The sequence below is a fragment of the Lepeophtheirus salmonis genome, chromosome 4 (genome assembly GCF_016086655.4).
Source record: "Lepeophtheirus salmonis chromosome 4, UVic_Lsal_1.4, whole genome shotgun sequence".
Taxonomy (NCBI): Eukaryota; Metazoa; Arthropoda; class Copepoda; order Siphonostomatoida; family Caligidae; genus Lepeophtheirus; species Lepeophtheirus salmonis.
The window spans coordinates 8,227,070-8,455,511 of NC_052134.2; the positions used below are offsets into that span (position 1 = coordinate 8,227,070).

At 29.3% G+C, this 228,442-nt stretch overlaps 1 protein-coding gene across 2 annotated transcripts; it reads right to left on the minus strand.

Annotated features, from left to right (window-relative positions):
- Positions 1-2,536: 2,536 nt before the first annotated feature.
- Positions 2,537-118,172, minus strand: LOC121116538 (uncharacterized). 2 transcript variants are annotated; one of them, XM_071887598.1, is made up of 7 exons: positions 118,015-118,172; positions 32,613-32,763; positions 30,584-30,838; positions 4,681-4,778; positions 3,741-4,118; positions 3,043-3,671; positions 2,537-2,984 (listed from the first exon to the last, which is right to left on the minus strand). In XM_071887598.1, exons 3-7 carry the CDS (start codon positions 30,772-30,774, stop codon positions 2,802-2,804), a joined length of 1,479 nt encoding a protein of 492 aa, XP_071743699.1. In that variant the 5' UTR covers positions 30,775-30,838; positions 32,613-32,763; positions 118,015-118,172; the 3' UTR covers positions 2,537-2,801. The 2 variants fall into 2 exon arrangements, with proteins under 2 accessions (XP_071743699.1, XP_040566732.1); XM_040710798.2 differs by lacking the exon at positions 32,613-32,763.
- Positions 118,173-228,442: the final 110,270 nt, after the last annotated feature.

Below are 228,442 nucleotides of genomic sequence, written 5' to 3' on the forward strand. Positions count from 1 at the left end.
AACAAATTAAAGTATATATAAGAGTCGACCGAAAAACAAGGAAGCACTGCATATTTTAACCTTTTATGGGATATTTTAGTAATTTGTCAGTCGTAAATTTTTTTATCACTGGCACGAAATGAGTATTTCATCAAATCGTTAATAATAATATCATATGAAAAAGAAGTTATATTTAGAAAATGAGTTAGAAATTAATAAATCATCTCACATAACGAAATAATAGCAGATTAATTAAAAGTTATTCTCGTAACTATATAATATATTATATATTCATGTATGTTTACAGTTTATATTTATTTGTATAGGAAATTAATTTCTTACAGCATCATTCGATGAGTAATATTTATAGTATCATCATTCATCCACACTTTTTACACTCAAAAGAGCTTTACTCCAATTAATAAGAACATTTTAAATTGTTTTTTTCTTTTCAGCTGTCGACTTTCTTTTTCTCTCACGACATTACCTCTTTAGCATTGTATTCCGTTGTCAATTGTCAATTTTCCTACTTTTTCCCCTTTATCAGTGTTCTTAATATTGGTTGGTTGGATTCGAATTGACCATTGATGCAATATGAACAAATCATTTACAAAAATTGTATAACAATTAAATAATTAGCTCTTTTCAAAATAATAAAGCAAAGTGAAATAAAGGTTTCGACGTGCCCAATAATAAAATGTACTTCGTAATTTTGTATCAGCTATAAATCATTTTCTTATTTTCCCCTTATCATTGTATCGAACGTTTATTAAACGAGTTTAAATTAACTCTTGTTAAGCTGTGAACGTTAATTTCTAAGGGTAATTTAATAATTATTCCATAGTTTGGAATATTTGTCGAACTACCAACTGATTTTGGTATGATCTATATTTCTTTATGATGTAAGGTTGCGTTATCCAATAAATGTAACGTCCAACGACGTGATGTTACTTTTCGAATGATCCGAATATTAATCGACTGAACTCGAATGAGCTTTTGTTATTTAGTGACAAGTTCTCAACTTTTATTTAGTCTTGTATAAAAATAGTGCAGATATGACGGTTGGACTCGAAAATTTTCATTTTTTTGTTCATATTTTCCTCAATTTGCCTTTCAGAGCGTGATCTGGAATTTTGAAACCGAAATTGCGTGTGATTATCTGTTAAAATATCAGTACCACATACACCATTCACATTTTCGCCTGCTTCGTCTGCGTTTTTGCCTTTATCGGAGAAAAACTGTAAAATAGGACGGTTTTTTTATTTGTTGGTGTCCATCTTTGACGCGTTTTCAAACAAATAAAACAGTCAAAAAATGGTATAAACGGTTTTTGTATGAAATTTTATACTGTTTACGCTATCAAGTGTAAAACCATCGAACTTATAAAAGAATATAAAATTTCGTACAAAAAACCATAATTGAACTAAAAGTTAACAGCTAAAAAGAAAAAAACATTTTTCTAAAATCCAAAGTTATTTAACAACAAAAAAAAATGACAAAAATTTCAAAAGTATATTCTTATTGTCAAAAAATTTTGTTTTTTTTGGAGTAAAAATTATAAATCCACAGCTGCTAACAAAATACTACATTTTCAATTTTTTTTTATTTAGTAGAAAATTTAAAAATCTATAATTTTTATGTCAAATTAAATTAATTTTCAAATTTAAATTTTTTGATAACAAAAATTAAATACTTGATTTTTCTAGATCTTTTTCATCCCACCCCTGCACTTGCCCCTGAGTTGTGTGCCATCCCTTCTTTCAAAATCTCAAACACCCCAAGGGATACGCGTACCCCCATTTGAGAACCACTGATCTCAAGATTAATGAATTATTTTTAAATCCATTAAAAGTAATGGATTTATTTCTACTGCACTTAAATTTTAAAAATAATTGATAATTGTATGATTTGAAACATAGTTAATTATTTATTTATTGTTGGGAAGAAATTGCTTGTTTCCAAGTGATTTCGTGCTTCCTTTTTTTTTTTTACATATTATGAGATATAATCAAGATAAAGGTTTTATTTTAAAGACTGATTAAGCTTCAAAGCCTTTTTCGAATCATTTGAAGTTTTATATACATTTTATACTGTAATCAAGAACAGTAGAACCTTCCCTTAGAATGTATCATCAAAATTACAAATATTGAGATTACAATTGAAAATCAATGGATGGATTTAAGTTACTAATTGTTATAATGTCTTATTTTATTATTGGAATTACCTTTTGAAGGAAAAAACAAGACTTTTAATAGTCATTTTTAAAAGTAAGTTGTCCAAAATTTTCTTAAAGTGACGTTTTTTTTAAAAAAATAACTCATCAATTTTTTTTTTTTTAAACTGCCAGTTTAACAACTGGCATTGCTTTTTTTAAATGAACCAAGCTACATGATCAAATATACAAATAATTAAAATATTCAATCACTATATTTTATAATATATTTAAATTTAAAAAAAAGAGTTTTGTAAATTTGCTTATTCTCTCTTGGTCGAATGATATTTATTTAAATTAGAACCGCAACATATTTGTCAAAATAAATCACTCAACCCTTCTAGATTTTTTGAATACGGATGTTTATTTCAGAAACAAACTTCAAATTGAACAGTCAAAGCAAATAGGTACGTGCATAAATACCTTTGGAAGGGTTAATAAATATTGAAATTAGAACATAGAATATATTAAAGAAATCAAAAAAAGGTTTGAAACATCAAAATGTATTACACCATATTTTTTACCTTTAATTGATTCTAAAAATGCCCGATTTTTTATAAAAAAGTATGAATCTTTCGTTACACAAATTAAATAATACAATATTCTTAGTTTAATTGTTCTTTTGTATAATGGATTTGGTAACGTAAATGCTTGTTGCAATCGTGACTATGAGAATAAATGTAAATCCAGCAACTATCCAAAAAGATTTCCAAAAACATGATGAATTATGTAAATATTTTATTAATCTATAGAATGCATTTTTTGATGAATTTTGGGATTGTGTTTTGGATTTCTGAAAGATAGAGGAAGATAGATTTTAAAGATAACTAAAATACATTGGATTCAATTACCTTGGATAAGTCTTTACTTTGAAATCTCTGTAGGGTAAGACCATTAGCAGAGCTCATGGATGTAGATGGCTGGCTCATTGAGTCTAACACAAAGTTATTCGTGAAAAACCCTCTATTTGGTTCGTTTGCAGCAGCTTCTAATACTCCTTTTCTTCTACCTCGATCAACTCCGTCAATTACGATTTCTCTTTGAAGTCCGTAATAAGACTCCCAATAGTATTGCTGATTTAATAAATTCACATCAAGTATAGTTGAAACCCCATCATAATCTTTTTCATTGCCCAAAGACATCCTCTGGCTAAATAAATTTTCTCCTTGTCTTCGATTTGGATCAAGGTAGAACTGTACTTTTTTCTTACTACATTCGGAAACAGGGTCCATGGATGGCACTTCATCCAAATTTACAACTTGAAGACCGTTCACCTCTTTAATTCGAAAATAATCACTGAGTCTATCATGTTTATGCGATTTATATTCTGCGTATGAGTAGGGATTTGATGATAAAGAATTGTTTTTACATTTATTCCCCATTGCTCGCGTCAACGAGAGAACATTACGAGAGGAAACAACCGCTTCAGATAGCTCACGTATCACTTTATCCATATTTTCATTTGTGTCATTCTCTGTACCTGAAATACATAATATAAGATAAGTACAAAAGAGGATGAATTAGTTATCATAATTTAAGAACAACGTACGTAAGTCGATCGGTTCTATATAAGGATTACTATCATCGAGCTCCAAATCATCATCTTGAGGATGATCTCCAGATCCACTTGTCATGGCTAAAAGAGAATTTGTAACAATTGAGTCTTCCACGGCATTTTCGTCAACTTCAGTCTCTTCCCCTATCGGACTTAATGACAATGAGGATGGGGGGTGGCCAATCTCACATTTATCAATAATGATTCTATTTACATAGTCTGGATTTAAGTAAGGCATTTTGGTATTTTCAGAATGCAATCTCAATTCCCTTGAAGAAGTAGTAGATGTTGTACAAGATACCGTCGAACCCTCTTCTCCCTCCTCAGTTTGATTTTCTTCATCTTCAAAGTCGTCCTTAATCTCTTGAATTTCTGTGAAAAATGGAATAAGGTAAATTAATATAAATAATTTGTTCAATCATCCACTTTTTTATTCGAAAAACTAATTTTTGATAAATAAGATTTTTATTCGACTTTATTTATGTACATTAGCATTGTCCTTTTAATATAAGGACAATTTATTTGTAAATTTTATGTGAACTTGGTCCAAAATTAATTCTTATTTCATTAAAAAAATATATATATAAAGTTTAAGGAGTATTCATCAATTTTTAGAGGTTCAGCTTTGTCATGGAAGTTTCTAAATTTTTTTCTCTATAACAATTATAAGAAAAATGTTATTTTAAATGGATAAAAAATCTTTCAAAGGTTATAAAATGATGTCTCTAAAATTGAAAGAAAAACGAAACTTGAAGTAATGCCACTTTTTATCTTCTATTAAAATAAAATTTTGTAAATATTTATATTATGTTATTTAATTTTAATAAACATTAATAACAAAACAGTAAATTGTGAATTCAATGAACATACAGCCGCAAATTCAAAAATCTTTAAAAAAACAATAATATACAATATATTAAAAAAATAAAATAACCATTTTCAGGATGTTGGTCACGTGAAGAATATCCAGATGTTTCGGAAGAGGATTTGTATTCAGCAGAAGGGGTGTCTCCATCAAAAAGTGGGTTGGTTCTAAAAAAAATAAAAAACCAACAGTTAATGAATACTCATTTTACTCAAAATTGGTGTGAAAAAAATAAAGGGTTTAGGCCTTAGAGACGGCTAAATTAATAATCATATTATGTAATACTATTAAATAAATAGTTTATTAATTTATTAAATATTTTTAGAGTATATTAAAATAAATAAGTAAAATAAATAAATTGATTAAAGTTATCGTCAAAAAATGAAGATTCTTTACAAATTGTAAAAAATTATAGACTATTATAAGAGCAAAAAAGTACTTCATAAATCATTCATCGAGTCATTAATAGGGATAGACATTTGTAGAGTGCAAAGAATAGGTGAGAGGAACACTGGAAATGATTTTTAAGTTATTATTATTATTCATTAAACTTGTTAAAATTTGCTTCCTGTTATATATATGTTTTATATTTTTTTACCAAAAAATAATCTAAATCGTATGGTTAGGGATGGAATTTTTGATGAGAAAAAGCACAATTTACATAATAGAAAAGAAATCTCACTCTTACTGAAAAATTCATTTTATGTAATTTTCTATATATTTGCATATTTAAATCAAAACGTATGTTGATTTAAATAAAACATTAATATTTTGCCTACACTAATACTAATTTAAATTTAGAAAGTTGGCTTCACTATCAAAATAATCCATCATGTCCCCTCAAAGTCTACAACTAACAAGCTATCATTGATTTATAAAAAATCGTATTGAAAAGTAACACCGGGAATTAATTGCGGAGTTATAATTGTTGGTAAATGTTCGACTCAGAGTAAAATTAAGGATAAACATCAAAATATTTCTTGCTTATTTTCTTGTTTATTTCCTTTTCCCCCTCGTTACAGCTATTTGTAGCTGACCTAATGAAACGTCACGTATCAGTTAATTTTGCCCTGCCTAAAATGTTACTTATTACCGAGTTCTCTATTCAATAATATACAAAAAATAAATTTTTTAAATTAATTCATAATACGATACATTAAAGCATAAGCAATTAGTTACGAAAGAAAAAAAATTGGCGCTCACTAGCATATGGACAAGTCAAGAAAATGACGCGTGAACATGATCGACAAATTTCTATTATCGCACTCCTAGATACTTGGCGTCTCCAGGACCACCACTTACTTTTTCAACAAGTCCGAAATTTGCACAAGGGACCATGCAAGAGATCTCGGGGGCTCACACAAGACTGTCCAGAGACCTATCAAAAAAGTGGGTGGAAATAGTCTTATGAGAGGGGAGAGGCCTTTTTGATACCAGCAATGCAAGACTCTTTTTCAACACTTTTGGCACCAGTCCAACCCTCATTCTAACCCCCATGGCTTTATCTTTTAGATGTATGTAGAGGGGGAAGACCAGCAGTGTGTCCGCATCCAAACGCAGAGGACCTCAAAGCCATTCGGCTAGCACTATGGCGCCATGAGAGATTACAATATCCGCATCAGATGATGGGCCTATTACCGACACCTGGAAGCCATCACTGTATTAAAGGGCTACATAATTGATATAGAGATCTCAGACACAAATTTATATTTAGAATTAATTTTGTTGAAAGTCCATTGTTTATTAATAAATTATATCTCATTTAAGTTTAAAATTCAAAGTGTTTCAATTTTAATAGACCACTCTGTAGTATCATTGATAGAGTCTATAGGTGTATGTAAAATATCACAGTGGTAAAAGCGCCTACAATTTTTTATGATAACCTTTAAGATACCTTTATCTAAAGATGGTTAATGTACGCCATTTGGTTCTATATAGTACATTCATATTCAAATAAAGTTTATTCCGACAATTAATATGTTTTTTTATTTACAATAAGATTTATAGTAGTTTGAAAAGCCTCTCTAGAATTTAAGTAGTATTCAGTATTCATGTTGTTATGCACATACTCTTGTATTTTCAAGATTCTATGCAATTTACAGTGGCATTGTCACGTAATTTCATGTTACATTCTTGTTATTCTTTAAATTATTCTCTTTTCTGTCTTTTTTTCCCCTCGTATACAACAGTATTATAAAGGTTCGGCCTGCTTGCATTCCTGCCTTTAATTAATTAAAACAATAAAAGGTAATATATTAATTTGTTGACAACAAAAAAAGCTTCATTAGCCTTCTCTTATTTCATCATACAAACAAATTAAAAGCATCTTCTCTACCAAATGCATTTGTAAACAACATCACTATATTTCGTTAAAACTATATCTTCATAATTTTTACATAATTTTGTATCATTTTAATTTTGAATAGCCCCATTAACTGCCCTTTTCTTCCTTTCAAACCCTTAGCAAGTATTTTTTTGTTGTGTTTAATTCTTCTTCTTTATTTTCCATTGTTTAATATGTGACTGATACTTAAATCCTTTTCTCTGAATAAATCATTTTTGCATATCTTTGCTGCCAATGTTAAAAAATGCATAATAAAACACATTTATATGAATTCAATTATGGTTATTATATCTTACCTGTAATAATGCTATTTCTTAAGTTATCCTCTTTATAGCAGTAATTCATATTATCCCCCAAAATCATTTAAAGCAGCTCTTTACAAGGGGTTTCATTCAGGATTACCATATGTCCCGCTCCCGCCTTCTCCTTCCACTCCTTTTTCCTTACAAAAATGTCAATCTACATATGATACCTACAAACTATACACATCAATGATTGCAATTTATATTTTTTTTTTACGTTGGGCCATGGTAGTTGTTGACTTATATTAGTTTATAGTAAAAGCGGAAAGAGAGTTGTACCGTCTAGAGAAAAATAATACAATTCCCTGAATTTAATAGTATTTAATTTAATATATAAGGCTATCTTACTCACAAAGAGGGCAATGAGTAATTTTTCTAGTAAGTTGCTAGTTTTTTTTTACTAAATAAATTACTACAAATTGTCACATCGCCTTACGGATAATATTTGTTTTATATTAATTTGTTCATGTCATATATTCTATAACATAGAATTCATACATTAAAAGAAAAATTGGATAAAATAATATTAAATTTGGTAGAACAGTACTTTGCGTTATAGAATCAAGGGCTCCACGAAAGATGGATTATATAAATAATATTTTTTGCCAAATTATAATAAGGATTGGAGTTAAACTCTGCAAGTTATTAAAAATGGTATACAAGTAGAGCTTCCCAATGATGAAAATTTCTGATGTAAGGATAGATTTCTTCTCAGTTAATACATTATTATCTAAAAGGATCTTTTCTATACTGAATAAACCAATTCCCGCTATCATTCCAGGTGTTTTTCTTCAGTCATGTTTAGGAAAGATAAATAATAAGAACGCATACAAAAAAATTCTTTGAAACCTCGGTAATTCATTTTAGAACATGTTAATAACTTAAAAACTCATGAAGTACCATACACAAAAAAAAGTAGATAGAGGATGTATCAAATAAAAAATCAATTTATATATATGGAGCACAAGAATGACACAATAGCACAACACTTCATTGTCCTTTTAAAAAAATATACTAATTGGTAAAAAGTTAGAGAGTCTGTAAATATTTGTGCATGCTGATAAGAGTTTACACAATGTGACAGTTTGAGTATAAATATTTTTTGATCTCATTGAAAGGCTGTTGTTATTTATAATGTTCTTTTAATTGGTCAGATGTATTTGCAATGATTAGGTATAATTAAACATTATGTTATTGCGGTTACCCTATCTGAAATAGGAATTTTCTTTGAGGTCCATAGACATAAAGTGTATTCTCTAGGAACGACCGAAAGACGCGAACCCACGTAGATAGAGTTCAAAAGAATAATTTCTCACAAGTTCCTTGTCCATTGAGTAACGTTGTTCCATATTTATTTGTTAATTTGTGCCTATAAGCTAAATTAGTACTTTATCAACTACTCAAAATACATAAAAGTTGTCCCTAGAATTTTTATTTATAAACAATTCATTACCAAAATTCTGAAAGATTCAATACACTACCAATGTTTTTTTATCGTTGAAACAAAATTAAATAATTAATAAATGGACAATTGACATTTTTATTTGACAAACAAGACTATAACTTTAAAAATCCTGAAAAATACCTACAAAAATATAAATAAAAAACTACAAAGACAACTGTATTCTAAAGACTTTTACAGACTTTGGAGTTAAATAAAATTTTAATGAGTATTAATTTATTTAAATTTTATCCTTTTTTATCTCTCTTCCTATAAACTCAAATCGTTAAATCAAGTTAATATCTCAAAGGTCAATTCAAAATATTTTTCACTGACTTGCGTAAAAAAAAATGTGTATTATAGAATTTGAAATCCGTCAAAAAATAAAAATTTGATCGATTGCTTAAAAGTAAAGGACTGTTTGAAATACATTTCATTATTTTTTAAAATTTTTTATTGCTCGTTGATCAAATATAGAGCCAATGTCGATAAAAAAGCCCAAAAAATTCAAAACGCTCCCAAAATCCGTCTCTATACAAACCTATTAAGGTACAAACATATACCCAAAAAATGATAAAAGTATAAAAAATGACCTGTCACTTTGGCTATAATGATATCATTTCCAGGAAATATATGTGTATCAATCAAAATAACTACAGCTCCATAATGACAAACGGGGCCTTTCTGAAAAGAATAATTGAAACTTTCAGTAGGGTATATTGTGTGTATCCTAAAACTTTGTGGTCTAAAATGTGTTTTGTTTTTATATCCTTTTATTATAATAATATACATAGTTGAACTATTTATCTACCAAAACCATTTTATGAAATTGTTTGCACTTAGATTTTCTTAGATCATTTAACCTTCAAATCTTCTTTTTTTCCCAACAAAAATATGTAACTCTAATCATTAAATGATTTAAATTAATGCATAAAATACTGGAATGAATTTAGACTAAAATATCGGTTCTCAAACTTTAATTTGTTATTTGTCAACACAAAAAAATTCTTGAACAAATACATCCATATTTGTAATTCTCCCGCCTTCTCCTCCGGCCCTTAGACAAATGAAATCTATAAGTATAAGTAAAAATTATAGTATAACATTTGCATGAGTGGATTCTTTGTAAGAAGTCCATAAACAAAAAGTAAATTTTCTTCTGGAGGAACAACCAGGGGGCAAACTTACGGACATTGAGTTGATAAATACTATCACTTGATTAGGTTTTCCATTGAGCTACGTCGTTCAACCGAATATTAAAATATTACAACAAAGGGTTGATCTGATCTAGTGGTACACATTTTATTATGTTCAATGTGGAATGACATTGGTACAAAATCATGGAGGAGGACAACAAGAGGTTTTTTCACTGAATAGAGAAAGCTGAGATGATAGGAAAGAGCAAGGAAGGCTCAAAATTTTCTCAAGGCCAACAAAAATTCCACTACAGTTTTACTAATTTCTGGGAAAAAAATCCCTGTTGATGCCACTGTGAATAAGCAAAACAGCCGTTACATAACAACTGAATATCCAGACAATGCCTCAGCTTCAAAACCAATAATCCAGGGGTGAGCGCAGGCAAAGTCTACCCTCCCATTTTTGTGGAGAGGAAGGAACTGTTCAATGCAGATGCTTACATCCAACATCTATATTAGAAAATGCTACTTTTGCCTGGAGAAATGTTTTGGGGACAACTTGTGTTTTCACTCAAGACGGGGTTCCATGTCATCAAGCTGCTAAAATCCAGGCTATCCTCAGGAACAACTTTCCATACTTTTGGACCTCAATATGTGGGCAACCTCCTCTTCATACGCGAACTTTTCAGACTACTTTATCTACTCCCTTCCGGAGGAGAGGTTGTTTTCTACTCCTCGCAGGACTGACAGGTCTCTTAGGGGTTCTAGGAAGAAGGAGTGGACGAAGCTCAAGCCTAACTATATAACCAAGGTCTGTAAAGGGTTTAGGCCTCGTATTCAGGCAATTACACTATCCAACAGCAAAAAATGCTACAAAAACAGTACATGCTTAGTTTGATACAGTTTGATCCCTTGATTAGAAATATGGCCTTATTTTTTCTCAGCTAGTAGCTTTCATTCGAGTTATCTTTGTTCAAGTTGAAAATAAGTGATTTTTATTAAGAGGCTCATAGCTTCAAGACACAATATACAAAAAATTTAAAAGTATCTCATTGGATTGTTGAAAGTCTAAGCTTTAATTGAAAAAAAGAGCCTCTCCAATATGCTCTATATTTTTATGAATTTGAGATAAGGTCACGATAATATTTCAAAGATAAAACTCAAGGAAAAGGACATTCAAGGGAGTCCTCAGAGCAATTCTTATTGGCCAGGGGCAGTTCAACGGAGATTTTGTTGCCAGGGATTCCTTTTTTTCTTAAAAATTGAAACTAATACAATCAACCCTGTATATAGAAAAATGTTGACAACACTTTTTGGAAAAATTATAATATAGATTAAAATATCAGCAATTTAAAAATAAAAATACATTTTTTATTTAATTTATCATACACATATTATGTGATAAAAAATTATGATTTCCTATATTGCATAAAATCTTTCCACAAGAATATATAATTTTGGCAAAGTTTATAAAATAATTAAATTATTGACAAATTAAATTTACCCATTAGGAATGTTTTAATCCCATTGCTCTCTAAATTTCATATTTGTATTCCTTTTAGGAATTGATAAGCTCAGATCTTCATTGGATATATGAGGCATTGTTTAGTTCAAATATAATTGTTTTATTGTTCTATAACTAATGGGGATTTTTTTAAATCTGAAAAAAACCTCTGTTCAGGAACAGGAAACCCTTAAAATAAAACGTACAAATTTACACAAAAAACACATCAGCTTTATTTTTGAGTTGATGAACCACTTATGTATTTATTACTAAAAATTTCATATAAATTGTTTATCAGATACAATAAGTAGTAAATTAAAAATGATTTACATTATGATGGTACCACTTAGAGATCTTGATATTTTCTTCTCAGGTACTACAGAGGCAATATAAAAAGTTTGAGCACCACTGCACTAAAGAAACAGTAAATTCCAATTATAGTGCATATATTTAGGTAACTTTTTAAAATTATAATTGTTTTCGTTCAAGTCATTTCGTCCCACACGTAATAACGTTCTCTTTCAATACATTCCAATTTAGTTGTTCATCATTATGTATTCTTCGCAAATTGAGAAAAGTGATGTTCTGAATATATGTATATTGTGTCAAACTTATTCACTCTTTAGGAGGTGGGATTGAAATAACTTATGAGAAGAAGTCGAGGAATATCTTGAAATATCTCTTATTAGAATTGAAAAATGTAATTATTTATTTATTTTAGCTTTGTTCGTTTTTCAAAAAGTTAAAACAACAAATACCTACGTACATAATTAATTATTATAATTTAATAAACTTATAGTGCAAGACAGATGGGGTTATTTAATTAAATATTTTCAAATGTTTGATAAGAGGGGTGAGATCGATATTATTTTGATATATCTCTTTAACAAATTATCTAGACTTCCCATCAATTTTTATACTTAGATATAATACGTAGGGATGTTAATAATATTTAAATTGCAGTGAGCATAAAAAGTATATGGTGGTAAGACCAGCCTATGAATGCTGTTATAGGGATATTTTCAATTTAAAGAAAAAGTATAAAATACAGAAAAATACACTATACCCTTCAGATACGACATGAATACTGAATAGTGTTTGAATGGTTCTATCTTTTTTACCATTTATAATACCTTAATCTTAGGTATCCTTGTAGCTATTTTTCACTCATAGCTAGGATGGAATAATATACAAAAAATATATATAAAAAATAATAAATAATAGCTAGACGGTAAAATAATACGTTTTAAATAAACAAATTCTACTTTACACTTCAGCTAACCTGTCTCTTGCAAGATTCTTTGTTGAACAAATGAAAGGATATAGTTGGCATTAAATTACCATAAAAGATCGATAATTTCTGCATTTGAAGTCTTTTTTGTTTTTTACCATCCAAAAAGACCGATAAGTACCGGTCCTAGGACTGACATGTTATATGAGGACTTTAGTCTTTTTGTTTTTTACCGATCCAACACTAATACCGAATAGTTTTTATCCAACTGTAGATATTACTGATGTAGCTTGGGATATCATTGTTCTGTTCGAATTCCTTGTGAAAGCAAATCTATTTTGAATGTATAATTATAAATACTTATTTACCTATTAGACAAAAAAATATACTTTACTAATACCAAAGAACTGTAATATGATATTTTAAGGATATATATATTATTAATTTGGTTACAAAGTTTGTTTGAATGTGTATACATACAAACAAACAAATATATTTTGCAGTTGTTATTTTGTATTTTATAATTAGATAAAAGGGTATTTTATACATTCATGGCATATAAATTATTATTAAGTGATGTTTTTATAAATTATACATATGCCCATATACTATATAAGTAAGAGAATGTAATAAAATGCTCAATTAGAGGTAGGTATATAGTGTAAAATTGTGGTGTCGTTAATGAAGAGCCACAAGTAGATTTATTCCTCTTTGTTCTTTTTGGAAAAATAGGAGTTCAAAGACATTTAAACTTATTATAAATATTTGATTACGCTTTCAATTTTAAGAGGGTTTCATTTTCTTTCTTCTTCAAATTAGAGAGGATAGTCAAATTTGGGATGTAAATCATGTGACCTACGTTTATTAAAAAAAGGAAGCCGAAAATTTTCAACTATGAGATAAATATATGAAGACAAATATAGATGTCTAGCAATAAATTACTCTGATATCGATCCTCAATTCTATTTGGATTCTAAACCAAACTCAGCCTAATACCTCTCTTACCTCTTCAATAGTAAACAGGATAACCCCCGAGATTGATATAAACTCTTCTTATAGTTTTAAATTTATCTTTTATTGTCGATATTTTTTAGTACGCTCCAAAAATAATGAATATTTCATAGAAATATTTATAAGAAGGGCAATGTTTTTACTTTTGCAATAACAAATAATATATTTTCTTAAAATAATGATTGATTTTTATTTTAAGTATTTTTAGCATTTTAACTAATATTTACTAGTGCAAAATGAATAGAGTAGTAAAAAGATACACATAATTAAAATGACGTAAATGTAATAATCGTTTAACTGATTATCATATAATTAAATAGATTTTATTTTTGGTTTATTTTCTACACAGTTCAATAACTTGCTTATCAAATGGATGTTCACCATCCAAAGCTTAATAAATCCAATGTGTTATTGCGTATTTCAATATTTTAGATTCTGAAACTTATGTTTATTTCAATTTATATATAGTTTATTATTTAATAAATAAAAAATGGTAGTAACCACATTTGAGAATAAAAATGTTGCTTTAATTCTTAAGTACCATTATATCTCACCCTTTTTTGCTCATTTTTTTTACAACTACACTCAAATCCATCTATTTAGTTGTTGTAAATTAGGGATGTCTAACCATTGGCCTACGAACAACCCTGCAGTAACAGAGATATGTAATTATGGGTTGGCTTATAGCAGTTCTTTTTTAGAAAATGGTAGAAATATAAGTTATGCATTATTCATATTTTTTAACTATCTACCTCAAACATTGTTAAAGTTGCACAAAAACTTGTCATACGACCAAAGATTAATTGAAATACAAGGTTATACCATAAGGTATTTTTGACTATTGTTTGACTTTAATCACTATTTTTAAGATTGACGTCATAGAGAATAATTGTTACCAAGAGTAGCTTTATATCAACCTCCTTGACTGTTAAAGCCCTGCTGTTATTCTTTATGACGACAAAATCTGTCTGTATTGCCTAGCAGTCGTTACAAATGTATCAAATGAAAAATTATGGCAAGCTTAATAACATGATAGTATAACCTTGTATTTCCATCAATCTTCCGTTGTATGACAAGTTCTGCTCTTTGCTAATAAAATCCTTTTCCTCAGCTTGCCTATATACCAACATATAAAAATAAAAACAGAATAGTTGCACACTAGGCACCAATAATTACTTATTATCAAATTAAACTCAAACAGATCCTATTTGAAATAGAATAAATTGTTTATACTTCAATGACTGTCTACATACTCTTAGTTTTCAATTTAGACGAACCTATAATCATGTAGCATTAATAATTTAAAATTGTATTACAAACTACCTCTTGTACAATGTGACAACTAACTGATCATAAATTAAAATCAATGTTGTTGTTGTTACACTTAAAAATAAATAATTATATATTAAAGAAAAAAAAAATGGTCCAATAAGTTGTTAAAATATTTTGAACTTATTCACTAAATATGTAATAACAATACATGGAAATTGAAAAAAGTTTGATTTAAGTCAAAAGAAATACTTTTTTATAAATACAATTTTATACGTTATCTCGTTTGAGTGATTTCTTTAAGGTGGCAATCTGAGCAGTGTTTTCTACTGTTCAATGCTGTTACCATTATGATTTAAAATCTAAGTATAAAGTTTCAATGAACAACATATACTTAGAGTAAAACTGAGGGTTACTTGGGTGGCCAAATAGAAGCAACTATAATTCCTTTTAAACTCTTTTGCTTCATATAAATCAAATAATACAGATCGTAATATTTAAAGAATTATTCTTGTTACATGTTGGTGAGTATCTTTGTATTCAAGCGCCGATCGTTTATCTGTCGTTTGATTAAATTTCTTATATTCGTTTTTTAAAGTCCAAATGTCTACATTAAGTATATTACTTTCTCTATGAACCACCAAGACACAAACCTACACACATTGAGTTCAAGTGAACAATTTTCTCAAAGTGTTTTCTCTATTGAGCTACATCGTTCCTCAATAATAATATCATATTTGTGTATATATCTGCGTATATGATATTAATGAAGATCGTTCGAAAAATATATATATATAATAAATTGCCAGGTGGAATTGCCTTACGTAAACATGAATCTGCGTTCCATTATGTTAATTCTAGGGGTAGTAACCGGTTGTGCACAGAGTTATTATGCATCTACTAACATACAGATTTTGCAAAATTAATAAAGAAAATAACTCACCCAAAAAATCTCGTTTTTTTTTTTGATTTTTTTAGATTGGGCTTTTATTAAAATTTAATGTATTTATTATACTTTAATGGAGCAACTTTATTTTATACATTCAATTAATATTATAAAATATAGGTATGCTAGTTTAAGGAAAAATAATATATTTCTCGCTCTTTTTTAAAAACTAAGTATAACTTGCTCATTATTGGTCACATTAGATCATACAATAAAGTGTTGTGAAGGCGTGAGTATGTACTACAAACGGGTAATGGTCAGTATTGCGCTTGGTCGGTTCAGTTATGAATTATCGTGCGTCGAGTATGGAGGTGTCAAAGGAAGAAATTTGCCATATTTTTCATGTTTACTGCCTGATAGTGAAGAACGCATCAAAAGCTACAAAGAAAATTTTCAATGTTTGTGGGGTTGACACTCTTTTGGTTTGTGTTGCACAACAGTGGTTCGAGCGATCCCCCCCCTCCTTAATTCTGACCTCTACTGTGAACAACTCGACAGTTTGAATATAGCAATCAAATAGAGGTGGCTAGCATTGGTGAATAGGAGACAACAAGCCTTATCAAGACAACAAAAGGCTCCACACATGTTTGATGATGCTCCAGGAACTTCATCTGGGAAGTTCTTATGCAATACTCTACAGTCTGGACCTTTCACCAAGGGAATACCATCTGTTCTTTTCTATGGCCCAAGCGCTATGGGTACAGATTAGGCCTCAACAGTGGCCTGTGAACATTGGTTGTCCGATTTTTTTGCTTATAGCGACAAGTGTTTGTACAAAAAAGGCACTATGAACTTGAATTCTCGTTGGATTTATGAAACAAAATGTGAATACTTCTCTGAAATTGTATGATTATAATCATTATTATAAAGCAAAAAAATACAACATTACTTTTTGACAACTTATTAAATATATGTTATTTATATTTGAATGAAGTTACGCTCATTAAAATCCAAAACAGAATTAAAACAAAGTTAAAGTTGTTTGGATAAATTTGAAGGATGAACTTCCCCTAAAATACATATTATATAAATGCATATTTAATGTCTAATGTTTTGAATTCAGCAATAATTTAAGCGCTTAGATAATGATTTCACTTGTTTTCAAATTTGTAACACTATTTATCAGTTAGTTCATTTTAACTTCATAATTTACTCATCTAATGTTTGAAGCTTATGTTGATTTTATGCGTATAAATTTTAAAAATATAAGTATGTATATTTTGTTATCTCTTTAACTCAGAATTATAATTTTAGGATTCTGCATATATTTGAATTTTTAGTTTTTGTTCTTCCACCATTAAAGAAAGCTTTATAGTCATTTTGTTCCTATTTTCTATATAAAAAGTATATATATTAGATAGTAAAAAGAATTAGAAAAACCAATTTTTGAATTATAATACGCTTAAAACAAAGAGTTGTAACTCCATTTAAAAAAATGTTTAGTATAATAAAAAATTATATTTTGTAATACAAAACAAAGCAAAAAATATAACGAGTGCTCATTATTTTTGTTTTGGAATATATTGAATGTAAATAAATAAAATTAAACTAGAAATAGTTTTTGCTTACAGCATCTATACTTTACCATTAGACGAAAATAAAAGTTCTTACAATAGTGCTAAATTAAATAAATATGAATTAGTTTTCCAATGATCATTAATTATCTTCTTTAAATGGTAAAGAATGTTATCGACAAAAAATTGTATGTAGTTAATAAATTGCATTCCATTTTGCAGCAATTTTAGCAAATAATGCTATAGTTGTATAAGATTTGTGTGAATGTAGAGATAATTAATGAGTAAATTAGGAATGGGATTTAAAAAATCCAAAATCTTTGATTAAAAGTGTTAAAAATTAAATATTTAAACTACTGGTTGAAACAAAATGTCATTGGCCATTTTAAAAAGTAAGAACAAAGCAAATAGAAAAATAAATATTATAAATAGAGATGACAAGGTATGAAAGGCTGTTCTATTATGTTTCAGCTATTACCTTGGTACGATATATGCATATATTTTATATCTTATTCCTATTATTCCGAATGACCTATTACATATCTACAATTTTGCCTGTTACAACAGCTGTATTCAACTTTTCAGCAGCTGTATTAATTATGTACATAGTAGTAGTCTTAGCAACACTTTTTTTGTTCGCTAAGATAGTTGAGTATACCGAGTGGTCCATTAAAATCTAAATACATCGAATTTCAAACTTCCAAAAGATGTAATTTATCAATTACCAATAGAAATTCAACAAAATTCATATTTTGGATATATGTCTGCCTGAGCTCTCTTAATAATTAATCTTGCCACCCTGAGCAGCAATGTTGGCTTCCAAGTGGTGACAGTAGTCCTGGCACACTCTGTACTGTTATTCATCTGTTATTGCGTTCTAGTGTTGGTGGAAAAGAGCCCTTCTTCCTCCCGAACGTTTCATAGCGTAGACGGTGGTCCTGGAAACGCCCAATTGCTTGTGTTGCGCGAATGGAAATTTGTCAATCACCTTCAAGTGTTATTTTCTTGACTTATACTAAAGAGCTCAGGTTTGTTCCGTTTTGTAACTAATTTTTTATGCTCCAATATATAGAAGTACGAATTAATTTCAATCCCTCAACCTTAATTACTTATTGAATAAGTAAGTGTTCAGACTTCAATGTAATGTTTATGTAAGTGACATATGGAAAAATTTATTTTTTGTGCAGAAAATTATAAAATTATTGAAATTGAAGTTTATGAACATGATGTGTATGCCATAATAAGGTCAATTCTATCATTTAACAGCATATTTTGTACTTTTCCTTCTATTGAGAACTGCACATCACCAAGGCAAGTTTTGCAATACATTTTTGGAGAATATAATTAGAATACCTGTTGCTTGCGACTATAAGACATTAAAAGATCCATAAATAACTTCTTAGAGTCATCTTATGCAGGTATTTTGATTTTTTTTACAGATTTTTATATGATTTCGCTCAACTGGCATGCATACATAAATTCATCATGGTTTATTTTGACGAAAATATAAGAAATAAATTTTAATTATGAAGGAAAAATTTATTTTACTTTTTCAATATTCTAGAACAAAATATGACATTTTGACAAAATGTTTTCTATGCTGACATTTATTTGTAAGTGCTATGTTTTGTATTTTCTTTTTTTTTTACCGAAAATTAAATTGCAGAAATGAAAAAAGCTGTTTAAAGAGGATTGTGTGATTTGGGTTCCTCTAGCTTTTACAATTAAAATATTAAAAGAGAGAATATTAATTCATTGCGTCTAGTGTATGTAAAAGAATTTATTTAACTTTATAAATTAAATATTGAAGGGTGTTTCCTCCTATAATTTTAATAAGAAGAGTTTTTTTGCTACTTTGCTGTTAGTTTGTTATTATAGTTTAGTATGGGGTTAAAGTTTTTCCAGATTAAATGGTACTTCACTTAAATTGACAGTATTAAATTCAATCTTCATAATTTATTATTCATATACGAGTACATATATATATCTTGAGACAACAAAATAAAAAATTTATAATGCGTAACAATCAAGCCCTAGAAGTAGTAGCTGACTGAGCATTATTTCATAGTAGAGGCAAGATTCTAGTTTTTGTTTGAAAGTAAAGTAAGCCGCTCTCATGCTTTGGAATAGTGAGGAACGTGCGTTTGCCGTAAAAAATACATAATTCCAAAAAAGGGTTTGAAAGAATATTTAAACTAATTGCAATTTAGCTTTTGAATTTTTTTTTTTTTTTTTTTTTTTGTACAATTCATGTTAATTGCTTCAATATCTACTATACAAAAAGCAATTTTTTTAATTTATTTTCATTATAGTTTTTTTTGTAAATTTTTTTCAAATTTTTTTGTACAAAAATTTGTAAAATTTTTGAACTTGAATAACTCCACTGATAATTATCCTTCGCATTTAAAATTGGTGTCATGATTCCCACTGTCATATAATTTTTATATTTTTGCAATATGTCCAGATCAGATAGATGAAACAATTTATACTGAGTGGTCCATTAAAACCTGAACACTTTGAACTTTAAATTTCAATAAAATATAATGTATTTAGTAAGTAGTAGACAAGAGGTCGCATCAGGATTTAGGGGGTCCAAAAGTGCCAAAAAAGAGTTCAAAAGTAGCATTCAAAAAGTGTTCTGCAGTGGCGGAGATGGGGTTCTTTCATTCTTGGTGTTATAAAGTGGCGTCTATTCCCTCACAAGACCTCAACACTTTCGTGTCCAGTTTTGGCTTTTTGACAGGGTCTTTCTACTTCGACGCTTTGGACTTGCGTAGACGGGGGTCTTGTAGATACCCATCTGCTTAGAGTGCGCGAATCACGATCATGTTCAAGTGTTATTTTCTCAACTTATACGTATTCTAAATAGCTCAGTTATTTTTAAATAATTGCTTATCATTTAATATATGGATATGTGGATTAATTTCAATCATTCAACTTTCCTTAATTATTGAATTTCATATTTCAATGGACCAACCAGTATTTAAGAAAAAATAATATTTTTAAGAACTTTGCAGAATCATCAATTACTAAATTTTTAATCCAACAATTATCCATATTTATAAAATAAGAAATTTTATTTACCAAATTTTGCATCCTTTTCATCATATGATTATACTTACAAAACTTCGGAATGAAATTATATTTTTTTTAGAAACAAAATAGATTAAAAAGTTATTAGGTATTAAAATATCAAAGTTCTATTTTTTCAGTGTATGGACCCTGTATTAATGAAAATATATCTATTTTAAATATTAAACATTTTGTGAACATATTTATGTTACAAAGTTATTGTGATTTTGGCAATGTACAACCAATATTATGTACAATACAGTTCCTTTATTTTTTAAGTGTATGGCATAGGTCAATTTTCCAGAGCTTCCCCCCCCCCTTATAACTAATACTATTTACAAATATACATATGGGTATTGGAAAAAGTCAACATTTAGTAAGGAAAGAATATTGAGAATTGAACAAAGATGAATATGCTGTACAATACTTAAATGATGATATAGGTAATAATTTGCCTACCTAAATAGATGCGGGTATTATTTAATTTAATTAATGAGTAAATATTTGATGAACAAGTTGGTTTTTTTCCCCTCAATGTTGATTGTTCCTTTATTTATTACCAATTTATGAATAATAAAAATATGACTGTGTCATCACTCAGAAAAAATGTAGAAAATATGACAATGAAAATAAATGTTTGAGTAATTTATGGGCGTTTTGAAGGGGGTTGTGTGGGAAGTACATATGTAGACATGTATGTATGTACATATTTTAAGAATAGATATAAGTATTTTCTTGTATTTGAAATTTCTTCAAAGGAAGAAAAAATGATTGTGGAAGTTTGGTTGTAAAAAAAAACTAAGATTTATTGAAAAAAAACAATTGTTATCGAACTACTTTTGTAAAAATATAGAATATGATAATTTATTGAGTTGGGGATTAATATATTTATCCAACAATCTTTAAATTTATTTGTAAAATTTAACTTAAAGCTGTTTAATTTTATTTAACAACAATTGTATTATTATAGCGTAAAAAAAAGAGAATTTTAAAATATACATTCTTTTTTGGAAAACAATTTCCATACTTCATAAATAGTTTTTGATACCATTTTCTAATAAAATCTTAGTAGAAATAGAATTTGTGCTCTCTTTATACAAATAAAAATAACTCCAACATAACAAAAAGTGGGGAATCTTTTTAATAAATCTTTTAAATAACAGAAACTCAAAAAGTTTATTTATTTTTCAATTAAAGTAAAATTTTATGACTTTAATATAAGAAAAGACTATTTGATTAATTTTTTAATTAATTTAAATTTATTGAGTTAAATAAAAAGAAAATATTGATTTAATAACCAAGACGTTTGACAAAAACTTAAATTGACATTGTAAAAAAACCAAAATCTGAAGGATCTTGAGGGTAGAAAATAGTACATGTTATATATTCTCATAAATTAAAATTACATTTACATAAAAATGTTAGAGAGTAAAATAAATGTTGTATTCAACACATTTAGTCTTTTTGTTTTTGTCTTAATGTCAAGTTTTAAAATATAAAAAAATCCATTTGGAACTAGAAAAATTATTTTTAAGTAAATTTTTCCTAAGAAATATCATAGCTATATTTTTTAAAGGACCAACATTTTGTCCTTGCTCAACCCCAGTTCACAGTAAAACCGGTCCTGATTAAAGGTATAATTGTATCATTTTCAATATAATACCAATTTTAGTCATAATTGACCAATCCTCGAAGCATTGTACTAACCATAATTACCTTGTAATAAAAAAACAATGAATATCGAATAATTTGGAGTTTTATGAATTCAAATATAAATTTAATATTTAATTTTGAGTAAAAAAGAGATGACGAAGCATTAATCATAATAATATCATCAATAAAATCAGGTTGATTAGATTATCATTTTCTTAAAAACTAAAGTTATGCAGATATGTGGGTTTAAATGTATTTAGTGATGAGTATTCGTACCATGGATTCATGGTTCTTAAACTTTGGTACATGGAGTTTAATTTGCAAGAACTGGGAAAAGGTAGATGACGCATCAATGGAAAAAAATTTGCTATAATTTTGGAAAGGATGCAGTGGTGTAGCACAGTGGGCAATGCGCTCGCGATAAGTTATTCTCTTGAATTGAATATGTGTAGACTAACTCAAGAACTGTACTGTATACGTCAAGATCTTTATATTTTCTCTGATGGTAAATATAAGAAAAACATCAACAACTGATGTCTCAGACTTTTTTAAAGGGAAATTTGAATTTAATAATTTTTTATCAATAAAGTTTGAAATTTATATTTAATTGACTGCATTGTTCCTCTCGTCTCTTCAAATGTATGTTTCAGAAATTCATTGATTAATTGCAAAGAATACAAACAAATCATTACCAAACATAATCACAATGATTTTTTTTCATTGTAATGGTTTCTTTTGAGAAATACTTTTATTGCATTTGACAACTTTTCTTAAATAAAGAAAAAAAAGGTCCAAATCTGTTGTTAGATGATGGACAATTCTTCCTGAGAATGAAATTTTGATTTACTTGATTTTTACAACAAATAAACAAAACAAAAACATTAAACAAAAATAACAAAATATAGAGTAAACTTTTGTGTTTCTGAGATAACACTATGAAAAATCCTTTCTTAAATGGAAAACGGACTAATTTTAAATGGAATGAAATTGGCATTCTTTACCAACTCGTACATATTTGCTTGATCTATCAAAAGTATTTTCTTGTAAATAGAAGATAAATTATTTGTATACATACATTTAACATAAGTTAGATGCCTTTCACAAAGGTATTTTAAGGAAATGTAATTGGAGAATATTTAATTTGCATATGTATGTTTATACAAAATAAATAAACACATATTTACAATGTTTTTTAGGAGAATTAAATTTGTAATCACTGAAGAGCGCTGATGGAATCTAATAAAGTATCTCATTATGTACTAATGATATTTCTTTCAAATTTCGTGAGCATGACCATTTGTCTGACTCTACTCAATATTACTAAAAAACTTTTGTAGATTTGAACTAGGATCATGATCCTTTCAACAGATTTTAAAATCTATATATGTATCTTGTTTTCAGTTTATACTTTTTTCTTTTTTGCAGGTGATGCAATCCATCATCTTAAAAGGAAACATACGATAATATAAAATCAATAAAACTTCAGTTATCTAAGACTGAGATAAGAGGACTTAGAAAGAGATTCAATTTTTGTTATATTTAAGATAATGAATACTTAACATTTCAAATTTGCAAATAAAATTCGTTTGGACTATGAAGCAGAAAGGGATTTATAAGCTTATGAAAAAAAAAATACAAGATAGATTGGTTTTTAATTTTGACTCGGTTCTTCTCTATCAACAGATTCATGACTTCCTCTCCTTGTTCAAAGATTCGAATATCGATAACTAATTTCATATATATCAGGATCAAGGGATACCATATTTATTTTATATTATCTCAGGTGTGGTTATTAAAAAAAAAAATATTTTTTATGATTTATTTCCTTTAGAAATTGACATGGATTTAAACAATGGATTATTAAAATTAATGTTACATCTGATGTATAATTTATTACGTTATGAAGTGTTGCATTTTATTTTTTTTTAACTTTGGAAAGAGTATACCAACAAGTGTAAAGTGCCCATTTTATCCCCGTTCTCTCCTTAAGCAGGAAGTATTTTTCAGAAAATTTCAAACCTAGATTATATCCCTACGTTAGTGAACATCCTTTTTCTGTTTTATTTAAAAAACTGGTTAATTTTTAAACCCAAAAAATAAAACGTTTTGAAAATATTAAACTTAAAATGGTAAAAAAAACACTTTTTGATGTAGCTTTTATTGGAAATAGAAAGTTTGTTTATATTAGGATCAGGGGCTTCGTCAGAAGAATTTGCACGAAACCTCAATATGTTATAGAAGTCACGAAAAATGGAATATTTTTAGGGAATTTTGAAAACAAAATTAGTTCACTCCCTTAAGAAAAACTCCAGCAACACCCCTGCTCATAATGAATTAATACATTCCTCTAAAGCTGAGAAATTATCCTATCTAGTTAAATTTCTTTATAATATACAACCTAAATGAGACTTTTAATTTCGTTGTTAACTTGATATGTAATTGAATTAAAAAATGAAGTACCGGAGTGTGATTTAATAATGAGTGTTAACGAGAGAAAAGGGAATAAAATTGCATATGAGATGGTTCCATTATACAAGGAAGATTTTTTAAAGCCTTATACATTACGTATGAATAGATTTCTTATGCATAGGATATACCTACAAAATAATTTTTATATAAATTTACATAGATGCTTGAGTGTATACAAAGCTAAGAGAGATGAAAATGCATTCATTCTAAGGAATGAGAACGTCTATTCATTTATATACAGGGTCGTGCAAAAGGTTTTAGATTAAAATGAACGAATTTTAAGAATAATATGTAATTTTGTATAAGTTGAATATCCAAAAAAGTATGATTAATATAATTAATTATGAACGTTAATTTGCAACAGTTGCTTTTGGTGTAGGCTTCTGACATGGATAACAACTGCTCATTGACAGAGTCTTTTAAGGACTCTACAATTATATTTTGCATTCTGCAGGGCTGGGACTCTACATACCACAGATATGGTGATTGGGGAAGCCAATAGATGACCAAAAAAGAAAGATTGAACGGAAGTTTAACTTTTCACCATATCTTCTATTAAGAGTGGTATATTATAGACTCATTGAGAGACACCACCAGCCTCTTTGATGCACTTTGATACAATGAACCTTGAGATGTTTATGTACATGGCCATCTCCATCATGGAGACATCCAGCTGCTATATAAAGACTTGGTCTACTCCTTCAGTAGTCAACTTTACTGAATAACCATACCTGTGGGCTCCTCCAAGATCATCGCCCTTATCTAGGCGCTCCTTGACAAAATAGACAGTTATCTTTGAGCCACATTAGACCGTAATAACTGTTTTTGGGGGACGTTCCACCAGAAAACAAGGTGGTCATCTTTCACTTTTGTTGTTCTGTGACATGTAGAAGGGGGGGGGGGAAATGAAATTGTTGTAATATACGATGAGTTATTAGATTTTAAATATTGTCTCATAACTTTTGTGCAATGCAGTACTTACAAAAAGACTACTTCTTCAATGTATTTTATATTCTTAATGTTTTGGAAGAAAGTTTCAATATGTTTATTTTACCGTATAAATGAACACAGCGAATATTGAGCAATTCTTAAAGCTGGTTTACTTGCCTTTGCAGTTTTTAAATTTATACAAAAATTGGGATAACAAGTTGTATTTTTTCAATAAAATTGACAATATTAGTCAAATTAGAGTAATTTAGAAGCAATAACTGAGCCAGATTATTAAACAACCTTTCTAAAGTTTTTTGACGATTCTCCCCTCAAAAGATTTTTTCATGAAAAATAGACTACTTAATTATTTACGGTTACCCTGTTTTATAAAACTAAACTAAAAATAATGTTTTTTTCTTTTTCTTCAAAAACTATCACTTCAACTAGAGTGAAATTGTGAATTGTTATTTAGTTTATAAAAAAGAGAAATTTTTAAGCACATATTAAGCTCTTAAGTTATTAATAAGAAGGTGCATATCATTTTTACCTGATAACCCGAATGCTTAATAATATATATATTAAGTTGTTTTTTTTACTTGTTGTATCATATTTGGGAAATTACAAGATACCTTAAAATGGCCAATTTTGAACCCAAATTTTTGGATATTTGGAATATCAGATGAATGTTGATATTTTACTTGACTGCATGATATTTGTAGTCCAAAATCATTCTGTGTGCAACTCTGAGATTTTTCTAGAGTCATAAAAAAGGATTCTTTATTCAATTTATAGTAGTATTAACATCCATGTTAGCATTATGGTTGGAAATATACTAGATGATAGTAAAATAATTTCACAGGAAATACCTTGCAATTTTTGGATTTGCCAAACATCATTGCTGATATTTACAAAGCTTTCCGTGCTAACTTTCATATATTCAATTATCACAATGAATATAAAAATATTATATTTATTAAATCATGACTTGGTATTTGATTCATTTACAGAAAGAGTACTTGAGGCTATTCTGTTATCGGGTTAATATTTTTACCCCCTTGCAACAAGACTTATACTGTTGGTGAAAATAACAAAACAAAATTTAGCAAAGGTTAAAGAATTTTTTAGGGTCATTTTCGTTAAAAAATTTAAACGAAAATGAATATATATTTTCAGAATAGGGCATGAACAATGTAAGGAATATAAAAGTACGTAAGGTGGTGTGACAATCTGTAGCTTGTTGTTTAACCTAGTTGTTCTAAAAAATGGTTCATGCTGAAAAAAGTTATTAGAGCACCATGTATGTGAGCAACGTATCTATATTTTTTTCGTATTATCGAGGTAACGCCGTGTCATAACACAGATTAGGGAACAGTCGACAACAAAAAAACAGTTTAAATTTTTTGGTAGTGAAGTAACGCAGTGGTACCTGACGTCAATTAAAATTTGGAGTATGTTTCCGTTTCTTCATTTTTGTTCAAGATTGTTTTTGTCTTAACATGCCACATACGTAACATAAGAATGTAATAAAGATGAAAAAAAGTTGTAAAGTAGAAGAGTCATTGAAATTGATATTTGTGATGGAACGTGGTTGCAATTCATAAAAAACATAGTAATAACAATTATTATTTTTTCACATCTATTGTTAGAAGCGTGGGTGTAAAGTATCTCTGAGTCAGAAGGAACGTTTTTTTGGTTGTTGTTTTTTCTCAATTGCACAAAATGAAAGAGTTTGTCAAATAAGAAGAGTTAGTTGTGAATGAAGTCACTCTCATCAATAAAGCTCTATTTTGAATAATGATAATAGCAATAAACATGATGTAAGCCTGTCTTTATTATATATTTTAACTGAATATTTTTTCTCCACGTGTGCAGTGTATGATGAACCATTTTACATATACATTTTAATATTATTTAATATTTCCATATTTGGCTACTACATACATAAAGAGTATGTGAAACGCAAAGTAAATTGATACTCTTTTGCTAGGTAGGTGGATCAAGGGCGTTAAAAATGCTCACAAATTTAATCTGATAAGAAAATTATTATTAGTAATTGTGATACTAATAAGTAAAAGTAGTAATTAGAGGTATGTATGCAGCATAGGCACTTGCTTATTCTTAATTTATGGCCCATCAACATAGAAGTAAAATAAACTATGGTTTATATTTGTATTCTTAAAAGAATTATCGTCAACTTCTATCAATAAATAATTATAATCAATGTCTTTATAGACCCCACAAATTGTACTTGACCCATCATTAGTGAACTGGGATATATATATCCATAGAGCAGGGATTTTTTACATATATGTTTAAATCATACTCATTCTTTTTCTTTCTCTTAACCCTTATAGGACCTAATTATTTTGTGCAAAATCTTAATATTTTCTCCCCTATTGATATCCGTCATTTATTGTATAGCTGCGAAAAAAAAAAAAAATCATTTATTGAAATGGAACATATGTGTACCAATTTTTGAATTAAAAATAAAAACATTCCTCCCAAGTGCCACATATATGTACCAATGGGTAGATGAGGCTAATAAAGTTAAATGCTATTAGATATCATTATAACTTTTTCTTGTCCATAGCTTACCTAGAAGTGAGTAAGTATAGAAATTAGTATTGTAAATTACAACTGAGCTCCACCACCACTCCTAGCAATATGAATAATCATGCAAGACGCTATATAGGCAGAGTAATTGAGTAAACGGTAACATATGGAATAATACGCTACGACTCATATTAAACTTTAGTTTAAAAACTTATTAATTTTTTTTATACACATTTTTTTTAAATTGAACATATATGTTAATTCTAAGCCTAATTCAATTTTCCTGTAATATATGGAGGGAGAGTCAGATCTAAGACCAGAGGACTTTTGATTTGTTGCTATTTTGTAATATATATATATATATTTCATAATCTCGTCTACCCAAAAGTGTACGGATAAGCCTATTCGAGAACCACACCCAAAAAGAATACATAGAGCGACAAAGTCTTTATTGAGGAGGTTTTTATCGACTGGATATGACTTCAGCTAATGTCGGAGTGTTTATACTATGATAACCCTATCCAACAAAATCACACTTTTTTTATACGCAAGAACAGTATATGCCTAACTTAGTACAGCTTGATTCCAAATATGGTCTTAATTTTTCTCTCATAGCCTTGTGGCCTGCAGAAAATGCCATACTTTTTTATTATTTATGACTATTTTTAAGGTTCAAAGCTGTTCTAAGCCCTCAATGTTATAGATAAGGATAAATTATGTTAATATATTTTAAATCTGAATGTTAAAAAATTCTAAAACCATTTTTAAAATGTCTGCGATATATTTTTAACTCGAGTTATCTATATTTAAAGTGAAAAATAGTTGATTTTTGTCAGAGGCTCATAGCCTCAAGATGAATAGATTCAAAAAGCTTAAAAGTATTACATTTGATAGCTGAATGTATGAACTTTAATTTTTTTAAAAGAGCCTCTCCATGAACCCTTTATATCGTAGTCAATTTAAAATAAGGCCAAAATAATATTTCAAGGAAAAAACTCATTTTTGAATTGATCACATAATAAAAGTCCGTAAGTATTCGTATGCCCAGGTAGAAGAGATAGAAACAAAGACAGAGAAGAAAAAAAGAGAGAAAAAAAGAAAAAGGAGAAAAGAAAAGATATATTATACAATTTGTTATAACATTAAGCCTCATGTCTCAAACTGTATTAATAAATTATTTCAAGCTTCATGGACACCAGAGGACTCGTTCCATACCCGTATATAAGGGATTTAAAAAAAACGGACATTTCAGGAAGTCCTCGGATCATTTTTTTTCTTTTTCTCTCTCTTTGTTTCTATCTCTTTTCTTTTCTCCGTCTTTGTTTCTATTAGTATGAAGTGGACATTTTAAAAATGGTTTTAGAATAAAATTTAGCTGTAAAATATATTAGCATAAATTATGGTATTTTCAACACCGAGGGCTTAAAACTGCTTTAAGCCTTAAAAATAGCCAAAAATAACAAAAAATGGTTGCCTTTTTCTGAAGGCTACGAGGCTATGAGAAAAAAAAATAAGGCTATATTTCAAATCAGGGGATCAAATTCGATTATATAGAGCATATACTGTTTTTGTACCATTTTTGCTGTAGGAGTATATGAGTATATCATACAGTAATGATACACAAGTTGATGTTATCCTACGTAAGACCATTGCCGTCATATTATATATACTTTTTTGTGGATATTGCACACCTCGAGACTTCTAAAAATGTTTCTTATTTCTTTTAAATCCACATTTCATCGGCATGGTTTTCAGTAAGTTGTTTAAATTTAAATGTGATCATATGTTTTTTTTTAATTACCATGATAATGCAGTCTCCAAGTTACATGCGTATATTTAGAAATTTTTAATCGAGATTAATGAATTGTATTTAGTGTTTTGATTTAAAACCTTTTTTTAAATAATGATTTCTTGGATTAGGAATAGAACATAGTTACAAAATCATAATGTTATAGCTATTATTTTAAATAATACACGCAATCTCATAAAAAACTCATTGCTTCTAATTTGGTTCTCAAAATTTCCCTAAAATAACGAATGTTTCATAAATTTGTATAGGCGATAATTAAAATTATTTTTATACAATAAAGCTAACAATTATATCTTGTTGATATCCCAAAGTAATGTTGTTAAGATTAGTTAAAAATAAAAGTTTACTTTTGATCTATGTTTTAAATATATTATTTTATTGACTCAAGTACATTTAGAGTTTTCCTTAATATTTACGAGTGCAGAATGCATGGAATAGTTTTAAAAAATGATAAAAATATAAATGACGTAATTATTATAATCGTTTAATTATTCATCATGTAATTAAATAAGTTTGCTTTTTTTCCCTGTTGATTAATGCGTTATAAATTTTGTTATCAAAAGATGGATTAAAATAAAAAAATCAATTCTCCCTTTTACAAACCTATAATTAATAAATATTAGTTGTAAGGGGCAAAATCCGGGTTTAATTAATTACATTAATAAAGTGAAGGTTTTTATAGATAATAACCTTAAGTATCTCAACTAAACCCAAAAATTTGAATGCGATGCCTATATTTGATCAAAATATGTCTTAATAATTTTGGTAAACAGTAAATATTACGTACCTTGTAACAGAGTAGATGTGATTATTTGAACTATTTTTAAAGCGTCGTTTGGATCGTGTGGACGCACTTTGTTTACTTCCAGGACTATTTGAGCCAAGTCCCAATTCAAGTGTTGCTAACGGATCTTCTGTAATCATATCCACAGAAGGATTTTCTTCCATGGATTTCTTTTTTACGAGCCATTTCATCATCTTGATGGGTTTTTATAAGAATATCACTAAGATAATGATGTCTTGAGGCGTTAATCAATCATGTCTATAAATGGAAAAAGAAAAGAAATGATATTATTTTATTATTTTTTCACGGGTGTTGTTACTCTGCGTTTTAATTATCATATTAAATAGCAGATATTATGTATGTACATTCAACACAGTTTGGTTTATTAAAAACAAAAACGTTATGATTTACTTCTTGAATAAAGTTGTAAAAATTATGACAAAAATATTGCAACCAAAATAGTTTATTTTTATTTTTCTAAAGCTGTTATATTATTCTTTACATGATTCATAAATGATGAAAAGTAAAAGTGAATATTTTTTCAGGAGTTATAAGCGTAGGGTGTTGATCGACTACGAGTAGAGTTGAATATGCATACCAGAATGATTCATTTCTAAGCATTTACTATGTATTTATTCTCTTCATTGCCCTCCCTTAAGCTGTTTGTATTTTATTTAATGAAACGTTATGAAACTTAAGCTGCCCTTCTCTCAAAAATTATTCAAACTGTAACAACTTTAATAATAAGTTCATTTGTTTTGAAATAATATTTATGTATGTTTCTAATCTAAAACAAATCTGACGAAAAATTAGTCAACAACACAAAAATAATTTACTATTATTTAGTTATAACCAAAATATTTTATGTGGCACTGATGCTTATTAATATGAATACATATTAACGATATATAGTAAAATAAAAGTTGTTAAACAGCTAACACTTATATTTCCATGTTCATTCCTAAATAAAAGAAATTAATTTTAAAATTCATTTTCTTTTTAAATAATAATAAGATTCATTTTATATGGTGGCACATATTAATTTTTTTTATTGTCATTTGCAAGAGTAAAATTTAAACCAAAGGTTTTGTGAGGATATTTAATTAACAAAATCATCTGAATATAATCTTTAGCACAACTTTTATACAATAAGTGAGCCCTCAACTCTAATAATAGTCTCAATACGAGACCTATATCCCATGCAGACCTTGACTAGGTAGTCAAACTTGAGGTTGGTGCATTCCTATTTGATCAATGTCTCTAGAATCTGGACACTCTGGTGAGGAGTAGCACACACCCTTTCCTCCAGATGAGCCTAGATAGAGTAGTCTAAAAATTTTAGATTGGTCACATATTGAGGTCCCAAAAGTCTGGAAAGTTGTCTTTCAGGAATCCCTGGCTCTTAGAAGCACGAAGACACAGAGCGCCCTCTTCAGTGAAAAAAAGGTATTTACGAACTTGTATAGTGCCCACGGTAGTACTTTCTTATCCAGAAGTTCGATTACAGCATCTGTATGGGGCCGTTTCTTTCTCTCACACCACTCAAAAAATGATTCCGGTTGCATTTTTTGTTCTGAAGACATGTTTCACTGAAACTGAGACATTGTCTGGATGTTCAGTTGTGAAGTAGCGACTGTTTGACTTATTCACCGTGGCATCCACGGTGAAAAAAAAATTCATAAGAAAAGAGCAAAACCTTGCTTAATTTTTTGTTGGCCGAGAGAAAATTTAGAATCTTCTTTTCTCTTTCCAACCGTCTCAGCTAGCTTTGTTCTGCTGTGATAAGATGTCTTGTCCTCTTCTGTGACCAAAGTCATTCAAGACTGAAAATAATAAAATGTGTACCACTAGATCAGATCAATCCTGTAGATACATCAACATTCTTAAACAGCTCTGATTAAGCAGACTTTTTGACTCATGAAAAAATAAATTATAAATTTCACTGCGAAAGGAAGTCAGTCTAGGAACATTTACATCGTATAAATCTGCTCGAAAAAAATGAAGGAGGAAATCCTTAATTTGGACGAGTTACCTGTAAATACTCTTTTTCTAGGTCCACATGACGAATTTTTGTCGTACTCTTTTGTTTACTTCATAATAACTTGGTTGCAAATGAACGAGCTTTTCTCTGCGCATATGACTGTATTGAACTCAATGTGCGTAGGTTCGGATCATGATCATTTCTAGAGAAGGAAATAAACATTATGTAAATGGGCATCAAGAACAATTCCTAGTTCAGATATAGAGTAATTGTAATACTTTAATGAATACTTATCTATACTAATAAAGCAATGTGTGTCTGTTTTAATGTATAAATATATGACAACGAGTCACAGGAATCGCTGAACATAGTGTTCCATGATGTATATCATAAACGTATTTTGATCTAAAAATTATAATGTACTTGTATCAATAAAATATTGCAGACATGTGTAAACAGCATTATTATAATTATTTGTGTTATTTGTCAGTAAATTTTTATTCAATTAGACCATAACTGCTTATACTTCAGGAATATTAAAAAAATCTATATTGTCTAGAAAATACAAAAAGACCATATCCATACAACAATTGCATGCAAAAATATCAATAAATATGTCTACTAGCACCTTATAATTATATCCCTGCATAATTATGTAGATTTTTTTGATAAAAGCTATAAAAAACTTTTCGTCATTACTTAAAAAATATTTAGTAAAAAAAAGTGATTTATCAAAATACTACTTATTCGGCCTTTTTTTTTTTCTAAACTTTTGTATTCAATAATATCTATAAGGAATATATAATATTGTTACTCAAAAGCATAAAATGTATACAGAATGGCATATTAATTAAGAATTAATTATTTAGTTAACGTGGTAACCATAACAACTTAAAGATTGGTTTTGAAGGAGAGCAGTTTAGTTGCTATGACATTTTATTAGATCATCATTTACAATCACCTGTGAGGAGGGAAGGGGGGAGTAGATGAACGAAATAAATAAGGATATTAGCAAAAATTACTCCAATGTTGATACTTAGTTCTATACCGTTTCTAACAAGGTCTTACAATTATAACTCAGCAAAAAATTATCAAGACTCAAGATGCTGTACCTTCTATGTGCAGACACAAATGTTCAATCATGGTTTTAATATAATTGAATGTATGAGGAAAGGAAGTTCACTACTCATGAGTAAAATAAGAATAACAATAGTTGAGGATTTGAAAAGATCATATTCATGACGGGGATTTTTCTTGGGAGAAGCATGGACTAGCATATATTTCTTATTCATCTTTTTCTTTTTTTTCCTTTGGTGAACATAATTGGACTTTTTTGAAATATCTTTCTTATTAAAACAAAAAGAAAAAAAAATCATAATTTTTTGATAAAAGAAAAAAAGAATAACGTTTGTTATATTTAAAAAAGTTTGAGAGGGTAATATTGTTTTTTGACAAATGTATTCAAAGACTACCAGGAGTATATCACAATGTTCTAGGATATTAAGTTGGTACTCAAAACTTGGAGTTGCATTTTATGAAGATTTTTGTTCGTTTTTTATTAAGAGGTTTCATTGAGCAACCAAACGACAGCTCAAACAATTACTAAGAAGTTTATTTTTATCCCATGTATCTTAGTGTAAAAATGGCCCAAAAAAAAAAAAAGTGCCATATTCTTAGCGTTGGTGTCAGTACTATAAAGGCTGCAGAGACCGATGTTATCTTTATCAAAGACTGCTTATAATATTAAGAAATCCAGAACATACCCATGTACCCCAGAATAACCAAAAATTATGGTGCAAAAATACCAGGTCAATCTTATCTCCTGGTATACAGTTAATTATTTTCAATCCGGAATGACATTCGTTTAAATTACGGAGAAGGACGACAAAACATCATATATCTGAACAAAGAAAGCTGAGACGGCTGGAAAGAGTAAAGAAGATTCTACATTTTCTGAAGAGCAACAAAAATTCGGGTTAAGTTTTTTCTCTTTTCTTACGACAATGATTTAACAATTGATGTCATTGTGAATAATTAAAGCAGTTAAAACATCACAAACTGGTTTTGAGCTGTCTTATTTTGATTCAAATACAAAAATGGATTTATTCATTTACTTATGCTGCTGCAAGTTTTGGGTCCTCATTCTGTTTGTATATTATTTGTAAATTTCAATTCCAAATTGTATTTTAGGGGTAAGAAAAATAAATGAAAAGATAAATTCTTTTTTTTTATTAATATTTATTATGCCCCTAACTACAAACTGTAACACCGTCTTTTTTATATTATTCAAGCCCCATCAAACCATAGAGTTAATTTATGCAAGAGCTAGGTAATATACAACACGTATGACTAATCCATAGACTAACAAAGCCATCTAAAAAAGTGATGTAATAAACACATTTATATTCTTTGGGACGTGTAAAAATAGTTTACTTTACTTAAACATGCATCATTGCACTTTTTTTTAATTATGGATGTGTTTCAAAAGAATAAGGGATATTTATGTTTATGTTATATTATTTGTGTTGATAAATGTGAGACTGTGACAGATTTAGCTACATATTATACACCTACCAATTCTTTTATTTATTTTCCTGTACATAAGTGAATCTTTTTATATATACTAATATAATCCTTAAAAAAGACAAAGAGATTTGGAAAAAAAAAAAAAAAAAACCTTTGCCAAAATGTTATTTTAATGAATACCTTTCTCCAATGAATCTTCATTAGAGTTGCACTAATCATATCCATACAAATAATGTGGGTTTTAGATACGTAAGGGTATATATTTCTCCTTTACAAATGTGTAAAGACGTGTATGTTAGAAGGGGTGTACGAAAAATTGGAATGTTTAAAATAATTCAAAAATTTTCAAACAAATTTCAAAAATTATTTTTTTTTTATTAAAACTTCAAAATAACATACTTTTTCGAAAAAAATTTAAAAAATCAACAGCTATTCACAAAAAACTATACTTTTAAAAAAAAAAAAATTGAAAATTAAATTTTTTTGTAAATAAAATAAATAATCTATAGCAATTTACAAAAAAAAAAAACTTATGAAAAAAAATTCAAAACTTAATTTTTCTTTAAACAAAGTTTAATTAATTATATTTTTGCAGAAAAATTTCAAATATTAAATTTTTTGGACAACATTTTTAAATTCCATTGCTATTCACAGAAAATTATTTATTTTTTGCAAAAAAACTATGAAATATTACATATTCTATTAAAAAACATTACATTCTATATTGCAAGGGGGCTGCAGTTCCTACAACCCACCCCCTGCAGACGCCCTTGATTAGGAAAGTTTGTGTTTCAACTTTATTCGAATTTCAATTAGTAATAAATTTTGAAAAACGGGATTTTTATTGTATCAAGAACAATGCTAATACTAATTTAGTACATGGAATATATTTTTTTGTTTGAACCTTTCTTTAACCCTTTCAATTCAAACAATTTAGAATTACACAACTCCGACTCCTCATCTCCAGCTTACCGAATAAAAATTTTGGTGAAGGACTCTGTTTGAATACTATCTAGTAATTAATTAAACAGAGTGTCGATTAGTAATGAGACGATTTAATGGAATGGAGGAATCGTTTGTTTATTCAGGAAACGGAATCGGGAAAATAGTGTTTAATTTGTGATTCTGATTATTATCCATTAATGGTATTAACCTATTTATTACTTTCTAAGTTATGAAAAAAAAATCCTCAAATTAAGGAATCTTTCCTTTTTACTAAAAATTTTGAAATATAAATATATTTAAAATTTAATTTAATTTCGTAATTACTTTTTCAAAAATTAAATTTTTCAAATATTTTCTCAAAAAATAAGAGAAAGAAAGGTAAAAGGAGATTGCCGACCCGGCAGTTTACAATATGGCGAAGCACGCGCGCACAGTTCATTCTGTTAGTACTTGCGCTTCGCTCATCTTTCTCTCTCTCTGTTTAATTATCCCTCTTCTCTCCTTCTCTTTGGTGGTGGTATGTTTGCATTGTTACGAAGCTAGATTATTAACGCAGTTAAACTTTAGAGCTGAGGAGGCCCTCCCTCCCCATCAATCTTCTCTTTTTCGGCCAACCTTTTCCATTTGAACTCATTTAGTGCAGCCAAAGCTAAACGACTCGTGGGAAAAACATCATGGTACTGTGCTATAGACAACAAACACTGCAACTTGATTACAACTTTCGAGGCCACTCGCTCGAAATTGCTGGTTCCCCCAAAACCACACAAACGTTCGTGGTTTGATGGATTCCCTTTTTTTTTTAACTTCAATTTTTAAATACGTTTTTGAAATAAAAAAATTCTAATAATATTTGATGTATGATTTTTTTTTAAACTTCTTTTAATTATTTTTTTGCTTCGAAAAATTTTAATTATTTTTAAATTGTTGAAATTTCAAATTGCATATTTGAAAATTTTTTCAAAGATGTTTTTATTTGAAATTTAATTTTTGAAATTTTTTGCACAAAAATTTTAAAAACCTAGCCCCTTCAAAAAAATCCTTTGGACACCCCTAATAGCAAAATTGTTTTTTTGACTATTATTTAAAATATTCAAGTATAGCTAATTTTTGCTAGATTTGTAAGTTTTTGAAATTGTCCCATCATTAGTGGGTACCAAAAATATACAGTAATATCACTAAATACCGAAAACTTGAATTTCATTAAATCAAGAAAAGGCAAACCCCAACTAATTAGGGATATGTTTAAATACTATATTTAGCTAAGATAATTATTCAATATGTCCTCTCTCAAATGTAATAACATTCACGACATACAGTCAAACAGAGTTGTAGCTTGTGGCGATGAAAGTCGTATACATGATGTACCACACTGTCATGTTGGCAGATTGGAGCGAATCTAAATCTGCAGGAAAAGTGCAACAGCCATTTTTCTGGAGGAGTGACACATAAAGACAGTCTAGAAGTCAGCCATATTTATTATTACAAAAGGTTTGTGTTTTCTTGGAGATATTAGACTGTAATTGATGTATGTATGCTGTAGGCTGTCCAGTTGGAGATAAAAACGTTTTATGCAGGCTTCCTAGCACCGATGCAGAAGAGAATGCATACGTGTTGCCTTTTTGTTCTTGCCCTGACATTTTTAAAGTTAGATGCAGAAAATATAAAAAAACTTGATTATGTTTCTTTCTTTTGTTGTTGAGAAACCGTATGAAACCATGTGCATATGATGAAAATATATAATTGAAATGATACTACAAGTTTTGGATACCTACTTTGCAGTACAAAAAAGTTTTCAAATGCTACTAAAATTATATTATTTTAGGTCATATTGTTAGGCCACACATTTATGAAAAGGCAAGAATTATTTGTTTAATCTATAAAGATTCAAATGAATAATGATGATTTATTTTGTATAACATAATTTTGAAGGAGATATATTTTAAAATTATTAAAAAAGTTACTTTTTAAAATACTCTTATTGTAGAAAAAAATATATAAATAAAAAATTTAATCTTTGCTAATTTGAAAATGTAAAAATATAGAAATTATTCGTTCTATACGCAATAACACAAAAATTATTGTGTTATTTTTCCCTTATGGATCCATTAAGATATATAAAACAATAATGTTTTGTATATTTTTTATAGGTAGGACAAATTTCTATAACTTTTTTTTATGCAAAGTGATAAAGATTTAATTTTTTGTGAATAGCTATTGATTTTTTATTTCAGTATTTTTTTCTCAAAAAAATACCAAAAGAAAGTCCCCCCACCCCCGATAAAATCCTGGGCACGCCTATGCACTAGTTTGTGGTAGATTAATTTTACTGCAAGTGCTTTTAGGGTGACTTTAAAAAAATTACCCAACCTCTGGTCTAGACTGATTTTTAAATAGGATCGATCGAGGCTGAATTTTTATGGATTACCGATTAATACGTAATTTTTGTGTATATCCCTGTCTAAATGGAATTTTTCTTTGGCACAAAACTTGTTTAAATGATCAAATTAGTTTGACATACTAAAAATCATAACAGTCTCAGATCAGTTATGATCTTCACAACGAACTTCAACTATAGCTATATGAATTCCCCTGTAGTAAAATGAATAGTTAATAATTTGAACAAACTCTTTTTTTTCATGTGTTGTTTTTTTAAAGTCTTTGTATGAAGAAAATCATTTCTACTACTTTCTTAGAGCATTTTTCGGAAAGTGTCATGGTATTTTATATAAGAATAATATTGCTTTCTCTAAGAATCTTATTCTTTTAATAACAATTAATCAATGATTAATCGCACACACTGCAAAAATGTGGGCAAAAAAGAAGATATGTAAATGAAAAAGAATTATAATATTTGTGTTTAATATTATGGGGGCTCTCATAAATTGAGGAAAGATGGAGGCACTCTGATATTGTAGACATCAACAGTTCATATCTTCCCTTATTTTTTGCTGAAACATCTCTAAATAAAAACGAAAAAAAGGATTTTTTTCAATATAAAATGCCTGTAATACTGCCACACTTCATTTTGGAAAAATGACATATCACTATGCGGAGATGACGATATGCATTGTTTCAGATGGTTAGCTTAGTGTTGAAATGTTTACATTTTGATCAATGATGTCGTATCTACAAATACATATTATACAACAATATATAGTAATTAAGGTAAGACGGAAAACAAAAATATGAACAACCAGATATTGTGTGTTGCACCTACGTACTTAACAAATGGAACAGTTAAAAAATATAACAAGTCTGCCAAGTTCAACAACCTTTTTTGCTTTGCTTCATTTCATTATTCAATTACGTAAAAAATGGAGATTCTTTCAAGAGGTGTGAATTTGATAAATTATATTCTTGGTGCCTTTTTCAATAAATTATTATTTTTATTAATACGAGGGAAATTGCCCAAACGAAAATTAATCTAAATAAAATTTCTCGGAACACATAAAATTTTATCCAAAGAGGGTATCGAAATGGAATAGAAATTGAGACAAAAAATGTTCAGCTTAAATTTTTCACTCAATGCATTTTTAGGAATCGAAAATATGAATATGAAACTTGTTTTCTTTATGAATTTGTGAATAAAAATAAAGATGAGATGGGTTTTGTCAAATTTTAATGATAAATATGAATTTTATTAATCATACTATATTTTCAATCAATCACTATTCAAAAAGAAAATAAAGAAAATCAATCTGAAGTTGAATACTGTAAATTAATAATATACGTTTTCAAAAAACTAAATTGTCTTGAGATAAAACTGTGTTGATGTAATGCAATTGCATGAGTTTCTAAGGTATAGTTGTTAATAATTTCGTATTTTCAAACTCAAATATAAAATTAGGCTTTTTGGTAAAAATATTCCGTCTCAAGCAATTTTCTTGGTACTATCAAAATTTCATCTTCCTTCATCAAAAAATTAAAAATGAAGGATAAATTATCATAAACTTAGGGTTATTTTGCCAATGATTGCAAATATAGTATTATTAGCTTGGATTAAAAGCCTAATTTATGTTAATTAAAGAATTTTTAGCAAAGAAATATATCTTAAAAATATATAAGTAAATACATTTAGTTGATTCAATTAGTATTGTAGTCTTAGGTGAATGCTTCAAAAGTAAAAAAAAATTAGCAATTAATCAACAAACATTATTTGTAATCAAAATATAAAAAAGACTCAGGGGACTCATAAATGTTGTAAATGGAAACTAGATATATTGTTAAACAAAACAAGTCAATCCAAACATTTTGCCAAAAAACAGACAAACAAAAGGTTATATCAGTTCTTAATTTTTGACTAAATAACAGTCTTGTCTCTTTTATAGGTCCTTGAATAACGTCACATAGTTTAAAACACCCTCTAAATGACATCATTATCATTAAAATAATAATGTAATGTTCTTTAAAATATCATTTATATCCATTCCAGATAATAAAAGTTTCCTATTATTCTAAATTAATGCTGTGTCTAATTCGGACGTGGCCATAAGATTTGAAATCCTTTATTTCAATTTATACCATTATTGTTTACGACTTCTTAGTGCTTAAAAATCATTGTAATTTATTCACATACATATTCGATGGGTAAACACAAAAAAATCCAAAACAAAATCCCCAAAAAGATTTATAGATAAATATATTTAAAGACACCAAATAAATTTAAGCATGTATAATTTAGAACTTTATAACTTTTTAGGATCCAGATGCAGAACTGAGCTGAACAAGACCAAGAATGAACTTAAAAGGGACCTCAGTCTTAAATAAGGACACAATATTACTCATAACAATTATTCTCCTATAGGAATGACCTTCATCATTTATATAAAATTCTATGAGAGAGGTTTGAACAATTGAAAACCTTCAAGTTTTGTTCAATTACTCGTAAATGACTCGTATTATAAATGAAAAACTTTTATACGACCAATTTGAAACTATTTACATATAGATAAATTAACTAAATAATACTTTGAATATTTACTTTTTCTGTGATTCCCATTTAAGTATAAAATGTTTTGTTTACTCTCCACTCAAGTCATAGTTAAAAGCACAGTTGACAGCTTAAAATTTTGTTTGATTTGTTGAAAAAACTAAACATTAGTTTATTTTAAATCAAGTAACAATGATAAAGGGTCTGCATTTAAAAAATACTTTAATTTCTGTGAGACACCTTCATGTATGTGCATGTAAACTTTAATCATCTAAAGTAATATTTGACATTCCTTACTTTTATATTGACTCTATTAAATGATTTTTGAATAGCATTACCTACCCTTAAAGGTGGTTATATATGTAATAATGTACTGATGACATGCAAAATAATATATTTTGAAGAAGAAGACAAAAATGCAAATTCAATTTCGTTTCCTTCAATTCATATACTTACAAATGTAGCTATGTATTTTTTGATTTAATTTAACGTCAAAAGTAGGTAATGAATTTAATAAATACAAACTTTTCTTTATGTTTGAGACTTTTACATAAAACTAAATGGGGACGACTATTATACAAAACGACAAGATAACCCCTCCCCTCTTCCCCTCAAGCTCTCTAAAAGGTATAATTAATTTAATTAATTACAATTCCTTATTACAATACTCAATTATTAATTAAATATACCAATCTTTCAACAAAACTCTGTTTTATCACGGCAAAACATCAATAAAACTAAAATTTACAATAGATTTGGTTGTCAGCTTTCGATGTTTTTTCTTCTTTTCCTATAACCAGTGAGTGCTCTGAACGTTAAAGCAATCAATGTTAGCTGTGAACAAAAATTCTAGATTTGGGAGAAATTCAACCATCTACAAAGATATTTTGTGTTTTACTTATGTTTTTATTCGGAGAAAGTGTTGCATGATTACAAAGTAATGAAGTGTTATCTGTAAAATATTGGTACTTTTGATACTATGTAATTTTACTTCATTTCCGTGTTATTGCCCTTCTAATCTTAACCCATGTGTTTTTTTGAGTTGTTCAGTAACTCAAGCTTTAAAGTTGATATTTAAACAATATAAACCTTTATTTAAAAAGGGATATTTTTTTAAGCTTTATTTTTAAAGTAAAATGGATAAAAATACTTTTTGTAATGAATATGCGAGTATCATATATTATAATTATTGATGATATACAGATATCAAATATATGAGCTGATTATTATTTATTTTTTAGCACAAACTATGACTTTTTGGGAAGTACTCGACAACAAGGAATACAGTTAATCCGTTTTAGATGTCCTAAGAGCTATATCAAAAGTCATTTACACTGTTTGCCATAGAAGACGTTTTTTTTTCTTCTCATGTTTAATGGAAAGAATAAAAAATAAACAGTTGCCACTAGCCAACCATTCTTTGTTATTCTGCAGCTTATATATCTTCATTTTTTACCAAAAGGAACATACTTGGACTATTTTCCGTTGACATGTCAAAAAAACCACTTTAATAGCAAGTTTTGGTTTATAACTTCAGATATATGCATTAATATATATGTATAAAACAACCCAAGATCGTTTTTTGTCTTGACAATGAGATCTAAGGCCATGTTAACAAGAATTCTGTTTTGCCCTTAATAGTACTAACCTGACTAGATATCATCAATTCTGTCACAGATGAGGAGTATTTCTCCATGTATTTCAGAGAAGTCTATTTGTATGTCGTCTATAAGTTTGAGCATCCGTTACTTTTCTTCATATTCTAACGTGAGTATTGTGTTTATTCACACCGACATTTTATGAATATTTATCTTTATTTGTCGTTAATGTTTCTTATAAATATTAGTAAAAAGATCGAATACTTTTTTTATATTTGCAATTTCATAATCTAATATAGTATTTAGTTGGAGAAAATATCCTCTAACTTGAAACTCTTGAACTTCTATATCGAGAGGGAGTTAGAGAGTGAGGCCTGTATCACCTCACTCAACAAGATAAAGTCCCTTAAGGCCACCATCAAAGATGTGGCTCAAACCTCCTGTTTCCAGCCATCATTAAAGCCTGCCCATCATTCGGTGGAAAAATTGAGGCAGTCACATTAAAAATAAAATCATTGTTGACATCTATTATTCTAAATTAATTCCAAAAAAAAAAATCGTCACAATGCATTTATCCAGGCTCTTCATGAGGTCAAACTTTATCAAATTTTATTAATGCATAAATATGACAAGATATTTTACTTACTGACGTAGATAAGCAGCTAATGAAATCACGGAGGAGGAAATTTCATAGATTTCTACATATTCATAAAAGAATCTAGGTTTAGTATCAAAATGTTTTTTTTTTTCAAATGATTTGAAAAAGATGCTGCAATTATGTGTGGGAGTTGCGTTTAGCATTTACAAAAGGTTTATATTAATAAGTTCATTATGTAAGAAGCTGTGGGATTCATTAGTCTAGCTTATATAAGTTATAACAGTATCTATAATTATAGCAATGGCATCTTAAAAATAAAAGAATTAAGCTCAAAGAGATTTAGAAACAATTATTAAAAGGCATATTACAGCTAAAATTAGTTTTTTATAAATGTTAAGAAATATTTTTTCTTGTAAAAAAATGAAGAAAAAAACAGTTTGATAACTTATGCGGTCTTTGAAGTTCTAAGTTTTACAATTACATGTGATTTATTCAATAAGTTAATTTTTGAATTAAATAGAACAGTTTATAATAAACAACTATTAATAAACAATCTTGCAAAAAAGTTTAACTCAGTTTTCGTGTAAAATGATTATTTAAAAAAATAAACCTTATACGAATACTATGTTAGTGCACACTTTTTCTATTTACATTTAACCCTACGTTAATGAGTTTCCTTTTATAACGGGTTTGTTTAACTGGGTAAAAGAAGTGACACTTTTGACCACGTCACCTCTTGTGTGGCTCGATTGTATGATATACTTGTTTACGCATTGAAAAAAAAGTTATAGATTATGTTAGTATAAATACCCCAACAGATGATATCATCATCCATTTCGATAATGAGCAACTCAATAAAAACTTCCCTTCAACAAATTATTATTAAAATCAGATTATAAAAAAAAATTAAAGGAATTCAAAGTAAAAACAAAAGAAATATTATCAAATTTATAGAACCTCGATTAAAAATTGATTCTTACCAGAATAATGACTAAACAAGGAATTTCTAAGATAAATAAAAAAAATGCTTATTATCTGATTTAATGTTGCATACTGAAAGGTATTGCCAATAAAAACTATTTTAATAAATATTGTGTATAATGTACAAGCACATTAACGAGGATTAAAATTTGAAAAGGCGAAAAAAAAAACTAATTAAAAAGTAGTCTAAGGTACAAGGAACGATAACGAGAAGAATTATTGTTCTAACAAAAGAGTGCACAAATACTTTCATGACCTTCTTTTCAATTCCTCCATATATGAATATTTTGTAATCAAATTGTTTGAAAAAAGTTTATACGTATATTCATAATATGTTTTTATTATTTAGTTTTCAAAGAATAAATTAAGTTTGAATTTGTTAATATTTTTTGATTCAGTAATTTTGTATATTTCAAAAACTTTTTTTTTGCATATTAGACATGCAAAAAAGGTTGATATTCATAAATTATTACCTAGGTTTTTTTTTCTATATATTACAAACAAACATATATTACTATTAGTTATTTTCAATACGAGCATAATGTAGGTACATGTTTGAGCTTAGGTAGTTTTACTTTTTATTTTTAACAGTTGAACGATCAAGGGAGCCATATATTTTGATAATCCTCTAGTGAGTTAGGCGCATTTCATATTTATAAATAAATAAGTGGAACAACACCGTCTTATGTTGAAAATATGGTCTTATTATAGAACATAGCCAATGGGTTTTATTTTTACTTTAAATTATATTAAAGAACAATATTATCTCTAAATATACACTGTCCACATTGAAAATGACTTTTTTGAATTTGACATATCTACTACCTGCTATATGTATAAAATTTGTAAATACTTAAGAAATGGATTCTAAATTTTCCACTTCAAACGTTTCTCAGAGTCGTATGGACTAATTTGTCAATAGGGTCTGTGTGCACTAAAGGTAGATATGGTGTGGAAATCACTCAATTTTTCTCGGCCGAAAAGAATAAAAATTAGTCGTAATTTCTGAACTGGAAGAATGGAATAGCTATTTTTAGAGATAGCATGCTACTTCTTCAATTGAAGAGTTTGTATGGGAGCGACAGAGTTACTAAAAGTTATAAAGAAGGCTTAGAAATACTAAAGGCAAAAGAGCTTATTCTAAGAGTCTATAAGCAATAAAGTTTTCCCTCCTTTAAATTTCATGAAAATTCAAAGTTTTATGGACTTTTCTAAACATAGAATGCCATAACTTAAGTCTATGTATGAAAGCATAATTTATTTGGAACTTATAAATAACTTGATGAGGATAGTGGCCATGTTTATTTTAGAGAAGAAAAGAGAGAGAGAGAACCTGACAGATGTGAGTGGTGCATAGTGATGTAAATTTGTTAGGGGCCCCGTTTTTTTCTAGAAATGGTTATCTAGAAAATTAATTTTCTTTTCCTTAGCAGTTGTCATTATTATTTAATTCCTTAGTAGTGAACATACTTTCCTTAATGGATTCATTATATTCCAAACCCTATTGAATATTTGTGCGTGCTTATATCTGATAAGTTGCAGAGTTATAGTTGTGAGTCCTTTTTGGACTCAGAGTAGAATCAAGGATTATATGAGCAACTTTAGAAAATTTGATTGTTTATTTCCTTCTTCCCCTTCTCCCTTGTCACAGCTGATTATAGCTTATCTCCTTAAAGCATTTCTCTAATTGTCAGGGTTACTATGTTGATTTTCCGTTTTTTGTTTGTTTTAATATGCCCATTATATAAACGATTTACATCCCTAATGAGGCTTAATTGTCTTTGATTAATATCATAAATTATTTGCCATAATTGTAATGAAGGAAGTAACAAACTTGTCCTCTAATTATATTTATTGTTTAGTTCAAATTGATCAGAAAGATTTTGACGCACGTATTAATTAAGTAATTAAATGTTTTTGATTTTATAATTTGTGGTTTGACCTATGCAAAAAAAAAGAAGCTCTCGGGAAATTCATACAAATATTTATATATATTTACGTGTAAAGTAATAAAAAAAACCTGGCACGAATTGTAGATGATAAAGAGAGTGATATATTTAAGGCAGTGAAGCAAAACAACTAGTTTTTTAACTTTATTAATGGCCTTGAAATCAAATTATTGTTATTGTAATATAATGAATTTATTTATTTGTATTGAATCATTAGTTGAAATGATCAAGTTGTAGGTTGAATGGTATGTACATACAAACAGAAAAATTTGTACTCATAATTCAATTAAATAAATGTATAACAATAACCAACAATACATAAATACAAGTCTGATGATAATTAATTGATATAATTTTAACCTGAGGCTAGCTATACTCTTATCAAGAATTATCTATAAGTATGTGTGTATGTAAAACAGTAAAGTGGGTGGATGTAATATTCATTAAAGAGTTGTATATTTTTTATATTGATTCATTTAATAAATATCGTCAGATATTTTTTGTTTTACCTAAAAATATGTTTACAAAACTTTTAAAGAGTAATTTTTAACTATTTGAAATCGAAGACAATAAGAAATCAACGTAATTACAGTTGCTGAAGCAATGACGACTTATTTATCCAAAAATAAATAGATTAAAAAAAAAAAATATTTGTCTAGAAACGCTGAAGGTGCCATGGATTGTTCTATAACTAACTACTGAACTGTTATGAATTTACTGGTAATGAAAATTTGGAGTGAAGAATGGAGATGTATTACCCTTTTATCAGTCAGCTGTTGAAACTGAAACTGCCTGGCTAAACATTATTATTTATTCATTTCTATTTTGCAAATCTTGAGAGCTAAAGAATTATATTTTTTCAATGTTCTGATCCGTAATGTCTTAGAAAACAAAATTAGCTGTCTATTGCCAAGAAAACATAGTCCTATTCACCAGCAGGATACACTAACGAGAAGAGAAGTACGATCATAGCACTCCTCCGTATTACTGTCGCAGAAGTCATTAAATAACTGGCTGGGGCCACGAGAAAGACAATTTGCAATGTCTCCAAGCGGATGAAGGTTGGAGAAGACCTCAGACAATCTCCAGGATTAGGCAGGAAAACCTCCTTGTCAGTCAACTGCCTGAAGTTGGCCTTTAAGATAAAGTGGATTTCCTCAATCCCTGAAATGGCCAAGACGATGAACAAGTCCCCATCAGTGATGTCAAGGGCTCTAAAAACAGGCAAGAGAAAAGTCGAATTGGGGTATTCCTCTGATCGAGTTGTAACAATTTGGAATGTAACAGAGGATCACCTATATGTCTTCACAACCAAACATCAGGCTATGTCTGGTTCCCTTTAGGATAAAGACTGAAAGCTGATGAGTTTGTCAAAATTCTGGACACCAAAGTACCGCCAACAAGATGGAGCACTTGCCCACGCCATAAAAAAACAACCAAAAGTGACTCAACGCCAACATGCATTTCTGGATTAAGACTTCTAGCCACTGCAAATCCCATACCTCAAGCCTAGACTATTCAATCTTTGCACAGGTGGAATCCAAGGTCTGCAGGAGACGCAACAACAGTGCCTTACTCTGAAGACCTCCGCCAATAAGGCATGATCATCCATGAGGTCCGAGTACATCTGCTACTACCAGGAGCTCACCATGAATTCTGAAGGGCGGATACACTGACTAAAAAAATTTTTTTGGTTTCAATTAATAATTAAAAGTTGATAAACATTCCGAATTCACCCAGGATCCTGTCCGGGACTTCAATACTTTTTCTGTTAAAATGTGTAAATAATAACCGTTGGCTTAGTAATTTAGGTAGGTAATGTTGTTATTTGATACATGTATATACTAGTGTTACTGGGGTACTGATGCATTTAACACTAGAACGGCTGTAGTTACATACAACCTTGACAAACCTTGTTATGATATTTTGTTATACCTCCCAAAAAATTTCATACCATAAGTGATATGAAAATGAAATCTTTGACAATTCCAGATGATTTCGTGTATTTGGCCGTAATTTAAAAAAAAAATGTTTTTTCTTAATTAAATCCGAAAATAGTTAAATCAAGTGAATTATTTTTTTTTTCACGATGAGTGTTTCATATACTTTCTTGTTACATATAACTGTATCTATCACAAAAACACTGGAAAACCACCGGCATTTCCTCTGTTGATCTTATGAAAATGATTTTTTGGTTTTTGTATATGTCTAAGGACATGTAAGGTTACTTTTTGTATTTGACGTTGTAGTCGTCAATGAATGACATTAAAACACACACAAAAACATATGTAGATATCGATGACACAAAAAAAAAAATACAGTTCTCATGCTAACAACTTCGTGTAAATTATATTGTTAAAAGAACTTACAGAAATACAGAGTAACAATTAAATGTACATATATAATATAGGTATAATTTACTATTTGAAAATCATAGAAATATATACCGTTATGTTTTTAATTACAAAAATGAATTCCATTTGCGTGAAATAACATATTTCATAATGCTTAATTTTTTTACAAGCATAGAATAAATTGTAGAAAAAGGTTGGATAATGTGATAGTGTTCAATTACATACTAAAACCCCTCGATCCATACCTCATCATGATTTTCCAAAACATTGGTGAATAATATGGCGTATTTATGTTTTGGGCAATATTTCAACAATTTTCAAAAGAAATATATATAATGTCAAAAATCAATTGACAGTTCATTCTTCTTTACTATGAAAATAATATAACATCGTATTTGTTTATAATGTTTTACACAAGCTATAATAATTCAACAAAACATCGTTTAGAAAACTGATTAGTATAAAAATAGCAAAACAATTGACAACAAACGAAGTAAATTTTAGTTTTTAAAAATCAATCGTTATCTGTATTGTATTTATTAACCTTTCCGTGCTCCAAAAAGAATCAGGGTAAAAGGGGCCAAAGGCAGTTCATAGCTTGAAGTAAATTTTCCCAAATTACTATAAAACTATAACAATGGTTATAAAAATTATTCACAGGTAATTAACAATATATCATTTAAATTCAACCAATAAACCTGATTAATAGCAAAGAAGCATCAAATTCAACAGCTATCAGTTGATTACAATATATTTTGTTTTGTTTTAGTAAACACCTTGATTGTATCTGACAACCTTTACTTCTAAAAAGAAAAAAGCCCAAAATCTGTTAGTAGTAAGCAAATGTTTCCTAACTGTGTCATTAATATTCATTGATTCTTTGGAAGTGTTCATCTCACCCTCGCAGTATCTTACTTCAATTCAGCCAATCAATGTTCAGAACACTGATTCGTAACAAATAAGTAGAAAATCGAGAGTGGACATTAAAAAACAGTTTTTGTAATAGTGAGGTTAGGCCGACCTTGCATCCATTTTTATTAATAAAATTATTAAATATGTTTTTTTACAAAAAAATACAATTCCTGTAGGAAATAACTCTTGTTCTGACCAATTAAGTACGGAAATAAGTAAAAAAAAAAAAAGTGTACTTGCAACATATAATTATAAAAATCGTATCTATTTTTTAGCCTACCCGTTTCCTTAGAATTGGTAATCTGAAGAATGAGCTTTCTTTCATTAGCTGTTGTTATTGTCATTCAACTCCTGAGTAGTAAACCTCTTTTTTTGTACTACATCCAGTGTGCACATAAAAATCAAAGAAAAATCCTGAGGATTTGTTTTAGAGTTATAATTGTAAGTCGTTATTGGACCTAGAGGAGAATTGAAGATCGACATAGGAGTCATTCTGACCAATGGCCTTTTTTTTCCTTCTCCCCCGCGTAACAACTGCTTGTAGCATATCTAATGAGACTTCCTGACATCTAAGCTACTCTACTCCGAAACATTTATCAAATTTTCAGGGTAACTGTGTTGATATTTGGTTTCATTTTTTTAAAACATGACCAAAATACACGTGATTTTCATCGTTATCTGTGTAAAGAGCATTCTCTGGTTTGGGTTATTTAATTATTCATAAGTAAGGTGTTTGAAAGGAAACCTTTTCATCATTAAGATTCATACAACTCAGATCTAAACTGCATCCAACTCTATTTATTTACAATATACTTATGTATATATATTGCTTTATTTTTCACCAGAATGATTGGAGAACGAAATTTATAAGCATGTACCTTGTCATTTGCATAATGTTTAACGAGATACAAACCCCTACATATAAAAAAGGTCGGTTCTAAATTAGAGGTACATAAAAAATATTAAAATGAACAGACTTAAAATTTGTATTAGAATAAGTAAGAATACTTTTTACAAATTTAATCTTCTGTTACAATAAGCCAATTTATCATTCCAAGTGTCAACCTCTCTCCTGATTTAATGAACTTTCAATCGTATCAACCCTAAAATATTAATATTTATACATTAATGTATATTTTTTAGTCAGACTTTTTATACTTTTTTCGATTATTTTTGTTTGTTTGATGTACTAATATTTTTGACCGAGAATATTTCTGTTCCCAGCTTATATGATTGAAAATTCTCATTTTAACAATGTTTCCATTAAAAAAAATCTATAAATCCCGTCCTTTCATCAAAATTACCATGCTTAAAAATTCCCGAAATTTTGAAACCCTAGTCATAACTTGCAAATAGTGACGCGAATTTATAACGTTAACAACAATATCTCCAGACACTAACTCTCAATGGGGTTAAAATGAATAGGACTCTAATTCTGAACCACTCTGTACGTATTCAAATGTGTTTACATACAAACTAGTTTGCATTACATTATTACTGTCATTAATATTTGTGAAGTAATTATTTTGGATTTTAAGAAGCATTGCATGGCATAAAAGGTGCAATGAATGACTTAAAACAAACTTTAAAACAACAAAGCGTGATAGATTAAATTCACTCGCTGTGACTCTTTAGCAGCTTCTTGTGACGTATTCTTCAGCAGCAAGAGCACATAAAAAGGTGTTACTTTTGTTATATTCTTCTTTTACGAATATTAATTAAATAAATGCCACATGTTTATTTCATTTAATTATATCAATTAAACATTTGGTATTCCAGCACTTCCTTCTTTATTCGCATTCTAATCACACAAATATTCAACTACAACTCTTTATGAGCATATATTAATGTGACTCATCAGCACAACAGCTAACTAAAATGATGTTTTTATAAAATTGCGTCAGAAATATATTTTTTTTTGTATTTCTTATATATATATATTCTTATATATTAATATAATTAACCTTCGGAGGCAACCCAAACTACATGTTAAGATCATTAAAAATACTTGTCATAATTAATGAAAAAATATTAGGATCAATTACATTTGAATGGCCATATTGGTTCCAAATAAAGTTGCAAAAAGTTAAGTGAATTTTTTTAACTGTTTTTATGTTCATTCACCATATATATGATGACGTTATAATACATTTAATGTATATTTCGTTTGATCCTATTGGAATTTGAATATAAAGCCCATAATTGAACGGCTTCTGTTTATCAAATATAAAATTAAGTAAATAAATTTAAAAATTATCTTTTTTTTTGTTACTTATTCAAGATTGTTTTAGCTTTGAAGAACAGCATATACACATACAAAAACATGTTATTATTACATATTTTAAACAAACACTTAAAATCCTTTCAATCAAAAATTCATTTATTGAATAAGAAAACTTGAGAAAAACTCTTAAAAATATACATACGATTTCTGACATGAAGATCCTATCAACTTCTTGGCCAATTACTCTACATTAATTATAATAAAATAGCAACATTTAAATATCATTCCATACAGAAGTTATTATTGACAGAGATATTTTCAAATAAATATATATAATTATTTTAATCTTTTTTACAGCAACTAAATGTTACTTTATCATAATTTATTAATGAGGATATATTATGTTTATAGGTGTGGCTACTTAGAACTAACCCTGGTTACAGACGTTGAGTCCATGCGTTTAATCATTACTTAGATGTATGTACTTGATATTAATGGTATGAATGTATAATCATTATAACATGCTCTTAGAAGGTTATTTTGCTAAACAATGCATTGTAGTTAAGTCGTTCCTATTATTCTCCATAACATATAACGAATATCTTATTAATTTACTACTATTATCAGAGTTTTAAGGTTTTTGTTTAGTAAAGCATATATTAATATACTTCAAGGCTTCAATTAACAGATTACTAAAGAATGAGTCAGATAGAAGATAGATGGATTAAAAATAGAGAGAGATAACATTAAAGAAAATGGTAAAGTGACTTTTATTAGGACATAAAAAAACATATATAGAATATTGTTACCACGACAAGCAGCATATGGAGAAATATGTCAGTCTTGTGTTGCTATTAAAAGTCATATATTTATTTTGTTTGAAGCTATGTATGAATATTTGTATATATATATATCACTTTAGACATTAGTCTATCGTACAATCAAGGATCTAATTTGAGTTATATTCTTTCATGTGTAAAAAGATAGTCTTATGTTCAGAAAATAAATCTATAATAGTTATTTTTACATACTTTAATGTGTGCTTTTCAAGTAATAAATTATATTTCCAAATATATAAATAGTGTAAAAAATGAAGGTCTAAAAAAATTATCCTTAGTCTAATGTCTAATGATATCAACAGCTATTTATAGTAAAACTTAAAATCAAAATAATAAATATGGCGAATTGAAGAATGTTTTGGATGAGATTAGCTAAGCTCCCATGACGTTTTATTAAATCAACTTCAGTCAACTGTGAAGAGGGAGGACGGAAAAGGAAAACAGAAGGGGAAAATACATTCGAACAAACGGGCAAGCCAAAAATAACACAACATTTACATCACTAGCAATTTATCATACAATAAATTAAGTTTCATATTTTATACTAGAGATTTGAAATCCTCGATTGAAGTAGTTTGACAAATTTTTGGCTCATAAAAAAATATATGTATAATCAATGGATCAACTAACATAAAGAAATGCAAATTTATTATTTATGATCTTTCATACTTGAACACTCAAAAAAGTACTCAAACCACGTGTTTAAAAAAAAAAAAAAGTGACAAATCTTGGTTCAAGGGGTGTTCATTTAATAAAGTATATACAAGAATAATTTGTAAGTTTTGGAAACAAAAACACATTCTTTTTTATTAAAAATAACTAAAAATCTTCGATTTTAACCAAAAATCCCAATATTTTTGTTATTAATAATTTCTAATTATCAGAAAAATCTTAAATTGCAATAACTTTGTTATAAAGCTAATTGTATTTATGTGTACAGTGTGGCCAAAAATAAACCTAAACTAGATCTCTTGAACATTTTTCAATTTGGCTAACGTATGCAAATAGAGTACTGTATTGTTTCTTTCTTTTCTCCAAGTTTCGTTCAGAAAAAATGAATTCTTAAGAACATAATCGGTAGATTATTGCCGCTCTCCTTCAGGCTTAAAAGTAACTAAAGAAGTTTACAGCCCTTCCTGGAATATCCCCCGTTCCTGTTTATGCCGTATAGAAAAGGACAAAAAATAACCGTACAATGTATTCTACTTCCATTATTGTCTTTGAGGTCATTTGAAGTGATGGGAAGAAGAAAAACAAGAGGAAGAGAAACATTTTTCAAACAACGACAGTCTGCCGACATGGAGGCCTACAAAAAGGTGCTTAGGTAAAATGCGCTACCCTTGTTCAATTACCCGATGGTGATTATTTTTAACAGCAGTATGGAACTCTCTGCCACACTGTGAAGAAGAACTTGGACCTCAAATTTCTGGCCTCCATCATCTCCCGGCCTCAATTCATTGTAGTGTCATGGGTGGAGCACAACGGAGATCAAGTCCGAATGCGCCTATCACTGCATCATTTACTCCCTCACGTTAGCCATGAAGGAGACATTTTTGGTCCCGTACATGAAGGAGATTGTTTCACCTTACTTCTAATAGCTGCAAAGTGTCGCAGCTGCCATTGCAGCTGAGATAAAATACTTTCAATACCGAAATTAATATTTGTAGATTGCTCGATTTAACCATTTTTAATTCAAAAGTCGACTAAATGATAAAGTTACACTTGTGAAAACAATTTTTGAGTATTCTTATGTTTATTTATTGTCACTCTATATTTTTGAAAAAAATCTTCAAATTTACATCTGTATTAATTTTTACAGATAAATTACGCATTAACAAAGTAATGCACTTGTTGGCACACGTATATTGATAATAAGTTATAATATACGTATTATTCATTAGTGTTTTTTTAATTAAATAGTTCAAAATTACGCTATTTTAAAATGTTCCATTTTTTCATTATCCTCTTCAAAAGTACTTAACTACTTTATAAAAAATATTTATCTTATTTTTACAACAAGTAAACAGCATATATATGATATAGAGCTGAATATTTTGAGCGTACGTGATCTATTCAAGTGGACTTCCGGGTAAACTTCAACATCCATCATTAAGAAGAAAAAAAGGATTAGTATAATTTAAAGCCTTAATTGGTTTTGCGGTCAAATTGTGGAATATTTATTGCAGAAAATTAACACAAGTATGTACAGATAGGTATATTATGTCGTTTCCTGAAGGTAAAGACAATCATAATAAGACCTTACTTGTATATATAATTTATGTAAATATTTATCTGCAATAATGTAATAACTTTATGTAAGTATACTTTTACAATATTTATTTAGACTACGTATGTCAATATTAACAATACAAAAACTTAAGGGATATAAGTAGATAATTAATTAATAGATATAAGTTATGCACAAAGAGTACGATTAACATATAAAATAATTACAAATATTAGTAGATGATGGTCTACAGTCGTATATATATATACGACTGTAGACCATTATTACTGACGTTATAAATTGCATCATCATTGAATAAGACGCCATCCAGGAGGCTTAAAGTTGATATTTGTGTTTATAAAATGAATTAATAAATCTTAATTAAACCTCATCAAATGTATGTACGAATGAAAAAAAAAATTAACAGTTGTAGTAAATATAACCGGATGTAAATGATAAACACTTATTTTGGAACTAAATCTAAGTAATATGGGTTCTAAAACAATTTACCTTATGTATATTTTGGCAAACATACATTTAGCAGAGAGATAATTTGAGGACATATTGCCAAAAATGATACTTGACATAATGATATATGCAATTAAAATGTAAATTAAATTTTAGAGGATATTATGATAAATCTGTATTATCCATATTCTATATATATCATAAAAGTATTAATTAGTATTCTTTTGCAGAATTTTTTTTAATATTAATTAATGATGATTATATAAACACACCATTGTAGTATGTGATTATAATTTATTTTAGATTTTTACCGTTGTAATTAAATAAATAAAATAATAAAGTGCTTTATCAAATCTCTGTTATAAAATCTACTTGATCATTTTTTTGTCCAAATATAATTAGTTACAATAATCTTTTTTGAACACTAGGAATGTTGATGATGTTATGAATCTAAATTAAAATTCTAAGCAGTTTTTGGGTTAGAAAATTATTCGTACTAGAGTACTGTTTTTTTTAAATAAGTAAAAGAATTTAAAGAAATAATGAAAATTCAAGATTCAGCGTCAAAGTAAACAAAAACACGTTGAAAGACTGCAAAGTTCACAACATCGCGTGATAAAACAACAAATTTATGGAAAGATACATGGAGAGGCGTTGCTACCTTTCATTCTAAAAAGCAGTGCTAATCCCTTAATTAATTATCATTTCACAAAATGGATAATTCATATGGGAAGAAAGAGCTCATTAAAAAAACTATTAGACACTTCATACAATTATCTGATTTGATTAATTATAGTACGTATCTTTGGCACCAAATTCAAAAGGAAGGTCCCTGCTCCTGCCTAATATTATGCTTGTTTGTCAATCCATGAGTACTTAACAATATGTATATTCCAACATGTCCAATAATAATTTGTTGGTTTCCCCACTTGGTTAATAACTTTAAAATGGTACGAAATCTTTGCTTGATAATTTCGAAAGAAACGGAGATATTTAATTATATTAATAAAAATAGTGAAAATGTATATGCACAGTGTTCATGCCTCTGATGTTGTGTGTACTAAATACAAGACAATAACTACTTTGATAAATAAAAATAATAAAAACCAGGGAGTTTATAAAAGAATCTATGGTTTTTTGTTTGAATAAAAAAATAATGAAGTATTCTTAGTCTTTTGTTGCTAGTTCTATGAGATAATGCTCTTATGTTAATAAGCATTATTTCTTTAAACTTATTAAGCTCATAAAAAACAAAAGATAGTATTTTACTTGTTAATAGAGTTGAATGTTGTATATTTATATATATCAGTATAGTTAGACAATGAATTACATACTTGTCTATCAACGCCTATACACATCTAACGTATTTGTAGAGAATAATACTATAAGGTAAGTACATTATACACTATCAGATCATAGTTTGATATGGTTGATATTCCTTTTCATGTGTTAAAATTGTATTAAAAAAATTCAATTTTCAACAATGAATCACTTTATTCTACATTTGTAAAGTTAGCTACCAGTTTGAACAACATTTATTTTTAATAAAAAGACAATTATAATATTTAATTTTTATGGAAACTAGAGATGTAGTGGTTTCAAAGTTATCCCATAGAACACTCTTTGATGTAATCATATATATCAGTCAGTGACGTTGTCTTAAATCAAAATGAATAATTGAGAGTCCAATCTAATTCTTATGGATGCGTCCGAATGAGACATAAATTCATCTTTTAGATTTATCTTTACTATATAACACCTTAATGATAATAGCCATTGACGTCATCACTAATTAATCCTAACCAATTTTTATCAGAATAACGAATAACAGGGCATGAGCAGACTAAATAAATATATTATCAGCAATGTGGCGTGACAGTCTTAAGCTATTTGTTGAAACTAGTAGTTCAAAAAAACTGGCGACTACTGAGAGGAATTTCCATTCTACTGTATATGTAAGTAATAACAACATTTATGGAAGTTGTTTTATTTTATTGTAAGATAACCCCACCCTCTGTTGCTTTGTTTACAAACATATATAAGTAAGTAATCCTCATGCCAAAAATAAGAATAATGGTATTCTTTTTTCGAAGATATAATTTTTTACTAAATTAACTCAATTGTGAAACTAAGTTATATTTCTTCACTAAACTTAGTTAAAATAAATTTTTTGGAAGGAACTTTCAAGCATATAAAATTAGAAAAAGCAAATTTAGGTATAAAAAACAACCATGTTTTATGAGTTTGATAAAGTGTCATCAATTTTTAGAGGAAATTTGGCTATTTTATTTTATAAACATATGAATAATAAGGTGTCCATATTGAATTACCTTCCATTTTTATATTTTTAGAACAAAAAAATTGACTCGAAGAATAATGAATAATTAGGTTTTTATTTATAAAATATTTTTGTGTTCGAAAAAATTATTTTTGTTGCTGATTCCATCAAATATAATTATATTGATAAAAGAATCTATAGGAAATAAATAAAATGATTTATAAATACTGGAATTCTAAAAAATTATAATCAATACGAAAAAATTAATTGCTGATTAATATCAGTAATCCTGATCATGTACTACAAGGATTGAATTTGGATTTTCAAAGATTTATAAAACATAATATTTTTTTAGTTATGTAATTGTTTATTATATATATTTAGAAATTGACGTACTTATCCTTCAATTAAGATTTCACGTTCAAGCATTGTAATATTTAAAATAATTGAGTATATTCTATTTCGTAAGAAAGAAACAAAACCTTGAAAAATGTTTACTCAAAAGAGCTCAATTTTACGCAACTGATTTTTAACTTTTCCTAAAAAGGAAGACTTACTTATTAGACTATTTGAATACAATAAGCAATATACATCCAGATTTTCAAAGATTTATAAAACATAATATTTGTTTTACTTATGTAATCGTTGAGTATATATATTTAGAAGTTGACGTACTGATACACTTTTTAAAAATTGTTTGAATTTTTTGTTTTGTTTGTTTTACCTCTTGGGAATAAGGAAAAACACAAAACAATGTAATTGATATATTCATTACATATCAAAGTGCATCAAAATGGAAGGTAACTCAATATATTGATATTTTTATTAAATAAAATAGTCAAATTTCCTGCAAAAAGTTGAAGAAACTTCATCTAACGGCATTAAAAATAATATAAAATTAAATATTTATTTAATATTTTTTGATGTCAAAGAAAAACAATGACATTAGAACTAAATCTAATTAATAAATACTAAATAATCCTCATTCAATAGGAAAATATTTATTACCAATTTTCTTTGAATCGATAAAAGACAAGATAAATAGGAAACATTTTTTCTCCTTGCAATTTTTATTGGTAAATCAAAGTTTATCTACGTAGCATTGATTCTATCTAAGAGTTATCTATCGAGTAAAAAATACGTCATCTTTGATCTATGAAATAAAATGTTTATTTATTTATTATCTTCTTCATTAATAAACAAAAGATTTATGAATGTATGTTTGAATGATGTAAGGCCATTATTTAAAGTGTTTTAAATATATGGTGATGACTCATTTTTATCAACGAGTGTGTCTACCTAAAATAAAGCCAGGTAGCATTCTAAAAACTAAACTTAAAATTTCCAGGCTGTTATTATTACTTTTCCCTGATTGAGGACAGAACGTCTAAGTTTGGAGTAGCTACGTATGAATGTACTCATAAAAAAGGGAGAGTAAGACTGATGATTTCTTGAGGAGTGATCTTATATATTATAGAAGCAATGTTAGTCTGTTTTTAGATACCTAATGCAATCATGGGTACTAAGGCTGGTATAGTAATAAATTTATGGTCTACACAATCGAAATCATAATTCATAATGATGTTCTGCTTTATTTTTAATTCTTATTATGGTATGATATGTAAATTATAGAGCTAGGCAATAGAAATAAATTTTGATAGACGATAAAGGTGTAAGTCCTTTTATTTGCTCATCACACTTTTACATTTAACTACACAGACTAATTCTAATAGAACATAGTTTTTATTAAGATAAAACTTACATGTGTAGGAGACTATAATGGCCAACATCAACAATGTTGACGTCAAATTAAAAATCTATGTGCATATTTTTAAGAGATACATTAGATTGTTCAAATAGTGCTGTTTATTTAAAAAAAATATAAATATTTAAATAGATATTTTAGCAAGAGACGAAATAAGAGCTAATATGAATAAAATTTACTATGTATAATAAATAACACTAAAATTACCAATAGTGCTATTGTAAGACTATTTCTCTTTAGAAAACTTGGTAAGACCTTACAATCCAGTTTTTTTTTTTTTTTTTTCCAACGCCTTTGTCTTTATTGAAGTTTATTTTTGTCTTGAAAGCCCAAGGAAAACCAGTGCTCTTGTGAATTTCGTTTCTGAGGCATCCCGTTTCTTTAATATTAAGGCAATAAAGTAATAATGAATTCAAACACTGGAACATACCAATGAAGGGATAGTTCAATATCTTGGACAAATTTAGCCATAAATTATCAATAATTCGTATAATGAATCCTTATTTCAATTGCTACAAAAAAAAAATCCTCAAATTAAACGTTCAATTACTTGATATACCTATGAATTAAAGCACCTATTTCTACACTATCTAATTATGTCTTCCTTTAGTGTAACATTATACGACTATACATTATTATCATTAGCTGAGTCACCTTAGCACTCCCCTCTCTTTTCAAAATAATTATTATTCCTTGATAATTATTTTTCAATTAATTATCCAAAAATTGTACCTTTTGGACATGGATCTTGGTTTGTGAAAGTTTTAAACTTCCGATTCACACCTTCCTTTTTGAAAAAAAGTACAGTATGTTAAGTATCACATCAGCAGTTCTTAACTATCTACAAATTGAATATATATTATAGATGAGTATATATTTAAAATCTATATGAAGAGTGTTCAAGTACCCAAATACCTGCATAATTTATCAAATCATCCTTTTCAATTTCGCAGAATCTTGCTCTAGAATAAAAGATTTATTCTGCATAGAATACGTAATTAAATTTTTTTTTAAAGTAATTAGAGAATATATAATTACTCAGAGTCACAAGCGTTGACAACCCTATCTTTCATAATGTAGAAATGTACCTTTTCTATTCCTTTTTATTTGACGCGCTGACCTTCAATTACACATTTTCGATGATACATTGCCATTTCTTAGATAAAGGAGTCATGCAAATCTAAGATATTAAGCAACCACTAATAATTGAGGTGATGCCAAACAGACAAACAATACTTCATAAATATAGATTTAATAAATATTTGGCACAGAATATAACCTTTAGCCTATAAACTACGCTGATATATCCTTCAAAAAAGAAAAAAATGCAGTATATCATCACAAACATTTCTAAAAATACTGTAAGGCAAGCTTGTTTACACTTGAATAGTATTAACATTTATCTTCATCATATCCTACCTAGAAAAAGTCCTGAGGTTTGCAATTCAACTTTATGCTATAATATAAGGCTGTTTTCCAAGTGTGTTTAGCATCTTACATTATATACTTAAATAATTTTTCAAGAACTCGTGGAAAAATATGAAATATTTAATTATTTAAAGTCCTTGCATTGTAAAAACCAAATGTTATATCAATCAAACAAAAGTTTATAAAAAGAGGATGATTAGCTACTCTTACATTCAAACTAACACCTAATTCATTCTCTTTTTTTAAACTTTTAATACATTATGAAAGTTTTTCCAATACTAAAAGAAAAAAATGTTGTAATCCTCCAATTTTTTTTAGCACTATATTTATATGAATAATAAAGGTTATTTACTACCAAATTCGTATAAAGTAACCAAATTATCCTCAAGTTTCAATTACTTTGTTTACTGATCATAGTAATACCACTATGCAACAAAATGAAGCTCTTGGATAGTTCCCAGGCATTAGCTAACATTTATTTTTGTTTTTAAGCCGCAAAACATGGATTTGACCATTAAAACTTTAAACAGATAACCGTTCGTCCTTTAAAGCCATTTTTAATAAATCAAGTTTTTACAGTATAACTACAATTCAATGCCATATTTCGACATGAAAAAACTATATAGATGGAAATAAAAGTAATTATAATTGTATACAAACATTTCAGCATTTGAAAAATAAATTATTCTTTATTTTATCCTGATTAGAATTAATAAGAAATGCCAACAAAAAATCTAGTAAATTGAAGTATTTAATTTAGAAATTAATAATTAAAAATTATTTAAGTATAAAATGTAAACACACTTGATCTGGGTTTTTTTTCCTTCAAATCTTTTATATTATTGGTAAAGTTATAGAATATACTTTATATTTCAATATAAAAAATGCCTTAAATGGTTGATTTTGATTAATTTTTTGGTCAATTTAGTTTTTAATACTCATAAAGATATTTATATATAATAAGCTTATTAGATTGTAGGTATATAACAATAATATTCTGCATAAAATAATTGAATCATTTGTTATGATTTTTTACAAAAATAATAAATAATAATTTAGATGGAATAGGATTAAAACAAGTTTATAGATACTTCATATTCATATTTAAAAATAATTGATGAATTAAACTCATACAGTATTCATTTTTTTCCGGAATATTATAATGAATTTGTAAAATGAATTCAGCCGAATTTGTTAGGAAAAATGTTTTGGTGCTTTTGAACTTAAATAAAATACTTCAAACTAATAGAGATAATATTTAATTTTTGAAATGATTAAAACCCTTGCTTAAATAAATAATAGTTACAAGGCCTTAACATAATACTACAATTTTTATTTACTATCTTTGACACTCGAACTCTATAGTTAGTGTTATGTGAGGCCTTGGATTGCCAAATTCTTTAATAATTGTATTACTGCTGAATATTAACATAATCCTTTTGCAAAAAACAATGTAAATGTGTAAATGAAGTAGCTAATAACTAAACAATTATCAAAGCCGTCCTCACCTGGGATCCTTACCCCAATAACTATTTAAGTAGATTTATTTATCCAATTTATTAATAGTGATTAATTCATTTCAATTCAATAATAAAACTGTGATTACAGCATTTGAAACATCGTCTAATAACTTCATATCTTATCAGCGATGGGAAAAAAACTTTAAAATATTATTTTGTATGTTATGGGTGAATATAAAAACAACTTTGAACAAAATCAAGAAAAGGAAAAAATTGTAGTTTATATTTTACTTCATGACGCGGAAAATTTTCCTGTCGCACTCTGTACATACTGCCCAATATTTGATAAACATATTTAAGTCAATTATTGGCTTTGCATTCATGTTTTTGGGATGTTTAGATATATACAAAAACTATAGCTAAAGTTTCGAATCTCTATTTGATTTATGAGACTTAAATTTGCCATGCTATTACCCTTTTAAGTAAAATCTGTCTATTTTTCATTATTTTATTGTAACAATTGATTTTGGCTAAGTAAATAACACACACTAGGTTAATATGAATAATTTGGATATTTTGTCAAAGAATACAAATGTATTTTATAATCAGTTTTAAGAAAAACATAAGTTGAATAAGAGTTTCATTTCAGATAGATTTTGCTTCTTTAAACAAAACATGATGGGAAACTAATCTTTTTGAATGTTATGCCACGAAAGGGTATACAGAGACTTTCAGGTTAAAGTAGACCATACTTAGCTACATACTGAACAATAAAAAACATATAACTTGGTTATTAGAATTTAAAATTGGGATGTTGATCGTTAGTCTTAAATAAGTTCGGCAACAGTTAACTTCAAAACAAGTATTTACTATGTAGGTGATCCGGAGGAACATTATGATGGAATTTGCTTGTATGGGACACATGCTAGCGTACATCAAGAAGGTCCTCCGATATTAAAAAGCACAGTCTATGACGTCTACAACCTCTGGATGGAGGAATGTGTATTTTAGAAAAATGCCCCCAAGTCCCAGAGTGATAAAAATAGCACTCGCATATTCCTTGTAGCCCTGAAAGTTCCTTGAAGTTATCTCCTGGGAGTCCGATTAACGATCTTGCCAAAAAGCGCCAAGTATGCCCTGCAACACTCTCAATTGATATTAACACTAGCTTGAGGATGAAGTCATCCATTTCTACAAAAAAAAAAAACAGACCCTTAGAGACAAAAAAGGCCACCCCAGCTGTTCAAGGAAGAAAATTACTGAACAATTTGAAGTCCCGTGGTAACTGAATTATATTTTATAAGTATGAGAAACAATAGACTGTCGACAAATCCAAAAACATTCAGAACAACAGATGGTCGGCCACTGAGAGGAATTATAACCCCTCGTCTTTAAAACCAAAATTATGGCCAGTGTCATTACCCTTTGGGGCATTGGGACAAGCGGGAGTGTCATTGCCCCCATTTTCTTTGATTGAAAGAAGAGGGAAAGTGCCAAGAGTTACTCTTAAATCCTGTGTACCAAGTCAGACCTAGGATGAAAGCTGAGGCTATTGGTGTTGAGTTCTTATTTCAATAAGACCCATTCCATTTCTTAAGGCCTCTAATATCCAAAGCTTGTTTAGAGAAGGAAGCTGACAATTTTTGTATATCCACACGTGCCCCTCTAATACCATTTATTTGAATCCCATGTATTACTTTTTTAAGGAGAGTTAGAGAGGAAGGTCTCTGCCAATTCATCTAACAACATCAATTCTTTGAAAACTTCCATCATCAAATATTGGAACAAAGTCTGCCATGCCGAAATGGTCAAGGCCAGCAAATCCTTTAGGCCAAATATCGAGCAAATGATTGTCGAAGTTGGTTGAAAGAATGAATGATTTTTTTTTTTTTTGTAAAGTTAGAACTTGTAAATGATATTTCAAACCTCTATTGACCTGCCATTGAAAGATTTTCCGGATTTACCTGGACAACCCTGCAGAACTAATATAATATGAGTTACTCATTAAAAATATTATGCATATACATTTTGTCTTCCTTTACAATTGTCTCTCCCAAGAATAATTAAACTATTAGATTTTGTTTGACTATTTTGTTTTATTTCAAATCCTTTTTATTTTGTTATATTTTATATATATTTTTTTTTTGACTAATAGAATAAAATTGTACTTCAGTGTAAACAAAAAAAAATTATTCAAGTTTACTTTCCTGCTGACGGGGCACATATGAACTTACAAGGATTCCAACATCAAAAATCAAACGCACAAAGTGAGTACTTTCAATTGAATAAAACACACATACAAAATATAAGAAGATACATTAAATTATATTTCATGCTTATTAGCACAAATTTTTTCCTCTCTAAAGTTTATATGTATATATTTTTTGTCAATTCAAGACATAAATTTATTTTGAAGTGTAAGTAAAAAAAGAAGGAATAACTCAAGCATCCATTCAACACACAATACAAATTGATTTAATCAGTTTTGATTTTTTTTTACTCTTCAAAAAATGAATATGAATATTATAAATAAGTACATCAGCTAAAATATCCTCTTTACCTATATCCACGCATATTATATAGGTGTATATATAGACTTTACTAGTAGATATATGCCTTGGCACTTCACATTCAAATATTTTAAGGTACAAGCTTAATTAATAATATAAGGATTAGTAAAAAGTAATCTATTATTTCTAATTGATTTTTCAAAAAACAATATCCATAAATTTTTACAGGGCTTACATGACGGTCGAGCTCCACCATAATTCATCCAAATTTTCTGCAATTGGCTTTCCAGAGCGTGGTGCATCTTTGACATTAAGATTACCCTAACAGAATCGACGAAACCAAAATTTTACGTGACTGGCAGAGCCAATATAAGAAACATAAGCACTACTCAAACTGTCAGCCACCTGGCATTCTTTTTTACCTTTATCAGATACAAATTGTAAAATATGCGTAATTCCACTTTGCTGATGTCTATCTGTGATGAGCACTCAAGCATTACCTTGTCAAAACATTATACAACAGCCAAAATAATTGTTTTTAGTACGAAATGTTATCTTTTTTACATCATAAATCCATCGCACTTATACAAGACTAGATACACATTAATAGATCCATCTATGAGGAAAGAATGAATTGTTCTTTACTACATCTATTGTAATCCACCAAAAATTAGTATGTTTATCATTAATAGCTAAATTTTTTTGCAGGGTCAATCTGTTTGCAGATTCAATATAGTGCCACCCATAGGCTTTAAAAATAATCTGTCTTTATTAGTGATAATGATACAAATAAAGAATATCAGAATTGGTAATATACAGGTTGGAAGTTTTAAATATGGGACAAATGTAGATCTCAATATTTTTGCAACACAGACATCTATGTTTATAAAAGTGTGTTCATCATATTTAACTGAATAAACCGTATATGAAAAATTACAAAATCCTTTAGATGTCTCCAGAATAGGAGCGCTGTGCAGCTATTATTGTTTACCTCGGCGCTGGTTACACGCCCATAGATATTGCACACTTTACAAAGCTGCCCAACTCAACTGTTTACGATGTTTCCAAGGATTTCAAGAAGTCTGGTGGGTCAAGGGCAATCAGAGATAAAAAAACACTTTAGACTTTCTGAAGCAAAAGAGCAAAGGAAATAAACTAAACATCCCATAAACTATTGACACCTTGGAAGCTTTCATTCTCGAATTAGTGTGCAAAATGAGGAGAAGTTATTCATCAATGCCTGTGCAAGGTTCAGGGGCAGGTGGGAGTCTGTGGTTGAAGATAGAGGTGGGCGTTTTCTTTGATTTACTTTGCTATGGACGCAGTCATGTAAGAACCAAACATTTTTTAATTGCTGAATTGATTATGGGTAATAAATTATAATATATATGATATTTTTTTAAATACTTCTTTAATTGGTGAGATGTAGTTCCACTGATCAAGTATAAGAAACCATTATAGTATTACACTTACTCCATCTTACCAAGGAATTTTCTCTGAATACCATATACATTAAGTATATTTCCTTCTCTAGGAACAATTAAGATACAAACTTATGCCCATTACTATAATTTATCCCGAGCGGGTTGTTTATTGAACTATGTGGGTCCAAATATTCCACAGTTATAATCCATACCCTGTATCAGCATTTAAGACTAACTTAAATTTGATTAATTATGTTTTCATCAAACATAAAAGAAATATTTAAATTTCACGGTATGTTTACTTTAATAACGTGATTCCTGCAGAAAGACAACTTCCGAGAAAATATAAAACCCGATTATATTTACAAATATATGTATAATGTAAATCTATAAACTTTTCATGTGTACACATGTATACTATTATATTACATAAGATTTAAAAAAATGAAATAAAGTACGAAATATTGAAATACCATTCATTTAAAAAATCATAAATCAACTTGAGTTCTATTGTTTGTTTGTTTTTGCAAATTCAATTTTGCAGGTTTATAGTTCCTATGTACAGGGTGCAGTTTTACCATTAAGATTTTTTTAAACTGATTTTTCTTAGGAACCCTTAGTTTTACAGCTTTCAAAACTAGTTTATCAGATTCAGCAAACAAATTTGTATAAGTTATGTTTACTAATCGTTGAAAATGTTCTCCGAGTACGACCTTCGTGCAGCGATCGATTGTCAGCCTCAGTGCAGGCCGTGCGTCCAAAGATATAATCGACTTTCTCAAGTTGTCCTCTGCCACAAAGTTGCAAAGGAGTTCAAGGAGTCTAGAGGGATGGGAACACCAGCAAGGAAAAAGGCAGATCGATCTGCGAACAAAGTTGGCTTTCGGATAATTTGGAGATGTTCTAGTCTAAGGGAATGTGGCCCCCTAGCTCCCCGGACTGCAATCCTTTGGACTATTTCGTGTGAGACGCCTTGGAGAGGGATTCCAGCAAGCATGCTTCTCTGAGAGCCTCCATTATTGAAGCTGTGCATAATATGAATAAAGATCACCTTATCAAGGCATGCAGTAGGTGGTGTGCCAGTTTGGAGGCTGTAGTTGAGACTGAGGGTGGTTGGATTGAATGATTAGGTTCATGGAGGGTCCCTAGGATGTACATATCTCTACCAATTGAAGAAATAAAAAGTTTATTGTCCTGGTCTCGAAAATGATTAATTGTAAAACCGCACCCTGTACATTGCACATGCATATAAAAACCTTTGTATTGAAATTGAATTTTACACGAAACAAAAAATATATTTTTATACTTATATTTCAATATTCCTAAAACAATAATGAAAAGAAGAATTGAGGGTCAATATCGAAGTACTTCTAGACAATACCTTGTTTTATACATATTGGGATTTGTGTTTATTTCCTTCCTTACACGATTGCTTAGGGCTAATCTGATAAAATGACATGACAGATTAGCTGCAGTCACCCAAAATATTTTACAAATTGTCAGGGTTGCTGTGTTAATTTTCTATTCTTTTATTTAATCATTTAACAAATAATAGGGATCGATCTACTAAGTTTTTTAGCTGGTCATTTTTTTTTTTTTTTTTTTTTTTTTTTTTTAATGGGTGATCTTAAGAATGAGAATCCTTTTCTATATATATGCTCAATTATATTCAATACCTCATGGAACATTCGTTTGTGATAATAAAAGACGTAACGTAACCCTGAGGATTTGTTGCGGAGTTATAATTGTAAGTCCTTGTTGGACTAAGAGTTGAATGGGGGATCGATACTGGGCTATTTATAGCAATTGATCATGTTTATATTCTTTTTTCCTTCCTCTCTTGTCACAGCTGATTGTAGCTGATCTAATGAAACGTCATGAACATTGTTCTTTCTCTCCTCCAAAACATTTTTCAAATTGTTAGGATTATCCTTTTGATTTCTTTTTTTTAACATAGCCATTCTACACTGTATTTTAATCACTGTTTATCACTGCTGACTAAGCCACATTTCCTGAAAGATGCAAAAGGAAGAAGGAAAATGAAACAAAAGAAAAGAATAGAGTTTGAACTGTTTATTAATAATACCCACGCCGCTTGGTGATTTCATCGTCCATATACTCAAAAATACATCAGTGTGCTCTTGATCTGATCTAAATTGCTCAATACTTTCATAGTAAGAACTCAGACACGCCATAAAGATACATTATATTCTTATAATGGAATCTCGTGAGGATTAGTAAAATAAATTTTATCCTCAATTCATATCTCTTTCTCTTGAGTTTATTCCTATTAAATTCAACTCCACTTCCTCTTCACTCCAAGAAAATGATTTCATTGATTTTAGTCCTTCAGCGTCTCTGATTAATAAAACGAACAAATCCCTCATCTCTATCACACTGATATCCATTCAATTTATAACGTTTATATCGTGCTGTGTGGTCTATACAAATAATTATGGATCCTGGACAAGACACTTTCAGCATTTTTAAATGTCAATCAGAGAAGAGAAGTTGTGAAAGTTCTAAGTTGTTAAGATATTATTGCCATATTATTTTCCGTATAAATTTAATTATACTTAAGAGACTCAAAGAGTTGTTGACAATGTGAAAGAGAGAAGATTAACTGTCATGACATTTCATTAGATTAACTTTGAAGGGTTATGAGATGTAGGAAAAAAATTAAAAATAATCACTCTGTGTTATCAAAAGATATAGGCAGGATTGACACAAATGCGGATCCTCAATTCTACTACGAATCAAACTCAAAATCAGAACTTACACTTATACTTCCTCAACGAATCTTCCGCATATCATGAGAAAACCCACCAGTGATTACTTTATATTTGGATGTTATATCTGCAAGAATTAAATCATAATTAAAACAGTTTACAAAAAAATGAAACACTTTTCAAGCTTCAACTACTAAAAGTGTCGTACTATTTTTAAAGCTCTCAATATATTAACTCATTCAAACACTATTTATTAAAAAAAATGACAAAGAGTGGGCCTTTTGTAGAATACAAGGAGAATAAAACTTTTACGTTTATCTATTAAAGCCCTATCTCTAACAATGACACAAGCAAAAGATGAATATAGCGCACAATGAAATTTTAAACCTACTTGTATCAGATTTAAAAAAAAAAATTATCTTCTTGATTTATTTGTCGGTAAATTCTTTAATTATAGTCTGTTTAGTATTTAGATCAAATTTGACCTAGATCCAAAGTGACAAAGTTGTAACATGATGTTTAGAGATTTGTTACATCTTCATTACTATATATTTTTTTACCATTTTGTTCATATACCTTAATTTAGTATATGACGTTAAGCATATATTAAATAGTTTTGAGCCACAATTTTAAATTTTGTGATCGTAATACCTACAAGTTAAAATAATAAAATAAATTAGAGAATAAAATACACTCAGAACATTGCAGCTAGTAAAAAATAGCACGTGTTTAATTTATGTTTTATACAACTCTATCTATTGTGATTATTTTAATGTTTTTGAGGAGATAGTACCTAAAAAAATGTATTATTCAGTAAAACTGAAATAAAATTCAAACAATTTCACGATTGAAGAAGTAGTCTAGTCTTGAGACCTTCCTTTTCACCACATATAAACAAAGACAGTCGTGTGATGTTGCCCAATAAACGTAGAGTGCTTGATTTTCTTTACGCAGGAATTCCTGTTCATGAAGATTGTGGATGTAAACAGGTCCACTATTTTGAGGATCAGGAAGGCGTTTTAGGCGGATGGAAGCTATGATCGAAAGACTAGGAGTATGGGCGACGACAACATAACAAGTTGAGAGGAGTTCATGAGTGCCTTATGAGACTGTATTGCGGCAAATCCTCAAACCTTGATCTGCAAGCTCGAAAAAAAAGACAAAAAAAAATACAAATAAAGGGATTCTTCGGAAGTCGTAAAAAAGATAAACCTCAAGAGCTACGTCCACCGAAAATGCCAGATCAAAAAACGAACAGTAAAGACCACCAGATTGACTAAGTTCAAGAAACATCAAATTATATGAAAGGTGATTTTGGGCCCTGTACATTGTTGCCTCCTTTCTCGCCATACCTGAAACCACTTGACTATGAGTGCAATTGAGGCCTAATCCTATGCTGTCCAACAGAAATACTTTTGAACTGAAAGCAACCATTGATCCAGAGTGAATGAACATGTTTGATGAGTATGTAATAAGAGAGTTAAGGCTAATAGTGGACATTAAGGAACCAAGGTGTGTTTTTACCTAATAATAAATTTCAAAGTGTTAACCTTAATCACGTTTAAGCTTTTGATGATAGCGTTAATGTTGTCTGCTATGATGCATTTTTTCTTGGGGACACTGTAATTATAAATGTAACCAAAAGTGTTTGAGCTCATAAACGATGACGAATAACTTTGATCTTGTGTTGTGGAGGTATAAGGTTAAGTTATTGTTTGAGTCAGTGTAAAAATGATTCCACAATAGATTAATTACTATACATGTCCTTCTTTAATATAAAATGTGACTTATTAACTTATTTCATAGCTACTTGCCGATTATCGTATGAAAAGTCATGGCAGCTAAGCAATACTAAACTGTTTCCCTTCAATACATTCTTTAAATCATCCGACTTATCATGTTCATCTACCAATCTTTGTTTTTACATACTGAAAATGCTTAGGATCTACAGCTCTACATAAATACACATACAATAAATCAAATCTTAAAAATATAATAAAATTATAAATATGTATGATGATGTGCTTTTTTCATTCTCTTCAATCAATGTGTATTATAAAAAAAAAATATTTATTGCTTTAAGATATATATTTATTAATGCTTCTATCCCTGAGTTGAAATTAATTAAATAGCAGACATTTTCCTTTACCTTTTCTTCAATGTAAAATGGTAAATGTTTTTATATATACACGCATTATCAATATTGAAAAATGAGCAAAGCCGGCGGGTTCACCTAGTATATGATACAAGCACAAACAATATTGATAAATGAATGATATCAAGCATATAGTTACGCTCTAGATACCAAATTTGAGAGTGAGATGACGAAGCAAAATTAATTGTATCATAGAAAGAGAGAGATCGTAATCCCAAGTCATCAAGTTGTAATACAATCATTTGAACTATTGGTAAAACTTTTACATCATATTGCAAAGATTTGGAAGAAAACAGATTTTTTATTTTCTAACATTTTCCTCCGGCATGAAAAAATAAAATTAGTTTTATTAATAGATAACCAAATTAGTTTCTAAATGGAAATCTAATGAACCATTTGTTACTCCCATATATTTTATTTATGCTTTAAATAACTCCAGAGTTTAGTAAAATTTCTCAATAGACAACATTTGCAGTTATTCCATCTCTTTGGCCATTAAAATCAGAAATATGTTCCTCCTTCAACCATAATGAAGATACATTCTGAGAGTAACTCCCTAAACATATTCCTTCAGTGTTATAGTCATTTACCTAATTCCAGTTTTTTTATTCGTAAGATGGATATATATGTTCTCCCTTTTTTTGTTTGTACAATAATTCGTTTATGTATTTTTTATTTGGTTTTTGGTGTATTTTCAAATCAACAAGGCATACCTTCAAAAAACTTTGAGACATGGGAAATCGATTTTTTTTAAATCAACTTATTTGTAAAAAAAAAAAAACTGAGAATAACACATAAATTTAGGTACGCAACTCAGAGTTTGAAACGATTTTGATTCTATGTCTAAAGTCTGTGTCTGCCTCCGTTTTTTTGAAATAAATACCCTACTCCATACGTGTTTACTAGGAGACATACATCAACTATAATATTACATTATAGTAGAGATGATGTTGAGAATGTATTATCTATAAATTAATAATTGTTTATCCAGTACAATACGTTCTGTATACTCGTATATATTCTCACATCTACCAGTTATATTTCATTAAATTTTTTCATGCTGACCGCTACCCCTGCTGAACAAATAAAATGTAGATAGTTTAAAAGGAAAGTGAATATGAATTTGCTTTAGATGATGGTTCTGTAGGAATATAGCACTCATTTTAAAGTTTGATGAATATGGAATCAATTTGATTGTTTCCTTGTATTTATTGACAAAGTAGATATAAGTTATTAGTCATTACACTTTTTTAGGTAGGTATAGGCAGATAATATTTGAATTATAATACTTCCCTTTGATTTGCTTCCCTATGTGCACAAAGCATGTAACTAAATGAAGCCATGTCGACGCACCAAGTTAAAAAAGAACAATGGGCTACTACCTTGCCTTCTGAGTAAAAAGTAGTTATTTGATTGTAACAGTTTATGGTACATGGTTATAACATTTTTTATTTTTTTCATATTCTTCTCATGGTACATCTTCATCTTTAGAGAAAACCACTCAATAATGATTGCATTTATATTTTATGATGGTGGGACGATGATGTAGGTGTGTGCGAATAGATCCATGTTATCTCGGGAGAGGGGATAGGGTTAAATCGCGTGAGGCCACAAAGCCAAAATTGTCATTTGGCTCGTCAATCTTTTTACCCTGTTAAAGGGGTAAACTATGAACGTACCCAAAAAAAAAAAATGCTTTAAACCTCACTAATTCATCCAGGAATATGTTAGAAACATAGAAGCTAATAAATCAAAAAACGAATGCAGGAAATACATATATGAGAAAAGGCATACAAGGAGTTGCTTGGGACAAGGAGAGAGCGGGAAATCTCATTGATAATGTTTATATAATTTCTTTTTAATGTTTCGACCCCTTCGGTGTAAATGGTGAAATAAACTTTAAATAACATACAAACATATATGCATAAAAAAATTGTCATTATAAGAAGTCTATTTTTTTATATTTTTCAAAATATTGTCAGATCAAATTTTGCAAAAAAAAAAAAAAATAAGATTAATCAAAATTGTAAGGAGAAACACAAACTACCAAAAAAGAATTCTCGCTGTAAAAACAAACAAGTTATGGAGAATAATATAGGGAAAAAATGAACGTCGATAACTGGTTCATTTTTCCAAAAATTGCAAAAATTATATAAAAAATGTTCCGAATATTAGAAATACTAAAATCTAAGATTTAAGTATTGGTTCTTTAAAATTGACATTTTATGAAAAAAAGAGAAAAAGTTGAAAAAGTATTAAGAAAATTACAGATACTTCAGTATTGCATTTTTTGTGTCAAACTTTTATGCCAGCGAATTTCACGACAAATTTCTACAATCTTCATTTTATCTCAGAATCCAATATTCTATTGGAAATACAATTTTTTGCAATACAAAAAAAAAAAATGAAAATGAAATTTTCACCAATTTCTTAGAACGCCAATAACTTTTTTTATATTGATTTTTAGAAAACTTTGTAATTAATTTAGTTTTTTTACGACACTTTTGATATACTGCTCAACCCATTTATCTAGACTCCTTGAGCTACAAAAACAGCTTTTATGTTTTGGGTATTGATTAATCCCCCCATATATGGTTCCTACCCCCTAAAATTGGCACCTCCCTCTTAACCTGACGAAGCTCAAAAAAAGGCACCCATGCAACATTTCAGGCTCTTAGGTCCAACTGTGTGGGTATCAATAAAGGAAACACACACAAACTTCATTTCTTATACAGATTAAGAATATAAGAAAGTGAAGTAAATATATGATACACAAAAGATGATTATAACGATATTTTAGTTTCTGGGGTGGATGAACATACCTAATAAGTAACAAATGTCATTTTTTCGTAGGTGCCTATACATTCAAAAATAAAATAATTTTCCAAAAGTTAAGCTTTTTGAGATATTTTAGTCCCAACAACACAGAGGAAAAACGCTTAGTAACTAAAATCTCGTTTACACCTTGTCAGTAGCTATGTGGTAATTTTAAACTTATAGTCTTATGATTTTTTATATTTTTGAATCTGAATAAAAAATGATTCCTTTAACAAAAGGAGATATCATGAAAGTAAAAGTTAATTACAAAAACCTATAATTAATTAAGTTAATTTTTGATATTAATCATTTATGTTTTTCAAAATTATATATTTTTTAACCTTATTTCTCATTGGCTACTTGATATTTGCTTTCAGAAAAAAAAAAAACTATTTTAAGAAGTAAAGGAATAATCTGATTAATTTATTTGGTGGCATCTTTCAAATATTTATATTATATTTAAAGTGATCATCTATAACATCACTATAATCTGCAAATTGTACGAGTTAATGATAACGAGACAGTACGGGTCATTTGCAAAACAAATTGCTTGAACATTTGATTTCTATAAAATATTGTACTTTTTTATCCAATAAATTATCTTTTTTATTTAAGAAACAAAAATGGTCTGCTGCCTTTTTCAATAAAATTTATAATATTTATCCATTCGCCTTATTGTAGAAAAGGCAAAGCCTTTATAGCTAAAATATTATCGGATTTTATTCAAGCTATTCTTTATAAAAAAGTCCGGTAGAAAACTGTTCGCATTTTTAGTGATGGAGGAAATTATACTTTTACTTATTTATCTATTGTACAATATATAAAAAATTATTTGGGTAATATAGGACTAATCTTTTAAGAAAATGTCATGTATACAAATAAAAAACATTAAATATACTTGAAAGAACAAACAGAGGAAAAGTTAAAGTCAACCGCATATTGACTAAAAAAATATTCCCAATTATATGACTGTGATTGAATTTTGATCTCTATAATACAATTTGATGTGCATTCAAGGCCACATAAAGTGTCTTAAAAATAAATATTCAAGGATAGTTAATCAGTTTTAAGCGGATAGTTGATAAGAACCTCCCCTTCCCTTTTTAAATTCCGTATCTTTAATACCATAATTTTGTATTTCAGCAATCTGTTCGATTCAAATAACAGTAATGGTTGATAAAAATGTAATTTAAATCATTTTAAAGTAATCTTATGAGCACATAATTAATTTAAATCCTAAAATAAACCGTCCAATAATAAATATATGCTTACTTACCATTGACAAACATGTTTTTTTATAAGTTGTCTTGAACATTTTTCTTGTTAAGAACAAAGATTTATTCTAATAGGCACTACTGTAAATTTTTAAGGGATATTTGTCATGCAATAACACGGTGGGTTGTAGATTAAAATAAAATTGATAGCTTTCTATTTAGATATAAATTTAAATGGAACTAATTTTATTCTTTTTGTTCTTGATAAATCTCGAGCTAAATGAATGGAAAAAAAAAGATTTAATCAACATATTAAGCCTAAAAGAGATGAAATATTTTTTATGAACAATCATATTTAAAACTCTTTCTCTCACAGCATGAAATCCATGCACTTTGCGATTACATATTCAACTCCCACGCCTTGTTGTTTACAGATGGAATAAAAATAATTCAGCAAAATGACGAGACATTTTGATATTTCCGGTTAATTCTATTATTTTTTTCATATATCCAATCTTGAAACTAACATTGAAAAAAAAAGAATTATAATAGGTAATTCATCCTTGAAATAAAAAAAACTTTTTTGACTGATGCATTCTGCATAAAAACCTTGATTTGTTTATTTCTAAATATGTAAAGCCAAGTCTAGTTTGAAAATAATTTTAAACTTCATATAAAAAAACCTTATAATTTTTTGTATTCGACAGCACATATAATTTCAAAAAATTATCGAATAATACAAAGTGCAGTAGGGACATTTTCCATACCATTAAAATTAATTTTTTGATCTATTAAAGATTTCAGGTGTCATTTTAAGCAATGTTCCGATAAATGTGTTATTTTCCTTCCGCATTGTTTTGATTTGATCTAAATTGGATATAAAATGAGTGAATAGGAATCAAAACTTAAAGAATTCTGGATATTCTCGACGTGGATGTTAATCCAAAAAGAATTTCATACATTGTCGGCTTGATTGTGAGGACAGTCCGGAATATCAGGGTGGCCAAGGAGAATGGGGAAGGAGTTTGTATCAAGCAAGACGAAGCATTTCCCAAGACCTGACTATAGATATATTCATTCTAAATAGTACATTTATAAAACATCAGAATCATTATTATTATATTCTGGTTTTAAAAAAAAACTAAGAAGAACCAACACCTGGATGTTTAATTAAAATTTGGTCAACTTCACAAGGATTAAAATAAAATAAAAACTATCAAATCCAAAGATCAGAAAAGTAAATTATATAAAGGAATGAAGATCCTGAGCTAGTTCTGACTAATAATTATTTATAAACATTCTTAAACATTGTGTATTAGTATTTCTCGTCGTTAGAAAGAGAGAGTTAAGGATTATAATTGCCGGAGAGACATAAACATAGAGCCATGAAAGGAGTTCTTGGTTATTTCCACGTTACTGTGTTATGATTTGTACTTTGGAGATGAGTCACTCAATCTTCCACCTTTCTTTATATCATGAAGACGTTACAATGAGCCAATCCGAGGTACTCAGTCTCGCCTCAAAGTTAATCCAGATCTCATCCTCAACCATCTTAAGGAGCGTTGTAATTTTTCATAATTGTGGAATGGATGAAATGATGTAACCAACTCCTTATTTAATAATCGTCATGTCCAAAAATAACAATTTCTTTCATGAGGATCTTGCCATTATCTGATTGTAAAAATGCAAAACGTTCCTCATGTTTACCTCAACTATTTTTGACATGTATCAGTTAACGGATTCTTCAAAATGACATTTAGATCTGCATGTTTCATACCATTGCTAATATCAAGCCGTTCGAACCTTCGCCTTGTGATAGATGAAGGATCCTTCACTCCACGACGAATACTAACCCTCGAAGTTTGCTTAATCATTTTGCTTGACAATACTTCTGAGGTAATGAAGGCAGGGATCAGGGGATTGAGATAATTACTTTCGAAATCTCATTCAAAGAGTAGTTTCGGACCAAGAATTTATACAAAAATTAAATACTGAGGATTTAAAAAGGAATGACAGATAATTCAAATGACATCGTGTTCTCGATGTACAGTTCTTTATTATATGAAACAGCCATACATAAAAAAAAGTAATTCAATTTGTAATAATAATAAAAAAATATTTTTTCATTAGGTTTATATTTTTTTATTGAATTTGCAGCGCGTCAATTTTAATTTATTACCATAATAAATCCATTAATAATCATAAAAAATTATGTTTTCTATTTTTTTATTTAACCTAAAAATAATCCTTAGTAAAAAAATAAAAAATACCCAAGTACTATGGTTGACCATTTTTGAAAAAGGGCAAATCAAATTTTTAATAATAATACATACATATAGTTGTAGAAATGAAATACCATTTTTGATGAATTAACTAGGGATATCCTAAATTGCGGGTTCAAACCAGTTGGGAACGGCTAAACTGAGAAAAGCAGGTACACCCTCAAGAACCGGTTCTTTTAAAATAAAGCAATTCGGCACTTAGTTTACTAAGATTTTTTGTTTGTGCCTCTGAAGATCTTGATCGGTAAAATCACATCCCGGGTGCGTAATTGAAAGATACACATTATGAATATTTTGAATTTTAACAAATATAATTAGGGAAACTAAAGTAATTAAATTTTGTACCGATGTCAAAATATGTTTTCTAATTTCTAATCTTCAATATAACTTCCATCGACATAGGTTATGGCTTTGATAAGCCGCTAGAAGGAATGAAAGATAGTAATAATGTAACGGAAGGTTTGAGAGTTTCGAGATTCAATACCTTTTTCCTGCAGACCGTATTCTCGACATGCAGGCCAAAAGGACATGTCCAGAGTTTAGCATCCAGCGAGTAAGGTAGTCACATTTTTTGGCCAGAACGAAATATCAGTGTCCAAAAAGGACTGTGTAACCATTGTTGTGTGTAACAGTACACCATCTTGTCGAAGAGCTTCCCGAGCTAATATTATCATTAATGCATTTCTTAACGTTATAAGTATTAATCCTACTTTTCTCAATCAAGTTTCGGATCTATGATGGTGTGTGTTACCTAAGAAGTAGAGCGTCAATCTTGGTTTTTTTGTCTCAGTATGAAGCTATTTTTCGATTGATTGTGTTCTTGATTTTGGAGGGTAGTCTCAATTCAAATAGTTTGACAGATGATGGGGAAAATTATCAATTCCTATTTTTGTTTTTCTCATTTCAGTCTTCTATATGTGTTTAGATGTTTAGATTTAGTTTATGCACCAAAAAACAGCTTTGCCTTTTCTAATCCTCGTTTCTAGTATAGTTGTATAGGTACAACTTTTATAGAAAAAGGACTAAAAAAGATTTTGATCTCCAGTCAAATCAAGAAAATAGGTCGGAACTGGATCAGAACTTCTAAAAAAATTATTTTGATCCGTTTAGAACCGGAAATCGTTTGAGAAAATAACTGCATATAGCCGAGGACCTCAATTTCAGAATCAAATATATATTTATATGAATATGCTTTAGTATATATGTTATATATTGGCAATTATTAAAACAAGCCATAAAAAATGAAATGGAGTGTAAATATAATGATTATAGTTAAAATTACGTCATATGACAAAAAAATGACGTAATTACCAAAATTATATAGTATTTATTTTTATACAAATAATAGAACATCAATTAATGAATCTAATGGTATATGAAAATTTGTATTAACGAAATTAATTTTGATATTATCGCTTTTTAAATCGGTTAGTGAATAAAACTTTATTTTACTAACACATATTATGTTTTATTTTTATCGTTTTGTCGACATAAGTTTTTTTTGTTTTATAAGATTTGAAATTATCATTCATCGTATTTAAAATTGTATAAAACAAAATAAATCAATTTCATGATATTATAACCACAATTTTAACTCTAGAAATAAAGTCAACCCATTATTTTGAAGGAATTATATAAGATCAGAAAATAAATCTTGATAGGATTTTGAAGCAAAGATTTAATACTTTTAACGGATTCAGTTTGATAACAAAGGGGTTTATTTATACCTTCTTAAAAATGGTGTAGATTATGGAAAATATTGTGCATTAGACTTGTTAACACAAAAACAAGCTAGAATATTGTTGTTTTTTTTTCAAAATATTCGTCAAATTCTATTACCAGATTATTCTTTTATATTCTTTGAAAGTTCTGAAAATTACACTATATTGTAGTAAAAGTTTATCGTCACAATGAAATAATTAGAATGGATATATATTTTAATTTGAAACGCCATGGAGGGGCTAAATTAAGTTGCACAAATCAAATGAATGTTTTGAACTACATATTGTTAACATTGATTGATATGTTTATGACTAGTGGAGGTTGCTTATGTTGTTAGATTGAATAGAAACAAAGAATGAAGGTAGAAGAAAACATACAGAAAGGACGAGGGGAAAGTTACAGAGGGAGAAGAGGAGGGAAAGAAGATTTATTTTTTCCTCACAAACAACCCTTTCATGAACTCAGAGGCCTAAAAAAACAACATAGTAAAATAACTGATTATTTCATTTGTCTGCTTGCTTAATTTCAGACTAATTATGTTGACTGTTTTGGATTATATGTGCAATGACATGAAAAACAAACTTAAAAATATAATTTTCTGGTTAAAAGAAATGCATTATTTCTTCAATAGATGGATTTTATAATGTCTATCTTGTGTTTTATAACTGTAATCGGCTTACGCTAGATAGCGTAAGAAGGCTAAGATTTTTTGACAGTTTTGTAATTGTTTGAACGTGCGTCGAGGGGGCCATATTTTCCTTCCATATAATTGTAGATGCACACCTGGCAGCTGAAAATGTAAATAGTGGTGATATGGCTGATCATGTAACAACCAAATATGGCAACGTGTTATTATAGTTCCGTTGATTCGGTTAAGGCAATTTTGATGTCAAAAATGCACGATGCTCTGGGCCAATTATCGGAATGTGGCTAAAATAATGAACGTCGAGTCTAACCGTACTGATAAGCATGGCTTTGTTTTGATTGTGAGGAGATCAACAATATTATTTATTTTTTTAATTAATTTAAAATAATGGAGTAGTTTCTACAACAGCTATTATATAAGAAATAAAAAAATCAATAAGTCATTTTTTGATTTTTGTTCATGATTGTTTTGTGTTAACACACCTTATAAATATATTATAATGTGAGTTGACTCTTTCAAAAAGTGTTTCCAGCCCATAGCGATGATACTTCATTATTTAACTTTTTTCATGGTTGTTAACTCTATTTAGTGAGGATTTCATTGCCTTCATATAAACTATGAACAAACATAATTTTATGTTGTAAACTAAAAGTGATTGCTATGTAACTTACATAAATATATATTTAATGGAAGGAAAACGAAATAAAACAACACTTTCTAGAGTTATTTGATATTTGGTCGACCAAAACCAACGAATTATTATTATTCTTAAAATATAAATTTCGAAATAAAATGATTTTTATATTTTCAATTATATTGTTGTAAAGAAAATGAGAATAAAATATATTCGCTCACAGTATATAATAAGCACTTTTTTATTTTATTCTCATCCATCAACGGAATGGGGGAGTAAATGTTAGTTTAATTAAACGTGATCATCACAAAGTTAATTGACATGAAATTAGACGTGAAATTGTCAAGAAAAGAAGAGTGATTTACCAATTGAATGAGCATTTTTATTTAGCAAGCTTTTAGATCATTTTTCTAAAATATTTCAAATGTTTTTATTAGAAATCACTTACAGGAAAAAAAATATGTAGGGAAACGTACAAAAGTTGTTTGTCAATATACAAAACAATCCAAAACAAAAGTTAAGTACATTATAAAATCTCTATTTCTTTTTGTACTTCATAATAAAGCCGATTATATTAAAAACATATATACGTCAATTATTGTCTGTATATTAAATTACGTACAATGATGTAAATGATAATTTTAGTAACATTTTATCAACCATAATTTATTTAGATACTTATAGTCACAAGGATATGGCCTTTTACATAATATCTATCAATTTTTTATACAGTTTACGACGCCTCCAATGAGTTAATAATTTTTTTATCGAGATATATTGAAGATAATTTGTGAAAGATTAAAAATGGAATTTATTCTAGCTAAACAAATGTTAAATAAAAATATTGGGAAGGGTTAAAAATTCATGTTTCATTAGTTTACAAAAATGGAGTTAAGTCCCTTTTTTGTAACAAAAATATTACATATGTCCTAGGAATTCCCAAAACCGTAAAACGATTTTTACATTACTTGAGTCTGGAAAATTACATGATCCCATTTGTTAATTTTTAAATAACGTAAAATTTTAGCATATTTTAGTACATTTTTTGAAAAAGATTTTTTTGACGAGTCATAAACATATATTTATAATTGCATTTTCTATTTTTAAAAATAACGTGTGGTTTTTTTATAAGAACCCAAGGGTCCTATTAGGTAGTTAGTGTTAAAGAGCTAATTTTTGGTGGAGGTTAGGGTAGTATAATTGTAAAATAAACAACCCAACCTTTGTGTTAAAAGTTGGTGACTTGAAAAATCCCTAAAAAAATTTAGGCCCTGGGAATTTTCGCTTCGATAAATTTCCCCCTTATATATTTATATTATAGCATAAATCTATCTTTGCTCTTAAAAGTCTTGCTTCACTTAAAGTTCTTTGTCATTAATTTTTTACAGGGACAACCTTGCTAAATGAATTCAATAGGGCCTATGTGAAATCAATCATTACAGATTTTGGTTCCAAAGCTTCATTTAGTTCCTTCAACGCTAGAAAAAGAAATTAGTATTCCTTGTGCAATTTAGATAAAAGTAACGCAAAAAACAAAGTATACAAATCTGTCCTATAACGGTATTTATTGTAAAAAGTTGATAACATATAATTAGGGAGGATATGAAAGTTGTGTTGCAATGGTTGTAATTAACGAAATCGGGAATCCCAATTTCTGATCCTAAAGTTAATTCTAATCAAATTGTCTATTGTTAGATAGAAAAAATGTTCTTTGATTTTTTAGAAAGGTATTTTAAAGGTAAACATTATTTCAAGTAAAGAGAACCCTATTTCAAACCTTAAATTTTATGCGAAAAGATATATTTTGCTATAATATACTTTTGAGGGGAAAAATTCCGTATGGAGAAAATTCAGCAAGGCTACAAATTTCTTGGGCGAAACATCCGAGAACCTAAAAGGCAAGTCAGTATGCATAAAATGATTAATATAGAATAAAATGAATAATTTGATTGTGTTTTTCAATATACTGGTATTCTAGCAGTACCAGAATACTGATAAATTTTAATTGGTAATATACCAAATTAGTATGGAACATTTTGTTTTGGAGTCATTAAGTTTTAAAAAAAATCCCTTAGATGACGTTATTCCTTCCTATGACATCTGATAATGTGATAATGTATGTGCATTGACTTAAAAAGACATTTATGTTTATATAGGTTTAATCAAAAAAGAATCAAAGTAACGATACCTAGTTCAGTACCGGTACTAGTGCATGAACATTGGTCTTGCGACGGCACAAATTCTCTTATAAATGAGAAGAATAAATGGTATATTTTTAGTAATTGTAAATACGATGGACAAGCTGTAAGTTTATTGATCACAATATATATTATATCAATTAAACTTCTACAATGTCTTCATTTTTCAATGTGAAGTTATTAAAAACACAAGTTGTAAATGCAGGACTCTTAATCCCTTGGTTCCAATACTATTAATCATAAAATAAGTTTTTTCTATGTTAACAAACACACGAGTATGTATTTAAGCCGAAAATTATAAAAATGTATAGACTTTAAATGAATCATTAGTACCTTTTTGTAATTATATTCATAAATATTATATTTTATGACTTTAAAAACAAAGCAAGCACTGAATCAAAAATGAAATGCAAAAAAACAAAAAAACACCGACAATTTTTTAAAGGGCTCATTTTCAAGAGTCCATATATATATTTATATATAGGTACATATTATACAACTATACTTTATGATCGTATCATAATAACGTGTGGGAGGGTTTCATTCAGCTGTGGTGTCTGCATTGTGTACTATTTTGTATCCCTTACATACACACATAAATTGGTTATAGTTTTGTTTCTTGAAGGATTGTAAATGCCAATTTCTACCATTTATTAGAGAATAAATATATGGTAGAATAAAGACATATTTATTTTGTTTTAAAAGTCAGATAAATGCAATCGTCTGAGCGTAATTTGAAATAAATAATACACATTTTAAGTAAATTTACAACCATATTATGTCATGTTATTTACAACCATACATACATCGTGTTTATGAAATAATGAGCTATTTTTAGATACAATAAATGATTAAAGCTTTTGCAAACGCATATAAAATGTGCATTTTTCAATTGCTTAATATTCAAAGTGGGCATAAAATCAAGGCAACACACATCAATTAAAGTATTCATTAGTATGTATTTGTCAAATAACCTACCCAAAAATATTAATAACCTCGACTTTTACTTAGTAAACACTCTCTAGTACTAATGGCAAATCTATAGGTTTTCGTTTTTTCTGTACTCAAGTACAATAACATTTCACTTTATATTATTGTCGTGTCAGGACTGATGACTGTTGTCCCAAGGAATTATAGAACCGGTATTATGACTTGACTAGAACAAATAAATAATGCCTAAAATAAAACTAATTATTATTATATTATGAATACCATATATTGTGTTTGTTTACTAGCACGTAAGATATAAAATAACAAACATATGCAAAAAGAAGAAAATTACAATCTTATAACTTTTTTTATAAACTTCCATCAGTTATTTGGAAATAATTCTCAAATTTTTATACGACGCTCTAACCTTTTCAATATTTTTTTTTTTATTATGATTAATATTATGAATATGTTTATTCTGAAGGGATCTCAGATATTTGCTATATGCTCACATTCAATTAAAAAGTTCCTAACCCTTTTCCTTGATTCCTTACAAAAGAAGCAGATTTGTTCCTCTTTAGTATTTCCATACACACTAACTCTCAGACAAAAGTTTTATAGAGAATAGTTCTTTGATACCACATTAAATTTTACAAGTCTTTTTAAACAATTTAATATGTTTGTTATAATTACAGTTTTAAATGTTTTAAGACAATAAAACAAATTTGTTTCCAAAAAAATAACCAATTTCATACCACTCTGTCTAATATTGAAGAATTGACGGAAAAAGAAGAATCCTTTTTTTAGACAACTTTTTATATTAATTCAAAGTTATTACAACAAATTATAAAACAACCAGACACTTAATAAGTGGCTATTTTATTCTTATCTATGTTCCTTCTTGACAACAAGTTATTGATAGCAAGTGTTTATATATTCACTCTAAAAATACCATCCAATTTTAGCTTAGACTTTGATACTAATGTAAATATATTTATTTAGTAATGTAGGACATATTGATTGCAACTACCTTTGACCCGTAGAATATATATTTTTTTGAGATTCTAGCTCCTAGATAGCATCTAAATTTACAATTAATAATTTTTGTATGACACTGGAACTGAAGTTCCAATACTTAGGGTTATATTTCACGTAAATAGATAATGAGTGCATTTGTTGAATTCATCAAAATGAAATGATAGTCTCAATTAATAGTTTGTAATTAAAATCACTAATGTTATAAATAAATTCGACAGTATGAGGCCTACAATGGGTAACTTGTAGAATCTTCTTATACAATTTGCAACATGTACAGTACATAGTAATAATTAATATAAATGTTTTTCAAAGATAAGAGCCACTGATGCTATCAAAATTAAATCTAAACCATGACTTGATAACATAGACTCGTGACTCAACAAGGACTCGATAGCTATTTTATACTGAACTCAAGCCTTAACATTATGGACATTGAATGAACTCAAAAGAGCTGTAATGGCTTGAAAGGAACTTGATAAAAACATTCAAGAACTCGTTAAACATATTTATAGAGCGTGTCAGGTAAAATCGTGAACTTCTTGATAACGAAAAAATAGGGTAAGCTTTTGCAAGGATGAAAGGAGAACAAGGATCAGGTTTTATCACAGACTTCTTCATTGATATATGTTTCTATTTTTCAAATAGTTTCCTTTGCCTCCAGCCACGCCTAGGTATAGCATCCCATATCGATGAAGGCATCTGACATGACCGTCTACGACTGCTCAACAGAAGTTTTGAGGTCATCCAAATATTGGTGAGGGGTACACAGAGTCTCTTCTCGACTATGGCCTAAGGTATAGTTGAAAGGGAAACAGTTTTAGAAGGAAGCCGGCCAGACCAACCCATTAAAATTTAGCCAATTCAAAAATTATGGCTTCTGTTAACCAAGTTGGTCTTATTTCTTGTTGAAAGCAGTTGCTGATATAGTCATAAGGCCTTCCTGAAGCAATGCACACGTTTCCTCCTAGTTCAATCACAGATATTGGATTGTTTCTTCATTGATCCTGATTTTATGGCGTATAATGCTGCCAGGGGGAACTCTCAAAGCTCTGATTTGTAGCCATTTAATCTTGTAAACGAGACTCCAGGAGCACACAATAACCTTCATGATCCACTCGACACTCACTTGGGCGTGGAGCAAATTAAACCCTCTTTGCTTTTTCCACTCCATGCTGACAACTGTTGATTTTTGAAAGTTTTGTATTATTGTTAATAATAACATAGTCACAAATGTTAATAACCAAATCTAGCTTTTCTTAATATTTACCCTAAAGTAATCCAGATTGATTTATTTTCAAGTTTACGTTTTTACCTCAAGCACTGTTGACATGGGCTTACAGTATATCAGGTCATTCTGGTAAATCTGGACCACCTTTAATATGGGCACGCTTGTAAATAATATAGGCCTAGTATCGAGCGAATGATAGGCAAAGATGGCGAACACAGTGAATCATTTTTTCTTTTGTATTATAAAAACTTGTCAATAAAATTTCAAACCTTTTCTTACTTCCCTTATTGATAAGGATGTAGTTAAGTGTGGTACGGATTTAATTGTATCGAACCTGCATGAGACCGTTTTGCTACTTCTGGGGAAACACAATGGATTTATAAAAAGAGTTTATGAGTCTAGGGTGAGATGGAAACCCAAATTGAAGCCGGCAATCGTGGTTTCAGCTCATTTGTTTCCTATAATCACCTATTCATGTTTATTTCAAACATTTTCATTAGTACTTCAAGCCCTTACACCAATAATATATACTCTTTTTTCATAATGCATACTTCAAATAATACAAAATTGCACTATTAAAATAAATAGTAATTTAACAACAAAGTATTTATATTTCAATAGTAAGAAAAGGTCGTTCAATTGTTGTTGTATTTACACATTCAAGCACGAAAACAAGTAAAAGTACATATTATTATTATTTTTAAAATGAAATGTTAAAGTTATTTTATCACATTTTTTTTTTTTTTTTTTTGTAAAATTTATTTAGAAAATATATCTTTGCATATTATATAGAATGGGTATTCAGTATATACGTACAAGTATATGCTGTATATATGCATGCATTTAATAGCAAAAATACAACAGTAAAAAGACAAAAAAAACTCCACCGCTTATTAAAATTAGAAATTGCCTTGTGTACCCACATGTTTTTACTAGTTCTACAACACAAATGCACAGATTTCTCTTAGGTTTTAATATTATGTACATTAGACTGTACACAAAATGGTGAATTTGGTTTTCATTTGTTAAAAACACAGCATTTATTTCACAATTAGATAGATTGTGCTTTATGTATGAACAAGATTTATGAGCAGGAAATAATGGATGTCGATGTAAATTTGTAATAAAAATTCAGAGACAGTCCTTATCTATTCGGTCCAGTCATGCCTCAGGACCGGTCATTAAGTCCAGTCCTTAATCCTGCTTTACTTAATACTAGAGCTGATTTGTCTATAGAGGAAATAAACGTGAGTGGCCTCATCCAGGTCATCCAAGACCAAACCTCATATATTTTACGACTGATATGCAGGACTTTATTGCATCAGACCGAGACTAAACTGGACAGGATTGCATTTTTCAGTCTTAAATAAGGACTGATACTACACTAACTGTGTCACATGTTGAAATGGAGTTACTTTGCATTAATTAGGACCACTTGTACGTTTGTACAATATATACACTATAGTAACCCATCCGACAGAACAATTTGCCTGTCTAAGACGGTCGAACAAGTGTAATTGTATAGGCCTGAGGGTACTATTCCATGAAGACTCTTAATAACATCAGTTGCATGTTACATCATTTGGGAGGGGGGAATGAATTATTGACATAAAAATTAATAATAGTGGAGCGAAAATTTTAGGATTTTATTTAAATAAATACTTATGTATTCATTTTTTATGTATATTTAAATTATTTTAGACGAAAGATAGGCTATAATTATATTGTTAAAGAGAGATGCCCAAGACTGATTTAATAATGAAGAAAAAAACTACATGTGTCATCCGTTCTTCCCTTTTTAATCTCTATATATAGTATTTTTCAATACACAGATCCCATCTTTACTTATAAATTATAACTCACCAAAAATCTGAAGTTCTTTGTCCTTGATGAGTCGACGTGCTAGTAGCTATTTTTGAATGTAATGTTTTCAACTCAAGAATTAAAAAAATAATGATTAGATCCATGGACAATAAAAACACGCTACTCACATAGCCGGCTCACAAAAATTTCGCATACAATACATTCATATAATTGACAACTTTAAGTATTTATATTGGACAGTACATATGTAAAATTTTGAACAAAATTAATAATTATATATAAGTTTATATTTTATAACTAATTATAGTATGACTTCTACTATAATCTTCATCAATTGAGTTCATTTATAAATCTACTTAGCGTATATATATACGTATATAATTAAAACTAATTATCTGTTGAATGATAAATAAGCACTAGGCATAGACACTCCCTTTCATGGCTTAAAATTCAATTACATTGATCCAATAAGGTAGTTACATCCATATTTCAATTGTATACAATGAAGTAGTTTGATTTATTTTCAGACCTAACCAAATCTATTCACAACTACGACTACCAGTTCTTTCTTAATAACATGTTTCTTTCTGAAATATATTTCTTTGCAAATTTTATATTTGTATAAATCATTGGATGTTAGACAATGCTTATAAGTATATTATTAAAATATCGAGGGGAAAGATCCTAGCTTGACAAATAAAACACATTTTTAGCTCAAAATTGGTTTATTTTAAATTACCATTATTTGATTTAGGGATTGGAGTCCCCAGATAATTTTTTAAATCATAGCTGAGACTGAAATGAATGTTTCTCATCAAGAAGCAGTTTAAAATTAAAACACGAAATAGTTTTTGATCAATTCTTTTGGAAATAACAAAAGTAGTGTCACACTTAGCAGAATAACTTACAAACAAAATAGGAGATTGTCATAACATTTGGTCAGCTGTCTTATGAAGGTTGGCGATACTGAAATTCAAGGAATAAAAAAAAATAGTGCCATCTATGTATTAGGCACTGAATTATTTAGCCCATGTGTGTTATTGTTTCATTGCTATAGTATAACATGTTTACAAGTTACGAGTAAGTACGAGTTGTCACTTATACAAGTAAATTCTACAAGTTAATATTTTTTGTTAAACGTTATAACCCCCACTAGGTTAATGAATAGTAATAATTTTTTGGTTTATTGAAATACCAAAACTTTGGTTGTTTATTTTTAAATATTTTACAATTTTGTTAAAAACTTATTTACTTTTTTCTTATTTAAAAGTGTTGATTAAGAGTTTTTGTTTGTGTTCAGAGAAAATAAATAGTTTTTTTGAATAATGTAATACTTCTAAAATTACATTTTAAATTTTTTGAAAGTACGAAGCATTTTTTCAATGACATTTCACTCACAAGAACTTCATATGAAACGTTTTTGCACTCTTTATATTAAATTATCCATTACCATATGTGTATAATTAGAACTATGAAATTTGTAAGTCAAAAATTGTAAAACCGCCCAAATTAAGAGTTCCATAACTCATACATTAATTATGAAACATACTGCGTTATAGGGGTCAAACTCCCTTATTTGATTACAACATTAGTCATTTTAATTACCAATTGATATCAATCATATAATTTCATTTTGATATAATAAAATTATATATTATCAGGCTCTAATGGTAGTACCCGCTATTCCCCAGAAAATGCTGTCGATTAAAACACTCAATAAATCTATGTTCCCCTTTCAAGAATGGAAATTATTTAAAAAAACCGTTCATTTTTTTTATTATGGCATAAAGAACCCAGGACTCTCTACATTATTACGTAGCTGAACTATAAGTATACCCATTCGTTACTAAACCTCATCTAAATATTTTATAATTTATTCACTAAACTTTTTTTTTACTACTAGCCTTAGCTACACAAGCTCGTTGTTCAAAATGAGTCCTCAAATCATATTTTAGAGTATGAGGTCGGATAAAATATAAGCTGTCCTAAAACCATGAGATATTTTATTCATTTTTACATACCGTTCTTATATAATTTTATACATAGGAATATACTTTTCTTTCCATTTTACAGGGAAAATGGACTCTCAATGCTATGATCAAAACGCTTGCTAGATTTCCTTAATACGACAACATTATTAATTCTTAGATTTAAATTACTGTACCAATTCAATTCATACATAAAAACAGACAAACTTTGCTTTATTAGTATAGATTGATAAAAAGAATATAACTGTAGGCATTTGAAATTAACAATTTTCTATAGAATATATACAAATTACTCAAATATTTTAAATTAAAAAAAACACATTATGAATATATATTGACCATCCATGGAATTTACAATTATTGCATTAACCTCACCACAAGTACTGGAAATTATTAATTTATAAATATACATTTCATTTATTGATTGTTTGTAACTAATACCATTTCCCTAAACGAGTCACACCTTATGCAAAATTATAATTATATACTCAACACATATATATTTTTATATTATTTTTGCAGGAACAACATACACGGACGTACAACATGTATTCGAACATACCAATAGCCAAATTGTCCTTTTTTCTTTTTGCAAACGTTTAATGATACAACTAGAAACAAGTTTGACTTGTAAGTCCAATTGATTGTGCATATTAGTATATTTTAAAATACATAAATATATATTTATCAAAATGCTTCCAGAAACGTTTCATTTTATTTGCAAAGTATAATACTATAGCTTTTATCGTTATAGCTCATACTTTTGTAAAAGAATATAAGGTTTTGTTCCGAAAGACTCCATTTTTATTTATTTATGATTATTAAATTAGTGCGACAATTAAGAAAACATTAATTGTTATAAATTTATTAGGACAGAAAATTTGTTTGTATCAACACTTTTTTTGACTCCTTATTTCCACTTTATAATAAGAGATAAAAAAAAGTTAATCAAAACATAACTGCCGATATATATTTGGTAGAGATTTTTGAATTTAACTTTGTAATTCAGCTTATTTGGATTAAAATAAGCAGTGATAAAAAATATATATCCTACCAGTATTTAAGAATTAAAGAAACAGGGAATAAATGTTGAAATGTTAGATGTTTCGTATTCAAGAATTAAATAATAGGGAACAACAGCTTTAGAAAATAGAAATAATCATGTTCAAATTATTAACCAGAAAAAAATGGTACTAAGAAATGTTCGATACACCCCTATAAAAAAATATTTCTATCTCAAAAATGAAGTCATTTTGCCGAAAAAAAAACGCCTGTCCTCATATGATCACCAGAGGTAGATCATTAATTTCTTTCAATAATATCTTCAGCCAACACATCAAAAAAATACATATTTAAGTATAACAATGCATTTTAGATAATTTGGTCGTAAAATGTGTCTAAAATGAGGGATTCTATCTATGAAAAACAAAAATAATAAGAAAGATAGAGTAGAGAAAATCGATATTAAAAACAAAAGATATAAATAAAAACATTTTAAATTTATCACACATACTCTTTAAAGAATATGAAAAATGATAGATAGTACTTCATATTTTCAAATTAAGAGGATTAATTTAATATGGCATTGGTTTAATTGTATAGAGAATTACCGCGCTGGATAGGCGTTAAATATTTCATAAAATTTATTTATTTATTTTCTAGTACATCAGTAATTGCTGTTATTATATGACATTCAAAATAGCCTTACATAATATCCCCCACCCTTATGTTTTTTTAGACATTAATTATACTGACATATGTTTCCCGAGTTTTGTAAATTAATTTCTAGGGTAAATTTTTATTTACCAACTTATTTTTAAAGTTATTGTTTGTTTTTTCCTCTAAAAATCATTTTGAGAAAACAAATCAAAGAGTACATTAAATTTTCAAATAACTATTAATCAAAACAGTTGTGAAGGATACAAAAAACGTCAGATACATTTTACACTAACTCTTTTAACATGTGTTGAGCTATTTATTTAATCCTTAATTTATATATTTTCCTTTGTAGTTTCCAAGTAGTTGAGTCTTTCAGTTATCCATATGACGTGTAGGGTAATAATATTAACATTATATAGTCTTAGAGAGTTTAATATAAGTATATAAGTGTATAACTCATATATTGGGTCTTAGAAAAAGACTATAACCATTTTGATTGCTCTACAAATAACCATGTACATGAGATCAGAAAAAGGTTGTGAAGGAAAGTAGTACATACATTAATATTGTAAGTCCTGGACATTTTCCTCCAATGGAACTCCACAGATGATTTAAAGAGGGTGATGTTGATGTGCACTCCACAGGCCTTGGATTCAATATAGCAACATATTGACAAGTCCAAAGGATTCAAATGAGGGGACTGAGGGGACCAAAAGATAATGAACTAGAAGGTTATGTTTTCTCTTATCCCAGCTTATTATTCAAACCACTTCTAGGCCAATCCCTGATATTTTCTCTATCCTCCACAAGCATTCTGACGGTGTACTGAGCATAATGGTTAACAATAACAATGTCAGAGTTGCTATGGCTGGCGCATACCAATGAAGCAATCTTTAAAAAAAAAATTTCTTCAATTTTTAAAATAATTAACATAAAAAAATGTTACACAACTTTTTTTGTGAGGTAAAAAATCCAGCTTCAGCTTATAGAAATGGAAAATTTGATTGAAACTTAAGCTATTGTCATATAGATAGTCATATACTTTTTTGAGCGTCGTCGTGTAGAGGACGCTTTAAAAACTATTGTTCTGCATAATTTTTGAATGAACTTTAAATGAAAAAATTAGTAATAAGATTAATTTTATTCTTCTTAAAAAAATAAGAAAGATTTTTGTGGTACTTTGTATTTCAACAATTTTATTTTTATTAAAATTCTGAATTTTAATAGTATTTAACCATATTCTTCACTATTAAAAATTATAGTAGTACATTAATCAGTTATTTTCAATTATTTAAGCTGTACATACCAATTTCAATTTAAAAAATTTAAAGGCAAATTATTTTTTAATAGGATTTTAACGTTTTATTAAGTTATTTTGAATATCTTAGGAGTTATATGATTCTAACATTATATTATAAAATCATCATTGATGAGTAAAGTAATCATCAACAAAACTATGTTAATAAATATTTTTAATAGAATGATTCTATCGAGGCAGAATTAATTAGATGTATCTATTAAAATAACAAACAATATTACCATTTACATATAACATTAATAATGATGAGTAGAGAGTCGATGATTGCTTTTCGAAAAATGATGATATCTCCATTAATATTTTCAAGAAATATTTTATTGTATTATCATTTGAAAATAAGTGAGGAATTACATATTTGACGATAATTACAAATATATAAAGCCAAATATTTGTATTCTGAGTAACGTACATATAATAAATAATGTTAAAAGGATAAAAAATTTATGGCATTCAATAACAATATCAGTTTAAGATATTCTAGATTATAATCCATTTGAAATAACACTTCAAATTTAACTTCATAGGCAAGAAACTAAATACATTTTTGAGAGTATCCACCACAAGTAGGCATACAGTATAATATTCATTTTGTTAAGAGTTAATATTTTTAGATATGAATATTTTTGCAATGAGATTATTATTTTCCCACCCAAATGCTTGGATGTTGTTTAATTATATCCCAGGTTTTACATATACATTTTACGGAATATGGGTGACCGTTTTACATATGTAAATGAGATATAACAAGATATGGTCTAGATTTATTATTTATTTAACAAAAAGTAAGTATAGATATAAAATATTTTATAGAATAAATATAATTAGATTAAATATTAGTTGTATATAAATTAACTAATAAATAATATATATAAATTTCATAACATTGTAGTACTTTTGGCTGAATTGTTTGGAGTTGGTTTGACTTAGGCCAGAGTGACGAACCGTCCTCTTTTGTACAAACGTTTTTCGATTTTTATATTTTGTTATATATATTTGGTTTGAAATAAACATAACTTACAAAAATATATAAAGACAAATGAAAATATAAATTGTTTGCAATCTATTGAAACTATTTGTTGATTACACCAGTCACTATTTTTTGCACAAATTGAATTTTAAAATCAAATTATACCACTATTGCGTAACTGAGAGCCACTCTGTTAGCTAAAAAGATCATGTTCGAGTAAGAAATTTAAAAGAAAATTCAATATAGTAATACTTTTTGAAGAATCAATAGTCTTACACATATCGATGCATCAAATTATTAATTATAGAAAAAGACTATAATTAAACCTAAATTTATTGTATGTAGAGTCTTACAATAGCCCAAACTCAATTTTTGTTTTTCACATATTTATATTTTTTGGGACAATACAATTACTCCAACCAACCAACTTTGTATTTTTATTATCCTTCATGTTTGAGTCTTTGATTTTGATCAATTACACCAACTGAACCCAAAATAATCAATAATTTAAATGATGTAAGTAAAATTAAAGAAAATGAAAAACTTACTGTATTTTAACAAAAGTGTAGATCTTATAAAAATTTATTTTTATTTTTAAAAAAACATTATTTTTTGTCAAGTTCTCGGAGAAAAGTAAACAAAAATCAATTTTGGGACAATTTTGTTTTAGCTTAAAGACGGAGCTCCGTGTCATGGCGCCTCTAAAACCAAGCCTTCCTGAGATACAACTTTCCAGACTTTGGAGACTTCATCATGTGGCTGCCCTCCACTCCAGACCTTGAACCCTCTGGACTACTCTATCTAGGCGCGTCTGGAAGAAAGGGTTGCACTTCTCCTCACAGGAGTTTCTAGTCTCTAAAGACTTGTATTAGAATAAGTGGGCCAACCTCTAGTCTGACTACATAGTCAAGTTCTGAAAGGGATTTAAGCCCTTTTTTGGTCAATATTGGACCTTAGGGCTCACATATTGTATTAAAATTGGGGCAAATATTATTTTCAGATGTTATTGTTCAATAAATATACTCACAAAACCTTTCATTTAAATTTTACTCATGAAAATATTAGAATATGTACCAAGAAATAAGATCCTCACTGTATTTCCTAGATACTGAAATGGGTCTATGTTCTTTTACTTCGTCTCATAGCCCCATATTCATGGGCACACACACTAGCTATTACTTTAGATTTAAATAATAATGATAAGGGTTTTAGAAAACAAAAGACCCTTTTCAGATAGCCAGCTAAAAAAAGCCGCTCTCACTTTCCAGTACAACCTTTATGCACCTCTGTATATGTGTAGTAATACTAAGGAAATTTGATTATTTTTCGTATCCTTGCAAATAATAATAAGAACTTTTCAATTCATATTTATGAATAGGTAAATGCTCAAAAAATGATCATATTTAATGAAAAAACCGTCGCATTCATCTTCTTTGCTTGGTGCGTATGTACATACAAAAGCATTGTACACCCACTATTGAATACTTTTTGGTAAATAGCTTTTTGGAGCATACAATCTGCAAACTCAAGGAAAAACAACATACATAAATTTGATACTATCACACTATCTTTAGACACTCATTCAATAAAAGCAGGCGCCGTTTTGAGTGTTTGATTAGATTATATTTATGTATCAATAAATAAAAATTAAAATAACAAATTATAAGTCAGTTTTGTATCACTTATTATATAGAATAATAAACGAACACACTTAACTAAAATAATAATTACATCAAGGAGGGATGTTTAAATATAAATCGTCAAATTTGCAAAAATGTGTATTTAGTTTATAAAGAATTGTTCTACGGTATAAATCCTTTTGTTAAAGAAGACCAACAGATTGATTATAATGTTTTATTTTATACAATTTTGTATTTGGCTTATTGAATTTTTATATAATTTCTAGTTGTATTGAATAAGAAGTATAATTTTATGCTAAAACCTTTATTTATTTTAGTATAATGCAATTTCTTATTAGCAATTATATTATATTAATTTTTATGATAGGTATATTCACAAACATAGAGGGCGTTAAGATCATAAAAGCCCTTGCGTACACAGGCGGTAAAGTTATGATGCAGTTGTCTGATAGTGTTTTTTTGTTTTTGTTTTTTGAGCAAAAATGTTGATGTATCAACAAAACTTTAGTGAAGTTTTGAGCATCATGGCAATAGCTGCTCCAGGTATAAAGAAAATTTAATTCTCAGAAGAGGAACGGCGTGGCGTCGTTACGTTAATGTTTGGCCACAATAACATGAAAATTTCAATTTAGGAGGTTTATATTCTAGAGATCAGCATTGGGTCTGGTAACAATACTCAACAACTTCTTATGTTCTAGACAGGTCCCTGAAGTGGATAACTGAGCACACTTAAGACTACGTTTGGAAGACAATATGGTTCCCATGCAGTCCAGATCTTAATTAAATGGATTATTTTGTCTGGGGCTACCTCAAATCTTTAACAAATTGAACATATCATGTAATCAAGGACACAATGACCAACAGACCAATTAACTACTTCGTCAATCCCTGATTCTCTTTCCGGACCAAGGTATGGGTTGTGATTGATGATGGAGGTATGTACATCAAATAAACTCTTTTCAACATTTATATAGACAATTCAAGCCAACTTTTCAGAAAATTTGCAGAAAAATGTGGCCTCAGTGGCAATTTAAAGATTTTTAAAAAATGCACTGATTTGATCTGAATACCCTGTATATGAATCATATGAATAAATATCTTTAAAAAATATAAATATCAATTGATTAATTTTTTTACCAATGTACAACATGTATAAATATACAAGACAAAATATTAAATTATGTATAAAGTTTTGGAATTATCTAAATATTATTATAATTTGAACAAAATTTAATAAGCCTTATTATAGAAATCAAATATCCGTCAATAAATATGTACATAGACAATTTAATAAACTAAATACATAGTAAATTACTATAGCTTACACGTATTTCTACTAGTGTTGTTATCCCGGGATACAATTTTTCCACTATTTCCTGTGTTTACTTTCTATGATAAATTTCCTTGTAAAATATACTTTCTGGGAAATCTTGTATTGAATTATTTCAATATATATTTTGTGTCAATATAACTTATTCTTACAAAACTTACATTGAAAAGTCATTTTATATTACATTTTTTTACAATTGATACTACTGTCCAAATGAAAACGTACCTTTAACATATCTAAAGATTAAAATTCAGTTATAACTTTACTTTCTAATGTAGGAAACTGGTATTAATTTTGGATCTCTTACGAATGCATAGAAAAGAACAGTATAAATAAATTTTTTCTTAAAATATAAAAAAATTAGTCAAATTTCAGAGTATTTTTATTTTGCAAGGATCCTAAAAACTAAAATATTGATTTGACAAAATCGGCTGAGAGACCCTTCCCTACTAAATGAGAACCCTTTAGTGCTCAAAATAAATTCGTTCGTCAAAAAGATTATGTAAAGTTGACATTTGCTAATTAAATTTCCTTAAGGATCGTTTCTACCTTCTTTCTCCTTGCGTTTTTATTCATCATCCGTCAATATATTTAACAAGCTAAGCTTATTTTTCAGAAAAAAAAAAATTATAGATTTGTTTTATTTAATTAATTATCATCATTTTCTATCAAGGATGTACCGCAAATTGCACTTAACGATACAAAAATATATACAATGGGTCATAAATAAAGAAAAAAATATATATATTTTGTTTAAAGTACAATATTGGAGCCAAATTTAATTTAGGAAATCAAATAAACTTAATTAAATAAGCTACATAGAGCCATGAAAGGAAATATGTAGACATAATTCTTATTTTGAGCCTAATATAATATATGTAAAAATGATTTTCTATAAGACTTTCACTTATAAATACTTAAGAAAATATGAATGTTTCTTTGCTGTCTTTCGTGAGTATATACACTATAAATTTATTGAAATGGAGATATTTTTTTAATAGAAAAAACTTAAAAAATACTGCTTGAAGGTCAACTAGAAAAAAATGTTGCACATATTTGTAGCCATATTTTCTACAACTTTACTTATAATTGCCAAACAAATCCTTAATATTACTCTCCATTTTTAAGAGTACACATACTCGGGGTGGTTACTTTATCACTTGGAAATTGTCTCCTCAATATTTAAAAAATAATGATGACAGCCATGGAAAATGAAATAAAAGTAATGTGCAGATTGCACAATATAAAAAAATTCACATGCAACTAAGAGCACACTTTTTACAACTCTAGCAGTAATTTTAAGTTTTTGTAAAATCAATCATATTCAAATTTATCATTTTTTTTTTGGAATCAAGAGAATATAATTTGTGATATTCTTAAATACTACAATTATATATATTTCTTATTCAATATGTCTGGATTTACAAGCAATATTAGCCTCGACACGCTGTCGAACAGATTGGCAGCTCTTGATGATGAAGCCTGTGCTTACAGTGAATCAGGGTAGCTTAGAAATAATCCAAATATATTTGAAATGTGTAACTAACATTCTTCTCCAAGATACTCCAAACTGCAAAGTCCAGGGGATTTAGATCAGGGATGGAGGAGGGTCATATGGATTTAGGCACAGATGAGATACGATACGCGTTGACTTTTTTGATGTTGCTTCGACATTTTGACACTTAGAGACACAGGTATAAATAATATTTGTTCACTTTTGTTTAACGTGGATAAAATTGTTATTAAATCCTACTGACAGTTTTGGTTCCCTATTCAGTAATATCTAATTTTTTACATGATATGTAGATCAAATTTGAACAAATTCCTAATATTTTGTGCGTATGAATATTCCAAAAAATGAGCCGTCTAAAAGTATATAGATACACAGAAAGGAGTCTAATATTTATTGTAGACAAAGAAAGAAGGAATGACAGTAGACTAATAATAAGCATATAGCCTTCATTTATTTGCTTGTTCCTTTAACAAATTAGAAATGACGACTACATTAGATTTGGTATAACTAAGAGTAAACTAATTTTCTTTTTTATACATATGTACGATTAATTAATAAGGACTTAATTATAAGCTTCTCTGTTCCGAAATACAAACTTGTACTAGATATAAGCCTATCGTATATTGATGCATGCAGAGTTTATAAATAGAACTATCCTTAAATGAGCAAACAAAAAGGTTTTAATACAAAAAAAAGTTATATTAATGTTCTAAAAAGTAAAAAGTCGTGTCTTAGATTATCCTTCATTTTGAAGGACACTTCCTTATACTCACATGTATAATTGAGTCCATCTGAACATAAATGATATAAAATATCATCCATTGTTATTCGTAATAAAATATAGTTCAAATTGAGGACTAAACCGGAGATTTAATGAATGGTTCTAAAATGTTTTTCCTGGAATTTTTGTTCTTAGAACTTTCGCCCTATAAATAAATATTATGTAAATAATTACGTAAAGTACACCGGTACAAAAATTGTTCAAATTTAACATAACAAGAAACAATATGAATGATATATATCCAAATTAAGTTAAAATGTCCTCATTAAAACTTATTCCATGTACAAAAATGAATTACAAAGGACTTCAAGTGAAGGAAAATCCATTTTAAGCCCAAGAAAATAAGTGCAAAGGTACATTTATGAAATAATATATATATATGAGAGGGGAACTGAAACAGGGCTAAACTTCCAGAGGTGAAAAATCCTTGTGAATATTTTTCAGTCACCTTAATAAATGGGGATGGATCAATAATTCTTAAGCTTTTTACATTGTGCACCACTTGAGAGAAAATATAAAGATCTTCAAGTATCACAGTTATTTTATGGTTTTCAAATTTGACAATTTTTGAGAATGATGGAAAATTTTTGGATGACTATTTTCACCTTCTATATTGTAACTGGGATATTTTAGACCCCATATTATCCTTAAAATATTAAATCTCATTATTTACTAGCTACATAATGTCATTTTGAGGATATATTTGTATATTTCGCCATTTGTTATCGAGATTCAGTGAATTTAATTAAATGTTTTGCATAAAAATCGTTCCTTTTTATTTTATTATATGTATATATTTTGCTCTTCATTTTTCAATATGAGAACTGGCCTTCACAATTGGATACAAAAATATAATATTGTAGCTATCATTTTATATAAAACACACAAAGTCATTTAAAAACAATAGAAACTCATTGCAAATTCGCATAATTATTAAATATTTAATAAAAATTTTAAAGAAAAATGAAAATTTAATATTTTTACTTACAAAATAAGAAATTTTATCTTGCTGAAACCCCAAACTTTTGTTTTTAGAATTACTATACAATAACGATTTTTTTTTTTTTAATCTCTTATATTTGTCATATTTCTTTGTAATCTAGTTCACTAACAACCTTATAAAAAGGTATACTCACTAACAGAAGGATAACAAAGTTCATCTTTTAAAACAATATATACATTTATTAACCCTTACAAAAAAGTTGGATAATAGTTTTTATATAAATTTTTTAAACAGCTATTATTATAAATAAATAAAAACTCTTTCATTCCTCCCAAATCAATTAGCCTACCATAGTTGGAGAAATACTGGGAAATATAGGAAAACAATACTACCAAGTCAATGCTACAATATGAATCAGTGTTTCATATATTTACAAAAGACTTGAAAAAACCATTAAATACCATGTTTCTGGTGCTTATAGTTTAAGCATAAAAACTCCATAAGAAAATATTTCAATCATTTAAACAATCTATGATATTGCTAATGATTTAAGTACTATATATACGGCAATATTCTTTTACGAAATTGCTTACAGAACATTTTTCTAGAAAAATTGACTGATCAATTAATGGGGCTCAGTACAGGCTTTACTTGAACTTGTGGACTTGTCGTCAACGCATTTAGCAATAAAATGGTAATTTTTTGTTTGAATATGTACATATCGCCATGTGGTGATTGAGGAAACATATTTTTTTGTGATGGAATCACTCGTCCTGAAAACTAAAAAAAAAAGACTTACTATTAAGTTTTATACAATTAAAAATTGTTTGTCTCGTGCTAACTCAAAAGTACTCCGATAAATGTCCAATTTTACTGCAATATGAAGCTCAACTACACGTGCCTATTCGGTTTGAGGAAAAAAACACCTGAAACCATCAAAAAATTATATAGGTCTGCATTTTGAAGTATTATACAAAGACAAGTTATATGTTTGAGAGTACATATTATGTACATTATAAATTTTATCAAGCTCCATGAGTTAAATAATAAAATTGAGATCATGAAATAAATTGAAATTAAGAAATACGTTTCAATGATATTATCCTTAATTTAACTTGTGTCTTGCTTCCTTATTTCACGTTTATTTTTTCAAAAAAACTTATTTATCTATTATATTTTTATATTATTGGTTTCTAACAAATAAATACCTAGTTTTTTAATGTAATAAATACACTTTATTCTTACAAAATGATGCTTATAATATTTTTTATTATTATTGAAGAATATTTATTAAAATACTTAGATATCTACAAAATAACTTTTATTGGAGTTTTAGTATAAATGATCTGCCTGTATGTATAGAAAACAGACCGAAAAATGACATTGGCATCCTAACAGTTTGAAAAATATAATGATGTCCAAGTTTGTTGTTGTTGGCAAAGCGCTGGAAGAACCTTAATATGAAAGAAAAAACAATGAACAAAAAAATAATACACTGAAATCCCTTTACTACATGGTAACAGAAGGGATTTCGGTATAGGTTGGTGACATTCTCGATATATACCAGCAAGTCGAATAAAACGGACCTTGGATGTTTTTTCTGCAAAGAAAGTGTAGAATCTTCTTTCAATTTTTAAAATGTTCCTCATAATTGGTCAGATGGAATTGCACTGATTAAGTATAAGTAAACATTACAGTATGACGATTACTCCATCGGACCTAGGAATCTTTAATTAAATATTCCTATCTAGAAACGACCGTGGAGCAAAACCGACGCACATCTTTTTTTGTGATCGAGTACGAAATATATTATCTATGTTGGAGAGTATCATTACTAATTGATTATTCGTAAGTCTCAAGGCATCAGATTGGCTTATTGCTCTTACTATGAGAGGAGAAAATGACTTTAAAGTGGAGATAAAAATAGCAAAGACTCTAATTTATGCATGTTGATCAAAAAGGATTCCTCTTCCTGCAGGTATAAACACAACAATCGTAAGATATATGGAAAAAAATTCTTTTAAATTGAAAAAAAAAAAACATTTATATATTTATTATATAAATGGGACTTCTCCCATCTTTTCAAAACTTCTAAATCTCATGCATTTCTAAATGTCTGGAGAAAACTCAATTTAAAAAAATTTATAATTTGTAATTTTAAACAACTGTACAATTTTATGTAACTTTAAACAATTGTACAATTTTATGTAATTTTCCATTTATATAATTTAAAAAATGTCATGACGTTACATTAGATTAGTTATAACCAGCTATGTAATCGTTAAGAATGAAAAATACAAATACAAAACTTTATCTAGCATGGGCTAGTATTACACCCGATATCAATTTTTTGAATATTTTTATTTTTTAAATTTAGATAATATGGATTTTAATTAGTAGTGATGAAAAATATATGTACTATCGGTATGTAAAACTAAAGAAACCGAAAATGAACATTGTAATCATGAGAATTTGAGGAATATTTGGGAGGATAGCAGATTAGCAGTCAAGTGTTGTTTTAGATCAGCTGCAATCACCCGTGAGAGGAAGGAAATAAACCCTAATACCACTCCGTATATAACAAGGGCATTTAAACTAAAACTTCTCCAATGTTGATCCTCAATTCTACACCAAGTCCTACGGGGACTTGCACTTATAGATAATTAACCATTCAAGATACTTACTATCTTAATGAGTGCATTTAAATAATTTATACGTATATGTTATCCCTTCAATAATTAAAGAACAAGGATATCAGCTTCATTTAGATAAAAACATAGTATGGTTTATTTTTTAGGTCTAATTCATATTTTAATACTAGGCATGTTGCTTGAATTTTAAAATTGGAAAGAGTGCAAGATTATTTTTTAGGACTAAATATTAAAATAATCGGTTATTATTTTTGCTATAACTGATTGTATTATTTCATTATTATGATCCCTCTTATTATTTCTGAAGACCAAATCATGGGACTCGAAACAACATCTCTAATATAACAAAATCAAACTATAAACCTATCTTTATAAAAAGAAATTTGTCTGTGTATATGTATTTATACCTTCCGTAATTCATGTTTGAGTGAAGATACTTGAAAAAAGAAACCTTAATACAATCGAGCGTGGGCGTCATATTGAAAAGAAATTTGCAATATATGTATAATTTTATATTCAAACATTAAGTAAAATTAAATGAAACCTTGCAGGTGTTTATGTCAACACATACAACTCTGTCTAATAGAACATGAGTTGAAGTCTCATTTTCAAGAAAGAGCGTGTGTAGATAAAGTACAAGAAAGTACTTTAGTCTCTATACTAAAGTACTCCATGTCTCATTACATTATATTAAAATGAGTTATGAGGCTGATATTATTATTCTTGAGGAAAAAGTTATGGAGTAGCTACGTGCGAGTGTGTTTATGAAAAAGGAAAAGTAATTCTAAGGATGTATGTTCAAAACACTGATAAGGGTAAAATAAAATAAAAATAGATAGCTGACAACAAAATAAACTGTTAATTGTCATGCATATGGAGTTACGCTGTTTGTTATGATTTTTGTGATCTTTTCTTGATAAAAAATATGAACTTGAATCATTAAATGGATGTTTTATTTTTTATGGTGCAATATATTTAAGCTTGCAACTTTTACTAAAATAAAATTGAGTTTTAGGAAGGAAACAAACAGAAAAGTTGTTACAACTACGTTTATTAGTTCTATAAATACTGTTAATTATATTCATGGGTAATAAAAATTGTTTCATATAGTCAATCAGATTACCCAGATAACAATCATGGGTGCGCTCACTTATCTCAACATAAGTAAGATCCTTATTTATTTTGCATTAGTAGTATTAGTGTTCTCAAGCCCTTACACCTAAAAAAACTAATAGATATAAATACGCACACTCCTGATCTCTCTATGACAAAAGTAATTTAATTCAAACAAATTAACATCCAAAACACTTTTAAAGAGAAGCAGCTAATAAATCAAATGCTAGCAAAAGATACAACGTTTAATTTCATATATATAAGGCCTTTGAATTACATATATTTTAAATATTTAATCTTTTTAGCAATTTTATAAGCTACAAACAACTATAAATCTTCATTACTGAATCAAACTTCTAATTTTCTTCTCCAATTATTACCTTACCTGAGTCCATAGCGTATGTAGACTCATTCTTTGTTTTAATCAACTGAAGAATGAGAGAGCACGCCCTATGCCCAAAAATTTGCTCAAATGCTGCACTAAATCAAAAAAGGATCTAACTATAAGTCAAGCTCAAGTTTTATTTGTTGATAATTATGAAGGTATGTGTAAATAGGAATAGTTTGTGTGCCTATGTGGAAGCATAGAAAAAAAAGAGTATAGCACTTTATTAGGGTGGGGTTTTTTAATGATATTACTATTTTTCTGTGCATTTATTACTTTTTTGCAACACTTATTCTTTGTTTTTCCTCTTTCTTGGAAATAAATGCAATCTTTGCATATTGTGGTCACGCATCCTTATGGCGAATGGATTACTTTTGAGTAAATAAATCCCTTTTGTCCTTTACTTCCTACTTTAATTTATTACTCTAAAACTCATTGAACTGATAAGTAAGTAAATGATGGAAACAAATCCCTCACGAATTGTCACATTTTAAAGCCATAAGATTTATCTAAGATTTTTGTAAATATTTATACAACTATGTATACCTCCAACATGGTCAATTTTGATCTTACCCACCAAAACGCCCGACAGTTTTAAAAAATACTGAAGAAATATCGAAGAATTATTGAACCTAGAATAAATTCGGTGATGGTTCGATCCCTATGGTTTATTTTTTATGATAGCGTAGCTAATTATACGAAATGATTTATTTTCTCCATATTTCACAACAAGCGTAACACTGGCCTAAAAATTGGTTTAGGAAATTACAGTCTGATTAGTATAACCGTTAACAAATTGAACCTGTCATTCGAAGTACAATTAATAGGGAACATTAATTTTAGTAAAACTGGTTTTTATTTCAATTTTTATACAAAGTATACATTTTTATTGTATTGTTCTATATACTTTCTCATTTTGATCTGAAGCCTGACACCACTGTTTTAATGATTTACAGGAATGATGAATCATTTTTTCCATAATTTGTTTCGTTATCTTGGATTGTCTAATTTTTAGCATCAATATTTTAGCAGTTAGATTGATTTATCTTGCATCAATACTATAAATCCTCACATATTAATCTATTTGGTCCAAATTTGGAGAAAATGGTAACATATTTCTTTGTCACCAAAATCATATGCTAACCACAGTCGAGTTTCCTTTTAACTGTGGCTTGGTGAAGAATCTGGCTAGAGTACAATTTTTTTTATTTCCTTACATACACTCCTCTTCATATACCAAGGTTTTACCGGAAGCTCCAAAACTCTGAATTTAACTCTCGGAGTTGATTTTTGTATAAATAAAAAAAAAGTAGGTATTAATGCTTTTGAGGCCCCAAACCATGACGAAAGAAAATATGATTCAGCTTGTCCTTATTTTCTGATGACTGAGGACCAGATCAATGTATTTTGTCAGAATTACATCTCATCTGTATTCTTTGGGAGAGCTTCAATAATGAATAGTTTTAAATTATTGTATTCGTAAGGACCAAAGACTTTTTTTGTTTTTTTGTGTTGGGAAGGTTTTTTTATAATTTTCCACAATTTTTAAACGTATTGACGAGTGATAATTTTGCTTAACTGCTTTTAAATCTATGTAAACTTATTTCCTTTGATGTAAAGTTGAACAACATTGAGTATTTGATTTCTAATCATGAATGTTGAAGATTAAATAATCTTATAATTATTTTTACTTGAATGTTTGATCTTGATTTAACGTTTACAATATAAAAAAAACAATTTTATTGCCTCCACAGCACCGTACATCCTATTTTTTTTAAGCACTCATGTTCATAGGACTGTGTTGAAAGCTTCAATAATGTTACATATAACTTCCAGAATCTTTTATTCATATTCCCAAACACACAACTATCTACTAAGATTCTAAGATTTTTTCGTTATTGTCACTCACAGTTTCTTATAAATTATAATATAATTGAAACTCCATTAATTATTTGTTGATACGTATTGGGAGTAATTTCTGTAATGTATAAGATTACTATTTAGAATTGTTCCTTGAATTTAATTTATACATTTATCAACATAAGTTTTGATAAAAAAATTAGGATAAGTATAGGCTAATCTTATTTCAATGGTAAAATTAATCAATCAAATATAAATATCGTAACTTGAATAAGAAGTTATATAAAAATTATATATTAAAATGATCAAATATAGTAAAAAGTTATAAAAATGATGTGTACAAATTCATTGCATTTCATGATCTTCACATAGTAAAATAGTATTTTTTTATTGTTCCTTGATTATGCAACATACAAGTAAAATTATAGGCCATCAATTTTGCCGGATTAATTTTTGTTATTTTTTTTTATATAAACAGTAATATAAAGGGTCCTCACTATGGATGTTGTAATCTATATTAATAAAGCAAGTACATTTCGATTTTCAAGTAAACTTTGATTGAAGAAATAGCAAAGTTACACCGAACGTGCGCGTCATATAAAAAAAAGGAAGATAAAATTGAGTACATATATATAGTTATGAAAATCGTGGCTATAACGACCATGTTAATAAAAAAGAAAATCAAAATGATAACCCTGACAATTTGAAGAATATTTGCAAGGAGATCAAGTGTGACAAGGTGGGAGGGGAGAAGGGAATGAACAAGGACATTAGCAGGAATTACTCTAATATTGATCCCCAATTCTACTCTGAGTTCATCAAGCCCTTACAATTATAATTCTGCTACCATCAAGGTTATTCCCGTCATTTACGAGCACACACGAATGTTCATTTAGGTCTGAAATATAATTGAATCCATTTAGACTTCTGCTAAGGAACAGAAAATTAATTCTTCCAATTACCAATTCCAAAAAACAGAAAAGCAAAAAATTCTTATAATTTTTATCATTAAGTATATATCTAAAATTTAAGAATGATATCTTGCAGGAGTATAGATCAACTAATAATGTATACAGGGCGGTCCATTGAAATCTGAATAATTATTAATTCAATAATTAATTATGGTTGATTAAATTTATTCATGTTTTGATATATTAAAGCATCAACAATTAGTTACAAAACAAAACAAGCCTCAGCTCTCTAGCTTACGAGAAAATAACAGTTGAACGTGATCGATGAATTTCAATTAACGTATTCCAATCAATTGAACGTCTCCAGGACCACTGAGTTCGTTGTCAGCAAATCCAAAATCTGGAGGAGGAAATGATCAGTCAATAAGGCCAAATTGGAACCAGAGGAGTTAAAGAAAACAGCCCAGGCCATCCCTTCAAGTCCATGTGGAACCATATAAGAGATCTTTGATTATCATACCCCACTGTCCAGAAAGCTATCAAAAAAGTGAGTGGAAACAGTCCCTCAAATGCACCGTCAGCCAGCACTTGGACGGCAAGACAGAGGAATATATCCACAGAGCTGCCTGGAAGTCATCATTGCCTTTCAGTTGGCTGCATTAATGATTCAGTAAGCTCAAATAAAATATACCTAAAGTATCAATTTTGTGGAATTCCTATTGTTAATTAATAAATTCAAAGTGTTCAGATTTAATGGAACACTCGGTACAACTGTATGCTGTATAGAATATGAGGAGAGTACCATTTTTTATTAAGAAACTTATGAAGCTAAAGCTCATGTTAACAATAAAAGAACAGAGAATGATATAAATTAATAATAATTGTGACTTTAAATAAGATCAGTGCTTCATATTAAAACGGAAACAAAAAGGATGAAACATGTATATTTCGTTGTAAATCCTAAGCATTATTTAGAATACTATTTCATTGTTGCCAACCTAGTTTTTTTTTCTCCAGCTATTGTCATTATTATTTCATTCTTGAGGATAGAACATCAAAGTATTGAGTAATTATTTGTGAGTTTGCTCATGAAAAACAAAAAGTAGCACTGATGATTTCTTTGAGAGTTGTCTTTTATATTAAGTAAAGCATATATAGATTTTAAAGACTAGTTTATTCGTTCTTCTACACCTAATAAGTATGGGCAATACACAAAACAGTATATAACACAAGATCATAAAAATTTGTGTGCTATTTTTGTTGGTCTGACCCAATTTTTGAGAATGTAAAAATCAACATTCGATATTAAATTAATTTTCTTTAAGCAAATTTTATGGTGATTTTTTTAGTATATGTCTATATTTAATATGTGATTATCCTACCCAAAGAACTTGCAATTTAAAAATTTAATATAAATATATATTTAAAGGGTTTTGTTTGAAAAGGAATCACATCTGAAGTTTCTAATAGTTTTTACGCTCAAAACCATAAAAGGTTTTTAAAAAAAAGATGAAATCGAAAATTCTTAATAAAACAGTTGATATACGAAAAAACTAAAAACCAAAACTTTATATTTGCCATAAATTACATAGAAAAAATATTTCTTGCTAAATCTGGTGTTCAAAAGTTTCACTATATATAGTTAATTTTGGTAATATTCGTTCTATGAGAAAATGAAATCATATTAAAAATTTGTTTAGTGAAAAGTTTTCATAGACAAAAGTTAATGTCCCACAAAACACCTATAACTAACCGAAAAATGAGTATAAAATTATTTACCTTCCAACGGGAAAAACATTAGTTAATTTGTAATCTTTCAAGAATTTTAGTACAAAGTGTTTCCTTTGATTGCTACAAATAATTATAAGCAATCCAATTGATGAATTTTTCGACATTCCAAAATTAAACCTAGCTATTAGGAGATCTCCATCAAGTAGAATTTTCACTCGAAATAAGAAACTTTAGTGGTTATATTTGAAATATATATAGAGTTAAAAAAATAAATATTTTATGTAAATCAACTTTTGTTTAAATTATGGAATATGTATGATTTTTGAACCATGTACGCCTGGCAACAAAATTATTATGAGTTTGTAGAAAATGAGAAATAGCAAAGATATTTTTTTTATCTTAATCAATCATACCTGAGTAAAAACTTTTATTTTCAAAAGTTTACAAATGATAATAAATAAAAAAGCTTTTCCCACCTATTGCTTAGATAATTAATTACAAAACCAACGGAATATAAACAAGTAATTGGCTAATTGATGCGTCCTTTTGGTAAAATAAGATATGGATTACTAAATGACCTTGAAGTTTAGGTCTCATTTATAACAAAAATTATGTAACTTACTTGGGTATGCACACATCTTATTAAGAAATATACTATTTTTGCGTGTATAATTTGTTTGCATCCTGAATTTAATGGAGAATAATGCAAATAAAGATACAACTCAATGTCTACTTTAAGCCATGTATGTAATAGTGTTGCTCGATATACCGGTATTTGGTGTTACCGGCGTACTGAAATATTAAAAAAACGATTTATTTCTATCTTGCATTTAAACAGGTACTTGCAGCGTCATTTAGTCATAAAAATATTGACTCACCGATGATGTACCCCTTTCCACTCTCTCAAAGTTTTCATTTATAGTTTTTCACTTCCGAGTTAAAAAAAAAACCACCAAAAACAATATAAAAATTATCGTTGTGGACGCAAGTGCATTTAAATTGACTTGACAGACATTTTTGTTTTTTACTTATTCATTATTATTTAAAAAGTGTCGAATAGTCTTATTGTAGCTCAGTGGACAACACGCTCGAGTAAAAATATTATCTTAAACTCAGTGTGTGTACGTTTGATTCACAGTCGGTCCTAGAAATGGAAATATAAATTATATATATTGATAGTCATAAAAATTGAAAGCATTTTTCGGTAGTCTGTTTTTTTTTTTTAAATTGGTAAATTGAGGAGTGAATGTTATTTTCATAAACTGATATATTATTTACTTCCTAAGAAGTGAACTTCCCATTCTAGTACATACAAGCCATCATTGATATAACATATATATAAATTAGATAGAACATATTTTTGTGCTAAAAAAAGACAGGTGGTAACCCTGAGGATTTATTGTATAGTTAAAGTTGTAAGTCCTTGTTGGACTCAGAGTAGAATTGAAGATCGACACGGGAGTGTCTTTATCCCTTTTATTCTCTCCTCCCCCTTGTCACAACTGCTTCCAGCTGATCTAATGAAATGGCATGACAGCTAAGTTGCTCTTCTCTTAAAAAAATTCAAAATATATAAAAAAACTACTGATATTTTATAAAAAATAAATTATTATTACTAGACAATTTTATGTGCACCGTAATTTCTGACACTGATGTGAATCGTAGTCTACATAAAAACATATACTTATAGTTGTTAAAATAACACATTTTCTTTAGATAATATGAGCAATTTTTATACATCCAAATAGCCATAAAAGATATCATGACTTTTGCTATAAAAAGAAAATGAAAAAGTGCATAGCATATCAACGAAAGAAAACATTGTAAATACAGAATTTAAAAAAGTTGATGACTTTATAGATTAGTGTTGTCATAATCCATTTTTTTTTTCAGACTATGTATCAAAATGGGCACTGGTATATTGATATTTTTGAAACTTTTTTAAATGTGTCATAACCCCAGTACAACCATATTACCAGTGTAATATCCTCTCTAGAAAAACAATGTATATAGATCTAACCATTCATTAAAGAAGAGCGAAAAACGTCGATATAATCATGAGAAAATATCATTTATTTTTCATGCGGCTGTGTTCAAATTGTATTTATTCTTATATTGGAGTAAAGATAACACGAATACAAATTTAATCAGATCCAGGTCGATTCGGATCTTTAGAAGTAAATATTCGATTAAATTTCCTGTATCCAAGTCTTTGAATACAGAACCGAAACCAAAATTTGAAAGATAATTGTCTCAAATTAAATTACCATTTTAGCCAATTGTTCGGACATAAAAAATGTTGAATTCGGATTCAAATTACATTTTTACAGATTACTTATGTCGAAACAATAAATGATCCAATTTTATTATTATTAAAAAATAACTGTTATAATATTACGTGATTGGTTTTGTAGTAGCTTTCAATCTTTAATCAAAAAAGAAACAGAAAAACTTCCAAAATCAGTTGGTAGCTGGTTATTTCTTCCAACTATGAAGTATTTTTTGAATAATAGTTCACAACTTAATTAGAACAAATTCATATCCAACCAATCATGTTAGGAACACTGATTTGAGGAAACGAAGAAGAAAATTTGTCACTTGACAAGAAAATACAGTTTACATTTTTCTGTATGTGCTTGAGGTAACGTCGTGGTGGACTAACTCCGCGGTCCAACTGTTTATGTTAATATAATCACTAATCTAGATAAATAAAGTGTAAGTTCGATATCAATAATATTTTTTTGAAATTAAGTATTAAGACATAGTATAAGCTTATTTAGATCTCGAAAATCCTTCGGATCTTTGTTATGATCCATTTAAGTTCGAGTACCCCACGTTGGTTGCGTTCCCAGATCTTTTCGGATGGGTGAAGATAATACTATTTAGATACATTGGTTGACCAGTCAAAAAAATAATACATACAGTAATATATTTTTTCAAAGTGATATAACTCCCAAAGAATATTCCAAAAATTGGATAAATATAATTTTGCATATATATTTGTTGGCCAGCCATGGGCAGTATACCAAACAACATTATTATACGTAAATAGTTACAAAGAATATGAAATATGGTATAAAAATATACATTGTCTGTGTAGGAGTTTATAATTTGCTATACAAAGATAAGTACATCCCTTTAATTTACTTCATATGAAGGGCATTGAATCGAGTGTGAGTAATCCCAATTGACTTTGGACTACACAATATGTATACTATGATCAATCATAAGTACTTTTAAATACCATGGAAACAAAACTTAGATTTCAAAAACAAATCAACCCACATTCGTCACATTGGAGTCGGAGTATAATATCAAATTATCAAGTGAATCAAATTAACGTACCCATTCTTTCTCTGTTACAATTGCCTCAGAATGATTGACAATTGTGTTGGCTACTTAATATTATTTACTTACTGTTTCTTATATGGTTCATATTTAACTTATTCATTACAGTGTTGTAGGAAGGAATTTTAGCTAGGACTTGTGTATCATACAATTTTAAAATTGATTAAAAAAATGAACTACTCGTTGTATGCATAAACTCTGTGCTCTAACGCCTATGTTTTAAATTATGTGAACTCCAACATTAATAAGACCTTTTAGAACAGCACCAAAATAAAATTTTTGCTGCATTCTTCTAAGTTTTACATTAAATTACAGGATCGAGTGTTGATACCTCCATTAAAAGCCTTCTCTCTGATGATGCTACCCAAAAATATACATAATGGGGATGTTAATACCGTCTAGATTGTTGTGTTGGTCCATATACATGAACCAAGTACTCCAGTTCAGTGTCTTTTTTAAATCTTCCTTTAACTTCTGAGAGGGAGTTGCACTGTTTAAATATAAGTAAACATTATAGTATTAAATTTACTCTTTCTGATCTATGAATTGTCTTTGAAGTTCATGCCTACATACTAAGTATAATTCCTTTTGAGACACAAAACTACACCCATTTAGTTCAAGAAAATAATTCCTAATGAGCACATGGTTGGTCCTGTTGCAGTTATCAGACCTTAAATAAAATGAAATTGATCCATCGTGATGTCATTAAAAGTATTTTTTTACAAATTTGATAGAATTAATAATATAATTAAGTAAATATAGCTTTTTAGCCAAATAGGCATGCTCCATTTATTGTCTTTTTTGAGCAATTCAAAGACTGATAGTTGTAAGGACCGATACAAAGGACTGAACTTAACCGAAAAGCCAGACTCAACACTAATTACGCCATATTGAAAACCTTTTATATCGTCATACTTCTCATCCCTACATTCTAGTATTTAAATCAACTCAAAACAAAGTCAAAAATTATTATTCGTCTCCTATGTATCGTATATTGTATTTAAATATTAACATATTTTTTAACTATCGACCGGCTCATATATCGATTCAAACCTCGTTAGTTTAATCCCAAAGATTATTGATTTTTTTTAGAATTCTATAATAATTAATAGTTTTTAACTCATTATTTAGGCGTTTTCTAAGTGCATATACTTATTGAATATGTCCCGCATGACATCCAACTGGTTAAATAGTGCATTGCACTTGGACCGCATTATACATTATATTCTCTTTTGTGGAGACACACCCAAAAAAATTAAAGATGGTATTTAATAACCTCATGTCTTTATTCAATCAATTATTATGTTATGTTTTACACGTGTAATAACATGAAAAAGGTATACAATTTATTCTTTTTAAATATGACTTTTATAAAATATTTTATAATTTATCTTTAAAAAATGCTTAATTTTGGAACTTCAAAATTCCAAACATTAATTATTATGGTTATAACTTAATATATTAACATTTTTTACCTAAAGAAATGATTTTTCTGACAATTCTCCCTCCCCCCCAACATTTAAAAGAACATTTTAAACACTGGCCTGATGTAGAACATATCTGTATAAAATCAAATTTTCTGTCGACTCACTTTAATTCTCAAATACCATTCCAAACAAAAAAAAATGAAACTTTGCTTAATAAAGATATATTTTTGAATAGCAGGATTTTTTGTATTCTATTATACATAATATGAAAGATAAACACGAAGTCTTGAAAAAAATGATAATTAAAATTTACTATATGCGAGCACGCTTGGATTTGTAGAAATAATTACCTTGTTTTTTGAAAAGTTGGTAGTCTCATAAATTGTATGTAATGTCGGTACATACATTAGTTAAGTTTTATTTATCTGTCTTTGTTCATAGTAACATGTGTTTGGGTGAGTAACATTGAAAAAAAAATTGAATGTAATCTGGAGAAATATTAATCGAGACATATCAAAAGTAAAGATAAGACGGGTATTAAATCAAGATCTGAAGTAACAAAGCTACGTTATAATTAAAGTTGTATTATTCGAAATGATCTGAACCGGCTTCCGGTACTGGAACTTTACGGATCTTAAAAAAGATCGAATTGATCTTAAAATGTCTGTAGTATTTCTTAGTAAAGGTGGGCGTGCCTTGGATACATAAATGAAGTACTCTGATACGGCTAGGTAACTTTGTATTATCTGACATCTGGAATACGAACAAACTTGGGTTATTCGAACTTTTACGGATCTTTTGGATCATAAAAAGCTTACTGTATTGCTTAGATAAATAATATAATATTATCAATATGGACTGTAGCATCTTTATTTATCTTGATTAGTACTTGGAATTTGATCTACATTAACAGTTGGATCACTTGATTATTCCAATGTTATTATTATAAGAATAATTATAAGTATAATTTAAGTTCTAATAATAATAAAATTGGGATATTATTAGCTTCAGCAACAGTTATCAGTGAACAGTAACTTTAATTAGGATTATATATAATTTACGTACGTCCTTATACTAGAATACTCGTAAAGTTTGAGACGAATCTAATTTTTGGATTTTAATATCAATTTTTGGCTTCCCAAAGTTTACTCGAATGTTTACGTCTAGATATCTGAGCCGACCCGGATTAGAGAAAATGTGGATCGGTCCTATCTTATTCTGAGGTACAAGGAGAATAATATGAAATGAAAGAGATTCAAAATTACAGAGAGATTTCTATCTACAAAATTGTCTAAATTTAAATGCATTAAAGATATGAGATCAATACTGCATGCAGTCAAAATAAGGACTTTTGTTCATCACTGAAGAAAATTATCAAATGAGTCAAATAAAATATAGATTGTAGATTATTTTAAAAGTATAAAATGTACGAAATACATTTTTTGATAATGATATATTCACTGTTTTGATTAAAATTGTCATATAGTTGATGTACTCGGTAAAAATTATTCTTTTTGAAGTTACAGAAATCCATTTCTGTTGCACGACCCTTTAAAAATAGCACGAAAGAATATTTTGTAAAAAGCTCTATAAATTGTTCAATATATTTACAATTATATCGCATCTTTTGTTTGAATCCGATATTATTGAACAGAATTATCTACAAACGGGTAGATTATCAAAGCATCTGAGTCATCAATTAACTACAAATGATTAAACAATCCGATACGTTCAACCTACAAACAAAAAAGAACAAAGATACAGCTGACTGTTGTACAATGTATATGTAACATAAATGGGAACGTAAACTTGATCTATTCACAAAGAAAGAGAGTCCAGTAAATGATTTTAGTAAATAAAGTTTTTTTATATACTCATATAAAAGATTTTATTTCCAAGGAATTTCCATCCTTGAATGACTGATTTTTTTCATAGACTATTGAAATATTTTATGTAATAGATACATCAAATATTATTTGGCAAAAAACAATTTTATTGAAATATGCTATAAAATTCTCCTTAATAGTAAATATTAATTAGTTTTAAATAATCGTACTTGAGTGTTAGAAGACGGAAAAAGTATTTTGATCTATACACCAACATTGAAATGTGTTTCCTTTAGCGTCGATTTTTAATAGAACGTACTTTATATGTGCACAGGAAGTTTGTTATATAAATTTAATTCATCATATTAGGATACCAATATAAGATAGTTTTGTACTTTGACAAAAAGTGTTACTTTTTTTTCTATAAAAGAATGATTTTACATATATTTCAATACAATTTCCATTTTTATTTGTTCGTTTAAAAAAGCTGATTTATAGAACATCAAACGTACATTTGTATTATGTAATCTCAAGTTACAAGCATTTAAAAGTACCTACGTAATTAAGAACTCCTAAATGCCATCTACAGCAAAGGCATACACATGAAACAGCGACACGGTTCTAGTGAATGTATCTAAGACAAATTAAATGCTCGGTCATGTTAACTTATACATAAGTATATTAAGTACTTAAACGCCATAAGCTGCTCACTATGATATTGTGCCAATTAAACCATCTTGCCAAAAAAAAAAAGAATCCCTAAAATATTTAACAATAAAATACATTTCTCAAATTTATTTTTACTAATTGTAATTGAAAAAAAAATAAGATAATTATTTAATTATAATAAATACAAAAGGCTTTTATTTTTCATTTCATACTACAACCTTTATTTTGCATACATATACATACTTACTCATGTGTAGAAATATATAGATATAAATAGCATATATTTCGCGCATAAATGTGTTTTTCAATTGTATAGTTTGTTATTAAATATGATTGAAAAAGATCGTTTATTTGATATAGTAACGACATACTGTATTTCAAAATATCTGCAAAGCCCTTCTATAACTATAAAGGTGTAGAAGATTATAAGGCTTATGTTTCCCTTATTCTGTAAGTATTTGCAGTCGTAAAATATATCATATTTAGCCTCATTAGGAATTCCATCAGGGTTGCCACAACTTAACTACTAGGTATTTCGATAATATATACATAAATAATCAAAGTATTTACAAGATTTTAATCCCATGTCTGACTTGCTAATTTGTACACTTTAATCCTCCATACAGAGAGTATTTGTATCCATTCATTGAAAATCTATATTAGATAAATACTTTTTGCACTTTGGTAATAGGAAGGGACATTTCAGGCTTGCAAATGAATGAAGATAATTTGATCATATCCTACCACTTAAAGATTAGTTTTAAATGCACAAAAGTTTGTAGCTATCTATATCTAGGTTTGTTAATAATTGTACCAACTATACGCCTTCATAATTATTTATGCTCAAAATTTTTATTTTTTATGATAGTCATGTCTTTAAATCTTTTTAAAATGCAACAATTTATTTCTATAAATAAATCAATAATAAAACAAACAAATAGAGAATGATGCATTAAGTTTCCCTTTTTTAACTATACCTCTGATTAAAATGAGGCCCACGTCTTCTTATAAAAGTTGTAACATTTTCAATCGGTTATTTCTTATATGTGTTTGTTTTAAAGTTTGTAGATAAACAGTGGTGTTTAAAAATATAAATTTGTATATCAAATGGCATTGTACTTAATGAATTAGTCCACCTTTTTATTTATTATTATAATAGATGTAATAAGAACTTGCCTGTATATTGACAATAGGCTGTTCATATTATTTGACTCGAATATTATTACATTTAAGCCAACAATTTTTTTTGAATTACTATAACTCAATTATTTGTGAGGTAAAATTTGTCTTTGCTTAAACGTGAACGATCCAAACTCGAAATATTTGACCCTGTTGACTGGAATTCCTAGTATCACTGAAAAGAACAGTAACCCACTGTACTCAAACGCTCCTTCATTTTTCATTGAAAAAAAAGAGGTATTAGTAGTCTGAGACTCGTTTTCAGATCGATTTTTTTCAGTTTGGTTGTAAGTAATTTTATATACCGATTTGACATATATTTCAGTCCAAACCACTATCTGAGACTTCAAATTAAAATTTAATTGTTTTCAAGTTGTTGAACGATTGTTTTGGTCTCCTTATGTAGACCAAAACTTTTGGTCAGAATATATTGACCGAATTATTTCGATCTCAATCTATTTTCCGATTTTGCTCATTCCTGATTTATGAGATGTTCAAATATGGTTTGTGCAACACATTTAGCTTCATAAAACGTAATTGTTCTGATGTTCACAGTTTTGAAGCACACATGACATCATCAATAATTTTTCCAGTCCAATTTTTTCTTTGGGACTGATCTAGACCGAATGCTTTTTTGATACCGGTCCAGATCAAACTTCTTTAAAGGACTAAATTAGTTCGCTCGGCAAAAAACTGTGGCGGTCTGTGGTACGCGTCAAAGATTTTCAGACTGAACACCAATACACCAACACTGATGTATCAAAACAGGGAAGCCCTATTACTTTTGTGCAAATTAAAAAAAAAAAATGAAACTCAAAAATCGATATGTTGTCCTAACTCGACTTGGTTTGACACAAAGCTCAAATAAATGAAAATTTGGAATCGAATACTACAATAAATAATACAAAATACTGCCCAAAAAAATACAGACTAATCATTTGTATTTCAAGGTAGGTTTGTAGTCGTTTGTGCGTGACCTAAATATATAAACTTAAACTTTGTCGAGGTTTTTGATGATTTAATGATAATGATTATTTTATAATTAATGGAAGATTCAAAAATGAAATTTTTTTGTATGGGACATGAACATTTGTTGAGAAGAGTGAATGATATTTACTTAAGTACGCAATGTTTGGTCGATTGTTTAAAAATACTATACCACAAACATAATCATTTTTCAATTTGACCGTTGGAAAACGTAACCTTGTGACTTACACTTAACAAATGTGTATAAGTATTAGATTATAGATATACATGACAACTTTTTCCGGTACCTACCTAGACAGTATCTGTGGTTAGAAGATGGTTCATGTTTAATTAAGGCAGGTGTTCCCGCCTTTTTCCCATCATATTTGAATCATACTTATTAAAGTAAACTTACCATATAAATTTGTATTTAAATCCGTTTATTTCTTGAAAACTATTTTGTACAAATCACTTTTTAGAACTATAAGGATTTTGTCACAATAATTATTAAACACACTTAAACTCAACAAATGTACTAATTGATTCACACAGTTCGTATAACAAATTAAAACTGAGGCAAAATATGATATGTATTGTATATTTTTCAAAAGTAGAAGAAAAACTAGGGATTTATAACGCGTACGCGTAATTTTATAGGTTGAATACCTGGCTATGTTGTAGTACCTATGTAAGTGAACATTGCTAGACAGTATCCATTACAACAAATATAATGTTTTCCGTTAAAGTAAAAGGTTTAATTACTGAAAAATATATATTATGTTTGGGTATAGAAGGATATTGGATTTACTTTTAAAATGGGTTTTTTAAAGTTATTTTTGTCGCAAAATTTAGAGGGATGTTATTGATGAGCTTTCTTTGTGAAAAAACAAACAAACAAACATTCGTTTAGCAATTGCATTTATATTCTGAATAATAACAATTATAATTATTAATCTGCCAAGTAATTCACTTTTATACAAATATAATTAATAAAGTTACCAAATTTTGTATTAAAAAAAAAAAAAAATTTAGTTACTAAAATTACAAATATTACTTTTTACAAATTATTGTAGATTTTATATTTTCTATGTAAAAAATGGCACAATACTTCACAATATTGGATATTTGGACCACATGGAGGCTGGAAGTTATTTAATTGGAGTCAGCAGATAAAGAGTTATTTGATTTTATGTGGTATGAAAATACGAAAAGATTATAGGATCTGTAAAAAAAAAATATTCATAATGAAAAAGCAGAATACTGTATTAACTTTCAAAATTCCGAAAGTGGTCAAAATAGTGGAATATACAGCCCTGCGCTATGGCTTCTTTAACGTTCAGTATTTTAAAGAAATTTATTTTTCTAAAAAAAATATTGAAATAACAACTAAATTTAATATATAAGTAGTAATTTTGTATACCTGTAGTTCATGGATAGTAATATATACACTTGGTCTCTATTTAAATTGATCTAAGTCACCATTGGGGGAAAAACGATTGGTCCCCGTTCATTCTATTAAACTACAACCACAACTTATAACGAAGGATATAGTTCATTTATGGCTTCTCTAGTACTAGTAATAAGTAAACTTAACTATTATTTTTGTTGGATTGGTTCTATGACTGATCTCCTAAACAGTCTTTTTTTATTGGTCCACTCCTTTTAACCATTCAAAGTTTCTAAGGACTGATTAGTCGGTCCTTTAATGATTCAGTTGTAGCTATCTTTTCATTTTTTTCATCCTAGTCAGGATTGAAGAATATCAAAACAAAGAATATAATGCATGATAGTTGGAACGGATAATAAAATTTCTAGTCATGCATTTCCTCCTTTCAATTTCAGGTATCTTGTCTTTAGATAAAAGGTAATGATAAAAACTTCAAAAACTGAGATCATGCAGTTGTAATACTGTTGTAATTACCATAGAATACTGATAAGGAACGGTCCTAGGACTCATAAATTTTATTAGGACCGGACTGATCGGACTGCACTCTTTTTTGTTTTTTAGAACCATACATCACTAATTATTTGCATCCCTAAATACTAAGAAGCACTTTACTCAAGATGAGTCATAAATTTAAGATCCATTGCTCGTTAATACTCCATTCTGCGTGTGTAAAGAATGCATTAAGTTGCATGGAGTAGATACCAATTTAATAACATATCTTTGCATCTAAATTGTAGGTTTTTTTATAAATTTCCACACCAATGTCAACTGGGTGTGTGCTGCAACGCGGAGGATTAGCTTGATTGTCGTCTAATTAGGTTATCATCTTGGATAAACATCAATACAATCTTTATGTTGGATGTCCAAGGTCTACTTTTGGTTCAAGTAACTAATTTGACATACATTGTCTTAGAATCATGTGTTTCATTATAACGCCTAACGTCTGTCCAAATAACCAAACCTAATTTTTCTTATCATTTCATTTGATTTAGCATACACCTAAGTAAGTATATATCGCATTATTTGATTTCAATAGTAGGAAGCATTTAAGCCATGGTTGGTTTCTAGGAGTTGGAGGCGACTGGAGCATATTGTTATAGCTTATATATTTTTAATGATCTTGTTTCGATTTTGGATATTTACTATGCTATAGTTGAATTTTATGTTAATAATTTATTAGTTTAAATTTCTGTGAATTCTAATCTTTTATTATAAGTTTTAGGTAAAATATATTTTTTCAAATGTGTCCACCTGTTTTTATCATTGAGTGGCTTCTCACATACAGTTGAATGGGAAAAAAAACAGAAGAAGAAACACAACAGAACAATTATCTTTGAAGGTATATTCCTAATAATTACATTTTGATTAACTATGTGGAAGCGTGATCACTAATTTTTTTGTAAACATCTTTGCTGCCGGTAATTTTCCTATTTTTCAAAAAAGAAATATCAAAGTAGTCATATTAATGAAATAAAGTAGGTGTTTTACATATAGCAAAGAGCGTATATACTTTTTTGTTAGTGAGCACTCTATAGACTAAATGACTTATCAGTCATCAAATCTTTCAAAAAAAAATTCTAAAATTTTTATTATTTGTATGCTCATGAAAAACGTAGAATTTGTCATGGGGCTAAATTTCTGAGAGGAGAAAATATACGCGGCTAAATTACTGGTAGCAAAGATGTCTGCAGTAAAATTACATAGAACAATTTAGAAGTATTTTAGCTTAACTCAATGATTTGTTTCAAACTTATAATTTGCTTTACTTTTTTAACTTATTCTGAGCTATAAACAGTTGTATTTTTTAAAATAGGAAAGACTTTGGACAGACTTTTATAAGTTTTATTCTTATATTCAAATAGGTGTATTTTTGCGTTTTTTTAAATTTAAATATTCCCAAAGACTCGTAGAAATGATTCTTAATAACTCGTCTCAATTTTAAAAATTTAAAATTAAATATGCTTGTTATTTTGTATTGATTTTTGACATCCTAAATCTACTAGTGAGCGTTATTGTGTATGTTGAACTGAATTAATTTGGTCATTTAAAGAAGTTGGATCTAGACCAGTCCTTATCAGTCTTATTTAAAAATTAATTATGAGCACTTCTATAGATTAATTATTGATGACGTCAAGTTTGTTTTCAAATTGTGAACTTCGATATAATAACATGATGTCAATTTTAAAGTGTTTTGTATTTGTTCATATCGTTTAATTAGCATTTGAATATGATTATATTTCCATTCACAGTCAAAGCCCGCAGTATTAACCCAAATATTAATTCAAATCAATCTATAAAATATAATGTAACACTACCCACAAAAATAAATCTATTTTTAATCGATTTTCAATATATACATAGTATATATTAAAATTGAGACTATAGTGATACCTTGAATAATTGTTTTAAAGAGAAACAACCTTTTCAATATGACGTCCCACCCATCATTATTTGATTAATTAATGTAAGTTTGAATATTATGAGTATAAAATAAGAAGAAAGTACCAAGAAAAATCAAAGATTACGTTAAACACTTTCATCAATATTAATTATTGTGTGGCATTATAAATTCGTTAATTAGAAAAATAATAAAAAATTATCTTAGTTGTAGAAAAACTATTTTTCTTGTGCTGTGTATGAAATTAACAAAATTGGTATAAGAATAATATTGCACTTTAGGAGTTAAGTATATCTTTTATTCGAATATATTCCTGTGCACTGTCCATTGTGCAAATGTAACGTTATTGACAATTAACTTATGTAGGTTTGTGTGGAACTAAGTCTAGTCGATAAATAATAAAAGAAAAAATTATGTACCTACGTTTTTGATTTGTGTTTTGTTCTTTTAATATTGCTTTATTTTTTTAATATTCAAAAATTACATAGTTAATAGAATGAGGTTAGATATTTACTTATTTGTATAATTTTATATAACCCCAGACATGCAGTTTTTATGGAATCAAGGAAAAAAAGCTCAACACTAGTTTTTGAAATGTTGAAATATTAAACTGAGTTATATTTTTTATTTAAAATATCTTCCGTAACAAGGAATAACACCCTGTACATTCCGGCGAAGAGATTGTCAGCTCTTGACAACGAATGCCGTGTTCATGCTGTACCACACTGTCATTATGGCAGTTCAGAAGGAATTTGAATTTATAAAAGAGGTGCAGCAGACGTTTTTCTTTGAAATGTATTAAACTGCAAGTCCAAGGGGTAGATGTCAAGGCTGGAGGGGGCCACATGGAGGAAGGCCAGACCTCAGCCATACTTTTAACGTAGAAGATTGGGTTCTTCTTTGCTTTATGAGACTATTATGAACTTTTTGATATTGTGGGGAGTCCGAATGAAGATGTCAACGGTCTCGTCAGCCTTCTTGGCACTGCCACTGCCCGGAGGAGATTGCACATGCCTTGTATTTTTATTGTTTCTCTGACATTTTCAAAATTAACGATATGGGTTAGACGCCAAACCTTTTTTCATTTTTGTTTCACCTGTTTTTGTAGTTTTTTTTCTTCAATAAAACCTTGTAATTAAAAATAACACGATTAAATTATTTTAAAATGCTGCTACAAGTTTTAGGACACCGCTCTCTACTTTATTTAAAGTATTAAAGTAAATTCTACTTAAATGTTCTATTACTCCATCAAAAAAGTGAACAAAATCTAGTTTGACCATATTCATAATTGATTAAAAAATACAAAAGAAACAGCGTTATGAAATTTTAAAAAAATGATCTGGTTTAATGATAAAAATGAAGACGTCTCAATAAAAAATATTCGATTTGGATTTTTTTATAATATAAAATTCAAGTCATTATTCGAGTGAAGTGAAAAATAATTAATTCAAGTCGAGAAAGTACTACTCAAGAATGTATCCTCTATTGTTTTTTGTATAAACATTTATTCCCCCTTTATAAAGGTATGACATTATTTTTTAATCTAAAAATGAAAAAATAATTATAAGAGAACAAATTTGTTTAATAAATGCATTCCTCATAAATGTGTATAATATTATATAATGTTACTTTATAAACCCTATAGCATTGAGGTAGGTAATAAAAATTTTACTTGTATGAATACTTTTTTCTATTTCTCCTTCATTTTGAATATTTAATTAGTAAACTATATTTAATATCAATGTAAAGAGGCCAAGGAGTTCTGCCACCTACTACTCCTTTCGCGATTAAATTAATTGTATTTATTTAATAACATCAATAAATCACATAAGTATTACTAATTTAAAAGTATAAGTCCTTGATAGCCTCCCACGAATTTCATGACTACATTTTGATTCCTCATAAAAATATTTTTGTGTTTCAGGAAAGGAGTTAACTATGTTTACTTTTATTTGGAGAAATGTTCCTACCAAGGAAATACTTATAGACTAATAATCCATATTTGAATCTTAAAAATAAGTTGAATACCAATTGGTGGCAATTCTGACATAATAAATTGTTGACGTGGTGAATTCATCACACGGTCTAACTTCAATAAAAAGAATTACACTATATTTTGCCATTAGTCTGTCGACTTGTTAACTTATTGTTCCATTATCAGTATTTGGAAACTTTGCCTAACTAAATTCGAAAGATTTAATATATAGCATTTAAAAATACCCAACAATTTGGAAATGTTGCAAATAATTGATTAACTAGTAACAACTGATTATGTCATTTTTTCCTGTTTCATGTTGAACAAAACTTTGCTAGATACAATGAAGTAACAACATCATTATTTTTGGAGTGTCAAATATTTACTCTTTCTTACTTTGATGCTGTTGTATGCTCCTTTGTTGATTTTTCTTCTTTCCAAATAGTCACAAAAAGGGAAACATAGTTGATTTTTTGAAACATATCCTTATCTCCGGCGTAAAAACAATCGAGGCTTTTATTCGAAATGACCTTTTTTTAAAAGGCCATTCAACAAGTTTTATAAATTAAAAAAGTCATACATTCGTTTCATAATGCTAATACACATTTTAAGTTTTGTTTCACATAGTTTTTCACAAATAGATAATCTCATTTATTGTCCAAACATCGAACTTTTTGGTATTTTAATAAACGATGTTTTCGTTATTTTAATTTTTATAAGTTCCTCTTTATATTACGTTACATTCAGATGTCTTGGATCGATAGTACTTTACAATATTTCTTATTTTATAATAGTGGATGATTTGTTGAAACAATAATTAGTTATTGATGATTCTACATTGAGGTCTTAAGAAGATATTTTTTTTTGGAATAAACCTGGCTGTAATTCTTCGATTGGATCAAACTTTAATAATATAAAATCCTTGCATATCAAAATCTGATAGTAATTTTTTAAAAAATCCAACATTTCAATAATCAAAATATTTGCATTCAATGAATTCTACAAATTTTGCATTATGAAAATTAAATAGTTTTTTTTTTAATACTAGAAATTGAATTTATTACTCCATTTTCATAAAAAAAAACCCTAAAACAGAAATTAAACTTAGTTTCATATTATAAAATTTTATTTCAAACTATTTTTGTTAATATTTATTTTTGACGGCAAACACATGCTTTTCACTAATCCAATGCTTGAAAGCGACTGACTGTATTTAAAAAAAAAAACACACTTTAGAATTTTGCCTCAAAAGATATTTATGTTGCTGCATTTATGTTGACTTTCAAAGAATGTTTCACCATTATATATTTTTATAAATATTTTTTGTTTCGATTCTGGACTTGGACTAGGTGTTATATTAACTCAGATTTGCAGTCATTTGGTATTTAGGGTCTGAGTAGTTTTGAATCATTATAATTTTAACACCGATATTTTGTGATCAATGTTCTTCCATATGGGTTGAAGTGTTTTTCATATTCATATGTATACAAGCTTTGAAAAGTCCGTGCAACGTCCGTGAGATGGCTCTACTTGCGAGTATCTAGATTATTTTTAGTATGTAACATCTCTTTGAAGAACACACACCAACTTTTAACCATACCGGTGGATTTATCCTTATTTGACATTCGTTTGAATCGAAGAATCGGGCAGAAAGATTATGGCGACTGTCTATTGGATTTGCAGGGAATATTTATCTTCGACTATCAGAGGAAATGTAAAACTAGTACTGGTGCATATTATTCGTCGTTATTCGACTGTTTGAAAACCGAACTGCAACAAAAACGTCTAAGATTGGCACACAAAAAGTCATTTTCAATCACAAAAATGCAACTGCCCACACCTCAGCAGTTGTGGTTACAAAAATAATAGAAATAGGGGTTCCAACACGAGATACCCACAGCACTAGCAATCTCAAACACATTCATTCTTTTGTCATCCATCACCATGTCATGGATTTTATAAAAGGTTTCTGGAGTAGTAACCTCAAAATGGCGTCCAGAACGTTCAGAGTCACTTATGTACATTTGGGCACTCCAAAAATTTGAAACCACTTATAAACTCTTCTAATCGAAGATGCAGAGTCCCAATAATGTTTGTCAACCTTCTTTTTAATCTCTTGAGTGGTTTTGCTTTTCATAAAATAATGTTTGATCAACACTCGAATTTAATAATCGTCCATTTTTTTAAAATCACTCTACTTCCTTAATTCGAACGAATGCCAAACAGAAAAAAAAGACCGATCCGACTGAAAGCTGTTGTGTGTTCTTACAAGAGATGATACTAACTAAACATAACCTCGATACGTCCCAGTAGTGCCATCATTTGGACTTTTCATGGACATTTAAATGACCCTTGTATACACAAGGGCCAACATGGCTACTCAAAGGTAATAATTACTCATCTACTGCATGTCATTTTTACTTCAGTTCTGGGGGACACACACACACACAAGGAACTAATAAATAAAATATCTTTGGATTTGTATTAACTTAATTGTAATAAAAATAAAATAGGTATTGTTGCATATTATTTTATCTACTGAAACATATAGTACTGAAGCCTTAAATTGGGAATCAGATGGAAATCGTACTTGACTTGAACTTGGGACCAGGTGGATTCCGTCTTTGAACTAGGATGATTTGGAATTGTCTAAAACTCGGAAATGTTGGGCTTGCATAAAGGTCTGAGAAACAGTGCTTGTTGATTTAATCAAAGAAAAATGCAATCAGCTACAGATATAATCCAAGTATATCAAAAGACTCTAAGTGTTCAAAATACGGACAAACTAATGTATTACTGTATTTTTCTTACCTGTATGAATACTTTTCCAAGTCTTAGGTCCTTTTTGAGGTTTATTTACTAGGATGAAGTTTGTTTACATTATGTTTTGGAATTCCTATGATTTTCTAATGCTATATATGAATATGTATTTTGTTTTGTTCTGATGAATTTACTACCGAAAGAAAAAAATCCTTTTGTTTGTTTTTTCCTTTAAAAAAAACATTTATTATCCAAATTTTATTATAATCTTTTTGACAAGGATAAACATTCTTCAACTTTGGTTGTTCTTGTTATAGTGACCTTTTGTTATATATATAATAAGCACAAGTTTATTTGGTAATTGACTATCGATAAATCTATTCAATATCTAATTGCATATGTATAAATAATTAACATAGTGATTTGTATTTCTATTTATAACTTTCAAATGTATAAAAATATATAAATCATTTTAGTATATACTGGTAGAATAATGTGTTCTGAAGTTATAATTTATAAATATTTATTAAAAAAAAAAATTGAGCAGCATACCGGGCCGTCATACAGTTTTGGAAAATAATGAAGGTTGAACAATGAATTACACCTATCGGTTTTAAATGTAATTATATTGAATTTTTGTTATTGAAACTTGTTTATCACTCATTAGAGTACTTCTTGTATGAGTTTGAGCACCTTCACCCTCAATCACACGCTCTACGAAACATAGAACACTTTGTACACATTGACAATATATTGCTTCGACCTTAATCGCCACTCTTTCTTGCTTTAGGGACTCAATACTTCTGTGACGTTATCTACAGGCCTTGCTTTCAATTTGTCACCAGATGCTTTATTCAAGGAGATTTAAGTTGGGGCTCTGTGGTGGCCAGAAATACTCGCACAGAACTTCATTTTTATGGCCATCTAATCCTACACGATTTTTTTCGTATGTAGAGGAGTCCCGTTCTGTTGAAAGCAATAATCGGCTTTCTTTGATTGCTTTGTGATCTTAAAAACCTAGGGATGGATTTTTGTTTGCAAAATCATCAAATAATCTTTGCTAATCAATTGGTAATTAAGGGGGACCAAATTGGCTTCATTTTGTGACTTTCAGATGAAGCAAGCCCTACATCATTACTGAGGCCGAATGTTTAGTGGTAGACACTTCACGGAGGTTGCAATTGACTTTTCCAAAATATAGGACCTGATCATTTTTTCTATCGTACACAGGAACTATAGTAAATGTCTTCTCGTCCAAGAAGAATAAAATTTGCTTTCGATAATACCTTAGGTTATTGTAAATCTTTTTGTACTTATCAAATCGTAATTGTTGACTAAGCAAGTGTCGTTGAATATGTCGGAGAGACTTGGCCATAGCTTTTTTACACCATTGGATACTGTAGAATGTATCATCCACCGCTTCTTTGCCAGTCCATTATTGCTATCTTTGGATTTTTCAAAAAAGCTATTTTGCCATTCTAAGCTATAATTTGATCGGTTTTCTGCTTCTATGACGATCATTGATGTCTTCACCATTGTTGAACTTAACCCCAACCTCGAAACGGTAGGCTCTGCAGATATTAAGGGTCTTTATAATATCAAAAGTGCTAAATCCGTTGCAGACTTAACAAGCTACTGCTTGCCATTTCTGCTCTATTTGGTTAAATTTAGAGACTTGGTAAATAAAGCATTCAAAAGATAAATAAACATCTTTTCTTTTTTGTCACCGCAGCTTTTGCATAAATTTAACCAATATCTCTCAAAACGCAACCAAATTCATATTCCAAAACTTTTTGACGGCCTGGAAACTATAAAGAGTTGAAGAAAATATGACGTAAAACGAGTACAGAACTTTTCGAAGTTGCAGCCTGAAAAGTGTTTTTTTCCAATTGTAATTTAATTGTTGAGAAGGGAAAATTTAAATATAAAGTACATGTGTTTATGATTTACAAAGAGTAACAATATAAATTAGTTGGGGAGTTATTAGTGAAAGTGCTTGTTGGACTGAGAATATAATAAAATCATTTCTGTACTGTGACATACGCTAAACTTAGTACGGGAAGCAGTACTTTATTGCAGACAAGTGGAGATCTAACAAGTTTAATGACGATGCAATGGAGAGTTTATTCGTTTTTAATACATTTTGTTTTGTACTTTTTAAATTAATGTCATGAAAACTTGACAAGTTACTCGTGAACGTGCTGTTAGCTTTCTTCAAGCAAGAAATAGTATCCAGAATTTCAGTTTTATGATTGTTTAATCACCATAAACAAGAAGAGAGACTAAAAAATAAGCTTTTACCAGAACAACCTGAAAAATTGAGCAGATTGGTAAAAACTGTTATTGGAAAGACGATAGGAAATTCACATAAATCCCTGCATAAACTTTCAAAACGGCTGACAGCCAATGGGTATTCATAGAGTAAAAATGTGGTATTATAACAAAGTTATTATAATTATTTTTCCAGTGAGGCATAATTAATGAGACGTCCTTTATACAGGGTGAAGACCTACTAATTAGAATCTTCTTGGAGACTGTTAAGCCTCAGTTCTAAAAGTCTGACAATTTTGTACTTTACGCTATTTTGAAGAGCGAACAAACAGCTACAATTTGGTATTTGTTGTGTATTTGTGTGATGAAAAATGTTCAAGCAACAAGAAAGACAGAAGAGTGTGTTTGATCCCCTCTGCGCACAAGTAGATCTCCGACAAGAAAATCTTCATCGTAGACAATGTTCTGAAGAGACAAAATAATCGGTTCTCGGCTGGATCAAGAGCTTAGGTCAATGAAACTTTCGAGACCAAACATTCATCTCAGGGCATGGTTCTCGGCGTCTTGGCCTCTGACAGTAGTAAGACGCCTCTCTACTTATTTAAAGGCAACAAGAAAGTCAAGACAGACGTCTACTGCAAAGCTCTTAGGTAACATGTCTTGCCACAGTTGAAGAGAACATTTAACAGGAATAACTATGCGTTTACCCAAGATGGCGCCCCAACACACACGTCTAAGAAGGTGCAGCATTTCTGTAGGGAGAACATTGATGTCTTCTTGCCCCAAAAATTTTGCCCTGTGTCCTCACCTGAAGTGAGCCTCCTAGAATATGCTGTTTGGTGAAATCTGGAGGGAAGACGAATAAGACTTATCACCCGAATGTTGATGCCCGGAAGGACATTCACAGAGGAGAGGAAAAACTTGCCATCGGTCTTCATCAAGTCCATTTGGGCTTCTGTTTGTCCCCGTATTGAAGCATCATTCAGAATGAAGGGGCACATTTCATAAAAAGTCTAGAAAATTGTTGAATTAACAACTTTTTGCTTCAAAAGTTTGTAGCAAAAATGGCACTAAATAAAAATATGAAAAATTAAACGGCTTTCAAACTTTTTTTAATTTTTGATTCCTCACCCTGTATCCGGAATGTGATTAAGTTTTTTTTTCTTCAACTCATTGCTGCATGCAAATAGTCTAACAAAATGGCATAAATAGTCATTGGTGGTTTGTTTAGCTGTTGTAAAGATTACAAGGGATACTATAGCTATCTAAAATCTTATACTCTAATTTATTTGTAAGAATTATTTAAAGTCATCAATCAAGTCAAGTTCTTAAGATTTATGTTCCAATTTCAAATAAACTATTAATTTTATTGATTGTTCATTTATGATTATTAAATCTTATACGATACAGCTAGATATTAGAGAATATATATGACAATTCCGAAATTTTAACTAGGATATAAAGAATATATCATCACACATTGCGGAATGTAGTGTAACAGGGATCAAAATTCAACCTATTTTCTGTTTACTTCACATGAGCTGAAAAAAAATTTAATTATAATTATAGAGGAGTGACTCAATATCTTTTTAGTTTTTTGTACATCGTTTTTTTTTTCTCTTACTAGATTTTTTCACACTGTTGGGGATAAATGAATAATAAGACTATTTAAAAAAATTGCTGATAACTATGATACTTAATTCCAGAATGTTTTACTAACTCAGATACTCTAACCATCCCAAAAAAAGGATAATGGTACTTCATTATAAATTCAGAATTTATACAAAATATAAACTAAAATTATACTTCTCAAATTATTATAAGAATATTTCAGTCTTTGAGAAGAAATAAGGGAATATATATATCTAATAAAAGATATATTTAGTTATACTTTCAACATCCATTGAATCGATTGACATATTCCCATGAACAAAAAAAAATCAATGAGGTCAAAGACAAGTCCTATCATTTGTTTAATAAAAATCCTTCATTTAAAATGTTGTAACTTATCACGGTCTCAATTACGTTTATCATTTAAGATTGAAGGAAAATGTCAAGATATGAAAATTTCCTTCAAAAAATAAAATAAAAAAGAAGATATTTGACCTTAATATATTTAAGGGCATCGTAACCATTATTGTACATATTTGATATTTTTGAAATAAAGTTCCAATATAATCCTATTAGGCTATTAAATATTAATAAAAAAAGATTAAAGATGTAATATTTACTTACATTAATAAAGATATTGGTATCATGCTCAAGGAAAAATACTAATTGTGAGTAAATCAATGACATGTTTTCAAAAAATTGAGAATGTATCAAATTTGAACGAAAACAAGGACGTTAAAGATTAAAAAAGTTCCATGGAATATCTTGGCTTTTTTCCCCCTTTATAGAAAGAAAACCAATTTCAAATAATACGTTAACTGTTTTCATTTTAATAATAATACTTTTACTATAGTCAACAATAAACATGTTATGAATTTGATACTTGATTTGATGTATGTAGTGGTATATTTATTAATTTTTCACTATTTGTAGGTTCAAGACAATTTTTGTGATAGAATAAAAACTATAATGTACTTCATAAAATATTATTTGCTGTTAATCATAATGCTAATTTCAAAATGTGCATATATTAAATGATATTTGGGTCAATTTTGATGAAAATCGAGATCAAAAATAAACATATTTTAAGTATACCTTCCAGGTGTGAATAATATAAATTTATTTTATTTTTTCTGACTCAAAAATAAACTTAAAACTACCAAATAAAATTAAAAATATTGGATATTTTGACATTATAAACATCCGTTATTGTATTTTTGATATTTGGCCTCTAAAATTGTCGAAAAATAAATGTGGGTTACCGCATATCTATCATGCTTGTTGCCAACAAGAATCCAACTTGATAAAGCCATTATCGTAGAAGATCTTGTCCCTATTTACATAAATTTCGAGCAAACTATATTCAAAAGCCTTAATTTGAGACCAAATTTTACCCCCCCCCCTCTCCCTCAAATATGTCGACTGTAGATTAAAACAGGTGATAGACTCTTGGTGCCTAATATGGAATGTGGTGTGGATACATAAGAATTCCGAGCTCTGGCAGCTTCTGGCACGTTCTTAAACATGTGTGCGTCCTGAACCACTGTTGTGCAAGACGAACTGATAGAAAATTAGTATGCATAATTTTTTTTTTTGTTGTTTTCGACGTTTTTTCCTTTTCAGATATTAGTAAAAATGTAAAATATAGCAAATTTCTTCTTTGGAGCCCTCCATACATGACGTACAATAACTCACGACATAACGGCCAACCACAATACTGTCCCAAAAACATTTGGAGTATACACTCACATCTTTTCAACACTTTATCGTATGATCCGATATTACCAATAATGAACAAGATATGATTAGTTAAAAAATAGACAGGAAATACGAAATTACTTTTTCCCATCCAAATATAATATATGTTTATTGTTTACATTTTACATTTTGTTTATTACACTTTTAAGTTCGATTTAAAATATGTTATCTTAATATGTTTTACTTTTAATATCTCTAATATTTTAAAACTCGACCGAGATAGACTTTAAATATCACTGCTGGTCGAAATATACAGTAATATTAAAAGATTTTGAGCTCCATAGCAAAAACAACAAGAGGTTTGCATACAAGTTATACCTAACACTATATAAATATTACATTGTTTAAGTACCTATTTTTTTTTTTTTTACAACATCATTGCCTTTGCAATTTCTCCTTCCAAAAAAATTCAAATCCATTTTGTTACTGAACTAGAACTATTTAAAACAAATATTCTTCTCTAAATAAAATAAAACTTAATTTATGAACCTAAAAATAAACTCGTTTTTATACAAGACCAGAATGAAAAAGTGATCATTCAAAAACAGTGGTTTTGTGACATTAAATTGTATTTTCTTAGGATTGTATAATTTTTAGAACAACATTAAAATCAAAATTTTAGATTAATACATTTTTTTATAGACAGTGGACTTATTTTTATGTCCACTATTAATTTTTGTCTGACTCAATAACTAAGTCAAGCCTATGAAAAAGTAAAAAATATACATATATTAATCGAAATTTTTTTGAAAATCAGGTTTGATACGGAAATATTAATTAGAAGTTTGTAATTAACACAAACAATACTCATAGTGTAATTTTTTTTTTTTTTCTTTAATTATTATTCATTACGATGAATAAAAAAAGTCACAAGTTTACATATGCCACAAATGAATGGAGAAGAATAACCTATATATTCGTTATTCCAGTCTAGAGCAGATGTGAGCTCCTTCCTTCTCCAACTACATTTCCGTTGTACCTTAGCTCAATCTATATATAGTATAGTATGTAACATGTCAGGTACAATTTTATCAAAATTGCTGATGTATTTTTTACTTACTCCTAATTAGGGATGTGAATACTTTCGAAATCCATGCGTGCAAAAAAATCCCAACTGAGAGTAAAGACATAGTTACATTCAGAAACGACCTATGCTGACAAATATCACTATAAACTGTATTATTGTTGCATCAACCCTCATTATTCGGTCCAATTCAGTCTAAGGACCGGTCCTGTCAGTCCTTGCGATGAGTCCTTCAGACATTTGGTCCTTCGGACTGTCAGTACTATAACTTATTAAAAAAATAAAGTTTAGTGAAATCATTTAGGACCGAACTTTATAAGTTTTTAGGACTGACATACATAATTGAGCTGGACTGAAGCGAGAGTGAAATAGACGAAAAGGCAGAATTCAATCTTAAATAAGGACTCACACAATATTAAACTGTACTGATTTATGTTAACCACTAAATGTACCAAATTTAGCATGAGTGAAGGCCGTACTTTTTGTATAGAACTTTGTAAACTATGATCTTCAAAAAAATGAACAGGATCTGTGATGTATAACTCTTATTGTTGGGGGAAGATAGGCTGTAATTAGTTTTTATACACAAAAATTACTAACATGTATTTCCTCTCCGTGTAATAAGCAACGTTTTATATCACATAACCTATTCGTTTTGAATATAAAAATTATTGAGGCTTGGAAGTTATATGATGCTAAATTCTTGAAAATAAATTGTGCGTAAATTCATAATCCCACTTTGATAGCCACTTAAATGTAAATTATCCATTTAAACTGAATCTGTGTCCCAGAGACTGATAAAACTGCATTCCTACACTTCAATAATTATCTAATTATTCTTTAAACTATTTTTTTTTTTTTGTAACTATAATTTTTGTAAACATTCATTTATTATGTCATCTTCATTCATTAAAAAAACATTTTAAATCATAGAATCTCTTTATTTTGACAGGGATAACTGTTGTTTTTTGAAAGTTGTTATACGAAATTTTTTTTTGAATTAGATTAATATACCCCCTTAGGTGTACACACATGGAAAGTATGTTAACCCACCTTAACGTGATGGAATTTTCAAAATAAGGACAAATATTTTGATAAACATGGAGTAGCTGGTTAATTATTGCTTATATATTAACTAGTGCTGAGACTCACTCAAGTACCGATTTTTTTTTTTTTTGATTGATCCTAATTGATTTATTCTAGACTGGGTTTTCGTTCTCACTTTATTGACCAATTTTTTTTCGGTCTCAATCTATGGACCAATTTCTCTTGGTCTCAATTTATGAAACTATTTTTTTCGGTCTCAATTTATGGACCATATTTTTGGTCTTACCTTGTAGGTCGATTTTTTTCGCTTTATGAGACACCTTTTTTTTCTTGATCAACCATCATTGACTTTTAAAAAAATATCAAAAATAAATAATATGTTCGAGAAAAAATATTCTATACATATAAAATATCATGTTATAAAAAAACCTCGGATCTATCTCTATTTAAATCGTATAACGTATTGTACTTGAAAATACTTATGATGTCATGTTATAAACAATCTATTCTTTAAAATTGGTGAAGACCGAATTTTTAAGGACTAAATTGCACCAAAGTTTTTGTTTGAACCGATCTCGACTAAATTTTTCTATGAGACCGGTCTTGACCAAGCTTTTTTGTTGGACGGAACTACTGATATCAAAATTATCTTTGATTTACATATTCATTAAATATATCTCCTTCTATAACAAACACCAAGACGCAAACTTATGCACATTGAATCCAAGAAAATAATTTTTCTTGAGGTTGTTGTCCAAAGAACTACGTTGTTTCCAAATTCTTAACGATGCAATATTTAATCTTACGATTATTACATTGCATCAAAAAAGCTGAAGTATGTTTAAAGTTAAAGAGTAAACTTAAAAAAGTTAATTTATAGTTTTGTGTTTGGTGAAGTCAGTTGTGTGTTACAGTGTTCTAAAATGGAAGATAAAAAGTGAAAATTCAATACATTCTTTAGTAACACTACGACCAAGAGAAGGTGACCAAAAGTTTTTATACCGTTTATGCACCCAATATAGTATTGAATGCATCAGAAAAGCAGTGGCTCCAACGATTTTGTTCTGGTAATATGGACGCCTAACATGTTAATAAAATAATAAAATTGTCGAGTTGAACAAGTTTTTGAGCTCTTTTTTAATTGCTCAGGAACTAAAGATTAGCCAGAAAACTGTTTGGAACCATTTAAATAGGTTATTTTTGACTATGTTCATGTTATTTTCAAAATAAAGGGAAAAAACGCTCAGAAAATTTTAACCTCACCTAATAGTTATAAGATAAAAGATGAAATTAAATTAAAATAATCATATTGTATTTTTCTAAAAGTCATGATATTTTTTGGGGTTGATTGACGTATTTATTTCATGTTAGTAAAACAATAGTTCATCAATGAATTTTTTTAACTCCTAAAGAGATTGCATACAGGACTGTTTTTTTTTTTTCGAAACAATCTTTATTTTCATAACAATCCTAATTAGGTAATCAATAGAAACTATGTATTAAATGAAACAGACAACATTTTCTATAAAAAGGGTTACAGTTGAATATAAAAATGGAGAAAATTTCATTTTCCTATTGCGTTAAATAACAATTAGTTTGAAAATAAAATGCATTAGTCTATAGAGTTCATGAAACGCATAATTATATCCTCAAGTCCAACTGGAATAGCGATTTCTTTAGATTTGCAGATTTAAATCAGCTAAGAAATTGGAGCAAGTGATGCTTCCACTTTTTATTCCACTTTTCCTCAAAGAGAGGACACGACCAGTCTGTCTATAGGCAAGAGTTGCTTCCATACTTTTCTGAGATGAAGTTATCAACGATTTAAATAATTAGATTCACTTTTTGACAAAAGTAGGAAAGATGAAATGAGGTTTCTACTTGGATACTACAAAAAAAGCAGAAAATGTTCTATTTGTTAGAGTTGTACTTATATAAAGAGAAGGTTGCAAGTCTATATTTAAACTAATTTTAAGCCCAAGTTGTGAAGAGGTGGGTATGACTTATTTGATTACATATTTCTCGTGAAACATCCACCAAGTTTTTTAGTTGTTTCTTCACTAATCTTTCTGAAACTGTCCATATCTTTCTTCGAATGAAGAAATTTTGTATACAGCAACATAGTTATTTGAACATTATATGGTCATTGTCAATTAAATTACATTTGTAAGTGGAAGCACTAAATTAATTTATTTTTATTTTTCATAATTATCCCTCAGAATAAATTTTATCATACCAATTTACCATAATTCCAATAAACCACAACAATATGATAATTACTATGAAGAAAAACATGGATCAAAGTTAACTTTGCACTTTTTTATTATAGGTAATAGATTCATTACAATGTGGTATGTACGCATGCATTTAATAAAATTTCATTTGCAAAAAATTTTCTTTGAAATATACATTTTTGATTCATTAGATTATGTATTTTGGCTTCTGGTCTTGTATCTACTACGCCGTACACTTTTACCAATTAAAACCATCAATGTTTTTTACTTAACAAAAACATTTACGATCACATATGAAAAGAGTAAAAAATAATCTTCAAAATAAAAACATCTTCTAAAATATCCCTACTTTATTTTATATCACATAAACAAGTTGTTTGTAATGGTTTAATTAATTACATCCAAGAAATATTGTTGGTAAATCAACAAAATATTTTTATTTGGTTTATTAGCTCTAAATTAAAAACAGCATTTAGCCTGTACGTGCTTTTTGTTGTAATTATAAAATATATCAACAGAAACGCAAATAATTACAATAATTAATGATTTGTACTTATATAAATAGAAGGTTGCAAGTCTATATTAGAACTAATTTTAAGCCCAAGATATAAAGAGGTGGGTATGAATGATATTATTATATTTTTCTCGTGAAACATCCACCAAGTTTTTTTGTAAAATTGTAACTTGTTTTATATCTGCAACAACCCGTGTTAGTAGGTTTGAAGGTGGGTTACCACATCTATCATGCTAATATTTTAGGTTGGGGAAAAGGTAATTTTGTATTTCCCCCTCTTTTTTTATCTTAATATATCTTGTTTGTTATTCATCAAATCGGATCATACCATAATGCAGTGTAAGGTGGTGAATATTTTTTTCAAATGCTTTTTGCACAGCATTGCACTTGGATGGTTAAGTCGTGAATTATTGTGCGTCAAGTATGGAGGTCTTAAAGAAAAAATCATCATATCTAACATTTTTACTAACTGAGAGATAAAAAGCGTCGAAAGCGACCAAGAAAATTTGCAATGTTTTCGGTGCAATACTCATTCGGCTCGTGTTGTACAATAGTGGTTTTTTACTCAGTTAAGCCCTCTACTTCACCTTTTGAAGCTAGCCAATGAAGCGGCCAACATCTGTGATAGGGGACAAAACATCATCAAGACCATACCAGGCCGCACATATCTTTGAGGATGTACCAGAAGTACTCAGAGGTCGGATGGGAAGTTCTAATGCATTCACCCTACATTCATGAACTGGAACCAAGTGGCTAGCACCTGTTACTGGCTATGGCCAACACGCTTGTGGGTACAAATTTGGTCTCAACAGAAGCCTGTAAAAATTGATTGTCGGATTTTTTTGGCAATAGGAACAAGGGCGTCTACGAAAAAGCCATTATGAAGTTGGATCGTCGGTAGCAACATAATATTGAGTAGAACAGGGCATACTTGGCTAGATTCGGATGATAGTAACTCTTTGGATACAGTATTGAAATAGAGCGAAAATTACATTAATGTATAATATCGGCAAAAGAGTTGCACAAATGGAGACTTCCTTTTATCAACTAACTAGAGTTTATTTACCGTTTGCACGATTAAAAAGTAGACATTTTGATCCTGGAATTTTAACAAATTTAATTTCGGAAGCTGTGGAGCTACATCAACTAAACTTCAATGTAGCCTTAATACAAAATATAAACATACACATTTATATGAAAATCGATTTCTCTAGCGTGATTATTCCTTCACGTTTACAGAAAACCAATCGCTGAACCCAATTTTACACTCATTTTTTCCAAAAATGAAACGATATAGCAACAATTTTGCAGTCAATATTTTCTTTCACCTTTTTTATCGTGAACGACCTATTTTCGGCTCATTTCACGCGACCCCAAAGAATCAGCGGGTCAATTTCTCGAATTAATGCGCTCACCAAACTTTCTTTGCAATAAATCGATTGTATCGTTTGCTGTGTGACAAGTGATTCTTGTTGAAAAGTCCATACTTTGTAATTGGGGCCAAAAAATTAAGTTAACTTGTTGCAATAGCAACTTCCATTTGCAGGAACGTGGCAATTATCATCATCAACGATAAATATGACCTACTGATTCCCCTTGCAAGAAGTCCATACCAATTAGTATTTTTTTCTGGATTCAATTATGTCTCTTAATGCACTTGTGGATTACTGTCCGAACAATGACATATATTTTTATTATTAACAAAACCATTGCTTTAAAAAGGAGCTTCATCACAGAAGATGATTTTGCAATGAAAATCAGCATCAAACAGTCATTTTGATAATAAATTTGCATAATTTGCAATCACTGATCAAGTGTATATCGCTCAATGATGAAGTGAAGTTTCTAAATGTCAAAGGAAGAAAAGAAATATGGCGTCTTCTTTTCCCCTAACGGAAAAATAAATTGGAGCGTTCATTATGAAAAACTCTTTATTATCCCTTTCGTTAAATAGTACTTTTTGACATGACTTCATTTTCATTCATATATAAACACATGGTATTATACATAAGCCCCTTTTTATTTCTCAAACCATCTGCCGGATGAGAGTGTTTGTCAGATATCAAACCAATGTTACACTACATGGTGAAATAAAAACACTTTTCTAATGCATTTTGAAATCAAAAGCCATATTTAAAAAATTATCAAAACAAGTTTTTGCTGCAATATATGATGCAAAAAGCAGTGGAAAATAAAGTAGTTTTGAATAAGGGTGCGGTTAAAATAACTAAAAAAAGATTCAATTGCCATAACAAAAGAAAGAAAAGAAAGAAAACGACATCATAAATCTTATAAAATTAAGTTAAGCAATAGTTTTTATTGATGGGACGATTCAAAATAAAAATCCCGATGCCGAATCCGATGCAAATTTAATAAAAATTACTGATGCTAATTATGGTTCTTTTATATTTTAAATAGTAATTAAAGATACAATTTTGCTATTAGGGGCGTACACAGGATTATAATTTAGGCAGGTGTTTTTGTTTCTGAAGTTTGTTAGAAAAAAAAAATCCAAAAAATTTGAAAAAGAGACAACTTCTTTTTTTTTGTTTTCAGAGTGAATATTCACTTATTCAGTCCAAGATCGTAATTTTTACAGTTTTGAAAGTTTCAGCTAAAATGCCGGTACATAAAATAAATTAGAAGTAACATAGCAGTCTTTTAAAAATAAATAAAACAATATTGCACATGTGTCAACATAAAAACCAGTAATCATCTTTTTATGGAGTCGTTTTGAAACACGCGATCCTCCGATTCCGATCAAACTTTCCATCACTAATGATTACCGGGCCGTGCAAAATTATTTACCGATGATGTAAATATACTTTTTAAGAGGTTTTGTGGCAACCAATCTGATTGTTTCGTATTTTTACTGTTAAAATAAACAAAAATCCTTCCTGTGAGAGCATAACAACTTCCACACGTGAGACCATGTCCAATCAGGAAACAAAGAAGATCGAAATTGCAGCCCTCCTCCGAGCGGGAGTGCCTCATAACAACATTAAGGAAACAGGTTGGGGCATCGTTGAAGACAATTTACAACGTTTCCAAGCGCTTGGAGGCTGGGGGTGATCTCAAGCATTCCCCTGGGGCTGGCAGGAAACCTACTGTCTCAACAAGGCAAGTAAAGGCAGTGTTCAAGAGGACTCCCAACAGGTCCATTGCCGACATGGCCAGAAAGATGGGAACGCCGACATCAACTGTTTCAAGGGCATTGAAAAGGGCTGGAGGAAAGTCCCTGAGGCGTACTGAACGCCCTCTGCTAACTGAACGTCAGCGAGAAGTCAGACTTGAGCGTGCCAAGAAAATCTTGAATGATATCAAGAGCTCATCTGGACGCATCATCATTTTTTCAGATGAGAAAACTTTTACGGTCGATCCTGTTTTCAACAGGCAAAATGACTGTATTGTGAGCTTTGTAGATGTTTGGAGATCCAACGGGAAGGCCATGAAGCCGGTATGGTCCCCCACTGGCTCAGATTAACAGCGGAGGATTATGTGAAGATTCTGGCGTCCAAGGTCCTTCCGTGGATCAAATCTATAGTCGGCAACTCTCCTTGGGGTTTTCAACAAGATGGAGCCCCCCCCACGCTTCCAAGAAATCTCAGGAGTGGCTCAAGGACAACATGAACTTTTGGCCAAGGACTACTGCTCCCCTCAGAGCCCAGATCTGAACCCACTAGACTTCCCTATCTAGACGCACTTGGAGACCAAGGCCTGCAAAAAACGACACAAGAACATAAATGCCTTAAAGGCTGCTGTCAACAAGGCCTGGGCCTCCATGGACGCCGATTACATCCAGCAAGTCTGTGGCAGCTTCAGACGTCGCCTGACCAGTGTCATTGAGTCAAATGGTGGCTACATTGATTAAATTTGATCACAAACTATTTTGTTATTCTAAAAATGTATGAATAAATTGTTTCTCAAGTCATTCAAATGTCATTATTGTCCGTGATATGTTCTGAACAAAAATCGGAAAATAATTCTGCACGGCCCGGTAGATGTAAAATTTAAGCATATTTAAAGAGTCAAAATTAGCCCTTTTTATTAAAGGTTCATTAAAAACAATATAGTGAGCATAAAACAGGATTTGTGCACTATTTTTGAGAATAGAGGTGCAAGTAGATGTAATGCATAATAATTATTCTTCTTATCCTATATGTAAAATGACAAACTGTCAATTTGCTAGGATTTGTTACCATTTAACTTCTTTTTCAGAGCTTACAAAGTACAGATTTTTTTTTTTTTAATTTACAGGATCGAATAAGATATCATGTTCCTGAAAAGAGGACACTTGATCTCTCTAATTAGTCAAAAATTAATCAAAGTATATTTAAAAATAAAGACAGATCTAAATATTATTATTTCCAAACAAAATTTAAGATAATAAAATAATCTAAATTTTACTTATTTCATTTTTTTTAATTGCCTTACTAAAACCTACACAAATCAGCAAACCAAAACATGGCCATCCTTCCTATATAATAATTGTAAATTTTCAAAAAGTGTGGTGGCCACACAACCCTCCTACGCAGTCCCTATAGAAATCAGCATATATGCTGTGGACGCTGCTATATGAAAGTGAAGGCATTCACAGTGGGCATTCTAGCCAAAGTTAACAAGGTGGATCTTTTAAATTAAGTAAAAAAGGCAATGCATGATTTTCTAAAAAAATTTTTTGATAATATCAACATTAATATTGAGAAGGATAGGTAGTGATATACACATAAAAATATACTATAGAAATGAAAACGTTTATTCAAAAAAGTTAGCTACATTACCTACACTATAGCAACAGGATTCGGTGGTTGTGCTGTTTGGTAAAATAATCAAGAAAAACTGTTTCGGGGGGGGTATGGGGGTATAAAATGCATTTAATATAAAAAACATATAAACATAATTTAAAAACAGATATAAAGAATAATTAATGTTGAATATGATCAAGTGTCTTTGTTACGGTGAAACTCTTATTGTTTGTGGCAAACCTTCAGAAACTGTAAGATCTATGAAAAAGAGTATGGAGATACAGAAAGAGCTTTTCGTTAATATCGGGACTGAAAATCAACTTTGATAAAACAGAGATAATGTGCCCTTAGAGCAGCCTTATTGGAAAGGGTTGGCCAAGTTTCCAAATATCAAGTAACATTAAACTTCTTGTATCCTGGATTGGAGGTAGTAGTACTCGTCTGAATAAAGATGAAATTATCACCTAAATCAAACGTGGTAGTTTTTATTTTCTCATAAACAACTTGAATCTGTGTAACAGAATCAAAGACTGGAATGTATATATAGTCCCAACAATAATGCATTTTTTAAAAGTTACCCCGTATAAAAGCAAACTATTCTTCTTTAAACTCGAAAAGAAGAAATATTATTTCCTAAGAGGGGATTCACAGTAGATTCAAGGTGGGGCAGTCTCTCGGTTAAGTGACATGTCTCTCGGAGATGTGGAAGATAATGAATTTCTACAGGGTGAGGAAAATATGCAGTAGCGATGAGTTTTGGAGTGAGACGCTGATTGATTTTTTACAAAACAAATAGCAATCTTTTCATGGACAATCCTCTTGATAGTTACCAAAAACATCTTGAAAAAGTAGCAACATACTATGAACGTATGCAGGGTTTTGTGAAGGGGCTAGAGGAGCCATTAAAAATCTAGAGTTATCACTTGGTTGGGAACGTCTTGTTAAATTAACCTTAAGTATATCTGAAATCAGAAGAGTCAATGCTGATATTGCAGCGGATGTTATATACTCAGCTAACTTGATGGACGGAATAGGCTGGTAAGCCTGCAAAGCCAAATTTGGAATCTCCAAATTAGTTAAGAGACCTTTGCTTCCATTTCGAATGGGGCATGTCTGCTATCAACCGCAAATATGAAAAAAATGTCAAAAGATAGCAATAATGCAACCGTTTCAAAGTTATCCGGAGAGGAGAAACATAAAAAAGATTCAAAAGAGAGCATCAATTCAGAGTGTAACGAATACATAGGAGTTCCTTAAAAGCAGATTAAATACTGCCTTTTATCAAGAACTTAAGAAGTTGGAGCCAATTTTTTTAAAGATCAAAGACGTGTATGCACATTTTGCAACACAGATAAAGAAACATCGGCACACCTCTTCTGGGACTGCGACATATTAAAGGACCTGTACAAACAGATCTGGCAGCTTCTTTTAGAGAATTTTAAGGCATAGACTAATCGCAAAGACTTTTTATCACATTTTAAAGGCAAGGAAGAAGATAAAGTAAACACCATAATATAAAAAAAACCCAAGAAATTATTTAGGCTACATTGAGGTAATTTCCTACATTTTATGAAACAAAAAAGTTAATCATAATATAATTGATAGAGCCACAAATTTCAAAAAAAAAAAAGTGTAAAGTAAAGAAAAAGCCAAATAAAAGAAAGCAAATTCAAGTATGTTCATGTTACAAGAAGTTTATAACTTCAAAAAGAGGAATATTATGGAGAAAAAAATTGCATTCTTGATTATAGTAACAATTATCTTCATGAAAGTTAAAAAAAAAAAATATGCCAAATTATATTCCTTAAGGAACGTGGTATCCTTTGCTTTAGTCAATTTGTACAGAAAAACAAAATACAATAATATTTATTTAAGTTATGTATGTTTAAAGTATGAGAATACCACTTATCAATGATATAGTAAAAGATAAGGATTTAATAAAGAGTTACTAAATATATCTGTCGTATTTACTCTGCAATTTTCTTGTTCCCCATCTTTGTTCCAATAACATAGCATTGGATTATCTGTAAAAGGAGAAAATAATCAAATTGTTGTAGTATAAACTGAGTAATTGAGTTTTAAAAATGGTCTTAAAAACTTTTGCACAGACCGGTATATCAAAGTTCAAAAATTATGCACCTTTAGTATTTAAGAATCAAGATATCAAGATCTCTGAGTATTTACTCTATGTGATAATTGTTTTCTTTTGGTCAAACGGGGTGGCCAGAAGTATATGAAGGGAGGCATAGACTTCCATCTAAAACCACCACTAGACAGTCTTATCCTTGCTTCAAAGAAGAATCAAGAAAAAAATAACAACAGCTTGTTGAATAAATCTTTATTTATTTTCCCGCTGTCCATTGACATGTGTTTTGAAGACGAATCACACACTTAAAAATGTCTGTATTTTCTGTTCTTTGACAATGATATGGCAAAAACGGCAAATAAGAAAAGGAAATGACTTGATTTATTTCACGTGCACCTTATTAAATAATTTTTTCAACATTAATTATACTAAGAATAAATTTCAGTAAATTTTGAATTATCTACATAAAAGCTTTCACGGGTTATACTGGCAAATGTTTATATACATAATAATGGTCTGTGTTTTTATATAATTATATGTCAATTAACGTATTCTATTGTTGATCTAATAAAGACGGTTGTTTCTGCTTCACACAACACCTCGAATATCCATTAATACACACAAACTGAATTTATATTTCAATTATATATAATAAAACAGTTTTCATAATAGAATGAAATATATTATACTTCAATATTCTGCAAAATAAAGTCACATTCTAGTGTCATACACTTTGTTACTAAACAAATAATCATTTACAAAAGATTTAGTTCACATATAATTAATACCTGCCTCATGCATCATAATAAAGCTTATACGGAAGATTTTTTTTTCAAAACTTAAGTAAAAAGTAGTATTTAGAGAGATTGAGAACTTATTTCCAATGAATTATAAGAAAAATCCACTTTTTGAAGTCAATATGACCTCCTTCAGTCTCAATGATAGCATCCACCCTCTACTTGAAGGCCATGCAAACCTTACAAATATAGTGACAAGTCAGTCCATGTAACTTTGTTGTTGGACGCCAAAGATATCACAGATATTCTCGGCTTGTTGCAGGCAGCTTCCTCAACCTTTGCCTCCATGGAAAAATCCAAGGGATTAAGATCAGTGGAGCTGGGAGGCCACTTGCTCGTTTCATATTTATCAAAAGCTTAGCTGTAGTATACTCATTTGAAAATATGTTTAAAATTTTACTAAAATAATTCAAATGCTAAATTGAATAGCTTTACTATAACACAAGGCCTGGGCTCATAATTTACTTTTTTGAAAAGGTAATAAAACAAGTTTTTGTTATTTCATAATGATAATAAAGATTTAAATAAATTTTTGATAATTTTATCAAATGGATTACGTTCCTCATTACTCATACTCAAATAATTTTTAAATTCAAAATTATGTTTGATTACAAGGTTGTAGAAATATAATGATTGTGGATATTTGAAAAATACTGATAGATGCTCAATTAAGCTGGCAATATCTCTCATTTTGTACAAAAACGGGAGGGCAGACATCACAACCCCCCTCCCCTTCAAGACCATGGTTAAACATGGTTTTGAACCAATATCATTCTGGCTGGAAAATAATAAAATGTGTTCCACTAGATAAGATTAGCCCTGTATTTGAGCTCAACTATAGATATTCTAAACTAAACTGATGATTATTGTTTTATTTCGGTCCTGAAATCCTATACGAGTCTGAAACAATTAAAGCTTGCGTAGGGAAAAATATTTCAGCCCTTTCAAGAATTTCAGTTTGGATTAGCCATAAATGAATATTCAATTTGTATATCGTAGTGTAATCATTGGTATATGACAGTAATTAAAAGGCCAAAAATCTTTCGGGTAGGGAAATAGCTTATCTCTGTAGCTATTCCTTAGGGATATATCAAAATTTTATTGATTTTAGGAAGTATTCTTGTTTGGAATCGAGAAGGACAGTAGTTTTAAATTGATATGTATACTCAATGCTCCATTAAAACCTAAACACTTTGAATTTTAAACTTTTAAGGGATTTAGTTTATTAAATAACAATAGAATTTCAACAAAATTAAAATTATAAATAAATGTGTGTCTGAGCTTTCTTAATCAAATGTAACCTTCCTTAGCGACAATTATGGTTTCCAGGCGGCAGCAAAAGACCTAGCATCCGCTCAAGACGCTTTTTTGGTGCATGTCGAGAGAAGGTCTGCAGTGTCCTTCATCAAAACACCGAACCGATGTCCACTGCAGACCTTCTCTCGACATGCACCAAAAAAACGTCTCGAGGAGGTTGGCATTAAGGCTACAAGTAGGACAAAAGTGTCATAAAAGATGTTAAAAGAACTCTAAAGACGCATTCAAGAAAAAGTCTTGCAACGGGGAGACTAGTTTCCTTTATTGCTGGTGCCAAAAATGACCTCCCCACCATCACAAGGGTCATTCCATCTCCTTTTTTGAAAACTCTCTGGACAGTCTGGTAAGAATATCCGTGAACGCTGCCATGGAATTGACCTGCACTGTTTTCTTTAACTCTTCCGGTTCCAATTTGGCCTTTTTGACAGAGCCCTTCTTCCTCAATAACGTTTCAGACCTGCTGACGACGGAGACGGTGGTCTTGGAGACTCCCAACTGCTTGGAGTGCGCGTATGTAAATTTGTCGATGACGTTGAAGTGTTATTTTCTCGACTTGCATGTAAGTATAATAAATCGTGATTGTTTTGTTTGTACAGTGCAGAAAATAATTTTGTCAGATTTTGAGTTTTTTCTGTACATAAATAGGAAAAAACCCGAAAAGATATATTTAAGGAATCACAAAAAAACTGGAGGAATTTACTTTCCATGAGATAAGTCCCTTAAGGCTAATTCTTGATTGCAGATTCCAATATTCTTTGAAATCTTCAAATAATTACTTTCAACTCAAACCCATGGGATCTTCAAATGCTGCAACCAATAAATAAGAAGGATACAGATTGTATCTTCATAAATATATGGGCTTACATGTTTTCCCTGATAAATGGAAAAATAAAAACATTGTACCACTAGGAAAAATAACGGACGGAAAGAAATGTACATTTAATAGCAAAATTCGGCAGACTATATTAAGTTCTATAGGCCGTATAAAGATTGTGTTAAAATAATAATTTTACTTTGGTTACCTCTGTGGCATGTCATGCAGTTAAACTGCTACTTTGATTAATGAGAATAAATTTAAACTCCCACGAAGAAAAAGGATCAAATAAATACTGTAAGGGAATAATTATATTTAGCCTTGACGGTAATGTATCCTCATCCATTTCCAAATCAATTCATTATGCAATTTTGAACTTGAAGGCACTTATTTCCAAAAGAATAGCTTTATACGTATGAACTTCTCCGTTCTTTGGAATTGAAGGATGTGGTACTTTCGGCAGCAATAAAGTAGGGGCCTTGGATATAAAAATACAGAGCAATTCTTAGACCAAATAAGTGTTGTCTTTATTATGTTTTCTTGTCTCCTATTCACCAATGCTAGCCACTTTTGTTCAATGTCCAGTTTCAAAAGGTCGAGTATTTCACAGTACAGAGCAAAATTGTGCAGAGGAAAAATTGCTCAAACCACTATTATGCAACTTGAAACGAAAGGTTTTTGCCAAAGTATACATCGAAAATTTTCTTGGTCGCTTTCGACCCTTTTTTATCTTTCAGGTAGTAAAAGTGTAAGATATGGTGAATTTCTTCTTTCAGAACTCCTTACTCGACGCAGAATAATGAGCAATTTTGATCATCTAATTGCAATACTGTTCAAAAGCATTTGAAACATACACTCACAACTTTACAATGCATTATCGTATTATTCGATGTGATCAATAATGAATAAGATATATTTAGTTAAAAAAAGAGGCGGGAAATACGAAATTACTTTTTCCCCAACATTTTTACTGAATGTATTGTACTTTTTATGTACTGAAAATAAAATAAGTAAATACTATATACAAGGTGAATACCCTATTGACCCCCGATTTTTAAAGTATCTATATATAAGGGTAGACTGCCTAACTATATTAATCAGCTGATAGCCAGTTTACTGAAGCTGCTTAATCAAAACAAACAAAACGTTCTATTATGAACGGGAATATACAGGAAGCGATTCGTGGAGCAATGGTGTATGAATCTTGTGCAAAAAAGAACCAGCGAGGAGATTGCCAAGTTCAACAACTTGTCCTACAACTCAATAAAAAACTTCAGGCGTGTTTATGATGAATATTCTGAGAGGGGAGGACACCTTAAAGAGTTTGACGTAAAAAGAAACACTTACAGAAGTCATTATGATACTCCCTCACTTCTGGGAGAAGAAGATCTGACCCCTGACATCAACTTTTAGACTATTTTTTGGATAGGACGTGGCTGAAACAAATACCTATCGTCCCCCTCACAATACCAAGGCCTGCCTCATCACCTCTATCGTGGAGTTATTCAGCCACATCCCAAGGAAGGGCATCATCAAGGCTGTGTCCTGCGTGTTGCCCCACCTAATGGAGATCATTGCAGCTGTTGTTGATTTTATCCGTTAATATTTTTATGTACATTAGTAAAAGATTAATCATACAAAATTTCAAGTTTCTATATTTATTGAACAGAGATTTATGGAGATCTTAGTAGAAGGTTAAAAACGGGCGTCGATAGATTTTTCACCCAGTACAACTTGAGTCAAATTCAACTGAATTCTAGTTGACAGAAGTACTTGTTATTAAGTCACTTATAAAATGAGATAATAATTTATCTACCTATAAACTATACTATAACTACTATAAACCTAAAAAACTCATACTCAAATTAAATATAAATTAACAGAAAAATTTAAAAATTGATAAGTTCCAACTGTGTATATACTGGGGGTAGTAAGTTACAATGTGATACCGCGGATTAGTTAATCAGTTTTTTTTATTACCGGAAATTGTAAACAACCTCAGTTTTTTGCAAAAAAAATACAAAATAATACTGAATAATAGTATTTTATTAGCTGTGTATATTTTAGATCAACCTTAGTTTTTTAAAAAGAAGTTTTAGAATATTTAGGAATAATTTAATTTTACAGAAAAAATAATTTAAGAAAAAATATCGAAAAACTTGAAAAACTACATTAATTATATTATAATTATTTTACGATCATAATGTACCAAACCCTATACCGTGAAGGGTGTACCACAGGTCGTACTGTAACTGTAGTTTTAGCTAACCCTCCCAGCCCTAATATATACATTGATAAATTTATGTTTTGATAACCCTGTAGCACATTTTGTTTCAACTTGTAATTCTTATACAAGGTCGGCTATATAGATTCTTTTTTCCAAAAGGTATCAAAACTAGTTTTATACATCAAAAAAGTTTTGTTTTTGTTTCTTAAAGATAAAAGAGATTTAAAAATTTTGTTTAACACAATTTTGAAAGGTAAGTGACCCCCTATATTGTTCCTTCACTTAAAAAAACGAGCCTTGATATTTAAATCCACCGTTATTATTTCATTTGTCATCAAATAACACTTCATTAAGGGTTTTTGTTGGGAAAAATATGTTAATATAAAGATCTAAAATATAATTGGCAACATAGTTTAAATTTTAAAATATGAATAATTTTGACTTTAAATTTGGTTAATTTTGGCATAAAATAAATAGTTATTCGCAATTCCGCAAATATCTTAAAAATGTTTGGTATTGCTTAATAAATATGCTTTCAATTATTGGATTTAATCAAATCGCTTGAATTATTTTTTTTTTAAATTGTAAAGATAAATATAAAATTCATGGGTATAGGCTGCGGCTCAACTCATTATTTGGTTAATTGTTCTTTTATTCGCTAGGGATTCTATTCTGGATATAATCCGAGGCAAGGTTAAGAAGCATGTCCTCTTCAGGAATCATAGCACTTCAAAGAAATTTGAGGAAGAAGCCCTGTAAAAAAATTTTAATCTTTAATGACCTAAAGGCCCAAACCTTCCATTGTAATTGTCGTTTTTACTTCTTTTTAAAAAGAGTGACAAACGATTTTATTTTTCATAAAATGAATTTTATTAAACCAACAAACAAAGTTCCATCCATTTGTGATAACTAATTAAATTTGTTAGGACTTTTAGAAAATTGGCGATTAATAGTTTTATATTACCTTATGTATATTCTGGATTTTTGTAAATTACTACCCAATTTTAGATATCTGCTAATTGTATCAAATTTTATAAGCCAAACAAAGATTGCAGGAAATTTTTTAATATTATACTGAATGCATATGTGAAGATGTCAAAATTCTGCAAAGATTCGTTGCTATCGACAAATGTCTGGAAAATGGACCTTTGAATTTAATGAAGCTTTTATACTCTTCAGATTCTCTCGAAGGAAGAAACAGTCTCCACAGAGATCTAAAGCCATTGATTTTACTTTATTACACTTTACGGTGTTAATTGCTAGAATGCTTACATCCTATGAGCCAACATACCCTTACGAACATAGAGCAATTTTTATGGCACCCGCTGCTATATATCCCACCCTTTCCTTGAAAATCCCCGAATGCTGATGTCAGGTACTAGATCCCAGAGTCAAAATAAGTGAAATTATATAGATCGGTATCACTCCAACATAAGAAGCTACTAATGCCCATCCTCGGAAGTTTTAGGATTTCTTATCCGGAATCATGATTGTTATTGTTTATATTGGTTTCAAATATTTTTATATAGTTACAATTACAAATGTGTTTTATTAATGATGTCTTTTTATTAATATTGATGCGCTTTGTTATTTTATTTTAATTCTAAATCAATGACACTTAACTTTCCCCACTAGAATACACTGCTTACATAAAATAGGCTATTTTGTGTTTTTATTCTTCATTTGGTCTCTTTAATAGATTTTTTTTAAATTCTGATAAGAAACAACAAGTTTAAAAGATAATGTTTATTTATCCATGTTTATTTACGTAATTTTTTCGTATATTTGGTGAAAAAACGGTGAAAACAAATTGTTTCTTGTATATAAGAAATTCAAGTAATTAAATCATTTTTATAAATCACAGCAATAAAAACAAAAGAGTTAAATTGTAATTAGTTTAATTAAATAATATATTGTGACACACTATTTTGGATAATATTTTTTGCGAGAGCAAATGTGCATTCCTTATTATTTAAATGTATGATAACTCTTGACCGTATTTCTTAGAAACTTTAAAATCTTGTCTCTATAATGAAACCACACCCACCTACTACAATTTATACTGCATGACATGTATTATAAAAAAAGGAAGTTATGTATATAGTTACACCCTTTACATGAAAAATGAATAAATAACTATGTAAAAATAATAGACATTTATAAAGTATTTGTATATTTAAAAAATCCGTAAACATATATTTCCATTGATTTATATTTTCAACTTATTTATTTAAATATAATAGCAGACAATCAAATGTAATATTGGTATATAATTAAATAAATTATATGCCTCTTTACCTCTTCATAATTTTAATTGGAAAGTTAAACTTAGTCAACTCTTTATAAGCATTAAGAATTGTTTTATCCATTAATCTCATTTTATGACAATGTTTATCATGGAGTGGGAAGTTATGAATGAAGCCCAATCAATCAACATTACATTACAAAAAAGTTGATCTAATGTATATCATCGAGTTAAGAAGCATACTTTTTGCTGCTGCTACAAGAAATATGGTGTTTAATTTTAAACTTCCAAGGACGACACCTTTGAGGTCGATATGGCGGTGGATATTATACGGATAATTCCATTAAGTAAATTACAACTCTTCAATCATAATACCAAGTCTTTCATCAGCATAAAAATGAACCAATCCTTGTTGCCCGATTTTAGATATCTGACATTTTTTGGTGTTTTTTTTATTATTATTATTAATGCAATAGATAGATAAGATTATATAACATTGTATTTTTAATTGATGAGTTAGTTTTTTCACTGTTATTTATTAAATATATTTTTAGAATAATTGTGAAACATAAAAGGGATCTTTGGAACCAATAAAAAACTACAACGTTTATTCATATTATTTATTAAATGTAATACCCAATTTGTTATTACGTATTTTGTATGTTATATACTATTAAGCAAAGGTGTAATGAAAAGATTAAGACCTATAAAAATAGAAGTTTCTTATTTTTTATTTTGTTGAAATGTCCAAATCCTTTTTTTTTTTTTTTTTTTTTTTTTTTGATAAAAAAATACAAATAGCAAAGTTAAAACTAAGTATGATAAATATTTAGATATACTGACTGCCTCAAAGTTTTGAAAATTGTATCTTTTTTTTTTTGTAGTGACTTCTTCCTCGATTATTGTGAAATCGGTTTACGATACAGCTTTTCATATTTCATAACTTTATCGAGATGTTTTAATTTAATTTTACAAATATTTATGCCGTGTTGAGAAAAAATATTTTTAACGTTAATTATAATCTAAAATAGTTGAAAAGAAAACTAATACATATAGAACGTGTTCCATGTAATATTTTTGTATTTTCCCCTATTCATAATAAATAACTATATAAAATTAATCTTGGAAATATGTATCAAGTCCTAATTTTTATAAATGTGCACCGTCAATAGTCCAGCTTGACTGCAGTGCGCAGAACATCATTTTATCATTTAACTTGGAAAATATATTTGATTTCACATTAACATTTTGGCTATGAAGAGTCATTTTTATTCATATTTTACACTAATGTGTAAAAAGCTGATATGAAATAAAGTAAACAAATCAATTACTTTTCCTCTTTTTGAAGCCATGTTTAAAATAATGTTAATATGATTAAATATATATAAATACATTCATTCTCAAATAACCAACAGTTGAAAGTCTCTTAGAAGAAAGTTTTAATGTAGCTAATTTAGGAGTAAATATGGACTTTGAAGAAAGGCATGTTAATACAATGTAGGGTCGTCATCATAAAAATATTTTTGTTGCACTTGGAAAACCAATATAGACAATTCATTTTTGTTTATTTAATACTTTTTCAAACAAAAAAAAATAACAAAAAGGTAATTAAGGGTAATGTACATGCACTTTCATGGTGTATGCATAATTTTTCTTGGGCTTGAAGCTAGTTAAGAAATTTGACAACTTATTTTTATCAGATGCCAATATTTTTAAAAACGTAGTGATGCTGCAAGTATGGTTTCGAATATAAGTTTAGTATATGAACGATTTTAATGCGTCAGTATCCTGCCACTATTTTAGTACTGGTATACCTAAAAAGCAATATTTTATATTTAATTGGGCCAAAAAGTTTATGAAATTACATACTTAATGAGTTGCATTGTAAAGAATTATTTTAAGGAGTATCTTTAATGGAAAAAGTTTTGAAACAAATGACCTATGACTTGTTTTCTTTTATTTTTTAGTATAAATAAGTAAATATTATCTCTTGTTGTTTGCACTGTACTTGAAAAGGGCTGAATTATAAGAATAGAAAGATAATTACATCGTTTGATTATCTTGTTGCCAAGATTGATGAATATAAATTCAAATTTCATATTTAACTATGGCGATCTCTTTTTGTAGTGGGTAGTGCCCTCTATACAGATGGAGAATAATCAATTATATATTGAAATATAAGATAAACAGGTTGATATTAAAAGTTATTAGAATATACTTTTCGAGCAAAAATATATTCCTAAATTAGTGATCCCGAATATTAGAATATCGAGGATGGAGATGGACCGTAAAGCAACTCCAATTGTCCCTGTAATGCCAGTTAAACTGACAACATTTTATCCCAAACGACCTTGTTATGATTTGCTCCAGCGGAACGCCATTTTTGGGCCAAAGGTATAATCCAACAGGAGACGAAGTATGACTACGTCCTCTTTTCATTCTCCAAATTTAAAGCTTCTCCACTTGCAATTCTGATAGAAAATCCTCCAAAAGACACATATTCTACCATTAATGGCATCTTCTTGACATATATAAGCCGTCAGAATGCAAGAAGTTTGAGGGATTGTAGACAAAATAATAAATGGTTGAACACGAATTTTGTTTCTTTAGCCAGCTGACAGCAATGCCGTTTCCAATCCAACTCCAACTAGAGCAGTCTAATTTACACATCCATTAAAACTAGCACATGCTGTAGATCAGTTCCACGGAGTGGTCTTTTAAAATCTGAACAGTTTGAATTTTAAAATTCAACAAAATATAATTTATTAATTAGTTATATAATTTCAAAAATATTAGTTCTACAAACAGATGTGTGTCTGAGCTCTCTTAATTATAAACGTAGCTGTCCTTAGAGGCTATGATGGCTGCCAAGTAGTAGCAGTGAAAGGACTGGAACCCTCTGCAAATGTAGTCCTCTGTCATGGCGTCCCAGTGCTGTTTGAAAGTGACTATGAGGGACACGGTGTTAGGATGACAGACTCTGCAGGCCTTCCCCTCAACATGGACCCAAAAGGACGAGTTGAAGAGGTTGCCATCAGGTCTGTAGGGGTCCAAAAATGTCAACAAAACAAGTTCAAAGAACGCACAAAGACTCATTTAAAAGGGTATTTTAACAGAGGAGATGGGGTTCTTTCAATGCTCGTGTCAAAAGGGTCCTCTCCATCCTCACAAGGATTTTCAAACCACTTTTTTGATAGCTCGCTGGACAGTTTTGTATGAATCGACGAGATCTCTTGCATGAGCCCTCATGGACTTGCTGACGGCAACGACGAAAAGAGCTATTAAAATTTCTGGACATGAAAAAAATTCGAATATAAATATGTATTTCATAGCTCTTCCAGTAGTTTGTGAATGAGGAATACTATAATTGTAAAGAAATATACGTTGCTGGTACGTAAAAAGACTAAAAAATGATAGCCATTATAATTTGATGCATGTTTCGAAGGAGAGCAGATCAGTTGGTATGACGTTAAATAAGATTAGATGTACCATAAGTAGTTATAGGATTAGAAATAAGTAGTGATAAGATAAGATATAAGTAGTTATAAGATTTACAATTATAACTCCGCAACAAATCCTCAGGGTTACTTTTCGTCTTTTATGAGCTCACACAAATGGTATATCCACTTTGTATATGTTAATGATATGTTGTATGTATCTAGTAGAAAAAAAAATCAATCCTCAGGAAATAAATAATCATAATAAAAGCCTAGAAAAAAAAATTATATTTAGTTTGCAAAATGAATGAGTACTTCTTTTTGAAGAATCCATTCACTGATAGACATCAAAAATGGTTGAGGTTAAGACTAGAAACATCTTTTATTTTTCGAAACAAGTCCTTTACAGATCCCTAAAGACAGAAATTGTTATTGTTGTAATAAATAATGAGAGACTTCGTATCATCTTTTCTACGAATGTGTAAAAATTTTCCCATTCCTTAGGATGATGGAGGAGGAGGTCTGGTAAAACTTTAATGGAAGACAGAGTTCCTCGGATTGCTTATTGTAACGTCCACACAGTATAAACAATGGTGGAAGATGGAGTGATTTATCTCCAATGTATAATATACACAACGAAGCACAAGAATTAATAAATCCCTTTTTGACTCCATGATTATGTCTCTCTAATCAATTTTAATCATCCATCGATAGGAAATACACATACACAATTTAAAAGTTTACCATTATGTCAGAACTGGCTCCAGATCCTCTTTTCATGATCTTATTTACTCATTAGATCTGTTGAACTTTTTTCCTTCTTATATCATTAACCTTATTTTAATTAATTAAGCAGCTATTTTTTTAACCAAAAACATGATAATAATTGTGTTCAGTGAAGTTAAGTTTTCCGCTGATTTACAAAATATATTATTTAAAATCGAATTTTGACTTTCGGCCACTTAAAAAAAAAGAAAAAATAATGATAACAGCTTTAGAAAATAGAAAATTATAAAAAAAAGTTTAAGATTTACGACTGTAACAAGTTATTTACAAATACAAGCTGGCTAGAAAATAATTCCAGTTATTAACAAATTACAATATTTATTAAATTTGATTATAAATTATGAAGTCCTGGAGTGAATTAACATAGACAATTTTTTTTTTTAGGTAGTCCTTGTTATCTTTTCCCTGCAGACTACTCAAAAACAAAAATCCAAAGGATTTCGGTCATATTAAAGGTGCTCATTTCCTTTCGCGAAATTTTTTCCATTTGTTCAGAGCAGAACTTTTGGAGATTTTTTAGGGCTGTGACAAGGATTTTGGTGAAATGAGAGGTGCAAAATTCCTTTGCCTTTATAACTTACTGGAGTACCTGGATGTAGGTATGGGAGTCCATTCTTAACTCATTTCTATTAAAAAAGTGGGATGATATGACCTCAACGATTAATTCATCCTAATTGTACCAACAAGTTGTCTAGATCTTTGGGTTCGTCCTACAGCTCCTTTTGCGATTTTTATCCAGTCTCATACGTTCTGGACAGTCCTTTTTGGTCACTCTGACGCTTTTTGTGTAAGATAAGCCTAGATTGGCGTAGATTAAATAAATAATAATTTACCTATGATATTTTTGTTTGAACATCTTCAGATCAAATGCCACGCGTCACACCTTTTTTCAAAGCTGGAAGCGTAAGAATTCCAAACAAGTCATTTTTAGTGTAAAAAGAGAATTACTTAATAAAAATTATACCCACTCTGAATACGGACTGATTTAAAACACAACACAACTTTAAAACAATTTATCTGAGTATTTATTTAAAAAAAAAAACTTATAACGTCCGATAAAAACAACATTAATGTTTTAATTACATTATAAATTGATCACTTCGAATACATTTGGGATAACATTTTTTCCTAAAACATTTTGTTTAATGAATTATTTCCCTGCCATTATGTTTTGAAAAAATCATCATAGTAATCGCTAAAGTAAGTTTATTTATTTGTTAATCAAACAATATCATATCAAACGAATTATTGGGTTTTATTAATAATACTGGGAGGGGGATCAAATTGTCGCCAAAATATTTTTCTACAAAAAACAACACAAAATATACAATTTTTAACTTTTTTATTGAAAATCAAAACTATGACGAGCATATATGTAGGTATAGAGTAGCCATTCATTCGATATAATCACCATTGGCATCAATAACGGCCTCAATACGGCCTCTGAGCCCGCCGCAGGCTCTTCTGACCATCTTATTGTCCATGTTGCCGAGTACCTCCTTGATGGAGTCCATCAGGCTGGCCTTGGTGCTATGGGGATGTGTGTTGGTATGTCTCTCGACATAGCCCCAGGGGTTAACCACTGCATGGAGATTTTGGACACATAGCAGGGTGCTGAGTCCTGTTGCCACACCCAGGGCCTGCCTCCGGCCGCCCCTTGGATCTCGGGCAGAACCACCTTCTCCATAACATCCAGGTAAACCTCTGTATTGACCTTTAGACCCGTTTCAAACATGAGGGGAGGCATAACATGACCTTCACTGCTGACCACCCCGAACACCATGTCCATTACAGGGAACTTGGTCTTCATTACCTTCCTCACATGGCTGGTGCAGGTGGCTATCCACCTGTTGTTCTGTTTGTTGAACTTCTGGTCTTGACAGAAATTCTTTTCATCAGAGAAAACCCACAGCATCCCGGGCTGCTTTGGGTGCTTGAGCTTGTTGAGCAATTTTGTTGACTTCATCAGCCTGTTGTCCTTTGCCTTCTGGGTCAAGATCTGGCCCACCTGCATCTTGTAGCTACTGCACCTTAAATCCTCAGATACACAGTCCCTTATTGTTTTCTCATGGCAGCCCAGATCCCTCGCTATGGCCTTCATGGACCTGGTAGGGTCATCCTCAACCATCTTCTTCACCTTGTCGACAAAGTCGGTGTCCCTGACCTTCCTGTCGGCGCCCTCCTCCTTGGGTGCCCTCTTTATGGTGGCATCAACATCCCAGGTGTCCTCTAGCTTCTTACGGATACGCTGAACAGTCTGTAAATTCACTCTTAAGGTTGAAACAATCGTTGAATTGGAGATTTCACCTCCATTATTAACCAATGCCATGACTACGGCGGACCTCGAAAGCTCCTCGTTCCACTTATAGCTCTTTATCTCCTCATATGATGACGGCATGATGCTAACTGAACTACGTATCGTCAGCTGATGAGAATAGCTTTCCTATTTGGTAACCGTTTTTTTATTTGATGATGTCGTCTTCAAGTTATCAAGGTTTAAAGTAGGCAACAATTTGATCCCCGCTCCCTGTATGTATGAATGTAAATGCAATTGCAGTTCTAACTTTCGAAGGGTAGATAATTAACGGTTCTTGAAATTTATTTTTTGATAAAGAAAAAAGAGTTCCCCTCTCGCACAAATAAAAAATGGACAAGTAACCAGAATGCTTATGGGAAAATTAATTATTGAAATGACAAAAATAATTTATCCATACAGATACACTTTCTCAATATCTGTTTAAATATATAATTCATTTATACAATTGTTTAACAAATAATAAATCAAATGAAAAATTGAAAAAAATAAAGATTAAATAAATCCAGCTTCTGTTATGCAAATGAAATGAGTTTTTGAACTTAAAAAATATGGGATTTAAGTTCCTTTTTTGTAAGGATCTATTAGCTGTCAAAATTTGACATATATAAATAATAATTGTTTTTTTCTTCTTCAGATAAAAAGTGCAAATACATTTTCTGTACGAACTTTTATTTACTGGTATTTGTGTTTCATATACAATAGAAATTATGATTTATTTTAGACAATGTGATGTACAAGTGTATTTCCTATCTAGTGGCTCACAAATTATTGTTTTCAATCCGGAATGAAATTAAATGGCGGAGGAGGAAAACAACACATCTAAACTCTGAACAGCGCAAGCTGGGACGGTTGGAAAGAGCAAAGATGATCTTCCATTTTCACAAGGAAAACACAATTTGGGGAAAGTTTTTTTCACATTTGATGCCACTGTGAATAAGAAAAACAACCGCTTTATCATAACCAAACATCCAGACATTGTCAAACCTTTAGTTAGAAAATTTGTTCAGAACAAAAAATCCGGTTGCCCGCACAGGCCTAATATACCACCCAAATTTTCGTGGAGAGGAAGGAACGGCTCAATGAAGATGCTTACATCGAACTTCTGTATTAGAAAGTACAACCTTGGGCCAGAGAAAAATTCAGAGACAATTTTGTTTTCAATCAAGAAGTGAACTCCATTACATCATACCTTCCTGAGTGACCCTTTTTCCAGACTTTTGGTACCTGAGCATGTGACCTCCTCATCTCTAGATGTTAACCACTTGGATTACTCTATCTAAGCACGTATGGAGAAGAAAGAGTATGCTACTCTTCACACAAGTATCCAGTCTCTAAAGGCTTTCATAAAGAAGGAGTGGACCAAACTCAAGTCTGAATACTCAGTCTAGGTCTGCAAGTGACGTAGATCCGGCATTTAAACCATTTATTAGAGCTGAGGGCTCACATATCGGATAAAAGTTGTACTGAGTACAATTTTGAATAGAAAGGTCCACAGAAAAACCTGTCGTTTTAATTTACTCGTGAAAAATTTAAAAAAATAATTTGTTTTTCAATTCTGTACTTACATGTGATATAATAAATATTATAAGTATAAAATAAGAGCTCAATGAAAAAAATAATTTTTTCAACTCATTCTTTTTAATATTTTTTTTTTTTTTGTAAATACATCATTACGTTTTAATTTAATTCAAAATCATTCAATGCTTTATTAGAATACTTTTATAAGCTCCTTTTAAGGTAATGTTGCGTTGCAAATCTGTCTGTATAAATGAATATGAGTTGTAAATTTAAAATTTTTACTCAGAAATGTTATCTTTTCTAAAGTTTTCATTCCTGGGAAGAGAACATCTTAGTATTAAGTATCCACTTGTGTTCCTAAAAAGACGGAGATTAAATTGGGGATATTTTCGAAAGTTAGAAGTAGTGATGAAAATTGGTTGTATTTTTTAGCTCGTTCATTTTTTTGGAGTTTTGCCATTATTATTTCGTAACCGGAGAAATGAACATACTTACAAAGTATCCTTCTTAATTTTCATCTAAATCACAAATTATCGTTAAAAGGCTTTAAATGGAACTAGTAAACTTGGAACGCGAAAATGTTGAGTTAAAAGCTATTTACAATTAATTTAGGACAACAGCTTTTTTTTATAATCTCATTACCTTACATATTTTTATAATTAATGTTTTGTCAAATAAAACTAAACAAAGGAAAAATGAGATGATAATAAAAAAAAGCACTTAAAATGATTTAAAAATTATGTTATTACCATATATATAACGTTGGATACAGAACTAGCATTACCATTTTTTTTAATGCATACTTAAGAATCACATAAATACAAAATATAATTCAAATATTAAAATCCTTCAAGAATCTAAATTAGTTGTAATGAAATCATCAAATGTAATGAATTTCAGTAATGTGCTATATTTTTACAACATGGTTAGTTTTAGGCAACCCCTAGTAAGATACAACCAAATTTAATGCAATAAATTTAATTGTCGGCACAAAAATATAAAACTTAATCCTAAAATGTAAAGTTACTATTAAATGAATATATTGATAATAATGACATTGTAATTTGTTTTTAATTCATTGTATTTTTAGTAAGTATCAACCCTCATATGACAGCTGTCAAATTTCATGACAACCTGTTCTTTAGTTTCTTATGTTATTGTGAGAGATATGACGCTACTTCTGTTATCTCCAATACAATGGATCTAAAACAATTTTGTGTTTTAATTTTTACACTATTTCTAAATGGTTAAAATACTGTTCAAGTTAAACCGGATACTTTTCAGCCCATGCGTTATGTTCACCACTTATTCTTAAATGGATTGCCGCCTCTACCATACTTAAATAAAATGAATGCTTTTGGTGCTTAAAGATGTATGTAAATAATTACTAAAATCTTTGGAATGAAAGATCCCATAATTTTGGAAAAGAAATAATGTAGATTCGCTGTATATAAAATAGAATAAAAAATAAAAAGATAAACACCCCTTAGTATAATTAAGAAAAAGGAACACAAATGATGGAAATCCATATCGCACATCCATGCTTCTAAGACCAATATAATGACCCCAGTGCTGTAAGATCCATTTGAGGGATTGCTCCAATACAATACATAAATAAATCTACATCTTGATTCTGACAAAGGAATGAATGCACTGTAGTGCTTACCAAGTAGGATTATAAATTTAGTAATTTATGTTCCCTTTTATTAAGATGACCAAGGGAGATATCTCCATTTAATTAATTTTTTCTATAATTTTTTATCACTTCTAAAATTATGAAATCATTGATTACTTCCGTGGAAGTCAAATCAGTTGGCATTAATATTATCTACTGATAATAACTAAATATTTGCTCATCCTGGGTGTATATTCACTCTTAAATGAGTGAGGGATTTGTATGGTAGTGTTTCAGTATATATATATAGTAGCTCTGGGTTGCCATCGGAAGTATTTAAAGGTATTCTCTCCTCCTTTAGCGAGTAGATTTTAATCAGTGTACAATGTGACTCATTCTATAACACATTCACACATGTTACTTCAATCTTAAAAGATAAACAGTTTAATTATATGTCACTGTTTGCAATGATTAAGTGTTGATTAATTAATAATTGATTCATTATGTTATAAGGATGCTTCACCAGTTAACTCAAACCTCTATTAGAACAAACATCATTACTACCGTCCAATAACTAACAAAATAAATAAATTAGGAAGAAAAAAGGCTTGAAGAAGTTAATAAATCAATCATCAATGATTGATATTCATTGGATAATCTGAATCAATCAATTATTTAAAGGTAAAGTCTTGATCAAAACTCCTGTATCCCAATGTTGTCTCTGACTATAATTATCATCAAGTATATTAATTATTTTCCTTCTGTAAAATGGTATTCAGCAATAAGGTTTTCTGCAAAATTGTCACAGAACCATTTAATATATATATTTTTTTATTTATGTTGCAAAACAGGATGTGTAGAAGTTAAAAATAAATGTATTAATTTGAATCGTGCATGCAAAGTTCAGATTCGAAAAGGAATATTATTTATTTATATTTAAAGTATAGCAAAGAAAAAAATAAAGCCCTTCAACTACAAATTATTTGTTTCTCCCTTTTTGGATATTCTTTCGACCAGTTTCAGTATTTTTTATTCTGAAGAATCTGAACTTGTTCTTCAACCAAAGAATACCAAACCTCAAATTTCCTCCATGGCAGCTGTACCTTTACAATTTGACCTTTATTTTCGAAACTACTCCAAAAACTTGTCATCTCTGCATTGTTTTTTGTAGTTTTGATTTAAATTTTGTTAATTAATGAACTTATCTCCCTAGGTAAATACAGAATAGTATGAATGACGTAGCTCCTACAAAGTATCATACATTTTTAAATATATATTTTTTTTTCGTCTCAAAAGAAAAGGTTGAGACATGGCATCAAGAGTTTTATGTGTTATATGAACTAGAACAAATTAAACAGTTAATCGTTATATTTGATAGTCTAAATATGGGTTAGTTATATTTGTATCTTTACATTTTTATTTTTTGCTCAATATCAGATTAAAAATTCCTTCCACCCAACGTAATTTGTGTGTACATAGTTTTCCACCTAAGTATATGCAAAAAACATTTTGTAGAAATATTAATTTTTTCCACTAATATCTGAACAATTCTACAATAGCTGTCTTTTGAAGAAACTTTTTTTTATATATGTAATCCAATAGTTGTGAAACAAATATTGATGTAATTTCATAGAATTTTATAATTGATCAAACTTGAATAATTGATAAGTTACAAGTTTATTGATATCTTCAAAATGGATGCTAATGTCAAACATGTACATATACGACTATAGTAAGTGTAGAATCTGGCTTTATCTTTTATTCTTAAGAAAATGTTAAATGGAACCATGCATGATCTAACAAGTTGACTTTAATCGATAGATTTACTTTCGTGAGTGTACATATGTCCAAAGGTGGTCAGAAAACTTTCTGACCTCATTGCAAAGATGGTATCACTTTTAAATAAAAGATAGGCACAGCTATGTAGTATCTGTTGACAGTAACTTCCACAAGTTTCTGCCACTTTAGACTTTGTAGTTGTTGTGTAACAGTCGTTTGAGTGAGTCAATGTGAGTGTGTTCTCCTAGCATTGTTAGGAGTTAACTTTCAAAAGGATTTATAGTTAACTTTCAAAAGGATTTATAGTTAACTTTCTAAAAGGAAAATGTTAAATTTGATTATACATTACTTATTATAGCTATGTGAGGTTTTTGGTATGCTATAAAAAAAAAACCTTCCTGCCAAATTTGTAACCCAAGTGGAGAAACGAAGTGAATTAAGGGGAGGTAAATGTAAAATCCGCTATGGGAAAAAAACAATGAAATAACGTTGAGAAATATAAAAAGGGGGACTTACTACAGAAATTGACTTCCCTCAATGTCTGTACGATTGTGGAGTGAGAAAACGTGTGGGCTATCAATATTTAATTATATTCGATCTTTAATTTCATACATCCTCCTCAATTACTCCGTGTATTGAAACATTAGTAAATTATGTTTCCACAAATAAATTATATTTGTCTCCCATAGTAATTTTATTTATTTCATAATAACCTATTTCTGCTTACAGTTGATGTTTAGAAATCTGTAAAGATTATAGGAAAAAATATTAGTAGCCAAAACAGATGTGAGAACGTTTACCTTATACTCTAATTAATCATTTATTTATCTAGTAGCCAAACTTGAAGGAGTTTTCTTAGGTGGACTAGTGTTGAGTAGTATAGCAAGAATAACCTACTATATAGATAAGACTACATCTTTCTTTTAGATACAATAAGAGAGAATATTAAATATTTTTCTTTAGGGGTTCGATTATATTTGTTCAAATTTATTGTCTTTTTGTCTACAAATATTAGCTATATAATATTGAATTTGTATTCAGTTTCTTATCTTTTCTATAAAAATATAAACTTTGAGTATTAGTCCAGTTGTTCAAACTTTATTGAAAAGGTAATTTAAGTTAATACTGATCGGTAAAAAATCTTATGATTAAATGATAATCTTGTTTAGCATAAGAGTTGCACTTTTGCTATTAAAAAAAAATACTGTCTTCCTTTGAATTGTCAGAGTAACTTAAGTTACACATTGGAGAACGACATGAATCAGCCATTGTTGTCAATTAATTACGAATATTTAATTCCAATCCAATAGGAAATAAAAATTAAATAAACAATTTTAATTCACGTTAAACCCAACTCTTCTTTCCTACCAAGAGCTTTAAGCTAGAAATCGTCAGTAGTAATATTTTTTGACTCACAACCGTCTGCAGCAAATATTATTAGTAAATCCTCCTTTTTATTTCCTGTAACGGCATCTGGTGTATCATCAAAAGCGACATCTAGTGAGGGAAAAGATCTCACGTCGACTTGTAATCTCCTCAACCTAAGAGAAGCTTTTTACAATTTTGTGTTTTTGTTTGGTGTAAATTAAGATGTATTAATACCCTATTGAATGCATAAATACGTAGATTCAGCTGAAGAAACTGTTGTGGAGAGAATAAATTGAATTATTGTGGTTCCTAAAAAAGAGAGTCGTGAATATCATTAGTAATAAGTTATGTAGGACGTCACTGGTATAAGAATTATGATGGCAAAAGCCTGATGTGGCTAATAATTAAATTTGAATAAAAAATTATCAAATTTATTATAATTAATTATGAATTATAATTTTCAATTTATAGTTATATATTCACATATAATGAAGTAATATTTATCAATTAAGACCAATTTTTAAGATCATAAAAGGTTTTAATTTAGATGAAATTATGGAATTCTTGAAAACCTATAATAATTATACTTAATTTTAATTCCCCCCTGAGTGGAGTATAAAAGGAGTGATTGGTTGAAAAAAAGAGTCAAAGTCTTGTCTTACTCCATTTGTTCAAGAGGACATATAAATAAACAATTGCTAAGCTACATATGTGATTATTCTGTTTGTCTAGAATGCCATGGTAAAATATTTTTTTAAGAGGTTCCCTTATGAGTAGTTAACATCTCGTTTGGATGGAATTTACTCTTTTGACGTGTATGAATAATCTATTCCTTAATTGATTGAAAGGAAAACTTATCCAGAGGGAATCTTTCTAAATTATTATTGATTCGATGGAAAATATTATGGATAGAAATTACTGGAGATTGAATGCTCATATCAACATTATTCCTTAGTAATGAATAACAAAGTAATAGAAAAATTATATATTTGTATGAACTTGTACGAAAATATGAATATGATATTCATTTACCTTATTGTTGGTATCCTTTGTTATTTTTTCATTTGAAGGAATTTGAATTTTTTATGTATTAACCATGAAAGAAGGTATCTTTTGGAATAAACAATACTACTATGTATCCTCCATTCAGCTGCTATCGTCAGTTATTTTTTACAGATTTAAAAAAGATGATTAAAATAATTACCACGTGATCAATATTTGTCTAAAGTGGTGAATACGTTGTACTTTTTTTCCGTTTGCTAGAGGTGCTGAATATTCTTTTACAGCTCAGTACACATCCTCGGTAAATTTACCCTTTTAGTGGAATTAACAAAGTACATTCTACGAACAAGATCAAAAGATTGGATACATCATCAGGCAAAATAAAATAACACTATATGTGGTAGAAAGGTGGCTAATTAATCTAAACACTCGCCCCTTTGCCTGATTGATATTTAAAATGCACTTGGCCAGACATAATTGCAATTGCTTTTGCGAGAAGGTGAATGTTAAATTCTTCCAATATCTAGTGATCATGTGACAAGAAACAAATTCAAGCTAACAGACACGTTTTGTCGTTTGGTTTATTCCTTTGGTCAAAAAATACCAAAGTATGCCAACATTTCACATAGTAACCTAAAACTTTTCTAAAAGTTTTTATTTTATTTTCAAAATATAGGTTATCAGAGAGACCAAAAAAATAATCATGAGGAAGCCTATTTATATGTTGATTAGTTGTTTTGAGACTTTTTATTTTTTTGTAATTTGTGCGTTCATAGTTAAATATAGAACTATTTTAGCCTGTTCTGGTCTTTTAAATACTTGACTAATGTATTTTTTTGTTTTTTAAATTGATTCTTCAACGACCTATTTAAAAATTAAATCATTTTTAGTGTCATAAAAATTAATATGTTACTTGCATTATTTTATTAATAATTATACGTCTCAAATATCAGCAGTTTTTTTTATTGAATATGCCTTTTTTCTAAAGACCTCGTTCAAAATTAGAATATTTATATTAGAAATATTTAATCAGTAATTTCTCAAGAATTAATATTTAAAAAAAAAAAAGATATTCACACCTAATCTAAAATTAATTAGTTCATCAAGAACAATAATTATTTATACAATCTGTTGGTAAGTAAGCATTCCTTTGGTAAAATATTTTGGAGTCTATTTTAAAACTGCATAGTTACTTGATCTCAGAAATTTTATCAATTGATAACTCATTTTTTATAACTAACGTGTTGATGTAAAGCTCAACCAGACTCTAAAATACACACTGGCTCATTATTGTCACATTTAAAAAATTTCATGCTGATATTATTAATAATTTATTCTTAAGAAGATACCATTCAAGTATTGAGTAACGTTGTACGAGTGTGCATATAAAAAAATTGAAAATACCACTGATGATTTCTTGAGGAGTTATCTTTTATATTCTTTAAAAATAGTTCATATGTTTCTCGACTCTTAATAAATCCGGACAATGCCGGGAACCACTGCTAATTTGATAATATTAAAATGGAGGATTTTTTTTTTTCTGTATTTCTTTATATGACGGATAATAAAAGTATTCGTCAATAACAAGGTTAATTTCTTTCAATTCATGTTAAATAATGACTAATAAAATTAATGACAAATATTAATGATGGTTAAAAGTATAAAGGATCTTTCTTTTGAAGGTTGATTACACTAATTGTATAATCATTAGTGATTTTCATTTTGATTTATAGATTCTACGTATATTTAAGTTTTATTTGCAAATTAACAATGATTTCAAATTTGATTTAAATCCCATAAATTAAATTTCACATGATGGTTCCTAAATAATTTGTCCTTTGTCATATACTCTAAAACTTCTGAACGGATGAAGCTTATTGTGGAAATACAACTTCTTTGAGACACTTTACTTGATATAAGTTAATTGTTTTTTACCCCAAGTGCCAAGGCGTCTGTAAAATCAAGTTTTTTTGTCATTTTTTCCCAAAGGATGGGATTGAGGGGATGTAACCTCCTCTCAAATTATAGAATTTTTACTTTTTACTATAACTTTTTTCCCCAGAAACAATAATTTTTTGTGAACAGCTAAAGGTTTTTGAAATTGTTTCCGAAAATTTAACATTTGAAATTTGGTTTTTGAATTTTCTGTGTGAATAGCTATAGATTCTTTTTTTTTTTATATTTTTTATTTTGTTTCAATCCAAAAACCAAGATGTCCCTGCTTCTACTCTCACATATTGCCGATGCCAGGGGGAAGGGGTAAATGGGATATTCGATCATTTACGTAATATCTTGAAAAAAAAAATTGGAGTCACTTCCAAAAAATTATTATTTCATATATGATTAAAAAAATAGAAAACCTTAGTTAAATTGACCTTATTGTAAAAAAAAACCAACAAATTCGATGAAACATTGACTCAATTTATTTTTAAGATCGAAAACAAGGCTTGGCTGTAAGAGGCTGTAAAAGCCTTTTTGATGTTGTAGGAAGTCTGGATGGATCAATGGTCTCTGCAGTCTTTTTATCACTGGCACCGGCTTGGAGGAGATCGGTCAGGCGCTACCTTTTTTGTCGTTGCTCCCACATTTGTAAACTTAAAACATTAAGTGAATAAAAACAAAACTGTTTATTATTGTTTCAGCTCTCCCTTGGTAGCCTATTGAAACTTAATAATTAAATACTACTACACTATTTACTTACAAACATATGTATGCTTTTGTTTCTGAAGAAACAAAGAGAAGAAACAATGAAAAGATTTTTCAATTTTTGAACTGTTGTAATGTATATAATGATTGTGGCAAAGCAACTTAAATATTGAAAAACGATAATTGATATTGCTTCCCTCTTTCTATAAATATTTATACATAGATATTATAACATATTTAATGTACATACGTTCATTTTTATATGTACATAAATACTTTTAATATCAAAAATGGCCATATATATGTGAAATATGTGTGCTGTAAATATGATTGCTTTTGATACATTTAATTATAAGTAGGGTAGATAGGAAATAATTGCAATAAACTCTTTTCCTATTTATTTAAAAAGCGATGGTGTTAAAACTTTATTTATAATTATGTACTTTAATACCAGTCATTACGGAAAAAATCAATACTTTTTCACAACTTTTCTTCGAAATATTAGATAATAACTTTTTTCATATATGGCATTATCTTCCTAACATAAAAATATATCTAAAGTGTATTAGCTAGTGAGCTGTCGAAGTGTCAGCTTCTACTATCCTTATTAGTGTACGAAATTTAATAATCCAATGGTATTTTTTATTGTAACATACGTAGAAGTGTTATTAAGTGAATTGAATTAAGACCACGTTGTGAAATAAATATCTTAAAAAGTCAAAAGAACTTCAGAGGGGGCACCCTAACTGTCAGTAGCATGTGATTACAATTGTATCTTTGTTATTTTTGGTTATGAGAATTCATTATGAAACCAAACGATTGCTGAAACAAAGATGAACAAGTTTGGTTTTATTCTATGTCCCTAAGTGTTAAAATTGTGTATCAAAAACAAAAAAGGCAACCAACACGTGACCTATCTTCTCTGTCCAGTGTCTATGCTGATAATGCTGCAGCAATTGCTGGAATTTCCACACAAACTGCCCATAATAAAAAGTTAATTACAGCGCCATACAGCCAAGAAGAATTAAAAATTATACAGCTGACTTCAGGCCTACCTCCGTATATCCTTCTTCCATCCATGATCGTAACCCCCTAGACTTTGCTGTTTAAAGTGACTTGGAAAAGAATGCATTCAGCACCTCTCATGCTTATTTGGATTAACTCCAAGCTCCCATTTTGATAGCGTGGTACGCCATGGGCACGGTCATAATCATTTGAGCTGTAGATGTATTTGCCGGCGTGTAGATGTTCTTATTTTTTTGTGAAGAAAGACATATTAAATAAAAAATATAGATAAATTTTGTATGTAAACATGCCACAAATTTGTTTTGGGATTTTTTTATTCAATAAAAATAACGATAAGTTCTAGCTTACCAATTTGTAATGTTATTGCCATGTGTACAATTAAGAACATTTATTGATTAACAATTACATCCTTGAAAAAAATCGGCTATCTACCAAATGATTTCGATCCTTTGATCTATTTAATTTTGTTGAAAAGGTTGCATGAAAAATAAAACTATTTTTTTAAAGAGTATTGTTGGTTTATAATAATCTACTCGGTTTTTAATTGTTTTTGCTGTAACTGATGTCCTTCAAATTATTGATTAGTTTACTATAAGTTTTTTTTTAATTATATGAAAGTTAAAATGATTCAGTTATAAAGAATTGAAGTAATTTCAATGTTTTGAACAAAGGGGTTAATTACAGAAATTGAATTTATTTTCATTTATGCATAGACATCATGGATTACTGATTTAGAATTCGTCATTCCGCTCTTGATTCTGCGTTACTAAAAATCTTTAGTAAAAAGTAAACCTCGTCGGCTTTTTGCAAAATTTACCAAAATATCGAACTCTTTTTTCAGGACATTTTCTTTATGTATTGGAATCGTAATCTGATGACATCGGGATTACTGAATTATTCTCTTCAGTTTTACTGAGTATCGCATCTACTTTGAAAGCATTTGAAGAATTGGGACCATGACTTAGTCAACTTCTGTTTTCCTGGCTTTCAGGCTTTCCTCTACTTATGAACCACAAATTTGTACTATAGGGTTGACATTATCTAGTGGGACACATTTTTTCAATATGTGAGCCCTCAGCTCTTTTACTTGCCTCAATAAGACACTTTAATTCCTTGCAGACTTTAATAATATAGTCAGACTCGACCTTTCTAATAAAGCCTCTATAACTGGATACTTCTATGAGGAATAGCATATATCATATCACCAAGAGGAGCCTAGATAGAAAAGTTGAAGGAGTTCGCGTCTTGAGAGGATGGTGGCTGCATTTTGAGGTCCAAAAAGTCAGGAAAGTTGTCTTTCAGAAAAGCCTGGGTCTTTGTGATGCAATGACACGCAGCTCCGTCTTGAGTGAAAACAACGTTGTTCCTGAACCTTTATCTGTCCCAAGGTAGCTCCAATTTATCTTACGATAAAATAGAGCTGAAGCTGAGATATTGGTTCGGTTGTGATGTAGTGACTGTTCTTATTGACAGTGGCATCAACGGTAAAAAAAAGTCATCAGAAAAGGGATAATAATTGCTCTAATTTTTGTTGGCCTTGAGAAAATTTAAAATCTTATAAGTTTTTTCCAACTGTCTCATCTTGCTCTATTCAGAGATAAAATGTCATGGTGTCCTCTTCCTTGATTTTGCAACAATATAATTTTGGATTGAAAATAATAAAATGTGTGCCACTAGAATAAATTACCCTTGTACTTGTGTTACTTTTTAGGACAACAGTACAGTAAGGATACTGAAGTTTAAGTACTGTTTTAACAGAAGGAGCAAGTTTTGTTGATGAATTAGAGATGGTTGTAAAATTCTATAGCTCTGTTTTGTTCTGATAAATATATTTCTAAAAATAATGTTGGCATTAACTGTTTTTTGGAAAGACCTAGTATAGTGAACCAAGAATTACATGCATGTTTTTTAGTAAAACAGGACACTGAAGAAGATTATGATAGTGAATTTTTTCGTTCATTTATATTGATCATGAGCTCTAATATGTAAATAATCTCAGTTTACTTTTATATGTTTAAATTGATAATCCAACATCTTGATTGAAATGTTTATTTATTTCTCAAAATATTATTTGATCTATTTTTTTTTTTCTTAATTTTGAACACTAACTCGAAGTTTTTGAACTGTTTTAAACGTATTGGCTACAGGGAGAGTTGCAACGAGTTGCATTCAAAGACATTTTAAGGAAAAACTAATTACTAATATAATCTCTAAACAGATTGAATCGATACTACATGTAAGTAAATATGTTATGTTAAATTTTGATTTCTCTAAGTCAAACCATGCCGCAGTAATTTAGGTATGCTCAAAAAGTGTAACAACCCTGTCCAATCTTCCCTAATATTAATTGAAAAATTGTAGATTCACAATCAATATTTTTTTTTGCCATTTATTTGAATGTCACAAAATATTTCTTAATATGTGTTTTTTAACATTTTAAAAAGACAAATGAATTACAACAAAGTGATATCAAAACTGTGGTGTCTCTGTGATAAAATGAGGCAAGACATTGCAAATTTTTTTAGAATTTGTCTAACATCAGTTACTTCATTTGCCCTTAAAGGCGCATTCAATGACAAATCAGCATAAATTACCTTGATATCAGAACAAAACAGATTTTGATTTGTTTGATTCTATCTATTTATGAAGAAAGAACATGTGCCAATTTTTCGCAAAATAACAGTAAAAATTTGACATTTATATCAGCCGTCGAAAAATGACTCTCCGAAATCAAATAAAGATATTATCAATTTATTGTCATTATTTAAATTTATTTTTTATCTATAAAATTCGTTTTGGAGTGATTTTTAATTACGTTTTAGGATTGATCCCCCTTTAGAAAAATGAGATATATATATTTTTAAAGATTTTTTCTGAACTAATTAAATTGAGAATAAAAGAAAAAACACTCCATTAAAGCTAATATTTACCTGCACAAATTTTGGCTGTTGTTTGGTTTTGATAGATCGAAAAAAATTGGCACATGTTATTATCTTTGAAAAACACTACAGTTCAAAAAATCATATTTGTTTTAATAGTAGGTTGACGTTTCTTTGTCAAAGTAATAATGAATGTACAATAAGCTAATTGAATTATTTTGTACTCAGCATATTTTTTCCAGATTCCTAAATAAGTAAATCTAATTTAACATTTTTACTTAAGCTTTACAAAAGCGACTCTAACACTGTGTTACATCGTTAATACACACAAAAAAAGTATTTTGTTGACAGCTGACGATGTTTGAGCTTATTTTCTCCTAATAAATCTTTTGAACTTTGATGGGTTGAGCTATAATTAGTTTTTATTAAACAATTATTTAATAATAATTGCATAATTGTGAAGAATTGACAAACTACCACCTGAGCTTAGACTTTTTTTATGTTTCTTTCCGAAGGAAAAGTTACATGATACAATAAAAACAACATGGCCTAAGGAAACAGGCAACAAGAGTACTGACATAGAAAAATTTTTACGGTGATACGTTTCTTTATATCACAGTTTTATTCTCGTTACAAAAGTCATATCCCTACTTCTTTTTTCATCGAAGTTGCGTGAATGGATGAAAATAATTTAAGTATGTTTTTAAGCGCTTAATTTGTTTGTTGTATCTTTCCTTGAAGTCTATTTAACCTTTACGAGGCATCAAATTGCTTATAATGTTATACATTGATATATTATTATTTTTACTATATAAAAAAACTAGCAAACAAGACCTAATCAAAGAACAAACATGATTGGATTATAAAGATCATTTTTCAACGACAACTAATACTTACAAAGACATCAAGTCGTTAGACAAATAATTGGTTATCTTTCATGGATTGAAGAAACTTTTACATAATTTGATTTACTATTATCCAATTTATAAACGGTCTTAGTAGTTTCCATGGGTTAAACTGTCATAAATATTATTACTAGAGTTGTAGAAAATATTACATACATTGTGTGCAATACTTTTTGTACTGGGTGGTACAGATAAATTGGGAAAAATTTATACAGGCTTTTTACGAACGAAGTAGATGAGGAAGAACCGTGTTTATTTACAATTATTAACGAGATACGCCTCTCTTGATAACCTCGGCCACATGGCGTCGTAAACATTTGTTGGCCCAGGTGACCTTGTGCGTACCCAGCATTGTCAATTTACTTGTTCTGGTGTTGTACTTTTAGCTAACATTCCCTGGATGAATGGAGTAGACTATGAAGAAATTACACGTTCCAACAAGACAGAGCACCGGGCCACTAGGTCAAATAACCGTAGAATGTCTTGGCCACGAAATCTCCTCAATTTTGGAGCCTATGTCTTTGTCCTGCAAACAGCCTGGACCTAAACCCATGCGATGTAGTGTAGAAGTACAATATTCGTGCAATGGCAATTCCATATTTGTTCGAGGTTGCGTGGGCCTCCCAAACCTTCTGTGCCATATTACCAAGCTTATCAATAGAGCCAATGTCCTGTTGTTGATATTTTGGCTACTTTTATAGAAAACAATTGAAATTTATACCATGCTCATCACATATTACTGATGCCATAACTTTGCCAACTGTATGTTGCGTCTTTTTACACTTTGGATTATGTTCATTGCAAAGAAGTTGTTAAGGTTGAATTTTGCTAAAAATTGCTAGTAAACATAAAAACGTTGTTGCTTTCGATCGATTGTGAATTCGTGCGGCAACCCCTTTGCACATAGCTTTTGTATATTTTAATATTCATGTACGATATACGTTTCTTGGATATCTGTAGAGTCTCAGCTTTGTCGTTTAACTTCCCTTTACAACCATACAAAATTATTCTTTTGAATTTTTTGATGTTTTTGTCAGCCACTGCCTTTACTAGACTGCCAACTTCGTGCATTGTCTTTAACACTCCTTTTACCTAGTATACATTTAGCATTCATTATTCAAGGATTGATTTAGGGAGTACAAAGTCCGAATAAAGTTTATTAAGCCAAACCATGGCTTCAGCACCATTTGTTTCACCCTATACTCATGCTTCATAAACACAATTACAAAAGTTTATCCACTCACAATGCTATATGTGACTAGCTTTTTATTTACTCCCAACCTCGACTATCAAAAGGAAAGGAAAAATTCGAAAAACATATTGTGACTAGACTTGAGTATTTTTCTTGTAACTAAATGTTAATTATTATCTCGATAATAATTATTATTTAAGTATTATATACATTGAATTGACAATCTCATGAATGACAGAGTATGAAATTAAACGAATTTTACACAAAGATTGATATAAATTAATATAAAATTCAAATCCTTAGTAATAACTTTGTTGAGTGCATACACGAGTAAACTTATGAGAGGGAATGAAAACAGCTTAAAATTAAATACACTTAATCATAGCTTATTTCAAAGTGAAATTTATTATTTCTGAACGCTGATAAACTTGTACAGGGAACGTTTAAAGGTGTATACTATGTAAAAATCATGTGATGTAATGCTAGTGGCGCCATCTATATGTAAGCGTACAAACTTTTTTAGCAATCTAATATATAATCGCACTTTGTCTTTAAAACAAGCCTTATAGTTAAGGTGTTTTTTGTAGATATTTCTAGGTAATTGAGTTATATATGTAGTTTGAATATGTGTACACAATGAATTTAAAAAGTACCTTATTTTTGCAAAAGATGCTGGCTCCAACTCACCTCATTAAAGAATATTCGAATGCAAATGATTTGAAAATTAAAGAGGCCAAATTTTTGGCAACGATCTTCCTATTGAGATAATATAAAAAATATAAATCACTTTGTTACAGTCGTATATAAACCTTAAATCGATCGATATCTGTTTCTACTTATTATGCATATAATTATTATAAATAGTTTCAACCAAAATACATGTATATGTATTGGGATTGTTTTTTGATATAATTCAATTCAAGATATATTTATAGCCTAGTGATTAGAAAGAGATTAAGCTAGTTGAGTCATATAATAAATTGCATAAAACTCTCGAAGAAAATGTTTATGTTACATTATTGACTTTTGTAAAATATTTATATGTAACTGATAATTTTATAATACATAGAGCATTATTCCATGTGAAATCAATAAAAAAACGACCATTTTAACAGCACCATTTACAATTTTTTCTAATTAGGCACATTTTTTTAATATTTAAAACTCAAAAACCCACAATTTTATACTTTTTTTGGTATCCAGTTCAGGATTTTAAAGCTTCTAGAGTGTTGGCTTCGACGCCACCTACCTTATTTTTGTATTACTATATTTTGAATACTTTTAAAGGTATGGATCTAGTTTTAAAACCATTAAATAGATAAATATATTTTTCTTTTGTTGTATTTTAATGTATAAGCCAACAAAATGAGTTTTTACCATTACAGTCACGAGGTCAATATTTTGACCAAAAAAAAAAACATGTCCATTTTAAATTTCACTCAAATTTTTATGTATTAATTTTTGGTATATCATAAACACATTCCAACCAAAACGTGGACAGAATGAATGATTTTAGAAAAATGTCAATAGTTGAAAATGTCGGCTTAGGTAGAGGAAAACTCTGAATATATGGGTAATTCTAAACTAAGTAAATCCGTTAAAAACACTAACCTTGATTTTTTTCAATTTAGGTACATATTTTAATCTTAGTTAAAAACTCAAAAATCCAAAATTTAGCTTTTTATGTGCTCGGGTTCAAGATTAAAAAGATGTTCAGGTTTGGCCTCAACGCCAGTTACCCTAATTTTAAGCCTTCGAAGATATTTACCTAGATGAAAAACCATTGAATAGATGGTTGTTTTATTCTTTTATCGTATAAGCCAACAAAATGAGTTTTCACCCATAAGGTCACGAGGTCAATATTTGACCTTAGAAAAATAAAATATGTCAATTTTTAATTTTACGCAAATTTGTATATGTTATAGATTTTAATATATCATAAATATCTACAATAAGTTTTGAGAGATGCATATGATTCCACTTACTTATTACAAGCTAAAAACCAAAGATATATTTTGCAAAATCTCGAGTATAATATTTGGTAAATATATTCAGAAATTTGCTCCACCTAAGCAAACATTTTCATTTTTAGTCTTTACCAAAAATAACAAAAATGATGGGTTAATTTCATTAATTTATATATTTAGGCAAAATATCCTTCAGGCAGAATGGCTTTAAAGTAAAATAACCTAATCGAATAACTTAAGGCAAAATTACCTAGCACCTAATTAACTATGCTATGAATTTACACTTTTAACTGAATTAGCAAGGTAAACTTAGAGCAGGAAAGAAAAAGTTACATACGTCAGAAAAATAATCTAGCGACGTCATCTGTAATATCATAAAAAGTGACATTTTGCGTGGAGAAAAATATATTACTACAAATATAAAGAAATCCTCAATCTGCCATAAATTGCCAAGGGCATCTGCAAGTGGCGGGCTTGTAGGCTATTCCCTAAAGTATTTTTGCTTTAAAATTGAAAATCCTCCCCTTGCCATATAATCCTACGGACGCCCCTGATTGTGTACCACCATAAAAAAACTGAATATGCTATAGTGGAGAAGTATTCTAAACAGAAACAAAGGAAAGAGACGACATGCACATCAAAGGACGAAAAAAATATCAGGCTAAATTATGATTGGTTTGTAATATTTTGTTTCGTATAATTAATAAGGATTATTTTTCTTTTGTAGATAAATATCATTGTTTCTCTCGGTCCAAAAAAAAGTGATTTTTCTTGTCATTTTTAGATCGAAAGTGTGGCAATGAGTGAAAATATAATATTTGATTTGAAACTGATTCATTAGTATTTTAACCGGCATATCGTTTCTCTTATTTGTGAATGAGAACGTACACAATTAAATTCAATAGAATAACTTCTCCTGAGGACGTTGTCCATAAGCTATGGCCATTCCATGAGCTGCCCACAGGTAAATTTAACGGTTTATGTACTATTTTGTTTGTGAGCTTAATTTAATTACTTATGATAATTAGTCAATACTTATTAATTAAAATACATTTTTCATAACGGTATAGTGTAGTGCAACGTATTTTAATAATAGATCAACTTCGACTAAAAAGTATTTTGTCTTATCCCCCAAGAAAATGTTTAATTTTCCAAAAAAACATCAATCAAAGAGGTTGTGGATCAATGTCATCAATGCCATTTCTTTTTCACTTTCATTGGCATCTCCACGTTTGGTAATACATTTTTTGGGTTGGAGTTTTTTGATGATCATTTCGTGTATACGACTTGCTGCATTTTTATTTTTATTATGTTGACTTTACCTTCTTCATTTCCAGTGAAGTAACCCAAGATCTACTTCTTACCAATATGTGCTCCGAAAGTATTCGAATATTTATCCATTACTTATTGGTATATTTCTTTTAGTACTCTGCAGTTCAAAAAAATATGGTCTGTTGTCTCCTTCATTTCCGTGCAGAAAGTACAGAGGCTATTCTGGCCATCAAAGAACTTAGATCGTACTTCCAGAGTTGCAGACAACAAGCAGTATTTAAACAATTTATCTGAGGATGGGAGCAATCTGTTTTTTATTACTCGGACACTTCCAGATGCCTCTTTTGTGGTGATTCATCGTCGTAGCAAGTAAGATCTAAAGGGATCTAGCGTATTTGTCTGGAACGTCCTTCTAATTTATGCATGATCTCATTCGGAATGGAACTATTGGCCTTTTGGGCCAAGAAAGATTTCCAAGTATTTTCTTAATGGAAAGTTGCACCATTTGGTTTATCAGTAAGGTTTGTGAATAAATTTAGAAAGTGTAGTTATTCAATTAGTTCTTTCATGAGACACCAACCACTTTTTGATTTATAACTCAATCACCTATCTAGTCTCCTTGAGCTCCAAAAATGTTTTTTTTTTGTTTTTAGGGTACTGCATAACCCCCCTTATATGACCCTCTCCTGAAAATCGGCACCCCATCTTAGCCTGACCATGTTCAAAAGAGGCACCCATGTCAAATTTTAGCTTCCTAGGCACCTGTAAAGGACACACAAAAAACTCTATTATATAAATATACAGATTTAGAAATCAATCATAAATTTTGTCCTGTTCATTAATAAAAGCAAATTATTTCTTCTGTTCTATAATTATTACCTATAATCTTTTCGTTGGTTTCTTAAGATTATTCTCAGTATATTAAATATTTTTATCTTTTTCAAAATGAATTATAATAAAATAGGTAATTGAAATATAACTTGAAAAAAGGATTTTTTATGGGTAAGTTTTAAATATTTCTAATGATTACTTATTTAAAAAACAATACTTGAAGTAGTTAAATTTTATATGTAAATGGTTTTTTGAACACATATAAATTTTTCACATATAACAACATATTATTCTTCAAATGTTCTATAAAAGCATTGGTGATAACATGTAAATGAACATATGTTTAAATATTTACAAAAGTCATTAACTAGCTATGTTTAGTTTAAATTACATAATAAATTATAAAATACAATGTTGATGATCATGTTATTATTAGTAAGAATGAGAAATGTATTAATATTTTTAAGAAAAAAAAAAAAAAACTTCTAGAAGCTCAATACAAAAAGTTACAACATACTCTTTCTTAATTTTAGAAATATACATTTTTATTTTTAATAACTAGATGTAAGAATATTTTAAGATTAGGAAAACTTTACAAACTATTGTGTCCACGCTGGACTGCATTTAGGATCTAATGTTTCCTTTTTGAGAGGATATGGAATTTTTTTGACAAAACATTTAAAACTAAACAATTTTTTTTGCATAATGTAACGTAAAATATTTTGTAAGATCTAAAATACATTGATTGATTTAAGACTAAAAGGAGCTGTAGTGTCACAGTTTTAGAGCCACGATTCTGGTTAAAAGAAAATGAATTGTTCTCACATTTATGTATTATTGTGGATGTTGGAAGCCATGGATATAATACTTATCGCATATAAATAAGGCATTTCACTATCGAAATTAAAATCTTGATATCACCATCTCTTAGGTATCCTAAGATTGTTTGCTTCAGGCAGACATTTAGCATTTGAAAAATAAAATTTACCTACATGTAATAGTCACGTACGTCTTCTAGAGGAAAATCTCTTTTTTGAAAAATGAATATTTTCTAAACTTTGATTACATTTAAGACAGTTTTCTGTTTGTATTTATCTTCATCATTTTAGTAGTAAACAATGGTTTAATAAGGGGAAAAAAGTAAACACAAGACTAAGTTTATTATTATTCAAAGCAGAATAAATAAAAAACTTTTATATATCATCATACTCTTACCAACAACAAATGTACATATTCTCAATTAAATATCAAAACTTTTCCTATTGTTCATTTCTTCAGGGTTATCAACATATCAATTTCATATTTCAATGGCAATTTTTGTATTTATGGAATTTTACAGCGATGCAAACATGTTGCATCATATTAATGTTAATTAAAAATCAAGGGTATGTTCCAAGTAAAGAAATAATTTATATTTTTTAAAGCCCTTTTGGATGCATCGTTGACTTTATTAGAGGAAACTTCAGATAGTTGCAACATTTTTTATTTTTAGCTGAATTACTCTTGGACACAGCCACGCCAAAATATAAAACAAGATATCAACATATTTTACTATTACATCAATCTATTATGTTAAGTAAAAAGTTCTGAGCGTTTTTCACTAGATGTAAAAAATATGATAACACATGATTTCAACATTTTTTCTAATCTCAGTATTCGTAATGGTTCTTTTTATATCTGATATAAAGGGCCTCATCAATTTCTCCAGCTCTTCCAAACTGTTAAATTATTAACTCTCAACCCTTTTATTACGTTAAGACGTATATCTTTTCTTTTTCTTTTTTTTTTGGGGGGGGGGGAGAGAAGCAATTAATTTCCCAGAATATTTAGGTGTAGGACTTATATTAAAACATTTTCTACAAGGCCATGGCCGGTTAGGAATAACCTAGTTTAACAATAATAATGTGACATAATATTACTCACTACTTCTTCTCAGCAAATGAACAACAAAAGTTTCATCTGGTATAAATTATTTCATAGGTGTTGAATTATAATCAATCAATCTTCTCCTACTATGTACATAACTTTTAATTTATACCCATTCCAATTTTGTATTCATAATAGAAATTATTTATTGTTTGATATGTGTTGAAAGCATTTTGTTTTAATAATAACAAAAATAAAAAATTCCAAAAGTGACACCCACATATTCAATGGGGATAATTCCTTTTTTGATAGAGAATGAATCAAACATATTTATTGCTCTAGTATTTAAAGCATCGTTAATATACAATGATTGATATCGAGAGGTATCAAAAACTAAATGGGTGAACAATGACATCATTTTTGTTTTTACAAACGTATATAATATAGAAGCAGATTTACGGGCTTTGCTCGAAGTTGTTGGTTAAACTATATCACAAAGTTTTTCTACACCTTTGTTAACCCTAATTTTTGTATAGTCATTTATTAATTTATATTTGTGTAACTTTGCCTATGTTTTAATATACTCATTAATTTCAAAAATTATGCAATTTGCATTTCCGCTAAAGGATTCATTAGTATAACTTGTTTTTAGAAATTACGAATGGTCTGTTGAAGAATACAAATATAATTTAAACTCAATTTTAAGAGAAATCAATCTAACTAAATTTTATGTTGACGGATCATATATATACTTTCTGCTCACTGTAAATGGATTGTCACCTTAAAATATATATTGTAAATGGTAAAACAATATAGGGGGTTCTAGCTATATATACCTCCACTTTGGCACGCCCTCTTGGGCCAAGATGGACATTTTTAGAATACGCATTGGAAGCGATAACACGACACATAAAGATGAAGCACTGGATCTACATGTGTGTCAATGGGATGCCTGAAATGTGGCAGCAGGACTCAACTCCCTGCCATACTTAGGAAAAAAGTCTGAAATGTCTCCCTGACAAGTTTGACAACTTCGTGTTACTGGACTTTGGTTCCGAACTCGCCGTATCTGGATCGGAATATGTTTTGTGTGTGGGTCCACAAACCAATCAGCAACACTAAAGACGAACTGATCAGTTGGATCAGGATGGAATTTCAGGATTTCCCAAAGGACAAAGTTTCAAAGGTATGTTTGAAATTTACATTCTCGTACTCATAGAGTATAATTGTACTCATTGTTGAGTTTGGAAGCGATTGCATTGAATAAAATAAAACAGAATTGATGAAGCTTTCAGAATCTAGTTTTATTTATTTTAATCTGATAGGAGAGAAAATCGTGTTAAAAAAAAATCTTTTTGTGGCACAAATAGTCTGTAAATTGTATTGAAAATCCACCCAATAATTATTTTGCTTGTTTACGTACTATAAGATTTACTTATTTCAGTGACGTTTATATTTGAATTATTCCTAATTGTAATTGAATTGTAATTTAATACAGCATTTCAAATAAAATTATTTATTTTTATAAATATACGCAGTAAATGTTTATAATATTAGTTAGACATTGTACAATATAGTGCAGATTTAAAATATGTTGCTATCAACATTAAATAAAATTTAAAACTAAGAAATATATATTTTATCCCACTATACTAATGGAAGAATGAGTATAATGAAGTAAAATTCATAACTTTAATGGTAGTTGTAAATGTTTAAAAAAGCATTCATTCTTTTGTAAATCACTGTTTTTCTAGATATTTTAACGCTTTTTCCCCTCAAAAACTACTTTGTATCCTTTTCTGCCTCCTTGATTCAATTCTTCATGTTTTGAACTTCTCTAAGCGATCACTCCCACGAATTCTGCAGTCTGATTTTGTGAAATGGGTAAAAGTGAGTGCATTAAATATTTGCTGATGGACAGTTCTGTAACTACGGGGAGGGGCAATAGGGGCGTTGACTTTTTTTAAAACCATGTAATAGTGTATCACAATGGAGAACACATTCGGGCACAATTATACTCTTGAGCAAAATGTGAGTAGGTGGGACACAGTCGTTCCTAGAGCAGGAAATTTTTTATATGGATTAGAAGACAACTCCTAGGTGAGATGAAAAAGTTGAAAGATTATAATGTTTATTGATACTTCATCAGTGCAATTCCATCTGAACAATTAAAAGAATATTCAAAACAAATCAAAAAGAAAAAGATGTTTTCTGCAGAATCATGGTTTTATTTTCGGTTATTGTCTTTCAAAATCGTTTATTTTTAGATATACTCACCACACGTTTAGCCTACAAAGGGTAACATATTTGACATTCATATTCAGTAAATTGTCAATTCTAAAAAAATTAACTTTCGTCAAGAATATAAATTTTGGGCTTTTTATTGAAACAGGTTGTTGAAAAAAAAATGATTATCGAAACTTTGATAAATTTATTTCATAATAATTAGGTCTTATAACAATAATTTAATTGCTGATAAGAAAGTTTTTTAGAAAAATAAAAGTATAGAAACACACCATGGCTTCTTGTGCTTCTTCTCATATAAGATACGTTTAAAAAAATATGGCAAAATACTTAAGAAAAGGGGAAAATCATGTAAGTAATAGTAAATCAACTTCTATTATTAGGTCAAGATGAACTCATGTTTAATAGGCAATTTAATACAATAATGTCTAGATGAACAATGACAAGGAAAATTATTACCTACTATGTCGATCCAATGTATTATCATTAACCCTCTATCGTAAAAAATACAATTGATATATGTGTTAAGTAGCTCATTCAGGTATAATTAATATAATTTATTACTTAAATGAAAATAATGTATCCAAACTATTGGTCAAATAGATAAAAATGCCACAAACAAACATAAGTACCAAAATATATGTACATATTTTTTTTTTTTTTAGAAAATGTAATTAATAATTAGTTTTAATATCTTACAATTTAAAAATATAACATTTATTAATTCACCCTCAAATTAAAATGTTAAAAATACTTGTATGAAGAAAAAATAAATTTAATATTTTAGGAGCATACTGAAGATTGTTGCTTAAAAATGAAGATTCAAAGGAATAAAAATCATTTTTATAAATATGGGATTGTATAATTTAGCAATTAACTAACATAATATTAAGATACAATGAAGTCATTTAGATGTATCAAATAGTCTGAGTTGTCAAAAGTATGACCCACTGAAAAGGAAATCAACACAAATCTAGCTCCGTATCTAGCATTGACATAGATAAGAATGTTGGCGATCTTCAATTCAAATTCGAGCCAAACAAGGACTTACACTAATAAGTACAAATTAAATGAAACTACTCTACGTCTTTCATGAGTACATATACTTTATAAATACTTTTTACGACTCTAAACAATGCTATCTTCATTGCACGTCTCCACCTTTCCACAAAAAAGAGAAAGGAAAAAGCTCCAAAATTAAATTAGCAAAATCTTATTAACTTACTGTAGGACTATTACTCCTTGAAAGTAGGGAATTACTACAAATGATTCGTGTACAAACAATCAACATTCAAAGAACTGATTATTAGGGTGTCCCGTTAATGTATTTTATTGAGCTATTCAAACACAAGAGGCACTAAAATTTGCGTAATTTTATACAGATTATGAAAGTAGTAAATAAGGTAACATTATTCATCATTTCGAGAGATCTTCCGGTCTTCGAATCTTTGTAAAAATTTACTTGTAGCACGACTCTGGGTTCAGCGTCCTAAATAAAGTGATCTAGGTTCTGATAAAACTAAGATGGGATCTTCTATAATTTCTATGCGATATTAACGGTTCCCTATTTTCCAAATGATGCAAAATTTTGGTATCGTTTATTTTAATAATAAAATAAAATATAATAATAATTTGTTTTATTATTTTGATCAAACATGGTAGTAAGATTATATATGGTCACAGTAAGAGTCCATTACATTTTGAGAGGTCAAGGTCAAAGGTCAAGGTCACGCCAAAAAATGACCACAAGTTGAGGTTTTGTGCTTTACCAAGCGCCCATTCTTATTTTAATAATAAAATATCTCTCAAAATTCACTTTTGTATTATTTTAGACATAAAGTTTAAATCTGTGAAGACGTAAATTTTTACAAAACTTTGAAAAGTGGTAGAGCCCTCTAAAGAAAACACATTTTGTTTTATTTACTATTTTCATTAAAAAAATACAGGACATCCTACTGATTAGGGCAAGAAAAAAAAGAAAATCGTGAGATGACAGAAAATACACATAATTTGTTGATATTTTGGTAATACCATAACGACCAAGAGTTTGTATTAACGATGCATTTGGTACAATGCAGGTGCTCTTTCACAATCTCTGCTGTCACGAGAATCATTAGGTTTTTACATACACAACAACATTCTCTTTGATGAGCCTTGACATGGTGGACCTTACATTGACGCCCATATCCGTCTTTTTCATGATAGGGTTGTTCTTTGAAGACTTTGACAACAGCACCTAAGCCTTATCCACCCGCTCTTTTACATGGTAGACGCCTGTCTTTGAGTCATATTTGCCTGCTATATCTACTTTTGGGGACATTCTTGTGGCAAGCAAAGTTAAAATAATCAAATTTTGTAGTATACGCTGGGTTATTAAGTTTTTTGTTTTGTTTTTTCAAATCTCATAACTTCTGTTCTTTTTAACCCTTATAGGTTTTGTAGGAGCATTTTTAGTACCAATCCACTTCCCCAAAACATAATAATTGAGTATAACTACAGGAGTTATCGGGAGCAAAATACAAAAGTTTTCATTTTTTACTTACATGGTTTGTTGATCAATAGCAAAAATTAAAAAAAGGAGTTACAATTTAAATTCAAACCAGATTGTCATTATTTTGTGGAATAATCTAATCAGATAAGTATTTCGACATATAATTAAGCAACGTAATGACATCAATTATGCTCTAAAAATTAAGTTGTCAATGTAATTCCTCTTTTAAGCATCTTGAACGAGAAAAAGATGTCCCCTCGTAAATAGTTCGTTTTACAATACAAAGTATTCATTGTGCTTAAAAGATCTACTTTATCAGTAATACTGATTTGATTTCAATTCATGGGACAAGCCTTGTATTACTTTAAAGAGTTTTTTATGCACCACAGAGACTGGAAGTTGAAATATCAATTATTGTATTTAGTAAATTTTTGTATCTATTACACTCTAATAATGGGTTCTGTTGATTCGTTCATTTCTGAAATTTTTTTGTTTCGGGATTCCTTTGTTAATTTACGTGGGTTCAATTTTTTTATTTTTCATAAAAAAAAAGACAAAAAAATGACGATCATGTGATTGTTTTAGCTAAAAATGTTTTTCTAGCGAGATATCCATTGTGAAGTACCAACTATGACGTCACTCAATCATTTTACGTATGCAATTTGTTCATATCTTTACAAAATTCCCCTTGTGAATTACCATAAGAAGATGAGGTTATATTGGTTGTATGGTTATTTGTAGAATAATTCATGGTACCATCAGCACATCTAGCAGAAAGAAAATTATTTGCAGAAAGACTAAATTTGAAATAAATTGGATCACGCGGTCGTCGTTTGACCATTTGACTTTAGCTTTCGTCTTGGGAAGAAAATATGTCTTTGGAAAACAATAAAAAGGAAGGAAGAAATAAACTATTAATTTGGACTGTCGGTACTAGGGAACGATCCTTAACTATCAGTCATTAGAATTTTTTGTAAAAATATTGATATTATAGTTATAAAATTTATTTTATTATTTAACATAATTAATAAAAAACCAAGAAAAAAACACCTTAATGACGTCACAATAGATTGATTTTATCTTCTATAAGGGCCAACAAACTTTGTAATTGAATGGATTGTACCACGGGCATCTTAAATAAAGAACAATACATCGATACATATTACACATACGCCTTTCAATAACCTCAAAATGATCTAGAAGTCCCCATTCAACAAACTTTTGCCCACAGACTCAAATTCTAAAACAATGATGTGTTTTAGAAACAATCGAATGTCATAATTAGGAAAAATATATTTTTTTTGATAAGTCATACTGGCTAAACTAATTATATACACAAGACTAACAGCTTATATATCCTTTAAATGGCTGTGAAAACCCATGGACACTATATTAATATGGTATATGTTGGTACTTATGCATTTCAGATAATAGCTTCAAGTTTAATTAAACTAATGTGTGTGTTTTTTAAGGGAGAGGGGAATAAAAAATATCGAGTTTTTAAAAGTTTGCGTATATATGACTTCTGTAATTAAAGCCTAAGTATGAAATAAAGTAATAATTACTGTTTGTATTTTTGCATTTATATACAATTAATCCGTTTATAAGGACATGCATTAATAATAAGATAAAAGAACAACAGACAAAAGCTAATAGTAATTATATTTTGTCACTTAACGATTTACTTATTATTCTACTCATTGGTAGAGTATAGAAAGTTTTATTGTCATATAATTTGTTCCATTAAAAGGATTCTTGTTAATTACAATCCTAAATACAAATTTTTATAACCATTACCCATCAATTATGGGTTGTTACTATGTATTCAAAGCTCATTGTACAAAATTTGATGGCTACTTTTGGAAATTGTCTTATTTCATAAATAAACGACCCCATTCATATTTTTGAATTTTCTTATATAAGGTGTGGCAACATAACTACTTTTTACATAATGTCTGAAAATCAGGTTATGGAAATAATTGAAAGATGGGAGTGATTTTATTCTAGAAGCAACATTTTAGAGTTGTTTTTTTTTTTTTTTTTTTGGGGGGAATACATTCTGTTGCTGTCATGCGTAAGAGTAGTGAGGAACATGCGTTTGCAGTCGAAAAAAAATTAGGAAAAATGGTTCAATGAATAATACTTTTTCCTGTGTTTTATTATGTCCCCTTTAAAATTGACTGTTTATAGCAGACTCAAAGACCCGCCGGAGATAAAAAATAAATTTACGACCCAGCTCCAAGTTTCAACCGGATATATTATTTTCAGTACACCTTGCTTATATTTGCAATAATTAAGTCCTGTTATATTCATTAAGGCATCATTCTGAGTTGTTGTAGTGTGTGCCTTCAAACTCATAAAAAGGAAGCGGAAAAACAATATAGTTTTTTTTCAGAACTCCTCTGCAAAGGAATTCCAGCACTAAAATCCGTGTAGTAAATTATTCATTAATACGTTTCAAAAGTATTTAAAGCAAGTCAACTTACTTTTAGTAATGAACTTGTACTCAAGCTAACTTTAGCAGAAACTCAACTGAAATATAAATGAAGTTCGTGAAACGAGGTAAAATGACGATAAAATAAAAATATTATCATGCAACACATTATGCATACATACATAGTAATCCATAAAAAATCTGTTCAGTCACAACCAAAAATACTAACAGGTGGTAAACATGCATATAAAATGGGGATGTTGTAGTCACACAACCTTACATTTTTAACTAGCTAGATCAATTTAAAATGATTAGTTAATTCAATATTTATAATTTTGTATAGTTTTGGAAAAGTAATCGTTGTATAAATTTTATAAAGGGGATTTCTTTTGGAGGAGTCGTATTTATTTGTGTTCCTTGAGATCAGACTGAAGTATATTCCACTATAAATAAGTACTGGTTTAAAAAAGTAATGTTAATATTAACTCATAAAGTTCACAAATAACATTCTTATTTGTACTTTTTTCTGTGTTTCTGGGACCTGATCTGCAAAGTCTTAACTTGTTTTTGAACATTGCCTATCAGGAAAATGGATTTTTAAGAGGAAGGCTACATGGATGGGAGTCAAGATACTGCTTACTAAGAACACATTTATTTTGCAATGCATAAATGAATATATGAAGGAAGAGCATTAAATATCATAAATGCTAATATATTTTTTACGGCTAAATCAGGTGAAAAAATTCTGATGTATTTGAATTATCAAATATAAATATAAGTCGTGGGATTTGAAGCCATTGAAAAAATATACATTTTCCCTAGATGCAAACATTGTTTAATGAGCTCTGGTATCAAAAATTACCTGTCATTTTTGACATAAAGCAATACCAAATTCAATCCGTGGCATATTAATCTGCTTTTTGAAGGGATACTGATAAAAGTACTTTTTAGTGTATAGTTCCAAATATTTTAATTATCATTGCCTATAATATTTTAGCCTTAATATCAAAGTTAGTGTTGACAATTTTTAAGCGAATTTTTTTCCTTGATAGGGTAGAACAATAAACATTCATAATCCATTAATAATCATTAAAAAATAATTCAATTAAAAATGCTACTAATAATTTGGCAAAAAATTATATTGCAAATTGCATTGGGTACTCATAACTAGGGTTATTATGTATACTTATGAACTTACAAAAACTTATAATTATGTAAAAACGACAACAAAAGAAGAAAAAAGAGGAACAATGATATTTTTTAAATATATGACTTAGTATTTATTGATTTACACGAATTAAAAGGTATTTAGTAACGCCATATTAAAAAAGTAAAAAAAGGGGAAAACTAGGTGGTTCATTGAAATCTGAACACGTACTAATTCAATAACTAATGAAGGTTGAGAGATTGAAATTAATTCATATTTCGAATTTGTTGAAGCATAAAAGTAAGTTAACAGCGAAACAAGCATGAACTCTTTAGCTTACAGACAAGTTGAGAAAATGACGCTTGAACATGATTGACGAATTTCCATTAACGTATTCGAAACATTTGGACGTCTCCAGGGCCACTGTCTACGCTGTCAGCAAGTCCAAATCGTTGGAGAAGAACTAGGGATCTGTCAAAAAGGCCAAATTAGACTTTGAGGAGTTAAAGAAAATAACCTAAGTCAATCCCCTCAAATCTATGAGTACCGTGAAAGAGATCTCAGTGTTTCATACTAAACTGTTCAGAGAGCTATAAAAAAGGGGTGGAAAGAACCTTGTGAGGGAGGAGACGCCATTTTTGACACCGGCAATAAAATAAACGCATCTTCATGGTTTCAAGAATATTTTGAACTCTTATTGGACACTTGTTTGGGCCCCTACAGTACTGATGCCAACCCACTCGACTATTCTTTTTGGTTGAATGTCAATGTAAAGTCCTGCATTGTCCTTCATCAAAACATGGAGGCCCTTAAAACCACTGTTAGCTAGCACTGGGATGCCACGGTAGAGGACTACATCTACATTTGGTGCCACGCCTTTTGCCACCTGGAAACCATCATTGCCCCTAAAGGTGGCTCTATTAATAATTAAGATACCTTAAACAAACATATATTTCTATTATTTATTTTGTTGAAATTTTTGATAATTAATGGATTATTGGATATCTTGTTAATGTTTAAAATTTAAAGAATTTAGATTTTAGTGAACCACTCAGTAAATACAATCAATATCTATGTTAAAAAGAAAAAAAATTGATTCTGTTTGTTCATGCCGAATAACTACAGGCAACGCTGTGTACTCCAGCGAGTATTATCATAAAAAACGATTTAATAATGCAATTTAAAACTTGAGTCCCAAAAAAAATTAATAAACATAGATAAAATTATTCAGAAAGTGTAAATACAGAAAATGAGTTATATATATGGAATGTCTGTAGTCACGGACTTCAATGAACGAAAGTGAATGTGTGTAAGTGATATACTGTAACCTGTAAAAATCTACTATATTAAAGAATGCAGGTCATCAACTTACACGAATATCAAATAGTCTCTCTCTCCACAACCTTACATTGCCAAAGACTTAGTTAGTGACAATCTTTGTAGATACAAATGTATTTTATTGTAAAATATTTCCAACAGTACCAATGTAAAGTGTTGAGGTGGGACCTTATTTAGAAATGGGTACTGGAGTACCATCAACTTTACTCTTTGTCCGGTCCAGTTCAAACCTGCATATCAGTCCTCAAACTTAGAATGTTCGGTCCTTGCTTACGTCATTTAATTTTATTTATTCTTTTTTTAAGCAGTTGTTGTACTGACAGTCCGTGGATCCATCGTAAGGACTGACAAGATAGTTTCTAAGACTGTACAGTAATAGACCGAATGAATAAGGACTGATACAACACTACCGATAGATATATATGTCACATTAAACTTTGAGATATTTACTTGCGGTAGCTAACATAATCATCCAGACTAATTAGACTAAATAACAAATTTTGATCAAGTAATATAAAAGATAACTCTCCCAGGAATTATCAATGAACTCTCTATTTTTCATGAACGCACTCACAATTAAGTACTCAATACTTATATCAATTCATATGTGTTGTGTCCTCAAGTATGAATAAATAATAGTAAAAGCTGGAGATAAATTAAATATGTTCAGATGACTGATGAGTACTTTAGTCTTTAGATAGTTCATAAATATAATATATATATGTATATATTTAGATCTACTTCATACCACATACTAAAAGTGAGACAAATCCGTTATTTTACAAAAGTTTTATGGTAGAATAATCTATACAAAGTTAAAGCTGCACAACCTGTGGGCCAGGGTGTATTATATTAAATTAAAAGGGTTACTTTCTCCAAGAACCTTTTTACAACAATCATTTTACCGGACGCCTAAACAATTAATAAAATTATATTCAATGCGTAATTATAGGATAAAAATTCAGAGACTCCAACGCCTTTAACAAGAAGGAATAAATTACAGACATATTTCTACATTCACGCATTTCTATGTATATAAAATGTATATAGATACACATACGTATATTTATGATTACTCAAAATTTCCTGTACTTGTATATTACTTAATTATTTGACGAATGAGAAATGTAATCATAAAACTATTTTTTTTTACCATTATTTTACATTTCCCATGTAATAATCATCATGATTACAAGAAACTCAGTGTCTTTCAAAACCAAAATCGTACTTCTTCTTCCTTTGATGTTTATGATGATGATTTGAATCATAAACCTTGGCTCATCTCCATTCCATTATCATTAAGCCTTGCTCAATATCCTTTTATATATATATATAGTATATATGTTGTGCATTAAGCCTCTTAGATTTCTCTCATAAAGAAGTTACAAACCTGTACATATATACATATGTAAAAAGTTTTTTGAGCCAAATAGCATATTTTACTATACTTTAAGAGTTTAGAAATATTTCTTTAAAATGGTTTTTTCATTTGATGACCCATGTTGAATGAGGTATAAGTATCCATTATATATATGTATAAAAAGGGTTGAGTTGTAGAAAATAAGTCTAAATAAACTCATGCGATTTTTTTGTCCATAATTGGGAAACTCAAAAGATAAATTTAAAACACATTCAAGAGAGTCTTGCAACGAGAGAGACGGCTTCTTTCCTTGTTGGTGTCAAAAATGGCCTCTCCACTCTCACAAGGATCTTTCAACCCACTTTTTTATAGCTCTCTGGACAGTATGGTGTGAAACCACCAGATCTCTTGTACATGATCAACGAATTTCCGTTCGCACATTCAAAGCAGTTGGGGGTCTTCAGGACTAAGGTCCACGCTGTCATATAGCCCCAAACGTTGAAGAGGAAGTAGGGCTCTGTCAAAAATCGAATAATTGAGGATTGACATCAGAATAATCCCTTCTTATGTACTTGCTCACAGCGTTACCTCAAAAATACACAAATTTACATTCTTTTTTATGTCAGCAGTCGATTTTTTGCTTTTTTTTTTGCCATTATCATTGTTTTAAACGTAGATTGATTGAATTTTAATCATAAATTGTTAGGTTGTGAAGAATTTACAGCCATGATTGATTAATAACTTCATATTTAGGGGCAATCGACTAACTACCAACTGATTTTTGTTTTGTTTTTTCTATTTATCTTACGAAGAAAGATTGAGTGATAAAACAAATGTAATCGCATCTGCAAAATAAGTAACTGGATTCATATCTATTTATTTCTTCTTATAGCAGCAAGCAGCTAATGTCACAAAGGATCATGACGGATATAGAACTCTCCTCCAAAATATTCTTCAAAATGTGAGGATTATCTTGTTATTTTTCGATTTTTTTTGTATGAAAGGGGCAGGTCATATGATTAACAACACTATTAATAATAAACCATACTATTTAAACCATTATTTTCCTAAGGCAAAACATAAAATAATAAATTTACATCGTGTATGAATTTAATTAATTATTATGTTCCCTCATTACGGTTATTACTCATTCCAATAAATCATTAAAGCAATAATTAATTATTTGTTAACTTTAATAAGAGAAAAGTAAATATTCTTAACGTAAAGATGTACCTTGATAAAGTTATGTGAGCTTAAAATATGAATATCAAAAAAAGATTAAACCATTAACAATCAATCTTGTCAGACATTTATTAATGTATGTTTTCCAAGTATTGTAAGTGTTACGAGGAAGTACTATATATTGAATATAAGTTCTTACGACTCAAGTATTTATCCAATATTATAAAACTCTTAATGAAGCTTCATGATCATACAAAAGTTCGTTTCTTTGATATTTATCAGCTGTAAATTGTTTATATGTATAACTCAATATTACTTTGATTTCTTATTTGAATACTCAGTGACCTTCATCCACAGTGAACCCGTTTCTTCCATATCTTAAAAATCCTCTCAATCCTTGGATATCTATAGAACCATTCAAGTATATCCAGACCATCTTTAACTACATCCTAAACAATCAGGAAAGTGTTTAACTCGATAATTTCAATTTTAAAGTGAGATGTTGAGCCTCGGCTTTAAGTTACTTAACCGACTATTTATTTAAAAAAAAGTATTAACGATGTTGAAGACCCAGACGAACGCTCTCATCAAATTTTTTTACACGAGACACAGCCCAGAGTACATCAAATAGATGCTTAGGTATCCAAATAGCACAGTCTATAACGCCTCAAAGCGATGGATGGAAAAAGGGGCATATAAGAGAAAAGCCTACAAGCCCTAAAGTGATAAAAACGCACTCCAATAGTCATTGGAGGCTTCAAACATTCTTTGAAGTTATCTCCTGACATTCACATTAATACTATTGTCAAAAAGTGCCTAGTAAGCCTAGCAGCAGTCTCCAGGGCCATAAACACAGACCTGAGGATAAAACATACTGATTCTACGAAAGACATATTTTTACAGACAAAATAAAGGCTCTTGAGCTCCCCAGGATCGAAAATTTCTTAACCATATGAAGTCCCATGATAACGAAATCATCTTATATTCGGATAGAAAGAATTGACTGCTGACAGATCCCACAGCATCCAGAATACCAGATGGTTAGCCACAGAGAGAGGTAATGTCTCCTAAGCTTTTAAACCCCAGCTTACATCTAGCATCATGTCCTTTTGGTTCATTGGGAGTAATGGCAGTGTTATACCCCTTATCTTCTCTAAGCCAAAGAAGAGGATCTGTGCTGACAGGTTCTGTGAACTCCTCTCTGACCATGGGAATCATTGGATGAAAGGTGAGGACAATCTTATCGAGTTTCAGTGTCAACAAGACTTGGCCCCCTCTCACAAGGCCAATAAGAGCCAAAACTTGTTGAAAGAAGAGAAGGCGCCATTTTGCGACCACCAGAGCTGCGCACTCTCACTTCTGCGATATGAATACCACGGATTACTTCTTTTAGCAGAAATATCTCCTGTAGACGTAGTTAATGTCTGCAAATCATGTAGGCCTCGTATCAAACAATGATTGGAGAAGATGACAGACACATTATAAAATTATAATCATATACTTGCCTCCCTTATTGATAAGGATCCAGTAAAAGGTGGATTGGGTCCCCTTGAACGACACTGTATAGCCAACTCTTTGAATAAATGATCCAATGTCAATACTACTTTTAGTAAACAGATACCCAATCTCAATTTATGAAAGGGTATATTTTTCTGAAATTTTCTGATAAAACAGGCAAATTTTGGGTCAAAACTAGATTTTATTTTCTATCTTTGAATTAATGATCTAAGATAGTAATTAGTAGTTGTTAGAAGAATATTAAATTTTTTAGTGAGTAAAAAATATAATGCTTATACATAAATGAACTTTTATATCAAACAATATTTTTTTATACATTAAAAATTAGGTCCCGTTTTTCGATTCCTCGTTGGGTTAGAAAAATTATAAGATATACGGATATTTCAATTTCTGGTTTGGATAAACAAACGCTAGGTAATTTTACATTAAACTATTTAGCCTCACTAAATTTAGGCTTAAACTTTTTTGCTTTACGACATCTTGCTTTAAAGATATTTTGCCTCAAGTGTATTTTCCTTAATATATAGATAAATGAGATTTGCACGTTGTTTTTGATATTTTTGTTAAAATTGATGTTTTGTTGGTATTTTTTAATCAAAATATGTAATTTTATTAATATAAAACGCCTTAAATAGATGTTATGATGTTAAGAAAATGATGGAATTATGCCCTAAAATTTAAATGCATATACTAATAAAATCTCACTATTTAATGAACTCGAACCAGAGACAAAGTAGGTAATAAAATTAGTATAAAAACAAAAATAAATAAACACGGCCACGATTCGAACAGAAGTAATGCTAATAATTTCTTTCTGAGTAATTTTCATTAGACATGATGTATTATTCATACTGGAAAAGACTCGGGACAAACACGCAAAATATGAAAAAAAGAGCATAATTTTATTATTAATCTATCATAAAACACACCTTTAATAGAAATAAATATGAAATATTGGTAATTAAAAATTCCAAAGAAACATTAATTTCAACCAAAAATGAACAATAATGACATATAAAATTTATTTACTGTATATAAAGGCGAAATATCCTTCAGGAAAAATGGCTCTAAGGAAAATTGTCCAAAAATAAAATAGAGTAAGGCAAAATTATCATGCCCAGTACGAATATCCCAGGGAACTAATTTATGGTTAATCAATGTTATTTTTACAGATTAAAGTAAAGAACCGTCCTTTTCTCTCTCTAATAGTGGAGTCCAGCCGATTTATATTATTTCATTTAAATGTCTAGTAAATTTGTTCAATCCACATTGTAAGTATACAACTTTAAGACAATGTAGAAAAACACCCTGTGAGCTGTCCTTCTAAGATGTTCTCCCAACGTAAGATTGAGTTGTATTTGGCCACAAAAGACGTCACTTCTTCATTTATTGTCATTTTCCCTAATGCCAAAAGCGCTTTTTATTCCCTTTGCAGAATTTAACTATTAATTTCAGTCAAAAAGGTGAATTCATTGAGGGTGTATTGTTAGTTATAGATTAATATTCAACAATCTTAGTTGGGGGAAAAATGTTACTAAGAACGCTACCTTGTACAAAAATTGATCACATGGTCTTTTTTTACTACTTGGCGTATAGCTTCTGCTCAATTAAATTTTGTACTTTAAAGCTGTTAACATAAATCAGGGGCGTCTGCAGGGGTTATCAATAGGGGCTGTAGATTTGTTTAATTTATTTCATAAAATCTAATTTTTGATAAAAACTATAGATTATTGAATTTTGTTTCCAACAATAAAATTTATTTGAAATTTAATTTCTAAATTTTTTATTCTAATATCTTTAGTTTTTTGTAACCCAAAACCCATCTCCCCTCCCCCAAAATATAAATAAACGTCTCTTTAAATTTAGAAAGGGTTCTTTATTTTTATCATTTTCCATTGTGTAATCATTTGATTCATTCCTTGGAATCCAAAGACTTTTAATTATAGAGCTTTTTTCATGATATATTTGATTAATAATCAGTTATACCAATATTTATGTACATACAAAATGATATTGTATTTTGAAATCAAAAATTATATTTACATAATATTTGAATTTGTATTTGGATGATGTATAAAATGACATCAACAATATAAATAACATTAAATATTTTTATATGTATCTATAGATTGCAAAGCAATGTAAATTGAAAACATATTTGAACTTGTACCTTTTACATCAAAAAATATGAGCTATCTATATATATTTTTTGTTAATTGAGGTTTTCATTTCATATGTACCAATGACATATGAAATAAATGAAGGAAGAAGGATCACGTAAGGAAAAATAACATCAATAAACATTTTAGTCTATAATTATCCCACTCCTAGAAGGAAAAAAAACTACTTAATCATTATACACATGTCCCAAGGCAAAAACAACTATATCACATCCATCAAATTATAACAATAACCAAAACAGGAATAATAAGAACAAAATATAAGAAACAATTCACCATTAAAATTACTATCATTTATTTTTAATTAGTTTTTCAATCTACTGATTTGATCAATTAACTGAAATTATCACTAATGCTTTTTAAAAAAAGGTGATGAAACGAGACTGTGAGCTTAAGTATATTCCGTTTTCAAACTGATATCATTTACTACATAAAATATCGTATTTTTGATACTCCAGATGTAATAACTTTTTGTTTTTTCCCCTCATAATGTATCAAACTTTTTCTTTGTTTTGTAGAATTCACCTTTTTCATTTAGTTAAAAAGATTCATTCAGGGAAGCTCCATAGTCATTTATGGAGCCATAATCAAGTATATACTTAACGTATGTAGCGTACAAAAAGTAGACACTAAGCCCAGGACTTTATAGAAATTTTCATCGCGATGTCTTCGTTAATAGATTTGAATCCCCTCAGCTAAATCTTATATAATTAATTAACGTGATAACTATTAGTTAAGATACTTATTTAAGTCCGCGTTAAAGCATTTCATATTTATAGCTCGGCTTGGGTAAAAAAAAAACACAAAATAAAACGAGTTAAATTACATGATTAATAGTCAAACGATTATAATAGTCACATAATTTAAATTATGTTCAACTTTTCCATCAATTCTGGAGTTGTAAATATCAAATAAAATGAAAAAAAGATGGTTAGAAAAATGTAAATTGTTATCTTAAAATAATCTTAACAACATGAATTTAGAGTTTTAACTTGGTATAATTTTTTTTTTTAAAAAGAATAAGGATTACATTTTCATATGAATTTTTATGAAATGTTTATTATGTTTATGCTTATATGTTTAACAAAGTTCGGAGATTAAATTAGTAGGCATACGTTTTAATGAGGTTATGTGTATCATATAAAATAATTGCTAGAATATTGTATTTTTGTTACTTACTTTACATGCCTCAGTCCTTCCATTTAATAAAAGAAATATCCCAGAATTCAAAAGGAAAAACGAAAGAACGACTTTTAAGCAAAACAGTTAATCAAATAATTGCAACCTCAATTAAGATTTGGTAGATATAAGAACAAATCCAAAACATGGTATTGAAAAGCTAAATAGAAAATTTAATACTATCTTATTTAATGTTTCAAATACAAAGAAAAAAGTATTTGCAATAAGATGTAGATTTAAAAGAATAAAAAACATTTTCACAAACTAACAAAGGAGTAAGAAAAATTCAAACTTGATAAATGTAAGTAGTATTTCATTAGTTAATGGTTTGAAAGAAAAATAAATATTAATATTAAATGCATATTTTTCCAATATTAAACACTTGTAAAAAAATATTTACGTAATTAAGTATTTTCAATGTTTTTTTAATAGTGTTTAATTCGCATTAAACCAGATTATATCATATAAAAAAAGTCATTTAAATATTATTCATTGCAATTGTGGTACAGATGTAGGATTTAATCAATGTTTTAAGTAGGGATGTTAAAAATCCATTTTGATGTATATGTAGCACATGGGTTGAAAATTCTAATTAAATAAATTCCCAAATAGAAAACGGTAAGCCTACAAATGAAGACAGTAATATAATATCAGGCAATATAACAAAGAACATTCTAAGTAGGCGGTATCTATTACTATCAATACCGAATCCTGAAGCAGCCCTATTAGCCTAAAGAGAATATTACGAAGATCATTATCAAGTTCAATAAAAAAAATCTTCCCAAACGATCAAGATCTGGATCGAATCCAAGAAGAATGATATCAGACATCACCTTGTCCCCAAATTCAAAACAGAAATCTCATAAAAGCTCAAGTCTAATATTCTGGTGCTTTTTTGAGATACTTGGAATATACATCCAACACAAATAGCGATGATCCAGTCTCATTCAAATAGAGACTAATGTCAATCATTTCTAAGAGACCCTCCATAATGGGTAGAAATTACAACAAAAAGCTCAAAGTGTTTAGAGATTTTCAACCCAATTCTGTAAATTACCATCCATGGGCTAATATAGCAGTGAAGTCTATAATGTCTTAGTTTAGTTTCTGTGATATTGGGAACATTATGAACGACATTACTCATGCCTTTCGAACAAAAGACAAATATTCAACGAAAATATCTTTGCGTATTGATTTGTTCTTGAGTAAGGGTTTTCTAAAGGAATCCTTTTTTCTTACAATTTTATTAACATAGTTATCAGATAACTTAATTTACTTTCAGAAATATTAGTATTGTTTAAAAAAAAACAATATTTATAATGTGAATTACAATACGAGATAGTTGAAGAGAAAACTAACATATATATAACGTGTTTCGCGCAATGTTTTTACAATTTTCCCATTTTTCACTACAAACTATGAGTATTTTCTTGCAATATTTTCAAGTTGTTTAATTTTTAAAGTTTTAGAGTGACAATTAATTTTTTTTATTCAAAAAGAAGAATTGAAAGAATAATGAAAAATTGAGCTACGATCAGAGGTATACAAGTTATTTAGAAAAACTATTTTCTCCTTTAATTCGGATTATAATTTTTTTTTTTCTAAAAACAACAGAATTATTTGTAATTGTGAATTAAATCATTTTGAAAATTTATAAAATATAAAAAACTGTATTTTAAAAGTTTTCACAAAAACCGAGAAGGAAATCCCTTTTTCGAAAAAGTTTGCAATTTTCAAAAACTTTGAGGACATTGTACAACTTCTAAACATTATTTAATTTTGCTTAAACTTTGCCACTTCTATGTTTTGATAGAAAGGAATGGATTTTGACCAAGTGGTTGGGAGATTTAAAAAAATAATATATCGCTGTTTTTCTTTCATTTTAAGTACTAAGTTGTATTCCTTACATGCATCAACTATTTTAGTACTTAATAAAATACTAAAAAGATACCTAATAAAATTCGGTAGTCCTATGACAGAACCTTTGTGTCTTTTATGGTAACTACAACATCTAAACTGACATAGTTACTAAATCCTTTTTGACACAATCTCATTCAGAGAGACAAGATAGCTGAATTTAAAGATGGAATTGTGGGGCAAGAACATATTGGTATAGATTATAGCTATCATTTATTAATTCTTGGTGTTTTAATATTTAATACTTGCTAGGAGTGAGGAAAATAAAGGATAGTTAAGACTGATGAATGGGAACCGATGAATCGTAAAAAATATCGTAATGATATAAAAAACTAAAGGGGGGAGGCTAAATAGGAAATCCATCCTAAGAACGATTCATCACCACCCTCATGTCATTACAAGTCAAAATGATTATACTCTGAGTAGATCAAAATTAAAACAATAAAATAAATTTTCTTAATTCCTCATTACATTTATGTGTTAAAATTAGAAATATTGAAATAGCAAATATAGTATTTGATTGGTACTGACATCTGCCAGTAATTAAGGCAAATATATCGATATTAGCCGATACAAATAATTAATCAATATTTTATCCAGGTATAAGCAATATTAATTTTTTTATATAATTTACTATACACAAAAGGGATTCTCAACCTTAATTGGTAGAATTAGAAGAAGTTTTTCCTATGCTGTCAGTAATTTTGAACAATTATTGTGTAATCATTCCATAGTTAGGAAGAATAGGACTAAAATTGGCTAAGCAGCAATTGATTTTGAGCTATTTTCTGTTTCTTTTGGGAGGTAAGGTTGCCTGAAATAATAAAGGTAAGAGTAAATTTTATTAATTCATATTCAATATATATCGATTATTACCATTTGGTTAGAGCATACCTTGGTACATGCAATATTAATTGGATACCTACATAAATACAAGTTGTTGTTTTTTTGTTAGTTTATATATTTTTTAATATGAAAACAAATTATTTTATTCTAGCAGTGTTTTTTGGAGAAAAAAAAAAGCACAATAATCCGTCATGTAGTCTTAAAATAACACAAATTTGATCATATTTAGTTAGCATCATAACTTATAAACACTTTGACATCCTTGAAAGGTAGAATTCCTCACCATATCGATGGATTCTAATGCAGAGAAACGTCAGACCAATGATGGACAGTGTAACGAGAGAAGTCCACAAAAATTCCATATTTTGAGTACGTAGCTAAATATTATTAATGTTTAATTGTAAATATGTGTAAATCGGAGTAACTAATTAACTTTATTATAGGACAAAACAAATAAAATATAAAATATAAAGAAGCTTAAATGAATGCTACTAATAAAGGTACAATTGGGAAGTAGTTTAATTTATCATTTAATGTAAATGAATACATTAGCATTTGTTTTTATATGCAGTTGTGTTATATCGTAGACATGTTGTGACAACATGGTGAGAAATAGTTTAGTCATTCAGAAAATGACTTCTGACGCAGTAACTTTGGAAATATGTTCAACAAAGTTCATATTTTGAAACTTAAGACTTCCGATGTTATGAAATTAGTTACATTTAATTTATTATATAAGAAGAGTTCCCATGAACTATTTATGCATATAATGAGCCAAAAAGTACGTTATTTATAAGGAAAGGTGTTATTTTTCCTTTCATGAATGTTCGGGCTAAAATCATGTGCAGTATAGTGGTATAATTTAAACAAAATAACTCAAATAATAGTATAAAGTCATACTATACTTTATTGAACAATTTTCTCTAAATCATTTAAGTAATTATTTTTTGTTAAATGCATTTTTTTATTGTACGAATCCAGTTGTTATTAAATATAGTTCTAAAATTTTTGCAAAAATATAATTGTATAAATTATTGTCGCAAATATTACATATAAATTTTATATCATCAAATTACTCACTGTTTTCATAATTAATTTTTTCAATCATATCTTTACCCAATTTTTTTTTTAAATTATGGGTTGGATTTTCTTTTACCAAAACTCTCATCGAATTTGACACATGTAGCATTGTTATAAGTCCTTGAATTTGAAATTTCTTGCAAAGTGTAGGGCTGGTTTGTTTCTATATCAAACAGTTAGCTACCATTTCAACCGAATATCTAAGACATTGCCCCTTTTTCATCGCAAGGCTTAATAGTCCAATCAAATAATTGAATTTTGCATCCCAAATTTCAGCCGAGTGAATAAATTCTGCCTTACATTTGAGTGCATCGAAAATGACTTTAAAGTGAGCAACTTGTCCATGTTTTTTTTTCTCCTCAACTATTTTGCTGTTCAGAAAAGCTTAGATATTTAGTACTGGAGTCATGGACTGGATAGTCAATTTCTTGCTAATTATACGAGGCAATTAACTGAGACGTAATCAAAAATTCCCATGGGCTATGATGCATGTCATTTGGTGAAATATGCAAAACTATTAATCTATATATAATAATATCTACCTAAAAATTGTCAACCTCAATGAGGAATAAGAATTTTCAAAAACACACAAAAACAAAAATATTTGAAATATGACCAATACTCTTCTTGGAAACTTTCTTGAGTAGTTACTCTAGAACTCCTTTGATCTGGTTGATATCTTGAGAAAAACAGAAGGACAGTTTTGGAAACAACAAGAATTGGCGGCATCTTTTAATTTTCTATTCGTCAATTTTGAAATTTTTGCTCTTCATCCAGAAACTATCAGAATCTATCGATTCTGTCAAGAAATATTGATTGCAAAAATGTAAGGAGCAAATTATAATTGTATTACATTGTTGGAAAAATCTTGGAATGACTCTTTTCCACACTTGGAGACTATCTGGATCTTACAAATATTGATGGAACGTTATTTTTCCATCAATTTCAACCAGTTCTTTGGATTCTCCGTTTTTTAAGTTGATACCATACCGACATGCAGGAACTAAGCACCTACTGGGGATCTTTGTTAGCTCCAACAATGAATGTTTTAAAAACTCTAGGGATGAGAACGTAGTTAAACACGTGTTGCAATTTGACCTTTTACTACCTAAATTTTTAGGTGCGTTCTTCTTTTATAGCTACATGGGCATTGATTTTCTTTGCCAAAAAATTCTAGTGAAACTAATGAAATATCCTTTTATTTCGCTGCATATAAATAAATTATTTCTTGAACGAGCCAACCCTCATTATTTACTCATCTAGATAATGCAAATTTTATGACATTAAGAGTCATTTTTTTACAATGTTCCGATGAACGATGTTGTAGAACACAAAATTAGCTGTCGACTGCTAAGAAAATATTGTCTTAGTCGACACCATGAACGCACAGTACGAGAAGAGGATTAAGCTAGCAGCGCTCCTCCGCACCAATTGTCTTAGAAGGTCAACTGGGAGTAGACTGGGACCTCAATTGAAGACGATTTTCAATGTGTCCATGTGGTTAAAGGTCGGAGAGGATCTCAGACACTCCCATCAGCAGGCAGGAAACTCTCCATGTCTATCAACCGCTCAAAGTCGGTATTCAAGAAAAAATCAAATTCCTTAATTACTGACATGGCCAGGAAGATGAACATGTTCCCATCCGTAGTGTACAAGGCCCCAAAAAAAGCAGGAGGAAAGTCTTTGCGTTGTATTCTGCGGTCTTCATCGACGTAAAAGCAGGCTAAAGTATTTTCTAACGAGAAGACCCTGTCTTCAACAGGAAGATTGATCGATTAGTGACATTAGGTTTTTAGCAGAAAAACACAGATATGTCTCCCCAAACAAATATCATGCTTCAGTGATGATGTTAGGCCTAGTTATATGCAACAGGAAGGTTATGAATCCTGTGTGGTTACTTTTAGAATACAGGCTGAAGGCTAATGAGTACTTCAAAATTCTGGAGACCAAAGTTCTACGATGTATCAAATCCATCGTTAACCATTATCTCTGAATGTTCCAACAGATGGAGCGTCTGCCCAGACCACAAAGAAATCCCAGCATTGGATTCAGGGCAACATGCACTTCTGGGCAACATACTTTTACCTGACGTAGAGCATAGACCTCAACCCATTTGACTATTCAATCTAGGAGCACGTGGCTTCCAAGTCCTGCAGGGGACACCACAACATCAACCACGCCCTGAAGACCTCTGTCAACAAGGCCTAGGTCTACATGAGGGACAAGTACATCCAGAGTCTATAATAGCTTCCACCACCACCATGAGCTCACTATCAATTCTGAGGGTGGACGCACTGACTAAAACTTGATCTTTAAAATTTAGTTGATAATTAATAGTTTAAAAATATGTTTCCTTGTTCACCCAGGATCCTCCCATGGACTTCAATACTTTGTGTGTTAAAATGTGTAAATAATAACGCATGGCCTGGTAATAGAAGAGATGCATATGCTTTGTGGTTTTGCTGATAAAGATAAATAGAAAAGTGAACCACATTGTCTTACGTATTATAGTATAGTCTTATACTTTTTCTAATAACAGTTGAGAATTATAATAAGAAATTTGGAGATGTGGTTTTATGTGTCCTGAATTACATTCATATTTCAACCTTATCAATTAATTCAGTGTCATAGATTTGAGTTGTTTGTTTTTGATGTATATCAATAATGGCTCTTAAGGATTCAACTCCATTAAAGTTTTTGGAAAGAATACGAAACGGAATAGAGTAGACCTAGGAAGGAACAGACATCAAAAGTTTCATTGCAGGATCTGCGAATAAAGTGTAATAAGTGTCTATGTTCTACACAGAATATTTCATTTAAGTATTCTTTCTTTTTATTTAACCCCTTAGTTCTTATAGGAGTATAAATACAATGATTCCATACAAGATATTGAAGGACTGATGTACATTTGAGCGAATGGATGATGAAGTTAAGGGCTATATATAAAATATATATACTTCCATTAAAGGAGATAAGATCAAATGAGTGAGGCACAAGAAACTCTGATAAAGAGATAGGATCCCTGTACACCAAGGAAATCCGAATGGCATAAGCAGATAGGAATTTAATAGAACTATCCATCAATCTGAATGACCTGCGAAAAAGATCCATCTAAATCAATGTTTCCGAAAGTGGGTTACACCGCCTTTCGGGGCAGTGCCTTGATAATGAGGGGTAATGCTAAAAATGAGTGATTATATGTTATTATCAAACCAACCAACTAATCTATAAAATTTCAAAAAAAAGTGAGAATATCCTAGATGTTGAATATTATCCGGTTGATACACTGAAAGTACGCTATATCAAGATTGTATTAATGTACTTCATAATTGGTACATTTATATTTTATCCTATTCTCAGTCATATAGTTCTCGAGACCTGTAATAATCACGTAGAATTTTTTTCCCACATCAGGTGAATAAAGGTAAAATGAGTAATTTGTTAAAAAAATAGTCAATGTCATTTTTTACTCAATCTTTTCATGAGGGGAAATGAATAAAAACAAGAAAATGGGTAAGCGTGATAGTTTCATGTGTCTATAATTCCGTCACTTAGTAGAAGTTGTTACTGTCAAATGAAAAAAGACTATTTATTATAAATACTTGTAATTTTTTTTTAAACATGAAACTACAGAAAAGTAAGATCCAAAAATTAATACCAGAATTCTACACTTTAAAACTTTAAAAAAAACTTAAAGGATGGCAAGAAGTTATAAAACTTCATTGAGATATTTTTTGCATTAATTAGCTTCTTTTTTTTTTTTATTTGGACCATCAGACCTTAAGAATTATGAAATCTTCATTTTCCCACTACAGCAACATTTCAAACTCAGATATTACTTACATATTTGTTTCCGTGGAAGCTTTCCAAAAAAATCCTCATTTGTAACCATAATTGTCATAAGTGTATTGTTATACTCTTTTCCAGAATAAAATATGGGAAACCGTCAGCATGAAATAAAGAATGGTACGTAGTTTAGCATAGAATGTCTCAAAAATGGATTTGTATCAGAACACTAAATCAACACTAACCAATGTGTCGGTTTGCTTGCCCCATACAACATATTTTTGCTTTTAAGTCTCACAAGAAAGGGGAAGACCTTATTTTTTCTACAGTAAGGGAGGTTTTACATACGGTTGTACATATGTTACCAAACCAAATTATGAATAACATAAACTAAGTAATAGCTCAGTTCAAATAAGTTATTTTCTTCAAGATTTTTAGCTACAAAAATATCTAGTATCAGCATGATGAAAATAAATTGTCTTGCTTTTCCAACTTCATATTCGGTAGAATGGGCCTTCAGTGTAGTTGTCTTCGTATTTCCAAGTTGAGGAACAAACTTAGAATTACTGAACGTGAAGATATACGTCTATAATTTAGTGAGTTTCAACCAGATGTGAAGAAAATAATATCACTAAGCCAACTACACCAATCTCATTTGCAGAAATTGTGAGAACCTAGGGTTAATTTATTTTTCAAAAATATACTTTGTGTTTGATTCATAAATGTGTCATTTTCATTGTGGAAGAAAAACTACAAAGTGTTTATTGAGGGGATGGTGCCGCTATAAGTTAACATGAAAGCCAAGGAGGGCAAGCTTGAATTTTTTTGGGAAACCTTGATTTAAATCATCTTTATTATTTCAGAAGTAATGGATTATAATACTCTGACTAATGTTTATCACACAAACTATTTTCACAACAAACTGCTCAATTATGTTTATTCCTCCTACACACCATGATGTAATTTGACTGTAAGAGGTTTTGTGGCACTTCTTATTCTCTCTTGCTTACAAATTATTGATAACATATTTAAATACCATGAATAAACAAAATAAATAAAAAATAATTCTCCTAAATTACATTTATAACTTTTACATCAACACAAAGTTGTACAAGGGAAATTGTCATTTACTTTGGTAATTACCACATATATGTATAAGTACTAAACAAAATATATCCAATAAAGTTTAATACATTAAACATGACATGTCAAAAGTGGTATTGTCATTTGATATTTATTTACTTATATACACGCTATTAAAAACATGATTTATTTTATAATAAATAATTCCCAAAACTTTTGAAAAAATGGCTAGTATTCCTTTATGTCTATATTTAACCATTTTGAGAGCTTATAGATTATTAATTGAGCTGCTTTTGAGGAAAACGATACTTACTGTCCAATTTTCTATTACTTTTTATTGGCTAAAAAAAAAAGATTGAGCTGCAATAAGTCAACCACAACTCCAAATTTGAAAAATATTCATAAGATATAAAGTATGAAAATATAAATGTTAATAGAAATTAAATAAGGATTTGGGTTGGGATTTTTTGATGAAATAAGCTACTTCTGTTCAAATGCATTTTTATTTATTAAAAATACAATAAAGTCAAATGGAGCTGATTAATAAGATTTGTAGAACTAAACATAACCTATGTGATATATATCTTATACTACCCCTCAAAAAAGGATTATAACCATGCAGAAGCTGTAAGTGCACCCCGTATAGTGTGCTCCTACATAAAGCCTCACTTTTTTGTAAAGGTATAGTTTTTGAATTAGCAAAAAATAAACGAAATGTGTTAGTATTCTAATGTAACATTTCAAGTTATTTATGTATCAATATTAATATTTTTAAAACTTTATTTCTCTATTCTAGAGAATGAACAAATTTGTTTAAAAAAAATTCATAGGTCCATATAAAGCTGTTCTTTAAATTATGTAAATAATTATTCTTTGTAGAAGTTACAATTTGTCCATCTCTTAATCACAACATCAGTCATTTTAATTACCAATTATTGATACTTGATGTACTACTTATTTATCTATTTCTCTACTTCCTTCCTCGTTACAGTTGATTGCATCTGATATAATAAAACGTCATGACAGCTAAGCTGCTCTTCTCCAAAACATTCTTCAAGCTGTCAGTGTAACAATGTTGATTTTAGGTCTCTTTTTACTTTACATTTCTAAAAATGCTATCCATTTTCATAACTACTTATATACTTATAATTCTAATTTCAGGGAAAATTTAAGATGTGTTCAAAACAGTTATAGTTTAAAGCCTTCATTTGATTTATGAGGCCTAAATGAACTCCAATATAGAAATTCAAATGTAATCTAACAATATAAAACGCTTTTATTGAAAAGATTAGTGTTGTATCAGTCATTTTTGATGACTTAAGACTGCTGTCCACGTTCACGTTCAGTTCAGGTCTGCATATCAGTTGTTAAACTTATAAAGTTGGTTCTTGATGACGTCACGCTACTTTATTTCTTCTTTTTTTAGTCAGTTCTAGTAGTTCTGACAGTCCTGAAAGACCGACAAACTTAAGAACTGGTGCTGAAACTGGACTGGATCGAATAGATAAAGACTGACTCAACTCTATTAACAATGTATTTTGCTACTGTGAGTGTAAATTATGACGCCTCCAAAGGATTCATCAAAATATTTAAGAATAACAAAGTAATGTTTTTTTAATTATGCAAGGAATATTCATTAAATGACGCCATTTTTTTTTTACTTGGGACAAGGATCTCAAAAACAATTAGGGATGAATTGAAGATGGTAAAAGCTCGAAATGAAATCCTGAAATTTATAGTGGTTTTAATTTGATAATTTCATATTAAATAAAATATAAAGTAAATTTATTTGTCCACAAATATATTTTGTTTGGTATTTTTTATTTTAACATTTATGTATTTTTAAGTTTTTTATATGCATTGGAACAGTAACTTTTTAGTTTCTTCTCATGTTTTTAATATATAAATACAAACAAAATGATATATGATGTAATCAAATATGATATTCCAATAAAACAACATAACTTTCATAAATATGAAAAAAGCTGAATGAAATTTTTTATGAATTACTGAAGATAGTATTGTGCAAAAAGGGATACTTTTAAATACCTGTAATTAAATTTTATAGTATATGAATTGCAGGCCAGTATTGAGTTGTCCCAAATTCCTATTGAACCTCAGGGATTTCCATCAATTTCTCCGCCTCCGGAGAGACCCAATAAATTTTTGCTTGAAGGATTTAAAGAACCTTGAACTTTGAAGTCAATGAGAGTGGTTTTTTTCTTAATAAAGCACAGGGTGTTTTCCAAAAAAGATAGCCCCGTTTCTGTCGGCAAAATATAATGGAAATAACCTTTTTCTCCTGAAGGACCTCCTGGTGAATTTTAGAAAGAAACTCTTCTAAAACATGAGACTAGAATGTTCCAGTAGGTCTCATGCGACAAAGGGAGCGAAGCCATACAGTCTTTGTGGTGTGAGTTGGATAGCAAAGTTACAAGAACTTTCCTCCTCTCTAAATTCTAAAATAACTCTTGGCATGATTGAAAAGCTCCCTTGAGGGACAAGTACCAGAGCTCTCAAAGCAAAGTATTATCAGAACATTCCAATACATAAATTTTATCACTGGACATAATTTATCAGTAAAATAATTTAACTCTACCCATATATTTATAAATTCACAAATATATTATAGTTTCTAGCTAGTAGCTACTCTTGACGGTAGAAATAATAACAAATTCCTTCCTTTAGTCGACAAGAAAAGTAAAAATTGACAAAGACATTTTTTTAGCTATTGATGACTTTGGACTTCCATGTGCTACTTAGATTAATGCTTTATCGCCTATCACATACCACCATACAAGTAGAATTGTATCTGTTGAGTACGCAGTTGCATATATTGTTACCTTTGTTAGTAGCTCATATTTATTGTTTATAGAAATGAGAGGATGTGCAATGGTTATAAGTTTAAGGACTATTAATAGTCAAACCTACTTTATTATCTTCATGTATAACAATATATATACAAAAATTACTATATAAGAAATTAATAGGGGGTGGCTACAGTTCCACAGTGTTATTGATAAGCCGCCACTGAGTAATTGGCTAATGTCAACGACGTCAAGTCACCAACAAAACTTCAAAATAGAAACCTTAATACGAAAAATACAGACAGTCATGCATGCAGTAGGAAATAATTTAAAGGTAATACTTGAAGATGATCAAGACATCAATATCAATCAAGACATCAATATCAAAGACAGAGAGTTTGATTAGAATGGAATATAAATAAATCACCAGATGGGCCTTGATTCTTCCGAATCAAGGGAGGAAGTAATAGAAAACAAGATGTTACCTAACAAACACAAATATACAGCATGTATTTTGCTGTCACCTGTCGCTTCCTTCGTCTCACTTAATACGTCATGGATATTTCATAATTTATGATTTCGAATAAATAAACAAAGTAACAATTTATAAAATACATCTACTCCGATTTTAAAGGATTGGAATACACTTGCTTCTTGACCCGTCTTCGTATATATATTGGCCATTTTATTATTTCTATGAATACATTTTGGCTACCATATAGAATACAAATCTATGGTTAGACTTAGGAAAAAGTTTTTTTTATTAAAATTAACTTAGTTTTCAAGTTTTTCGATATTTTATTCTTTCATAATTTATTTTCTGAACAAATAAATTATTCCTCAATATACTTAACTTCTCTAAACAAACAAAGGTTTGTATAAAATATATATACCGGGTAATATAATACTATTATTCATGAATTTGTTAATTTTTTTGCAAAAGATGAGCTTGTCTATACTTTCCGGTAATAAACAAGATCGATAAACAGTCACAGTTTACCCAAATATAGAAAAAATGATTTTATTTGATACAAATTTACCTATAGTTGTGAAATATCGTGAAGCTAACTTTGAAAAATTCGAAATTTTATTACAATTATCCATGAATCATACCACTGCATTTTTGTCGACTCAGATGTTGTTTATATTTTGTAAGCTATTATTTCTTTTTTTATAAATAAATGAAAAAATATTTGTTACATACAGGGTGAATGGAAAGTCCTGTTCAATTGACTTTATAAAATATAAATATGGGTAAGGTTCCGAGATATTGTGTTTAAACTCTAGTTGGTTAGAAACTAGATATTAAGAAACAGTTTTAAATTAAATAAAAGTTTCTTTTGACCCCAATGGAAGCCAAGAAAGAGGCTATAATCAAGGCGTACGTGAAGGTCTTCTATTAGAAGAAGGTATCTTCAGGAACCTGACCAAGTCAACCCCATGGCCATCAACAGAATCATTGAGAGGTACGAGGACCCTCAATCTATCAAGGACCGACTGAAGCAGACCATGGTCAAAAAGGAAGCCCGGAGTTGTCAAGGCAAGGATTTCAACATGGGTGTAACAATAATAGGATACCTTATACGAGATTACCTTAGGGAAAATCCTTAAAAATATAAGAGGCAACAGCACTTGTCAAAAAATGTTACCACTAAAAGAATTGAGAGAAGACATGTCATCCTTCAGTAGCTAAGGTCTGGCACAGCCCCCAAGATTGCGTTCAGAGGTGAGAAAATTTTCACGATGGAACATGGGTTTAACCCAAAAATGATAGGATTCTAGTCCAAAAACGTGAGCTGGCTGACCATGGCGTCAACAGAGTGCAGAAGTCACAGTCTGTTGACGCCATGGTCAGCAAGTCTCTTTTTGTGTTTGTGCCGGCCAGGATGAAGATCAACACCAAGGAGTACATAAGGACCATCCTGGAGGAAGATCTTGTTCCCTAGATCCATCAACACTTCCGGAATGAGCCATACACCTTTCAAATTGATGGTGCCCCCTCTCACACATCCAGAGAGATGCAGCAGTGGTATGAGGGAAATTTGAGTGGCTGCAAAGTCAAGACAGTCTGACCCTCCTCCAGGACCACCTAAACGTCATGGATTACTCCATTTGGTCCATTCTTGAAAGCAGAACCTCGGTCACCTCCATCAAGAATTTGGACGAACTGAAGGCCAAACTGGTGGCTGCCTGGGATTCCATCCTGTGGTCAGGGTATGTGCAGCATGCAATTCCTTTCCAGAGACTTTGGGCTGTTGTCAAGGCTATAGGTGACCATTTCGAATGAAAGATTTGTCACATGTTTTAAAAACTTGTGTGACCTATGTCTATAATTATATGCAAATTATGTAATTAGTGATATCATTAGTAATTTTATACACAATTAACAGAACTTTCTGCAGACCCTGTAGAAGGATACATGGGGATTAAAATCTTAACTTACTATCTAAATCTATTAATAAAAAAGATAAAATTAACCAAAATTTTATAATATCATAATATTTAATATGCCAATATATATACGTACCTCACTGAAGGTAAAAATTTAACAAACCGTCACGGTCTACCTGAATCGAACCACGGTACAACGTCGTACCGTACCAGCCTAATATGTATGTAAATCATTTTAAAAGTTGTGGAGAAATAATATGACAATGTTAGTTTGGGAATACATAAGAGATAAATAGGAGTTGGTATGATTGACTTCTTTTGCTAACTACAAAATAGTTTTGGGCTTTTTTTTTTTGTTTCTTTTTGTAGGAAAGTTTAGATGAAACAATAAAAGTAACGAAGTAAAAATAATGAAAGGCTTAGAAATGCCAGATTGCATACTTAATATGTTTAATTTACTTTCATAAATTTTTTGAATAATACAAAAAAATATTTTTTTTGCATAGACTTTAAATTCTTTTTTTCTTTTTATTTTATTTGAACTCGTAAAAAATCGCAATTTTTTACATAACTTAGATATATTAAAGTTACATCTGTCTTACAAAATTATATTTGAACTGATACAAATAAATCGTTGTTATTAACTTTATTTCCTCTCATTTCCATATAATCATACCCAAATGTAGTTTTTATGACCTCATCACAATCTACTTTGTTTACTTTGAATATATGATGAAAGCCTGCAAATGAGTCCCTGAATATAAAAGTTTCATAGTCTTTAATTGATAGCAATTAGTCATTGCTTTTTCAAATATTTGCAATTTATTTATTTTTTTCCCTTCAAATTATGATAATTTATTTAAATGCATATCTGTTGCAGTAAATATTTTACTATGGGTTGCTTTACCACATGATCAATTACACGTCAACGTCAAAATAATGAAATAGCTCTGTTATTATTTTTCCTTCCAGACACTAAAATACATATATAATGAAATTTGATAGTGATGATATACTTTTGGTGCTCAAAAATGGGACAACCAAAACGTAAATCCGTCCCCACTAAAGACATTGATGAATAAAGTAGCAAATCTTTCTGCATTTTGTGCAAGGAAAAACAAAACAAAAATAAACATCATAACCCTGACAGTTTAAAGAATATATGAGAGAAAAGCAGTTTAGCTATCAAGACATTTAATTAGATCAGCTACAAGCCGCTATAGGAGGAGATGAAAGAAATGAAAACATTGTATTTAAAACGTGAATTGGAAGGAGTTACTCCGTTCTTGATCCTAAAGTTTACTTTGAGTCTTTCAAGAACAACAGCTTCAAGAAAACCATCAAGGCTAAACATCCGGCCTGTGTGTTAATATTGGGGCTCCAGAGGCGGTTGGAGGCTGATGGTGGCCATATTAATAATTAATGTGCATTTTTAGGAAAAAATATTCTAAAATAAAATATTCTCTCTACAGCATTATCCTGATCAATAATGAGTATTTTTATGACTACTTAGAGTCAGATCTCAGTACTTTTTCAAGAAGATAATAATTTAATTCTTGTAAAAAGTGATGAATCATAAATGCAGAGATAGGGACTTATCCGAAAGTCCATTGAAGGCCCTCATCTGTGATTTAAGTTATCAATCATGGAATTGTGGATAGTGTGATGAAAGATTTTGTCGGAAAATTTTATTTTTTGTTGATTAAACTTGAAATAGTCATCTAAAAGCAATGATCAAGTATAATTCAATTCTTTCGAAAAAAAACAGATAATTTTTTATACAAGATTTCCTTTTTACTCCTTTCAGATTTAACTTTTAATTGCTAATCGCCTTTATAAGTGAGTATGGAGGAAGGACTTCTTATCAAACCACATCGAAGGAAGACATTTTTTAAAGGAATATCCATAATATAGTTATGAGATTGTCAGTTCTTTTGTAGTTAAACATATTTTTCCTGTATTGGATAAGATCGTTTCTTGATGAACCTGTTTTCATCTATAGATGACTTCTCATTTAGAAATTCATGTCTCACCTCTGGTATTAGGATTTGAATTTTTAAATGATTAAAAGTGTTGAAAAAAGTGTTTCTGATTTGATTCCCTGAGTATGTGTTTGTGGTTAATTTTTCAAGAGTAAATATGTAAATATATATATATATTTTTTGGAACTGATAATGTGAAGAATGAAATTTATTTTCTTCACATGTTGTCATTATTATTTAACTTATTTAAGTCCATATTGAACTCAGAGTAGAATTGGGTATCAAAAACGGAGTAATTCTAGCAAATGTCCTTATTTATATCCTTTTCTCCTTCCTCTCTTGTCACAGCTGATTGTACCTGATCTAATGAAAAGTCATGAGCATTATTATTTATCTCCTCCAAAACATTCTTAAAATTATTAGGGTTTTTTTTAACTCCCATTCTACACAGGATTTTCATCATTATGAATAATATATGTCCCACTGGCATATAAAAATAAAAGAAAAGGAAAATTAACGTACCACGTATTTCAGGAGGACGGGACTCTGACCCATACTGCTAATATTGTACAAGAGAGGATAGGTAGCAACGTGAACATCTGGTCCAAGAACATTTCGCCCCCTCAGAGCCCAGATCTTAATCCATTCCATTACTCCATATGGTGGCAAATGGAGAAGAAAGCCTGCAATGTCTGCCGCCCGAATATTGATGCCCAGAAGACCTCCATTAACTAGCTGTGGAGGATCATGAGGAATGACTACGTTGCCAAAGTGTGCAAGGTGTTCCAGAGGCAGGTTGAGGCTGTCATTGAGGCTAGTGGTGGGCAGATTTATAATTAATGCGCATTGTCAAAGTAAAAAATACATATTATCAAATAAAATGTTCTATGTACAACATGCTCCTGATCAAATATGACTATTTTAATGATTACTTAGAGGCAGGTTCCAGTTGAAGAATAAATTCTCTCAACTGCGTTGTCCATGATCTTCGGTGATTCCAAATTTTTGCATCATATATATATTTGCAGACTTCCTATTTGCTACGTGTAGATTCCAAAAATACTTTATCGATTGCATCTATTTTGGAAATGTGACTAACCTTGGGACATTACACTAAATATTCTTCATTTTTGCTCTTAACACTATTATTTAAAATTTCCGAACAAGTTTATTTATCTATGGTATATTCTTGGGGTCATGTGAAACATACATTAATACTTTTATTTTCTTGTCTGAACTTTGAATGGCCTTGATTAAAAATGAAATCTCCAACTTTGAGTAATAATTACTAAAGTCATTTGTGTAATTATCTAATTTGTTGAGTGGAGATTTGAGTCTCAAGATTTAGTCTAACCCCATATCACCTTCAGATCGATTATATTTGAATATTTATATAGATGACATCATCAAAAATATAAATCAGTTTTAGTTTTCTCATTAACCCTTTATGACGTAAATTATGTTAGACTTTTAAATTTTTCTCGCATATATGAAGTATATTTTGTATAAATAACACATATTTAGCATAAAAATAAAATATCTTAAAATAAACCTGAATTTTATTGATGTGTCCCAAATTTAGTACATCAGGCACAGAGACATGTCTTATGATGTGGTCAAACATGTCACATTGGGCATTCAAATGCAAAAAGTCATATTTAGTATTTATTAGTCGATAATACTTAAAATAATGATTACATGAGCAGAAAAAAATTGATAGAGCAGACGAAGAGCCATCAAAATACATGCACACCTATTAATTTTTAGATGTCACTGAAATACCGTATGTGTTTTTGCACAATACATATTATCAGTTTGTTGTAAACGTGTACTTCACCGGTATGATAAGTTTCTAACAGAGGCATCAGCAGTAATTAAACTTATAAGTATTTTCCAAATGTACCAAATTTGGCACATTGGGTCATAAAGAGTAAAAAAAAACAAATGGAAACACGTCATCTTATCCGTATCTTTTTATTTTTTTTCATTATCAAAAATTTGCACAAATTGTCAATAAGAGTACAGATATTTAAAAAGTGAAATAAACCCTATTCTAATATTTTTCTGTTATTTTTTTAAATTAATCCCCTGTCAGTTGCTCAAAAATGAACGCAATGCAAATACTTTATCAAAAGATAATTAAATAACCCATTTAACTATAGATTACATTTAAGATTTGCACTCATGTTACTGAATGGACTAATATACTTTAATCCATTACTATCTCAAAAGACATAATATGTAGATACAATTAAGATATTTAATATTATTAGAATAAAGCATTTAAAAACTTGGTTTGAAAATGCATCCATGCTTTGTATTTTTCTTATCAAGTCCTCCATTATCAATGTCTTTACTATATATAATTATACTTACATAAACGTTACGTTTATTTATAACATTTAATGAATAGGAGACCCACAACATCATTTGTTATGTCATGATGTATCAAACAAGCTTGGCAATCTATTTACTTAGAAATAATTATAGCCTTACAATATTACCCAAAAAAGTATGATTACATAAGAAATTATAGAGATAGAAATATTTAATATATTTGCACATTTTTATATAAAATAAGGATTATAAGGCTCGTACGTACCACAAAATAAACGTATTCATTTGTTTTGATTGTAAATATATAGCTGGGGGAAATATTGAAACTATGTAATTATAGTAGGAAAATGGAACGGGGAGAACAAGGGGAGAAGAGATATAAAAAGAAAAAAAAATTCTTATCAATTATATAAAGGTTCATTATTAATATTTGAGTAATAGAGCATGCAATATATTTTAAAAGCCCCAAAAAGTTGTTACAATTTTTTTCAATGATTACTTTGTACTACTTTTAAATTTCACTCTATGGAGTAATTGTCAATAATAATTATCTACTTTTGTACCAATTTGTATATTAAGTAAAATATAATTTAATAATAAAAATACAAACAATTATTTATTAATATTTTTTTTTTCATAGAAAAAAAAACGATATATTTGTAGAAGGTATCAATGGGACACTTCCTTGACCCTTATCATACACATTTGAGATAATATGTGTATATGCTCATTGTTTCGTTTTATGTACTCATCTACTAAACAATCTACCTAGATACGTATCCCGGTTTACCGGAAATTTACACCTATTGGAAATTCCTGGGATATTCCTCATTTAATTATTCTGGTTCTACAAAAGTTGACATTTAGTTCATGGGTTAAGTATTTTAAAATTATAGAACTTCCAACTCATCAACAATAGCGTCTCCACATTATTTACTATTTATGTTGTTTGATGAAAGTTGGATTGGGTAACTAATTTTTATTTTAATCCAACACAAGGGCTCTAATAACCTGTTTGCGGACCCACCTTACAGAATTTCATTTTGCTGAGCAGAAACTCTACCAAATGACCCCTTTACCAGACTAGCATCTTGCTGAATTACCCCATTGCCGTTGGACATATTGCTTAAAAATACAAAATATTTTGATGATTATTCATGCTACAATACTGTGTAGTTATGATTTCCATTCCCAGTGGTAAAAATTGTGTGTATATTGGTTATGTTTACAAAAAAGTAACCAAAAATCAACATGGTAAACCTGACAATTTTTTTTTTTTTTGTTTTTTTTTTTTTTTTTGAGGAGAGCAGCTTGGCTCTCATGACGTTTCATTAGATCAGCTACAATCAGTTCTGACAAGGGGGGGAATAAAGAAGAATATTGGAAAGAATTACTCAGATGTCGATCCCCAATTCTAATCTGAATCCCACGAGGACTTACAATTAGAACTCCATAACTAGTCTTCAAGGTTCTCCCCCCTTTTAAGAACAGACACAAATATTCCATCAGGTTTGAATATAATTAATTGTATGCAGTAAAAGTAAAGTAATAACATAAAAAACAAAAATTCATTCTTCTGATTACAAATTCCAAAATAACAAACCAGTTAAAAAATACACACGATTTACTATCAATTTATGTTACTCTATTTCACAAAAAAAAATTGAATGTTTAATATTTTGCAACAAATTGCAATATCTAAGTGTTTTTTAATTTAGTTATTTCATCGTGAATATTTTCAAAAGTTGGCTAGAACCGTTCTTAGAAGTGTTCTAAAAAAACTCATGACATTCATCCAATAAATCACGATCTTACCTTGCTAAAACAAAAATATACAGTGGATATTTTTAATAAATATGGATATTTGGATTTTTTAGCGTGAATATTTTTCCTATTGTTTTTGAAGGGGACTTGTGATTTTTGTGCAGAGTCAGTTTATTGTCCGATGATAGACACATCTTGAGAATTATATAGTCAGCCACAACAATCAATTAATGTACACTTATTTATTGCAATATGTGCCAAATATTTAAACATTTTATACTTTCAAATTAGAGTAATGACGCAACATTTTGCAGCATAAATCCTTAAGAATTTTATTAAATTGACTGCAAAATTTTACTTATGCAACTTGTATAAATGATATTGATAAAAATGAAGAAAATGAGGATTTTATATGGGTGAGTTTGGCTAAAAATGTGTTATTCCGCAACAAATATACAAATAAACACATAACATTGAAAGCATTCCTTATTTGCTAAAGGAATTCCAATATTTCCCGGGTTTCTGTAATTTCAAAGAATCCCGGGAAATGAGGCACCCTACAGCATTCAAAGGTAGTTAAATATTCATATGTCTCTTGGCTATACTCATACACAAGGAAAAAAATATATTTGTACATAAAACACTTGTTTCAATACCAAGGTAGGTATTTTGTGAGCTCTACTCTTGAAAAATGTGTTTATTTAAAGATTGCGCACGATAACAATATGTATTATTGTAGGCTTCAAGTACATAAAATATAAAGACACTTGTATGAATAAACATTCCTCATGAAATCAAAAGAATTAGTAAAATGACACCTTAATGTTATGTTTTTTTAATTTATATAATTCATATGAATCAACTCTTTGTTAATGAACATACTTTCTATCAAGCAGTTAGTGAACTAGGTAAAAAAGAAACCCCGAAAATAAAACGAATTTAGTTTTACGCTAACCAGTTAAACCAATATTTATGATTAAATCATTTAAATTTTCTATAACTTTTTAAGTATGACATCCATTTTACACTCATAAATATCAATTATAATGCTAAGAATACTTATATGAACATAACATTAAGTTGTGGAAAAGATCATTTCGTATTTCTTTTTTTTACACCTTCTTTAAAACTAATTATATCTTTTTCAGAATTGATCACATCAGATCATACGATAAAGCCTTGTAAAGGTGTGAGTGTGTACTACAAACGATTTCTGTACAGTTTTGCAAATCGTCAATTCATTCGTGAATTATCGTGCGTTGTGTATGGAGGTCTCAAGGAAGAAATTTGCCATATTTTACATTTTTAATACAAGAAAGGAGAAAATACGTCATTTCTGTAACTTGCGATGAGATCCTTTTTGAAAGCCAATGCAGCAGCCCAGAACGTGGCCAAGTGAGGATTGTTACTGTGTGTTTGGTGGGATTGGTAGAGAAGAATCTACGATGAGCTGCTCCCCTATGACCAAAATCTTTCATCTACTGTGAACAACTTGACCGTTACAAGCTGGTAATCGAACAGAAGCGGCCAAGTTGGTGAACAAGAGAGCAATCGTGTTTCATCAAGACAACGGCAGGCAGCACATTTCAATACAGAACAGAAACTCCTGGAGCTCGGATGGAAAGTTCTTGGCCTTCCATCTTACAGTCTGTAACTGGTACCAAGTAACTATCACCTGTTCCTGTCTAGGGTTAACGAGCTAGGCGATACAAATTTGGCCTTAATAGGACTTTTACAACAAAACCACAAAACCATTATAAAGTTGGATTCTTTTTGGCAACAAGTTCGAGAAAAACTATATCCTTGTCATAAATAATATTAAAACATGAGTTTGGTGTTTCAACAAGATATAATTAGTTAGTTTGTTAATAAAAACATCAAATTATTACTTTGATAAAAATGTCTAAAAAATTTTTTATTACATTTGGGAATCAAATTAAGTAACCCTCTATTCATATGAGGTTTCGTGTATATATATATATGTGTGGCTATCCATATCCACAATGTGTACACATTGGAAAAATTATATATAGTGTATCTTTTCAGAGATGATAATAGTTACATTGGAAATTGTTATTGATTGTACTCAAAACATCACATGATGAGAATTAGTAATAAAAATCAAGCCAGCCCAGTTACCCTTATTTTATGTTATACGTCTGTTTGACACATTTAATTTCTTGCAATGTACAATATACTGGTTACTCTATATTTTTCTTTACGAAATTTTTTGACTTCCCTGAATCTAGAGTCTAGTACTAGTTTTCAAAATTTGAACACTTTGAAAGGTCATAAAAGGACTGTGGAATATTTGTATACAAATATATTATTAGGTTAATTTTCATCCGGATAATTGATATGCAGTTCAGATACCGAATAAACTTTTTGTTTGATCATTTTTGTACTTGCCATTTTTTGTTCTATTATTTGACTATCAATCAATCGCAAAGGTCTTAAGTCTGTGTCACTTTCCTTGTCATCTCTTTGTCAAATGCCCAAAAATGAGCTGTAAAAAGTTTTTAGTCGAAGAAGAGTTGATGACCTAAGCCTTGAACCTCACTGTAATAACATTTCTGGTCCGATTTAAAAAATTCAAAAATCAATAGGCACTTAAGATATAAAGCTACCTATATAATTACAGACAGTTCTAATTTCATCACACAGGCCCACTCTATTTAATATAATACAAGTGTGTAACTTTCAAGTTTCCACCCGGTATACATAATGAAACAGTAAAAGAAGAGAAGCAAGGTGAGTCAGAGAATCAATTTAAATATTAGTAAAAAAATATGAGTTTAAATAAAAAATTATGCGAAATAACTGATCCAAAAGAATGTTATTTTATTGTTTGTCAATTGTGAAGAGCAAAAAATCCCAGTGTACTAACAAAGGAATAAATATGGCTCCTGACTGAACACTTTTTTATGTTCTGAAGTGTTGTTTACATTGAACATTTAATCAAGGATCAATTGTATGGATAAAATACAACCAATGTATATTAGAAAATAAACTGCAGATTACTGCTGATGCAATCAAATCTACCACTACTTAACAAATGATTTTTTGTTATTGTTATCATATGATCATTATTATTATTGCAGTATTTTCCCTATTTTTTAAAGTATGCCTAGGGAAATAAAAAATAGATAGCTTATCATGGATATCTTCAAACTCATAAGTTGATTTTGCATTTTATATATTTTATCTTCCTTTGAAAAAAGATATTTAATTATATTTTCAAAAAATCTTCCTTTAATTGTGTGTAATCTGATTATTTTTTTAAATAAACTTAATTTTTGTAGCAAAGAACAAAAACTATCCATCACAAGGTTATTCTAGTAAAACACTTAATTAACTATTTAAAGAAAATTTGATGAGAGACGAACTTTGATTGGTTTTACTTTCGGATAATATATACAATACTCTTAAATATACTTTTCTAGATAGAGCTAGGGGCTCTAACAATGTATTATAAGGATTTTCCATTACTTTTCCTTAATGTACATTATCGCTATTTCTGCCCTTATATAGCAGAGATATTGTTGTTATTAACTATGTGGCCAATTCAGCGTGAATCAAAGTCATAAATGAAGATACACAAAACTTATTGATTTATAATTTAAATCTATATTGAAGAACTTTGAACTCCACTTTGCTATGAATCATGACATAGTGGATTTTTACGCCACCTCACAGTCATCAAAGAGTGCTACTTAACATGAGGAAATGTACTAACCTTACTTATTATATTTGGTACATTTCCTACAGTTAGGTGGCACTGCCTGTTTATACGTGACATAGATTAAACTTTGACCCCGTTCGAAAACATACTGACCTGCAAAACATAAAAAAAATATTTGATAACTTTTTCGGGGTAACCCTAGATGGAGAGTCTGATTTTGCAAACAGTAAATATTTCTGGAATGTGCTATGAATTTATATGGCCATATAGAGAGTGGAACCCTGTCAGTTCTAAAAACATAAAAAGTATGTTGTATGACATGATTGTGGAGGACAAGGGCTAGATAGAAGCTTTATTTTCTATGTTTATAAAGTTATAAAAATTATGCCTCGTTCATACTAGCTATTAGTTGATTTGCTGTGCGAACTATGATATTCCCTTTGAAGAAATATAATTATAACAGTATTTTACCTAAATAGCTACATCTACTTAGTATTATTTAGCATACAACTGCATTTTAACTCAACAGTATTATCTCTTAGCACAAATAATTTAGTAATATATCATTAAAATGTAAACTGTATTATATCATTCCAAGCGGATAGCACTAAATTTGAGTTATTTTCACCTACAAAATGAATTTTATTTATTTGATATTTATAACAAACAGAAAGTATTGTAATAACTAGGTGATGCTAATGATCAGAGCAGAATTTGAATCTCCTAGCTTAAATATTAGTGAACAATTAATCATCCAAATGTTGAAAGTCTCAATTCAAGCTTTTGTTCAGATAGCATGTTTTTGCACTTGGTCAACGAAATATATTATTGCATATTTTATTAATGAAATCCAATTAAGAATAACAATTTGGCTACAACTAGGTAAAATTGGTAAAAGTAGTATAAATACCTTTGTCAGTATTTAATTGTATCTATCATTTTATTTTATTTTATCTAAAGTGTAATGTTCTGTATGACACGATAACGTTTACGCTTAATGCAAATATAATAAGTGCACACGTTCAAAATGAATACACAGTTAACGAAAGAAAATCATAAGAAACAAATATGAACATATCCATATCCAGTATTAATAAACAATTAAATACAAACATTCCAATATAATAAAACTCTCAGTAATTTTGAAAGTGATTTCTGATTCTCCCTTGCAACGCTACTGAGGATATTAACGTCGTATCATCCCTGGAAATCCCACAGGAAGCCCTTGATTTTTTACCTCCTGGACTGTTGAAATTAATAGCTCCATTTATAGAGCCTCGCTATACACAATGCTATTTTGGTAAGGTAAGTCTGTAAAGATTTTCAGTGATCATTGAAAATTTACAAGCTCAACAGATAACGTCATTGCGACCCCAAACACAGGAATATAACGATGAAGAATAATTGAAATACCTAAGCATAGTTAATGAATCAGAAATCAATTGGGAAAACCTTGTGTTAACCTACGATCCGACCTTTGAATGCCTCTCCGTATCCTCAAAGTGGTTTACTTCACAACAGCCGATCGCCTATTCTTCTGACACATTTTCGATCATAAAAAAGTGAAAATCACATATCTTTCCGATATTATGCTCCTTCGTTAATCTCTGTGTCTTTTCATAAATAAATAACTTATACTGTCGAATGAGAATTGATAAGGGAGATGTGATTAGCTCTTCTTCCATTCGAACTGCAGTCGTGTTTGTTAATTATTCGATATATTATATATAAAAACAACAATCGTAAATTATTTGCACTATATTCGATCCACATGCTATATGCATATAAAATGATTAATAATTAATATAATTAAAATATTATTCTGCACTATTTTCATTAATTCACCTATATATATTATATAAAAAATAAACAGTATCAATATAATATAATATCACTTTAAATTGAATTTAAATTATGCAATATAATATATCAGCATATGTATTAAATACAATTTTTAGCAAATTCAAGTAAATCTTCGTCACTCTATAGATTCTCTATGCTCTGTTACTTCAATGAACACGGTCAATTCTCTAACTTTCTTACCCACCAGTTTTAACAACATTGCCTTAATTTAGTGACATATTTTTAGTGTATTCTTCAACTTACATCGTGTGTAACTTTCTTATCTTAAAAGATTAAAAATAGGTTAGGTATAAATATGGATTTCTACGTTATCCGTCTCTTTTAATACACATGATCTCAAGTTGTGATAGATCTTAATATCTCTTCAATTGTGAGATATGAATTTTATGCATCCATGACAGTATTTTGAAACTTTCAATTACGAATAGGCCGTTTACATTACTTCTAAAGATTTAAAATGTTTTTGTTTGATCCTCAATGATGAAATTATTAGTTATCTGGCAATCTGTGAAGAGTTGTAGATTTTTGGAAATTTTTCGAAAAGTTTTATTTTTTGAAAATAGTTGTTGATTTTTTTTTCCAAAAAATTAATTTATTTTGTATGTAATATATCAATGTTATTTTAAGAAAATTTAAGTAAGAATTTGCTTCCATAACTAAGTAACTTTGTAGTCGCAATACCTTTTACATAAAGAAATGATAATTTAAGAGTGACGATTCTTTACAAATATGTATCTAATTTATGTATGTACTAACGAGGAGAACGTGGTAGGAACTTTCTTTATTTGAAGGATGTAATGATCATGAGTTTAAATAATAATGTAATATTGTGAATTATTTAAAAAAATGAATTTTATAATTTTGATATTAGCTAGATTACGTTCATTATCTAAAAATTATTTATGATAATTGAGTAATTTAATAATATATAGTAGAGTTGATTGGAAACAGTTGAAAGTCAAAACATAACCTGTGTCTTCAACAACATCAAAGATGTATCCACAAAATGTAAAATAAAAACATATAAATACTGCAAATTATTGTCGAAAAAATAAATAATTTTTGTCAATTTTTCTTCGAAATATTAGATAAGGACTGTTGTCGTAAAGAAAAAATAGTTTTTTGGAGGATCAATACTTTTTTAATCAGGTGGTCAGTTTTATTGTTTTTCTAGAAACTTATATCGAATGGAATGTTTTATTCTTCAGAAATATTTATATATAATTTTGTTAAAATACGAAAACTTGCATATAGAAGAGAAATTTGATAAATTGTAACACCCAGAACAAAGTGGTTAGCCACAAGAAATCTTGCAATTTTCCTGGTATTGTGTATTTATTTAATAAATTCTACTTACGTTTCACATAAAACTGTGATAGCGAATTTCTCTTATCTGCAAACAGTGATTTATAAGTGGTACATTGAAATCGGAACACTTATTAATTCAATAATTAATTAAGGTTGAGTGATTGAAACTTACTAATATTCCGATATATTAAAGCATAAACAATTAATTACAAAACAAAACAAAGCTGATCTCTTTTGCTTATGCATAAGTTAGAGAAACTGACCATTGAACGTGATCGACGAATTTCTATTTGCAGACTGTAAGCAGTGGTACGTCTCCAGGACTACCGTCTACATACTCAGCAACTCCAAAACATTGAAGAGGAAGAAGGGCTCAGTCTACAAGACCAAACTGGTTCGGATGAGTTAAAGAAAACAACCAAGTTTATGAGAACCCTTGTAAGAGAACTCGGGGTTTCTCATCAGATTGTACAGAGAGCTATCAAAAAATTGGTGGAAAGAGTCATTTTTTGCACCAGCAATGAAAGAAACCTATCTCCTCCGTTTTAAGAGTATCTTGAACTCTTTTTTTACCCTTTTGGCCCCCCGTGCAGCTATGATGCCAACCCCCTAGACTGCATATTTGAGGTGCATGTCGGGGAGAAGGTCTACAGTGCCCTTCATCCAAACACCGTGTTCCTCAAAGCCACTTTTAAAAAGTGCTGGAACGCAATAACAAAGGACTGGATCTGCAGCGGTGCCATACCTTCTGTCCTCCATCTGGAAGCCATCAATGCCACTAACAGAGGCAACATTACTTATTGAGAGACCTCACACAAGTTTTAAAGTTTAACATTTAAAGTGTTCAAATTTTAATGGACCACTCTGTAACTATATATTAATTTGCTATAATACATTGAAAGCGGATATTTCCTCACCTGGAAATATCTTCAGTACGTGTAAAGAAATGATTGCACGCTAATTTGAGCTCCATAAAGTAATTAGTAGACGCTATCGATGTTGGAATCTTCTCTGCATTAATCACTCTGTAACCTATTTTAGAGTAGAACTCTTTTTAAAAGTGGGGCCAACTGTAGTCACAGTCGTCTAAGACCAGAGTAAATGCAAATAGATTTATAGATTTAAACAGTAGCAATCATATTTTATTATTAGATTGTTTAAAAGATAATTTTTTGGTTAATAAAATTATTAAATAATTCTACAAAACAAAATTAACTGTAAAATCTAGGGTTAAATTTCGGCGTGTCTGAGTTCAACCAACTCTGGATAATTTAATCAAAAACAAAAAGTTTTGCAATGGTACTATCAGGGGTCTCCACAAATGGTGGGCAGAAGGGGTTGTACCCAACCCAAAAAAAAAAAATAAAGGAATTTTTACTTTCTACTAAATAATTTAGTATTTGAAAAAAATAATTTCTTATAAACATCTGGAAAATTTTCAAATTTTTTTCCAAAATATTAAATTTTCAAATTTAATATTGAAATTTATCTCAAAAAAATTATTTTTTTTGTTTTTTGTTTTGCAAAAATATGGATTTTTGAGAAAAAAAAAAATTTTTAGAACAGCCTTGGATTTTTGAATTTTTTTTTTTCCAAAAAAATTAATCTTTCAAATTTTATTGGCATCAGTTTTCTTTCTTAAATGTAATATTTTAAATTTTTTTTAAAGTTTTATTTTTTGTTAACAGCTCCGGATTTTGGAAAAAAAAATTTAAGAAATATAATTTCTTGTGAATAGCTTTGGATTTTTGAAAGGTTTTTCGAATAAAATTAATATTTGAAACTATTTCCAAAAAATTAATATTTGAAATTTTTTCCCAAAATGTAATTTTTCAATTTTTCTGAAATTAAGAAAAAAAGCCCTCCACGAAATGTATGCCTGTGGAAGGCCTTGTCTAGGTACTTTCTACTTATTTTGAATATAAAAGTAAAAATGATTAATGTCTTTAAATCAAAAATTACAAGTAATTTTTTTTCATTCAAACAGACAAAAATGGATTGGGTCACGCTTTTCATGGAAAACATACGTGCATAATATATTTGTTACACTTGAAAGAATAAATTGTTTGACATGATTATGAAAGGTTTCATTAGGGTAAATTGATATTCACAAGTCAACTATTAAATGTAATAATATGGCGTTTACATAAATCTGTATTTATGTATGTATAATTAAATAAATATACCATTTTTTAGAAGGTCAATCATAATATGAAGTACACATATATACATTTATATTGCTATTGCAGAACCATAAAATAATGGCTATACGGGAATAATAAATGCATTTCTACTATGATATAAAGATTATTGGTACTGATGCTATTATTACTGTTGCAAATACCTATAGAAATTGCAAAAAAACAGATATTATAAAGTAGTCTAATGGAAAAGAAAACGACTTTTAAATTGTTACCATTGCATTTATATTTATATATATATATTTTTTTTTTTTGAATTGAAAATAGTTTTTTATTTACTTTCATTTTAAAATTACCTCAATTTTGCACACACAAATGCAGTAAGATAAGTTTAAATACCTTTGTATGTTGAAAAAACTAAAGAATCAATTTCATAATGTGATTCGAACTAGAGATGTTTAAGGAATATAGGTGCAAACAAGAACAGGGATATGTGACTCGATTTAAGTTCATATTTTGAGTAATTACGACTCTACTTGATATCACAATCAAAGTTTCGAGACTTTACTAAAAATTCGATAGCTAATACTCGAGATACAATTTAGACTTAACGGCTATTTTATACGTAAATGAAGAAAAACCATAACACAATGGGATCTATAATATACTTATCGACTTGATATTAACTCAAAATAAATTTGAACACTCGAGATGTATGCAAAAAAATATAAAAAGAATTATCAAAGACTTGAGACTCGATTCGAACTGGTAGTGTAAGGTCTTTTACCTCACGATTATAAGCATACAAAAAATATTGGAATGTGAGTATTTTTAAACATATTTTATTCGATCTACAAATATAGAATTTAATATTTGGAACAAAAGATTGCAAGAAAGGAAAACAGTTAGAAAAAAATGGCAAGATTTTTTAAACTGATACCTATCACTAATATATTATATATTAGGATAAAAGAAGAATAAACAAACACGATAGTAGTTGGAATAGACAAAGTGCTAATCATGTAGTTATCAATTATAATATCATTAGACATGATGGAGTTTACATTTAATACAAATGAATCCAAGCCAAAAAGGGAATTTATATTTGAGTTCAGAATCCAATATTGAGCGTAGTCATCTGAATTCAGAAATATCTTGAATTATAGTAATTTGGAACTAACTATTACCTTAAAGTATCCACAAATTAGAAGTCGGATAAATAAAAGTATTTTTTGATAATTTAAAAGTGTCTGTATCTTGTTTTGAACCGTATATAATTCCATTTGTAGGCTGAAAAATGATGAAAAGCGGGGCTCTTCTTTAGATCCTTCATAATACATGGCGATGAAGAATAAAATAGTTATATTATAGAAAATATTCAAAGGATAATTTAAAAAAGATATATTTACAAAATATGCATTTACATGGATTTTTGTTCAATTTTGTATTTTTAAGTGATCCCATTTTGAAATATTAAAATTATCTACGAATCGTGAATGGATCACTTTATTATTTTGATCCTGGTATCTCATTCGCTAGGATGGAGTTCACTGTATTCCCTCATGAGGTCTGGTAGTTATCCTGTCGTCCCTTATGGATGCCCAAATTGGAAGTAGCTTCCTTCGATTGCCTCGGCTTTCCTTTTACAGAGCATGACGTCATGAAATTAGTATTGAAATCGGAAAAATATGAAGATAATGTTAACTATTTGCTATTACAACTTGTTTATATAGTAATAATTTTCATTCATATTCTTCGATAAATATCACTGAAGACCATTTATTACAAAGGAAGCTACATATTCAAATGTAATTGCATCATACTAGAAAAGTACACATATAAATTGGTTCAAAGAGCCTATAAATGACTAGTTATGGTTCTCCTAACATGGATATTAATCCATTGGAAGAATGAATTCACAGTATACAACTTGAGGATTCAATTCCTTTATTTAACTACGTAATATAGTACGTTTCGATCTCTTTGGACACGAAAGAAGGTCTATGAAAAGACGTAGATCCACAAAGGACTCGAATAATCGAAGTTGTGAAAAAAACCTGAAAATTAACATCAACAATTATTATTTCCTACACATCCTTTTGCACTATTCTCCGTCATATCTGTTACACATTATACTAATATATTATCACTTTAAGAATGAAGGAATAACAAATTTAGAAAACAAAATAAATGAACTCTTCAGGATGCCAAAAACTGTTTAAAAATACTTAAGATTTACAACCCTATCTACATATAGGCATTTCACATCAGATAGTTTTAAATATCAGTAAGAGATACATCAATGGGACAAATGTCACGGAGGCACAATATCTTATGATTAGCACTATTTTCTTTACCACAAACATTAAAGGATAGTAAAATGTTTGAATTACATCAGATTTGGTTGAATTTACTCTAAAGTTTGTCAAAAATATTTGATAAGACCGAATAATCTATTATCATTTTACAAAACTTGATAATGTAAAATAATTGATATTTTGGATCATTTTACATATTTTAAAATAGTACATAAAATAGTTTCTGAAAGAAAGAATGTATGACTCACATTTAAATAAATTTAAATCATTTCATATTTAGAAAAAGATGTGCAGCAACATTTAATGCTCGAAATGATGCATTTCTCATATACTTTTTATATTGTTTCACAAAATAAATACATAACTCATAAATAAATATTATATTTAAACATTGAAATGCATTTGTTCTTTACGGATTTGCAAATAAATATGTGGTAGATGAGACGCTAAGACCAATTTTATTCATTTTATCAAATTTTGCATTTTAGTTGAAAGGTTTTCAATTATCAAAGTAAATGTTCTAACGAAATTATGACATATATAAGAAGATACAAAACTGAGTATGTGAGTATGTCAAAATATCCAATACTATGTTTGTGAAAGATTCCTTTATACAAACAACTTACAACTCAGTAAAACACTTTTTGAATCGGGATAGATGGACACATCGCTAAATATATGCCTATTTTATATAAATACAAGCAGGAATATTTTTACGAAAATAGAATCTGAATGTATAAAAAGGACATGCGTATGTAGGAAGCATAAATTTAAAAAAAAGTTATTAAG

Bases quoted from the DNA above. Each gene is read 5' to 3' on its own strand.
- LOC121116538 (XM_040710798.2), bottom strand. From the start codon at position 30,774: ATGATGAAATGGCTCGTAAAAAAGAAATCCATGGAAGAAAATCCTTCT. The intron at 4,119-4,680 runs GTTATTTTATTT...CATTTTTCACAG, and splicing joins TGACCAACATCCTGAAAATG to AAATTCAAGAGATTAAGGAC. The intron at 2,985-3,042 runs GTAATTGAATCC...TCTATCTTTCAG, and splicing joins AAAGTAAAGACTTATCCAAG to AAATCCAAAACACAATCCCA.